This window comes from Camelus dromedarius, chromosome 15, assembly GCF_036321535.1.
Source record: "Camelus dromedarius isolate mCamDro1 chromosome 15, mCamDro1.pat, whole genome shotgun sequence".
Classification (NCBI taxonomy): domain Eukaryota; kingdom Metazoa; phylum Chordata; class Mammalia; order Artiodactyla; family Camelidae; genus Camelus; species Camelus dromedarius.
Genome location: NC_087450.1, coordinates 12260656 through 12512603, shown reverse-complemented (window position 1 = coordinate 12512603; position 251948 = coordinate 12260656). Strand labels below are relative to the sequence as shown.

Below are 251948 nucleotides of genomic sequence, written 5' to 3'. Positions count from 1 at the left end.
GATCTTCTTGGTGGCTAAGGAGGGCTACACATAACAAAATTGCATAGTGCTATATACACACGAGTGCATATATAACTGGTGAAACTGAACAGCTTTATGGGTTGTACTAATGCCACTTACTGATTTTCATATAACTTTATAGTTACTTAAAATGTTAACACTGGGGGGCGTTGGCAGAAGGGTGTATACGAACCTCCCTGTATACTTCTTTGCCACTTCCTGTGAGTCTCTTAATTATTTCAAGAATAAAAATTTTAGAAGTTGAATTCCGGGATTGCATTGATCATGTATTCACAGAGTACACGGATAACCTCTTTGTCGGGGGTGAATAGGACGTGGTAATCTGGTATGCAGTGTCATCACAGTTATTCCAGTTATCACCAGTGGTACCAGGGAATGAAGTGCAGTGGAGGGCAGGCATCAGAAGACCAAGCTTCTGTGGCACTTAAGTCACTGTGACAGCAATAGTCATTATAAAGGTTCTAGAGTCACCTCGTTTCCTGTGGCCTCAGTGAGCATATTTAGGGAGAAAGAGAAAAGTTATGAGCATACAGTTGAAACAGGCATGGAGACCCGGGAAGGTCTCTGTGGCAGCTTTGAAGGAACTCCTCACCTGGCATCACCAGGCAGGTACGGGTGAGGAGCTCCTGATGTGACACGTTCCCTTCAGAAACCTGCCAGCCACTTGCTAGCTGGTTGACTGTATTCAGCCCCTCCCATCGTGAAGGGTACAGTGCTTTCTCCTTACCAGGCACGTACACATTTGCGGTATGGATTTGCCTTCCCTAAACTCAGGGCTTCTGATAGTCCCACCGTTTGTGGACTTAGGGATGGACTTACTCATCACCATAGAATAACATCCAACATAACTTTGACAAGGAGATACATTTTTGGGTAAATGGACATGTGAGCCATGGGCTCGTGCCCACAGACTTCACAAGTTTTACCATGTGCTCCATAACCCCGCAGCTGCTGGCTGATAGGTAGAATGACCTGCTAAAGACCAGTTGCGGCCCAAACTGGAGACAGCGTGCTGGAAGGTGTGGGTGTTGTGCTACAGATGCTTTATATATTAGAGGCCAGTATGTGGTACCATCTCCCCCGTGGCCAGAAAGCATGGATTGGGGTGTTCCCCTCACTATTATACCTATTAACCCACTGGAAGGATTTTTATTTCCCTTCTGTGTGACCTTGACCTCAGTCTTTTTGGAAGTCCAAGTACCCAAAAGAAGAATGTGTATACACCAGGAAATAAGGACGTGACTCTAATGAATTAGAAGCTGAGACTGCCCTCTCACCTTTTGGGGTTTCTCATGCCACTGGACCAACAAGAAGGGAAAGAGATCATATGCCTGATGGGGTGATTGGTCTTGTTGACCAGGGGAAATTAGTTGCTGCTACACAGAGGGGGCAAGCAGGACTGTGTTTGGCACCCAGGGGATTCGTGGGGTGCCTCTTAGAACTCACTTTCCCAACAGTTCCAGTCAAAACTGTGGCAACCCGATAAAGACAAGACCAGCAAGGACTCAAATCTGCCCTGCCTTCCTGTAAGCAGAGGTGGAATGAGCAGTGGAAAAATTAACTGAGATTATCAACATCGGCCTTGTTACCAGATACAGAGGTGGGGACTATAGCAGCCATGTTATTTGATTCTTTTTTTTTTAAATCTCTTTTGCCTCCATTATTCTATATGCTGGACGTAACTAAGGATGCTCTGACAAGTACCCAATTCTAAAAGCAAGAAGGGACTTGAATATTAGTAAAGATTGATCGCAGAGCTTCCGCCTGAAAAGGATCAGCTTGGAAGAGAAGATGTTCGCAAATGTTAGGGGTGCCAGTAGCATCTGATTTCTGGATCAAACAGCAGGCGATGATTGGGCAAGAGAGAAGAGAAACTGAAGCACTGGGAACTGGGTGGGAGATGCCGCAGCATGCGTTGTTCTGCTGTCTCAGGAGGAACTTTGGCTCAGTTCTGTTCTTCTCAAGCAAAATATGTTAAGAACCTCGAGATCTTCCTCAGCCGATTCTATAAAAAGAAAGCTCTTGGGAAGGGTGGGGACTCACCAGGACCAAGGAGTTAAGTGGGTTTCCTGGGTTTGAGGGAGCCTGGTTAATAGAGAATGTTGTGGAAAAACAGAAATCACAGGTCGCTTCTTTTTCAGTTCATCGTCTGAGAGATGGAATGGTCCCTAAGGTAAGTTGAGGTGTTACTGGATGCGCATCCTTGAGCTAGTGTACCTTCCCCTAAATGTCCGGAGGGCGGAAGTCTCTCCTGACCACCTCCGCCAGCCCTTGCGCTAGAATCGTCATCTCTATCGATCGTGTTCTCCAGTTTCCCCTCTCCTGTAACCCTCACCAAGAGCCGTTCTCACGTGAGTCTTGGTGAGGGTTTCCATGCAGGGTGCATCTTCTTGATCTGCGGGGCTCTCCTGCCGTCTGGTAGTTAGGCTGCTTTGAACAGGAGCCTCATTCACCACTTTGTTGTGTTGATGGAAATAGCTCTACAGTTAAAACCTTAGAATGTTCCTGCTGTGGTTTAAGTGTTTGTGGCCCCCAAAAGTCATATACTGAAATCCTACCCCCTAAAGATGGCGGTATTAACAGGTGAGGCCTTTGGGAGGTGTTTAAGTCGTGAAGGTGGAATCCTTATGAATGGGATTCGTGCTTTTTAAAGAGGCCCCAGAGATATTTCTGGCCTCCTGCCACATGAGGACACAATGAGAGAGCTGCGACCTGGGAAGGAGACCTTACTCAGCCGTGCTGGCACCCTCATGTGACACTCCCAGCCTTCAGACTGTGAGGAAAAAAAAAATACTGTTTATAAACCACCCAGTCTATGTTTGGTTGTAGCAGCCTGAATGAACTCAAGACAGCTTACAACATTTTTACAGATGTTAGAGACCATAAACACTATCTGTATCTTCATTTCTAAATTTTTAATGCTATGAAATTAATAGCTACATATTCCAATAGTAATAATAATTAAACAACAAAAATAATAATAACTAGCTAATACTGATTGAATGCTCACTGTTCACCAGGCAGATGCAGTGCTTGTAAGGCACTGTATGAGAGTTCTGAGGACAAACAGAATCAGTGGGATGTATATAAGTACATAGAAAGAGATTCATTGTGAAAGACTGCGCTTCTGGAGGCCAAGTGCCATGATCTGCCGTCTACAAGCTGGAGGCCCGGAAAAGCCCGCAGTGTAGTTCCAGCCCCAGCCTGAAGGCCCAAGACCCAGGAAGGAGTGGGGAGGGGTGGGGTCGGGTGGAGTTTACTGATGGTATAAGCCGTGGTCTGAGGAGGCCCAGGAGCCAGGAGTGCTGGTGTCTGAGGGCAGGAGGAGATGGACGTCCCAGCTCAAGCAGAGAGTAACTTTGTCCTTCGCCTGTGCTTTTGTTCTGTTCCGTCTGTTCACTCCCTCACTGGACTGGGTGATAACCCACTCGAATTGGTGAGGGTGATCTTTACTTAGTCTACTGATTCAAATGCTAATCTCTTCCAGAGTCCAGATTCCAAACAGCCTCTCAGACACCCAGAAATAGTGTTTCACCAGCTATCTGGGCATCTCTTAGCCCAGTCAGGATGACACAGAGAGTTAACCATCACAAGCACTTACTCCGTGACACTCCCACAGTATCCATTTCACCAAAGGAAACCAAGGCCCAGGAACGGACTGTAACGTGCGCAAGGCTGCACAGCCAGAGGATAAAGAGAGTCAGGTTTGAATCCTGGTAGTCTGACTCTGAGTCCTCCTGTCACACTGCTGCCATTGTCCTTTTCTCGTCCTACTGGTTTTACAGTTTTTAGCTGAATATTACCTCCCTCACCCCTCCTCCCAATTCTCCTTTTTTCCTCTTGAAGCCAATCTCCAGACAAACAGCCTTCTCAGTCCTCGTGAAATGCGCTCCAGTTGGATTCAAGAGTGCATTCAGAGGGGAAGGTATAGCTCAGGGGTACAGTGCATGCCTAGGGTGCACAAGGTCCTGGCTTCAATCCCCAGTACCTCCCTTAAAAATGAATAAATAAATACCAATTCCCCCTGCCCCCAAATAAACTGAAAAATAAAGTTTTTTTTTTATAAAGAGTGCATTCACTTGGCATTTGAGGTTAGGATCCAAAGAGCCAAAGCCTGTTCTTTGACACTACACTGCATAGGTCAGTGTTTCCTGGTCTTTGTTCTGTATAAGAATAACTGTGGAGTTATAATAAAAGCTAGATTCCTGGGCCATTTGCAGAGATTTTGATTCCCTAGGTCTAGGAGTGCCGAGGAACCCGAGTGTCTCCACTTTACCAAAGATTCTGATGCAGGAGACCTTCAGAGTGACCACACTTAAGGGAAAACTGATCAGTCAGATACTCACTTCTCTTGGTGTCTTCCTTTTCCAAAGTCTCAGCCTTCAGCCAAGGAAGACACACCAAAAATGCCACCAGTTTGGTTTGTTGCCCTTTTAACTCCTGGAAATATTCTTTAGGCCTCTCTGGTAGTGTCTCCCAGGAAACAACAGGAGTCCTTTGGTGTGTAAGCTTCAGAAAGCTCTCTGGCTCCTCTCTGCCCTGGACACACGGCAGGCACCCCTCACACCAGCTCCTCCTCGGCATCAGCTCCGCCGGTGCCCTCATTCTGTACCTCTTCGCTGGATGGATGGATGACGGGGAACCATCCATCATCAGGACCTGCCTCTTCTCTCTGCTGGGTGGGGCCTGGAACAGGTGTCCTCACATTTGCTAAGATTGGAACATCCTGGGATGTCAGCCTCTTCTAGAAGATGAGACAACCTCACTTTGGAAAAAGTTGAATTCCTAGGCTTTCCCTCCATCACCGTAGTTTGGATCTCCCTGCTTCCTCAGAAGCCACTCTTGCTCTCTCTCCCCCAAGCGCCTACTCCATTTGTGTGTGTCTGTGTGTGTGCGCGCGCAGGCTTTCCTTCATCCTCTCTAGAGACTCCTCATCCTTTGGAATTGATTCGAAAGGAGGACCATGCGAACAAGACGCCCTGCTCCTTAGTGCCAGAGCCATGCTCCCTGCACTTCAGCAGACGGGCTGCTCCCCACTCCCTGCTCAGGGTGGGACTTACGGGGGTGATTTCAGGCCACAGGAACCCCCAACCCTCCATTCTGAACACATACCTTTTCAGTATATCAGCCATGCCTGAACAGATAAAAATAGTTTCTATTCATTGAGTGTTTACTAAATGTTTATTATGGTAGATTCTTGGGAAGGTCCCTTTCGTAGATAATTGAAACCTTCTGACGCTACCATGAGTTTTCCTCCTCGGGGAAAGCAGACGAGATGACCAGGGTGTGACCGGGGTCTGTGGCTCTTAGCAAGCTTGGCAGAGATCTGTTTGGCAGAGGACGTACAAATTGTGTAGCATTAACACCATTATCTCTCCTCTCAAAATCTGTTGCTACTTTCCTTCTTTCTTTCTATTTTTTATTGGAAAATAGTATCAAACTTGTCTGTGGGTGTTACAATGAGATTGGAGAGCTGGCCCTTCTTTTCTGCCTTGAAACAGAAAGTGGTAAAGGTTGTCTGAGACTTTTCGATCGTCAGAGACTCGGTGTATTAGTTTCCCATGGCTGTTCCAACCAATTGTCGCAACTGCGGTGGTTAAAACAACTATGTTCTTTCACGGTTCTGGAGGCCAGAAGTCCAAGACCCAGGTGGCAGCAGGACCACGCTCCCTCCAGAGGCTTTGGGGGAGAATCCGTTCTTGCCTTCTCTAGCTTCTGGCAACTGCCTGCCATTCCTTGACTTGTGGTCCCATCATTCCAGTCTCTGCCTCCATCTTCACATCACCTCCTGTGTGCGCACCTGTCCAATCTCCCTCTGCTTCTTTCTAATAAGGGTACACATGATTGCATTCAGGGTCCAAAGGGAGAATCCAACATAAACACCCCTTCTCCAGATCTTGAACTTAATCACATGTTTCGCCGTATAAAGTAATGTTCACGGGTTCTGGGGATTCAGAATTGAAGAGATCTCTGTGTGGTATTTTCCTGACAACCACACTTGGCTGTGGAAAGTAGGCACTCTCTGTTGTCAGCCCCAAAAGACTTAGCAAGGCCAGACCACCACACTAGGGCCCTGGACAATCCAGACAATTGAAGAATCTCACCTTCAGCAGAGGGCAGGGACAGAGTCACCTCTGCATTTGATAGGAAATAAAGGATCAATAAAATATTTTAAGCAGCCTCTGTGTCCTGATGTTTTGTAATTTCTTACCTGCTGTGATCAAAGAAAACAAAAACCCTATCTAGGCCAGAGAAGAGAGGCACCCTTGATTTTGGAAGACCCTAAAATAGTGCTTTGCATACATTTTATTCTCATTTTATCCTCACCATAAACTGTGATTGTATTCATCTTACAGATGAGGAAACTAAGGCTCAGAGATACTAAATCTGTCAATGGTCATACTGTAACTGGGAGCTAGCACTGTTACCGTCCCTGCTTTCTGCCCCCAGTACACCTGACCCATCGGATTCCTCTACCCAGAAGACCTGAGTTCATAGAAGCAAAGATAGACTTTGAAGGTTCAAATAATTTTTCCTTAGATCACCCAAGTTGGACTCTACTCACTTACTTTCGTTCCCAAAGAAGAAGCCAAACTGTAACTCTGGAGAGAGTTTTAAGAATTGAACGAACTTAACTGGTAAATACAGGTAAATCTAAGCAAATCTTGATAAACTTAGGTAAGTTGTTATATAACTGTGGGATGAAGCAGGCTCACTTATCAAGACAACAAAGGTAGAAGCCATAAGGGAAAGGACTGATAAGTTTAGCTACATGAAGTTGTGTAACTTCTGCATGTCAGCCAGGCTATCTACAGAGTAGAATTCATCTCCGGGGGCTTCCTGAGCTGAAGCTAACTGACTGCCTATTTAGTACCTCCAGCTGTAGATCCTGACTTTGACATGGCTGTGGTCTATGAGGGTCACCATGTATCATTGTTCAGTGCACTACCTGTGCAACCATACATGGCAGCCCTGATGGTTATTCTTTCATGATGCCCCAAGTAAGGGATGGATCCCAGCCCACAAAAATCCCGCTGACAATAACACACACACGCACACATTCACACATCCCTAGACTTCACCTTATCTTCTGAGGAATTTCCTGGGTTACATCAAGGCTCTAAGTCCTCATATTCTCTACTCCCTTTTTCTTAATCTGGTCCCAATCATAGTTCCAAAGGAGAGCAGGTAGGTAGAAATACGACACTAGTGGTGCCAAGGTTATTTCATAGCAAGAAGCAGAGCTATGCTTAGATACCCTAAACAAAATGTAGAAGGATTCACTCTAAAAACACTGGGCATGTCAATTGGATTCTTGGGTGTTAGCAACAGCAACCAAGCTGGGGCGTCTGGATCAAGAGAGGATTACAGAAGAGCTTTGGGGGCTCACAGGATGGAGGGAAGCTGCCAGGCTCAGCTTGGGAAGTGGACAGGACTCAGGGCAGTGGGAGTCATTGCTGTAATCCTTCATCCTAGGGCACGAAAAAGCTGGTCATTTGCTGTCGCTGCAGCTGCCATGTCTGACTTCCTGAAGCTCCTTAAGGACTTATTTCAAGTCCTGAGAGACAGCATCCAACTGGCTGAGCCTGGGCCACACTGCGTGGTGACAGGGAGGGGGAGGCCCTCGCTCTGAAGCTTCCAGGAAGGCAGGTACTTCTGCTCCCTGAGACCACTTACAAGAAGCGGCAAGAGGACATTTTTAGGAAGGAGAAGTTAAAAGCTGGGAGCCAAAAATGACAAAGACTCACCTCCAGGGCCATCTCAGAATTTATGGGCAGAAAGACTTATGAGAACTGGGATCCAGAAACAACAAGAAGGGTCTCTTTTTCTCTGTTCCCTCCCCCTTCCCACCCCTATCACACCCCATGTATGAGTTCTTTATCTCTGCAGAACTTTCTTCACTTCTCCCTAAACATGGCTCTTTCTGAGCCCCCATTTTAATCATCTCAGCTCCAGCTACACACAGAACCTAGCATCTCTCAGTCCCAATTCCAAATTCTTTGAAGAGATCCTCAAATGGGTTCAGCTTGAATCATGTGTCTTTCTCTGTTGCCAGAGGGTGGTCTCGGAGAACATGGTTCTTTTAAATAGAGAAGACACCCCGAAACATGTCCTACATATTGAGGAACAAAGTTGGGGTATGTTCCCACTAGGAGTTCATATCTGTTCAGACCTGGCTGTGCATAAAAAGTCTGAAGAGAATTTGCTGCATGAATAAATAAGTAAAGAAGTTGCAAGGGGGATGTTTAACTTTTAGAGAAAACTGGTTATTTTTTATTGAAGTGTAGTTGATTTACAATGTTAGTTTCAGGTGTACAGCAAAGCAATTCAGTTATACGTATACATATTATGTGTTAATACAAAAAAATCGAATACAGTTCCCCGTTCTATACAGTAGATCCGTGTTATCTATTCTATATATAAGAGAAAACTGGTTCTTTTCAAATTACTTTAGTTACGCTGTATTTGCAAGCAGTTCAGTGCTTCTTAGATCCAGTTTTTGCTCTGTCTTTCAGAAGGTTCATGTTTCTTTATGCATTGGAATACAGCCCAACTGTACTTCTTTAAAAATAAACCATAATTTGGATTTCCCCTAGATCAACAGGGCCTCTTGCCCTCCTTCCCGATGAAATTAACTTTTACTCCTCCTTGATACTCTGCTCTAAAACTCTGAATCTCAAAAACTCCTACCACATACACAGCACCCTATAAATATGGGTTAAACAAATGAATCAATCCACCAGCCAAGTACTCCATCCAAGTCAAAGGTTTTTTTCCCTCCAGCAACACATCATGGCCAAGTTTAGCAGCAAGAAACTTGATCTGCTCCACCTGCCTTGCAGAACAGCCTTCCCACTTCCCACTTCCTCCCAGCATTACTTTGTTCCATCCCCGCTTTCACCACCCTGGGCCAAGTCACCATCAAGTGACCCTCTGCTGTAGCTGCTAACTGGCCTCTTCATCTCCACTCCGGCCCCTTGCACCCCATTCTCCAAAAAGCGGCCAGAGGGAGGCGCTGAAGAGTAAACCAGATCCTGTCCCTCCGAGGGACTTGGCGGGTCTCAGGCAGCTCCCCACAGGCCTGGGTGGTTCTCTTCAGCCTCATGTATCCTCCAGCCCTCTCTCCCCAAGCTTGCACTCCAGTAAGGATGTTCTTTCTTCCCTCTCTCTTCCCAGGACCTTGACCCAGAACATTTCCTTCCTTCTCTCTAGAGCCCTCTTGTCCTCTGCCCCAACCTCAGTCTTGCCCAGTGAACGCCTAATTGGCCTTCAGATCTCATCTCAAAGAGCTCTCACTGTCCCCGGACTGGATGAGGGCTCCCTGCTATCTGCTCTCATGCACCACCATTTTCTGTCCTTTATCACACCTACTGCAGTGACGGAAGATTGGCTTAAATCTTTGGAAAGTGTCAGTTTCACCACTGAAGAGGAAACTCCTTGAGGTCAAGGACTCAGTTTTCTCAGGCTGCCATAACAATACACCACAGACTGGGTGACTTAAGTGACAGAAATGTACTTCCTCACAGTTCTGGAGGCTAGAAGTCTGAGATCCATGTGTCGCTCAGCAGGTCCGGTTTCTTCTGAGGCCTTTCTCTGTGGCATGTGGATGGCCGCCTTCTCGCGGTGTCCTTACACGGTCTTTCCTCTGTGTGCTTGCATCCCTGGGGGTCCCTCGGTGCACCCAACTTTCCTCTTCTCAGAAAACCTGTCAGGTTGCATTGGATTACAGCCCACTCCAACAGTCTCATTTTGACTTAATCACCTCTTTTAAAGGCCCTGTCTCCAAATACAGTCACATTCTTAACTGGGGTTAGTGCTCCAATGTACAGATTTGAGGAGAACACAAGTCAGCCCATAGCAGGGACCATGTCGCTTCTGGTCACCATTGTGTCCCCATCACCCAGGACCGTGCTTGGCATGTTGTAAGACTCCATACATACATGTGGACTGAATGATGAAATTTAAGCCCCCTCATTTTTCTCTCCACCCAACCACATATTGTGCTAGAGGCAAAGGAAAGAGGAGGCACTGACTGCAGCAGGAGGACCATAAGTGACCACAGGGAATGTCTGCTCTTCTGATCCTAAAATCCCAGACCTTTGGGGGAGTGTTGCTCCCTCCTGGTACCTTCCTATGGGGCAAAGCCAGCCCCTTGTCAGTGGCTGACTCTTCCTGCCCTGGGAGAGTGTGCTACCCCCTTGGGCTGCTGGCGGAGGAGGAGTTTTGCTGACAGCTGCACACTTACACTCATCCAAGTGGCCCACTTTAGAAGGTGAGTCACCCAACTGCTAGGAGCAGGTCCACATAGCTCCCGGAAAGCAGTTTAGCAACAGGTACTAGGGCCAAAAAAAGGCATGTTCTGGGCCCTGATAATTCCAAAGCTGGGAATCTCATTTGAGGAACATGCAGAGGGGCTCAAGGGGGGTTTATATCCCAGTTTTTACATAAAAAATAATTTCTTACTACTCCGCTGGTAAGAAAATGGGAAGAGCCTAAATGTGCAGCAATAGGAGAAAGTTTTGTGAATTTAATATATTCATATGATAGAAAAGTATGTAGCTATTGAAAAAAAACTTCATAAAGATTTTTAATGATGCAAAAAAATGTGACATGAAAAAGCAGGGCACAGAAAAATGCAGACATTCTGATCTAAGGTGTACAATAAATACTGTAATTTACATACATATACGCATGCGATTTACAGGAAAAAGCCTGGCTTGGTAAATATTCTAATGTTAATACTGTATTTCTCAGACTCGGCGATTTCTTTTATGCTTCAGTGCTAAAAGTAGCATGTGTTGTTTTTACATGCAGACGAAGGGTACAAAGTTTTTAAGGCAGCCGGCGCTGCCGTTCAATGAAATTCCTTAGCTCGGGTCTTCCCTCGGGAAAGTGTCGGTCTTGCGCCTGCTCCCCAGCGCGTCCCTGGGGCAGTCCGACTGGCTCCGAGGAGAGTGCTGGAATCCTCGCGGCGGGAGGAGGCGACGGGCTTGGCGTCGCGCACGGCTGGAGGTGGGCGGTCGGGGGAGGGACCAAGCCTTCCCCCGTTCAGGAGTGAGATCTGGACTGCGCCGGGCGCCGGGAGCCCAGATCCAGTCCCCGGCCACCGCGACCGCCGCCCAGTCCGCTGTTCCACCGCCAGGTGCAAAATGCCGTGTCATTGGGAGAGTCTGCGGTCGGAGCATTGAATTACAGCTCAGCCGAGCCCGGGTAGGGCGGCGGGGGTGGAGGATGAGCAGAAGCCCCTGTTCTCCTCGGAGCGCCCGCTGAAAAGCGGACTAAGCGCAGCTGGGGCGGGGAACGAGCGGAGCCCACTGGAGCAGCCCGGGACTGGCCTGTTCCTCTTCCAAGAGCCGCGGCTCTGAGCCAGGAGCCAGTGATCCGAGCTGGCCCCCCTCCGCTAGCCCTCTACAGTGAGGGGACCCACGAGCTGCGCCTCGGCCCTGTCCGACCTTCCCCAGCCCTCTCCGCGCCCTGCGCGCACGGGGCCCTGACTCGCGCCAGTCATGCTGAGGGTCTTCATCCTCTATGCCGAGAACGTGCACACCCCGGACTCCGACATCAGCGATGCCTACTGCTCCGCGGTGTTTGCAGGTAGGAGGGGCCAGCGATCCCCCCGGAAGAGGAGGGTGGGATCGGGGAGGGGACGCCGCGGCTCTCCACCCTGGAGAGCACCGGGATGTGAGAGACGACTCCTCGCCCAGGCCAGATCGCTTTTGAGTGTTGCAAAGGCACACATCCTCGGGGAGAGGCGACCCAGAGGGAAACTGAGGCAAACAGGGAGAGGGGCCTGGCTTCTCTGGGGCCTGGAAGCTGAGCCCGGGTTAGGGCTAAGGGGGGTCCGGAAGGCAAGGTCAGCATCTCTCCTGAGCTCTCTGGATCTCTTAAAAGAGGCCTTTCCACGCTGTGGGCTGCAAAGCGTTGTACCGCAGGGCTCCCCTCCTCTCCCCGGAAGGCTGGTCCCGGGCCTATTTATAATCCAGCTCTCTTCCCCCGCCTGGGCCTGGCGGCTCTCCTCGGCCTTTGCTCTGTACCACAGGCTGGACTGGCAGGCAGGCAGCCGCTGGAGGCAGAAGCACCGCCCACCTGTCCAAGGATCCTACCCTTGTTCTGGGCACAGGATGGGAGAATTTTAGCCTGTTAGGGGCTACCCACATGCTAAATTGGTTGGAGTATCTCTGTGCACAGATTGAGGCTTCCTTGAGCAGGGGGCACCTGCTCTATCAGATTGGGACCTCCTGCAAGAAGGTCTTTTCTTGTTTTAACTGGGCTTCTCCTCCAGGAGGTGAGGGCTGGGCTCTGTCTAGTTATCTGGGACCCTTTCAGGGTTGAGTCAGAGCTGGGATCTACACAGCCGGGTCTGTGGGTTTGGAGCCATGATGGGAGAGAAGGACCATAGGGCAAGAGAGTGAAAACCCATCTGTACACCCACCCTGTGGGTTCACACTCAGCCTCTATCACCTGTCACTCCCTTTCTCCCCCGGAGATCTGGCTACATCCCAGGGCTCCAGAAATCATTTTATTGGCTGGTCCCTGGGCATCCAGCAGACATTCCCTTTAAGTTTTGTGAGCTCCTGGACTGACCTGTTCCCAGATGCCCATGTGCACATATGCTCCCAGACATATGCATACCGGAAGCGCAGGCGACACCTGCAAGTTCCAAGAAGTAGAGGCTCAGAGAATGCAGGCATGTGTCCACAACAGCACACACAGATGTGTCATATCAGGTGCGTGCGCACACACACGTTCCTGAGTGTGTGATCTGGGGTTTCTCAAGAAGGAGTCACTGAATGGATGGGTGGCTTGGAAGGCCGTGTGCACCGAGGGTGGGGGTGTGGAGTGGGAGGTGACACTCCAGCTCTGTTTGTTTCCTATCACATTGCTTTGACCTGTTCTGAACCAGTTTCCCACAGTTGCCTCAGGAAATGAGCTTTGTCAAGGTGTTTCCAGGGGGAGAAGGAGGGCACCCGTGGGGGACTTCCACACTTCCTCGGCATCCTCTGAGCAGCCCAGCCAGTGGTTCACCTGCACAGCTGGGACTAGCAGGCTGGCTGAGGGCCCTGGGCTTCGAGTTGCGGAACTCCAGGGAGCACCGCTCACTCAGTACATCCCCCCTCCCCGCACCCCCCTCTCCCTGCTGAGGGCAGGGAGGATACCTTTGCCGCCAGAGGGAAGACAGGCACCCTGTGCTCTCAGCAGCGGCCTCCTGCCCCTCCCCCAGCACAGGTTCCCCTCTGAGGGCTGAGCAGGCTCTGTGAACCCCACCCCAGAGCTGCCCAGGGTACAAATGGAAGGCCAGAAAGGCCGCCTTGGGGCCCCTGCCTCTGTTCTCAGGAGTCTTGTCTGCTCTGGCGTCCACTCAGCCTGAACCAGATTTTCCTCCATCTTCTCTGAGCGCATCTCCCACCTCCCACCCCCCCCCCACCTCTTCCACACACACACACACACACACACACACACACACACACACACACACACACACACACACTTGCTTCAGACTTCATGGTCCCCCTACCCCTTACACCACCCCCAGCCCTGGTCAGGCTCAGAATCCTGTAAGAGAAAGGAAAGGATGAACAATGAATGGGGAAGCACTTTCTAACCCACAGGAAGCACCGCTGGTGGGGCTCCTTTCCTGTCGTTACTTCAGCCCCCAGGGCTGTCTGTGGAGCATCTGGAGTCCTGCCCCTCTGCCTGTGATCTGGCTCCTCTGGGGGGGCTCCTCCGTCCCTGGGGAGAAATGAACCCCTACTCGCAGTCATCACAGTCACTGCCAGGCAGTCATGGGGAGCGCAGTCCCTCCCTCCCCGAGCCCTGGCCACGGTCCGCCTCCTGCGTTGTCCATGTCCAAATTTGGCCTCCCTGCAGCATATAGGCCTGCTCGGCCTCCTTCTCCCGGCCAGAGCCAGACTGGTGAATGATTACACCGAAGGCTCTGGTCTCAGGGCAACACTACTCAGAGCATAACACCCTTCTGGAAAGCCTTCCCTCACCAGCTGGCCCATAATGGGGCCCATAAAGCCCCTCCTTTGGCTACCTGATTATAATATCCATACAACACCTCAAGGCTCCTCCATGCATGCATAAATTCATTTCCTGCTCACAGCAGCTTTGTGAGGTCAAGGGGCAGGGATATTATCCCCTTTTACAGATGAGTGGATAGGCCCAGAGAAGTGCAGGGGCCTGGCCAAGGTCACCCAATGACCAAATCACCCCCCACCTCACCCGCATCATCAGTGCCCTCTGCTGTTCTCAGCGTCCGGGCTCATGAACGAGAAAGGGCTTTGGATAGCATACCTTGTGCTGCCCACACGCGGGACAGCCTGGGCCTGAGCCGGCATGCGGGGAGGGCTGTGTGTGGGGTACCCAGCACGGGCTGAGTCAAAGTGGGGGGCGTGCAAGGCCGTGGGGAGCGCAGAGTACGACAAGTGACCAAAAGATTGAGGATTCCGATTCTGAAAATGCGTATTCATGACAAGGAGAGAGAATGGTCATTCATGAAGCACAAATAATGTAAGGTTTTCAGATGCTGTTTCCTTAAAACCCCTCAACACTCCAATGAGATAGATTTAACTGATCTATACTTATTAGGTGCAAGGCACTGTTCTTAATAGAACTTACTTCCTAGGACCTCTGTCATGTTCAAGTTATAATTTATACCAGGCACTTATATAGACGCTTAATGCTCCTAGCAACCATATATGGTAGCAAATATCACCCCTACTCTACAGGCGAGAAAACTGTACCACAAAGAGGTCATATGCTGGAATTAGCAGAGTTTGGATCCAAGCCCACACAGTCTGGCTCCAGACCCCCATCTTTAACTGCTCCACCACCTCCCTCTGGTCTCAGCTCTGATTTACAAGGGACAAGCAGTAAAAAGGGGAGGGGCAGGAGTAGACCCAGGCCTGCCTCATGCCCCAGAGCCCAGTCTCAGGCTGCAGTGGCCCCCTCACCTCCCGCCTTATGTCACGCGTTGCCCCTGCTGCCACTCGCTCCCTTTCTCCCTCGGGCCCAGACATCCTCACTCTCACTCTCTGGTCTGGAGGATGCTTTCTGATCTCAGAAGGGTTTCTGCCCTTCCGCATCACCGTCTCTGCATCTCCTGGGATCAATCAGTCACCAGGCAGCCCAGGATGCTCCCTCTGGGTGGTACCCTTATGCCAGGCCATCTCAAGGCCTCTGGCAGGGCTGTGGTGGCTGCTCCAGATCTGCTAAGCTGAGACCATGGTCCTGGGTCACAGGGCACTGAGGTGGGCAGCCTACAGTGGGTGTGGCAGCACCCAGGGGCCTCCAGAAAGGGGGCATGGGCCCCAACCTTAGCCAGTCGAGTGGGGTTGAAGGGCTCAGGAGTGCAGATAGCGGCAGCCTTGGTCACATTGCAGTGGGATGAGAGCATCAAACAAGAGGGAGAGAAGGATAGAAGCTGAGGGTATTGGCTCTGGACCCAGACTGCCTGGGATCCCACTTCCCAGCTGTGTGTCTTTGTGCAACTTACTTAACCCCTCTGTGTCTCAGTTTCCTCATCTGTAAAGTGTTGATAATAGTAGGATCTGCTTTGGAGGGATGGTTCTGAAGAGTAGTGTTTCGAATAGTGCCTGGCACTCAATCCATGTTAACTATTTTTACTGTTATTAGATATGATAATACATATATTTATTATACTTAGTATAGTAAACATGTATTGTAAATTTACTAAGAAATCACCGCACACATCCCAAAAGCCTTTCACTATCTTTTTTGTCTGGTCTGTCCTACTACCAGCTCTGTTTGTCCATCTACTCTCCTACCAGACTGGGCACAGTGAGCCGAGTGGCTGAGTCCCCCAAGGGACCCTGGTCCTGCCTCCTCTGGCTGCCCCTCCAGGAGCAGTCCCTTCTGAGCCCGAGGCGTCTGTCCACTTGCCTGATGGCTGGCTGTGGCCCTGACCAGCGTGCTAGATCTTTCTTGAAATTAGTACCCTTCCGGTGACTCTCCGAGCCCACAAACCTTCTCAGTCCTTCTCCCCAGGCCAAAGTCTCTTTCTTTCTCTACTCAGTGCACGCTAGTCTCTTTCTAGTTTGGGTCATTAGACTGAACTGTTAACAGGAAGAGCGCTAGCATCCACTGGGTCCCGACTGTGCACCAGGCGCGCTGTGGGAAGCACTAGGGTTTGGCCGAGTCCTCCTAACACCTCTGTGAAGCATCATTCTCTTGATTTCATAGAAGTGGAAATAGACACTGAAGGGTCAAGTCCCAAGCCTCGGGACACATGGCTAGAAACTTGTGGACTGGGATGGATGCCTGGGGCCATCTGATTGTTCCTGAGACAGGGCACTTCTTCCCGGGCAGTCACATGTTCACGGCCGTAGCCAGGATCCCTCCTGCCTGCGCAGTCCACACCCCTACAGCCCTGGTGGACACGCAGGTGCCTCTCCCGTCCTGCCCGCTCAGATTGGGGTACCTGCAGGGCACAGATGCTTCAAAGAACGTGAGGGGCGAGGGCAGGAAGATGCATTGGATCACCCATGCTCTTGGAAGCTTCTGGACCTTGGCAAATATGCCCTGAAGGAATCCTGTAAACTCCCACGCAGAGTGTTCATCTCAAGGCTGTTCCTATTGGAAGCAGAGGGGCAAGGTTTGTTTGCTTCCTGGGCACCCCATGTCAGACCTCAGGGACGTGGCCCTGGGTGTTAGGACACTGAGCCAGAGGAGACCAGTGGGCCCAACTCCAACAGCAAGAAGGGGCCCTACTGGAAGTACCCCTACCTTGACTTCCTTGACTACTTTCCTTGATTAGCAGGGGGGTAAGACCCCAAGGAGATGACAGAAGAGGACAGAGGCCACAAACTCACAAGTGTGGGAGCCTGGGAGGTGGTGTAACTAAAAATGAGGTTAGAGGAGGAAATACATGCATGTTGGGTGCGTGGTGGCAAGGAGGGTGAGCGGACAGGGCACACTTCCAGCCACAGGGGCCAAATAATCAGTGTTAGGCAGAAAATTCGTGTGCTCCTGTGCCAGCTTCTCTGATTTTTCTTTTTAAAATGTTTTTAAAGTTTTTATTTATTTTAATTTTTAATACAATTTTTAAAGGTTACTTTCCATTTATCGTTATTACAAAATCTTAGCTATATTCCTCGTGTTGTGCAATACATCCTTGAGCCTATGTTACACCCAATAGTTTGTGCCTCCCACTTCTCCATCCCTATGTTGCCCCTCCCCTTTGGTAACCGCTAGTTTGTTCTCTGTATCTGCAAGTCTGCTTCTTTTTCTTTTAAATTAAAAAAGTTTTTTTTTTTTTATTGAAGTATAGTCAGTTTATAATGTTGTGTCAGTTTCTGGTATACAGCATAATGTTTCAGTCATACATATACATACGTATATTCCTTTTCATATTCTTTTTCAGTATAGGTTACTACAAGATAGTGAATATAGTTCCCTGTGCTCTACAGTAGATACTTGTTGTTTATCTGTTTTATACATAGTTGTTAGTATCTGCAAATCTCAAACTCTCAGTTTATCCCTTCCTACCCTCTACCCCCTACCCCCATGAGCCATGAGTTTGTTTTATATGTCTATGAGTCTGTTTCTGTTTTGTAAAGTTCGTTTGTGTCTTTTTAAAATTCTGCATCTAAGTGATATCATATGGTATTTTTATTTCTCTTTCTGGCTTACTTCACTTAGAATGACAATCTCCAGTTCCATCCATTTTACTGAAAATGGCATGATTTTATTCTTTTTTATGGCTGAGTAGTATTCCATTGTACCATATCTTCTTTATCCAGTCATCTATCAATGGACACTTAGATTTTTTCCATATTTAGCAATTGTAAATAATGCTGCTATGAGCATTGGGGTGCATGTATCTTTTTGAATTAGTGTTTTTGTTTTTCTCCGTTACATACCCAGGAATGGAATTGCTGGATCATATGGTAGTTCTATTTTTAGTTTTTTGAGAAACCTCCATGCCGTTTTCCCACAGTGGCTGCACCAATTTACATTCTCACCAACAGGGTACGAGGGTTCCCTTTCCACCACATCCTCACCAACATTTGTTATTTGTGTTCTTTTTGATGTTGGCCATTCTGACAGGTGTGAGGTGATATCTCATTGTGTTCTCTGATTTTTCAAGAAATGCTATAAGTCCAGATCTGTATGAAAAATCTCCTTATGTTTAATTAAGGCACAATTTTTGTTATAAAATATCGTGTTTGTCAAAGACCACAGGTAATAGGCTGGCTGTTTCCCGGGGACACCAGTGGCAGCATCTGATGCCCAGTGTTTTGTTTAATCTTGGAGACCTTGGTCCTGGACTCTCTAGAGAACAGGCAGCCAGTCTCCTCTGACTGGGATGATCAGTCAGCACCATCCATGACTACACCCATGGGCAACGTAGGAGAGCTTCCGTTCCTCCCTCCTTTTCCTCTTTCCAGCCCTGAAAAGGCACTGCAGTTAACATGAAGTTGTGACTAAAAACTGGGCTTGCTATGCAAACTCAGCTTCAAAACAGGTCCCCTCACCGTGCTGCGAGCTGACTTCGGCTCCTAAGCTGGCCCTACCACCTTCACAGTGGGGCTGGAGTAGTCTGGGCTGCCAAGGAGCTGCCTTTACCTGTGGCCTTAGGTGGGATGCAGACCTGGCTGCTGGTTAGCGAGCCCTAACTGATGGTGGAGGACACAAAAGTCTCTCTCACTCACCTAATGACTGATGTGTAAGTAGTCCTGGCTAGTGAAGTTCTGACCCACAAGGCTGTCCCGGACCCCATATCCTTCTGTCTTGTTGCTCTGCTATCCCCCGGGGTCCCTTTGACAATATGGTTGGTGCAGTGGACACTGTAATTGGCTGCCCAGGGTCCCACCCCATGAAGAGGCTAAGTCAGTGGTTCTCAAAGAGGATAGTACTGCCCCCTAGGGGGGATTTTGGATATGATGATTTGGGATATGTTTTCACTGAAGCCTGGACAGGACACAGCTGGCAGGTTCACATACCCCGTCTGCTCACATTTCATTGGTCATCACTTGGTTTCCTGGTCAGGTCAAGCTGTGAGGGGGTTCTGGGAAATGTAGTCCATGTGGGTGGCCATAGACCATACGTATGGAAGGAAGGGAGAATGTCTTTGAAGGGGACAATGTAAGGTCTCAGCACGCTGTCCACAAGAGCTGCATTCCTGAGGCAAGCCCCCTTGGGAGAAAGCCCCCTTGAGTACTGGGCTCCAGGATGACATCTCCAAGGGAACAGTCAGCCATCCAATCAGGGAGAAGTGAACAGTAGCCAGGCTGGGAAGTGGGAGGCTTTGGGAAGTGTCCAGGGCTTAGGCCATCAGCTGCTGCGTTTGTTTCTGGTTTACAGAGCAGCTGTGTGGAGACTCTGTTCCTTGGACAACAGCCAAGTGTTTGTAAAAGTCCCTTGGAATATTCCTCTGGAAATATGAGATATGCCCTTACCGATTTCCTGTGCCACCTCTGACCGATTAGAGCAGGACTTGGGGGCAGGGTGTGGTGTGCTGGGGGGAAAGGAGCACAAGCAGGAATCATCTTGATTGTTAAAAAAAAAAAAAAAATCCCAACTCATCATATCCAAAATTCCCCCTAGGGGGCAGTACTGTCATCTTTGAGAACCACTGGCTTAGCCTCCTCGCGCTGGGTGGAAGGGACACTGGGGAGCCAAGTACAAAATATACCACAGCAACCCCAGGCTAGCCCTTACGATGCACTGGGAACACCTGGCTGCCTGAGGCGGACTTGGTCTCTCCCCTCATTGGCCAGCTCCACAGTCTAGCTAGACATCAAAGCAGTAATCACACAAATAGTTACTGCTTACGATTGGGACGAGTGCTAAGGAGAAGGGCTGCTATGCAGTTTGCCAGAGGACCCAACCTAGGTCAGGTGGTCAGAGGCTCCCCAGGGAAATAATGTTTAAGCTGAGGTCTGAACGATGAGTTGGGGTGGCTCTTTAAGAAAGGGGGAAGACAGGTGCAGGCGGAGGTGACAGCAGAGCTCCGAGTTTGGAGGGAGTTTGGAGGGATCTCAGCATGTTACGGAAACTGAGAAGCCACTGGAGCAGGAGCTCAGAGCGTTGGGGGAGGGGCGGAGTAGCCTTACCCTGTAGGCAGAGGTAAGGGAGCTGGGCTTTATCCCAACAGTAAGGGAGGCCTTGGAGGGATCTTATGAGGGGAGTGACCTGATTACATTTGTTTTAAGATCACCTGGCTCCAGTGTGGATAATGGACCAGAGAGGACCAGCTAAGAGGCAGCCCAGGCAGGAGAGGGTGGTGTAAATGCCTCAGTGGAGGCATTTGGATGCTGTGGCCACATAGATAGTACCATGTGTACTGTAGTCCTACCTCCAAAAGGTTTGAATAATAAACAGCCTTAAAGTGATCTTCATTCCTGATACAAGTCCTCTTGGGAGGAAGCTCCATTGAGTATTAGGCCCCAGTGTGATCCAGAGACACGATCCAGCGACCTGCAGGTCTCTGGGCATGTATAGTGTGCAGTCATCCAGGACCCAGGCAGACTCCATTTTTCTCACTGGTTTACCATCCTTGGTGTCTGCTACATCTTAGAGCTGGCGGGCAATTGGATCTACATGCTTCCCTATTCTCAAGAAGCAGAAGAGGGGTTGGGCTTGTCTATTCATGGAGTATGTTATCCCTCCAGGAGAACAACTCAGGACATATGCCCATCGCTAGACCAACAGCTACTGCCAGGAGATGGGCTCAGATAGTCAGGATCTGGAGCTAGGGATGGGGGTAGCACTCGAATAGTTGGGTTCCACTGAGAGAGAGGAAGGTGGTTTGGATGTCAGAGAGAATGCAAGTGTCCTCCTCATTATGAGGGTGAGTGGTAGAGTCAGGAGGAAGAGGGCACAAGCCAGCTAGAGAAGGTGCAGCCTTTATAAAGTTGGGGAGAGGACAGCCTCAGACTTGTCACAGAGTGGGAGAGAGCAGGTAGGACCTAGTGCCCAGCTGCTCAGCTGGTCTTAGGAGTACACATGATTCGTTCACAATAGCAAGAGAGAAAGCAAAAGATTTGGGCGCAGAAACTGTTGCGGGTTAGGCCGGGAGCATGAGGAAGTTCTCTACTCAGAACATAGGAAGCAAACTCAGCAATGGGGTGTTGCAGGTTTGGGGAGAGAAAAGTATGAAAAAGTTGTGTAGGAGAGAGGGAGACCGAAGGGACTGGAGATGCAGTGTGGCTGCCTGGCGGCAGTCAGGTGGTGACTAAAGGTGAGGCGGGCAGGTTAGCTGTGTTATTCTCCAACACCTTTAGTGCTTTGAGTGCAGAGAAGGAGGCGGCAGAACTGAATTTCACCCAGTTATGGTTTAGCCACATAAAAATGTGGGATCTTCAAAAAAAAAAAAAGTGAGAGAGAGGGGAAAGGGAGTTGAGATTTTGTGCAGCAGAATGATGATCACTGAATTTAGGCTGAGTGAGGAAGCCAGTGAGGACGGGAGGTGGGAGGACAGTGCCCGTAGGGGTGTAAGGGATGAGAAGCCAAGACCCCTGTGGCCAAGAAGTTCACATCAGTTGGAAAGGAACCAGACGTAACATGGGAAATGCGTGTTAAGGGCAGTCACCGCTCGAGGCTGACGCTGTAAGCAATTCCCCCCACAGTAGGGGCGAGGGGACTGAGACTGCTGTTCGGGATGTTGCTGGGGACCGAATGGTCAGGAGGTGGATCCCTGGGCTCCAGGGGACGCCAGATAATTAATTTGGACTCCAGAGGCTATCGACCCCGGACTGCTCTGGAGAAGGCTGGGGGGCGGCTCGCGAGCCCTCGAGTCGGAGTCTCTCGGGCCGCCCGGGCCCCGAGGGCGGGTGAGGGGCAGGCGGGCCGAGGCGAGCGGCGCGGGGGCCGGGGGCTCAGGGCTCAGGGCGCAGCGCCCACTCTGCTGCTCCGCCCGCCCCTCCTTCAGCGCTTGCCGTTTCCCGCGGACGCCCTCCGGTCCCTGCAGCCGGGGCTGCCCGCTCCTCCGGCCTTCGCACGCAGTCGCCCCGTGCCTTCGGCGCGCCGGCCTGGGCGCAGCGGGCAGGAGAGCAGCGGACGCCAGGTCGGCACTGGCGCGCACCGGGCCCGGGCGCGCTGGCCGGGCGGGGAGCCGGGACGCTGCGGGCTCCCGCGAGCGGGCCGGCGGGGGCCCTGTCCCAACTGCGCAGCCGAGCCGTGCGCCCCGCGTCAGCCGCGCTCCCATTCCCGGCGGGGGCGGAGACCCGCGGAGGGGGGCCCCCGCCGGCGCCCGTCTGACCCCTGCCCCGCCCCGCCCGCCGCGGGCAGGGCGGATCCGGGCCGGGGCCGAGGGGAGGGTCCGCCCAGCGGGTGTCCGGTGTCCTCTCCGCGGCCTCTCCCAGGCGTCGGGACTTCTCCGCGGAGGCGCAGCGAAGGCGACAGCTCCCCTTTGGCGCGGCTGCCGCGGAGCCCGGCGCTTGCTGGGTGGGGGCCGGCCGAACCATGCTGAGCTGCCAGCTGGTGAGGGCCAGCAACCTCCCCAGTGTGAAGAGGGACCGGCGTAGCGACCCGGTCGCCAGCCTGACTTTCCGAGGTGAGAGCCCCGTGGCCGCCGCGCCCCTGCGCCCTGCGGCCGCGCCAGGGACTCTGCGCGCGCTCCGCCGGGTCTGCCGCCCCGGCTCCGGCACTAACTTGAGTCCAGGCCACAGTTTCTTCTTTGGTCAGCGCGCACAGAAATCTCAGAGAAATCTCAGCCGTGTCTTCTGTAGAGGGGGTGAGGAAGATGAAACCTAGCACACAACCCACAGTGGCCTGAAATTTTGGTAAACTCAAAGTGCCATAATATGTCAACAGTTACCACTTTTCTAAAACCGATACCCAGAGGGAATAACTTGTAAGCCCACAGCGGGCAGTTGGTACGGTTGGAAGATGGGTACAGAAGAGAGAGGAATCAGGATTGCTTAAAAAGTGGGTGGAGACCGTGTGCTTTGAAAGTTGTGTCTTGATTTCATTCATTCATTCTCTCATCTTCCTTCAACATTGGCTGTATTGAATCCGCCTTGTGGCCTTGTCTCAGTTGGGAGGAAAAGGGACAGAATAGGATGGTTATGGTCTTATACAGCGAATTTTGAGAGTTCTGGAAATTTTGTTTTTAAATGCAAAGAGCTTAAGTGCCTGCACGTGGTGCTTAGACAAGAGAGGGTCTCCCTGAGGCAACAAAGAACTCACACCCCGCCCCCTTCTCACCAGGCACCCTTCGTTCCCACTTCACGGCAGACATTCCCACGGGAGGAGGTGTCTCAGGAGGGGAAAGGGAAGAGGAAGGACCTGTCAAAATTAAGAGAAGGAACAATGGCTGTGAGTCAGGACCTCAGTTCTGCAAAGAAAGATAATTAAGGAGAGGAGAGAGGGTTTTTCCTCTCACCAGGAGGCATATCCTGTGCTTTTGTGGAATTAAAAATTATATGCAGCACAAAAGATGGTCAAACGTAGAGGGACAAGTGGCTGGTTTTTCAGTCAGTTTGAAAATGGTGGGAGCACCCTGGGGGTTCCTTAGCTTTGACTCATGACCTCCATCTGCTCCCCAAGCACCCCAAAATGATAATAACCATACATGAAAGATACAGAATGGCAAAATGAGAACCAACTGTTGATTTTATTCTTTGTTACGGGGCAATTCACTTTTTATTACTTTTTTGAAAAGTGTGAGTCAAAACATGTTAGAAAACTTGGCTATTTTCATTAATTGGTGATAGTCTGAGTGCCTACTATGACATGCTGCTTCAGGACAAGGTCCCTAGCTCTTCCCTGTCCACTGGAGTCTGCCTGAGCCGTTCCTGTATAGAAATTACGGAGCCACCACTGGCTGGAAAAGAAGTTCCTGAATGACCCTGAGCCCAGGGCCCTACATCACTCTAAGTCTTTTGGATGCTTTGGACTTCTTGGGTCTGTTCACTACTCTCTTTCCCTGGTTTTCTAACAGTTTTGTGATAGCAACTAATCTCCTTGTCCTCGATAAGGAAATGGAAAACTGGGGAAGTTCAATGATGTGTCCAAGTCAAGGGTCATGGCAGGGAGCCCTTGGAGTGGGCAGTGCTGTTGAGTCCAAATCTCTTGAAGTCCCTCTTGGCTGTTGCCCTGGCCCAGGTACCCCAGGCACGTGCAGCTACTGTCCTCTCCCCATCTCTGCATTCCCCACGTTTTACGATGCTCACGATTTATTTGCACTGATAAGCCCCAGTAAAACTGAAATATAATGGTATGTACCATCTCCAACTGTTCAAAGTCTATTTGTCTTTCAAAGCCTGGCTGCAATGCCACCTTCTCCAGGAAGGCACCCAGGATTCCCCTGGCTGTCATTAGTCTCTCCTCTCTGGATGCACAGCCCCCTGTTAGGGCTGCTACTGCACTTACCCTAGCCAGTCTGTGCTCAGTACTTCGCTCCATAGGTAGGATCCCATTACTCTGTGAAGGCAGCAACCTGTCCTATTGATCAGGATGCCCGGGGCTGAACACAAATAGGCAGTGCCCTGTCGTGTGCGCCCTTTCTGGCCCAGCCTCTTGCCATCCTCCAGATGTGCCTGGGAATCTCAACAGTCTGGGGCAGTGGTCCTCATGTTTTACTGTGCCTGGGAATCCTCTGGAGAGTGTGCTTCAAAGACAGATTCCTGGGTCCCATCCATAGAGGTTCTGATGCAGCAAGTCTAAGTGATCTAAGTATCAACACTTAACACATACCGGAAGCAGGCCATTTCGGAACCACATCTTGATAGAAATTGATGTGAAATGTGATGAAAAGTGAAATTAAAATATGACCCACCTGCCCAACCCCGCCACCATGGAGGTCTCATGCTGGAGTCTGGGGCTGAGTTGATGCTTAGGGGACCCGGCTGTTAGAATCAGACCTAGAATTTACAGATCATCTAGGCTGGGGTACCCAATGCCGGCTGCACATCAGAATCGCGTGGGGAGCTCTTCAAAAGACCTCTGCCAACGTCCCTATCCCTCCTCTCTTGAAGCTAAGAGGGGCCCAGAAACGTTTAGGTATTTCTAAAAAAATCTCCAAATGTTTTGGAAGCGCAGTCAGGGGTGGGAAGCCTTGACGGAGTCCGTCACAGCACAGAGGGGACCCAGCTGCTCGTAGAGAAGCCGCCCCGTGGCGTGCTGGGCTCCCACCCGCGGCCCGGGGTGCCTGGGACTGGCCCGCCCGGCTTGCTGCACAGTTGTTCCTGGCATTCCAGGCTCGGGTGTAATTTCAGGACCTACCTCCCAAAATAGACTATGAGCTCTGGGAGGCTGGACTCCGAGGGTGCTTTTTTGGTTTCCCTCCCTCAGGGCTTCAGAGGCTATTAATGAATCCGTATCATCCCTTTGTTCTTGTATTAATTAGTTAGTTAATGAAAACTACCATGAATACCTGGCCGTGGTAGGTATTTTTGGCTGATCATCTGGGCGAATGAGAAGCTTCATTTCCAATGGCGTTTAGTGATCTGCACCTCTCTTCTGCCCTGCCCATGTTCCACGCTAATGTTATTATTTATGCCCCTTCCTTCACTGTAACAAGTATTTATTGAGCACCTATTAGGTGCCGGGTGCTGTTCGAGGCACTGGGGATGCATCCAAGCACAAAACCGGACCTCTGTTCCCTTGGAGCTCAAACATCTTATTTCCTTGAAGGTCAGATCTCCTGTGCCCCAACTTGGTAGCTTTCTACCCTGCTTCCCCCAGGCCCACCAGCCAGGTCCGAAGAGTCATTATTTTCCCTTCCCTTCCTCTCCTCCCGTCAGGTCCTCTGTCCCTCCTTGTGTCACTGCAGTCGCCTCCTCTCCCTTTCTGCCTCCACCTCTCTTCAATCTCCTGGGAGTCTCTGGACTTTGGGCAGGAGCCTGGGGGATTTTATAGAACCATATGAAGACCGAAACACCCCTGAGGGGCCCACGTGGCTCACCTGTGTGGGGAAGGTGGGCTGCAGGGCCACTGGACTACCTCAGTCTGGCTTTTTGAATATTAAAAATGACTTTAAAGTATTGAAAATAACCTTTAGTTTTCTTTTTGTGAATATAATAGGTACTCAATGTAAAAAAGGGTGTACTACTGAAAGGCATGAGGCAAAAGTGAAAAATGCCCCTCCATCCTGATACTTTGAATTAACTTGTTAATGATTTGATATATTTCCTTCAAAGTTTTTTTTCTCTTTTTAAAAAAAAACAATTTTAGATGTGAAATTTAGCACCCAAGTAAGTACGTAAAATAGAACTGTATGCTTTAATGCAGTGGTTCTCAATTAGGGGATGTTTAGCTCCTCGGGGGACATTTGGCAATGTCTGGAGATATTTTGGGATTGTCACCACTGGATGGGGGGACAAGATCATATTGGCACCTACTGTGGGTAGAGGCTGGGGATTCTGCTAAACATCCTATGGTGCACAGGACAGCCCCACAAAACACAAAACAAAGACTTATCCAGCCCCAGATATTAATAGTGCCAAGGCTGAGAAATCCTGCTTTAATGAAAAAATTATGAAAGGAATACATACATATATTACCCATGTCAAAGAATTGAACCTTACCGGTCCCAGACACTTGCCTTCCTCTCTAGAGATTAATCGCATCCAGATATCTTTTTGCAAGTGTTTGCATACTTACTTTTTCACTCAATAATAAATCAGGGGCATTTTTGTATGTCAGTAAATATGCTTCTACACACCTTTTAAAATGTCTGCATTATATTTGATTATATGGATGCACCATAAATCAGTTAAGCAACCCCCTATTGATGAATATTTATATTGTCTCAAATTATTAATATTTGTATCCAATGCTTAAATTATACTGTCACTATGAGAAATATCCTGCTGACTAAATTTTTGCCCACGTATCTAATTATTTCCTTTGGGTAAATACTGGAAGTGGCATTGCTGTGTCAGAGGTTATAGTATATTTAAGGCTTTGCCGCATTTCCCAAATTACTCTCCTGACAATCTGTACCAAATTTGCCTTCCCATTAGCTGAGTATGGGGGCTTATTTTCTTATAATTCTGTTAACACAGAGCATTATCATACAAATTTTAAACAATTTCTTAGGTCTAAGTAGTATTTGTGATGTTTCAATGTTATCAACTATTCACATTTATTTCTTACTGAATTGCTTTTTAATTTGCTCAGTTTTGCAGAGAAGAGATGTTTGTCTTTTTCTTTATTAGTTGTGAGTACTCTTTATATATTAAGGACTCTTTATATATTAATATTTTGTCATAGGGTTTCAAATATCTTCCCCAGTTCTAATTGGCCTTTTGAGTTTAAGGACTACCCTTCTCAGAGGGCATTCCACCACAGCCAGTATACCCATTCACCATCATTCCTTCCTGGCTACTTGTTTCTTAGAAAGTGTGGTTTCAGTTAAGTTTAGAAAGATGGAGATCGGGGTGGGAGTTCTTGAGGGTGAAAAGACTAGGGCTCTGTTAGGGAGGGCAGGGTGACAGCTGCCCAGTCTTGGGGTGTAGAGGCTTGAGTCAGGGCACAGCTGGTGGGGAAACTAGCAGAGTTCTCAGAGTCTACCTACTCTTTTTGTTAGGGGGTATCTTTGCCAAGAAGTAGAGCAGACCTTCCTTCAGCAGAAGCCAGAGCTACCTGTCCTCTGTTCAGTTTCTAGCTCCTTTTGGTTTTCTGCTGGTAACTTTGAATTTCTATCGTTGTGCTTGTCCGATGGGTATTCTAATGAGGTGTGGCTCTCAGAGTGCCCAGCCCAGAGCAAGTCCTCAATAATTATTTGTGGACTAAAGGAGAGGCTGCATAGAGGCTGCCTGCAGGGTCTGAAGATGCCCTGCTGCTCTGGCATTTCCTGTTCCCTGCTTCGTGGGCAGAAACGTCTCTCTCTGGGAGTCCCAGATGCCCCATCTCTTCTTTTCTGCTCCCTCTCCAGGTGAGGCACCACTAGCCACCGGTGCATCCTTGTTAAGATCTGAGATGTGCTCTGCCCCTCCCCTGTCCCCACCCAGACACTGGTCAGTAGACCCCAGTCCCACTGCCTGCGTCCTCACCATCTCCCATGTTGACTTTAAAAAAATTGTGTTAAAATACACATAATGTAAAATTTACCATCTCAACCATTTTTAAATGTACCGTTCAGTGGTATCAATTACATTCACATTGTTATAAAACCATCACCACCATCTCTATCCAGAACTCTTTCATCTTCCCCAGCTAAAATCTATATCCATTAAATAATAACGCCCCATTTCCTCCTCCCCAAGTCCCCGGTAATTGGCTTATTTCATTTAGTGTACTGTCTCCAGGGTTCATCCATGTGGTAGCATGTGGCAGAATTTCCTTCTTTTGTAAGGCTGAATAATATTCCCTTGTACGCATATCCCACGTTCTGTTTATCCGTTCATGTCAGTGGACATTTGGGCCTTGGTGCCTTTGAGATGCAATGGGAAATGCGTCAGTATTTCTCAGCCTTTCTGTAAACTTTGGACAGGCATTAGAAACGGGAGCAGGTTACAGACTGTGATGTGAACCCTCAGTGAAAACTCTTGCTTTGGCGTTTTTCTTCTCTATGATCCTACCAGCCCCAAATATTCCATTGTCATCAGTGTTACAGAAACAAGCGTTCTGTCTGCTTCCCAGATGTACTGTGACCTGATCATTGTGTTGAGGGGAGGCAGTCTGTCCTATCATGACTATGCTGGTTCTGCCAGAGATTGGGGTGCTCCTTTCCACACTGTAACTCCTGTGCATATTTAGAGGGGCTTGCAAGCATCCTGGGCCCTTTGAAAGGGGCCTGTCCCCATGAGATGGGCCCGAGGCCAAGATTGCAGGGGAGACAGCTGCTGGCAGGTCAGCCTCACCAGGCGCTGAGCAGAGGGCAGTGATGTGGCTCTTTGTGTGAGGTCGTGCCCACATGTGACGATGCTCAGGTGTCAGATGTGTGGGGCTCCAGTGGAGACTGCTCAATCTGGTGACCCCAGGCACTGGCTGGGCGGGAAGGACTGTCCTTTTTTTTTTTTTTTTAATTCTTATTTTTTGTTGACGTGCAATCTTTACAATGCTAGTTTCATGTGTACAGCAAAGTGATTCAATTATGCATATACATACCTACACATATTTTTTCAGATTCTTTCCCATTATAGCTCATCATAAGAAATTGAATACAGTTCCCTGTGCTATATGGTAGGTCCTTGTTGTTTATCTGTTTTATACATAGTAACGTGTATCTGTTAATCCCAAATTCCTAAGCTATCCCTCTGCTCCTTTTCCCCTCTGGTCATGTTGCAGAAAAAATGTGTTACAGCTCAGTTATAGCTCAGTATTACAGCTCGGTGTTAGAGTCTCAGTTGTGACAGCAACCTGGATCTGGGCAAGAGACCAAGCAGCACCTGGAGAGTTAGAGAATTCAGATTTATTATGCCACCACGCCCAGAGGAGTTAACACTCCAAGCTCTGGCCCCCGTCTGTAGGTTTACACAGGCTTTTATAGGCTACCAGTTTACACTTTGCAAGATCATATGCAAATAAGGTGTAACAAAAGTTGGCTAATTAGGAACAAGCTTTTTAGAAATGGACCAATCAGGAGAGAGAGAAATAACCAATCAGGAGTGAGCTCCATGCAAATGAAGTACTACAAATGGACCAATCAGAAGCTAGGGAAATGGACCAATCAGGAATGAAGGAAATAGCCAATCAGGAGTGAAGGAAGTAACCAATCAGGAGTGAGCTCAGGGAACCAATAGAATTTTAGGGGTAATTAAGCTGTTTCAGAGGCAAAAAAGTGAGATAGAGCCTCTGGGCCAAAGAACCAGATGGTGCTGGCAGCAGAGTAGTGGCCCTGCCTGGGGGTCCTGCCAGTCTTTTTATGGGGCTTCCCACCTCAGTCACAGCACTTTCTTTTCTGTGTCCGTGAGTCTATTTCTGGTTTGTAAATAAAATTTTTATCTTTTTTTTTTTTTTTAAAGATTCCCCATATAAGGGATGTCATATGATATTTGTCTTTGTCTGACTTACTTCACTTAATATGATCATCTCTAAGTCTATCCATGTTGCTGCAAATGGCATCATTTTATTTTTTATGGCCAAGTAGTATTCCGTTTTATAAATACATCACGTCTCCTTTATCTATATGCCTGTCCATGGACATCTCTGCTGTTTCCATGTCTTGGCTGTTGTACATAGTGCTGCTGACTGTCTTATCTCCACTTTGTTCCCGTCTCTGGGGCTCCTCCCACATCCCCTCCCACAGCCCAGGGTCTTTATCAGACATGGCTCCAGTGGGGGATCAGGCCGGTCCACTACATCATCCAGCCTCCACAATCAAGGGTCAAGATGGTGATTTCTTTGTTCTCTGGTTCTCCTCTGACCACTTTCCTTTAAGGCAATATTTTCAAACTTTTAGGACTGTTATCCACAACAAGAAATATATTTTTACATCAAGACATAGTACCCTCACATAAATATGTATGTGAAAATAGAACCAAAAGTTTCAAGTAACAGTACTTTTACATGAAAGCTGTGCTCTGATATTTTCTTCTCTCGTCTATTCTGTCACTAAAAAGACATATTGGTCAACTCAGTCAATTGATGTCATAGCCTGCTGGTGGGTCCCAATGAGCAATTTGAAAAACACTGCCTTGCAGCCCTGGGTGACTCTGGTCTAGGAGTCAGGGGTCGAGTTGGGGTGGGTGGGCCAGGGGAAACCAGTGAAGAATTTCTGTGGGGACAGAAGAGTCCTCCCATGGCAGGTTCATTCCCCTCCACTGAGTCAGTCTGTCTGGAGGACCCCCCAGGGCTCCAGCGTGATTCTCATGGATGCCTCCTGGCCCCTAGTTCTGCAGAGCAACCTGGGGAGAGGATGTGGTCCCCTCCCCCCACCCCCAGCATGAGCTGTGAGCTCTCCTGTATCTTTAACTATCCAGTCGGCTTAAGTACACACATAAAGCCACGTCTCTCAAGGCCAATGCTGATGACCAAGGACAGGACAGGTCTAAATCCATGATGAGGAAGGAACTCTTTTCTCAACTGTTTCCTCATTAGCAGCCTGCCTTCCTTTTCCTTGGCGTCTGTAGGTCATGTGATTGTGCTGGGCTAACGTTTCACTTCTTTCTGACTCTTCCGTGGGGCTGTAGCATCCATCAGTGACCCCTCCCTTAGTGTATGTCACCCAGAGGGACCCACAGTCGGCCCTTCCACCCGGGACTTAGGGAAATCCCATCCAGGGCCTTTGTTCTCCCCATCTTCAGGGAAGGCAGGCAGAGAAAACATTTGAAAGGCGCTTGGCACAGGGCTTGGCACACAGATGTCGCTCAGTTGATGCTAGCCGGGAGCACCCGGATATGTTTCCAAGTGGACAGTTCAAGTGAGGTTGCAGATGGAATTTTCCATGTTGCTTCTGTAGGTCATGGGAAGTTGACAGGGGAGAGGAAGTGAACACTTAGATAGCATCTCATATCCCCTCAAAACTGATCAAGGAGACACTCATTATTATCATTTTACTGCCAAGGGGGCGAAGGCCTTAGAGAGGTTACAAGCCCTACGTAAGGTCACGAGGAGTACCTGTTATTCAAATGACTTCAAAGCCATGTATTTAACCCCTGCTGGAGCTGCAGCAACATGGCCCACAGGGCAGGCCTGGGCCACCTTGAGAAGCTAACTGGGCGCCTCCTTTCCTCCCCTCTGTGGGAGTGCCATCTCTGCATTCCCTGAGAAGACCGTTTCTGTCCTCTTGTGATGAGGTGAACTTGCAGGAAAAGAAAAGGACCCATTCATTCGGTACCCAAGTACTGGGCACCTTGCTATGTACTAGGGTTCCTAACGTGAGTAAGGCCCGGCGTCTGCCCCCTGAAGCTCACAGTCTAGCTGAGGGGACAGACGTAGAAGCACTCGGTTGTCCTGCTGTTCAATATATGTGGTCACATCTGGCAACCATCTCTGTCTGGGGAGGCTTATCAGAGGAGAGACACCTGAGCAGGGCATTGAAGAATCAGTAGGAGTTCACTAGATCAGATCATCAGAGTGGGGCACAGAGGGGAGGGGAGGGGAAGTGAACCCACATTTAATGAGCATGCAGTGTGCCAGACACCTCTCTCATCCCATTTGGTTGAATTTTCACAACCACTCCATAGGGAGGTATTATGACCTTACAGATAAGGAAACAGAAGCTGAGATGTTCAATGAATTTCCTAAGAGGTTCTTCAGCTGTGGTCCACGGACCCCTGGGGGAAGCCCCAAGACTCTTTGAGCAGGTCAGAAGGTTAAAACCGTTTCACAGTAACACTGAGATGCTCTTTGCCATATTCACTGTGTCAGCATGCGCGCTGATGGTACAACAGCAATGGAACGTGAAATTGCTGGTGCCTTAATACTGATGAGGGCCTTGGCACCAACTTGTGCTGGTCGTTTTATTTTTCATCCTCATGTGCTCACAGTTTGGGGGAAAAAAAAAGCCAGTTTTATTGAAGAATGTCCTTGATAAAGCAGTGCATTGATTGGGTACACGTGTTTGTAATATTTTGTGTGTTGAGACGGGAAACGTGCACGGAGCGCTTCTGCACACTGAAAAATCATGATTATTGCAAGAAAAAGCACTGCGTGACTGCTTGAGGGACAAGGGGCATGCCGAACTAGCCTTTTTTTTTTTTTTAGTGGAATACTGTTTTTACTTGAAAGAATGACTGACAAACTGTGATTATTCAGATTTGGGCATTTGACAGACATTTTTCTTGAAAATGAGTGAGCGGGCCTGCCGCTTTAAACTGACACGTCATTTGTTGCCCATCATGAGATCTGAGCTTTCAGATTTCCAGAACATTTCATCACTCCCAAAAGAAACTTCCATTAAGCATTCCCTCACCGTTTGCATCTCCCCTGGGAACTATTAATCTGTTTTCCATCTCTGTGGATTTGCCTCTTCTGGACAGGTCACATGAATGGAATCGTACAGTATGTGGAGAGAATTTTTTGAAAGAAAAATGGAATATTGTCTATGAAGATCCTCCATTCTTAGAATCGGAAAATGTACAACTTTATTTAGAAATTTAAATACTTTATTTTGAGAATCAGGAATAACAATTAACAAGCTCATTAAGAAGAATCAGGCTGGGTGTTTTCCTTTAAACCGTCCTCCAACGGGGCTGCTGTTTCTCCATCCCAGAGCTGAGAGAGAGTTTGTGTGGCCCGACTATGCTTTCATTGCAGACCAGTGGGGCTCTCAGGGGCTCGTGGGTTTTGTGAGCTTTCCTTTGGTGGGCGCTGCAGGGCAGGCCTCAGAAGCTGGCATGCACTCGTGGGGGAAGGCACAGGGTGGGGTGCGCCTCTCCAGTCTCCCTTTGTGTCTCTCGTAGGGGTGAAGAAGAGAACCAAAGTCATCAAGAACAACGTGAACCCCGTGTGGAATGAGGTATGTGAGCTCTCCCACCCTCCCTCCTGTCCCTTCTCTGCGCCGCTGTCTCTGCAGGGACAAGTCAGGGGGCTCAGCAGAGGTGACCTTCTTAGTGGCGCTGTCATGGAGAGGAGGGGTTCTCTGGTCCAGCGTGCCAGCGAAATCCTCCTGGCCCCAGGGACCTGGGAGGGGGCTTAGGGCCTGGCCTGCCATCTCCCCTGTGATGTGAGTGCGGCCTGGACAGGAGTGAGATGCCTTTTGTCTCTGCTGCCTCCAGCTCTGGCCAGCCAGGTGGAGGGTGTTGAAGGCTCTCTTGTCTGCTTCTCTGGGCCCAGAGCCACCTCCTCCTGACAGTCCTCCCTGGTTCACCAGGTCCTCCTCTGGCTCCTGCTGGCCTCAGCCCCCTCCAGCAGCTTTCTGCATGTGGTTCTCCTGGATGCCTTGTGAGGGTGGGTCAGGTTGCAGAGGGGAGCCTCTGGATACCAAAATGGCACTAAGTCATACTGTCACCAGGGGCCTGGCTTCTCCATGAGCACTTCGATCTTGGTCCCCGAGGGCCCTGCATGGTCACCTGGTGTTTTCCCCTGCTGGGGGGCTGGTGACTGATGGATGGAATTGGGTTGGGGGGGTGTCACAGGAGTCTGGCCTCTTCTTCTGCTGCCTTCAGCTCTCACTGTCACTTCTGAAGCTCTGGAACACTGCTGTTCATTCATTCATTCATTCATTCACTCACTCATCCCTCCCTCCCCTGGCAGTGGCCGTGGATGCCTGTTTAGTGCCCACAGGGCACCCGAGTGAACCAGAAACAGCCTCTTCTCTTCTAGGGGTCCACAGGTTAAGACAGCTTGTCTCCTTTTCTTCCAGGGCTTCGAATGGGACCTCAAGGGCATCCCCCTGGACCAGGGCTCTGAGCTGCAGGTGGTGGTCAAAGACCATGAGACGATGGGGAGGAACAGGTGAGGTGGGACAGGGGGGCTCTGTGGCCTGTGGCTCTGGGTAGGGTCCTGGTGGATGTGGACTCTAGAATCTGAGCTCTGGCCCCGTGGTGGATTTAGGGGAGAGGCTGCAGCCGTGGGTGAATCTGAGAGCTTCCCAGGGGGCAGGGAAGGAAGATGGGCCAGAAACAGAATCAGGCTGTCTGTGCACGTGTTTGCAGAGACAGCTGGGGCCCTGGGGAGCAGGGGAGAGAAGGCGCTCTGCGTCCTGCTGCAGCCCAGAGGCGCCTGGCACAGCCCTCTCTCCCCGCCCGTGGTGCAGACTGGGGAGGGCACGCTGCGGGAGGTGGGCCGGGCCGGGCTGCAGCTCTTGGGGAGCACTCAACGGAGGCGTCATGGAAGAGGTGGGACTTCAGGTGAGACTTGTGGTTGAGAAGTCGGAGCAGTAATGTCGGTTCACACCGCTGCCCGCCGTCCTGTGGCAGTGCTTTCTGGTGTTATTTCATGCACACAGAGGGAGGGTTCCCAGGCAGGGGGAATAGCAAGAACACAGTTCAGAGGTTCGTGGTGGCGAGAGCAGGCTCTCGACGCAGGTGATGGGTCCTTCCTCTTGTGCTGGGCTCCTGGCCTTGTGTGTGCTGGTGCTAGTGGTGCGCGGCAGGGGTGGGAGGGGAGGTGGGTGGGCAGGGCCCGCAGAGCTTGCAGATTGATGGGCCTGTTGGCTGTGGGGTGGCCTGAGAGACACGGCCTGTGAGGGCGCTTGGTGACAAGCGCTGAATGTCAGGGGAGGGGTTCAGCAATCCCTGATGGGGTGCAGCCGTGTGAGGTACCTGAAGGGGTGGGTTCACGCCCTGGGTGCCATTTGCTGAGATCTGGCCTTGAGACTCAGGCATGGGCTTGCTGTTTGGTGATCTGCTGACAGGGGAGCCTTTGTTTGGGACCTGGGTCAGCTAGTGTCTGAGGCCTGGCTGTGTTACCCTGGGGTGGGGTTGGGGAGGAGGAGAGGGAAGGAGGGAGGACTCTGAGAAGGCCGATGAGTGTCTCAGACTGCAAAACACCTGGACAATTTGAAATCTTAAAAATCTTGGAATCAAAACCCGGCTGCCATGGTCTCCCTGTGGCTCTGGTGGCCATGGGTACTGGCTGTGGTATGTGTGGGGAGGATGGGGGCACTTCCACTGGGCCGTCCTGAGGTGGGGCTGCAAGGTGTAGGGGCCCAGGGCATCTTGGGTCCATCTTGGCCATCCTGGACCTGAGCAGCCTCCATGTACACAGGGCCAGGGGCTGGAATTAATTCACACAAAGCTACCCCAACACAGATGTTTTGTGGAAAAAGGCAGCTTCTGTCAAGCATGAATGGTGGACCTGCAGGTGAGGGAGCAGCCATGCTGGGCACTGGGTGGTCCTGGAGGGCTTCTTGGAGGAGGGCCACACAGACTGACTCAGAGGAGAGGAAGGGAGGCCCTTTCAGTGTTCCGGCATGGAGGGCAGCCGGGCTAGGGCCTCACAGGTGGGACTCAGTCATACGACCTGTGCAGCCCAGTGGGAAGGGAGCAGCAGGGCCGGATGGGGCAGGGGCCCCCTGCCACCAGGCTGAGGATAATAATAGCAAGCCCACAACAGCTGATGTTTACCAGGAGCTTAGCCAGATGTCTGACCCTGTGCTGAGTCTTTATGTAAAAGATCTTTTTTCATTAGTTAGGTGCTACTGTTAGCATTGTCATTATTCCAGAGGGAAACTGAGGCTCCAGGAGACTGGGTAATTCCCTCGAAGCCTAGTGATGGCAGAACGATGATTGATGGGCAGGTCTGCAATGTGGTGAGAATCACCGCGCCCCTGCCCCTCTCAGAGACTCCGGGAAGCCCCGGGGGGTGCTGGGCCCTTCTGGAGAGTTCAGTTCCCCGATGATGCTGGAGTTGAGAAAGCTTAGTGGGGCAGAAGCACGCAGAGGAAATGCAGGTTTCATTTTCATGATCACATTCAGCATTTTTCAGGCCCTGTGGGGAAATTTCTAAGACCATGAAGGCACCAGGGGACAAAACATGGTTTTGATCAATTCAAAGGTCAGGGTGGCCCTCAGGGTGACACTAGGCCAGTGCCACCTGTGGGCTAGCCTGGCCTTGTGGGTCAGAGGTCACAGCAGGGGCTGGCTGCATTGCACCTCGCGGCCCTCTTGTTGGCCCCCATGGGCGTCCTCTGGCTGCTGCGGGGAAGCCAGCTCCCTGAAGACCCATTCCCCACATGACCACTTCCCTGCAGGGCCAGTGTGCTAGAAATCATTTCCTTAAACATCAGTTTGCAGAACAGCTCATTCACAAAGCTTTCTCATTTACCAGAAAGTTCTTTCTGATAACTACTTGAATCCTGTAATGTTTGAGTTTTCAAACATTTATCTCAATTTTGCGTTTCTAGCAATTATATTAAGCTTTAAGTTTACATTTAAACTTACATTCATAAATATCTGGAGAATTTCAGAAGTTACCCAAACCACACTGTCGTGTGTGGGAATAATAGAATTTTAGCCTCATTATCAGAGCCAGTGGGTGTGTAGGCTTGAGAGAGGTTTGCTTGGATGGGAGGTGCGTAAGGGTAAAAACTTGGTGGAGCAGTGGGAGGGAGGCTGGTACCTGCAAGGTGCTTCTGTAAGGGTCCGGTGGTCAGACCGCACAGTACCTCACCGTGCACACGAAATGGGAGAAAATAATCCGACATTAAAATGATTAAAAATTCTAAAGCTGGTGGGGAGGGTACAGCTTAAGTGGGAGAGTGCATGCTTAGCATACACAAGGTCCTAGATTCAATCTCCAGTACCCCCATTAAAAAAATAATTAAATAAATAAACCTAATTACCTCCCCCCCAAAACCAACAAACAAAGAGCTAAAAAAAATTAATAAAATTAAGATTAAAAAAAAAAAAGAGCCAATGACCTGGCATTAAAAAAAATTCTAAAGCTGTAAAAGTAAGAAATATTTCCAGGAACTGACAAGAGCAACCATGTGACATTTTATATTTTGAAAGAGAAAAGGGAAAAATTTCAATGAATTCAGTGTAAAGAACATTTTAATTTTTTCAGTTTATATAAAATTCTATATATATTGTTTTTAGTTGAAGTATAGTCATTTTACCATGTGTCAGTTTATGGTGTACAGCATAAAGTTTCAGTCATGCTTATAAATAAATATATTCCTTTTCATACTCTTTTTCATTATAGGTTACTACAGGATATTGAATATAATTCCCTGTGCTATACAGAATAAATTGTTGTTTACCTACTTTATTTCTAGCAGTTATTACCTGCAAACCTCGAACTCCCCATTTATCCCTTCCCACTCCCTTTCCTCCCTGGTAACCATAAGTTTGTTTTCTATGCCTGTGAGTTTGTCTCTGTTTTGTAAATAAGTTCATTTGTGTCTTTTTTTTTTTTTTTAAATTCTACATGTAAGTGATCTCATACGGTAGTTTTCTTTCTCTTTCTGGCTTACTTCACTTAGTATGGCGATCTCCAGGTCCATCCATGTTACTGCAAATGGCATTATTTTATTCTTTTTTTAATGGCTGAGTAGTATTTCAATGTCTTTATCCAGTCATCTGTTGATGGATTTTGGGGTTGTTTCCATGTCTTGGCTATTGTAAACAGTGCTGCTATGAACACTGGGGTGTATGTATCTTTGTAATGAACATTTTAAATTGATCAACTGTTCACTGCCCTCAAGTTGTCACTGACTAGTCAGGAAGCAACAGGGAAATAATAGTCCTGGCAGTGACCGTTGTCATCTGACTGCCTTCTGTTTAAGTGAGCTCCATGGGGTCATGATGCAGTGGCCCCCTTCATGTCTAACCTCACCGAGGGTCCCCCTGGGTCTTCTTCCAAGGGAAGTGCGGCACCACACACCACAGGCATTGCCTCCTGCAGTCTCCCTCTGTCTCCCCACTCCCTCTTCTGAACCTCCATCCCCTACCTCCGTTTGTTTCGAGAGTTCCCTTCAGTGCCTTGCTCACTCCTTACAGCCTCTCACTCTGCACCTCTGTCTCCACAAGTTTCCGGCTCTGCCTCTTTTCCTTGCTGGCCCCTCTCCTTTTTTCTTTCTCTCTTCCAACTCTCCCCCACTTCCATTCTCCTCTCTTTCCCCATGGTTTCTGGGGGATTTGACGTTTCTGTGTTTCCTTGATGACCGTTGGCAGTCTTGGGTGACCTCGTTATGCCAGACTGGTCTGCTGACCTGGAGTAGGATCTCGGGAATCTCTCAGGAGGGGAACCCTAGGCTGGGAACGGCACCTCACCCACCCTGAGCCAACTGCAGGGGTGGATCAACTCTGTGTCGATAGAATCAGATGCACATAAAAGGAAACTGCTCCTCCAGATGGGAGACAGGCATGCAAACCCAGCTGGACTGGGTCCTGGACTCGTGTCCCAGGCTGAGCTGAACAACTTCCTGTTTACTCTGGGCTTCTCAGAAGGACGCTGGAGGGGATCTCACCCTGATCCCTGACCAGCTGTTTGACCCCAGGGATGTTCGGCCCAGAAGTTCCTAATCCAGGCTACGCAATGGCATCACTCGCAGCTTTTACACACCCCAGTGCCCGGCCCCGCCCACAGATTCTAATGTAATTGGCTGGGGGCGGGGCCTTACATCATTACAAACTCCCAGGTGTCAGGTATTCTACTGTATAGCCTAGAATGCAAACCCATCATCTCCACTCCAGACCAGTGCTGCCGGATAGAACTTTCTGAGGGATGGAATCGTTCTGTGTTGGCTAGTGTAAATGAGGAACTGAATCTTAAATTTAATTTTAATTAATTTAAATTTAAATAGCTAAGGTGGGTGCGTAGTGGCTGCTTACTGTGTTGGACAGCGCAGCTGTAGATTTTTAGAAGAGTCCAACCCTGGGTGCATATTAGAATGACCTGGGAGCTTTGCAGTAAATTAGTATCTGGGCTCCACAGCAAACTGATTAAAGGGGAAACTGGAGTCAGGTGCAGATATCAGAACTTCTTGAAACTATTCAGGGGAGGCCAGTGTGTGTGCACCAGGGCTGAGAATCCACTGCGTTATAGTGATGCTGGCACTTCTGCAAGGAATTGCTCTCAAATTTTTCACAGATGAACAAAGAAATAAATATAATTCTTGCGATAGTTTATGTATGTAGTTGTTGGTAGAAATGATTACCATACATTAATCATGAGCAAAACTGCACATGGTAAAATTGTTAAGGAAATTAAAAACAGACTGAAGAATCCTGTTGGTAACTGTAAACATTCACTTGGAGAAATTACACTTAATAGGAATAGTTCCACAAAAGAAAGCTTGAGAATGGAAGGGAGCTATATTTGATAAAGCTTGATATGAACCAAAAAATTAAAAAAAAAATCTTTGCACCAAATCTATGTTGGGAAGTTTGAACAGAAAATAATTGTTACCACACAACATTGTAAATCAACTATCTTTCAGTTGGAAAAAAAAGGAAAATTATTATTACCAATGACAATAATTTCGGTGTAATAAAAATGAAAACTAAAAAAAGGAAAGTGTTTAACTGCAGTGTATAGCAAATATATTAACAAATTAAATGGGCTTAATTTAAACTGTTCTGGAAAATGCCTTTCCAGTGGAAATGATTTAATGTAGGTGTATTTTTTATTTAAATGCTTGGTAAATATAAACGTGGAAGCAAAAGTCTCCATGGGGTCAAAACATCCCCCTGTCAAAACACCAGGGTCAAAATGACACTCACCCTGACTGTGGTAACTCACTGGCCCCAGGTGTTGGTAATAGCATTTTCTTTGGAATAGTGTGATCTTTCAGCGACTTGGTCACTCTGTCAAGTGGGGCATTGAGGCCTCTCTCCACCACACACAGAGCCTTGCCTGCCTTCCCCTTCCCCACCACTGACCAGGGCCCAGGAGGGACCTTGGGCACCTGCCTGAACACCGCTCCAGCTGCTTGGAGTCCCGCTGACCCAGCCCTTTCCCACCAAATGCTGCTCTCAGCCAGCTCTTGTTTGAAAAAAAGACTCATTCGTACTGAAGTGTTGTTGGCAGCTTGTGGCTTAATGTTTTGCTCCTTAGGAGGAACGTGGGGGATGCTGTGTTATTCTCCAGACTCTGCTTTGACCAAGAAGGGCAGTGCTAATGGTGCGCACTCAGGCACCAGGGTGGGCTGGGAGGAGCTATTTTGGGAATGGTGGGTCTTCTTGACATAGGTGACTATCCCCTGTAGAGCTGTCGCTGAGCCTGGAGCAGGTGTTGGTGCCCCGGGGTGGAGATGGGAGTGTCCTTGTACCTCCTGGGACAACGCGCTTAGTCTATGAGGGAATGTGGAAGTTTCCAAGAAGAAGCTGAACATAAGTCTCTCATGTACAAGAATGCATAGACGATGGCAGAGGTGCCTGGGGTAGCAGGTCTGGCCAGCTGGTGCCTGTCAGCCACATCCGGAGTGTGTTGATGTGGTCGAGGGGTTCCATCCTGGCAGAAGCAGGTGGTCTCAGTTCCCCGGGCTGTCTGCCTAGCTGAGCAGGGCAGCAGTGGTGGCTGGCATGATTGTGAGGGTCAAAGGCTTCTCTCAGGGACTCCACTCTTAGCAGTGAGCTTCACGCTGGCACTGCCTGTGACCTGGACCTCTCTGAACCTCTGTTTCCTCTTCAGAACAATGCCAATAGCAGTACTTACAATGCAAAGTTGTGCCTTTTAGATGAGATAACGCATGGGTGTCAAATGCTTATGCCATCCTTAGCACATTGAAGGCGTCCAGTATGTAGGGGCTGGTGGTGGCAGCAGGATCCACAGAGATGCACATACAGAGACCACACCATCGTGTGACTATTACGGTGTGTGCACGCCCCCTGTGGATACAGGCTGCACTTGAATGTGCACCGACGTATTGCATAGATATGTGCACACATCCTTTTATTTAAAAAAGACTAAAGAAAGAACCAGACTGCTGGTGGCTGTCGCTGCTGCACCTCCTCGTCCTCCTGTGTCACTGCTACCGCCACGCCTGGAGGTCTCTTTCTCGGGGTCTAGGCTCCCAAGTTCGAGGCCAATACTACCGTGGGCTGCATCCGTTTCCACGACTATCTGGGAGACTCATGGGGCATTCTCTTCTCCCACCCTTGGGACTTTACCCCAGTGTGTACCATGGAGCTTGGCAGAGCAGCAAAGCTGGCACCAGAATTTGCCAAGAGGAACATGAAGATGATTGCCCTTTCAATAGACAGTGTGGAAGACCAAGGGTATCAATGCTTACAGTGGTAATGAGCCCACGGAAATGTTACTGTTTCCCATCATTGATGATAAGAATCGGGACCTTGCTATCCAGTTGGGCATGCTGGACCCAGCAGAGAAGGATGAGAAGGGCATATCTGTGACCGCTCAGGTGGTATTTATTTTTGGACCTGATAAGAAGCTGAAACTGTCCATCCTTTACCCAGCTACCACTGGCAGGAACTCTGATAAGATTCTCAGAGTTATCTCTCTCCAGCTGACAGCAGAAAAGAGGGTTGCCACCCCGGTTGACTAGAAGAATGGAGACAGCGTGATGGTTCTTCCAACCATCCCTGAAGAGGAAGCCAAAAAGCTTTTCCCTAAAGGAGTCTTCACTAAAGAGCTCCCATCTGGCAAGAAACACCTCCGCTGCACCCCCCAGCCCTAGGCTCTCCGAGGAGCTGGTGCTGGAGCCGCTCGCTTAGCACAGTGAGCCAGAGGATGCCAGCCGTCCGTCCGTCATGTTTTCCTGCAGCAGTTCCATAGCAACATCCTGGTGTGATCACAGCCAAGGTCTTTAGGTTGCTATACAACTGGCTTATTAAATGAAAATGGCACTAAACATTCCTTGGGATTCTTTGCTCGGTGCCCTCAGCAGCATTCTGTTCTGTTCGTGTATCTTAGTACTCTCTACTGACTGTCTTTGAAATTTGTGACTCATCTTGTTGGACCTCTGCAGGGTTTCTGACCAACAAAGGTGGGGTCAGTTTATGGTTGAAAAAGCCTGCTTTGCTCCATCATAGAATGACTGTCAGGTTTTTTTGTTTTTTGTTTTCACTGTTTAATCAAATCCTCTCTTCTGCTACCCATTTTTGGAGAAGCAGTAGAACTTGGGGTTCAATGTCCTCTGTACCTAAGTTCATAACCTGAGAATTTAGAGGAACCTTGATGTTCTTCAGTATTCTGTATTTTGATCACACCCGGGGGGAAAACCTTTTCCATTTCTGTACTTTTCCAGTAGATAACTGAAGCGGGATGAGCACGGGGGAGAGGGATCTTTAAATATTTTTCTATCAGGAAAATTTTTCAATAAATATCTATCGAAAGTGGGAGGCTACAGAGCAGGCTGTACTTGCTGCCAGGGAGGTGAACCAGAAGTCCTGAGCAACGCGACAGTGCCAGGTGCCTTTCAGAGTATATCCGGATGTCAGTCCGCTCTCTGATGACACGCACGCGAAAGGGCACACCTTGGGAAGAGAAGAGGACGACTGAAAACGTTTTATCTTGGATCTGTTCTTCCATTGAATTCATAAATTCAAAATCAAGTTTCTGAATTTTGCTTTTTTAGGGATCAGCAAATAAATCCATTGTTAAAACTAAAAAAAAATTTAAAAAGACTAAAGAAGAAACCCCACCAGAGTATAAAATCATAAGTATTTTTGTCAGCATTAGTGAGCTTCATTTTTAAAAGGTTATTAAGGATGAAGTGCAAGTTCCCTAGCCACTCCTTCTGTTCCCTCCAGTCCGCTGTTGACAGTTTGACACATCTTCCTCAGCCTTCCCTAAGCATATGCAAGCATCTGTTTACATACAAGTGCATACGTTTACTTACACAAAAATGGAGTCATGCCATATATATTGGTCCCCATCTTACTTTTTGTCATTTTATCGTGGACCATTTTCCCAGGTCGGCGGGTATTGATCAGCCCCATTTTAAGTGTTTGTGTGGTATCCCACAGTGCGTGTGCCCCAGTTTATCCCAGTGTAGCCTTATTGACTGGGAGGTAGTTTCTTTCCAGTTTCTTTCCTGCCCCTCCGCTGAGCATCTTTATCCAAATGTTTTTATCTCCTTATTCTATTTTTCCTTTAGGATAGGTCCTTAGAAATGGGATACCTGGATCAAAGTGAATGAGCGTAGAACATTTTCATTGATTCTGTCAAGTTACTTTTCCAAAATGTCCTGATTTATATCCACCAACAGTGTAAAAAAAGTCAGTTTTTAATTTTTGCTAATGCCATGGGAAAACAAAGGTATTTTATAATTTGTGTTCCCTTGACTACTTGTAAAGTTGAGCATCTTTCCGTGTGTTTATTGCCAACTTGTATTTCTTCTCTTGTCAGTTGCCTGTCTTTATATATTGAGTTGCTTGTCTTTTTCTTCCTCATTCATAGTAGTTTGTACATTTGGGATCTTGTTAGGAATACTGGCCCTCGGTCTGTTTTACGTGTCCATTGTATTTTCTCTCTGCTTGTCACCTGTCTGTGGCTTTGTCCTGGTGTCATTCCCACACAGGAGTGGATGCTCTCCTGGATGTGTGTGAGGGCACACAGACATTTAAAAAGACAGAGAGGCAGTCTGTTGTTGCTGGAAGTTGGGGAAAGCCTAAATGCAGCCTCTGGGTTTCAGCAAACTGGTTTGCAGGCCCCTCTCTCTGGAGTCCTTGGCAGGCTGTTTTGGGGCAGAAATATTCCCAGTGCACTGTCCCATTGTTCTTAGCATCCTCGGAAGTGTTGACCATATCCTGATTTACCAAGGATTTTTCTAACTATAATTTCTCCTGGATTCTATCCAGGACATCCCTGAGTTTCAGAACAGTTTTTCTTTTGTCTTTCTCTGGACTGAAGTGGAAAACTATTTAGAGTTACCCTTGGGCAGCCCCTGGGGAATCAGATCCTGGCAGGAAGGCTGCCAGAGGCCAGGTGGGCTGGGGTGTATGTGTGTGTGTGTGTGGAATGTCCGGTTGCCCCTCATTTCCTGCCCTTCATGGCCAGCAATGTGCAGCTGGAGGGGGCGCCACTTATGATGTCTCCTCACTGCGGTCCTTATACCTCCCCTGGGTGTGTGAGTGTGTGTGTGTGTGTGTGTGTGTGTGTGTGTGTGTGTGTGTCTGTCTGTGCCCATGTGTGCGTATCCTGCCAGGACAGGGGCTCTCTGACTCTCCGGTCGTGCTGACTAACTAAATCTAATGAGGAAGGTGCAGCTAGGTCAGTGATGAATGGATTTGAGTTGTAATGTGTATGTCTTTAGTTGACAGGTCTTCTTCTTAGTATAAAAGATAAGGAATCTGCAGATACTAACTAATACTATATAAAATAGACAAACAAAAAGTTCATACTGTATAGCACAGGGAACTATGTTCAATATCTTGTAGTAACTTACAGTGAAAAAGAATATGGAAGTGAATTATGTATGTTCATGTGTGACTGAAGCACTGTGCTGTACACCAGAAATTGACACAGCATTGTAAACTGACTATACCTCGATAAAGTATATATATAAATTCTAAAAAAAATAACAATAAAAGATAAGGAACCAGAAACTGACATATGGAGACCCTTCGGGAACTTTTGGGGAAATAATTTCAAACTTATAGAACAGCTTCAAAAGTAGAACCAAGAACATCCATATACTCTACTCAGGTTCTCTTACCGATAACATTCTATTTTATTTGCCTTGTAATATTCTCTCTCTCTTTCTTCCTCACTCACTGTCTCTGCTCTTCCTGCCCCCCCCCCTTTTCTCTCTGCCCCATTTGAGGGTACTTTGCACCCAGCATGGCCCTTTATCCCCAAACACTTCTGTGTGTATTTCCTAAGAGTAGGCATATTTTTATGTAATCGCAGTACTGTTATCGTCTTCAATAAATTTAACGTGGCTGCCATACTTTACTGTTTGTATTTGGACCCTATCAATTGACCAAATAAGGTCTTCTATAGCCTTTTGTCCTCTCTTTCCCCGAGTACAGGATCCCCGGTCTAGACTCCCATATTGAATTTTGTCATCGTATTTCCATTGCCTCCTTTAATTTGGGACATTTCCATAGCCTTTGTCGATAATTTACGTGTTTGAAAAATGCATCACTCTAATTTTTAAAAATTGAAGTATAGTTGATTTACTGTGTTAGTTTCAGGTGTACAGCAAAGTGATTCAATTTATATATATTTATATAAAAATCTATTTGTTTTCTGGTTCTTTTCCATTACAGGTTATTACAAGACACTGAACATAGTTCCCTGTGCTATACAGTAGGCCCTTGTTGGTTATCTGTTTTATACATGTTAATCCCAAGCTCCTAATTTATCACCCCTTTTCCTTTCCCCTTTGGTAACTGTAAGTTTGTTTTCTATGTCTGTGAGTCTCTGTTTTGTAAATGAGTTCATTTGTATCACTTTTTGATGCCACATGTAAGTGATATCATATGATATTTGTCTTTCTCTGTCTGACTTACAATAATACAATACCCCGATTTTTTTAAAAAATTGAATGTTCCTCCTTTGGAGTTCATCTGACATTTTTCTTACAGTTAGATTCATGATCAGATTCGGTTACTGACTCCTGGCTAGAATCCTCAGAGGTGTGCGGTGTTTATCTCAGACCTGGAGGCACACAATGTCCCTCGTCGGTGATGTGCATTTCAGTCACCTGTCAAGGTGTTGCCTCAGTTTTCCATTGTATCTTTACTGTTCATTTCCCCACCTTGAAGTCTGTTCAGAGACCCTTTCAGGCCCTGCAAACATCCTGCTCCTCATCAAAATATCCCCCAAGATTTAGCATCCACAGCTTGGCTGGCTCAGTCTTTACCATGATGGTTGCCGACTGGTCTTCCACGGCGGGTGCCGCCTTCACATTTACCAGGCTGGGCTGTGTAAGCCTTTCCTGGGAGAGGCACTAGTGGTGATGCTTGTCTAACCCCACTGCTGTCACATATCCATCCAACTATGTGCCGGGCACTGGTCGCCGGCCACCTGTGCTCTCACTGGCGTCTCATCCCTCTGCAGGTATGTCACCCAGAGTTGAAAGGCCTGTGGATTCCCCAGGCTAGGAGTCTCATCTCTTCTGTCCTTCAGGAAGAGGCCGATTCTGGGCCTGGATTATTCTGTTAGAAAGTCCTTCCTTCTACTGAGCCCCAGGCTCTCTCCTTGAGATTCTGAGGGTCTCATCATCATCAGGAATGACCCAAACTAAATCTAATTTCTTACATACGACAGTGCTTCAAGTCATGATTTGGCGCTCACAGCGATTTGGCGGGATAGTGTGTGCAGAGGACGGGAAGACGTGAGTGGGGTGACATTTAGCAAGCACCTTCCATGCCCCCGGCACAGCCAGGGGTGGTAGGTATATGAACTCGGATTCTACAAGAACCTTCTGAAGTTCTTTCGCTATTCCCTTGAAGCCCCACCGGGGTAAGAGTGGTTGTCCATTTTGTGCATCCACATCCAGTATTACCAGTTCCTTCCACAGTGCCTGAGCCATGTAGGTACTCAGTAAATATTTGTCAAATGAACAGATGATTTTTACAGGTGAGGAAACAGGCTCAGAAAGGTTTTGGAACTTGTCCGTCTTAAAACTGTCACGTGGCAGGGCTGGGTCTCCCGCCAGGGTAGGATGACTTGAAAGTTCTTACTCTCCATCACTCAATGATAAATATTTATTTTTGGAAGTTGGTTGCGAGGAAGAAGTGTTTCCAAAGTGTTGCTCTAGAGTGAAAGGCACGGTTTAAAAATGTTGAGAGTTGCAGACACAGAAAACAAACTCTGGTTACAAAAGGGGAAAGGGTGGGGAGGGATAAATTAGGAGTTGAGGATTAACAGACATACATTACTATATATAAAATAGATAAGCAACAAGGACCTACTGTACAGCACAGGGAGCTATATTCAATTTCTTATAATAACATGTAATGGAAAAGAATCTGAAAAAAAAAGACATATACGTATGTATATGTATAACTGAAACTAACATTGTAAATCAACTACGCTTCAAAAAAAAAAATTGGGGAGTGACCCAACACGTGAAGACAGAGGTTGGTGTGTGTGACACCCTAGAGTCCGCCACGTGGGGTGTCCCGTGAACCAAATGGAGCAGTGCTGAGTGTCCTTCCAGCCTTCCTGGGCCATTTCCTTCAGGGTATTTGGAGAAGGGGCCTGACCTAGAATTCACTTCTTGGCCAGTGTCAGTGTCAGTGAGGTGCACCCACTTCTCCCATCTCACTGCTCCCTAACACGGCTCCAAGCACCTGGGAACATTATCTTCTCTGGCTGTAGCACCCTGGGTGCTGAACCCCTTCATCTTTGGCTCACAGCATCACCGCATAGAGGAAGGCCTGGGCTGACTGGTGGCGGGTCTGCCGCCCCCTGCAGGTGTGGACACCACTTCTAGTGGAAGAGCCTCTCTCTTAGGGCTGTGGCTTCACCAAAGGCTGGTTTCCCCCTGGGGTCTCAGCCAGCTGCCATGTCACCAGATCTGTCCCCTACACTGAACCCCCCTTTTCCTCCCTTTCCTCAGGGCCCAGACTTCAAGGCTACCCTCTGAAAGCTTCAAATGCATAGTGTAGACTACTAGGCCTCCCCACCTCCTCACAGGACAGTGTAGTACATCTACAAAGAACAGCTGCTGAGCTCTTTACAAAGGCCCTTCACCCCTGATCTCCCCTGCAGAGAGGGAGCAGGCTTGTGTTTTAAAATGTAGGTTTTATTATTCTTTAGGTATGGTGAAGCCAACAAGCCAGGAGAGGATTACCACTGGAAGGATAGTTTGTTACAGTTCCCAAGAGGAGGGGGCATGCCGCACCAGCAGGGCCACATGGGGAAGCACCAGGGTCAGTCAGGAGGCCGGTGGAGTGAGGGGAAAGCACTGGCAAGAGCCTTTATTGGGTTCCTTTGGAAAAGAATGGGCAAGGCAAGGTAGGCAGGTTTAGGATTGGCTGGTTTGAATACTTACAGCGGGCTCTGGGGGGTAGGGCTCTCTGGAGTTGCGTGGTTCCTGGCCCTGGAGTGTTCAGGGCAGGGAGATGCTGGCTGAGTGTGAACGCTCCTGAGAGGAGGTGGTGGGGTGTGGGCTGTGGACTTGTTGGTCTGCATCTGAAAGGTGCAGTTGCAGGAGAGTCCTTTACTATCTCTAGGAATTGGCTAGCCCTGGGAGGGGCAGTCCCTCCAGAGTCAGCAAGCATCGAATATCCCAAATGTCAAAGCATCAAAGTGCAAAAAATGAAAGGCATGATTAATACAGCTTGGAATTAGATTTTTCAAAAAAAGGTTGGACCGGAGCAAATTTATAGCCTGGGCTCCCTTTTCCATGAATGAAGCAAACCAAGGATCTTTCTGTTTCTTTCATGATGTGCTCGTGGGGCTCTGAGCTGTGCCAGCTGTCCTGGGATAGGGTGTAAAGCAAGGTCTTTGGAGTCTGGCTCTGCCTGTTATTTGTGTGAAATCAGACAAGCCAAAGGCCTTTCTGAGTCCCAATTTCCAACTCTGTAAGGGGGACTAAACTAATATCAGTACCTACCTCCCAGGTCTAGTGTCAGTTTAACCGTAGTGGTATATATACATGCAGAGGATGTGGCACCGAATCTAATATACACTCAGTTAGGAGGTGGGTAGCTCTTAGGAGATTGTAAATTCCAAGAGGGCAGGGTCTGTGTTTTGTCTGACATGCTAAATAAGTATTTATGGAATGAATAAATTCTAAGATTAAAAAAAGTCTTGATGCTTTGTTCTTAAATTTAATTTTTGAGTTAGTAAAAAAAATTTAAGGAGTTATAAAACCAGAAACTATTTTTTCAAAATGCAGCAAGAATTCTCCGTGTCCCCTCTCTGCCCAGTTCTCATCCTTCTCCCAGAGGTAACCATGGTTCTTCCTTTTTTTTTTGTATCACTTGTACAGTATTGCTTATTCACCAGTATAGAGTCTGACTGTCCTCTTTTTTACATAATAGATAGCGTATTTATTTTTTAAAACAGACTTTTTTGGATTGTGGTGAAATACACATAACAATTACCATCTTAGTGATTTTTAAGTGTATATAATTTAGTCGTATTAAATACATTCACAATGAATAACCATCACCACCATCCATCCCCATTGCTCTTTTCATCTGTAAAACTGAAGCTCGAAACCTATTAAACAGTAACTCTCCATTGTCCCCTCTCCCCAGCCTCTGGCAACCACCATTACACTTTCTATCTACCTGACTCCTGTAAGTACTAGGTAGCATATTATACACACTTTTTTTGAACTGTTTTGTCACTTAACAATGTCTTTGAAGCTTTTCCATACATTATAAATCCACAGTGTACTTTCCATTCTTTTTATAGTTGTATAGTATTCCACTGTATGTCTAAACTTACCCATCTTCTAGGATGGGTATTTGGGTTGCCTCCTGTGTTTTGTTCTTACAAACAGTGATGTAAAATGGCCCAATATTTTAAAATAAAATAGTTTAGATTTCTTTGTGCTTTGTTAAAATCAACTTACTTGACACCTTAATTCACACCCTCCCACTTAAGGCTCATATCTGGAGGCCACCACTTCGCATTTCCTATAGGACATAACCTACTGGATGATGAATTTGGAAACGAGCTCTTTTTCCGTGAGGAAAAATGTGTGCCCTGTCAATATGGAAGCTGCTTTGACCTTTCCTTTCCTCCCCCATGCTAATTCCTGACCTGGCTTTCTGTCTCTGGGGTGGCAGCAGCCCATATGGCCCCCACTTCTCCTGCCCTCACATTCCAGTGGCTTTGGAACACAGCACAGCCAAGAGGGATGACCAGGTCTGGGGAGGCTGGGCAGCACATTTTTCTGTCAGTAGGCTGCAGGGGGTGGGGCCAAGGCCCGCAGGGTTTCCTGCCAGCCCATCAGGCTCCACACACACTCAGAGCTGGCTTATGAGGCAGCCCGTGCCAGGCTGTCCTTGCCTCATTTGATCCCTATCATATCCTATCTGACACACTTGGCCACTGATTGGTATCCACCAAGCGTGCATGCAGCATCCCTGATGTACAGAAGGCCCCTGGGGCCTAGGGTCTGTGTCTCAGCCTTGATCTCAAGGTGGTGTGGCTCGCCTCAAGGGTCTGGGCCCTCCCAGGTCTGATCCCTTGAATAACGCGTCTTATCCAACTCTGCGAAATGAGTGAAGAGTGGCTATCACAGTTTCTGTCATCAAGCCCCCCTTCCCTTCCTCCTCCTCCTCCCCCGGCCCCTCTTCCCCCCCACTCAGGGGAGGCTCTGCCTAGGCTGGACTTATGAACTTGACCCCACAGCCTGCTCCTTAGGCTTAGGATCAGGTCTCCAGTCTTTCCTCCTAACAGAGTAGGGGCTTGAGAATTCGCCCAGCCTCTAGGAGGGGTGGACCCCAGGGCCTCTGGAGGGCTGGGAGGTGAGGGTATTTCATGGTCCAGAGAGACATTTAAGGGAGGAAATAACAAGCAATCCTGCTGGCCGGGGACCCTCGGCAGCCCGGAGATGCCTGGGCTGGCAGAGGTGGGACTCGCGCTTCCTGCCGCATTTCCTCCCATTGTTCCGCGCCCCACTTCCGGGAATTCTCCCGGGCGGGGGCGGGGCTGGGGAGCGGGATGCGGCCCGGGAGGCAGGGGAGGCGTGGCTTGGCGCTGCGCCGCGACCCTCTGCGCTGTGGCCGCAGCCATCGGGGCCCCGAGCCAGATCCCCCGCCGGCACACTAGCCATCAGCCCTTCCTGGCCTGCCGCCCCTCCGCTCCCCTGCCGACCCTGCCTCCCGCCGCCCCAGCTGAAGCCTCAGAGTTGCCAGGAATTGCCACTGGGAATCGGGGGACCTAGTTTGTCAACCGAAAAATGATGCAGGAGGCTGCAAATAAGAAAAGAGTTCATTTGGGATTGTAAAGAATTGCAATTCGGGAGACACAAATTCAAGTAACCCCCGAAGAGTGTTCTGAGAAAGAAGGGCTTGTGAAGACAAAAAACCCAGGAGATTGTCAAAAGTTGTCTGGTGAGAATTGTGATTGACGCTGAAAATATTTGTATTTGAAGAATCACAAATTGTTTTAGGGTAGGGGTGTCCCGTAAGTAGGCAGATTTCCATGAATTATTTTAGGGTAAGGGTCTGATAAATATCTTGAGTGTCTGGCAGGTGTTCTGGCTGACTTCATCAGATCAAGAGGTCAGATTCCATCCAGGCTGAGATGAGCCACTTCATTAATGGCCTCCCAGCTCCATTTTAGAGAGCCCTCTTAGTGATACCAACTCTCTTGATTTTCCTTTCACCGGTTCTAGGGCAGGGTCCACCATCTACCTGCTTAAGTGAGTCACTTTACTCTGCTGCCCCAGTTTCTCAGTGTCACATTGTAACCCGGAGACTAGGTTTGTCTCTTGGTGGGTGTGGAGCCAAAAGACACAACCAAGTCAAAGACTGGGAGAAAGAAGGATTTATAAATTGCAGCAAGTGATGCAGGAAAACAGATGTGGGGCGTGAGGAGGACCAAGTCCCAGGTTGAGCCCCTGGGATGTGCCCTGCAGGTGTGGGTCCTTGGCTTCGTGCAGGAAAGAATTCAAGTGCGAGCCACAGTTGAGTAAAGGTAGATTTATTTAGCGAGATACATACTGCATAGAGTGTAAGGCAAGAGAAAGGCAGGGAAAGAGGTGTGGGAATTGGATGCTCAGGTTAAAGTAAAAGTAGGTGCACACTCCATAGAGTGCAGGCCATCTCCAAAGAGGAGGGAGTGAAAAAGGCCACTACGCATGGTGGTGTCAGTTTTTATGACCTCAGTAGCTCCACAGGCCTATAGGTGGGACCGATTCCAGCTGCCCTGGGGAAGGGGCTGAGAGTCCCAGGAATTGGGCCACCGCCCATTCTTTGACCTTTTGCGGTCAGCCTTGGGGCTGTCATGGTGCCTGCGGCATGTTATTTGATCCCGCTGTTACAATGAGCATATAATGAAGTTCAAGGTCTACTAGAAGTCAAACCTCTTAATCCTCAAGGCCAACTAGGAGGTGAATCTTCCACCATTTTGGTGAATCTTCCACCATTTTAGTGTTAAATTGCTGTCATGGCTGTACCCTGCCCCCTTCCAGCCTGTCTCACAGGTAGGGAGAACACCAAGGAACTTTCCCAAAGCAGGGTGTTTCTGGAGGTACCAGGGATTGAACCTAGGACCTTGTGTATGCTAAGCAGGCACTCTACCACTGAGCTATATCCCTCCCTCCCTCCCACACTGGGGACATTTTAAGCTATGGGTACATGCATATTCATGAACGGGGCTTGCGAGGTAGGCAAAGTCCAAGCTTTAGTTGATTGAAGTCAGGAGGGTCAGAAAAGGTCAACATCATCTTCCCTTAAGATTCCAGTTGATCTGGTGGTTGAGGGCCTGAGGGGGGATTTAAATTATGCAGAACAGCTTGAGACAGTGCTTTAGGCTAGTCTTCACCATTGAAATAGAACTGGGAGTCTTTACAACTGATTTGTTATCTTTGCTGTTATTACTTCTCTTGCTTGATAAGTTTGTCCTTTTGTTCTCTTAAGATCATTATTACTGAGACTTGTTCAAGGGCAGGCTGTTGTGGCTTAGGCCAAAATGGCTTCTCTTATGTCAAGCAAGCCATGCCTGGTTCTCTTTCCCCAAGGGATTCCTCCAACCCCATCTGCTTACAGCATGGATTCAAGGATTCTCTATACCTACCGTCTGGTCTTTTTGCCATTGCCTGGGCCCTGAGGACACTTCAGTCAATACACTGATCACAGTGGTCTTCTCACTGGCTTTGGGATGGAGACACTCCAGGAGACCTGGCTTAGGAAGCTATGGTACAAACATCCTCTCTTCTGCAAAGGAATATCAACAGAAACCAGTACAAATTCTAGAAAATGAGATTCCTAGCATCATGAGGGGTTCTAGAACCCTGGAATGAATATCAGGAAACACCTCTCCCTTGAGCCCTGCTAAAAGACGAAACTCAATCAAATAAATTTGAAGATCCAATTGGTTTTATTCAACAATTCATGAACCTGGCAGTGTCCCACTTAGCAATAGAATGGTGCTCCAAGGGGGTTGAAACTTTTATAGGCAGGAGGGTGGGGCAAGAAGGTATTAACAAAAGAAAATAAAAGGTTATTTTTAAGCCAAGACATCAACTTTTTTGGGTGGGGCAAGGACCCTCAAGGGTTTCTCATGCAGATTGCTTCTTCCTCTGGGTGGGGTAGGGACGGGGTGGAGAGGGCCCATGTGACAGATTACCTTTGTGGTGCTTGACCAGAACATTCCAGTCTGGCCTATTAAGATTACATTTCTAGGAAAGGTTGAAACTGCAATTAGACCTGGTATTAAGTCTAGATTTGATATCATGGGCTTTAGCATGAGTGACACCATTTTGGGCCCATGGTTTTCTTTTTAACAACCCTCTCTTTAAAAAATGTTAGAAAAATTGGTCTTGAGCACATGTCAGGCTTATTGCCTTGCTAACAAAGGGACCTGCAAAGCAACCAAGAATCTGCTGGTTCCAAGATGGATGGAAATAGAGGAATTTCATTGCCAAGAAACTTACACATGCAGCTATTTAATTAACTAATTTATTTTTATTGTGGTAAAACACACCATAATAAAACTTACTATCTAACCGTTTTAAATGTACAATTCATTGTTTGCTCAATTGTATATTCATTAAGATTGTAATATAGCTCAATCCAGGACACACATTCAATCTTTGAAGATACGTGATCACAAGAAATAGAAAAAGATTAAAAAAGGTAAATGTACAGTTCATGGGATTAAGTACATCTATATGCTGTGCAACCATCACCGCTATCCATCTCCAGAACTTTTTCATCTTCTCAAACTGAAACTCTGTGTGCACTAAATAGTAACTCCCCACGCCCCTACCCCCCGGCTCCAGATAACCACTAATCTGCTTTCTGTCTCCATGAATTTAACTAATCTAGGTCACTAACATAAGTGGAACCATACAATATTTGTCCTTTTGTGTCTGTCTTATTTCACTTTTCATAGTATCTCCAAGGTTCATCCATATTGTAGCAGATATGAAAAAGTTTCTCTTTTTTAAGATTCAATGATACTCCACTCTATACATCTACCACATTTTATTTATCCTTTTGTTAGCAGATAGAGGGAGCCCTAAATTAGGAAGCTCACCAAAGTGTGGGTTCTTGCCACTGGCTATGAAAGCATTTGCGCAGCAGAAGCAGAGGGACAAAGTGAACAGCCGCTTTATTGCTCAGAAGAGGAAAAGGAAGGAAGCTTTTGAGCAGGAAGAAGAGAAGAAAAAAGCTTGAGCTGTGAGCCGTCAGCCAAGATGGCTGGTAGAGACAGCTCTAGCCTGGGTTGGGCCACGTGGATCTTATGAGAGGCTCTGCCATCATGTCCTCATTCTGGGTGTGCTGGAGCCAGTCAGTCTTGTATGGACTTTTTTGGTGGCTGTCGCGTCACTTGTCAGCCCTCATGGTGCTGCTGGGTGTGTCATTCAGCATGCTAATACATTACAGTGAGTGTATAACGAGGCTCAAGTTCCACTAGAAGTCAAATCCTCTGCCATCTTGAGCTCCGTTGGCTCTAACCAGTTCTAGTTTCTTGTCATTGCAGTTGTCTCCTGGGACTTAGATAAGGGTAACTGGTTTCTAGCCGAGGGAGGGGCAGAGGTATGATCCTGGGGGCAACAGCTTTGGTAACAAAAAGGAAAGATGCTTTTAGTCAGAACTCGGGCAATCTGATGGATCCAGTGTCCATCCCCCCCCCCCCCCCGAAAAAAAACATCTCTAAAGATTCTGATCAATCATAAGCAAGAGGCAAGCATTGGGGGCCTTAAGTTCCTGCAGAAGAACTTAAAGATATTGTTATGTATATTCCTTGAGGAGGAACCAGGACCCTGCCCCAGGGCTGCTCTGTTTTTCTTGACTGCTTTGCCCTTGTTTCTGCATTCCCTCCCTTCCCTGATTAGCAACTGTTTGAATCTGCCCTTGGGAGCTCAGGGAAGGTCAAGGAGGCTGAATGAAGCCTATTTCCTAAGAAAGAGAAACGGAGGACAGAAAGGATTTGAATCAGGGTTCTGCTCCTTTTCACATTCATTTGTTGGTGGACACTTGGGTTTCTTCCACCTTTTTGCAATTGTGAATAACGCTATTGTGAATCTGGTTGTACAAATATCTTTGAATCCCAGATTTCAGCTCTTTTGGGTATTTACCCAGAAGTGGAATTGCTGGATCTTATGGTAATTCTGTTTAATTTTTAAAGGAACCACCATACTGTTTTCCATACTCGCTGCACTTTTATCCATTCCAGCCAATGGTTTTCAATTTCTCAGCATCCTCGCCAACATTTGTTTCTTTTGTTTTTTAATAGTAGTAATGGATGTGAAGTGGTACCTCCTTGTGAGCAGCCAGTTTTAATAATCAGCTAATTAGGTCAAGATTGAAGTTTTACTTCATTAAGTCATAAAAACTCATATCCAAATCAGTTGTTACAGAGACTAGATAAAGACAGGTCCCAGATAATAGGTGTGCTATTTACCCATCAGGGGAAAAAAAAACTAAGAAGCGAATGATGAGGCGAAGAGGATATATCTCAAGGATGTGCATGCTTAGCACGCACTAGGTCCTGCATTCAATCCCCAGTCCCTCTGTAAAAGTAATTAAATAAATAAATACGTAAACCTAATTACCTCCCCTCCCCCCAAGAAAATTAAAAAAAAAAAAAAGAAGCAAATGTTGAGAGTACATCTGTGGCTGGTCATTGTTCGTGTCCCCACAGTAACGTGCACGAAGCACGCTGAAGTCCCATGAGGGCACTGGGCGACAGTCCTAATTGTTACAGGCCACTCGCTGCCCTGGTTTCCTGCTGCCACTGCAGAATGCTCACTTCTTAGCTTAGGTACGTAGGCTTTTTCCTTGGCACTCTTTTAAAAGCCCTTTTTTTTCTACACTGACTTGTAGAAGTTCTTTATGTGTTCTGGATACATGTTCTTAGTCGGGCTTTTTTGGAGGGGCAGGTAATTAGGTTAACTAATTAATTAATTAATTAATGGAGGTACTGGGGATTGAACCCAGGACCTCGTGCATGCTAAGCACAGGCTCTACCACTGAGCTATACCCTCTCCACTCCTTGGCAATCTGTGAAGGGTCCCGTCACTGATCACGTAATGATCTTTTTCCTAAGAGCCCATTGGTCTATGGACTCCCTCCCCTCAGTCAGAGCTGTGGCCTCAGGTGTGTGTGCTGTGACAGTCCCGGGCCTCTCCTGGGAGTGGGACATGCTTCCTCCGCCCCAATTCTATTTTCTCCCTGTCCCTGAAGATAAGAAGGTCTGTGTGTTTTCCGTGTATGATCACTGTTGGCCGAGCTCTGGGAAACCAGTTATAGACGGCCTGTGTGGATGGGGGTCAGGTGACGGCTGAGGCAGAGGAACAGTGCAGAGGTGGTGATGGAGAAACGGCCTCTGCTTTCAGGAGAGGCTGATCTGGTGGGCTGTTCAGGGCTGATGGACAAGACAGCCCAGGTGGCCGGGGTGGCAGGGCTAGGCCTCTGGGAAGGGGTGGAAGGGACGGAAGGGGTTAGAGTCGACCTGGGGGAAAGGCAGGTGTCTCTTGTCCTTGCTATGCAGGGAGAGGGCCCTGGCCCTCCAGGGAGGTGCGCGGGGTGACTAGGACAGGGCTGCCGGGGGAGCCTGGAGGGGGCCTGGGCATCCTAGGCAGATCAGCTTGTCCATGGGGTGTTTGTGAGGTGGCGGTGGTGAGGGTATGCGGGGGGAAGAGCTGGGCATATTTGGCTGGTTTCTACATGTAACTTCTCTTTCCTCTCAGGTTCCTGGGGGAAGCCAAGGTCCCACTCCGGGAGGTCCTCGCCACTCCCAGTCTGTCTGCCAGCTTCAATGCCCCCCTGCTGGACACCAAGAAGCAGCCCACAGGGGTAAGTGTCCACTGGACTCTGCATCAGGCCAGGTCCTGTCTGAGACCTTGCCTTTCTGACCTCCGTGGTATCTCAGAGTCCGGTTCCCAGCAGCCAGGCCTGGCCTGCCCTGACCAGAGCACAGGGTGCCTGGGAGTGCTCGGGGGGGTGGACAGGATGGGAGGGGAGGGAGTCCGGCCCCAACTACAGCGCTGCAGTCAGCCTTGCCTTTGGGTCACCTCCTGGGATTGATTTTTCACTAGAAATCTGTTGTCTTCTCAGGCTTCCTGGCAGCCTTGGTTACGACCCCCCAATCTCCCTGGTAGTCCGTCCACACAGCCAGTCCCCCTCTCCAGGTCTGGAATATCTGACTCATCTGGGTCACAGAACACACAGGAAGGAGACAGACATTCCCCTCCCTGGCCCACCAGGACCTGTCAGACCCCCTTCCCTTCCTCCATTGTCCTTCCCGCTCCTCCCCCAGCTCCCAGTGCTCTCCCAGTCCTCCCAGACAATTCCCAGCCCTCATCTCTGGCCGCCCGTTATTTTTAGTGAGCTAAATATACCCTGTGGGGTTCTTTCTTCATGGTCAGTAAAATTCCTGACCTTCCTTCTGGGTCAGCCCCACCTCCCAGGATGCATGGGTGGGGGGGACTATTGATCTGGAAACACTTCCTCCCAGTGGGACCCAGGGGATTCTCTCGGACAGAGTGCAGCTACCTTGCCCTGTGGAGTGGGTGTGTGTGTGTGTGTGTGTGTGTGTGTGTGTGTGTGTGTGTGTGGCTGGGGGCTCTTCTTGGCTGGCTTGGACGTGGCCAGTCTTGGCAGAGCTCTGAATGGAACCACTACTGGGTACTGGGAGCAGGAGAAAGAGAGTGACTGACTGAAGTCACACAGTGAATCTGTGTCCAAATGGGGACCCAAATCAGGGGGCGCATCTCCTGAGCTCTCAGGGATGAAAGGGACTTGAATGAATGGACCCCTGGTTCACTGCCCTTCAGATGCTGGAATTTTCTCCTAAGGTGGCTTTGACCAGTGATGGCCAGGATGCTTCCTTGATGGGGATATGCCCCTTCTCAGAGAATCCACCCCTTGCTCAGACAGCGCTCACTGGCAGAGCATTCTGGGTCAGTGCAGAGTTCACCGAGGCTGTCTCCATCACCTCCTGAACCCCTCTGGTCCTCCCTTTGAACCCTTCAGTCTCCTAATGCTCCGGCAGTCGAGAACGGCTCCAAGGACTCTGAAGAGGGCCAGAGCTGGCTGCAAAGATGTAGAGCCCTAATGGGGGAGTGGCAGGTGTCAGGGCAGCTGGTGGAAGAGGTGTTTTGCTTAGTGCTTCTCCACTGCATCTCGGGGATGGGGCTGCCTACTTTGTAGTGTGTCGGGTCCCCGGTGCCTCCAACCAGGGTTTCTCGCTTCCTGGCTGAGCTGCTCAAACGTCTCTTCCCTCTAGCCCTGCATGCACCCAGGACGCTGATGTTTCCTGCCGGGCCTCCTGCACTTGCTCCCCTCCAAGCTCCAAGACCCATCCAGCCCCTAAGACACGTGCCCAGGCACCCTCCCTGGATGCCTCACCTCTCCTCTCCTCTCTCTTCATGCCCATGCTCTCATGTCTGCGCTTCCTGCGCACCAGCTGGGAGCCTGCTTCCTTCTCTTCCCTGGGCTGAGACCCCTGGCTGTCCAAAGAATCTGCCACTCCTTCAGAAACCATGTCTCCAAGAAGAGGGGCTGAGGGCCAGAAGGTGACGGATAGGAGAGGAGGGCTGGGTCCTGACAGATGTAGCCTCAGCTGAGCACGCGGTGCGGGAGGCGGGGTAAAGTAGGTTTCTGGACTTACCTCGTGTGTGTGTGTGCGTGTGCGTGTGCGTGTGCGTGTGGTTTCCCTGCACCAACAAACAATGCCCAAGACAGCAGCGGGGTGGCCTACACTTCAACTCAATTCTGACAATGTCTACCCTGAGATAGCATCAGATTCCACAGATTAAGGGCTCAGTCCTATAAGACCGTCCCCTCAGCCCCCTTCAGACAGCAGCCACAAGCCCAGGCGACTGCCTGTGCTTCTGATCAACTGGCTATAGATCAGGGATTCCCAAGACTTCCTCCTCAGCTGATTTGCTAGAGCAGTTCACAGAACTCAGAGAAACATTTTACTTCCTAGATTACCGGTTTATTATAAAAGGATCTAACTCAAGAATAGCCGGATAGAAGAGACTCACAGGGCCAGACTCAGAGGCACAGAGCTCCCACGCCCTCCCCAGGAGCGCCACGCTCCACGAGTTCACCAGCCCGGAAGCTGTCTGAAACACATCCTTTTGGGGTTTTACGGAAGCGTCATTAGATAGACGTGACTGATGAAATCACTGACCGTGGCTGATTGATTCAGCCTCCAGCTCCTCTCCCATCCATACCCAGAGGGTGGCAGGTGGGACTGAAGTTACATACCTCTAATGACATGGTTGGACCTCCTGGCAACCAGCTTGACTTAGGTGGGGTCTAAAAGTTACCTCATTAACATAACAAGAGACACCTTTGTCACTCTCAACACTTGGGATATTCCAAGGGTTTTGGGAGCTGTGAGCCAGGAACTGCGGACAAAGACCACATATACATGAACATCGTATTTTGGTCATCTGAATGACCAAATATGCATTTCATATACATCAGTATTGCATGGAACCTCCTCCCTGCAGCCCAGGAGGTAGCTCTGGCCTGCGGAGGGGGTCTAGGGCCGTCTTCTAGTCCCTGTGACAGTACTAAGTCACACTGCAGCCCCAGGCAGGTCCCAAGACACTCAGTGCTGGGGCTTCCTGCCTGGGACCTGGGGCGTGTTGCACCGCAGTGTGGGGCACAGAGAGCCGGGCATGTGCTCAGAAAGGACAGGGAACCGTATCGGCAGCTGTGGAGTCTCACTGACCACTTACTGAGGCCGATTTCTGGGCGACACCTGGTGGTGGCTCAGGAACCTGCATGGCTGTATAGGACAATGCCTTGAATTTGGGACTTAGAGGATCTCATTGCCATCCCCGGCCTCTTCCGAGGTCTTCTGGGATGGGGAGCTAGCTCCAGCCTCCTTCTTCATTGTTCTGAGCACCCCTCCACCCTCACCACACACACACCCTGGCCCTGACCTCCCTTAGCATGGCTGCCCTAGCCCAGGCCCCAACCTGGAGGGTTCAAACTCCAGAGCTGGATGCATCCAGGACCTCGAGCTCCTTCCGTCTCAGGACCAGGATTCACTCCAGGAGTTTCTCGACATCCCCAGTATTACTCAACAGAGATAGATGTCTAGTGAATTATGCTGAGTTGCCCAAAATATAATAGTTATGTTAATAAAGGGTTTATCAAAATTTGGGGAAATACTTATAAAATATTAAGTAAATTATTAAGCAAAAGAAAAGCATTTGATGTTCAGCAGAGCTGTACAGTATTTATTTAAAAAGATTGGAGAGAATTATATCAAAACATGAACAGTGGTGAAATTATAGCAATGAGTTTTCTTTTGCATTTTTTTCTTTAAGGTTTTTGTAATTTCCACACTTTCTTACTTTGGAGTTTTTGTTACTTTGATCAATAAAAAGGTAGCCCCAGAAGGCCTGCTGGACTTGTGGGACCAGGGAAGCTCGGCTAGGCCCCCATGGGCCTGGGAGCTGCGAGGCTGGAGGGCCTGCCTTGGCTGTGCCTTTCCTTCAGGCCTAAGTGCCCCTTTGAACAGTGCTGGTCTCCTGGTGGGCTCGGGTCGGGTGGGAGCATAAGGAAGCCTTCTCTGTCCATGTGAATGGCATGACTGGTCACTCTCCTATTGCTGGTCAAAGCCAGAGCAGCTGGGGGTGAGATGGGGGACAGGGGTGCTTCTGGGAGGGAAGAGGGCTCAGAAGGGTGAGCAGTACCCTGAGACCCTCTCAGTGCTAGCTGGGGCCCGAGCAGAGCAAGGCTGAGCTGTCTGTGGGGAAATGGGAGGGCCCTTAGCTGAACAGAGTGGCCAAGGGGGCTTTTTCCTGCAGATGGGCCTAGGCTGAGAGTTGAAAAATCCTGCAGGCAAGTTTCCATCATTGACTCACTTATAGAAGCTTACTATGCATTCTTTCAACTAATTTAATCCTCATTTGACCCTATGAGGAAGGTGCTATGCTATCACTATGCCCATTTTACAGATGAGGAAACTGAGGCACACAGAGAGGTTACAGATCTTGCCAAAGTCACATAGCTTCTGAGTGGTGGAACTTGATTGTAGATTTGGGGCCCTTAACCACCTATGTTGATGGGCCCCTGGTGGTGGCTTTGCCACAACCTCGTGCAACCCAGACCTCTTCCTTGGTGGAGGGATGAAAGGAATAGGAAGGATGCTGGAGGGCAGTGGTCAGAGGCCAACATTCTAATCTGCTGCCTTCTCACCCCCCATCTCTTCCAGGCCTCACTGGTCCTGCAAGTGTCCTACACACCGCTCCCTGGAGCTGCGCCCATGTTCACACCATCTGTGCCTCTGGAACCCTCCCCAACTCTGCCCGACATGGATATGGTGGCTGGTGAGCCCACCCTCGCCCTGGCAGGGCCTGGGGGAGGAAGCCCAGCAGTGGGCCCCAAGCCTGGGGATGAGGTGCCTTCCTCAGATCAGGGGCTGCCCGGGCCTGGAGAAGAGAGGGAGTGGGTGGATGGGAAGTCTTGAGAGCTGACTTCTGCCGTGCAAAAAGCAGGGGCAGGAGGCATGCTCCCCTAGGAGCTGCAAGGATCAGTGTGAGGACGCCCTCCCAGCACCACCTGTTCAGGGAAGGGGCTGGGTGCCTGGTACTCTGCAGCTCCAGATGGCTGGGAGCTTTAGAGAACATGCCTGTGCTGGGGATGGGGTCTCTCCCAGGTAATGCCTGGGGCCCCACCTGCTTCCCAGAACTGAATGCTTCCTGCCCGGGTACTCCACAGGCCTTTAGTGACAGCATGTGACAAAGGGCTGGATTTTCCCTGAAGGAGTCCTGGGCTGAAGTCAGGGGACATGAGTTCCAGGCTTGTCTTTGACACCAAGTAGCCATGTGACTTTGGGCCAGTCCCTCCTTCTCTGGGCCTACAGTTTATCATCAGTGAAGTGAGCAGACCGAATTGGCTAAGTCTCATAGTTGCCTTGGTCCCTTTACTTCCCTCTCCTGGCCCTGAGAAGTGAGGACCCAGCCCAGGGTGGCTGGTCCGCCAGTGGTGGGTTGGTGAGGCCTCCATGTAGTCCAGTCTGCTGACAGGACGTGATGGGCCAGGTGGGGACTTGCCCGTGGGAAAGATTCCAGAGTTTCTCTCATGGTGAAGGAGCTAGAGGCAGACACCGCATTAAACCCCACAGCCTGTCTCAGTTGTGCCCTGAGTCCATCCCTGGCCCCTAGTGGGGCTTCTGGTGAGGGAGGCAGAACAGGACCCATCTGTGTGGGACTTGGCACTGTCTGAGCTTGGAGGTGGGGAGATCCCTCTGGACTAGGGTTGAGGGGGGAAGATGAGGTGTTTCTGGTGATGGAGAGGGCGGGGAGGCTGAGGGCCCTGAATGTTCTGGGACCACTTTTGAGGTGGATTTGACAGAGTTAGGATTGGCCGCTCAGGGAAGCTCCTAGTGGTGAGCAGCTCCCAGTCCTGCCCAGAAGATGGTGAGGACAGTCCCTGACAGATTCGGAAATGGTTTCTGAGCTTCGCGCCAGGCTGGGGCAGGCGGGGAGAGCAGGGTCGAGGTCTCGGACCCTAGGTTGGCTTCCCTCACCCAGCTCCCTCCTCCCTTCCTGGGGCTGTGCCCTGCCCATGTGCCAGGTGGGGGACAGAGCCGGGCCGAGACTTGGTCCCTGCTCAGTGACAGCACCGTGGACACGAGATACTCTGGAAAGAAGTGGCTGGCCCCCACGGGTGAGACACGGGCCGGGCTGTCCTGATCCTACCACCTGTAACCGGCTCCCATGTGGCCACCGTCAGCTCCTGAGAGTGGGACTAGTGGCTCATCTGGCAGGATAGGATGGGGAGGGCAAGGGCCATTCTGTTCCCTTCCTGCTGACTAACTGGACTGACCACCCTCACGTTTCAGCTGTTGGAAGCTCCTCCTCTTCTCCCTCATCCATCCTGGCTGACCGGTGGGGAAAAAGAGGGGCAGGGGACGTGGGTGCTGGGCCTTTGGGTCCTCGGTCGGCTGGGCTGGGACCCAGCCTCATTAGCACCCTCTCCTCCAGACACAGGAGGAGAGGAGGACACTGAGGACCAGGGGCTCACAGGAGACGAGGCCGAGCCATTCCTGGACCAGAGTGGAGCTCCAGGCCCAGGGGCTCCCATCACCCCAAAGAAACCACCTTCCCATCCTCCCCCCTACCACCCTGGGGGGAGAAAGAAGAGGAGCACGCCCACGCCCAGAAAGCTGCTGTCGGACAAACCGCAGGACTTCCAGGTGACTGCCGTCTCCTCCTTTAGCCCAGCAGCTGCTGCTGCCGGCACCTGCCTGTCTGTCCAGCCTTGGGGCAGGTCCTGAGGGCTTTCCTAGGTGGGATCTGGTTTCCCTGGGTCCTGGGCAAGTGCTCGATAGGGAGTCCATGTCTTGGGGCCTTCAGAAAAAGCCTCTGCCCAGCCTGTGGTTTTGCTCTTAAAAAAAAAAAAAAAAAAGTGAGGGGAGGGGTCACTGCCAGAGTCAGCATCACTGCCGCTGATACCTGTGTTCCCAGCCACAGTTCATCTAGCCGGCCAGCTCTGTGCTTTTCAAAGTGTGATTCTGGGGCCAGCAGCCTGGAAAGGCAGGATCTTGGGCTTGTCCCTAAACCCACTGAAAAAGAATCTGCATTTGAACAAGATCCCCAAATCTGAGAAACTCTGCTTTTATTTTTCTCCCTCTATTCATTCCTCTATTTACAGTCATGATTTTTCTGTATGTCATGTGGAATTTGAATTTGTTCAAGCTCCTCACAGAGTGAAACTATTAATATTAACCCTTTGACATATTTTTTCATCCAAAAATCTATCCCTTTTAATTTGCCTTTTAATTTTGGTCTTTTGCTAATTCTTTTTCTTTTCTGTTTTGATGTAATTGGATTTACTGATATTTAACTCTTCAGAATAACTTTTAAAATTAAAAACAGGAAGCTTAAATATTTATTTATTCAATGCAACAGATTGTAAAAATATATTTCAGTTCTAAATCATGATAATTTAAGCAAAAGTTCTACTTATAATCACTATGTTTGGCTGAAAGACAAAATTCTAACTTATTTTTATCGTTATTTGCAAGACGTTCTTACATTTTTCTCCTTAGAAAATTAATATGTATTTTTTTGGTAGAAAATTTGGAAAATACTATACAATGAAGAGAATAAAAATCACTCACGCTGCCCCCTTTCCCATTGCTATTGAAAATATATTCTTCTATAGAATGCTATTTTTAAAAAAGAATTTTAAAATATTTAAAAATATTTTGCCCAAATTTGGAAGCACAGATGTTCCTGAAACTTTTATTTACTTAAAGTTCAAAGAAGAAAGCTCAATTTATTTCTCAGAATGTGAGATGTTCTGTGTTGCGTCTTTTACTGTGTAAGAATAAAGTGCGGTTACGTCACTACGTAACTTTGACCTCTGAGCGAATTGTCAGTGAGGACACTGACACTCAAACAGAAACGTCAGCATCAAGGAGTCTGAGGTGGGGCTGAGGAGTTGAACCGGGGCTGGATCCTCAGCCCAGCCCTGGGGTTTAAGGCTGGCAGCTTCCTTGGGGGCAGCCTGGCAGCTCTTATGTGGAATCATGGGATTTTATAGATGCGAGGGACCTTGGTGGGAAAAGATTGTTCTTCCAGTGTTCCTCCTAATTCCTTTTTAATACCTGTCCCAAGGAGCCAGCAGTGAGAGTGGTCCTGAGATTTCTGACTATCTCGCGTTGAGGGGGTGGGCGCCTGACTGCTTCCTCTTCCTCCTGCTCATGCCTCCTCCTGGCTTTCAGATCAGGGTCCAGGTGATCGAGGGACGCCAGCTGCCAGGGGTGAACATCAAGCCTGTGGTCAAGGTCACCGCTGCTGGGCAGACCAAGCGGACGCGAATCCACAAGGGAAACAGCCCCCTTTTCAATGAGGTGGGAGACCCTGGGTTGGGGCTAGAACCTTGGTGGGTCTTCCAAACTGGGAGCGCAGAGCAGATGCCTGGCAATTCATTCAGTGTTTGCTTATGGTGCTAACGTTGGGTCAAGAGCTGTGCCAGGTCCTGAGTAGGTTATCTGAGGAACTGGAGAGAGGGCTCCTGCTCTTTCTCCTGCCGTGGGCTCCCTCTGCTCCATATCCGCATCATCCTTTTAGGCCAGCCGTCCTCTCTGTCCCTGAGGTGACAGCCTCCATGAGGTCGAATCCCCACTTGCTGTGTGGACCAGACCTGGAGGCTGGGCGGTGGCCACCCCTCTCCCCACCCAGAGTCAGTGGGCCTTCATTTGTCTCCCTCTCGCCCTGAACCAACAGACTCTTTTCTTCAATGTGTTTGACTCTCCCGCGGAGCTGTTTGATGAGCCCATCTTCATCACGGTACGTGTCAGTGTCCGGAGGCGCTTTGTGGGCTGTGTGCACACGTGTGTGTCAGTGTGTGTGTGTTTGTCTGTGTGTGTGTCTGTGTGTCTGTGTGTGTGTGTGAGAAAAGCCTAGAAGCCGGGCCTGGGTTACATGGAGAGGCTCCAGTTCTCTACCCCCTGATCACAGAGATGCCTTCAGCTGCTCAGACGCAGACGGCAGCCAGGTGGGGAGACTCGCTGCTCAGGGTCATGTGCCTCTGGCCAGGGTCCTGAACCCACTCTTGCAGCAGATCTTTGATTTTTATCTTATTTTATTTGTCTACGTGCTTGCTTCTGGCCAAGATTTTCTTTCTCTGGGCTTCAGCCCCTCCCTTTTTTCTTTTCCCCCCTTTCTGCTGAAAGGCAGTATAGCTTAGTGGTTAAAGTGTGGGCTCTGGAGCCAAACTGGATTCTGGTCCTACCTGTGCCATGGGGTTGGCGGGATGTTGTGTGATTCTGTATAAGTGATCTCTTTGTGCCTCTGTTTCTTCATCTGTAGAATGGGGATAATAATAGTACCTACTCGTGGGTTTCTTGTGAGGATTCAGTATTGCTTGCAACAATCTCTAATAGAGCAAGCGCTACCCAAGTGTGGGCTGTTATTCTTTGGAAGGGAAGAGAAATTGAGCTGGGCCCCTGTCTGGGCCAATGTTTATTTGTAGATGAGAGTTTTAATTTATCTTTCCTTCCAGGTGGTAGACTCCCGTTCCCTCAGGACGGATGCTCTCATTGGGGAGTTCCGGGTAATGGTTTATTTTCTTTGAAAGCAGTTGGTTCTCATTTGTCCACATTAGTGGAGGCTCTGTGGGTGATGGGCAGCGTTGGTGCCCCAGAGAGCCTGTCATCTTGGTCTGTGTTGGGGAAATATAATTAAGAAAACAAAACAAAACAAGATCTTCTAATGCAGAAATCCTCTCTACCACAAAGGTAGTAGAGAAAGAAAGCGATTTTGTTGCTGAATAAGCATTGAACCAGAATATGATGTGTATCAAAGGCAATCTGCTACGAGATTGCAGAGATGGAAAGAAATCTTGTACAGAGCCAAGCAGACACACCCCATTCCATCCATGTTCTCAAGATGAACAGTAACCAAGCTAGAGATCTGGACAGCATTTCCGGCCACACATGGTTCATCCTAACTTTACCTGGTAATCGGGGCGACCATCTCTGTTTGCTAACTGACTTTATCCAAAAGAAAAAAACAGAAAACGAGCTCGCATTTTTACGATAGGAGGTAGTTTTGTAATTCGGTTAAGGTAGGCCCTTCCCTTTCCAGAGGAAGCTGACAAAAGGGTTATTTGGTTTCTAAAAAGATACATTTCAAAGAGATAGATCAAGTACTCACATTGAAAAGTTTTCCAAGGAAAATGTTCTGGCAAGAAGAGAAGAGAGGGACAGGGGGAATTCAGCTTCTTATTTATAATTTGCCTTTGTCCTTACATCTTGGGAAGGCAGCGTGGGACCTGAGTTTAGGCAGCCTTCCTCCTAACTCTGAGCATCTTGGGCCAGTGTGACGCCAGCCCTCTGTGTCCTGAGCTCACCTGGGTTGGGAGCGGGGTCCAGATGTGCAGTCCAGTGGGGTCAGGTGGGGGGCAGTGGAGAGAGGGGGGAGCCTGCCCTCTCCTTCATCCCAGATGGTGCAGAAGTGAACAGTCCACTGCAGAGGACTTTGAACTGTGCACAGGATGGCGTTAACAGGGTGCATAGAGGAAAGGCGACTGGTAATGGAGACCTTCAAAAATGGTGTTTTAATGTCATTCTGATTGATTTTCTCATTTTTGAATCCTCAAGCATTTAGCAAATAGAAAGAAATGGCACAGGTTTATTTTGCCCTCCTCCTGCTGTCCAAATGAAATATGACCCCTTTTCTAGAAAGTAGTGACAAGATAGAAAACTGAGTCTGTTTTTCTAGAGAAGCAGTTTTTCAAAAGAATGAGCTCGAACTTGAGTCATTCTGTAACAAACAGGGTCTTCTGTTTTGAGTCTCTCATCTTTGAACCACATTCTTGTTGAGAACCCAAGGGCTAAGTTAAAAATAATCCATGATGTTAAAAAAAAAACCCCTTTATATTTAGAGCAATTTTAGGTTCATAGCAAAATTGAGTGGAAAGTGTAGAGTTCCCCCATGTCCCCTCGCCCCACACATGCATAGCCTCCCCTACCATCAACATCCAACTGATCTATGATTTTTTTTAATAGAAAATTATAAAATATAGGAAAGTATAAAAAGAAAATAAATGTACGACCCAGAGATAGTACAGGTACCATTTTGTGTTTCCTTTGCTCTGTCTTTTCTATGCGTAGATACACATTACCAAACTTCGATCAAAATGTATTCCACTTTCTTTCCGGGTTATATCAGATGACAAACATTTCCCCATGTCTCCAAATGTTCTGGAAAACATGATGTTTAATGGGACAGCATAATGCATCATACTTTACTGAACACTCTGTGAGCAAGAGTGTGATTTGTGCTTCCTCTGTTTGATTGCAGATGGACGTGGGCACCATCTACAGAGAGCCCCGTGAGTCACGCTCTCACCCCTAAGCTTGGGCAGGTCCTTGCATTTGGGTTCTGCAGGCTGCATGGGGGCACCGACTGGGGACACTCATCTTTCCTTCCTGGGGGTTTTAGAATTTAGAGGCGGAGTTTGATCTTGGAGGTGAGGTGGCAATTATGAAGAGAGGGCAGGCTTTCAAGCCCCCAGGAAGATGAAATGCTCACATGGGTCTCAGTTGGCTCAGCTGGGGTGCTAAATCTGTAGGGCCTCCAGCAAGGGTTGCTGGAGACTGGAATCATCCCCAGACAGGATGGGTCATTTGGATGACAAGTCTAGGATTTCTCTACACCCTGGTCCCTGAGGAGGAGGAAGATGGTCTGGGGTCTGGCTTTGGCAGCCTCTGATAGGGGTTTCTATTAACATTTCTAACTTGGACTTAAATGAACACTCAAAGTACTATTTATTCTAGAATTTGAGTCCTTCCCCCATGTCCGGGTAGATGAATCCTTCACCTCAGCCCATGTAGTCTGCCCCGGGCTCCCGGATGTGACTGCAGACTCGAGTCCTTCTAGTTCTGGGATCACCAGTGGGTGTCGTCTCTCTAGGACACGCCTACCTCAGGAAGTGGCTGCTGCTCTCGGACCCAGATGATTTCTCTGCGGGGGCCAGGGGCTACCTGAAAGCAAGCCTTTGCGTGCTGGGGCCTGGAGACGAAGCCCCCGTGAGTACATTTCCTTGTCCTCCTCACAGCCCCTCCACTTAGCAGTGGTGACACCGAGCGAACAAACAAAAAAAATCAGCTTTAGATTTTTCTGATTTAGAAGAATACATGGTAACTATGAGAAAGGCAGAGCACGTGGAAAAGTATAAATAAAAAAAGAATCACTCATAATTCTATGAGTCACAGAGAGCTGTTCTTAATTCCTTCTTGCAGAAGGGTATGCGTGTGTGTTTTTCTCTTTTTTTGTGTGTGTGCAGAAGTGAGATCATTCTCTCTATATTGTATTGGAGTCTGAATTTTATTGCCTAAAAATATAACATTATGATCTTTATAGGTCAGTAAGTAAAGTTATAAGTTGGAGGTAGTAAGAATAAGAAAGGTGTTCCGAGCTGGGGAAATAGCAGATGTTTGGGAAGAGGAGAAAATGTTGGGAACAGAAATGAGGGGTTAATTAGATACAAGCAGAAGGATTTCTGAGAAGACACAGAGTGCCCACTCCAGGCTGGCGGCTTTCTGGTACAGCCTCATAGTCCTCAGTGGCCTAGAAGCAGAAGAGAGGTGGTGGATGGAGGTGGTGGCAGGTGGGGATGAGGTGGGAGTGGTGGAGGCACAGGGCTGAGGTAGCTGATGGAGCCTGGCAGGGAGGATGCAGGAGGACCAGGCATAGAGCTGATGAGCAGGACAAAGAATAGGACAGGGCTGGGGGGCACACATTTATTGAGCACCTGCTGTGTGCCAAGCTCTGTGTTGGGTGCTTCATTTGATGTGAGTGGGGGTTAGAGGAGGTGGAGAGGTTGGAAACTGTCTTTAGAGAAGGGTTTCGGTGGTCAAGATTTTCCTAGAGGATTGGCTCTGAGTGGCTGGAGGTTTGAGTTACGGCCATCCCTCTAGCAGCTGAAGGGGAGGGGAGATTCAGATGCTGTTGGTGAGGGACATGGAACTATGTTGGTGAATGACTTGTCCACATGGAGGTTATCTTATGGGAGAATTGGAAATCAAATAGGCAAATGGTGAGGCAGGTACTGAAATCATCAAAGCGAGGCGAGCCAGGAGGACTGGGAGAGGCAGGAGGGGGCAAGTGGGGCTCTGGGGAAGGGTTGGGGAGGTGGAGTCCCCAGGGAAAGCCGTGTGCCATCATGGAGGCGGAGGGCAAGTTCCATGAGGATGTTAAGGATGGGGAGCTGGGTGCTGACAGGAGCTCAGGAAGTCACCATGGAAAGGGTTAGGGGAGGGAGAACTCAGGGTGCTGCGCAGTGGCTGGCTGATGGAGCACATGTGGACCAGCCCCACCCAAGAGCCCCTCCCCTGCTCTCTCATCCTCCATCCCTCTGTAGCCTGACTCTCCAGACCTCATGCCTTCTTGCTCCTTCTGCGTGGCATCTCTGAATCTATTATCTAGTATCCTTTTCTAAAACCCTCCCTCTTCTTCTTCCCATTCAGATGTTGTTTTCCCCAGATGAAACCACTTTTCTTGAGACCAGCTCAGGGGGAAGCCTCTGTTTTCCATGCCAGTGCTCCGTGGTCTTTGGGACGGAAAGTGTGGCCGTCTTTTGGCTTCTTACAGCACCTCCCCAACTTCAACACTGCCTTCTTCTTTGAAGCCTGCCTTACTAGTTATTTCCCCCTCTTCCGGTCTTCTGGGCTGTTACCTACCCTTGGCGCAGGCAGAGCTGGTGCAGGAGGGTCCTTGCTGGCAGATTCCCATCTTTGCCATTATTCTGAGGTCTGACGTGTCCTCACCCAGGAGCCATCGATGTCTGCTCTTACTTCCTTCAAGATCCTGAGCTCTGAAGTTCCTCTCTCCACCGGTTTCTTTCTGCCTCTTTTCCTCCCTCACCCTCAGTGAGTGACAGTTCTTCCTCCCTGAGGTTACAACCCTGATCCTTCTCCATTTCCCCTTCCATCAGCTCCCTCCATAGCCCGGACCCCACCCACAATCCTCACTCACACTATGTGCTTACTAGCCCCTGGGGTCTGCTGCCACACCTCATGTCCCCCACCCTCCCCATGACTCGCTGTCCACACCCTTGGTCAGCTTTGGTGGCAGACGTCACTGGGAGCTGCTGTTAACTGCTTCTTTTACTTGCATGAGGTTGACTCTTAATCCCATTCTCCACGGAGGCTGCTTCCAAACATTGCTGTCTTTCCTAAACCCCAGCCTCACCCTCCTTAGAGAGGCAGGGCTGCAATGGTGCAGACCTCTGAGCTCCTGAAGCTCTCTGGTCCTCAGCCTGTTTCCCATCTTCCTGGTCTTCCCTCCCTTCCTCACTCCCCACCCCCTTAGCCCAGGCTCCCCTCCTGGCGTCTTGTTCAGCCTGCCCTTCCCGTCTCTTCTCTCTCCCCCTCCCCTGGCTCCTGCCCTCAGATCTGTACCCGGCTCCAGATTTCTCAGTCTCACAACACCCTGCCTTCACCATTTCTCCCCATCCCTCCCCTCCAAGCTGCTTTCACCTTCCCTCTAGCATCACCAACTTCTTGAAGGAGTTCCTGGTGTCCCTTTTTTCCGGTCCTTTAGCAGCTGCTCCCCCCTTCACCTCTTCAGTACGATTCTGCTGCTTCCTTCCCTGAAACCACTGCTTCAGGGTCACCCATTGCCAAGTCCCAGAGCTCTTCTCTCATTAGTCCGCTCTGCTGCGCCACAGCGTTCGATTCCAGAGCCCGTGTCTTATATGAAACTCTCTCCTCCTTTAGCATTTGAGACTGTCATTCTTTTCCTTTTTTTTTTTTTGTATATGGCTCCTTCAGATTCAGTGGCTCAATAAAATTCTGCTGCATGCCCCTTTGCTGTGTCTTCGACCCTCACTGTGGAGTTAGCCCATCTCTGTTGACCTGAGGCTCCTGAATTGCTCATCTCCAGCCTGATCTTCAGAGCTCCAGACACTCGGTTTCAGTCGCCTTGTAACAAAGCACATCAGCACGTCCCTTAGGTCCCTCTAACTCGACACAGGGAAACCCGGTATCCTTGGCTGCCCGCTCCCCACACCTGTTCCCCATCCTATGTGAGGTGACATCCTGGGAAAGGGCACTTGTCATCCACTTAGTCCCCCAGGCCAGCAGCCTGAGCATCATTCTTCATGCCTCAGCCCCGCATGCACACAGTTGGCCAGTCTTGTTGGCATGACAGTCTCAGTGCATGCTTCTCCTCTTTCCCAAGACCAGGGTCCAAGGTCAGGCTCCCATCATATCTTACTTGGGCCTCTGTGTGAATGAAGATGTAGGACCAGCTGCTGTCACTCCACTTATCCCCACGTTACCGCCAAAAATCACCTCCTTTAAACCCAGGTTCAATCATGTAAGTCTCCGTCTCTTAAAAAATTGCCAGTGACCCACCCCATCTCCCAGCTGCTTTCAGGGTGAAATCCGAAATTCTTAGCGTGAGTCAATGCCCACGAAAATCTGGCCTCAGACTGATTTTGCGGTGCCACTTGCTGGTATGTACCTCCACGGACTCCAGGCAGCGTGCCCCTTTCCAGAAGGCACTTCATCCTCCTCCCTGCCTTTTCAGCTGTGCAATGCCTGCTCTGTCTTTGCCCACCAAAAGCCGATGTGGTCTTCAAGACCCAGTTCAGGTGCTGCTTCCTCCACGAAGTCCACTTTGTTCTCCAGGGGAATTTATTGGTCTTTCCTTTTGGTCACCAGGTACCCCAGGTTTTGTTGGTTTAGTTAGTTTACGTGTCTATCTCTGTCACTAAGACTCAGTTTCTTGGGGTCAGGGACACTATAATACATATGAACTCTTTTATTGCCCCTCTTGCCTAGTATAGATCTGGTACACAGTAGGTGCTTGATCAGTGCTTGTTGTCTAAGGGAATGAACAGTGTTACGGATGACTGAGAGCAGAGATGATCATCTTCTTCAGACTTGAGCTCAAGAGAAAAACGTAGAACGAATAGTTCCCTCGTGGGTGCTTGTGTGATGTAAGGCGTTCTGGGTGGAGAATTTCGCTGCAAAGATTCCAAAGCAAGTTTCTGAGTGTGGACTGAGTGGGGCTAGGCCAGGCAGCTTTCAGGGAGTGGGCTTCTGGGCGTGGCCTGACGCCCCCTCTCCCCTACCCCTCTGCCACCCACTTGCCAAAGTGCCACACCTGGATCTCTTGTTCCTCAAGCTGCCATGTGAACCGTCAGTCTGCGTGAGTTGCTTCCCCTGCCTGGAGCCCTTGGTCCAGGTCTCTGAGCTGGGAGACGCCCAACACTGTTCCCTCCCTCCTCTCAATATAGTTACAAGCCCCCCTGCTCTGTTTTCTCGAAACTCACTGGTTCTGCATCCAGCCTGTGTTAACCCTCGTCCAGAAATCATCTGTGAAGTGGGGGATTCTAGGGCCTGGCACCCACAGCATAATCTGTGGACCAGCAGCATGGGTGTCGCCTGGGCACTTGTTGGAATGTGAGTCATGGGCTCCGCCCCAGACCCACTGAACCAGCGCCTGCATTTTAGTTGGCAAGTACAGCAGTGGTCTGTATGACACTGATTCTCCAGTTTCTAACGTTCAGTCGAGTTTGACACCCACTGCTCACAGGGGTTGCTCTGAGGATGAAGTGAGACTCTGTATAAAATCAATAAAGATTATTTTTCTGATTACTGTCCTAATCATGATGCTCAGCATATATTATTACATTCATTTGCTTAACATATCTGCTTTCCCTGGGACATGGTGAGCACCATGGGGGCAGGACCTCTGTCCACCTTGTTCACTGCTGCATCCCACATCCCACGGCTCCGTGCTGACCCTTAGTCACTGGGTAAATAGTTTTCAGATGAATGAACAGACATTATAGAAGACAGTGGCCAGCATAGGCCTCTGTCACTATATTTGATGGGTGGAGTGGGATGGAGACCAAGGTTCTTGAGTGCCTGCCGTTGTGATGCGCATTTACACATTACTGAAGTCAATCCTCCCACAGCCCATGAGGTCAGTGTCATTGTCTCCACTGTTCAGACGAGGAAGCAGGGTCTCAGGGTAAGGAACCTGCTGGAGAGGACAAACTAGGAGGTGGCAGGGCGAGATCTGCTTTCAAGATGCACCCTTTATGTGAGTTGGTTGAGAGAAAAGGAAGGGAACACATGGTTCTCAAGAGCACATTAAGAAATCCCATTTACTTGTGTTGTAGCTGGAGAGAAAAGACCCCTCTGAAGACAAGGAGGACATCGAAGGCAACCTGCTCAGGCCGACTGGTGTGGCACTGCGCGGAGCGCACTTCTGCCTGAAGGTCTTCAGGGCCGAAGACTTACCGCAGAGTGAGTCTGGTGCCCTCGCTGGGTCAGAGGCCAGCAACTGTGAGGGTGGACCCTGGGCTGGGCCGCCTCAGCATCCTGGGGGGAGGAGACGGAGGGGCTGGCCCTCTGCCCACTCCCTGCCTCCCCTTGGCCTGGCTTCTGCACCCGAGGGTCTACCAGATCCCTGCCCCTAGCTCTTCCTCCGCTCTGCCATCTGGGGAGGGTGTGAGGCCTCAGACCCTGTCTAGTTTCCCCAAGGGTTTTTACGGTTCTTAACAACAGAAAAGCAGTCAGAATTAATGAAAAGTAATATCAAGGCTGCTGGAGTCCCAGAGATGCAAGAAATCTTGAGAGTAACAGCTGCCCCCGGGGCTCCATCCCGGCCTCCCCTAGGCCCAGTCTGGTGGTTTAGCCACTCCATGGACCCATTTTCCCGGTTCTCACTGGGGAGCCAGCACCATTTTGATTCTGTTCTGTGCTCACCTAACGGCTAGATCGCATTGATTTTCTTTCCCTTGTTGAGGAAGCCCCAGCCTGCATGTTGGCAGACCCTGGGCTGGGGAAGCAGTTGCTGACATGTTGGAAGGGCCCAGCATCTCCACGGATGGTGAAGTGTCCAGTTCGCCTGGGACTGTCCTGGTTTTAGCACTGAAATCTCACATTTCCAGAAATCCCTCATTCCCTGGCAAATTGGGACAGCAGATCACCCTAGCTGTGGTCATGTCTTCATCATCCCAGAAAGACCACTGTGGCCACTGCCTTGTTTCCTACAGTGACTAGCCCAGTGCTAGCCCTACCCTGTGTGCTCCATCAATGCTGGGGGAATTACGCTGAATATTCTAGAGCCATGGGTGTCAACCCAAGCTGCACATTAGAATCATCCTGGGAGCTTTAAGGAAGTAGATGCCTGGGCCCTTCCTCCAGTGCTTCAGATTGGCTTGGTTTGGATTGGGGCTCACACATTGGTAGTTTAAAAAGGCTCCCAGGTGGTTCTCTGGCTGCCAGCTATGAGCCACTATTTGGGAGCACATATTAGCATAATTAAGGCAGTCGCTGTCCATAGTAGAGTCAGTGAAAACGAATAGTCCGGAACTATTTGGGTCCCTGTTTACAAGTTTTGCATGAAGCTAATTGTTTAAGGATTTCCGCTTTGACTATCTGAGCCCAATAAATGGGCTCCTTCTGTACAAGCTTAATTGAACCGAAATCCTGGGGAAAGCCTTTAGATAAGTAATGGGTTTTAGATGGGCATTAAAATACAGGCTTAAGAACATTCTGCATTTGTTGCTTGAAACTATGCAGAAGGGAGGCTGGTGAGCTTCCAAAGGGGGCTGGGGAAATAGAAATGAAATGTTTGCTTTGAATTCTCTGCAATGTTCTTTCAATATAAATACAACAAAAATAGGTGGGTAAATAGAACAGAAATATTCGCTAATTGTTATCTGTTGTATTCATGTAGACATTGGCTAGTATATAATCTTTACCCGTCCCCTCCTCTCCCTCTCATTCATATGCATATGTGCATTTATATATAACATACATAGACACGCATACATGCACGCACACATCTAGCAATCATATGTAAATACACACGCAAATAATATGGCTAATTCAGTAAAATACTGGTTTGGAGCAGCCTAGATTACATATTCTTTTTTTTTTAAACACTGTTTTTTTAAAGTTTTCTTTTGGGGGGAAGTAATTAGGTTTAATTTTATTTAATTATTATTTTTTAATGGAGGTATTGCTGTGCTAACGGATATAAAGGAAAATGTCCAACAGGCACCAATAATGGGATATTATTATAACAACTTCCAGTCTTTTTCTGGATTGTTTACTGCCCTTAGCAGTGTAGATTTCTAATCAGTCAATCAAGCGGACCTGTTCTGAAAGTCTTTGAGAGCCAGGTAGGGGCGAGGGTGGGGGGCAGCGAACCAGCTGCTTGGAGCTGAGCAGGGAAGCAGAGCAGTGCCCTCAGGAGCTGCTATTCTGCGATGCTCCTCCCTCCAGGGAGCCCTGGGCTGAGGGGACCATGGCATCTCTCACAGGGAGTCTCGGGCCTGCTGGGAGGCAGACTGGTAGGAAGTGGGGGTTTTGAAGGTGGGGGAGCAGGCGGACCATGATCAGCATGTCCTTCTCCTCAGTGGATGATGCCGTGATGGACAACGTGAAGCAGATCTTTGGCTTTGAGAGTAACAAGAAGAACTTGGTGGATCCCTTCATGGAAGTCAGCTTTGCAGGGAAAATGGTAAGGAGCAAGGAAACAAGAGAATTCCCGTGGGAGGATGACGACTGGGCATCCCTGTGGACGGGTGCTGGGTGGGGTGCAGGACAGAGTGAGGCACACACAGTACCCACCCCACCCCCCCGCCACGAAGGGGGGCTGGTGGTGGGACACAGGGCGAGATGCGCTTGCCCAGCTCTCTGGGGCTGCCATGCACATGCACGTGGACAGGTCTGCCTGGGCGTGTGAGACAGACACACAGGTGTGGATGGACACGGAGAGGACATCTGGCCAGTGGATAGATGGAGGAATATTTTTGGGGAAATTAAGCAATAGTAAGGAAACCAGATGTGAAGTCAGAGAGCTAGGTAAACTTTAAAAAATATGCCATAAAAACATAATGATTATTTTTAAAAAGCTGTGGCAGGAGTTGGGCAGAGAAAGGCCACTCTGGTGGGGGCCCTGGGGATCAGGTATCTCTCTTCCTTGCAGCCCGCCTTCCTGCCCAGAGGCCGGGCTGTTGCTCCAGGCCCTCTTGATTTCTGCCTGGGTGCCTCCCTCCATCCTACCTTAGGGATGGCTTTGCCTCCCACCGCCCCCACATCTCAGGCTCTCCGCCTCAGGCTCTCCCAGGCTTCAGTGTCTCCTCTCCACAGAGGAATCCACAGCTCTAACTCTGAACCCCGACCCCAGCCCCAGAGCTCCCTATACACATCTCTCTGTCCTGCCCCTGGAGCTCTTTAAAGGTGTCATCTTCTACCCCAGCCCGGCCCCTTTTCCAGAAGCCTCTATCCTAACCAAGTACCACCATCAAAGGCAGAAAATGTGGGCCTGCCTTGATTCTTCCTTCTTTTTTGACTTCCTTGCATCAAATACGCCACCACTAGTTCTTGCCTTCAGAGGTCCCGAGGTCCTTTCCTCTTAGTCCCCCGAGCCACTGTCATCTCTCCCCAGGGCCACACTACAGCCTTGCGTCTGTTCTCTTGTCCAGGTTCTCCCCATAGAAAGCTACCAGCATATTTAGTGTAAAACACAGCACTATTTATATAATGAAGTTCAAATCTCATCACCTGACCGACGAGTTCTCGCTCAGCTTAACTTTCTCGCCTCATCTCTACGGCCTGTTAGCCTGTTCAGTCTTTGCGCGAATGCGGAGAATCGCGCCCCCTACCGGGCCAACGAGGCTTTGCAGCCCTCTGGGAGCGCGGAATTGAGCGGGTTTCAGCCCTACTGGCTCCCCCTGGCCGGGTGGTTGTGAGGATGCAAACTGCACAGCCCGCTGGGTGCCCGTGCGTCCTCTCATTTGCCCTGGGCACTCCGGCGTCCTTCCTGCCCCTCTCCCCCAGCCCCCCAAAGTGTGTTGCATCGTTCAAAGTCCAGCCTCTGTGACCCCCAAAGGCGTGTGTACTAGTTCTTTCCTCCCGGCTCCACGCGGCCGTAGGCTTGGCCCTCTTTTAGCCCGTTTTCCATCGCATGCCAGCATCTGTTCCTTCGACTTTCTGGGAAATAACCCGATCTCCTTTTCTCCGTCACCTCAAAGCAGAGACAGTGGTGAAAATACTGGAAATGGGGGAGAATGACGTACCGGGCGGCCGCAGCCTCTGCCCCGACTGCCGGAATCCCGCGGAGGCGCCTCTGGGCTTCGTGCAGACCTCCGGGGGCCGGCAGGGCGGGGTCCGCGCCCTCCCAGGGCCCGGCGGCCTGGCCGGGAGGTCCGCTAGCCCCGGCGCCAGGCTCCGGCGAGTTGAGTCGGATGACTTGGGTGTTAACAGGAATATTGGAAATGGGCAGAGGAGAAGGGCTGAGAAGCGAGCCGGGTGGACGGAGGGTGCGCGCCCTGCAGCCGGCTCCCGCTTTGTTCTGGAGGCAGAGGCAAGGAGGGAGAGAGGCCAAGGGCGGTACAAGGCCACTGGGGAGGCGTTTAAAAGCTTAACAACAACCGCTTAAAGCCAAGGGTGGTGATGGAGGTGGTGTGTGCTCCCGTACACACAGAGCTTTGCAGGTTTCCTTTTCACTTAATCTTTACTTAAAGTCATTTTGGAAAGAAGCCGAGTCGGCCTGCCCATCCCACCGACAAAGGGACCCCTGCGGTAGGTGGGGAGCCTTCGTGCCAGGGGTTTCGTGCCTGAGACTCGGGTGTGATTTCAAGAACTGAGAAAGGCCTTGGATAAGTTCATTTCCTCAGCCTGCTACCTGATGTCCACGCCTCCCCCCACCCCGGCCAGTGTCTTTCTTTTCTTTCTTCTTTTATTGTTATTTTTTGTTTTTTAAATTCTTTTTTCTTTTTCTTCTTTTATTATTGATGCACGTATTCATTAAGGAATTTAGAAAAATACTGGAAAAAGTAAATGAAATTACCCAGAAGTCATCATACAAAGTTTATATTTGGTGCCTATCTTTCTAGTTTTAATTTTAATTTCTTACTATGGATTGATATTAGACACTTTATTGAAGCACTTTACTTTCAGTATTTTAAAACATAAAGAAAAGTTAAAAGAATGGGTCAATGAACACTCACCCACTGGCATGGGGTGAAACAATTGTATTTTTTTAAACTTTTTTTTTTATTGAGTTATAGTCATTTTACAATGTTGTGTCAAATTCCAGTTTAGAGCACAATTTTTCAGTTATACACGAACATACATATATTCATTGTCACATTTTTTTCGCTGTGAGCTACCGTAAGATCTTGTATATATTTCCCTGTGCTATACAGTATAATCTTGTTTATCTGTTCTACATTTTGAGATCCCAGTCTATCCCTTCCCACCCAATTGTGTTTTGCTGCATTTGCTTTCTCTGTCTCTCTCTGGCTGCTTTTTCTTTTCTCCGTGACTGAATCATTTGAAACCTGGTTACAAACTTTGCCCCTAAAGTCTTCAGCATGCATCTCCTGAGAAAAAGAAAATTCTTTGTAACCACAAAAAATCATCACACCTGGAAAATTAACAATTATTTCCTACTATTGTCTGATACTGGCTTATATAAATGTTCTCTGATTGGCCCCAAAATGTCTTAGAGCTGGTTTAATTTTGTTCTAAGACCCAAATGGAATTTATGCTCCGCATTCGTCTCCTCTGTAACAGCCTTGTACCCCCTTCGCCCCCTTCCTACTTTTCTCACCCCACGACACTGAATTTTTGAAGCACCCAAGCCGTTTGCCCATGTCCTGGATTTGTCCCATTGTTTCCTCCTGGTGTTGTTTAACTTGTTCTTCTGGCCCCTGTAATTTCCTGCAAACTGGAAGTTAGGCCTCAAAACCAGATTAGATGCAAATCAAATACTTAGGCAAGAACACATCATAGGTGATGTTTTGTATGTCACCTTGCATCACAACAGGACGTGAAGTCTCAGCTTGTCCCATCATTGGTGACGATTGATTACTTGGTTAAGGTGGTGCCTCCAGATCTCTCTTGTCAAAGCACACGCACCCCTTTGTCCTTTGCAGGCAGTCTGTGGGCGACATCCTAGTGTGTGCAGATATCCTGTTTCCCAGCAGCCTCTCACCTAATGGTCCAGGCAGCTCTTGGCCTCCTTGCCTGAACAAGTCATTCACTTGGGGTTGCAAAGCGGTGATTTCCTCATTATCATTCCTTTTGTCTTTATTAGCTGCTGTTTTCTGTTAAGAAGAGCTTCCCCTCCTCTCTACCTTTTTGAGTGTTAATATGAATCTCAATGCTTTTTATTAATTCGATGTGTTAAAATCGGTCTTTATTGTGTTGGCTGTGTGAACCGCCCTGACATTGGCCACTGGGAGCGCTTTCGAGCTGGCTTTTCCACCCAAAGCCTAACATAGGCTCTTGATGGAAATGTCTGTGGGAGAGGTAACACGGACTTTAAACTCATTCATACTGAGATATAAGTGCTCACTGTGGGTGTTACCTAAGTGCAGTTCTGGTTTGGGCTTGGGGTCAGGATCTGTTGCCCTGTACCTGGCCTTAGGAAGGACTGGGTCAGGAGAAATGAAAGCAGGAAGGAAGCAGGAAGGTTGGCAGGACAGTCTTGCAAGACCCTTATTCCAAGGACCGGGAACAATTTGACAAATGGGAAACTCGTGTCTCAAGATTGTCCTTATTCCGCACTCCCAACATGGTAGAGCTTTGATGATGGCTAAAACCAAGACCAACCTGCCTTCAAATTCAGTGGATTTCCTTGGAGCTAAGTCTCAGAGCTCTGGGGTCCTAGCTACTCCTGGGTCCTTGCCAGCACCTTGATCTCTCTTGGTCTTCTCCTGTTTTGTGATGCCCTTGGCTGGCCCTGGGAATTTTTCTAGGAAGGTGTAGATATCTGGGAGAGGTGATGGAGGTAGGGGATTTGATCAAGGCGAGGGTCCATATAAAGCCGATTCGTGGCTGGACCCTTGAAAGAAGCTGCACCCTTCATTTTCCCTCTAGAAGGAAAAGGCTTCTGAAGGAGCCAGTTGAGACCCTCCCTCCTCTGGTGGTCCCCAGGTTTCTGTGTCCCCCTCTCTGCTCCCCAGCCGTCTCATCATGGCTTTCCCCCACGATGCTACCCTTACTGTAAGCCCGTCTCATTCTGCCTGTCCCTCTGTCTGTCTCTGGTGTGTCATTTTTCCTCATAACATCCTATTCTGAAGAACCCTGGGGCTTTGTCCTCTGCCCACGCACCTTAGCCTGGTGTTCTTTGCACTTCCTCTTATGGACACTTGGTGGCACTATTATCTAAGGTGTGAACTGGACCTGATTTGGCCAAGCTACTAAGGGGCTGGAAAGGATGTGTGTGTGTGTGCGCGCGCGCGTATCACACTTCTTCATGGTATGGGAAAAGGCAAGGGGACATACTTGGAGGACAGAGTGGGTGACTTTAAAACAGCTTTTCCTCCATGAATAAAACCTATTAATTAAAAAAAAGGTAAAATAATTCAAGCATATTTCTGTGCCCCACGCTGCCGTGGAGATAACCACTGTGAACATTTCCTGCCCCTATGTTTTCCTCTCTGTAGCCCTCACTTCTGTCTGTCACCACCCCCACCCCCAACCTCCCTGCCCCACTGGAAAAAAATGGGATTCAGAATACAGTTGATCTTCATTATTCACAGATTCTGTATTTGCTAATTTGCCTACTTGCTAACATTTATTCATGACCCCGAATCAAACCTCTTGGTGCTTTCGGGATCAGTTGCAGAATCTCGAGAAATTTGATTCCCCCGAGGAGCGTATTGCCAGCTGGGTTGGACCAGTGTGATTTCCCTCTTGTTTCTCATCCCGTTAATGTGTCCTTTTCCTGGTCTATTTAGTGTCATGTTTTTTTCTTGCATTTTGGTGCTTTTTGCTGGTGATTTCAGTGTTTACAGTGGCTCCCAAGCGTGGCGCTGACGTGCCGTCTAGTGTTCCTCTGTGCAAGGAGGCTGTGGCGTGCCTTATGGAGAAACTAGATGTTAGATGAGCTGCGTCCAGGCACGAGTTACAGTGCTGCTGGCTGTGAGTTCCATGTTAGTGACTCCACAACATATAATAAAAAAGATGTCTTGAGATAGAAATATACATAAAGCAAGGTTATTGGTCGGTTGACAGCAATCTTGTGACAGAGGCTCATAGGAATCCAACCTTGTATTTTGCTAAAGAGCACTATTTCAGTATTCATTCCTTGGGTACTTGGTGACTTACAGAACGTGTAACTACCGCCAGTAATGAGAATCCAGTGTATCTGTGTGGTCTGGTCAACTGCTCATACTGTCTAACATGTCCTTCGGTTATTAAATAGTCTTTGCAATCAGCTTATTGTCTGCATAATATTCCATTAGATGAATATAACGTAACATTTAACCTATTTTTGGATAATTTTTTTTTTTTTGCAATTTTCCTCTTTTATGAACTACTCTGGGACAAACATCAGCATACAGGAATCTTTTAAAAATATTTTATTTTATTATTTTAATTTTTTTTTAAATGGAGGTACTAAGGGTTGAACCCAGGACCTTGTGCATGCTAGGCATACGCTCGACCACTGAGCTATACCCTCCCCCACAGTGTACCGGCATTTTTATTCACACTCCACTTTTCCATAGGGAAGTTTCTAGAACTGGGTCAGAGGGCATGCTTATTTTTAAGTATTTGTTACAGGTGGCCAAAGAGCCCTCCAGAAAGGTTGTGCCAAATATACTCCATTAGGAAGGGAAGGAGGGTAAAAACTAAAAAGGCTCAGAGAGGAGGCAGAGGGGGAGGGAGTTGGTGCGACTCCCCAGGACTGGGGCTGAGGGAGTTGGGGGCAACCTGTGCATTCTCATTCCAAGGAGCGGACATGTGATGTTGGCAGGATCTCCTTAGCTGTGTCTGATCAAAGAGTCTTTGGCAGGGGGTGGGGTGGTGGGGTGGAGGGAGGGTACAGCTCAGTGGTAGAGCGCATGCTTAGCATGCATGAGGTCCTGGGTTCAATCCCCAGTACCTCCATTAAAATAAATAAATAAATCTAATTACCCCCCGCCAAAGAATTTTAAAAAGTCTTTTCTCTCCTTTTCTTTTGTATTTTAAACTTTTGTTCATCTAAGTTTTGAATTAGGTAGGACATTGGTTATGCATGCCTTGTACATTGATCTATCCACCATCCTGAATCTCTCATGAAGACTCTCCCTCTCGCTCTGTGCCCATCCAGCAGGCCACCGCTCATCTCCTCGCTTGCAAGGGGAACCTTGCTGGTGGTTTCTTTTGCATCACCCTGGCTTCATTATGCATATGCTGCACATCTGATCATAAATTCTTACCTTTTACCCTTTTAATACAAACAGTTGCACATTATACTCACTGCTCTGCCCCTTGCTTTTTTTTTTTTCATGTAATATAACTTGGGAATTGTTTCATATCGTAGAGCAGTCCTCATTCTTCTAGATCTGCGTATTGCTGTGGCCTGTGGGTGGACCATAATTTATGTAACCCGTCCTCTATTGCTGGACACGTGGGGCTGTTCCACATCCTCCCTAGTCCAAGCCATGCTACAGTGAATAACCTTGCACATGTGTTATTCTGCACATGTGCAAGTCTTTCTGTGGGATCACGTCTGGAGGTAGGAACTGGCAGGTCACAGGGTATTTGCATTTGTAATTTTGAAGGATGGTGGCCAGTTGCCCTTGGGAGGAGTCGAGCTGTCCTGTTCTCCCACCAGCAAAATCTAAGTGCGCACTTTCCCTGCAGCCTTGCCGAAAGAGGACTGTCAGGCTTCAGAGAATTTTATGACTGATAGATGAGAAATGGTATCTCATTTGTTTGTTTGTGTTTCTTCTATTATGAGGGAAGTTGGGCGTCTTTCTGTGTGCTTTAAGCCTTTTGTGTGCCCGTTCCTGGGAAGTGTGTGTCCCACTCTGCCCGTGGTTCCATCCGATTGTCGGTCTCTCTTCTTTCCTTACTCTTGTCTTTGCTCACACGAGGGCCAGATCCTGGCAGCCATCCCTGCCCCCAGACTTTGCCTGGGCTCTTCTCACAGGGAGGAGGGGAGGGTGGGGACAGGGCTGGCACTGGGTGGACCAGGGATGGAGACAAAGTTCTGGCCCCTGGGGAGGCTGCACCCTCATTTGATAGAGGACCCAAAGCCCCCAGTCTAAGCAGGTGCTCCTTGGATGAGATAACGCATGTAAATGCTACGCATAATCAGGGCCCAAAGCAAATACTCTTGAAGAAGGCTGCTCGTTATTCCCGCTTGTAGGACACACACACCTTCCAGGATGTGTATGTCTGGAACAGAGCCTTCCCCTGCTGCCCTGTGCGGGTACAGGATGCCCCGGGCTGGCTAAGGGGTCTGTGCGTCTCTGGGGACTCCAAGGGCGGAATAGAACACATGAGCCACTGGTTTGGTTCCAGTGTCCGGCTCTGCCAGGTTTCTTGTTTGTGGAGATCCTAGTTTTAAGAGCAGGGCTGAGCGGAGGCGGACTGTGGCTTATGAGGTTTGTCTCCTCCTTGGATTTTCCCTTCACTCTCAGATGCTGGTGCACTGCCCCGGCCCCAGCCCTCCAGCTCCCCTTTCCTCTCCCTCTGTCCCCATCTCTAATCCGCTGGGGCTCACCGTCTTCCAAAGGGGCCAGTGCTCTAGGCTGATGGGCAAAGGAGACTGCTTCTGGCTGCAGGACCCCTGGGAAAGCTGGTCTGAACTCAGGGCCCCCATGTTTAGGGTCATTGGCCATAATGGGAGGTGGGGGAGGGGAATTTCCAGCCAGAGGTATGACATAAAGGAGAAGGGTTGTGACATTCAAGCCTTCTCTCCCTACACCCCTGCTGGGTCTGACTGACCACTGAGCTTTGTCTCTGAAAAGATGCCCTGTGTCTGAGCCCACTGCACCAGGCTCCACGGCCCAGGGCCTTCCGCCCAGTCCAAAGGGTGGCCAGCATAGCAGAGAAGTATGGCTGGCTGGTATGGTGGTTCTCGAGGGAGCCCAGAGTCCCCTCAAATCTCTATCCACCTGTCCTCCATGTCTTCTAGCTCTGCAGCAAGATCCTGGAGAAGACGGCCAACCCTCAGTGGAACCAGAGCATCACGCTTCCTGCCATGGTGAGTCTTGCCCCGCGGGCCCACCCTGGACTTCTTCTAAAGGACCCCACCCCGACACGTCTCTCTTCCCTCCTCAGTTTCCCTCCATGTGTGAGAAGATGAGGATTCGTGTCATAGACTGGTGAGTTCTGTGCCTTGGAGTCTTCAGAGGGGGCTGTTCTCAGGGTCACTGGGTCCTGTGGATTCCTTCTGTTCTGTCTGCATGTCGTGGGAGAGTCTGTTTCAGGTGAGGGAGTTTCCTGGGAGAGGCCTGGGAAGGGGAGGGTGTGGTCTGTTCATTGGAAACTTACTCACAGCCCCTCTCCCAGGAAGAATGAGGAGGGCAGCCAGGTGGGCCTGGGACTGCTCCAGAAGCCAGAGATCCCTGAGGCCAGAAGGGGCCAGGAAGGCTTCCTGGAAGAGATGGAGTCTTTGACAAGCCCAGGATGAAAGCATTCTAGTGAGGAGAGGGTCATAAGCAGAAGCAAGGAGGCTGGAAAGAGCAGAGCTTCTGGGGCGATGGGCTGTGAGCCCTGCAAGGGTTGGTAGGATGGAATGGAAGGCCTCCAGGCTGGGGAAGTGGAGCAGGTTGCCCGAGCTGGGGATGCCACTGCCGGCTTGCAACAGGGGAGGACAGTAGCCACATGGACATCTTAGAAAATCAGTTGTGTCTAACATTTGCTGAGGGCTTGTGTGTTCCAGGCCCTCTGCCCAATGAGCACTTCTCATGCGTGGTCTCACCTGATGCTCAGCTTGACTCCTGACCTTACAGATGAGGGAGTGGGTTTGAATAGATTGAGTGACCTTTCCGAGGTGACAGCTGGGAAGCAGCTGGGAACCCAAGCTTGCTGTTCCCCCAGCCCACCCATTGCTTACCCACTGGGCTGTGCTGCCCGCTCTGTGATGAGACGCTCTCTCTCACACCCGGGGGCCGTCAGGGGTCCACACGCGTCATCTCCAGGGCCTTCCATCCACTAGTCTTTCCCAACAGAGAGTTGTCCTTTCTCTGCCCCCAAAAGGTCTTGGCTGTGCGGTTCCCCGCGTGTTGGCCTTTGGTCTCCCGCCCATGGCACCCCCAGCCAGGAGGATAATGAGAGACTAGGGAAAACCCCCAGGCCACAGAGCCATTAAAGTGTGCGCCAGGTCCCCAGCCCGAAAGAAAACAGCTTGTGAGAATTAGAGGAGAGGAAGGGAGCGTGTGGAGGGCCAGCAGGGAGAGGCCTCTCGGGCCCTGACCACCGGTATGTTCTGTGGGTGGCGGTTTGGGGCGACGTGCTTTGGGGCCACAGAACCATCCTGCACCTCAGCTCGCTGCGTGCGCGCACGTGTGTGGCTGTGTCAAGCGGGGGCGACTGGCTGTGAGTGTGCGTGTCCGTGTCAGTGGGTGCACATGTGCGTGTGTGCAGGGGGGCACGGGGGTCCCCGGCGCTGTGGGCTGGCCTCGCCCGTGTCCGTGTGAGCCGTGTGGGGCATCAGCATACTGTACAATCCAAACACATGACGGAATCTGGTGGTTGCATCTCTGGTTTAGGTTGAAGTGGCATTTTTATTGTGAGTCTATTTTCAGACTTGCTGTATTTTTCCAAAAGCAACCCCAAGCCCCAAAAACCCAACTCCTGGCCAGAAAGCATTCTGCCGCAGCAAGTTCCTCTCCAGAAAAGCGCTTTCTTCCCAGAAAACTCAGATAAACTTGTGTTATTACCTGAATCCTAGCAATATGATATGGTTCATATGGCCTTTGCTCTGTAACTTAATCGTCCATTCAGTTCTTTAAGATTTTCTTCTCCATTAAAACACAGAATTCCCAAAATTACCCTCCTACCCCCACCGCCCCCCCAAAACACAAAAGAACAAAAAACCCCCAGCGCAACACAAAACCTTTTTCCTCCCATTCTCTTTCCCCTTTCAGGAGAGTCAGGCAATCCAGAGGTCAGAAATCCTATTCCTCTCCAAGTGCAGGTCTTTTCTAGGCACTGGTCAGGAAGGCACTTTAAAAGTGCCACCCACTCTCAGTTATCTGGTGTTGATAATCTCACTGTAAAATGTTTAAGGGAATTTTAACTTTCCAGTTCCTGGTAACGTCATTCACCGGGAAAAGTGATACAGATCTGTGCTGACACTTCACTTTTCCAAATGTAGCCCCCGCCCTGAGAGAAAACTTTAAAGCTTAATCACCGATCTGGGAAATACGAAGCGGAAGGAAGGGAGCAGCAGAGATTGGGTGTCTCCTGGCTGGAAGAGTTAACAGAAAAATAAAATCACTATGCCCAGGCAGGTCTTCCACAGCGGGCCACGTGGGTGTCATCGCCCGAAGCCGGCTGTGGCCGAAGGGCTTCCAGCAGGGAGAGAGGGCCTAGGGGCTCCAAGAGGAGGGAGCCTGCTCATGGGGAACCTTCTGGAAGGAGACAGGTCTTGCCCTATCCAGTGTTTCTCAGTCTCGGGCACTGTGACGTTTTTGGACCAGGCAAGTCTTTGCAGCGGGAGACTGTCCTGTGCACTGTAGGATGTTTGACCACAACCACGGCCTCTCTGTATCGCTCCCCTCCATTCAAAAATGTTTCCGGAGGGGGAGGGTGTAGCTCAAGAGGTAGAGCACATGCTTGGCAGGCACTAGGTCCGGGGTTCAATCCCCAGTACTGTCTCTAAAAATTAATAATAAACCTAATTACCTTCCCCCCACCAAAAAAAAAAAAAAAAAAGTGTTTCCAGACTTTGCTAAATGTCCTGGGATCAGAACCTCCGGATTGAGAACCCTTGGTCTAGCCTGACAAGGGAGCAGCAGGTTGCTGCAGTCAAAGCTCTGATGCCCACGTCAGGCACATCCTGCCCGCATCCCAGCTTTGCCATCCTGGTTACCTGCGCTTCTTTATCTGAAATTGGAGCTGGTTGCTGTACCTGCCTCAGGGCCACCGTGAGGATTAAATGAGCCGAGTCACGTGATGGTTTGAGCACAGACCCTCAGCTCTCAGTAGGTGCTCAATACGTGCTGGCTGTTACTAGATACGACTGCCAAGGGGGCAGGGGCCAGTCTGCACAAGACAGTCAGTCTTCTCCAGCTTCTACCCACGGTCCCCTCTGCTGGCTGGGGAGGGGACAGGCCTTCCTTTGGGAGGCAGGAAAGGCCCCACATGATGGATGCAGGCCATGTGTGCTGGGGCACGTGCACTGGACCAGGAGTCAGGACACCAGGGTTTCAGTCCTGGCTCTGCCTCTCCCTCCCAGGCTGACTTTGGGCAAGGACTTTCTGACTCGAGCCTCAGTTTCTTCATCTGTGCGACAGAGATGTTTGTAAAAGTACCTTCTCCTCAAGGCCATTGTGAGGATCCTTGGAGATAAAGGAGGTTAAAACTGCACTGTCATACACAGAAGGATCAGACACAAAAAGGAGCTATGCATTAGCTACCATAAGCTAATGAAGACTGTGGCCTTGGGGATAGTTTCTTTCTGGTCACCTGGTTTTCTCCTTGGTCCAAGTATGTCTTAGCTCCTGGCGCCTTGCCCTCTGTGGGTCTGGGGGTCTGGCTCCCTGAGTGACCTTCTGCTCCCATGACTTGCCTCTGCCCTCCTCCCTCTCAACCTGCAGACGTGTCTGCAGAATCCAGCCCGGCAGCCCAGTGTTGAGATGCTGATGGTGGGTGAGATGGACTGGTTCCCTCTAGACAAGTCGTGAACAACTTTCTTTCCAGTCTCTTCTTCCCTAGGATGACTGGGCCTCAATGGCATGCCCCGTGTGAAGACCGGGGCCCCTAACGATGTGTAACTGAGCTTCCTTCCTGGGTGGGCTGTGGTGTGCTACTCCCCTCCCCCGTTCAGGCCCTCTCTGCCCCTTGCTCTAGGGACCGCCTCACCCACAACGACATCGTGGCCACCACCTACCTGAGTATGTCGAAAATCTCCGCCCCTGGAGGTGAAATAGAAGGTAAGTTCCCCTCTGTGCTGTCCCCTCTGATCCCCCATGCTGTCCCCTGGCCAGCGAGGGAGATGGGCTTGCAGTCATTTAGGACTGGTCCTCGCCTCGGATGGTGGGATACACTGCCGAGGGGTGGAGCGAAGAGAATTCCTTCCTGTAGATGATACTGGTGGCTGCGGCCACGCCATCCACTGGCTTCTACGTCGGCTGGCTGTGCTCTAGCAGCTCCTATTTTGAAATCGCTTTCATTGATGTGTTAAAAAGGAGTTCATGATCATTTGGTGCAATTTTAAAGAGATAATCTGAAAGAAGAATATAAAATGTACTCATGAAATTATCCAGAAGCTTATCCTCCCAGACAAGAGATAAATATCGATTGTCTGGAACTTTCTGTTCGTATGCATGTGTGTACATGAAAAACATTGTTTTGAAATAATTTTCAGTTGTTCCAGAAGTTGCTTTTTGTCACTTGGCAATACAACATAGATGTTTATTCATGTTATTAAATGGTCTTCTACAATATAATTTAAAATAAATACATATATTCTATTGTGAATGCACCATAATCCACATTTAACCAGTTAATGCTGAATATTTTGGTGCTTTCTAGTTTTTTCAGTGTTATAAACAACTAACTTGAGAGTGACTATTTCTGTAGCTGAATCTTTATGTAATTCATGATTTTTCTTATGCATAAATACCTAGAAGTCAAATTGCTGTGTCAAAAGTTTGAACATTTTTAAAGCTTTTGGTATAGATATCAAAATTGCCCTACAAAAAGACTGGACCAATTTATACTCTAATTACTCACTTATTTTTGTTGTACCCTCATCAACACAGGGTAGAATAATGATATTAAAAAAAGAGCTTTGTTAATTTGATGGGTGAATTTCACTGTTGTCTTAATTTTCACTTCATTGATATCTGGTAAAACTGACTGATGTAAATTTAAAAATATTTTAATGATTACCTTACATTTACAAATTATATCTATTTATATACTTTTTATTTGTTATATTGTAAATTGCCTATTCATGCTCTTGTCCATATTTCTGATGGTATGTTTGTCTTTTTCTCATTGTTTTTTAAGAGTTCTGTAAGTATATGGATGTTAACTTTCCCCTGTCATATATGTTGTAAATAGTTTTTGTCAATTTTATTTTATCCTGTAATAGTTTCAACATATAGAAATTTAAAAGTTTTACATAGCCAAATCTATTAGTCTTTTCCTTAGTGAATAAGGCAGGGGTCTAACATTACTTTTTTTCAAAATTGTTCTTTGGTGATACCAACACTATATATTGAGTAATCTTTTCCTTACATTTTGAAATGCCACTTTTATCCTCTACTAAATTCCTAAATGTGTTCTTGGGCCTATTTCTTGATTTTTTTTATTATCTTTAATTGGTATGTCTGCTTATTATTTTTTAGGTTTTGGTATCTGGGTTATGCTGGCTCTGTAAAATTAATTGGAAAGATTTAAAGTCTTTTCTAACATCTGGAACAGTTTATATAACATAAGAATATAGTCTTTTGAGGGTTTGAAAGAATTCACCCATAAAACCATATGGGCTGAGTGCCCTTTTTGAGTGGGTGTAGCACTGGCTCTTTAAAACCTTTCAGTTTCTCTTGTGATCATCAGTATTTTTAATTTGTTACTTTTATTATAGCCAATTTTGATAATCTACATTTCCCTAGAAAAACATTCATGACATTGGGGTCTTCTAATTTATTTATATGGTGTTGTGCAGAGCAATCCTTTATAATTTAAATGATTTTTCTTTATTTGTGGTGTTTTCCCTTTTCTTATTTCTAATGATATGTGTTTGAATTTTCTTTTTTTCTTGATTAGTCTTATTAAAAGTTTTTTTCCCACCTACTTTATTGGAATTTGCAGAGAATCAGCTTTTGGATTTATTTGTCAATTCTAATATTTTCTAGTTATTTATTCTCTCTCTTTTTCTTTTTTTTTTTTTTAACTCTTTTTTTAAACTCTCTTTAGACTTATTTTTTTTTTTGGTTTGTTTCCTTTTTTAACTTTATGGTTAACTTCTTGTGTTTATTTTCAACATTTCTTATTTAAATAATGGAAGTATGGTTTCTGGCCCATATCTCATGCTTTTGGCCTTTCGAAAACCCCAAAGTTACATTTAACTCTATTTTTTACTTTCATTTCTCACATTTATTTTAAATTTATTTCGGTGCATTTTCTGAGAGCAGTCTGATTTGATTCCTTTGCAGCAGTCTTTTTTTCCTGACTGGATGCCACTTGTAGGAATGTCTCTTTTTCCTTGCAGTTTGAAAAATTACTTTGATCTATCTAGATGCAGGACTCTTTTCATTGCATTTTGTCTAAGACAGTGAATTCTCAAATCTGGGTTGAGGAATGATTTTGTTTATTCTAACATTGTAACGTGAACAGTTGGAGGCAGGGTGGGGTGGGGGTAGTGGGTGCTCTGTAAACAGGCAGCTTGTGTGACTTGCTCCAGTCTCCTCTTATGAGTCCCAACCTTGTAAGGTTGTTGTAAGGATCCAGTGAGATTATAAATGAAAAGTTCTGGTACATAATAAACCCTAAAGTACTGTTTGCTGTTTAGCATCATTCTTATTTGCTTTCTGCTTTCCAAATCTGATTTTTGACCCTGTACCAATTCTGCTTTTTACTGCTTCCCACGTGGCTTAAAATTGTTGGCTTTTTTGTTTCTTGACACACCTTCTTTTCCCTCTGTCTTTCCTTTTATATTTTCCCTTTCCTCTTTGTTCTCTCCCTCAAGTTTTGTTTTGTTTCACAAAAGCTATGTCCCTTGTTACTCTATGGAGGATTCCAAATCATTCCCTGGGAATTTCAGGTGAATGCTCTCGGGAGTCTTACAGTGTTTCCTCCCTGTTTCCCCATCCTGGTTGACCCTCTGTCATCCCCCTCCCCCTGTATTCACTCGCTCACAAGATCCCATCAGTGCTGGTGTCTTTCTACAGACAGGATGCCTGAGTGTCTGCCCATCCATCTCCTCAGATCTTTATCTGGAGGACAGGTGAGACTGCCCAGTTTCTGGAAGATTCCACGGAGCACTCTTGAAGTTAACCAATCTATTCTTCTCGGTTCTCTGAAACATTAAAAAACAACAACAACTTTTAATTATAGAAAATTCGAACACACACAAAAGTAAAGAATTCTACAATGAACTCCCGGGTGCCCTACTCGGCTTAAACACCCCGCTGCTCTCTGTCCTTCCGATTTCATCGCTGAGACTTGTAATTGGTGGGATACTCAGAAACTCCCAGAAGGCACTGCTCTCGGGGCTCCACCTGACCCAGCCCCTCCCCCTCCTGACTGTGGGACCCGCTGGTCCCAGGATGCAGTCCTCCTTCTGTGATCGCTGTTCAGATAGGCTGGACGTGCAGGTAGAAAGATGAGAGGTGGGGGGCAATGTCTCATGGGGGTGGGTGGGAGAGAGAGTACTCTAGGCCCTCCCGGACCAGAACTCCTGGCATGGAAGGAACCTCTTCTGCAGTTTTCTGGCCGGACGTCCTCCCCATCTGAGTCCGAGGACAGGCGCCGGTAGAGGCACAAAGTGACCTCACCGTTTTCCAACAGCCCCTGTTTCATGAGGTTCCAGCTGTGCCTGCTGTCAGCCACCTGAGGGAGAGTTTAGATCCCTGTGCCCCCGTCCGTCTTCATTTCTAGTGCTGATGTTGGCCTTGGTCTTTTCCAGGGTCATCATTCATTGGGACTGGGAGGAAGATGTTTATTTGGCCACTAGATGGCGCTCAGGCCATGAGCAACCCAGAGTGGTTGAGGGAATGCATTCAAAAGCGGCAACACCGGCTCTCACAGGTTGTTCTGGACATAAATGAGAATCTTCTTGGAACCAGCTAATTTTAGATGTGCAATTTAAATAGCTTGATTAATATAACAATAAAAGATTAGACTCATTGCTCAACCTGGAGCCATTCTTCCTGACCCTCTCTCTAGACCCGGAAGGTGAGCCCTGCCAAGTTCTCCCTCTTGTCCTGGGGCCACCGCAGCATTACTCCAACTTTCAGCTCTTTGTATTTCCCTCCACATTGGGATGTTCTAACACATCTGGGCCATGCAGGACCTTTCATCTCCCCATTGTTCTCAAACCCCAAACTAAGCTGAACTGTAAAAATGAGTTCTTTCTCTGTATTTCCCGGCCTCATGGTTCACCAGATTATTTGCTCCAGCCAGGAGCTTTTGTTTTCGTGTTTTTATTTTTATTTCCAGCTAGGACAGGACTTAACACTAGCCTCTTAAGCACTTCTGCCCACAAGTTTGCCTGGGCACACTTGAGTATTCCTTGGACCCCGTGTGCCAAGCATTTAGTAAAAATTTTGTTTTTTAATGAGGAGCGCTTTCCTTAGAACCGGCTGTTCTTTCGAAAGGTAACAAGCATACGAGACCCATGAAACTTACACGGTTTCTTTTATAACTTCGTGCATATGAAAATCACGCTACAAAAATAGCACTCGGACAGTTTTTTCCACAGCTCCGAAATCCAAAGTTCGTTTCTTTTTGTCTTTGGAACGTGGATGATGAGGATTTCCCAGCAGTTCTTGGTTTCTCCTCCTGCCTGGCGCGGGCTGATGTCAGGCAGCCAAGCCGTGGGCGTGGGAGATGTGCTGAGAGGCAGAGGGAGCGGCAGGGCTGGCCGCAGGTAATGGCCTTGGCTTCTCTAGGAGACACGGAGTCCCGGTGACCAACCGTGACGTGCAGCTCACTGGCCTGGGCGGGCTGCCCTCGGTCTCCTTCGGCTTCCCCACGTGAGGGAGTTGGGCTTGGCTGCTCCAGCCCCAGAGCTGGGAGCATCCATCCATGTCTGGGGGCTTCCATGGCTCCTCTTCCTTGGGCTTGGGGAAAACACACCAAAACACTTGTGTTTTGGCAGAAGAGTGATGGGGACTAAATAGAGGCTTTGTCTTGAGTGGCTTCACTGGTGACTCTGCCCTTGACTTCATGAGCTGTCTGCAGACACCAGGGGAGACCCGGAGACCTGTGACCCTGCCCCTAAATGAGGACTCGGTGGCCAGTTGACAGCAGGGCCGTGTCTTACTACGCCTTGCACTGTGCCTGTTAGGTTTGCTGAACAAACGAACGGATGAGTGAGGGAATGAATGAAAATGTGTGGTTGGGAGCCAGGCTCCTCTGCATCCCCTCTTGGTCCTGCTGGCCAGCAGAGGCATGTGCTGGTCAGATGGCCGGTGGGATTAGCCCTGTGTCTGGGCCGGGCACTAGTCTGCAGCCAGGACTCAGAGTTGGTCTGTGGGTGAGAAGCCAAGTTTGCTCTGTGAGAAGCACGTGGGGTCGGAGCTATGACCTCGGCCTCATTAGCCCTAGATAACTGGCTGGGCCTGTTTGTAATCATTTGGAAGGAGCTTAAAATGGCAACTGTTTCCTTCCGGTGGGCCCTGGCCATGCTCTCATGGGGCTGCAGCTGTGCCGTGTCGGTCCTCTTGTGGTTGTTGAAACTCCCCTATGACCAGAGGCTTCGCTCCCCCACTGATGAAAACCTATTCCTGTGGACACGAAAATGGCCATGAATTATGGTTTCTGCAGCTCTGGCTTCTGCCAGCCGGCGTTCCTAGCTGAGGCCGGCTGTGGAGAGCTGAGGGCCTGGGTCCGGGGGCCTGCAGCCCCCCTGGAGTCTGGTCTCACCCTCCTTGCTGCAGTCCGTGCTCACTGGGTCAGCCCTGTCCTCGTATCCAGAGTCCACGTTCCCTCTCCTCTCGTCTCCACGCTCTTTCTTTCTGCGTCTCTGCTCATTCTTCCTTCACGATGTTTTGCTCCACTCTTGGCTCTTAACTCCAACTGGGGAGCTATAGGAAATAGCAGTGGGTATTTTTATTCTTTTTTAAGGAGACCAGTAGGTAAAGGTGACCAGTGAATGAAAATATTCGTTTCACCAAACACATCCCTAGGCCAGTCAGGACCCCAGATTTGGTTACACTAAGATGGTTGGAGGAGGAGACAGGGAGGGTCAGACACAAGGTCTTGTGGGAAGAGACAGAATCAGAGAGGATGGCGGAAGGAGACTGAGGGGTGCCGACTCCTTTGGGGGCATCTTGTACCTTCCTGGATGTGAGGGACGGATTCCAGGATGCTGAAAGTACTCGAGACCATCTCCTCCCTTGCTTCTCTTATTTCTAGACACCCCTTAGCAGCATTTAGGGTACACTCAAGTATAGAAATTTCAGCTAATGAGCTGTGTCTGGCACTGCTTCATTTGAAACAACAGGTGCCAGAAGCCAGACCCCAGACCCCAGTGCCTGCTGTTGTGAAAATGCAACATGGGGCCCTCAGTGGTAATACTGGAAATGACCACTAGGTGGAGATCTTGTGCCTTGAAATGCCAACTCCGAGAGAGGCATCAACCTGCCTGTAGGGTGGGGTGCTGGGTGTGTCTCACTGCCCAGCTCTGGCCCTTCCACGTTTCCCCCACCCTGTCTTTGTGTCTGTACTTTGTTTTCCTCACTTACCTGGCTATGATATGGAAAAGCACATTTTCTTTTCTGTGTTATTTCTTGGATGTATTGAGTCAAGCGTCTGGTCCAGTTTTCCACCAGCAAGCAGAGCACACAGCCATGCAGGCAGCCACTGGCAAGGACCCGAGTGCTCGCGATGGCACTGGGGCTGAGTCTGGCTGAGGGGTGCGTGGTGATGCCTTAGTGTGTGATACGTTCACAGCTGGGCTGGGGCTGGGGCCTTGGGCCACATCTGTTTCCCTGTCCAGGAGCTGTCTTTCCATCTGTCTGTCTGTCTGTCTATCAACTGTCCATCCGCACGCCCTGTTCACCTAACCAGTCCTCCACTCAGCCTTGCCCATCCTAACCCCTTTTCCATTTCTTTATGCTACAGAGGAGCCTGCAGGCGTGGTCAAGCCTCCTCCAGCCTCAGACCGTACGTGCCTTCACCTCCAGGATGCCGAGGGGGTGGGCTGTGAGGTTTTTGCTGGAGCGGAAAGGGTGCTGGTTGTGGGGAAGTTTTTGATTTGTCTGAGGTGGAACTGAGATTACCCACCTCAGCCCCAGAGCTTACTTTTGGCCATTACCTCACAACCTCGGTTGAATATGTAAATTGCTTGGAATGCTTTAAAGGCGATTCCCTCCCACCCTGTAAACCCGCTTCCTGAATCTGCTGAGCTCTGATGCTCCAGGGAGTTCACTGTCTCCAGCAGGGAGTGGGTGGAACTGGCGTGGGGGTCCACGATGAGGCCGGGCCAGTGTAAGGGCTCTCGGGGACCAGGAGGAGGCCAGGGTGAGTTGCAAACTCTTGAAGTTCAAATTCACAAGGTAAATTACAGTCGCGATGATGAGTACAGATAATTGGTAGTGCTCACATCAGTTCCGTCCGCCTGGGCCTCCCACCCCAGTTCCACATGCCTGAGCCCTGCATGTACCAGGGACTGGAGGGCGAGTGACGATGGGTGCAGGGCTCTAGGGGAGGCATGCTCCTGCCTTCCGGTTGGTAAGATCTTACCCCCGGGGATGGCTTCCAGTCCCAGGGTCTCGGCACTCAAGAGTCTGCATTCAGTCCTTGGGTCTGGCTCAAGTACTTCCTTGCTGAGGCCATTTATTTTGTGCCATCCTCGCCTCACCCGTGTTCTTATGGATTGGAGCATCCCTGATGGTTCCTGCTCCTGGGCCCACCTCCCACCTTTGGCATTCTGGAAACGCCCCTTCCTCCTTCCTCTAAAAGGGACACCCTGGTTCTCAGGATTCTCAGAGTGCGGCCGGTGATGTCCCATCCTGGGAAGCTAGGTTGTCAACTGGAAAATCATGACATTAACAAAAGCGGGCCTCCAAAAAGGATGGAGATGATGTGGAGAAGAGATTTTCTCTCATCGTTAGTGTAATTCTCAAACTCTTCTCCAACCTGCTCCACTGAAAGATGGTTCTTTGTACAGTGTGGGCGGGGGGTGGGGGTGAGGAAGGAGATGCCAGGGTGAGTACAGGCTATTAGGCGGTCTGTCTCAACTTTGTAAGGGTACAAGGGTGGAGAAGACATGTACCCGGGGGCTGCCCTGTATGTGGGGTGACATCGAGCTGGGGCCCATCCCTGGTGTTTGGGAGATGGCGTCTCTGGTCACCAGGCCCTTGGGTCTCCTTTGTGCCACTTCCCAGGCGGGAAGTACACATGAGGATGGGGTGTAGGACACGGGGCGGCCTGAGAGGGACAGGGCAGTGGGGGTCCCTGAGCCCCAGCTTTGCGTGCTGGCTGAATGCGTGTGCTAAGGGTTAGACCATTTTGGGTCAGGTCTCTGTGTAGTTGTATGTTCCCTTTCATCTTGGCCTCAGTTCCCTCCTCTGCGAAACAAGGCTGGTAGAAGCAGTGCGCATGTCCGTATCTCAGGGTGGTGGTGAGGGTTAGAGGGAGACGGTGGTAGCTCTCATCGGGGGCTGCACCCGGTGCATGTGCGAGGAACTGAGGGCTGGCGATGGGCTCTGGCCCGAAGGGGGCTGAGTTGAGCGCTAGAAGGCCCCGCTGGGCAGGCCCCTCTGATCCGCACTTGTGTTTCCCAGTGGACGACCACCTGGGCTTCCTCCCTACCTTCGGGCCCTGCTACGTTAACCTCTACGGCAGCCCCAGGGAGTTCACTGGCTTCCCGGACCCCTATGCGGAGCTCAACACAGGCAAGGTGAGCCAGACCGGAACCCGTAGTCCCGATCCCCAGGCCTGTGTGCGGGGTCTTCCAGCCTGGGCTGGGCAGTATCTGCAGCCGGCCTGGACTCCAGGGACCTGATGGGGCTTGAGTGGGCCCAGGGCCACCTGCTCCTTCCACTTGGCCCCTCCTGGCCCCTTCTTCCCTCCCTTTTGCCACTCCTTCAGGGCCAGCCTGACACCTGCCCCCCTTCTCCCGTTTTCCCAGCACCTGAGGGACCCAGGCTCTATCAGGTTTTATTCTCCCCTGGTGAGACTGGACTCTGCTACTGACCACCTGGGTGGCGTGTCCCCTGAATGCTCTGGGCCACCATTTCCTCATCTGCAGAGTAATGGGATGTGGCTCAGGGCGCTCCTGGTTGCCTGGGAGATGAGTGACCTCAGGGCCAGATCAGGCTCCTTTCCTTCCCCTTCTCCCCTCCACCACCCCTGCTCCTGGTGACCCAGCCTCCCCTCTCAGGGGGAGGGCGTCGCCTACCGAGGCCGGCTTCTGCTCTCCCTGGAGACCAAGCTGGTAGAGCACAGCGAGCAGAAGGTGGAGGACCTCCCCGCGGATGACATCCTTCGGGTGGAGGTGAGGGGTGTGGCTCTGGGAGGGACGAGGAGGGTGGTGGCCAAGTGGGGCTGGCTTCAATGTGCCCTGGCGGAGAGAGGAGGGCTCAGCTTGGCCCGCTCTCCTGTGTCTCCACACCTCTGGGCCTCAGAGTAACCCAACACCTGCCCTGCCTCCGTAAGCAATGTGCAGGGGCACAAAAAAGATAAATGAAAGTATTTTAAAGTCTAGAGCTTGGTGCAAAATGAGAGGCTCTTTTATAATAATAACGTAAGAAGAGCGAACACTTACTAATCCCCGACCCGGTGTCAGACACTGCGCTTGTGACACTGTTGATGTCATTGAGTCCTCCCAGCACCCGTGAGGTGGCTGCTATCAGTATCTCCATTTTACAGATGAGAAAACTGAGGCTTAAGTGTATCAGAGCAGCAAGTGGTGAAGCTGGGCGTGGCATCCAGGAGGCAGCCGTATGGAGTCTGCCTGGTGGTTTAAGCTTTCAGATAATCAGCCGGTACTGGTTTGCATTCTGGCTTGGCCACTGACCAGTTGTGTCATTTTCCCTGTGTGTAACGTGGGGGTAATAGTTACACTCACCTCATAAGATTGTTGGGAGAATTAAATTAATTCATGCCTGTATTCAGTCAGCACTCGGTGCGTGATGATTATGTCCGTGATCTAACGACCCAGCTGTGTAAACCCTCTTCTCTCTGCCTCTACAAAGGGGATCGTAGTGCCATCTTGGTTCAGACTGGGATGTGTAGTTGAGTTCCTGCCGCGTCCTCAGCCCTGTGCCCCATGTCTGGCGGGGCAGTGGGATTCATTCATCTCAAACACACGGGCAGCCTGTGGATGCTCAGAGCTGGCTGTTGTGGAGAAATGGAGCAGTGTGGGCTGGGCGCTCTGGGCAGGGGCACGGGGGGGTTAGAGGCTTCGGCCCCTTCTGGACAGCAGACGTGGGAGACTGGCTCCCTGGGGTAGTGGTGCCATGGCCGCTTGTCTGTGCATGATCTTGGAGGAGCCAGCCTTCGTAGAGGAACATGGCCAGGCACCCAGGCCTGGGATGAGTTTGCTCCAACTTGACCAAATCTGGGCCCCGCTGCTGAGCTGGACCACTCACCACGCATCTGTCCAGCCAGGATCCACTGGGTGCCAGGGCCTGCCAGATGTGTGGCCCCTCCCCGCATGGGTGTGTTCCTTCCTTCCCCCCTGACCCCGGCCCTCCCTGCTCCCAGAAGTACCTCCGAAGGCGCAAGTACTCCCTCTTCGCCGCCTTCTACTCGGCCACCATGCTGCAGGACGTCGACGATGCCGTCCAGTTCGAGGTCAGCATCGGGAACTACGGGAACAAGTTCGACACGACCTGCCTGCCGCTGGCCTCCACCACCCAGTACAGCCGGGCGGTCTTTGACGGTGAGGCCAGAGGCTGTGCTCCTGGCTGGGACCCCGACCACAGAGTGGGGGCCGAGCCCTACATCCTGTCCCCTGCTGGAGGCTTGCCCGACGGCCCTGGCCTGGGCACACCTGTTTGGGGGACCCCCTGGTCTGCTCCCCGTTGTGCTGCGTCTCTCTGCTCACCTCCAGATGGTTGCTGGGACCCACAGATTGAGTTGGCGGTGGTCAGTGTTGGTCCTGACCTGGTCCCAATCATTTATTATCTGGCGGCTGTGGGGCTTGGTGTGGAGATTCTGGAGAATGTGGGATTCCCAGGGTCCTTCTAGCCACCCCTCGGTTTTAAGGTGCTAAGGGGCCCTAGTGAGAGTGGCAGCTCTCTGTTCAACGCATGAAAGGAGCTCCAGCACCTTGTCTGGGCACTGGGGAGCAGTGGCCATGCCACGTGTGTCCACTGGAGTTCTTAGTGGGGGAGCAGGTGCCTGCCTCCATCCTGCTCGTTCCCCGCCGCCCCTCCGCTCCGCTCAGCACCAGGCCCGTGCGTCCTTCCAGGGTGCCACTACTACTACTTGCCCTGGGGCAACGTGAAGCCCGTGGTGGTGCTGTCATCCTACTGGGAGGACATCAGCCACAGAGTCGAGGCTCAGAACCAGCTGCTCAGGATTGCCGACCGGCTGGTGAGTGGAAGCGGGCCCCACCCAGCGCCCTGCGCACGCATGTCCGATGGGTGTCCTCAGACCTGCCCCCGTGGGGGCTAAGTCTGCAGACCTCACGGTGCCTGGAGTCCCCTGCGTCCTGACCGGGCCAGGCTTGCGATCCTGCCCTGCATCCTGGGAAGAGAGGAGAGGGAGGGAGCACAGTCCTGGGGGGACGCCCCCAGTCTGATGTGGGAGAAGCACAGAGAAAGGGCCAGGAGAAACCACGTGGCAATCAGCAGGACCGAGCCTGCAGCCTTTCATTCATTCATTCATTCATCAAATGCCTTTGACTCCACAATCAAAGGTTGTGCTGGAAACTTCTAGCTAGAGGGTAGACGTGAACAAGGAGCTGCCCCTGCCTTCAGGGGTCAGTTGAGTAAAGGAGAGTGCTGGCTCCTGTGGAGGCTCCAAACTTAAGTTCAGGTGACACTACAGGAGTACTTAGGGAGGGGGGCTTGGAGGAGGGAGGGGCCAGGGAGCATCAGGTCAGCCTCGCAGGGCAGCGAGGGGGCCGCATCCAGGGAGGGGAGCTGGGCGCAGGTTAGGATGCCGTTGTAGGGGTCCAGTGGGGCATGGCGTGGCTCTGGGAGGGCGCTGACATCAGGGGGAAGAATACAGGATTGAGATCTAAGGACTTGTTGGCCTGTTGGGTTGGGGAGGAGGAAGGGCCGTGAGCAGGGGCTCCGGTGGCTGGGGAATTGGGAAGCTGGGGAGAGGAGCAGGGGCCCCGAGGTCAGGCGATGAGTCCTGATGAGGACATGGCCCGGGGTTTCTGGTGGAGGCTGGGAGTTGCGGGCCTGGCGCTTGGCCAGAGACCAGAGGAGAATCAAAGTGGGCAGAGATGTGGAGGCCAAGGGCAGGCCGCTGATGATCCTGGCGGTGGCCCCTGGCTGTTTCTGTGAGGCTCGGGGTGGAGGTGCGCCCACGAGATGCGTGGTCCCTGGAAGCATGGGGGAGGCAGGTGTGGCCGTGCTGTCGGGGGTGCGTGCGGGGCAGCAGGGTGGTGGGAGGGGGGTTGGAGAGGCTTGGGCGTGTCTGTGGTGGTGGTGAGGAGGTGAGCACAGCGAGGAGGGAGAGTGGGAAGGGAAAGGGGGGATGGGAACATTAGAGTGGCTGGGAGGGGATGCAGGGCCGAGTGGGGGCTGTGGAAGCCTGTGCCTTCCCCAAGACCGGCAGCTGTCTGGGAGGGAGGGGACTGGCCAACACCCAGGTTTGGGAGAACTTGGGGTTGATGCTGTGCAAATGCAGCATCTTCTGGACCAGCCATTCTCTCCCAAGCTGTTCCCTGAGGGCAGGGGCTGGGCGTTCTTTCCAGGGCCTGTCTGCCTCCAGCTTGGGGGCCCCAGCGTGGAGCACACGGCTCGCAATTGGGAATGCTGAGGTGGGGAGAAGAGAGGGGGGACTGAGGGGCAAGTCCTTGGCCTGAGGGCTGTTCTGTGAGATATCTCGCCCCCCTGCTCAGGCCCGAGGCCCATGGAGGCGAGTTCCAGAGAACAAACCAGAGAAAACTGGGGAACCACATGGCCCTAGGAGTTTAGAGAGGGACCACCCTGATATCACAGGTCGTCTGAACTCCTTAGGGAAGGAGGCTGTGATTCAAGCCTGCTTGGGTGGTAGGGCTGGAAAGGAAAGAGCCTGGGGTGGGGGAGCTCCGAGGTCACTTACCTGTGAGACGTCAGACCTGGCTTGACGGGGGCTGGTGGAGCGTGGAATGCAATGGAGTTGTCTCGCAGCCTGCACACGCGAGGGGTGGGAGTTCCAGGCTTGGGAATTTGGGTCTGCTTGGTGTGGGGCGCTCTGGACAGACGCTGGTTTGGGGCCTCTGGCCTCTGCCTTCTTTGCTCTAATTGTTCTCTCCTTTTTGGTTCAGGGACTGGGCCGTGGTGACGGGGCCTGGGGGTTAGGGGTCCGCTCTGCGGTGACCCGACCGCTGCCTGCCTGTTCCACAGGAAGCTGGCCTGGAGCAAGTCCACTTGGCCCTGAAGGCACAGTGCTCCAGCGAGGACGTGGACTCCCTGGTGGCTCAGCTGATGGATGAGCTCATCGCAGACTGCAGGTAGGGGGTGCCTGGCACCCGCGCGCCCTCCCCTCCTGGCTCAGCCGGGCCCTTTCCCTGGGAGTGTTCGTGTGTGGCAGTGAGCGACGGCACGTCTCCCCAGCCACGCTTGGCCAGCAGTCCAGCCCGTGCTGAGTCCAAAGGTGGTGGAGCCAGCGCGGGGAGTTGAAAAGGTGACATTTAGAGCAGGTCATAAATCTCCCTGCAGCGCGGCAGCTGCGGGCCTGGGGCGGCCCGGCTCACCTGAATGGGGAGCATTGTGTCTCTGATCCCCGACCTCTTATTTCCCTGATGGAATCTCCAGGAGGAGCTGGCTGGTGGGGGTGATGGCGCCCCTCCTTCCCCCAAGGCCATGTCGGGGAGCACGGTTTCTGTTTAGCCTTCTCTTGACACGGCTGATTGTCAACTTCAGGAAAAGGGGGGCCCTTGGGGTGAAGGAGAACAGGGGAACCAGGGCCCCGGCGGAAGAGGGAGCATCTCAACATCTCCATGGCTGGGTGTCCCTCGCTCCCCACCCACCTGCTCAGAACCTTGGTTTCCTCATCTTCAACATTATGGCAGGAATAACTGCTTCATAATATCACACAAGCAAACTGCCCAGTCCTCAGGAAGTAACTTCTCCTTAATTATTATTAAGGAGAAGAAATGTCAGAAGACTTTGATTGTCATCCCATTAACTAGCTTTGTGGCTTTCGGCAGCTTCACTTCTCTGGATCTCAGTTTTTCCTGCTGTTAAATGGATTTCATAATAAAAGGCAGTCTTTCTACTTTTCTAGGATTGAATGTGAATATATGCAGGTGTATTCTATGCCCCACTCTAAATCTTACCACCCTAGCCCCTGTTGAATGTATGAGAAATGCCTTCATGCTGTGAATGAGAGACTGTGGCTGCCTGCGGCCGTGCCCCTCCTGGTCTTCTGCACCCCAGCTGGGAAGTGCGTCTTTATCTGAAATGCCCCTGCCCCCCAGACAGTCATTCACTACTTCTCCAAACCTCCCTGAGGCCTGGTAGGCTTCGTGCCAGGCGCCCAAATCATGATGAGAAGGGTGCAGCCTCAGCCCTCCCTGGGGTAACACCGCAGAAGCGAGCAAATGAAGGAGAAAGCAAGTTGGGGGGCTCGAGGCAGGTGCCCTGGGAGCTCAGAGCAGGAGGGGCTTAAGCCAATCTAATTCAGGGAAGCTTCCTGGAGAAGGGGATGCCCCATGTGAACTCTGGAGGAGGAGGAGTCAGCCTTTGGAGAGGGGACTGCCAGGCAAAGGCACAGAAGCCTGCAAAGCCTGCTGCCTCTGGGGCAGCTGAAGTCCAGCTGAGACAGGCCTTCGGGATTCACATGGGCAAGCTCAGCCCCGGGGGACATTGGGAGCACAGGGGTCCCCAGGGGTTCAGATGCTCACTCTGGCTGCAGAGCAAGGGCTGGGCCAGGCATGGTGGTGAGGGGAGACTGGACAAGGGCATGGCCCGAGGCACGGGGAGGGGGGCGAGAGAAGCAGAGGGCGGCCTGGACCATTGAGGAGGCATCATGGTGGGAACGGCCTCACGAGGAGCGCTTTCTGCTCCAGGTGCTGTGCTGAGAATTTCATGTGTATTAACTAATCATAAAAATCTTAGGAGGTAAGAAGGGGAATGATGCACATTTTGTAGATGAGGAAACTGAGGCAGGGAGAGGTTAACTGCCCAGATTCACGCGCCTTGTAAGTGGCTGAACCCCTCGCTCTGCCGCTCCGTCCTGGACAGGACGTGATGCTGGCGGGTGTGGGGCCCAAGGAAGTCCCAGAATCGATCCCCTGGCTCTGGCCAGAGCAGCGGGTGGGCAGCAGCACAGTTTCTGGAGGGCTCAGCAGGAGGAGAGCAGGCTTGTGGGAGGAGGAGGAGTTCACGGCTGGGGGAGCTGCCTGTGGGCATCTGCGGTCTGGAGGTCGGAGGTCAGAGGGAGGCTAGAGGGGCACACGGGGGCACTGTCAGCAGGAGGGGAGGGGTGCTGCAGAGTGACTGACTGTGCCCCGCTGCCCGCCCGACAGCCTCGGGTGTGGAGGGCGGGCCGGGGCTCTGGGTTCACCCACTCTGCTCGTGACCCATGCGTGGTGTGGACCTTGGCAGGACGAAGGTGCTTGAAACATCTGAGATGGGTGGGTCCCAAGTCCTGGGCTGCTGCTGTGTTCCCAAGAAGGGCTCCGTTCTTGGAGGACTCGACCAAAATGCTTCTGCCAAAGACTGGCCCCTTGAGTCATCCTCCTGGGGGTAGACCGTGGCCGGGGGCCTCCTGGGAAACCCTGGTCCCAGGTCAGGGTCTTGTGAGGAGGGTCCCATCCTCTTGGCAATGCATCGCCAGGCTTCAGGACCAGTTCCTTCAGGCACCACCCAAGGCCACCAATAGCCCTGGGGCCACAACACGGGCATCCAGGTGCGGGGACCCTGAGCTAGCTCTCGATAGCTGACCACCAGCAGCTCCCACGTTCCTCCAGCCAGCCCCTGCCCATGGCTCCAACATCAGTGTCCTTCATTCTGTCTGACCGTCTCCTGCCTCATCTCCCTGGGAGCCCTCTCCCCACCACCAGTGGTGCCCACTCTGTTCTTCCAGCCCAGCCCTTACCTCTCATCTTTCAACCTGTGGGCCCAACTGCCAGCAGCACATCTCCACCAGCACGTCCAACTCATTCTCTGTGACCTTCCTAACACTACTGTGCCACCTCCGCTTGAGCCCTGCCGTGGCTCCTGTTGCTTTTAGGAAAAGTCGCAGCTCTTGTCCTGGTGGATGGGCCTCTGTCCCCACTCCCTGCCTCCTGGACCCCAGTGGGCTTACCTTCCTGCCCCTCGGAACCTCTGGGCTGGCTCAGCGCCCTGCATGTGCTCCCACCTGCTTCTGAGGCATTGTACACACGCCGCCCCTTTGGCCAGGGCGCCCTTCCTGCTCTTCTTGGCCTAACCAGCTCTGCCAGTGCGGCTTGAGGCCACTTCCTCCAGGAAGTACCCCTGACCCTGAGGCTGCTCAGAGGGGATTTATCTAGCTTACCTGTCTCTTCCAGGGGCTCCCCAAGGGCAGGGCTGTGTCTCGTCTCTGGACCCAGCCTCCAGCCAGGCCCAGCAGAGCTGATGCTCACAAGGAGTGAAATGAATGACCCAGCTGCCAGTTACCTTCTGGGCTGGACATGGCCCCTCCCCACTGCTGTCCCTGATAAAGGCATCCACTCATCACAGGAGCAGGCAGCGACTTTGTGCCTGTGCTGAGCCCTGCCCTGGGCCCACCTGCCATTTCCAAGTCAGCCAGGTGGCAGGGCCACGGCTTCTGTTTGGGCCTGGGGGTATACTGTCATCCACCTTCCTCCTCTGGGTCTCCTTTTCTTCCCATGCCCCCTGTTCTGTGCTTTTGAGGGGTGGGAAAGGGCCAAGACATCTTGTTAGTGGTAGTTATGGGTCCTGGCTTTTTCTTGGGGAGTCTTGGCTGGGCTGGTGGCCTCCATGAAAATCTCCCTTTGGTGGTCTGTGTGGCAGTCCCTCCCAGCTCCCGACCCAGGCTGGGAGCGTAAATCACCCCGGTTGGCTTGCCTCTCCACATCCTTCTCCAGACCCACCGGCCCCCACCCTCAGGCCCACTCAGGCCTCCTTCCCAGGCAGGCCCAGCCCAGGACTCTGGCCCAGGCCCCCCTTTACCCACCGAGCATGCCCCTCCGCCCCGTTCGAGTGGGCCAGTGCTGGAGGCCGCCCCTCTCCTGGCCTGGGGCAGCCCCATCCGAGGCACCCTCGGGGCAGTAAATATTATATTACCACAGGGTGTGCAGTACGTGACCTGAGACAGGCCCTGGGGCTTAAGTTTCCTGAGATGGAGTTTGCGTACCGCTCCCCCCACCCTAAAAATTCAATTAAAAAAAATAACAGGAAAAATGTAGTGCGCCGAGGGCCTGCCAGAGTGGTGTATCTGGCGGCGGCGGTGCCGCTGCGCCCGGCGGTAATTGGTTCTGCATAGCTCCGGGAAATTGGCAGAAAAATAAATCAGCCGGGAGCCGGGAGTCGAGACACCGCGGGGAGGGGAGCGTGAGGTGGGGGGGTGGCTGCAAGTGCTGGGAGCAGAACTGGCGAGCAGGTTTGACTGATGTCCTGGTTGGGAGTCAAGGGCTCAGTGGGGGTGGGGTGGGGGTGGGGCGGCCCCCCTCACCCTCCAGTGGGGGTAAGCTGGAGGGGTCCTGCTTGGTGAGGAAGAGCACAGACATCCCCATCCAGCCCGTCCTGTCCTGTACGATGCTTGTGTGTGTGCTGACCGACCCCGGTCTCTCTGGGGCTTGGTATGCCCAGCAAGAGCCACGTGGAGGACGTTTAGGGAGCCCAACCTTTGGAGAGGATGGGAGAGGGTCAGAGTTCTTTGCCTCCAAATAGGATTGAGTTTAAACCCAACCCCCCACTTAGGGGCCTAGGGCTGTGTTTCTGGGACAGTGTGTACCCCCCATCTCCTCTCCAAAGGCTTCCTAAGGCAGAGGGTTCTGGGAGGGCTGTTGTGGGGCCGCACTGGGTCGACACATGTGTATTGCTGGCTGCCGGCCTCCCCACAGTGTCTGCAGTGGCTTGTCAGGGGTCCATAAATTTCCTTCTTGAAGAAAGTGTGCTTACAACAGAATGAATTCATTTCAGCCGAGGGCAGCTTAGCGCATCGGCCTCTACTCTATGACGAGGATGTGGGGTCAGGGAGGGACTCACTGGGCCTCTGGGGGCTTGCAGTCAGTCGGGCAGAGGGGACACACATGCGAAAGAACTCACCCAACTGGAGGCTGAGCATAAGTTCTAGACAGGCAGCCTCAGAATAAAGGGCTGGGGGACTTCAGAGCGAGAGGCACACTGGGCAGTGTGATTGGGGAAGGCTTTCTGGAAGAGGTGGCTGTGCCTCTCATCAGGCTGGAGAAGTCACCCAGGGCACACGGAGCACCCAGCAGGTAGGCTGAGGGGGTGACGCCTGTTGTGGGGCCCTGTGCACTGTGTGTAAATGCATGTGTGTGCCTGGACCTGGGAAAGTTCACATGCCGTCTCTCTGTCACAGCCAGCCCCTGGGCAATGTCCAAGAGACGCCCTCCGCCACCCACCTGGACCAGTACTTGTACCAGCTGCGCACCCGTCACCTGAGCCAGATCACTGAGGCAGCTCAGGCCCTGAAGCTTGGCCACAGTGAGCTCACCACCACCCTGGAGCAGGCTGAGGACTGGCTCCTGCGTCTGCGTGCCCTGGCAGATGAGGTAGCTAACCCTGGCAGATGAGGTGCCTTCCTTCCTGCCAGGAGCATCAGAACTGGGAGGGACATGGGGACTGTCTGGACCATGATGCTATGCTGGCTCCATTGCTGGGTGACCTTGGGCAGGTGACTTAACCTCTCTGAGCCTCCATGTCCCCATTCACCAAAGGAGAAGAGAGGATACAATGGGATACTGGGTATTGTGGGTCCCAGCACAGAGCCTGGCATGTAGTAGGTGCTCGATAAATGCCCCCAAATGTGCTCAAGAAATGTGCTTAATAAACGCTGCCAAAGTATGTCAGAGACAGAGCTGGGACCAGAATGTAGGGCGCCTGGCTCCAGGTCCAGTGCCAGGGCCTGCTTCCCCAGGGACCCGACTTCTTCTCCCCACCGACCTGTCTGCTGTTGGCCTCAAACCTGCCTCTCCCGGGGCCATGTGTTTCCTGCCTTCCTGGATGCCCCTCAGCCCCGGGCCTCAGGAGGCTGCACCTGCAGTCACTCTGCACCTGTATGTACCCCCATCCCTGCCCCCTGGGGCAGATGCCCCCATCCAGTTCCCCAGGGCAATAGGCAGACCGCAGACTTGTCCAGAATGAGGAGAAAGGTCTGCTCGTATGTCACAGGCGGACACAACTGCTGTCCACTCTGGTCAGAGCCACATGGGACCCCTGGGGGGGGATGGGGGAGATGGTGAGGAAGGATCTCCAGAAGGAGTGTGCAGAGAAGGGCAGGGCCTGAGAGGGGCTTCTGGAGGAGCGACTTGTTGAAGGGGAGAGTGAGGTCCAGGAGGTGGAAGGGATGCTCAGGAGGGGAAGGCAGCCCGAAATGTTGGTCCCTGAGAGTAAGCTCTGGGCTCATCCCTGAGCGGGGCCTCGGGTCTGTGGCCAGTTACCTGTGGGGACACTGTGTTGTTCAGCCCCAGGCTGACCCCCAAAGGGGCTGTGGACCATCCCCTCGGGTGGATCACAGGCTGCCCTCCATATCCTGGCCCAGACCCTGGAACCCTCAGCACAGGTTGTGTCGTGGCTGGGAGGGGTTAAGGTGAGACGGGTGCTGTGGACAATGAGGGAAACTGAGGAGCATTTCTCAAATTTGAGTGTACATCAGAATCCCCTGAAGGTTTTGTTAAAACAGGGTACAAGTCCCATCTGATCCTGTATCTCTGGGGTAGGGCCTGAGAATCTGCATTTCCAGCAGGTTTCCAGGTGTTTCTGCTGCTGCTCTGGGGACTGCACTTGGAGAGCCCTTGGTATCGGGGTTAGGAACGCATATTTAGAATCAGAAACCTTTCTCTATTACTTCTTTGAGCCTGAATTTCCTTGCCTGTGCCAGCCTCCCAGCGATGAAGCGACTCTCCTGGGAGACGCTGAGGGAGGGGGAGGGTGCCAGCAGTCAGCTCTCAGCAGGAGCCCTGCTCAGAGACCCAGGCCCTCCCCACACTGCTCAGCTGCCTTGGGAGCAGATGGACTTAACCAACCGGCCATCTCTCCCGAGTGAGACAGCTGGGAGCAGTTCTTAGGCCTGGAGGCTCCGAGGGGCTCAAGGCCCTGCAGTTTTGTTCTGTGCTGGTCACCATTTTTAGAACCCAGTGTCACCAGGCCCAGAAAAGAGCCAGACTTCAAGGGTTCCTGCTGTTGGGGGGGGTGTCCTCTGGGAGGGCACACACCGCCTGTGGATTCGCTGCTGCTCCCAGGGGTGAGGAAGGGGAGGTGGCATCTTGAGTGTGATGTCATCTCTGGGGTCAAATGAAATCCTCCGATGTCTACCCCCAGGGAGCATCTGTCTGCCCACCAGGGGAGGGGATCTAAGAACCCAAGCTCAGGGCTTCAGGCAGGAGTGTCTCTTCCCAGAAAATGAGAACGCAGCTCAGTGAATTCTTGGCCGGCTCCTCGTGTGAGCCGGGGGCAGCCTGGTGCCCTGTCCTTGGGGGCTCATAGCCACTGACAACAGAGGTGCCCAGCCAGCCCTGGGAGGTCAAAGGGGCGGCTGTGGGTGGGCAGCACGAAGGGTGGGAACTGGGAGGAGAGGCCTGGGGAGACAAGCTCACGGTGGGCTGAAGATGGGGGCTTGGGTGGCCCCCGTCCCTACGCTGACTGCCGCCTTCTCTCCAGCCCCAGAACAGCCTGCCTGACATCGTCATTTGGATGCTGCAGGGAGACAAGCGAGTGGCGTACCAGCGGGTGCCCGCCCACGAGGTCCTCTTCTCCCGCCGGGGCGCCAGCTACTGCGGCAAGAATTGTGGAAAGCTGCAGACGATATTTCTGAAAGTGGGTTCTTTATCCTCAAGCCATGTGCATACCTTCTCACCCCCAGAGCTGTGCGCTCCCCTTCTGTTTCCCCTCCTGTTCTCTGTCAGACTCAGCGTTTTTAGGCTCTGGTCTCAGAAGGAACTGAGGGCTTTGCATAGAATGACTTCCCTTGTCCTCTCTCCCCCACCAAGTCCTAGATCCCAAGCGCCTAGTCTAGAAAGTGAGCAGGTGAGAGCTGGAATCGGGGGGCGCTGGGGAGGAATGAGGGGCTGAACCTCCAGGCTGTGCTCCTCTCCAGCTAGGTCCCTCCCCAGTGGGGGCCTAAGCCCCTACTCCCAGCCTTTAAGAGCCCTTGCACAGACCTGCCTCCACCCTCCAGTGGGGTTTGACTCCAGCTGGAGTCACGCTGGGGCTCAAGTTCCTCCCTTTAGGAAGGCTCGTGTCTGGCTCTCCCGTTGGAGAACTGGGGCCAAGTAATCCTGTCCCCCCATCACCCTGCGCCCACCTCTCCTGCCCTTTCTCCTCGAGTACCCATCCTTGCTCCCCCTCCATCTTCTCTCAGCCTTGGGGGCTGCTGGCGGGGAAGTGAGCAGGTTCCTGGAGACCCTCTGTCCTCCTCTCTGGGTTAACGTGGGGATGTGGAGCCCAGGCTGCTGGATGGGGGTACTGCAGGCTGCTGGATGGGGGTACTGCAGCCTGCTGGTTGGGACACAGTTCAGGGAAATCCCTCCCTGAGCTGTGGCTGCCCCGGCCCAGGGAGGGTCCTGTTTGGAGGGCTGTCACTGAGGCCGCTCTGCTAGAGGAGGTGTGGCTGGGGCAGCAGGCCTGCCCCTCACCACGTACGGCTGACTCCACACGGCTCTGTTGGCATCGTTAAACTGCTTCGCCTTCCACCTTCCCTCTCCATGTCTTTCCTCCTACCCATACCAGGACCTCCTCCCATCTCACCTCTTCCAGGAAGTCATCATGGACTCACTTTAGCCTCAAACCTCTGAGTGGCTGTTGGTCAATCTATTCATATACTGACCAGTCATTCTTGTTACCCCCTGGGGTGGGCAGAGAGAACAGGTTTCAATGGTACAGGATGTGTGGACAGGTTGCGGGGCAGGCTGGAATCCTGTGTGACCTTGGGCAGATTGCCTAACCTCTCTGAATGCTGTCTTCCCACCTATAAAGTAAGGATCAGGCTGCTCCCTTCACAGGTTTTGAGGACTGAATTAGGTAACACAGGTCATGGGTCTTGCTGGAGCTGGGTGATCATTGAATATTAGTTTTCCCTCCTCTTTGCCCTTTTTCCCTGTGGGGTGTTCCCTTGCCCCTTGGGGAGAGGAGGCTCCACCAGCACCATGACTGGAGGCCAGCCTAAGGCCTGGGATGAACAGATCTCTGCATGCGGGTCATTGGTACTTCAGAGGAGAGCCAACTTTGTCTAGAAAGAGGGTGGGGGTGTCAGGCAGTGGGCTGCCCCTCCCACCTGGGGCATGTTCCTCGTGAGAACCTAACCTCCTAGCATTCTGCTTTCCTCCCTCCTAAGCCAGCTCCTCGCCTGGTAGGGCAGAGGGAGAGGAAGTGGAGGAGTGGCCACATCTGAATGGGGCTAACCAGGGAGGGCTGTCAGGCTGCGGTGGAGGTGGGGCTGCAGGAGTGCGCCTGGCAGACCCGGTGAACAGGGTGAGCATCGGGCTCTGACCTTTTGGCCCTGCAGCCTTGGGGAAATGCAAACTGAAAAACTTCCCTGATCTCAAGCGGAAAAAAAAAAGATATAGAATTGTTTCTCGAAGTCTTCCCCACTGAGTTAGTTTATGAGCCCCACCAGTAGCTCCGGAGCAAGCTCTACAAAAATGTTGGCAGCAAGCAGAGACCAAGAAAACATTGGTGTTTCTTAACTTAAACCAAAGTTGGAAAAAATGAGCACCAGCAGAGAGGGAGAGGAGCCCCAAACTAGACATTTCTTTATTTGCTGTTGCTATTTTGGGTCCGGCAGCCTGGCCCCGTCTGGGGGAGGGCAGGGGAGAGACTGGGGGTGGAGGGGGAAGGGGGGGTCAGGCATTCCTGCCATCTCCCTGGGGCTGGTGGTTTGGAGGGGAAAAGGCTGCTAACCGCCCCAGGGGAGAGGACGGCTGAAGTGAACAGTCATGGGGAGGTTTCCGAGGGGTGACACTTCAGGTCAGGGGCTCCTCCAGGCTTCACTGAGGATGAACCAAAGGCAGAGAGGTGGGGTGAAGGGTGAGACTATTAATGACTTGGCATGACGCCCCTTCCTCATCCTCTTACCTGGCCTGGGCTCTCCCTCTGGGGACCCAGGCCTCCTCTACCGGTTAGAGAGCCCTTCCCTCAGCCTCCCTTTCCTCCTCGGAACTCACCAAAATGACTGTCTCATCTCTCTCAGCTCCCTGCCCCAGAGGAGACACTCCTCCAAGTTCACGTGAGCACCTGAAGCCTCGGTGCTTAATGTGTTACTTCCACTAAGGGACCGTGTGTTGTTATTCCACAAGTGAGGAACTTCTGTTCCTCAGGCCATATCTGACCCTTGATTTCAAGCAAATGGTGAAGCAGTTGTGGTGAATACATTTTTTATGTTGGGATGTTGTGGTTATTCCGTTTTGGCAGAGCTTCTGAAAGGTTCAAGATAAAAAGCAGTTAAAGACCAGTGAATAGTGGTTAACATGCTGATAAACACTTGAAAGGGAAGGGATATCAGATGATACCCTAACATCCAGCTGAAAAAGACAAAAAAAACCCAAAACAAAAAACCGAAAGTGAAGTGGAAGGCTTTAACCTCTTTCCCTTTTGGACCTTTTTATCTCTTTTAGAGACATGTTCTAGAGCTGCACTGTCCAGTATGGATGTGGCTATTTAAATTTAAATGAATTAAGATTAAATAAAATGAAAACTTTGGTTTCTCAGTCACACCAGTTACATTCTAAGTACTCAGTTGCCACGTGGGGCTAGTACCTTGGACTGTGCAGATGTAAACCGTCGCCATTGCAGCAGAAAGTTCTACTGGGAAGTGCTGTTCTAGAAGAGAACAGAGATGATGTGTTGGGAGAGGGGAGAATGGGGGTCCTGGTCTAGACATGTGTCTGCAGGGGGCACCTAGTGGGTGATGATTCAGTCAGCTTTGATGGGAAGGAATTTTGGCAGGTTTCTTAACCGTATACCCCTCTTCTATGAAATTCTAAGCCCCCCAAACAGGGCACACACCTGATGGGTTGTCAGCTAGTATGCCCAGGCCTGGAGACCCCCCTCCAAGTTGAGACATCCTGACCCTGAAGGGGACTGTGGGTTTCTCTCCTTCTCTGGTACCCAGTATCCGATGGAGGGGATGCCCGGAGCCCGGATGCCAGTACAGATTCGGGTCAGGCTCTGGTTTGGGCTCTCTGTGGATGAAAAGGAGTTCAACCAGTTTGCTGAGGGCAAGCTCTCCGTCTTTGCTGAAACCGTGAGTGCCCAACTGCCTGCCCTCCCCACTCCCAGCCCCCAAGCTACCACGGCCCCACTCACTTCTCTTTTGCTCACTCTCCAGTATGAGAACCAGACCAAGCTGGCCCTGGTCGGGAACTGGGGTACAACGGGACTCACCTACCCCAAGTTTTCTGATGTCACGGGCAAGATCAAGCTCCCCAAGGACAGCTTCCGCCCCTCGGCCGGCTGGACCTGGGCTGGAGACTGGTTCGTGTGTCCAGAGAAGACGTGAGTCATGGGCGGGGTGGGCTTGGGGACCCCGTCTGCCCCAGCCCTTTCTCTGAAAAGCCTGGGCCCTACTCATTCCTCTGTCTACTCCCACCACCCCTGTACTGGTCACGGTGACTTCCACTTGAACTCTCCCGGGACTGGGGGCTCACGAGGTAGCATTCTCTCCCGGAGGGGTGCTAATGATCGGAAAGTCCTTTACGATTAAACCAAAGCTGGCCTCCACTGGACTTTGCACTTATCATTTATGTTCTTTTCCTCCAAGACCCCTCAGAAAGCCCATTTCCTCCTCCGCATATGAACCCCTCTCTCTGTGTCTGAGGTCCTCTCTCTCAGTGCCTCTCAGAGCAACCTGTCCTTCTCCATCTCAGCACCAGCGCCACCTTTTTCTCCTCTCTCTCGTCCAGTTTGGTTGATTCTCAACAGTTGTTTTTTTTTTTTTTCCAAACTTTTTGAGCATTGAAGAATAACATATATCATAGTCACATACTCCAATCTTAAGTACATAGCTTGATAACATTTTACATTTCTACGCTATCTATTGATCTTCAACTCCCCACCGGGTTTTTGGCGTCTTCAGCTGGCCTCTCTTTCTCTTCCTTTATCTTGATGGTGACATTCTCTTCTGTCCGCAAGGGTCTCCCTGGGTCCCCTTGGCTCTCTGCCTGTCCTCTCTCTCCCCCAACTCTCTTATTGTTGGGATGATACTGACGCAGGAGGGTCGGCCCAGGCCCCAGGGGTGCTCTGAAGGGGGTCGTGGATGGGTGGGGGTGTCTCTGTGGCAGAGGCTCTGACCCAGCCCCACCCGCAGCCTGCTTCATGACACCGACGCGGGCCACCTGAGCTTCGTGGAGGAGGTGTTTGAGAACCAGACGCGGCTCCCTGGAGGCCAGTGGATCTACATGAGCGACAACTACACAGACGTGGTAAGGGGATGGTCGGGGCCAGGTGGGCCTGTGACTGAGAGAAGAAGAATTTTCTTCCCTGCTCCCACGTCCCCAGCCCCCATGCTCTGGTTTCCAGAGGGATGGCGTGAAGTCCGGCACAGGTCGGACACTGACCCTGAGTCACATCTGGGGTTTTGAGAACGTACGTTGTCAAGTTGCATCTTTTCAGCTTCCCTGATCACGCCTGTCTCTTCTCATCCTTGTTTGGCCTGCGTTGCCCTAGAACGGGGAGAAGGTGCTCCCCAAAGATGACATCGAGTGCCCACTGGGCTGGAAGTGGGAAGATGAAGAGTGGTCCACGGACCTCAATCGGGCCGTTGATGAACAAGGTGGGCAGCATGTGGAGCCCAGTGAGCACCCCGGGGAGCTCGAGAGATGGGCTGGTGGGGCCAGCTGAGTGCAGGGCCCCTGGGCCTGGGGTACTGGCCTTTACTGGGCTGCTTCAGGTGGGGGACTTCCTAGGTGAGCCCTCATTCCAGACTACAAATTGGGAGTCAGTGGCCGTTTGGAAGTCTGTGAACATTCCCCCACGTGAAGAGACCAGGAATGGCCAGGCCGTGAGTGATGGGTGCCCCTCCCCCAGGCTGGGAGTACAGCATCACCATCCCCCCGGACCGGAAGCCGAGGCACTGGGTCCCCGCCGAGAAGATGTACTACACACACCGTCGGCGCCGCTGGGTCCGTCTGCGCAGGAGGGACCTCAGCCAGATGGAGGCACTGAAGAGGGTGAGTGCAGTGGGTGGGGGGCAGGGGTAAGGGGGTGAGGCCCTGGGGAGGGGAGGCCAGCAGGGCGCAGATACAGGCAGATGTGTAGGGGACATGTACAAGGCACAGGCTCACGTGAGATGCTCACAGATCACACCTAGCACACGCATAGCTCACAGCCAGCAGAAGCACAGATGCTCACAGATCACACCCAGCACTGGCAGAGATGCTCATTGACAGAAAACAGCCAGGTGCCCATGACCCTGCAAGGGACCTCACTTGGAATTCACGCACAGACCTGGAAGGTAGAAAGGCATACCTAGAATGTATTGTTGGCTGGGTATCCTGGGGACAGAGTCTGAGACAAGGATTTGGCCGTATGAGGTTTATTGAGACAGTGCTCTCAGGAGTGCCAGGAACAAGGATGTGGTCTCAGGTAGTCAGCTTTGGCTTGAGCTGTGACTTGGGAGAAGGCTCAGACTTGGAGCACCACAGGATCATCCTCACCTGGACACAGTGGGGCTGGGGTTTGTACCGCCTTAGCCATCAGTCATTGGCTGGGAGGTGCAGGGGGTGGGCTGGGCACATACCCTCCCCAGGGAGCCTGCTGCATCCAGCAAGGGCAATTCTTTGGAGAAGGGGGCTGCTGGGTGTGAGTGGGCAGCTGGTCAAGGGGCCAAGGTGGGCGTGTACCAGAGGACGTGTACACAGTGGGAGCACACATGCCCACAGCCATGCCCAGGTGCCCTCGGGACACAGACAGGCTCAGAGTGAGCATGTGTGAACGGTGTGTGCACCTGCTTCTGGGGGCACGCAGGTGCCAGCGTCCTGCACAGCATGAGGGCCCGCCTCCCCACAACCCTCCTGGCCTGTGTCCTTCCTGCCCAAGCACACACTGGAATTTCGGCTCAAGAACTAGGGCTCCCCAAGTCCAGGAACTGCCTTTGGCAGGCCAAGTACGCCCATACCCTTTCTCTCCCTTTGGGCACAGAGAAACTAGGGAGGAATGTTGCTGGGTCCCAGGAGAGGCAAGGCTTTTGGGCAACGAGCTGTTTCTGGTGTCATGAACCAGACAGACTCCACTCTCCCTGTAAGGGCACCCAGGGGACAGAGGCGTCACTCCTGGAGAGGGCTGCAGCCGGCCTCTGGGACTAGCACTGTCACTGAGCTCATGGCCTGGCATGAGGGGGCACCCGAGGGTCGTTTCAGGTCACGAGATGGGTAGGAGGCGGCTTCCAGGGCTCCTCGCAGGTGCGGAAAGTGTCCCTGGGAAAAGCGTGGGGGTCGCTCCACAGCGGACACAGGCCTAGCCTTATGGAGAAACAGCCTGGGGCTGGGGAATGGGCTCTTCATTTTGCCTCTGATTTGCCTGCTTCCATTTTTAAAAGTCAGGATATGAAGATGAAAAAGGAAGTGACAAGAAAACCTTGGATTCACGAAATCCACCCATAATCCAAATAAACAAACAAACCAAAAGCCCAGTGTTTTTCATCACTCCTCAGTCTACCTTCCCTTTCTGGCTCCTTGAATCTCCTCACATCCCAGGGAGCCTCTTCTCCTCCTGATTTCCTGACCTGGGGCTCTTGTTGCTGCAGAAGCTGCTCAGAGCCCCTCTCCTCCAGGTGGCCCTCCCGGGTTTTCCCATCTGGAGGGTGATGGCTAGGATGGGTAGGAGCAGGAAGGGCACAGCTGGAGCTCAACCCAGGGCTCCCTGCCAACCTGCCAAGCGGCTTTTCAGTCTGCCCTGTTTTCCGATGCAGCACAGGCAGGCGGAGGCGGAGGGCGAGGGCTGGGAGTACGCCTCGCTCTTTGGCTGGAAGTTCCACCTGGAGTATCGCAAGACAGATGCCTTCCGCCGCCGCCGCTGGCGCCGCCGCATGGAGCCACTGGAGAAGACCGGGCCTGCAGCTGTGTTTGCCCTCGAGGGGGCCCTGGTATGTGACTGTGCCTGTCTTGAGTTGGTGGGGTGTGGCTTGGTTTCCCAGGGCTGTTGGGGGTTGATGCAGGGGAGGGGGCAGGGGCCCTCAGGACAGGACTTAGGCTTCCGTTCCTCTAGGGTTCATGTGGGGATAGTGGACATCAGTCTAGGTGTCCTTCTAAAATAAAATAGCTTGTTTCTTGGCACTGGGAGACCCGCTGCTTCTTTGGTAATCAAGATGGGAGCAGGGGAGAGGGCTCCGGCCCTCGGATGGCCTGATTTGTGATTGGAGCCAAGGGACATGGCTCCTCTTGAAGAGGCTGTTTGGCCTGGGAGTGGGCCAGGAGGACTTTGGCCTAGCCCAAGGTAGTCGCCACAGGGGCCTAGTGACTCCCAATGTCTTTGGTTGGACAGGAGTCCTCCTGAGACGGAGGGTCTCTCATGGGCATCCTTGGGAATTTTGGGGAGAGAGGTGCCTCGGAGACCGAGCTCCAGGTGGGCTGTCCTGCCTGAGTGTACTTCCCGGAGCCAGTGGAATGGGGGTCAGCTTGGGGTTCCCCAGGGTCTGGATGACGTGTTCCCCAAGAGATGAGCAGGCCCTTCCTGGACAGTCTGCACAGGGGCAGTCAGGGCCAGGAGGCAGCCTGTCCCCATTCTGTTGGTCTGGGGACTCCTAGAGTTGGGAGTCAGTTCCCAGAAGGGGATACCTCTGAAATCCAGCCAGGACTCCCTGCCCCCTTGTCGGGGGACTTTGAGCCGTGACCCAGGGGAGCAGGTCCCACCAACTTCACTGCCTGGTAGAATCTGAGTGTCTCTATGTGAGCCAGGTGTGTGTGTGTGAGAGGGTTTCTGGTCTGTTTGAGGGGCAGTCGGCCTTAGCCCTCGGCTGGGGAGTACAGTAGGGCAGGTGCGTGATCCGATGGGATGGCTACAGAAAAGGGAGCTGAGGCCGGCAGTGCCCGGGGAGGCGAGCGGGCAGGGCCTGGAGGTCCCATCACTCTCAGGCCTTGATGGTGGGCCAGGCCCAGGGGTGACAGTTTGGGAGAGGAATCCCTCTAGGGGCCAGGTGATGTCAGAGGCTCTGGAGGGAGCCCCCCTACCCGGGTCTGAGGCCAAGTGGTGGGGAGGCTGAAAGGAGACCGCAGAACTCTGGCTCCTTGGGCCCCTGAGCTGGATGGAACTGCCCCCCAGGCTGGACCAGCTGCAGCCAGGGAGTCTTGGAAGGCAGGGCTCCCTTTGTCTCATCAGAAAGGGCCTGGCTTGTGCACAGGGCAGCGCTGCGGGGAGGATGTGTGGCTCCAGCCGAGGGGTGGGGAGCAAAGACCTGGGCAGACCTCTGAGGCAGGGCCAGGTCTGAGGGTGCCTGCCCCCTCGGGAGCCAGACAGAAACTCAACTCAAGTGGGCCGAAGAGAGAAAAAGAGCCTAAGGGCTCAGATTGCCGGGACTCTGATTCACCAAGAGGGGAACCAGGCATTAGGCCTGGCGGGAATAGGGGCTCACACGGTGTCCCTGGGATGTGGTGTTTCAGACCCACTCCTCTGGCTTGGTCCCGTTCTCACACCAGCTTGCTCCATTGGTGGCAAAGATGATGCCCATGACAGAAGGCTGACACCATTTTTACAACCAGCAAAGCCCTGCTCCGTAAAACAGCGCAGCCCAGCGGGCATCGCCCGCTTCCCTCACAGCTGGAGACCCGGGAGGGGAGAATGCGCCTTCTCGGCGACGCCGGTACAGTCTTGTGTGTGACGGGCTGGCTCTGCTTGGCGCGGTGCACACCCCCCACCTCCAGCCCCTGAGCCCGAGGGTGAGGAACAGAATGTTCTGAGGGACTGTCCTGAGTCATGCCCCTTTTCTGTGGTTGACAGCCCCACTACGTTGGGAAGAAGAGTATCTGGAAAGGAAAAAAAAAAAAAAACCCACAACAGTGCTGGGCAGAGCTACAGATGACAACCACGGGACCCTTGAATGAACAGTAGGGAGCAAGTGTGGGTTGTTGAGCGGAGGAGGAGGCTCTGGTCAGAGCTGGGTCTTGGGGCCATTAAGTAAGTGTCTGTGGAAGATGGTTGGGGAGAGAGAGCCTTCCAAAGGGAGACCACTGGGAGTCTTGGGTAGAGACCTGGGATGAGGTGGCCATCTGGGGTAGGAGCCATGGGACTGGAGCTGGGGGAGGTGGAGTATCAGGGCTTGGGGAGGGAAGGGTCAAACGGGCCTCAGAGGCTCCTCTGGTGGACAGTAGTGCTGCTCCTATGGCCAGGCCACGGGGCGGGGTGGGCCTGGGGCTGCGATGAGTTCACGGTTGGCCCTGGCAAGTGTGACACACACAGTGAAGTGCTGTGTGAGAAAGATGGATTTGGCGGCTGCCTGCCAGGCGGCCCAGGGTGGGGGGCGGGCGTGGGGGCTGAGCGTCAGTTGCGAGGTGAGGGGCTGGGACGAGAGAGGGCGTGAGGCCAGAGGTGCCGGGAGACACGTGGAAGGAAGCGTGGATGGCTCCGGGGCTGGCCAGGATCTAGGGGAAGAGGACGAGCAGGGCTGGGGGACCCGCTGCCAAGCCTTCATGGCTCGGTGACTGGGAGAATGAAGAGGGGCATTTCCCAGAACAGAGAAACCAATCCGTTTACTCTTGGTGTGGGAGAAAATGTTATGAGGGAGCGCTGGGATGAATGTCAAGTGAGCAGCCCCGGGAAGGTGGCTGATTGTGATAGATGTGACTCACTTGTAATGGGGGGAAGGAATCAACTCCCTGGGGCCCTCTGAGTCCCTGGGGAGCTCTGCTGACACAGGGAACCAGAGGCAGACTGGTTGGGGTGGCTGGATCCCACAAACCCGGAGTTGGGGGACACAGTCTTAGGTGTGCCCGGCATTTGGACGGGAGCTGTCTGGACCGCTCTGTACTTGAGTGAAGGAGCCCCCATCAGCATACTCATGCATGTGTACATGTGCGCACGCACGCGCACACACACCCATGCACACCCCTTCCGTGGTCACCTTTCCGTGCTTCCTGCCAGGACCGAGGACATCCCTTGTCCCAGGAGGGACTGATGCTCCAGCAACGCACTGGGGCTGGAGTCCCCCCTGCATCATGGGGGCAGATGGTTGGGTTTTCTGGGTGCCAAGACCGATCTACTGTTCCAGGTACTGGCCTTTGCCCGCTGGTCTCTAATGCCTGCTGATTTACTTGGCAAGACTGTGGTGGGGCTGGTGAGGCTTCTGAATTGCTCAGGTTTGGTTTGAATTCTGCTTCCTCTGCTTCCTCTGCTTCAGCCATTACTTAGTGACTGTTACCTAACTTACGGAATTCATCACATCCTAGGGTCCTTGTAAGGATTAAGGACATGACACATGTAAGAGGTGCTTCTCAGCCTTAATGCATGTAGGGCCCATCTGGGGATCTTGTTAAAACGCACACTCTTGATTTGATGTCTGGGTGGGGCCTGAGGGTCTCCATGTCTAGCAAGCCTCCCATGATGCCCATGCCGCTGGTCCAAGGATCATCTTCGGGGAGCGAGGAGGATGTCAGGTGCATAGGACCTTGTGAAGATGAGGGAGGCAGTCACATCGGCCCTCTACCTGGATGCTTTTCTGAGGGTGGCAGGGTGTCTATTCCTGGCTGAAGGTATTTGGCCAGGGTCCTAGGGAGGGAGGCAGGGAAAGAGGACAGGTTCTCCCTGCTCCGTGATGGGGCAAAAGTGGTCTTTTCTTCTAATGATCCTCGATCTGATGGTGGAGGCCTGGCTCACAGGGAGCTCCTGTCTCATTAGGAAGAGGGATATTCACATGTAAATGCAAATAAACCCAACAGAATCTGCATCTTTGGAGTGTTGGAGGGCAGAAGAAGAGTCATTGCAGAGTGACAGTGCCTGAGGATGGAGGCTCCTTGGAGGAGGACCTGGGGAGGCAGAGCTTGGAGGAGTGCAGGACTGTGGGTGGTGGCCAGGTGGCCTTCCTGGTAATCTGACATTTCTGGACGTCTGGGCTCAAGGATCAGGCCTGTGGCGCTCCCTTGCCTCCCACCACCCCTCCCCTGGCCCACACGTCCACTAGCAAGCCGGGCCTCACTTGCCAGCTCCCCTCCTTGAAGACGTCTTGCTGGAAGGCAGGCCCTGTCTGCTCATTAGCACGGGCAGCCTTTCCCTGAAACCTTCTGCTGGGGCCAAGCCTGGCTCCCTCAGAGGAGCGGGAGGCCCTGGCTCTGTCTGCTAATCGTCTGCTGTCTCCATCCCGAGCATTATTTTATTTTCGTATTATTCTTTTTCCAGCTAATATCCTGGCATTCCCAAAGACACCGGGTTTCATAATCTTCCTGGCTTTCCCAGGGAGCTGGGCAGCAGAGTACAAAGCTGCTATTATAGCGTGTTCCATCCAGCCTCCCTCTCCTTGCCCCACACCCCTCACTGCCGCCGCCACCACCGCCAGTTCCCACCCAGTCACCCCCTCCCGACGCCACCGGCCTCGCGGAGAACTCTGGTGACGGTTGCCGGGGATGAGCTCACAGAATCCATCCTATGGCCCTTGCCCTGGGCCTGCCCTCCATGCGTGAGGATTTTTTCCAGAGCCCTGTCTCTGTGGTTGGCCCTGAGTGTTGAGAAGGGTTTTCTGAGATGCCTGAGCCTGGGCAGGGAGTGGAAGAGATGGAGACAAGGCTACATGTGCACAGAGCCTTGGGGATTTCTAGAGCTGGGAGGAACTCTCATTTTCGGAAGCCCCCTCCACCTGGCTTTGGCGCTGCTTGAATTGGATGCGAGGTTGTGGGTGTGGCTGTGTGATCTGTGTGTACACGTGTGTCTGAATGTGTCAGCCCGTGTGTGATGTGTGCCTCACATGATATGTGTGCATGTGTGATATGTACGTGCAAGTGTGCATCGATGTGTATGGCATGTGCACACATGGGATATACGTGTGTGTTGTGTATCTGTGGTGGGTAAAGTCTGGCGGAAGGTCCAGGGTTTTCTCCAATTCTCAAGCAAATCCAGGATCCAAAAGAGGATAAGAATGACTAAAATCCATTTTACCTTGTGCCAAAGCCCAGGTTGAGAGCTTTATGTACATTGTCTCATTTCATCCTTGCAGTGACCCCAGAAGGCTCAATTATACCCATTTTACAGCTGGGGACACTGAGATTCCAGACCTGCACTATCCAATACGGTAGCCACTAGTCAGGCGCAGCTATTTAAATTTACACTGAAAGCCATTAAAATAGGAAAATTCAGCTCCCCAGTCACACTGGTCATATTTCAAGAGCTTGACGGCCACGCCTGGCTAGTGGCTGCCATGTTACAGAACAACTCTGAGCCCCTAATGTGACCCCAGAAGAAACTGAGGCCCGAGAAGGAGTTTGCCCATGGCACAGCATGAGTCAGTTCTAGAACCGAGGCTGAAGCAGCAGGCTCTTCTGCCCTCTCTCCTTAGGTTCATCTCCCCACTGTGCTATTAGGGCGTAAAGTCCTCCCCGCACAGAGGACCTCTGAATGGGGTCCCAGGGAGCATCCTGGCCTGGAACCCTTGGCTGTGGACATCCCCCGCCTCATGTTGCAGCCAGGCCAGTTGGCCTCCCTGGAGCAGCCGGGCAGCTGGAGAGGAGTGGGCACCACTGCCCCCACCCAGGAAGCCTCTGATTGGTTGACAGGGGCCTGAGTCCTGACCTGAGGTGCAGAGGGACCCACGGAGACAGGCATCCCCAGCCCCAGTCAGGGGACAGGGAAGGGCAGCTGGGAATCTGCAATGCTAGGAAGGGGGTCAGGGAGAGGCTGGTGCCAGAGAAGAATAATTTGGAGTTTGTGCTGTCTGAAAAGGAGATCATATGTGGGTGTGGCCATCTCTGGACCAGGATGAAACCCTGCTGTGTGCGGGCGCCTATGCCTGCTTCCTGGAGTGGGTACTTTGAGCAAGGGCAGCACCTAGGAGCTGAAAGGAGTTTGCCTTGTCAAGTAACCGAGGCCCCTGGCTGGCTCCGTGGGCCGTTGGAAGGAGGCTCTGTGTTTCTCAAACGTGCTAACTGAGTACCTGTTCTATACCTGGCATTGTGCTGCAGGGCGGGTTGCGAGCCGGCTCCTCTCTCTGATCCTCCCGCTCCCCACGTAGAAGGGTCATTTGAGTACATCCCCTAAATGGGTGGACTCTGGGTCGGTCTTGCTCAATATTTGGATGCTGAAACCTGGAGGGTCCAGTTGTGTGTCCGTCCGTGTACCTGAGACGAGACACCGGAACACAGGCACGCGTGGCTGCTCAGGAGTGTGTGTCACAGCTAGGTGGATGTGACAGGTGCCCCCGTGTTGTCATTATACCTGCCTGAGGGTCTGCATCCACAGATGCTAGGGTGACCTTACAATTTATTGTCTGGTCTGGGACACTATTAAAAGTCACGCTGGAAAATAGGCATGAGCTGGGAGCCTTCCAGGCAGACTGGGACCTACAGTTGTCCTGATGAGAGAGGCACTCTGGCATGGCGTGAAACCTGTTGGAGCCTTCTCTGCAGACTTCAGAGACGTGGAAAGCCTAGAGGGACACACACGCACACGCAAACACAGATCCTCACGCCAGCCCACACGTGGCAGTGTGCACGCTCCAGATTTCCCAGTCTACTCCCAAGCTCCCCGGGGGCTGGCCGGTAGTTTTGCGAGGAGTTTCGCAGCTGCTGTCAAGCCCTGGCTCCCGCTGTAAATTAAATGGGGTTGCACCCTCGCCTGCTATTCCACTTAAGCTTGCAATCAGCCCCGATTAGGCAGGGAGGGCTGTGCGTTCCCGGTTTCCTCTTTTACAGGGCTCTCCTCCTCTGGCCCGGCTCGCCGGCCTGTATGGAGTTTCCCTGGAAGCTGAGGCCGGGGCCACCAGGGCAGTAACATGGGCATGGGCTCCCCAAGGCCCTGACTTGGAGCTCAGTCCTGTCCTGCCCCAGATCCCTGAGCAGGTGCTGAGTTCTGATGGGGACTCGGGAGCTGGGAAGAGCCCTGAGGGTGTCCTGGGAGACCCCTGGCTCTGCTAGCGAATTTCCCGTGCAACCTGAGGGAAAGCATTAACCTCTGGAATCCAGTTTTCTCACTTATCAGATTGAGATGATAACTCAGCAAAAAGAATAACCTCCCCTTAAGGAGCAGGTGTTGGCAAACCACGGTCCACAGGCCAAGTCTGGCCCTCTGCCCTGTTTGTGCAAACACCCTATCTGTGTGTGCGTTGTCTAAGGCTGCTGTCCTGCCCTGGCGGCCCTGAGTAGTTGCAACAGAACCCACGTGGCTGGCAAATGTGAAAGTGTTGGCTCTCTGGTCCTTTATGGACGAAGTTTGCCAACTGTTCTAGGGCACATATCATGTGTCAGGCAGTCCCCTCTGCCCTGTTCATGAAATATCTCATGTAGGCCTCCGGGTAATCCCAAGAGGAGGGTTTTCTTAGTACTCCCATTTTATGGAGAAGCCAACTGAGGCACAGAGAAAACAAGTCATAATTATTCTGGTGGTGTTTCCTCATCCAAACATGGTGACGAATCTTAGGGATAATGGTGGGTTGGGCGGGGTTTATGGCAGTTTATGTTGTCATTTGTCATGTGGTGTCCCGGCAGAGCCAGGCGAAGGAGCGATCCTGGCAGGTCACCCTTGGCCTGTGCTGGTCAGTGTTGAACAACTGACTCTCCGGAAAAAAAATCCGGAGAAGAAATCCAGCTCTGTTTGTAGCATTTGCTGATTTCCACGGTTTACATTTCCCCACCATGGCCAGTTTCAAGCTCAGTGTGAGATCACTGAACGTGGGGACGGGAGGAGACCGGCTTTGCTCATTGTTATGTGTACTATTTATATAGCATTTCCACCACACACGTACTCCAGGTGTAAATCCCCTCAGGAGCAGGATAATAGTAAAAGGTAGTGAAAGAATTTGGAAGTGATGAGTTTGAGTATTTATCACTTTTGTTTTAAAAATTATTTCTGAAGTTATAAATTTATAAGATTTAATTTTTACAAAGGGCTGTGCTTAACAGCCGGCTTGCAAATGGCGGGAAATAGAATGATCTCTCTTGGGCCACACGAGCCGGCTCCAGCACCTGCTGCTCTTGGGGGTCCTCCGATCCTGTTTACATACATGAAGAGATATGGGGCTCCCCACAGTAGCACCCTTCCCAGCAGCTCTGTCCTCTGTGCTCTTTGGGTCCATCATGCATGAGCGTTGAGTCCTTCCCATAGAGCGAAGAGGGCACCTGGTCCCTGAAACCCATAAGCTTGACTCTGCTGGGGCAGGGGGTGCCCTGGTGGCCCCTGGAAATACCTCCAAGGTGTCGTTGTTTCTTTCCTGACCACTGTGAGTGTGGCTGCTGTGGTCTTGGCCCCCTCTTAACCAGCCCCAGGGAGACCCAGCGTTCAACCTGTTTTTTTGCTGCATCTACCTCTTCTCTTGCCCCTTCTGCCTCCTTCCTGCCTCCTCTTCATATATCGTGAACCAGACCTCTAGGCTCTGTGTGCGGGAGGAGGGATGCGAGTGACAGAGACCTGGGTGCAGAAAGAATCTCAGAAATGCCAGTGGTCTGGTGTTTGGTCTTGGATCCAATTTAGGTGGGTCCCCTCACAGGCTGCTTGTTTTCCCAGAGTCTGCCCATCTCCTCCCATTGTGGTGGCTGGGGTTCTGAGATGTCAGCCCTCAGCACATAAGGTGGGCTTGGCCGCTGGCTCTGGGCACCCCTGGGGGAGATCTAGCATCTGGGATGGAGAGTTGCTCACACTCCTGAGCTCCGGCACCTCCGGGGAACTGTGGCCGCCAGCGGGGCAGCAGCGGATTGGAGGCCGCCCAGTCTCCCGGGCGAGCGGCAGGATCCCTCCCACAGCCAGCCCCAAGACCAAGTGCGTGGCCACAGACCGCATGGCTGCCGGCCCCAGCCTGGGAGTCACATCGGCATGAGCTATGGAGGCAGGAATGTGACTGTGGGAAACTCAATGCCCCAGGCCTGGCCTGGGGCTAGGGAAGAGTGTGAGTACAGAGTGGGGTTGAAGGCTGGGTGGGTGGAAACCAGACCATTAGCTGCCCCCGCAGCCTGGCTCTGCTCAGGGCTCCAAGTAGGGGCAGAAGGAAGCCAGCCCTCCTCCTGGCCTTGATCTGCCCCAGCCTCACGCTTCTAGCCAACCCTTTCCGAAGCTCTGGGGGGCAGGCCTCCAGTGTGCTGCTGTTCCCGTGTTCAGCACCCTTCTTTCTCCTTCCTGAATGGCACCTTCCAAGGGCCCACCCTGTTTCCTTCCACCCCACAAATGGCCTCATCCTGGGGTGTAAGTGAGCCTACAGCCCTTGCTTTTTCTGTGGTGGTGTCCATCCCTGAGCCCTGCAAGGGTGGGAGGGTGCTGTCTGATGTCTGTCCCTTCCCCTGGGAACTTAGACCTGAGTGCTGTGCATGTGCTGGAGGGCAGGGATGCTGGTGACTCATTTCATGTGATGAATCTTCATTGGTTGCCTACTAAGTGCTAGACTCTGGGCAGGGTGTCAGGGATCAAGGAAAGCACATGCCTTACCTATGCACATGGAGAGATGGATGCAGGAGAGATGCTAGAAGAGGCTGAGTAGGGGTCGCTGATGAAGGCAGGACCATTAGGGAAGTGTCCAGGCCTCAGTGATGACTGAGCAGAGGGAAGAACTCAAGTCAGCTTGTCTGGAGGGCCTTCCAGGTGGTGAAAACAGCCTGTGCAAAGGTCCTGTGGCAGGGGGAATGGTGATGGATTCTAAACTTAAAGAAAGCCAGAGGGCAGGGATTAAGGGCGGGGGGGAGGAATGCATTGTTTAGCATGAGACTTTTGAGATGAAAGAGTTAAACTGACACCAGCGAGTGCTATTGTGTGCCAGGCTCCTAAGTGCTGTGGGTGCATTTCATTTAATTTCTACCAGTGACTCTCAGCTGGGGACAATTTCTATCCCCCAGCCCACCCCCAGGGGACATTTGACAACATCTGCAGATATTTTTGATGGTCACAACTGAAGGACGGGGACGGTTATGGGCATCTAATGGTAGAGGCTAGGAATGGTGCTAAATATGCAGCAATGCACAGGGCGTCCCCACAAAGGATTTCCTGGCCCAAAATGTCAGTGGCACCAATGCTGAAAACCCCTGCATTTTCCCCAGTAACCCTATGCGGTGGGTATTACCGCGATGAACACTTTACAGTGAGGAATCTGAAACGGGGCTTCCCAGGGGCACCCCCAGCTGCCTTTCTCTGACCCACACAGTGAGCTCCAGGCACGTTCCTCCCTTCCCCTTGGTGCACATACAATGCCTGGGGGTCGGCATCCTGGATGTTCTGTATATCGGAGCTTCAGGGTCTATAAAATGGACATCTATGCGCGTGCAGGGCAAGTTCAGGGGGCTGCCGGCCGCTTTTCTGTCGCGCGATGGTTAAGTTGCTTGGCCTTTGTGTGGCAGAGTCTGCCCATCTCAAGAACAAAGGCAGTGAGTGCCCTTCTGGAGCCCACATTCTGGGGGCCAGGGAGACCATACACCAGTGTTGCTGGAGCAGACGTGCAGGGTAACGAGTGCTGTGGGGAAAGGGAAAGCTGAACAGGAGTCGAGAGGGCCACCGTGAGTGTGTGTGCGTGTGGGGTTGGGCTGTGTGACGCTGCACGTGGTCAGGGACGGCCCCTCTAGGGCGGGGACATTTTAAGCCTCCACGAGCAGCAACTGTTTTCCAACTCGGATGTGGCACAGGCCTGTCACAAAGTAGGTGTCCAATAAACACGGGTGGGATGTCAGAGGGAAGGGCTGACAGGAGGCGTAGACGCTTCCCAGAAGCTCCCGAACCAGCTTTTCACGAGGCTTCATCATGTGCTTTGAGAGAAATTTCCTGAACGTGAGCCACGCACGTCCACGTCTGAAAACTGAAAATATGCTGCTTTAAAGTGGAGACAGTGTGGCATTGGATTATCTGTGTTGAGGCACAGGCGGATCCCCTGACCTGGGCGACGGGCTGGCCTTCGTCACTAGCTCTCCCCAAAGCTTATGCTCTGTTCCCCTCACCTGAGATGTGAGCTCCTTCCTTCCTTCATTCATTCACTCCTTCTCCTGTTATTAACCGAGCACCTGCTGTGTGGGTGCTGGGTGCAAGCGGAAACCTCACAGAGCTCTCTGTGGGCGGGGCAGACAGGTAAAGCGTATTTACAATGCAAGGTAGTGGTATATTCAGTAAGGGGGAAACTTGGGGTTCCGTGGGAGACCATGGGAGGGGTGCCTAGCTCATCCCTGCAGGGTGACCTTGAAGATGAGACAGGACACCTGAGAAAAAGCCAGGGAAAGAGTGGGGCAGAGAGAGCTATGTGCAAGAGGCCTGGGGGCGAGAGAGGGGACCCTGGGTGCTCAGCTGGTTTGAGTGTGGAGGCAGCAGCCATAGGGCTGTTTAGGGGTGTCCTGCCTGCTTGAGACTCGACACAGAGGCCACAGTGCAGCTGGGAGGGAGGGCTGGCCTCCCCTCTGCTCCCAAGCTCTGAAGGGGATGTGAAGAGCCCAGGTCCCCTGGAAGGGACAGGGGGCCAGAGGATGTAAAGACGTTGGCCGATGTGTGGATGGAATTCTGCCCAGCGCGGGAACCAGGAAGACTGCTGGGCTGGGGCTCCCCTGCGGGGACTGAACTTAGTGGGGGTCCCTCAGCCAGGCTCCGGGTGTATGTGTCATTCTGTTTCTCCCAGCTTCTTCCCAGCAATCCCTGTCTGTCTCCTTGAGCTGGGGAGGGGAGGGGAGGCGGAGGCAGGGCCACACTTGGGCGGCAGATGGGGGTGGGGCGTGGGCAGAGGCCCTGTGGACCAGGGCAGGGTGGCTGTGGGCCCCTCCAGTGGAGGCAGGACAGGTGGAGAAGTCAGGCAGCGTGAGGGCCACTCCCGGAGAGAACACTGGTTCTCCCTTTGAAGGATGTCATTCTCAGCGCCAGGGTCTGAGGTACCTGGCCCCGGCCTTTGTGGAAATCCCAGGGAGGGGGCACCATTTTTGAGCACAGGCCGGGGAGCCCTGCCTTTGGAGAGGGACCTAGGAAGTGCTGCCAAAGCCCCAGACAGAGGCCCTTTGGTGGGAGTGGTGCTGATGGGAGGTGGCTTGGGGACGCCCTCTAGAGGAGGTGCGAGGTGGGTGCGGATGTGCCCTGGCCGCAGTCTGCAAGCACGGAGGTCCCTGCACCTGGAGGGAGAGAGGGATTCTGGGGCCTGTGGGGGTCCCCCCCTGCACTCACCTCTGCGCCCTGTTTGCAGGTGGGGGGGGGCACGTGTGTGTGGCCAGGCTGAGGCGGAGGAGCTGCAAAGTCCTGGGCCTTCCAGCCCGTCCCCCGCCAAGGTGCACTGAGCTGCCCGCTAAGCGTTGTTGCACCTGGGGGCCGGCCAAGCCCTGTTTCCAGCGTCCTGACCTGCTTTCCTTGGCGACTCCGCACCTCCCACCTGGGGCGGCCTGCTGGGCCCCTGGGTCCGGCTCTATGTGCGGCCTCGTAGGCCTGGCAGCCGAAGGCATTAGCTACTGGACTTGGTGCTGCGCCACGTGACCGGGCCCAGCGCCTCTCCTGGCGGGAACCCAGGACGCCCAGGGCTCACACCTGCCGGGAGGGAGGGTTTCAGACACAGGCCTTTGGGTTCTTCCCTGTCTGTAGTATGACGTCCCTCCCTGTTACCCTGCTCTCCTGGGGGGGGTGTGTGTGTGTGTGTGTGTGTGTGTGTGTGTGTGTGTGTGTGTGTGTGTGTGTGTTGGTGGGGGGCAGGGAGAGATTGATTGCTCGACTGACTGATTTTGATTTCTGCCCAGGGCTGTGGCTGAAATGTCCACTTTTCCAGCTCCTGGAATAATTTTGAACAAATATGGGATATAGAAAGACCACCCCTGCGCACAATGACCAACTTCATAGCTTATGATCTGCTCCCCAGCTCTGTGCCTTATTTTTCTCGTAAGAACATTAATAGCAAATCTATTGAACATTTACGGTGGTGCCAGGTAGTGTGCTAACACAGCGTGTAATTTATCTCCTTTACGGTCACAGCGACTCTCTGAGATGGATACTGTAGATTTGTCCCAAATTTACAGAGAGACTTGTTCAGAGAGGTTAAGCAACCTGCCCAAAGTCACACAGCCAGTAAATGGCAGTGCCAGAATTGGACCCCAAGAAATCGGATTCTAGAGCTTGTGTTGAAGTTGTGGCCGAAGGAAAAGGGGTCACTGTATCTCCCTGTCAAAAATAGGGTGTGCTGTGGTGGGAGCCAGAACCCTCCTGGTTGTCATAAGACCTTGATGGGTCCCCTGGGAGAGCAGACGAAGATGTCTTTCCCGTGCATGTGTTTTATGGGCCCTATTGTGAATGGGGCAGAGGATGACCCGGCCCACCTGTAGGATGCATTTCCTTGTGGACCCAGAGTGACCGGGGCAGGCCTTCCCTGGGTGTCCTAAGATGGGCTGAGATGTGGAGGATGGGCACTTCTGGCTGGGGGACAGCAGGAGCTTGCAATGGGGGCAGGTGTGAGCCTGGGCTAGCTTTGCAGAGTGTGGGTTTAAGGGAAGTGAGCCTGGGTATTGGATGGGGAAGATGGGGCAGGTCACTGGGGGTCTGACCGGGACCCTTAAGGAGGTGAGAGCCACGGAAGGATTCAGGCCAGGAGCCAAGTGCTGACAGTGGGTAATGTGGCTGGTTCTGGCCCTGGGTGTGGACAGATCAGAAGCTGGGGGGCAAGCACCCAGGGAGGCTTCTTGGACCTCTCAGGCTGGGCCCTGAGAGGAGGAGCATGTAGGTGGGGGAGCAGCTTGTATTTGGAGGCATGGATGGATGGTGTAGCTGCAGGGTCTGGGGAGAGGTCGAGGTTCCTGGAAACGAATGCAGGTGGAGGTCAGGTGGCCCAGCAGAACGGCCTCGGGGAGTGGCTACTCTGGGTGGGCTTGCGCAGGGTGAAAAGGCCATGGGAAGCTGGGGTTTTCTTTCAAGGGTGTGCGTGCTTGTGTGCTGGGAGGAGAGACTGGGCAGGGGACCGGGGCAGGGGACAGCGCCGGGAGAGGTGAGAGGGAGTGCAGAGGGAGCGGACGGCACGGAAAGGCTGTCCAGCTCTCCAGTCCCTCTGCTGGGCTCCTGGCCTTGGGAGGCTGGCAGAGCTGATGGCACAGAAGCCAAGTCTGGGAGGCTGGGCTGCGGTGTGACTGGCACATTTCCTATTTTGGTTGGGGCCTTGATCCCTGCGGGGTCTCTGAGTCCCCCAGACGGTGCAGCCCAATGAGGGGCTGCGGTGTGGCAGAGGTGGTGGTAGAGGGGTGCACTACATCGGGGGGTGGGCCTCTGTCCAGGGAAGGTGGGCTATGGTCCAGTGGTTAGAGCCCAGCACTAATGAGGGCGAGTTGAGGGGACTGACCGTCTAGCTTTATGCACATCTTCTGAGCTCCAGTGTAGACCCACCCCGTCTCCGCTCCTGTCCTTAGCCTGAGGCTTCCTCAGATCATCAGCACATGGGAGCTGGTGGGAGCCGTGGAGGATGCAGGGCCGCCCCTCCCTGGAGCTGGGGGCCCAGATAAGTGCCTGCATGTCTCTGGCATCAGCGCTGTGTCCAGACGTGTGAACAGAGATGCTGGATGGGGCCCTCCAGACTCTGGCTCCCCTTAGCCCATCACCTGAGGCAGATACCCGGATTCCACCCCAGAGAGCCCATTAAGTCCTGCCTTCTATCAAACTCTAACCTCTTGGGCTGGGACAACTCAAAATCCCGTTCTGGCCTGTCTGGTCACCACTGGAGAGGGAGAAGAATTTCCCTGTGGACTTGACATTGGGGTCTGGGGGCACTGTCGGAGAGGACACGCTCCCCTAGTGAAATCAGAGCTTCTGGCAGGCGAGGAGCTCTGTCTAAAGGACCCCAGGACCTGACTCCCTGAGCCAGTCTCCGGGCCCCTCCCAGGCTCTGGGGTCGGGATCTGCTGTGACCAGCTCTGTGTCTCCAGGGCGGCGTGGTGGACGACAGAAGTGACGATTCCACGTCCGTCTCCACCTTGAGCTTTGGCGTGAACAGACCCACGATTTCGTGCATCTTCGACTGTAAGTGACATTGTTTGGAGCGTCTACAGGGGTGACATGGGTGCGTAACCGTGAGTTTCTGTTTGTGTGGGTCACATGGTCAGGTGTGCATGTGGGGGCTGTGGAGATCTGAGCCCATGCTTTTTTGGTGGGTCGGTGTCTTTTTGGGGTGTGTGTGTGGGCGTGTGCACGTGCGGGTTCATCCATATGTGGTGTGTGTGTCAACTCTAATCCTGAAACCCGGCATTGTGGCCGCCTCCATCATCTGTTGGCCCCTCCTCCCCTTCCCCCTCCTCTGCACCCCTGCCCCCCAACTCTCGCCAGGTCCACGGACATGTCACTCGGGCATCACCCTTTGGGCTGAGGTCTACTCTTAGGATCCTGAGAGCAGCTAACTCCCACAGTGTGACACGTGTCATTCCTATCGCCCAGCCCCTCTGTCCGCTGCCCTTCCTAGGGGCACACTCCATCCTCCCCTCTAGCCCTGGCTTGTAATCATGCCCAGCCCCTCACTTGGCCTCTGTTTCTTCCTCGGTGCAGATGGGAACCGCTACCATCTGCGTTGCTACATGTACCAGGCCCGGGATCTGCCTGCGATGGACAAGGACTCTTTTTCCGGTAGGTGGGGGGACGGAGGAGAGCCAGGGATCGGGGACTGAGACCTGGGTGTGGAGTTCCCTTCAGACCACAGGGAACGCGGCCCGGGCTCCTCCCGTGGCGGGGGTGGGGGGGGGGTTGTGTTTGCTGGGTTTGTGGAGGTGGGTGCTGCTGTCAGGGTCGCGGTGGCCTCCTGGTTGTCAGGTGGCCTGCTTGACCCCTCTGCAGGGTTTGGCTTTCCTGACCATCCATCCCCTGCTCCGGAAAGTCCCTCTGGCCCTGTCCCGGGACCACCCCCAGCCCAGTCTCCTGCAGCTTCCTGTTGCCCCACCTGCTCCTTTTCGGATGCTTCACTGCCCTCTAAACCTGATGGTCCCAAGAGTTCTGTGTGTGTTCTCTTCTCTGGGCACGGGGTCCCCCCCACCAACCCAGTAAACACTCACGTCAGGGAAGCTTCCAGGCCTTTAGTTCCTCAGAGCCCCTCATGTCCAGCCACACTTTAGGTGTTTCCCCCCGAAAGCCTCAGAGGCACCTTAGTCCATCCTGTCCAAGCTGAATTCCGTGTGACCGCCGCCCCCACCCAGATCCAGGCCTCCCCTTCATTTGCTACCTTGGTGCTGGCGTCACATCCACACGCCTCTCTTACCTGTCAGGGTGGGAACAGTCAGGTGCCCAGCTCTGTTGATTCTGCTCCTGAATCTCTCTCGGAGGTGGTTCCCTTCTCTTCAGCAGCATAGCTGCTGTCCCGCACTGGCTTTGCCTCTTTTGTCTCAACACCCTGGTCGTCTCCTGGCCTCCCTGCGACCTTCCACACTGCCCCCAACAGATCTGGTCACGTCACCCCGATTTCAAACATAGACACCGACAGATGGATCCCCAGCTCTTTAGCCTGGCAGGCATCTCCTCTGCGATCTGACCCCTGTGGACCTCACCAGTTTTATCTTTCCCTAATTCTTCTCTATCCGCTAGCTCTGGCCCCACCCACTTCTGTCAATGTTTATCTAGTTCCTCTACATTTCTGGCCTTTGCACTCAGTGTTCTCTCTGCCTAGAGTGCATTCCCTCCATATTTTTAATCCAGTGAACTCCTACTCAGCCTTCAAGACCCAGCCCAGATGCCCTCTGACTCTTCCCCAAGCCGCACTGGTTGTTCCTTCCCCAGGACTTGGCCAGGACCTCGCCAGCACCTCTCTCAGAGCCCTTACCCACTGCATAGATGGATTGCCACCTCTCTCTGCCATGTTCGTCCCAGCATGACTCTGAGCTCCCCCAGGAAGGGGCCTTGAGTCACCCCTTAGCCTACAGCACTTGATGTCTAAAAGCTAACCCTGAGGGCTCACCAAGAGCCCCGGTGTTTTGCTGATGTTATTGCATATAACCCTTATGAAGTGGGCACGTGACACCCCCATTTTACAGATGAAGAAACTGAGGCTCAGCTAGGTTAACTAAATTGCTTAAGTTAAAATAGCTGACAAGTGACAGACCCCCCTCCAAATGCTTGCTACTTAGTTGAGTAGAACTGAGTTCTTCTAGGAGAGTGACTTCCTGTTCACAGAATGGAGCACAGCTCACAGCCATCTACCTGTCCTTTCCCGGCCCCGCTTCCCCCCACGTGGGGGACCACTCTGATTTCTCTCCCCAGCAGCCGTGCTTCCCCACCTTGCTCTCCTCTCTGTGACCTGTCTCCAGCCCCATGCAGCCAGGTGCAGGACGGGTGGAGCAATTTCTCCTCCGTGCTTGGGGTTCAGGGTGCCTAGAGCGCCCTCTACAACACATGTGCGAGAGCAGCACAGAGGGATTGGCAGGGCGCTGGGGGATGCGGATACCTGCAGCTGCAGCTTCCTGGGAACCTTTGCCGGGTTGCTTTCTGACCATCAGAACGTACCCTGAGGAAAAGAGAAGTGCCCTAATTCATGACTTTGCTTCCTCTTTCTTCATGTGAGAGATGGGGCTGCAGGCGGTGGGGCTGCGTGGGGACGGGGTGAAGTGGGGTATAGGTGGAGGGCCCCTTGTCCTCCCTGCTGGTGGATGACCCTGCAAGAGGGAGTGCCACCCAGGGACCCGCACATCTGGGTACAGCAGGCAGGGTCAACCTGGTACTGGCCTGCAGGAGACGTCACACTTTCCACCCTAGCTCCACCCCCTCCCCCAAATAAACATCCCTTGAGCTTTGAGGGCACTGCCCAGGGCTTCCTCAGAGGCCACTGGCTTCTGAATGAAAGGCCTGATTGAGCAGCTGCTGGAAAGGAAAACAGCAGCCAACACGGGTGAACCTATAAAACCCAGAGTGTTTATTTTCACTCCCAAACCCTAAACCAAAGCAGTTTCTCCCCTGGAACTGACCCTGGGGTGGCTGGCGGCTGGAGGCTGTGCATGGCCACCGGCTGGCATTTCTCAGAGGAAACTCCTGTGTGAATCGGGAACGTTTGGGGCCAGAGGAGGGTCCAGCCCAGAGTCTGCCCCTCATATCATCTTCCAGCCTGCCTGCTGGCGTCTGGGGCGCAGCAGGCTCCCCTTGGCGAGCGCTCTGACCTGTGGTGTCTGTGCTTTCCCGCCGGTGGGGGGGTCCCATAGCCCCGGGCCGTGCTCTCTGCTTGTCCCTTGTGTGGTGGGCCTTGGGGCTGCTCCAGGGCCGGGGCTGCGCCTCCTTCCTTCTCCTTGGCAGAGGGCGTGGGGCCCAGGAAACACTTGTTGGATAACACTGAACTCGGCCTGGACGGGAGGCTTGTGGAGATGGTGCCATGCAGGTTGCCTGAGGCTTTGGCCTCGGGTGGGGTTTGAGCGGAGGACCAGCATCAATTCTCTGGGCCACTGGAAGGGCGTGTGTGGCCTGTGCTTGTGTGGTTATGAGTGCGTGTGGCCTGCGTAGTGATCAGGAATGAAAAATGTGAACCAACGCTGAATTCAAAGGATTTCTCTTACATTGGAATAGGGTTGCCGCTGCTGGGTGAGTCCCTGGGGGACACACTGGGTCTGCCCTGAACAGAAAAGGTAGGGTTCCAGAGAACTCAGCAGTCACATGTCCTCAGCGCCATACCTGACGGGCAGCACTGGGTCTCCAGGCAGCTGTCGGAGCTGTTGTTCTTCACTGCAGACCAATATTCCTCAAAGAGGACCAGGGGAGGAAGCTGTCTCCTTTGTCAAGCTGTACCCCAGGGAAGTCTGCTCTGCCCCTTCCCCCAGCTGGGAACCGCTGGTGTGGTTTATGCTTATAGCGCTGGACTTAGATGGAGGAGCCTTGGGGCAGCTCGCATTCCAGGGGATGGCCCTGAGCTCCAGGCACCCAGAGACTCCTCTTTGAGGGTCTCACGGGTCAGTGGGCTCAGAGGCCTGACTTGGCCAACCAGGCAAGGGGGAGAAGGCAAGTAGGTCAAAGGCTCAGTTATCAACCTCTGGGCGTGGAGTATCCATCTGCCAAGAAAGCAGAAGGTCCTGTGCCCTCTGTGCTGGCCTCATGGTTCCTGGGAGGTCAAAGCCGTGTGCTCGTTGGGTGGTCCTGAGGGGGGTTGCTGCCCGGCCAGGCCACAGTGAGGTCACCCAGACTCTGTGCTGAGTGGGGCTGGGGAGTCCTTGCTTGCGGGCTTCCCCTGTCTGGACTCTGGTCGTGGCCCACCCCCTCTGTGGAAGCACAGCTTTCTGTGAAGGTTGGCTCTGGCTGGGGTAGTTCTCCTGATGAGCTTAAGCGGCTGCTTTCCAAAGTGCATTGGAGGCTTGTGAAACGCTCCACTTAAAAAGGGTTCCCGAGCGAGAGAGAGTGGGGAACAGCGCACACTTAGCGATTTGCAAGATTTACAATGGACGGTGGTGCTGAGAGGCTCTGAGGGGGCTGCAGCACGGGAGCCTGTTGGACTTGGGTAAGCGTTCATTGCTTCCCCAGAGAACCCGCACGTTCTGGGAAACACTGATCTGCAGGATTCGGTCCAGCTTGCTCAGCATGAATCCACGACCGTTTGCGATCGGCCCGGCTCCCCCTCCCCGCTCTGTCCCTGCAGCCTGGGGGCGCTCCCTTCCCCGCCTCGGACAGACTAGCCTTTCCCTGAGTGGTCTTGGCTGCCTTGGCCCGTGTTGCGCTGGGTGCCTGGACACCCCTTTTCCTTGGTTACCTCCTTATTCTTGAGACTCAGGGTAGGAGACCTCCTTTGGGAGGACGGACTGGACGCCTCCAGACTCCATGGGGTACTCCCACCCCAGCGCCTTGTACCCTCCGCTGTGAAGCTGTGCATCGCTTGGTACCATAGCTGTTGTTTGGTTACCATTTCCAACCAGCAGTCCTGATCTTAGGAGCCCAGACCACGTCTCATGCATCTTCACGTTCCCCGCGCTGTGCTTACTCCCCACACGCTGGTCAGTCAGAAACTGTGTATTGAAGGGGTGACGGGTTCCACATAATGCCAGAGTGAGTGTCTTTGTTCATACAGCTTTTTGGTTAATTTGGATGATTCCCAGGAATATGGGAAACAGGGTGTAAACAGTTTTATGTTTTTCAGGGCATCCTGCCCAGTTGCCTTCCTGAAGGGTTGCCGAATTGCTTTCAGCAATAAAGAAGGGTACCTGTTTTGTCAAATATTTGCCAACACTGGGTTTTATAAAATTGTTTAATTTTTTCTTAATTTTATAAGAAAAATATTCCTGTATTGTAGTTTTGGATTTGCATTGCCTTGATTACTAGCAGTCTACTCCACCCTGTCTTAAGGGTCCTTTTCCTGTGAGCGTGGTGTGTAGAAGGAACACTGGCCCGGGAGTCAGGGAGTCGGGTCCCAGGCATGTGTGAACGTGGGCTGGTGACTTGGTCTTTGCAAAGCTCCCTCTTCTGACAAGTGGGATGATGCTGCCTGCCCTGCCCCTGGTGGCCTGAGCTGTTGATGGGACGGTGCATGAGGGAAGCTTAGTGTATTGTGACTGAAGAAGGGTCCTCCTTGGAGCTCCTGGGAAGTCTGAGCAGCAGAGATCGGGCACCGGGCTGCAGGTCCAGCAGTCACCTGCCCGGAGCCTCTCGTGGTGATGGGTCTGATGGAACCCTTGCGTGGAGCTCCCAGGGCAGCCTGTGGTCCTCAGAGAGCTCCAACCCAGCTTCAGCCCCCGGGGTGCTCTGTACGGCTTGGCAGGTGAGGCCGGAGGGCCGATCCTGGCCCTCTCCTGCGGGAGTGGTCCTGGGAAGAGCCAGGCCCTCCCAGCTCCTCCCCCCTTCCCAGGGATCTGCCTCTCCCTCCTCTTGGCTTTCCTGGAAGAGACATGTGTCCGTGTGTCCATCCGTCTGGCTTCCCTTCATCTGACCACCTTGCTTCAGCAACACCCCGCCCCCCTTGTTTCTCTTTTTCCGAGGGGCTGGGCCTTGTGCGGGGAGAGGCCGGGCCCCAGCACACAGTAGCTCAGTGTCTGAGCCCCCAGGCCTCCAGGCCTGCTCCTTACAATGCCTTTGTTGTGTGTTTTTCCCTCCCCTGGGCGGGCGGGGCGCGCGTGTGGGTCTGGGTGAGTTTTGTTTGAAAGCCGCCCCCTCCCTTCCCCCCGTGCTGAGCTCATTGCCTGCACTGATGGGGCTGCTGGAAGGAGCCGGCCGGCTGGGGGGGGGGGTGGCGTGGGGGGTGCTGCCAACAGCAATACGGCGTGCACGGCCGCCACAATGTGCAATTGTGATCTTTGTGTAAACGTGTTCAGTCTGGGACCCGCGTGCTTATAAAAATAAAGCTTTGGGAAGCACAGGGGGCGGGAACAAAAGGGGCTTTTTCGCTGGCTCTCTAATATGGTTTTATTTATCGGAACGCGCCCTCTCTCCCTTACTGGAACCGGGGAGAGGTTCTCTGCCGAGCTTGGAACTGATGGTATCACAGCCAGACGGTTTCATTAAGTGCACAGACGCCGCTGGGCCGTGCCAGGGGCAGGAGGGGAAAGGCTTGGGCCGGCTTGGTGCATGGCAAGGGGGCTCCCCATGCCAGGGAGGCCCTCACCAGGTGGGGTGGCAGGATGTGGTGGGCATGTCTCTCTTGCCCCTTCTTCTGCCGACGGCCTCCCATTGACCTCTTCTACCTCTGGGATCAGGTTCAAAATCCATTTCCTGCAGGAAACCCTCCAGGATTGACCCCACTGTGCTTTTGCGCCTGAAGGCGAACAAGCTGGTCCTAGCCTGGTACCTGCTTTCCATTAGCCAAACCCAGCATTTGTTCAGCCAGTGAGTGCCCATAATTTCTGCCTCCTAACTTAGATCCCCTCTCACCCTTAAAACTAGCTCCTAGGGCAACAGCCAGAATCTTGGACCCTCCCCCTGACCCCATCCCTCAATGGGAGGCCTCCCATTGCCCACCCCAACTTGTCCACCTCTTTGATGGTTGCTCTCTGTCACCTCCTGTACAGTGGCCATGGCATGCTGCTTGGTCTCCTTCTGGCCAGAGAGCCTGGCCTGCTTCCCCACTCCCCAGGACTGCAGTTGGATATCCTAGCTCTAGATCTCTGGTGCTGAGACCCTCCTGAGGTCACATGGTGGCTTCCCTGGCGGGGCACAGAGGATACAAGGTGCTGTGGGTTGGAAAAGATGCCAAAGGTATAGGGCACATCATAGGGCATTTGGGCTCAGCCCTCCCAGACTTCTAGTATCCAGCTGCCAGCCTCTTAAATCCCCAGGTTTCCCTGTCTGCATGCCCTCAGCATCTGGCACTTGGAGTCTTACAAAATGGCGGCAGACTGGACTCTGCCCCCTAAGGAGAGCAGCGGAGGAGCCCCCTCCTCCAAGCCCTTTGCTTCTGTCCCAGATTGCACGCACTCTGTCTCTTAGGACCTTCTCTTGTGCTGGTTTCCAAGTGTAGCCTCAAAAGGCAGCATTGGCGGCACCTGGGAGCCCCCCGCCCAGAGTCAATGAATGAGTCTCTGAGGTCGGCGCCCAGCTGTCTCTCTCAGCCTTCCAGACAATTCTGCTGCGTGCTCACATTTGGGAACCTCTGCTTTAGAATCTTCTCTAGTGACACCTTGGGACCAGGCAGGGGAAATGACCGGTGGGTGGGTCTCCAGCCAGCATGACTGGGGCTGGCAGGCTGGAAAGGAGTTTTGGGGTGGCAGGGAGCTGCAGAGATCTTAGGGTTCCCCTCACACCACTCACCACTAAACAGCCCTGTATCCACTGGCTTCACTCTAGCACCTGTGCGCATCTAAGCCCCCACTGTCTCTGCCTGAACCCTTACAGAAGCTTCATAACTGGTCTCCTTGCACCCATTTATGTCCACGTGTTCTCCACGTGGCAGCTGGGGTGAGCTTGCTGAAATGCAGACCCAGGCGTGCCCGTCTGATGGCACCAACGTCTCTCTCTGCTGTCCCTTCAGCAAGACAGCCGGGTCTCTCTCTCGCGCCACTGCACCTTATGTCTCTTCTTCAAGGAACTGATCAAAATTGTGATTTTATGTTTGTGTAGATTACAGTTTTGCTTGGCCCCGAGCACCTAGCCGGTAGCCTGGCATGCAGAAGGCACTCAATACATGCTTGTTGGATGGATGAATGAATGAATGTACCATCCAGGCTTCCTCCAGCTGGACTTTTGCCCCCAGCAGCCAGCCCAGGAAGGAGCCCAGGGGAAGCTCTCTGGATCTCTGTGCCTGTTCTCCTGGACCTTGGCCCCCAATCCCTGCCTGTGGTGACCCACAAACTGGCCTCATGGAGGGCAGGGAGAGCCCCTGGGAAAGGGCGCCAGCCTGGACATTGTGGCTTCCAAGAGTCAGTCAAAGCTCTGCTCCAGCTTTGTGGCCACATGACTCTCACAGTGTCTGCTGTATCTTGTCTCCTCTCCCTGCACCCGGCCCACCCAGATCCCTACGCAATCGTCTCCTTCCTGCACCAGAGCCAGAAGACGGTGGTGGCGAAGAATACCCTGAACCCCACCTGGGACCAGACGCTCATCTTCTACGAGATCGAGATCTTCGGCGAGCTGGCCAGCATCGCTGAGCAGCCGCCCAGCATCGTGGTGGAGCTGTATGACCATGACACCTACGTGAGTCTGCCTGTCCGCCATCCTCCCTCGTCCCCTCACCGCCCACCCTCTCCAGGGCCTAGGTGGGATGCTGCTGTGAGGGCTGGGTCCCCAGCCAGAGGGGTGCGCTCTGAGGCTGGGACGATGGCCTCGCCCCTGACCCCACAGGCTACAGAGGGGTGAAAACTATTTTAGAGTCATTAAAAATGAATTGCTAGCACGTGTGCTGTGCCCACGGCAGAGAGAGGGGACAGATCTGGAAAGGGCGCTTGGCTGTGTGTTGGGAGCCTGGTGATTTTCTGCTTTAACTGGCGTATAAGATCCCAGGTTGGTCCCTTCTCCCCATCAGAGGGCTGCGTTGACTCCATGACAGTTATCAAGCACTTGTGTACTGGGCTGAGGGGCCCCTCACGTGGGGTTCCCAGTCCAGGTGGGAGCCGAGGCTCACCCTCGGCTCACAGAGCAGGGAATCCTTCAAGGGGTCAGCACATTTCATTTCTGAGCACCATGTGGCTCTATGGCCCGGGGAGGGGGGGCCTCCCGGCAGAGCGGTCCCACAGAACTGCCCGCTGCGCTGGTGGTAAGGCTCCCGGAGGGAGGGAGTTGTGGGCTGGAAAGTGAGGCGGGTTGTGGGAAGACCCAGGCCCTGATGGAAGTGTGAGCTCCGGCTGCTGAATGAGGCAGAGGGGTGTTAGTGCAGCACAGGAGCTAGTGGGAGATGGGAGCAGGGTAGGCAGGTTGGGAAGGAGGGAAGAGGAGGAGGCCGGGGGAGCGGGGGAGGGATGGGGTCAGAGCAGCAGTCTGAAAAGGAGAGGTGTCGGCCCAGGGGTATGTGGCCCTGGGGTACGTATGTGGCCAAGCAGCCCTGCCTGGGTTGGGGGTGGGGGTGGCAGTGGCTGAAAAGGAGGGGGCAGGGTTTCAAAGATGTCTCCAGAAAGAGTTGTCATGACCAGATGAGCGGTGCCCTGGGAGGATGTGGACCAGGGGAAGGAAGGCCATGATGATTAGAGCTGGCAGTGGACCAGAGAGGCTGACCTGGGAGCTCTGCCCTTAGAAGGAAAAGCTGGCCCCATGGGGCACAAGCAGATGGAGGAGGAGTGCACTGGGGGCTCTCGGGGGAAGAGCACAGGGCCTGGTGCCTTCGGGGAGGCTGCTGTGGGAGGTGGGAGGACCAGGAGGGCGCCGGCCCGGGGACTTAGCGGAAGCAGGTGCAATGCTGGCGCAGGGCGGGCAGGAGGCTGGCAGGACGGTCTCTCTCTTCCAATAGCACCTCACCTCCTCTTTTAAAAATGTTAGTCTCTCCCCTTTGGGCCAGTGCCCAGGAGGGATCCCAGGAGAGAAAGGCCCGGCCGGGTTCCCCGGGGAGAACGGAGGCTTTGTTCACTGAGTCTGTACCTGTTGGCCAATATGTGTTGCCCTGAGCTCCTGCTGTCCTGGCTGCCCGGGCTTTGCAAGGGCTCCTCTTTCCCAGCTCCTCCATGACCCAGGGACTGAAGGGCGACACTGGGCCCAAAGGAGCCTCCAGACCCCTCCCAGTGCTGTGGCTGGTGCCCGCTCTGAGTGGTCCATGCTGGACTGCCACCCGCTGGTGTGAGCATTTATGCAGAAGCTGGTGGCCACTCGAGAATGGTTCTTGGTGATGTCCCCAGCAGTGATGTGACTGCAGGTAGGGGTGCCTGCCAGTCCTGCCCTGGGTTTCCACAGGAGTGCCCTGGGCCAGGCACCAGGGCTTGTGATGGCTGTGAAGCCACCTGGCTGAGACCCAGGTTCTGTCTGCAGCCCCTGCCCTTGGGGAAGCTAACCACAAGGCCAGAGTTCACAAGCCAGCAAGGTCAAAGGGACCCACATCAGAGGGCCTAGCTTGGGCAGAGCTGTGGGAGGTGGCTGGGAAGAGTAAAGGGCAGTATGGCTGGGGGAAATGGCCTGGGTCAAGGTCAGGGGGTGAGAGGCCAGCTGAGGCCAGCAGGCTGGAGTAAAAGCCATGTGGGGAGGGAATGAGGCAGGAGAGGTGAGCAGGCTCCAGTGAGAGGGCCTTCCGTGCCAGGAAGGGGGTTTGAACTCTTATCCTCCAGGCAGTGTGGAGCCGTGGAAGGAGCAAAGGAATGATAAGATGAAAACATTGTTTTAACAAGAGTCATTTAATTTGATGAGCATGATCAGCCTTCCCATGTGGAAACTTAGTGGGTGGGGGATTTAAATGTGAAATGAACAGGAGATACAGAAGCCCTGGGAAGATGTCAAGCACCTGTACGGCTGAGGCATTGAAGAAAAGCTAGGAGGCTGTCACTGTTGTCTCTGGTGGGCTCAGCGCTTGATTAAATTAAAGCAAGGTGAACGGTAGTTGGACATACAGAGGGACTTCCGGACCATCAGTGGGAATTCAAATCTAGCAACAGTTGCAAGAGACCACTCACATGCTTCCCTTGCATCCTGCTTAGGGAGTCAGAGCTTACCACCCCGCACCAGGGGCTTCCCTGAGTTCTGCGGTCCTTCCAAGGTCAGGGGGCCAGATGCAGGTCTGGTGATTGCTCTGAGGCCGCCAGAACCCCAGGCTGGGGGACGCTGACTCTTCTTTCTCCACGCCCCGTCTAGGGTGCAGATGAGTTTATGGGACGCTGCATCTGTCAGCCAAGCCTGGAGCGGATGCCCCGGCTGGCCTGGTTCCCGCTGACGAGGGGCAACCAGCCGGCAGGTGAGCTGCTGGCCTCTTTTGAGCTCATCCAGAGAGAGAAGGTGAGGCTGGTCCACATCCCGACCCAGGAGGCCTGGGCAGGGAGGAGGGTGGGGGTCACAGGCAGGGGATGGTTTGATGGAGGGGACGGGCCTTTGAATTATTCTTCTTCCCCTGCCAAGGGCTTGCACTTTGTGAGGGTCACTGAAGGGCCACCTCTGAATGTTAGGCCTCTTGCCAGCAATGGTTTTGCCCATCTTTTCTGAACTCCAAATCAGGACACGATCTAACATTGGGGCAGAAAGTTGAAATCTGAGCTGTTAAAATGTCTGAGTCCTCTGGCCATTTGGATGTATTTTTCCCTGGGTCACACCCTGACGTGGTTTCTGGGAGGACCGCTGGTTTGGGCTTAATTGTCATGGAGGAGGGGAGTCCAGGCCAGGTCACGGCAGGACCTCCGTTCTAGTGCTGGCTGTGCCGAGGCCTGGCTGTGCGACCCTGAGCTGGCCACTTCCCTGCTGTAGCGCAGGGGGGTTTGGGTTTGGGTTAGGGCCAGACCGTCAGACTTGCTCTTAGTGTGATGGGAACCCTAATATGTGAGCCGGATGGAAGTGAGGCCACTCCGGCTCTCTGGAGGGGACACAGCATGGCACCCGCCCAAGGACTAGTCTGTAAGTCCCTGGGCTGTCTGATCACTGACATATTCCATGATGTTAATTTTGTGGTTAGAGATGTGTGTGCCTGGCCAGGGCAGAAAGGAGGGTGGTGGGGCCTTGGGTGACAAGCACCTAACCTAAGCTCTTTTTCTCCACCCTAGCCGGCCATCCACCACATTCCTGGTTTTGAGGTAGGTCTTTTGCTGCTTCTTTTTTTTTTTTTTTGTGGGGGAGAGGGAGGTAATTAGGCTTATTTATTGAACCCAGGACCTTGTGCATGCTAGGCATGCGCTCTACCCCCTGAGCTACACCCTCCCTCCCCTCCTTACCTTTGCTTCTTCAAACTCACCGTCAGCCTCCCTGTGTTTGCAGCCCCCTCCCGGGCTAGGAAGGGCAGCAGACACATACCACCACCATCCTGCCTTCAAGCCGAGGAGGAGTGGGTCAGGGGCACAGGGGCAGGGTGAGTGGGGCTGGGGTCCCTGCCCAGCCCAGGTTTTCCCGCCCTTCTTCCCTGAGAAGTTCAAGGATCACAGACTCAGACTGAAGGACCTCGTGGTCACCCAGCCCAGTGGCTCTCAACAGGGCAGCATGTTGGACTCCCTTGGGCAGCTTTAAAAATCACTAAGGCTCAGGCCCCACCCAGACCAAACGAAACCTGATCTTTCGGGGTGTGGCCCAGGCGTTGGTATCTTTCAAAACTGCCCCGGGATCTAAATGTGCAGCGCTGGCTGAGAACCATCCACCTAGGCCAGTGGTTCTCAGTGTGGCGGCCCCGAGGGTATTGTTAGAAACGCCAGTCTTGGGTCCCACGTCAAGTCTCCTGAAGCAACCTGGGTATTAATGAGCCCTCCAGGAGATTCCCAGGCTAATTTCAGGAGCTCGGATGTGGACCGTAGTTCCCAACTTGGTGTTCCCACCAAGATCCAGTTTTCTTTCCTCTGCTAGTGACAGAGGCTTTGTTCCCTCCTCCCTGCTCCCCTGCCTCCTCCTGGGGGGTCATGGTAGGAAAATGTAAATCTTTTACTGGTACCCAGGCTACTTCGATTCAGGAAATACTCTTCTCAGCCACTCTCCGCTGCAGCTTTGAGAAGCGGTCGTTTGGGCTCTGTTTGGATGCCTCCTCCCTTGTGAGGCGGCCCATGCAGTTTGCAGACAGTTCTTACCATGCAAACCCTGCTTGCCCCCTGCACCCACCCACCCTCTGCTTCTCCTCCCACCCCTCCTGGTCTCTCTCCCTCTCCTGTCCAGTCCAAGCTCCTGCTCTCAGGTCTCCCAGCCCCGGGGCGTCCAGGTTGCTTCTCCTTGGTTCTCTGGGTCCACGTGCTCCAGGCCCGTGTGCTTCCTGGGGTTGCTGCATGGGGGCCCGGACCCTCGCAGCACCTGTCTGTCCGTCTCCTTTCTCCTGTCACTTCCAGGGACGCGTGGGCTCTAGGCTTATGCTTTGGCCTCTCCCGCCAGTTCCTCTGCATCAATGTCTGTCTTCCCTTCTGTCTCAGGGACCGTGCGGAGTGGGTGTCTGGGAGGCCTGTCACCCTCACCGAGGTGGGAGGCGGTGGTTGGCTCCTTTTAGGGGGACGTCTGGTGTGTTGACCTCTACCCCAGCCTAGTGCTGCTTGTCACTGATGGTGAACTTTTATTCTCCTTTCTCTCCTCCCTCCACCGTCTCCTGGATGTGGACTGTCCCGTGGTGTGGTCCAGGTGCAGGATACAGCAGGGATCCTGGAAGAGGTGAGCTGGACCCTCGCAGCTGTGGCCTGCGGCAGGGGATGGGTGGGCAGAGGCGGAGGGAAGGGGAAGGCCGTGTCCTGGAGCCTTCGTGGTTCCTGGTGCTCCAGCATGCATCTGTCGCCCAGACCCCTGTCTGGATTCATTTCCTGCACTCTGCATGGATCCAGGCCTACCTGCTTGGGGTGTGCCCTGGTGTGATGCTGGCCTTACAAGGATTGCTGCTATGTTGGAAGCCACATTAACCCAGACCTCAGGGACTGCAAAACAAAGCCTCACCTGGCTGAGTACCAGGTTTTCAAGGATGAAATGTTAGTAAGGGGCCGGAGTAGTCAAGGAAGGCTTTCTGGTGGAGGTGGTGTTAGCCAGACATTTCAGTGCTTAGGAAGAAGGTGGGGAGCGTGCCTTTGGCCCAACGGGGCCAAGCACCGGTCTGGGGTCTGGCTGGTTGGGGGAATGGGGTGGGTTGGGGATTCCTAGGTTCTGGGAGAAGCTTGGGCTTTGCATTTAAATGAAGCATGGCTATGTCCTTTGCTATGAGGGACGAGGAGCATGTTTCCTTATGGCCTCCTGCACATCTGCGGGCGGGTCCTCATGAGTGAGCTGGGGCAGAGGCCTGGGCAGAGAGACAGGAAGGAGAGCCCTGGTCAGATGGGGGTTGGGGAAAGGGCAGCCACTTCCTGCCGTCAGGGAATCCCCAGGCTGGGAGCGGACACCATTTGACATTTTCAGTGCAATTTGGACTTGAAGTGCAGGGTCAGGATGTGGGATCCGCAGGCCCCGCGCCCCTTACCTCACTTCCTTTAGCTCCCAGACCGAGGTGGGGTCCGCCAAGTGAGCTGGCCGTAATTGCGCCTGACAGGCAGCCTCCTGCTTCTGGCTGCAGTTGCGAAAGACTGCCGATTTGGAAAGGGGAACAGAGCCCTGTCCAGGGAAGCAGCACGGAGCCCTCTCTCTTGATTGAGAGCGCTCTGTGGCCAAAACCCACAGCCTGCTCTGAAGAAGACCCAGCCCAGGGATGAGTTATTTAAAAAAAAAAAAAAAAGTTAAAATCCTTAATAACTGGATTTATAATATATAACAGTGAAGGCTCAGATTCCAAGAGCAGGGATCTGGCCATGGTCTTGTTGTCAGGAAGCAAATCAAAATTGGCAGCTTTGGGGCCAGACCCCAAAGAGGGCCAAGTGTCCTGCTGCAGGGCCAGCCGGCCGCAGGCTGAGGTGGGTCGGGGTCAGCAGGGCCAGAGGAGAGCAAGTTCCGGGGGTCTGCTGGGCACAGGGCTTGGCTCGTACGTTCAAAGGGTCCCAGGCGCAGTAGGATGAATGGAGTATCAGCTGATCCGGGGAACCACCCCAGAAGGTGGTCTTGTGACCCCTTCATCCCCAGAGGGCTTCCGCCCCAGCTCTGGGGCCCACAGCTCCGCCACTTCCCCTGCACTTGAAGCCTAAGGCTCGTGCCAAAGTCCCAGGTCCTATTTGGTTCTAAGAATCCCCAGGGATGGGGTGGAGGCAGGTTAGTCTTGCTGCTGCTGCTGGTTCTGCAGGAAGCCTGACGCCTTAGCAGGAATTTTCTGTCTTCTTTGCTGCGGCCAAGCTCCTGCTTTGCATCCCCCATTCAGCCCCTTCCAGGCTCCCAGCCTGAAACCTGTGAAGAGCGCTCCAGCTGTCCTGGAGGGCTGCGGAAAGCTGTGCTGGGAGCTTAGATTCTGGGCCACTGGCCATGGGAGCCCTCAAAAGTGTGGGAGCAGAGAGGGCAGATGGGTGTGTTAGGGAGCTGTCTGGCTGCAGAGAGGTGTGGGTTGGGGAGCCAGGGGCAGGAGGAGACACCAGCTAGGAGGCTTTTGAGACAGCTCGTGGTGATGAGGGCTAAGACTAGAGAGAGGAACGGAGCGGGGCAAGTGACTCTGAAGGATGGTTTAGGGGCGACCTCTCCAGTGGGGACTGCCTTCTTGTCAGCACAGCCCACACCTACGTGGGAGACAGGGTAGTGAATGAGCTGAAAGTCGTCTAGCCATGCTGAGAGCTCCCAGAGCAGACAGGGACAGTAGGGATGGCTTCCTGGAAGAGGTGACTCTGAGCTCCCTTCAGGGGTGCAGGCGGCAGTGCCTCGGGCTGGAGGGCGTGCCACGACTTGGTGTCACTTTGGTAGGCAACAAGATTTCCCCTCCCCCAGGCTTTTTACCCATCTGGAGCGCATCTCTCCAGGGCTCTTGGTGGGGAAGGGGGACTGCTGTGTTGTGTCTCTGAAGCTTCGGTGTCTGGGAGACCTGGGTCCTTGCAGAGAGCGCAGGCGAAGTGGGGTTGCTTCCTTCTGGCTCCCAGCCTGTCTTTCTGTCTGTCCCTTGCTGTTTCCCTTCTTCCTTGCCCTCTTCCAGCTCTCCCTTCACGCTTCCCTTTTCCTCTATTTGCTCCTTGGCCCCGGCTCCCTCTCTCCCTCCTTCTCCCCGCCTCTTCTGAGCCCTCTGTCTCGTTTCTTTTCCTTTTTGTCTGGAGAACAAAGGCGGTCTGCGCTGCCAAGGGGAATGAGTTCAAAGAAACTGCAATTTTAGATTTCCTGCGAAATGGAGAATGCACACGCACGTGTGAGTGTATGCAAGGGTGCGTACTCACGGGAGCACACGCGCGTGCACGCACACACAGCAGAAGAGGTGATGGCAGATTCCTTAATGATAGGGGGCCCCCTAGGACGTGGAGCACGTGAAGAGGAAGAGCCCTCCTGGGGACCCTTTAGGTGCGAGCAGGGGCTCGTGGTCCTGAGCGTCTAAGGGCCGTGGTAGTGAGTGTTGCCTTTGGTTCTGCTTCTCCTGTCCCGCTCGGTGAAGGGATGCCCTGGCAGAAGGGAGAGCGTGCTAGGTGGCTTTTTGGCTGTGAGTTGGGGGCCAACCAGATGTCACTCCATCCCCTTCCTAATCCAGGCAACATGCTATGGCTTTTAGTCTGAGATGTCCATGAGGTATTCTTCGGCACCCCCAAATCCACCAGAAGGAAAAATTTGGTGTTTTGCAATCAGGAAAATGAGCCCAGTGGTCCCCCATCCCCCTATCCCTCCCCCAAGGCTTTAATTTAAAACACTGTTTTTCCTGGGAAGTGTAATTAGAGCGGCATGTTGTTCCTAATGAGCTGGGTGGGGCAGGCAGACAGTGGAGCCCTCCCAGCCGGCCCGGCTGCCCCCACCTGCAGCCCCCCGAGGAGCCAGGATCTGAGTGTCCAGAGGGTCCCCTGACTGTGACCTGCTGGGTGAGGAGGGGGTCTTTGGGCCACGGGCGGCAGGACTGACCTGGGTGGCGGGAGGGACCTCCCCACATTTGCCCTCTGCCCTGGGAATGCATGTCTGCCTAGTGTGGTGGCCCCAGGACTGGGAGAGAAGCCCCCCCTCGTGGCTCAGGGCCTTGGCTCCCTGCACTGAACTGGCCAGCAGGACAGATGGATGAAAGGGGGCGTAGGGTGGATTCTGCTCAGATGGGAAGAGAGCCTCATGTGTCCTTGTGTCCTTGTCCCCCTGGTCTGAGCTGCCTCGGTAAACCCTGCACATCTGCACAGCCCCATCAGTATAGCAGCCGCATGCCCGCCTGCATTCAATGAGCACGGAACGGGGTGGTCAAATGTGGCTTCATCCAATTAGCCATCTATGGTATGGCTGCATTTGAGACCTGTGGTCCTCCGAGTCCCCCGCCACGCATAGGACAGTGAATCCGGGTGTCCTGGGGGCACTTCCAGTCTGCATCCACGCCCTGCCTGGCAGTGCTGGTAGGGGTCCCTGCAGCCTTCCTCCCCTGAGAATCACTGTTTGGGAAGGATGTACCATGCCTCTCAGATGGGGTGGACCAGGAAAAAATTGAGAAACTGGGCCCAGGAGCTGGCTGTCTGGCCGGTGCCACAGGACTGCCAGGTATGAGATGTCGGAGGCCAGTCAGGACCTTGGGAAACCCTAGCACAGGGTCACTCAGAGTAAAAAGAACTCAGAGAGGAGGGTTGTAAGAAGTTTCTGGAGTGGTTGTGGAGATTCTCTGGAGGATGTGGAGTTTCAACTACGCCCTGAAAGATTTGTTAGACTCTGAAAGATGGCAAAGGAAGCCCATTCAAACAGGGGGAGCCTTGAGCCGGCATCGGGGGAGGAAGGGTGGCCAAGGATGCAAGGATCAGGCTGGCGCAGACAAGAGTGTTGGGAAGGACTGGACAGTGTGTTGGAGTCAGTTCTTTGTCTGCCCTTCCCTCCACCCATTCATCCCTTTGCCCCCCTCCCTTCAATTGTCCATTCGTAAGCCTTTATTTATTAAACAGGGATTCAGCTATGGCCCCTGTGTGCAGAGTTGCTGGTTGAACAAGGGACGCAGACAAATGAACCCATAGAAATGACATAGGGTGATGTGTCTTTCAGTGGGAGTGAGTCAAGTTGCTATGGGAACCATGGGATGCTTAACTAAAACTTGGGGCTCCAGGGAAGATTTCAGGGGACCTGAAGTCCAAGTAGGAGGTAGCCAGGTGAAGTGGGCAGAAGGACACTTCAGACACAGCGACCAGCAAACTCCAACCTCACAGTAAAGAGTGAGGTGCCTCCTGTCACCTGCTGGAGCTCAGAAGGACAGGTGTGGAGTGGGTCCCCGGGAGATTGCTTTTCACCGCCTGGGGTCCCGGAGGGGAAAGTTATGTGCTGGGAGGTGAGACCAGAGAGGTCAGTAGGAGCTAGAAGATGAGGGGTCTTGGAGGACATGTCAAGAAGTTTGGATTTCATCCTGAGTGGGTGGGGAACCTTTGAAGGGTTTTAAACAGAGTGACAGTCTTAGAAAGCTCCCCCTGGCCGCAGAGTACAGCACGCGTTCAAGTTGGGAGGGCGTGTGCAAAACCAGATGCAAAGCCCACTTAGGATGCTGGCGTGTCCAGGCAAGAGAGGGGGGTGATCCAAACCCAGGAAAGAAGATGGGTGTGGGTGGGCACGAGAGAGATTTAGGAGACAGATCCCTTGGGGACCAATCACGGGGGAGGGTGATTGAGGGTGGCGTTGGGGTTTCTGGCTTGGCTGCCTGGGTGGATGGTGGGGCTGGTTTCTGAGATGACACTTGAAGAGAGCAGGTTTTGAGGGGGAACTTAGAGCATCCAGTTTGGGACGAGTTCAAGGTGAGAGGCCAGTAGGACACATGGATGACAAAGCAGTAAGGTTGGGAATGTGGGTCCGGGGCTGAGGAGAGATCTTTGGGAGCAGAGAGCTCAGGAGAGGGTGGGGCAGGAGATGAGGGGGAGGCTGCCCGGGAGATGCAGCAAACAGAGGGGAAGGAGGGCAGAGGGGCCAGCAGCGTGGAACCAGAGAGATGGTTTCAGGAAGGAGGCTGAGGTCCACTGGCTGGATGCTGCAGACAGAGGGACAGAGATAGGAGCCCGTGAGTTTCCTTTCGGTTGAGCTGCAAGCAGGCTGTTGTTAACTTTGGAGAGAGGAGTTTCCAGGGAGGGGGCCAAGGGGCAGAGCAGAGAGAACCGGGTGGAGGGCTGCATGGAAGCGAAGGAGAGGTAGGGGATGGAGGCAGTCCTTTTCAGGAAAAGAGAGGGGACAGGGAGGGAGACTGCTGGAGAGGACATGGAGAGAAGGCATGGATGGACCTGAGAGACCATCTTGAGACCGTATTTAAATGGGGAAGGAAAAGATCTGGCAGACAGTCTGGAAAATTGGGGAGGACTGGATGAAACTGGGTCAGAGAGCCAGAGAGCTCGGAGGCAGAGATGTGCAGTGATGATGATGGGTGCCCGGTGTGCACAGTGGACAGGGGACAAGGACTGTGGGGGCAGCTTGCGGCCAGGCGGAGGGGGCAGGGGTTCTAGGGAGTGGCAACAAAGAGTGGGGAGCAAGGAGGTCCTGGGACCCCTGAGGACAGCGTGGTGGACGGAGATGGCCTTGGGAGGAGAATGGGGACCTGGTCCGAGGAAGCTGCCCTCCCCTGGACGCACATCTAACCACTGTCTCTGCTTGTCTCTCCTTCTGCCTCCGCTGGGCCTGGCGCTCACTCTGCAGCTGTGTGCACCTGCCTTCTTCCTCCAGGGCCTCCTGCCAACGGTACTGGAGCCCAATCTTCTCCAGGTTCTCGTTCCCTGTCCTCCATAAACAGGTTCCCTAGGTGGGGAGCCTGGGCCTCCGCATAGAGAGCGGAGGGGTCACCACATGATGCTTGAGGGAGCCCAGAGGGAGAGGCGGAACATGGACGTGAGGGACAAAAAGGAGTCAAAGGGACACTGCCCGGAGTTTGGGGGCCTGGAGAGGAATGTTCAAGGGGGAGGTATATTGATGAGCTTGCCTGGGTGGTTTCATTGCAGCCACGTGTGAAAGGCTTGGTCTTCCTGCCTCCCCATCAGGAGCCTGGGCCTCTCCCTCCCTGGTCCCTTCTGTTTGTCCCTTTCACCTTGAGCTTTTGGTTCTGGGCCCACGGTGGGCTGGGCATCAGGCCACAAGCAGGCCTTCAGGCATAACCTCTCTGTTAAAGAGGCAACCCTTGGGCACAGTCGCTGTACCAGGTGGCCTGGGGGTGCCAAGGGTAGACACCGAGCCAGGAGTTCCCATAGCAGCCAGGCCACTGCAGACTCCGCCTCCACCCTCCAGGGGCGCCATTCATGTGGACTGCGGTGGGCACAGCTCCCCGTGGAGTTGTGCGCCTGACGGCCCTGCACATCACTCCTCCTCCCCGTGGCCTGTGTCCCTCAGCCAGTCGAAAAATGTAGGTACTTCCTACATCCTGTCACCTGCATTGCGGGTCTGGAGGAAAATGATGCATTCCCTCATTCCGTCATACCCCTGGTGACGTAGCGATAGTTCCGAAGCCGGCATCGTTCAGAGGGGTGTTTCTGATGGCTCGGCTCTGCTGAAGTCACTCTGGGGCATCAGCTATGACACTAATGGTAAAAATGTGGCAACACCAACACTACATCTGTCGGCACAGTTGCGACCGTTCAGTAAGTGCTCCCGTGTGCCAGGAACTGTTTATACTTGTTCTCTTGTTAAATTCTCAGAGGAATTGTGTAAGGGTGTTGTTATCCCCGACCTTCAGAGGGGGGTCTTGAGTCACAGAAGTTGAGTCATTTGCCCAAGATCAAACAGCTAGCAAGCCACAGGGTTAGAGCTAGAACCAGGGTCTGGTTTGATTCTAGAAATGAGCTTCTTGACACCACAGGCCGTGGAAGCTCAGCATCATTAGTGTGTCCCTGGGCAGGGGTGGCAGCGGGGGCTGGTTGTGAAAGGACGAAGCGAGAGGAAGCTGGTGCACTTCAGTGCTCCAGCCGCTCTCACCACTTATGGCAGAGCCTCTACAGGAGGCTGCACCATCCTTTAAGAAGGAACCCAGAGCAAGTGACTTGGAGAATGAATGAATCCAATGATTCCAGTGTTTATGAATGCGATTCCATGAGGCAAGCTCCGTAAAGCGTCCAGCACAGTCCTCTTTACAGTTAACATTTCCTGAGTGTCAGGGCTGCCCATGCATGGATGTGCAGGTTGTGCACTGCATAAGCACACTGGGCCTAAGGGGGTGCAATTTCCAGTGCAGATACCGTATATTCATACTTATTCTAACAATTTTCCAGTAGGTGGCAGTAAAATGTCTTCTGATAAACTAGTAACAAGATGATTTTCTGACATGGAAGTAAAGAGTTTTAAGAAAGGGACATCTTTCTCTGATTGTCACAAAGGTGCCACGTGGGCTAGTTGTGCTATTGAGAGTTTACATGAACAGGACACTCTTCTCAATATTGTATTAACTTTTCAAGCTTCACGTCAATCTTTAGAGGTTGATAATTTTTAATAACCATTTTACAGTTGTAATAAAGAAGTGAAATAATTTAAAAGTCAGTAAATGGTAGAGTCAGGATTCATACCCAAAGCCCGTGTTCTAACCACTGTTAGGCGTGGTAGTGGTCTAATCCATGATACTGCCTGCCTCCTCTGCCCCGCCTGCTGCGCCATGTATTTCTTTGAGATTCTTGCCCAAGCCTTTTGGCCAGTCCGTAGTAGGCAGCATTGACACTTGCCACCCTCATTTCTGGTCTGTGCTATGAAGGAGCCTCCCCAGTGCACACTTTGGTGCCTGTGGATGGTGGGCATTTGTATCCCCTTCTTCTATTTGTAAATACCCCCTCTGGCTCACGGTGCAAGCGTTCTGTCCTCATGGGAGACAGGTGGGAGAGGTGGGAGTTCGGGGCGGGCAGGGGTCTGTGGGTGCGGGGGGGTGGAGACAGAACATCTGGGTGGGCGGTAAGTTGGGAGGGTCTGAACCAGGAGGCAGGAGAGCCAGGCTAGCAGGAGGGCACGCGGTCCTCTCTGGGATGGAGAGGGGTGAAGTGGACGTGTCACGCTGGTCTGGGCAGTGCCTGTCTGTGCACGTGTGTGTGTGTGTGTGTGTGTTTGTGTGTGTGTGTGTGTGTGTGTCAGGGACGGGGACACTGTGAACAGCTCAGGGAAGAGGGTGACCCAGGGCTCATTTGAAACAGAGTCACCTGAATCCTGAGCCAAGATGCTTGAATTACGATCCTGGAGAAGATGGTGCCTGGAGAACTGACTTAGCTCTCTCATTTCTGCCTGCCCACTCCTGTGTCCTCGTCTTTCTGTTTCTGTGTCTGCACCCATGTCCTTCTTTCTGTCCCATCTGTCCATTTTTCTCGTCTTTCTGCCTTGGCCTTGCTCCCGCCTTTGTCTCCTGTAGTCGGAGGACACAGACCTGCCCTACCCGCCACCCCAGAGGGAGGCCAACATCTACATGGTCCCCCAGAACATCAAGCCGGTTCTCCAGCGAACTGCCATTGAGGTGAGCCCGGCTCCACGGGGGCTGGGGGGCAGCCTGGCCCTTCCCCTTCCTGGCCCAGCCTTTCCTGGGGGCTGGGGCCTTTCTAGACGCTCTCCTCACTCCACGTCCCCAGATCCTGGCATGGGGCCTTCGGAACATGAAGAGTTACCAGATGGCCAGTGTGTCCTCCCCCAGCCTGGTGGTGGAGTGCGGGGGCCAGACGGTGCAGTCCTGTGTCATCAAGAACCTCCGGAAGAACCCCAACTTCGACACCTGCACCCTCTTCATGGAAGTGGTGAGTGTGGCCTTGCTGCTGTCCCCTTCCAGAGCCCTGGTGGGTGGAATTTCCTCGCGGCCCCGGGCAGGCTGGGGGGGGCAGCTCCCCGTGGGATTCTGGGTAGGGCACAACATGGCTCCCACCTCCCCTGAGAACGGGGAGGGAACCCTCAGTCTCTCCTCACTGGAGGAGCTGAAGCCTGGGAGCAGCTCAAGTGGGGCCAGCTTGCCCCCTCCTCCCCAGACCCCAAGTCTGCAGATGTCCCCAGGACCCATCCGGGCAGGCCTTGGGCCCCCCCGGTGCTCCCCTCAGGGGCCTGCCAGGGCTCAGACCTCCTGGGGTTCCTCCAGAACCTTCCGGGACCTGGTCCTCCCTCAGCCTGGGCCCCCACAGAGGGGCTCCCCCCTCAGGCCCCAGCCCTCTCCAGCTCCCTGGGCTGCCTGGGCCTAGTGGCCAGAGGAAGGCAAGCCTGAGGAAAGGAAAATGGTTTGCGAGATGAAAGTGTTGTAGAAATTCCAGGCCCAGTGGCTGTCAACAGGAGCCTCCTCTTGGCTGAGCCAAAGCCGCCACCGAAGGAGAGCATATAAATTATTTCAAGTTGTGTTCAAAGTGCTTTTGGGGTTGGGGGGGGAGAAGAATCTGGGTCTGTAAGCCAACTCTTGAGTATCCACTTGGGGGGGACTGTCTGCGAGAAACGGTGAGACCTGGGCCAACTTCTCCCTTCTTCCGCTCCCCAGCCAGGGAGAGTTCGGGGAAAGTAGCCTTGTTCTAACTTCGGGCTGAGCTGGCTGTGTTGGGAAGATAAAGCTGTGGGGGAAAGTCAGGCTCCACACACAGCATTCAAGAGGCCGACAGAAAGGTGTGCAGCTCCTGCGGCAGCGGCCAGCTCCCGGGCCCGGCCAGCCACTGCTGTGGATTTACGGTTGCTGGGGGCTATGTGTAGGTTTTGAGCCGTTTTCTGGCCCTGTGAAGAAGGGCCCCCCTCCCTCTGAGGCCTCCCAGAGAGGGAAGGGTTCAGGCCGCAGCCCAGAGCTTCTCTCCCCTTCCACCCAGATGCTGCCCAGGGAGGAGCTGTACTGCCCTCCGATCGTGGTCAAGGTCATTGATAACCGCCAGTTTGGCCGCCGGCCTGTGGTGGGCCAGTGTACCATCCGCTCCCTGGAGAGCTTCCTGTGTGACCCTTACTCAGAGGAGAGTCCGTCCCCACAGGGTGGCCAAGGTAGGGGAGGGGCTGTTGTTGGGGAGGGCCGAGCAGAGGGGCTGGGCGGGCGCACTTCCCAGCTGAGGCGGGTCCCCAAGCCCTCCTCTTACAGGTACCTGAGTGAGAAATGGCTTCTGCCCAGCTGAGCGGGAGGGAGGGTGGGGATCTTCTGGCCCTCAGGGCATCACCCGGCCCTGGGCATCCCCACCAGGGGAGGTGGTGTGGGGAGGGCTGAGGGAGAGGGAGCTGCAGGGATCAGTGCGAAGAGGGGAGGAGGAGAGAGACCTGGGGAGCCCAGAACATGGAGGAAGACGAAGACCCAGAGTGAGATGTGTGGGAGACCGAGGGCCGAGTCTTGTGGCTCAGGAGGGGCGAGCCCCCTGAAGGAGCCCCCCTGAGGCCTGGGCACTGCCCCCCTGCAGATGACGTGAGCTTACTCAGTCCTGGGGAAGACGTGCTCATTGACGTGGATGACAAGGAGCCCCTCATCCCCATTCAGGTAAGATGGGTCCCTGTGGTGAGGCGCCGGCTCCCGCCAAGAGCTGGCATGATGGCCCTCTATCCGCCGCCCTCCCCCGCCTTCCTCATCACGCAGCCTCTGTAAGATGTCTCCCTCTGCAGCCTGGTGGCTGGACACCTTCCAGATGGAAGGACCCAGATAGGAGCTTTTAATCTGGTTGGGAGTGGGGTGAGGCGTGGGAGGGAGGCTGTGTGTCACCTTCTGGGCAAGATCCAATCATTTCTCCCAAAGCATCTGAGAAAAATGGCCCCTCTACCCTGAGGGCCATGTTGAGAGCTGTCCCCTGAAGACCACCCAGGAAATCAGGGTGAGGGGAGCAAATGGGAGAGAGGGAGGATGGAGAGGGGGTGATGGGTGGTCTCTGGGGTGCCCCAGCCCCATCGCCTCATCCCAGCTATGACCTTCTTCGGCTGTAGATTCGTATATGGATTTGTGCTCAGTAGCACTTTGGAGGCAGCTTGAGGGAGGGGTCTGTGTTCAAGCCAGTAGTCCCTCTCGCTCCATTTCCTCCACCTGCAGGGAAGGAAGAGGGGAGGAGAGGGGTCTTACTGCGAGGGTGTCCAACCCTGCTGGCAGGTAGAAGGCCATCCTTTGCCATGTGCTCTGCAACAGGGCGAGCTGGTGGCCAGACGCCAAGGCCAAACAGCATGGCAGGAGGTCTGGGGCATCTCTTACTGAGGGGGAGCACTCTCCCCGTCTTGGACCCTGGGGTGACTGGGAGTCCTGTACGGTTGAGACCACCAGTCCTTCCTGCAGTGGAGGTGGAGAAAGGTCTCCTGTGAGCACCAGCTCTGAGCAGCTCTGTTTTACGTTGTCACTCTCTGTTCCAGGTTGTCACCCTCCTCTTGGCTTTGCTTGATTCTGGCCACACCCCTGGCACCTGGGACTCCCAGAGCTTCTGGGCAGAGCCTCCCAGCCTACGTAGACAGCATCTGTGTCCTCAGGCCCACAGCCTGTTCACTGGGGAAGGGCTGGTAGTTTGGAATTTTTCTTTAAACCATCAATCAAATAGCAGCCTTGAGAGCAAGAGAACAAACTTGGGTGCTGGTTAGGCTCGGGATCCTCAAAGCTGTCCCCGAGATGTGCTCACGGGGGCTTCCCTCTGACATTTAGGGCTGATTTCTGCTTTTGCCTCACATGCTCATATCTTTCACCTTTCTGTCACTTCCAAGGGACCAACTCTGGTGTTCCGTCCTAGATCATATTGCCGCCGAGACAGGCAGTCTTGCTTTATAGTTTCATTGGTGCTGAGAGTCCTCAGAAGTCCCCAGCTCTCCATTTCTCCCACCTCCATGGCTCTCCAGGGCCCTGCCCCATTGTCCTTTCTACTGGGGACACCTTCTGGCTGGTTCCAGGTCATTCTTTAAGACTCAACTTACAACACTGTGTCTGAAGCTTCTGTGGTTTTTCTGTATGATGTTTAAACTTTCACTTTCAACTGCACAGAATAAATGAAAATGAAAAAGCAGACAAACAAAAAGACTCAACCTAAGCGTGGTCACCTCTTTCCAGGGTTCTGTTTTGGCTCCTCCCCTTCTTCTGCAAGCCCTGTCTCTGTCTTGGTCACTGCACTTGCCTTCAGTCCTGCTGGCTCTGTAACTGTCAGCGTCTTTCCTAGACTAGACTCAGGGCAGGGAGTGGGGTCCCTTCCTCTTTGTGTCCTCAATGACCAGCACAGGGCCTGGCTTAGAGGAGGCATTTGAAGTCTGCCTGAGTGGATGGGTGGGTGGGTAGACAGATGGACAGATGGATGAATGGGTCTAAGGAGGAGCGTCTCTTGACTGGGGAAACCCATATGGAAATTTTGGATTCAGCTACACCCAAGTCCAATGCCTTCTGGCCTGGGAGGGTGTTTGGAGCTGAAGGAGGCAGATAATTCTCCCCGAACTCCAGGCGCCCAGTGCTCCGCTCCCGCCCCTTCGTGGGCCGTCTGAGTCTGTGCAGGGAAGCGCAGTTTGCCCAGCAGGATTTCTGTTCTGTGTGTGCCGCCCTCAAAATGTCTACAGACTCAGATGGGGAGGGACTGTTTTGGGTCCTGCTGGCTATGAGCACAGCCAGAGGCAGACGGTGAGGAGGCCCAGTCTGGACGTCCTCCCGGCGTTGACATGAGTGAACCAGGGCTGGGGTCCGAGCCAGAGCAGGGTCTGCGGTCTTTGTGGGAGCACACGACCACTCTGGCTAGAGCCGCTGGCCACGCAGAGGATGGGGAGCTGGGGTCGGGGCTCATGGGGACATGCCCACATGGGGAGGGCCTCCTCCCGGGAGCCCCAGGGCCCCCCGGGCCTCAGAGGTGGGCGGGGAGAGGAGGAAGTGAGGTCCGCCTGCTCTGTTGGAGGAGGCTTGGACCCTGCCCTCGCCGACCTCCCTGTCTGATGGAGGAGATGTAACCCTGTTCTCAAGGAGCCCTGCCTGAGGTCTCCAGGCAGACCAGTCCTGGTCTCCAGGAAGCCCTGCCTGATGGGGTCAGATGGGGGCTTTGGGGAGAAGCGATTTTGTATTGTGCCCTTCTCTGAGGTCACTGATCTGAGTGGGCTGGCCCAGGGAACCTTTCACTCGCCTCCTCTCTGCTGCACACCCCCTGTGCAGGGCTTAGGAGGACAAGGCATCCCAGGGCCGATCCAGGAGGCCATGGGTTCCCATTCCAGTGGTTTTCCAGATAGTTCTGGCTGGGCTCTTGTCCCCTCACCCAGTGCAGATAGGACTGAGGGCCCTGACCTGTGGGGACGGGAGGGACAAGAAGTGCGGCAGAATTTGGATTTTGCTGGCTTCTGTCTGTGCGACCCGTGTCTCTAGGCTGCCTGTTTCAATCCCACCGTGATGTGGACCCTGCTGGCTGCTGTGTTCACCAGCTCTGGCCGTGGACTCAGCGGCGGGCTCCTCGTCAGCTCCACGTGCTCTCTGACCAGATCCGGCTTCTGTCTTGGTGTCTTCTGCCTCCTTGCTCAGTTGCCCCTTCTCTGCTGATGAGCATTCTCTCCATCGTCCCCCCAGTGCCTGGGATGAGCTGTCACACATTACAAAATGTCACCCCAGACTTTCCTGTGGCTCAGTTCCCCGGGCTGACACCCATGGCCAAGCGTTTCTCTGGTGTCCAGAAACGTTTTGATGTCTGTCAAGAGTGGCCAGTTCTAGATGTGGTCCGAAGGGGACGTACGAGGCAGATCTGTCCGCGGTGGGCCCCCATCTCTGTGGGTGAGGAGGGTCCCGCGTGGTGGGGCCTCCTGGACTGTCCCCCATGGTGCGGGCAGGTGGCCGGGAGGGATAAGCTTGGGTGTGGTAACCCCACAGTGCGCTCTTGGTCTGCGTGGCTGTCCTCTGTGTGGGTTTTAAAGCCGTAGCCTGGAGGTGGGGGTAGTGTGAGTGTGTGTGTGTGTGGTGTGTGCATGTGTGTGTGCATGAGAGGTGGGGAGGCCGGGAGCAGAAGCGTGTGCGGACTCAGTGGTGCTGCCACAAGGATCCTGGCCGTGACTTCTAAGTTTCTGAGGGCAGGCCTGGGGGGGTCCTCGGAGGGAGGGCACAGAGCTGTTTCATTCCATCTTGTGCTCTGCTTTAAATAAAGGACATAACCATTTCCCCCTGATTATAAATACATGTTCATATTATACAGTTTGGAAAATTAAGAAAAATAATGAACATTTGTTCATTGCCTCCAACCAAGAACACCATCTGAATGCACTGCCACCAGTATGTCCTCCTCTGCCCTTCCCCCCCCACCCTGGGCTTCTCTCTCTGTCTCTGAGTCTGAATCGGACTCCACTTCTCTCTTTAAAACAAAATTGGAGTCTTTGTTTACTAATCTGCTTTTTCATTAAGCTAATGCTCAGTGTTCTGATGGTGAAGATGGGAAGAGACACAGTGTAGGGACATGCCCAGAGTGTGCCCCCCGCCATTTCCTAGAGGGTCTTGGGGCTCAAAGCAGAGGTGGTGCCCCTGCGCACTCCACACATCACCCACCTTCAGGCCCCGAGATGCCCCTGGAGCCACCAGTCAAGGGTGACTCTTGCCTCTCACTCTAAGAGACCTCCTTGGGCAGGGGTCTCCTCTTTAAGTCTGCAGAGAGGGAGAAACCCTGGGGGTGGGGAATATGTGTGTGTTGAGGAGGGATGGAGGGGAGGACACCTCTCAGGAAGTTTCCACTCTGGCTGGCAGAGAGGAGAAGTATGTCATAGACCCGAATGAGATGATCAGAGTGATGGCAAAGCGGTGAGATGCTTTATTATCAAGGACACCAGGAGCGTGGACTCTGGGCCTTGTGTGGTCAGTGTGGGCTCAGGGACCAGGAAAGCTTCTCCGAGGGGGCTGGGGGAGCGGGGTGAGAACAGCAGAGGGGAGAGGAGGGACTTCCTGGTAGGCAGAGGAGCTAGCTGGGGCACCGGCTTGGAGGTGGGAGAGGTGTGTGTGTGTGTGTGTGTGTGTGTGTGTGTGGAGGGCCTGGGAGGCTATGGGGTAAATGCAGGCTGGTGTGGAGGAGGCATCAGCAGGCTTGCTCCCCACACCTGTGGGGTGGGGTGGGATGCTGGGGCCGGCTGCTCCCCGGGGCCAATCTTGGGCTAATTTTGAGCTGCCCGCTCCGGTTTTAGTCTCTGGGACGCCGTGAAGGTGGGAACGTGCTCCCAGAACTGGAGCGGCAAATTATGCCCTAATCCCAAAGGGGAACATGTAATTTCGGAAGCCGGACCAGACCTTTGGAGCACTATGTTTAGCTTTATTTTTTCTCCCTCTTGCTCTGGTGAACTGCCGGTTTCCCTCTCACCTTTCTAAAAACAAACTGTATTAAAAATAACAATAAGGCTTCTGTGAGGTTCAGGATGAGAGCAGGAGGGGCAGAGCCGCTGCCTGGCTGGGCCGGTCTCGGGGCAGCTGGGGGTTTCACGCGGAGTTCATCTCGTCTGTTCCAGGGGTCGCACCACACCCTCCAACACGTGACCAGCCCCCCAGAACCACCCAGCAGCCTGGCTGCGTGCCCACCAGCCATTCTGCCCCCCTGCCTGTGCTTCTGGCTCCGAACAGCCGTGAGGGCTAGTTTAGGGGAGGCTAGGGTCCCTCTCAGTGATGCTCCTCTCTCAGAGCAGGGGTGATCTGTGAGTTCTCAGACTTCACCTACCTCCCCTCCGGGTCCCAGCAGGCTTCATCCTCCACGTGTTTCCCTGGGTTCTGCCTGACCCCCAGGTGAGTGTGTCTCCCAGCATCTTCCTCTGAGGAAGGGAGGACACTTGGCACTTGGCCTCCTGGGGAGTCTCCCAGAGTCCCCCTGCTCCAGCTCAAAGGAGGGGAGGGTCTCAACTGGGAGCTCTGGGTCCCAGCTGGTCTCCTCAGCCCTGCAGCCACACCCCCTGCACCTGCCTTCCTGGACCGTCTGCTCTCTCTTGAACAGGCAGTGCTTGTTGTTTCCTCTAGCCTCCACACTCGCTGTCTCCTCTGCCCAGAAGGCATCTGCTGGCCCCATCCACCCAGACCATACTCGTCCACCCAGAGTCCCACCACCTTCTCTGGGACTGTTGTAGTGGCCTCTGAAAAAGTCACCCTTCCTCCAGTCCTGACCCTCCTCCCAAGCCCTCCTGGGTCCTGCAGCCCAGGGATTCATCCTATGAAGTGTAGCAGAAGATTGCAGGCAAGGTTCTGATGCCAAAAAAGAATGCAGCAAGTTTTCTGTAGTATAGGGGTGGCGTGTCTGTGAGACTCTTAAAGCCCCCCTGGTTTGGGGAAAGCCATAGGATGCCCTGGTTTTTGTCCTCGAGGACAGAAGACTCAGAAACCTGCACTGGCTTAGGAATGGTGCCCAAGCAAGTGCTGGTGTGGCTCAGTTGTTAGAAGAAACCACCCGGGGTCGGGGAGCTTGGAGTGTGTCTGAGGTGGGGAAATCTGAAAGGCAAGGAGGACATATGAGAGTGGCGTGGAGTCAGCGGTGCCAAGGGCAGTGAGAAAGCGGGCAAGAGACGGGCCCTGGCTGAGCCCCGTCCGTGTGCCTGGTCCTAGGCGTGCACGGCCCTCTTCTCATCCATACTCACTGTGGCGCTGGGACAACCCAGGGCTCTGCGCCCATTCTCCAGATGGGGATGCTGAGTCAGAGAGGTCAGGGGGCTTGCCTGAGATCATGTAGCTGCTAAAGCACTGGGGCCAGGATTTGGAGCCACGCTTGTGCAACTCCAAAGCTCACGTCCTTCCCGCAACTTTTGCAGCCTCCCTGGAGAGAGAGCAGAGAGGGGCCTGGCTGGAGAGCTCTGCTTCCTCGGGGCCGTCCAGTCTGCCCAGAAGTGGTTTTCTCTGAATCCATTGCTAACCAGCGTGTTTAATTTGTAGCTTGCAGATGGTCTGTCGGGCTCGGCCCTCACTAACATGGCGTCTTCTCCATCCAGTCCTCATGTATGTATGGTTTACCTATTTGTGGGCACCTTGATTTCCCTGGGGGGCTGAGGGGAGGGAACAGAGGAGGTGGGAGTGGGAAGGGAAGAACGGCATTTTCTGAGCCCTGACAGAAAACAGCTACCTGCCATTTGCAGTGATGGAGGGGTGGGGAGAAAGCTAAGTGAAGATTCTCAGAAACGGGCATCCCTGAATTATCTCTTGGTGCATCGTGCGATTCACCTTCATCCTGTTTACCTTCACGAGGGCTGGCGGTTTGGTTGGGGTTACACGGGCCAGTGGAAACAGGGAAGTTCAGATCCTGACTGCCAGGACACGGGAAACAAGAAGCCTCTGTGGGCAAAGGCAGACTGACTTTCTCTGCCCCTCCCAGAGGCAGGAAGGGTGTGTGACTGAGGCCCGAGGACTCCTAGCTGTCCCCAGCCGGTTCTGAGAGGCCTGCCAGGGCCCGCCGTCCACTCCTGCGGCTCCCAGAAGGGCTACTTCTGTCCTCCTGGGCTGATTTCCTTGGTGTTATCTTTATGGGTCCTGGGTCCTTCCAGGAAGATGAGTTTGGTGTCAAGCCTTCACCGTGCACCCATGAAGTCCCACGCTGAGGGGCCAAAGGGAGCCTCAGACCTGTAGCGGGACCTAAGAGATAGGACCTGCCAAAAGTTAAATTCCATTCACTTGCCAAGAGGAGGCATTGCTGCATTGGGCATCTTATGGCTTCCAAGAGGAGGCAATCTGTATTTTAAATGTTTTCTGATTTATCCGTTGTAGAAAATACAGAAAACACAAACAAATGTAAGGCAGAAAGTTAAAACCACCTGTGTTACTTACTACCAGCTGGAGATAAGCACTGTTAAGATTTTGATGTGCCTACGTTTTTAGATCTCTTGTGCACATATCTCTTGTGCACATTTTTTTTTTACAAAATTGGAATCATATTATACTTAAAAAAATCTGCATTTTCTTTTACTTAAAAATATATTGTGAATGTTTTTCCATATCTTTATATTCTTTAAAAAAATGGCCGCATGTCATTCCACCGTATGGACATCCAGAAGTTTTAACTATTCTCCTATTGCTGGGCATTTAATTTCTTAATTTCCATTATTGTCTTATTTTGTGTCCCTTAGAGGAATCATTTTTAGTTTATAGAGTCTAGCCCCTTTCTTGTTAAGTTTATTCCTGGGCATTTTATAGGCTTTGTTACTATCTAAATGGAATATCTTCTTTTCTTACGACTTTGTCTAACTGATTATTGCTAGAATATAGAAAAACCATATTTTTGTGTATTTACTTTGAAACAGACTCTTCATTAAGGGCCTTTATTAGTTCTGACAGTTGTTCATTGATTCAGTTGAGTTTTCCAGGTAGAAAAGATTGTTTTCTTCAAACAATAATAAATATGTCACTTTCTTTCTAATAGTTACACCTCAGTCCTTTTTCCAGAATAGCATTTGATAATGAAAATGCTAGTGAGCAAACTTATTTAGTTATTGATTCTGAGAAGGTCTTGGTGGGTGGGGGTTATAGCTCGGTGGTAGAGCATGTGTTTGGCAGGCATGAGGCTCTGGGTTCAATCTCCAGTACCTCCATTAACAATTAAAAAAAAAAGTCTGTCATTTTTCCACTAATTTTGATGATTGATAGTTTCAGATAGATAGTCTTGACTTTGTCAAGTTGTGTTCTGTATTATTAGTTTATTAATAGCTTACAAATTAGGTATGGGAATTTAATATTATCCAGTGCTATTTGGCATTTATCAGAATGATCATTTTGTTTTCCATTGCCCTGATAACATATGTGTAAGTGTCCTGCATTCCTGGGGTAAACCCAAATCAGTCAGTTGGTCGTGGGATGATAGTTTACTACAACTTATATCCTCTTATGCTATCAATCAAGATAGGTAGTTGGTTGGCTAATTGAAGAAGTTGGGTAGGTGGGGAGGTATAGCTCAATTGGTAGAGTGCTTGCTTAGCATGCAGAAGGTCCTGGGTTCAACCCCCAGGATCTCCATTACAAAAATAAATAAACCTAATCACCTCCTCCATAAAGACAAACAAAAAATTCCAGGAAAATTGGTTAAATAGAGACTCATGAAAAGTCTAATATACATACCATAAACATTTTCTTTTTAACCATATCTGTGTATCTTCATTGGACAATCATTTGACACGTGCCAAGGCCTCTTTGAATTTGGATCTGCTGTTTGAGTGGCAAATTGTCCTTCTGTTATAAACCACATCCCAAATGTGTTATCTACAATTTCTCCTTTAAGTTGATTAAAGTTTGATGAGGTCTTAATGGTAGCTGCAGAATAATCTGAATGTGGAGTTCTTATAATGTTTACGATTCCCATGCACCATTTTTTGGGTTACTTCACTCATATTGACTTTCATCATTAAAAAAACAATAGCATTAAATTCATTTTCATAGATAAAATGCCCCTTCATAAATATTTTTATAATATTTACTTATTGATCTAATTACCATATTAGTACAAGTAGCATAAACAGATTTGGGAACAAATCATTAATTCTTGGTAAACATACAGCTCATCTGCTGGGAGCTGCAGTGGACAGATTAGATTTGCTGTGGGTATTCATCTGGCTCTGGATTGTTAGCAGAGAGAAGGGATAATGTTAGTTAATCCTGATTAAGGGGAAGTTTGTAAGGAGAACTTCTAGTATATATTATGAGTTAGATTTGTCATTACTTATTTAGGATTTTTGCAGCTCTGTTAAAAAGTATTACCTTTAGGTTATCTTGGTTAGATTTTGATATCATGGTTATAATAGTTTCATAAAACAGTTTTTGAGGTTTACTCTCATTTTCTGTGATGTTAAACAGTTTCTAATGGCATGAGAATGATTGTTTCTTAAAGGTTTGAAAATGCATGAGAGCCATTCTTTATAAATTTGAATTATGCAAGTTGGAAATTACATGATATAAACTTTTTAATAGTCTTACTTTAGGTATAAAATGTGTAATAATGTGAATCAAGCTAAACTTAAAGAAAGGATTAACAATCATGTGATTTAAAAGGTGGTGGCCAAATGAATTGTATTTATGGTTTAGCTGGTAAACAGGATACCCGTCATCTTTTCTTGAAGATAGTATTATATTATGTGATTTTGAATTATAGAAGGTCTTCAGGAATTTATATCTTACACAATTGTAGAAGATGTATCTGCTCTGCTCTTATTTGTAAGACTGGGTCCAGCACCTTTTAAAAAAAAAATCTATTGTGATGGTTGTGACAACCACCAACTTTATTATTTTTTTAACTCCTTTATTATGGTCTGATTCCTGTACAGTAAACTACACATATTTCAGGTATACAATTTGATAAATTTTGATAGACGTATACCCCAATGAAACCGCCACCACAATCAAGATAGCTAACATTTTCGTCACTCTCCAAGAGGTGCAAGTTTCGAATTCCCAAATTGTCCCTTCCCACCCTCTTTACTCCCTGGTAACCATAAGTTTGTTCTCTATGTCTGTGAGTTGGTTTCTGTTTTATAGATAAGTTCATTTGTGTCCTTTTTTTTAGATTGTACATATGAGTGGTATCATATGGTATTTTTCTTTCTCTTTCTGACTTACTTCACTTAAAATGACAATCTCCAGGTCAATCCATGTTGCTGCAAATGGCATTATTTTATTCTTTTTTTATGGCTGAGTAGTATTCCATTGTGTATATATGTGTGTGTGTGTGTGTATTTACCACATTTTCTTTATCCAGTCATCTGTTGATGGATATTTGGGTTGTTTCCATGTCTTGGCTGTTGTAAATAGTGCTGCTGTGAACGTTGGGGTACATGTGTCCTTTTGAATTATATTTTCCTCCAGATATATGCCCATCAGCACCTTTTTGGGGAGGGGATTCTCTGATCACTTTCTACTTCTTTAGTCAATTTGGTGCCTTAGATGTCTTCAGAGATTGCTTATTACAGTTGTATGGATTGATACAAATTACTACAATGAAAGAAAACACTTCTGTATCTGTTCTATTTTTATCCTCATTCCTAATTTTGTAATTTATGTTATTTCTCTGTTGTTTTTTTACTTTATTAGACTTAGTATATCACCTATTTTATGGTTGTTTTTCATCCAAAGAACCAGCTCTTCCAGTTTTTGATTCTTCTGTATATTCTGTATACTTTTAATCTCTTTGTCTTTTTTATTATTTCTTTTTCTTGTCTTACTGCACTGGCGAGGGCCTCCAGTTTAATAGTCTATGTAACTGATAACAGGGCGTATTCTTATCTGCTCTAATTTAAAATGGAATATTTTCAACTTTCTTTCATATGTCATGTTTCTTTGTGTTGCACTTGGGCTAATTTCTGAAGATACATCTTCTAGTTCATTAAGTCTTAATTTGTTTCTAATGGCTATTTAACTCTGTCTATTGAGTTTCTAGTCCTATTACATTTTTATCTAGAAAAGTTTGTTTTTTTCCACATCTGCTAATTTTTTGAAAGTCTGTTGCTCCTTTGTTTTTAATGCCTTTTAATTTTTCAAAACAGTTTCTTTTTTCTTAAAGTCCAGTTTTTGATAACTCTGCTTTCTATTGCCCGAACGGCTCTGACCTGCAGTTGGTGTCTCTGACAGACTCTTGCTCATGGTGCCTTGTTACTTCTGTGTTTCACCATTTTCAGTTGTGAACTCATGTTTCTTGGAACTTAGTCTGAGAGTCCTTTGAGGCCTGGATGAAAGTCACATTCTTTCAGAGAGGACATGTGTTTACTTTTACCAGCTGCCTGGAAACACTACACACCCAGATTCACTTAAAACTAAATGTTTGGCATGGGCTTTTTGGGCTCCACATTTAGTTTGCATTTTGGCTCCTTATTTTGCTGGATTTTTGTGTTTTCATTTGCCCCCAAGGACCTTCTTTACATTCCCATCAGCTCAGTCATGCATTTAAAAATGATTTAAAGGTATCTTATTTGTTAATTTAGGTGTTCTTTCTTGGAGGGTTTCTCTGGTCCTTCAGTGTGTCATTTTGCTAGAAATCAATGTCTCTGTTATCATTTTCAACTTGACAGTCATGTTGTCTTCATGTAGCTTCTATTCCTGCAGGACCACATGCTTGAACTTCTTGTTTGTCGGATGCTCTTGAGACATCCTATAAATTGGTCATTTGTCTTCTGTTCTTCACTCAACTCTTTAACAGAACACTTGTCTTAGTCCTCGTATTGTTTCCTTTCTTTTGAACCTTAATTTTTTCTTTCTGTCCTCACAGAGGGAAGTCTTTGCTTATCAAGCACTGGGAGCTCAGATGGCTCTACCATTAGTGCATGGGCTTCCTTCTAATCTCAAATTCAGATGATACGTAGAAGGAAACAGTTTAAGGTTGCTATACTTTTACCTTGCCAGTTAGGAATCCAGCGGAACGGGAGAAGTAAGGAGGAAAACGGGATCAGAGGCTTTTCTACTGGGCTGAAGAGTTGGTTTTCTGCATTTGTTGTGGCAGCCAGGTGGTAGCTGGCCAGGTCAGAGCCACAGTTCTTGCCTATGGATGGACTCCTACATAGGAGATTCTTAAATAAAGGAGAGCAAACTCTTCCCCAGCAGGGAAACACCAGGCAGAGGTGTTACCTTAGGGAAGTATCTAGAGTCTTGGCTCGGTGGATCCTCAGCCTTGTGAGTTCAGACACCTGATGGGTCAACTTTCTTAGGGCTAGATGCATATTATTCAAGTTTCTAAACCAAGGTTGCCAGTTAGTGAGTTTATAGCAAGAAATACTTCTGCCTGGGGGATGTGACCTTGGATAGTGTTCCAGCCCATGGCCTCTCTATAGGCTTAGAAACTGGGAAACCAAATTGTGCTTGGAGATGAGTGAAGAGTCAGAATGAGGAGAGACAGTTCTGTGATTTGAATTTGAGTGGCAGCTGTCCAAGATGGATTGATACATCCATCTCCAAAGGTAGGGACACATTTAGTCCCCAAGTCTGGGACCCTCTCCCGATGATGCTGATATAAATGACTGTGAACAGTCAACTTTAACTTCTCTTCTCCTATATTTCCAGGACTGATCAGTTCTTTTTCTTCACTGACATAGTCTTTTTCTAGATGTATTAGTACAGTCTACCCACTTATGGTTACGGCTCAGTGTAGAAGCCACCCTTCCCCTTTGAGGTGATTTTGCCTCTCCTTTCTCTGAACCCCTCTGCACTGATGTCATGGTCTAATCCTCCGAGAGCAGCCCTATTTCCCTTAATTCCAACTTTTGCAGAGCTGGGGCTGGGGAACGCTTCATTGCAGCTCATGGGTACTGACAACAATTTATCCAAAGACTTTGAAGCAAAGGTTTTCTTAGCAAAGGAATCAATTACAGGGTGTGGCTCCCAAGCGAGGAAGCATTTCCAGAAGGCATCCAAGGCAGTTTGTCTCGGTGCGTGCAACGTGCTTGCACCTCTGAACTCGAGAGTTTGAGGGGGGAGTATTTTAGCTTTAATAACATTAGTGGTTTTTACCTGGACTTTTGTATATATCAGATGCACTAATTAGGGAGGTACTTACCTTCTCTTTAAAGTAGGTTTCCTAAGGACACGTATTTGGCACTATCGCTGTAGCAAGAATTACTGTATGTGCTTGACACTGTACTTCTTTAAAAATATCTTCTGTTCAGATGTGTTGCCAGCGCAGCCTGGCCTCCCCCCCACTCCCATTAGTTCTGATTAGGGAGGTTTGATGCCTGTCACTGTGTGTAATCTGGACCTTCCTTTGTGAGTCATTCTCTCAGAGCAAATACAAATCGCCCATCAAATGACAAGTGAAGGCACAGGGGAGGCAAGGGGCGGGAAATCAGAGCTGAAATCTGTTAGCTATTTGGAGTAATTGGTTATTTGCTGTGTTTGCTGGTTGGGAAGCTGAGCACATACTTTACGGTCTCTCCTGTTACGGGGGCTGGAGTCACCCACCGATATTGGATCCTCGTTGCCGGAGCCCTTGGCTCCGGGCGCCTTTTCCCTGCTTGGCATTCCTGTGGTCACCTCGGGGGGTGCGCGCACTGCAGGGGGGACAGCCTAGGGTGAGACTTGTCTGGCGAACTCCAGGGCCTCATCAGGGAGGGAGAGGCCCCAGCCCCCTCCCGCCAGCCCTCCCTGCCTCCACCCTGTCTCTCCTCTTCCCAAGAGGTCTTTCCCCTGGTCCGTGAGGGACTTGTTTTCCTATCCAGAGAGAAAAGCTGCATCTCTCCCCAGAGGGAAATTCTCAGCTTTCCTTGGAAATCTCCAGGACAGGAAGTTCTCTCTGAGGTCAAATTTAATGCCTTCCTACCCCCGTTGGTCCTGTCACCGTCCGTGTCCCCTCCTGCTCCCCAGCCTGGGTCAAAACAGTGCTTGGAACTTGGTCCAGTGTCCACTGCTGAGTACAAGTCCCCCTGAGGATGCGCAGTGGAGCTCATTAACCTACACAGTGACTTTAGCACCTCTCTGACAGTCGCTGAGGCATGGGAAGCCAGCCTGAATTAGCAGCAAGTTCAAAATACAGGATATTTGAAAAGTAATATGATTTGTGTATGCAAATGCACACAAGAACTAGAAAGTAGGTTGACTTTGGCACATAGTAGGCTCCCCCAAAATACTTTTAAAATTAAATTTAAGATACCTAAGATTAGTGTCTGTAGTTTGATGAATGCTTCGGCAGTCCTGGGAAGGCCTTCAAAAATAGTTTTTCTCTTAAGTAAATTGTTGGCACTCTTGTTAAGCAAAAACTGTCTACATAAGCAGAATGAAGGTAAGGCAAGCTTTTGCCCAGGCCCTACTGGAATCATCACAAATTCTGAATTAGTGATGTCTCATTGCTTTCTTCATAGGTTTGAAGACTCTGATGGAATCTTCTTTCATTCACCCTACTAGATAGATTCCATTCGTCTGGGCTTTCTGCGTGGGTTATGTGGTCATGCTGTCCTCGGAGGACCAAGTCATGGGTCCACAGATATACCTTAGACTCCCGAGTTTGCAAAGAGATTCCCCACAGGTCCTCCGCCTCACTTGGGTCCTTCACCTGGAACAGGCTAATAGACAGGTTGTCAGGTCCTGACCCTTCTCCGCTCACCATCTGCTTGACTTTGCCAGATTTCAGGCACACTTATTCTCTGGAACCTTGTGGAAGCAATTCAGCCTTTTGGTTAAAGGTCTTCCTTTCCCTCCTGCCTCTGCTGGTCCAGCTTGAAGTCAGAGGAAGCAGAGTAATGATTCCCTTCGACAGACATGGAGGCAGAACTGCAGGGAGTGTCAACAAGAGGTTGAGAGCCCAGCGTTCCACTGGTGGAAATAATTAAGTGATTTTTGTTATGAGTGTGTAGAGTTCTGCTGAATCAACGTGGTAGCTGGCCGTGGGCATGTGTCTGTGTGGTTTTGGGGGGCGTGAGAGATTTAGTATGCATAGGCTGAGGTAAGTTCAAAATCAGGGTGTTGAGTGTCTGGGGGTTTGTCTGGTTTACGTGTAAGTGTGAGTACTTGTATGTTATGTCTTTGTACTTGTGTTAATGTGTGCATGAGCAAATAGACTCAGTTTTAAAATCTCAGGACACCAATGAAAGAATTAGAGAATCATCATATCATGATTCCAGCTATGCAGATGCTAAGCTGGGGGGCAGCGGCACTGGGGGGGTCACACTGATGATGCTGACAATATTAGCAAGGGCATTTCTCATGGTAATCTTTATAGGTCGCAGAATATCTTCGCAGACATCACCTTGAAGTCTACAATGATCCCAGTGTTGGGTTCTTCTATTGCTATCTTGATAATAATGATTTGAGCTAAGACAGAAATTACTTTTGACACGGTCTAGGATGTCTACCTCTGGGTTGACATTGGCAATGAAGTTCCGCTGGACTTCTTTTTCAGAGGTGGATGTAGAGTCCCGTCAGGTGACCCCAGGGTTTAACATTGTAACCGTGGTGATAAATGAATTTGACCATGAACTTCTCTCTTTGATTCAAGTGATCATTCTGGGGAGAGAGCGCAAATGATACCCCCTGCCCCACCCCCAGCCCCCTAACTTTCTTCACTTCGCAGAAAGTCAGGCTTAGAATTATTACTGTCAGTTTTGCTGTCCATATTCATGAAATGTGTTAGGCCCACTGAACGAAAATGGGAGATTAAATGTTCTGAATGTGTCGTGCTGATTTGGGTCTTTGGCGGGATTAGTGTGCCCATTAGACTGGATCAAGCCTGGAGAAGCGTGTCTTTGTTACATGACTCTGGTTGCTCAGGAACTGAATGTTGGCTCTTAGCTGAAATCGGAGAGGCCGGCAGTCCGTGCCTTGATCAGACTTACTGCCTGGCTGGCTGAACCATGAGGGACCTTGAACCTTGGGCCTGGGGATATAAAGTTCTAATGGTCAGACTAAAGCCTGAGATGAGACTTCAGCAATCAAGGTTTTTGCATTTGTTTCTCCTCCTTGCCGTGTTCCAAGACTCGATGCTTAGCTATTGCAAAATGAGGTCAAAGCACACTTGGAATTAGAGACCATTTCCCTTTTGGAGCTTTGGATTATGGGAGTCCACTAACATCAGAGGGCTGATTGGCTTTGGCACATCTGGGTTAAGACATGGGAGGACTGTCCTGTTTCTGTGGGGCTCATTCCTACGGGTGTGCTAACTTATTCTTGGACTTCGTGTGGAAGGGAAGGCAGAAGTGGACATGAAATAACTCCGTCGAAGCCAGCTTGGTGAAGTAGCAGGAATGCTATTTTCAAGTCACATCCATGAGTGTTGAAAATCTCACTTCATTTTTCTGTAATTCAACTGAATCTCTCTTTTGAGCTCACATTTTTCCTGATGGCAGAAAAACCCTGGTATTCTTCAACAGTTTAGATTTAAGCTTGAGTCCGTTTTGGGTTTTTCTTCCTTGTCCTCACCCCTGGGAGGCAGCTAAGTTCTGGGTTGGGCTTCTATAATGTCATGACCTCCACAGGGAGGGACCCCAGGTCACCAGTACGTGCAGCCTGGAGCGCGCTGATTTCTGGGCACATAGACCAAACAGACAGTATCTCATTATCCCGGCCAGAAGACCCTTTCGGGTACCCTGGCTTGCTCTCTCTTGACTACCTTTCAAGCCCTTCTGGGGAGCATGGTACAACTCGACAGCTCTTTTATGACACCCTGGGGTCTACAGGAATTGAGGAGGACTCCCTCAGGCTCTGTCTCCCATGACACCCACGCAGCCATCTTCTGTCAAGGGCCACACGCCCTAGTTCCTCTGATGACTTCTAGATGGCTGCTGTTTGCCAGATCCCCACAGTTACCCCGGGGTCTCTTCCATGGAGACGCTGGAGCTAACCAGGGAAGGGGAGGACGTGGGGGCGCCTTATCGCAGGTCATCGCAAGTCCCTAGTTCGTGCTTCCTCTCCCCGCTCCACTTTCGTCTCCTCTGAACATAGTGGGAAAACTGGGTGGAAGAAAACATCCTCTTAAACTTGTTATTTTTTTTAGTTCTTATTTTTTATTTAAGTATAGTCAGTTTACAATGTTAGTTTCAGGTGTACAGCAAAGCGATTCAGTTATACACATATATACATACGTATATATATATGAATTCAGTTTCTTTTCCTTACAGCTCATTACAAGAAATTGAATGTAGTTCCCTGTGCTCTGCCCTAGGTCCTTGTTGTTTATCTGCTTTGTCTATAGTAATGTGTATCTGTTAATCCCAAACTCTTAATCGATCCCTCCCCTACCTTTCCCCCCTGGTCACCACGGTTTGTTTTCTGTCTCCGTGAGTCCATTTCTGTTAATGGCACATTATCTGCCTTAGGAGGTTTAAAAGCCCAGGATCCCCTCTCTCCGCCCCCTGCTGTTTAGGCGTTCACCCATCCATCAGATATTTAGCGAACTCCAAACATGTGCCAGGCGGTGTTCTAAGTCCTGGGGGTGTAGTGTGAAGAAAGATAAAGATCTCTGCCCTCATGGGACATAATAAATGCCTAAATAAAATACATGGGCTGTGTGATGGTGATTATTGCTGAGGAGAAAAAGCAAGAAAGGGGGATGAGAGTTGTTGGGAGGGGGTCGTGATAAAGTATGGTGAATAAGGAGGGTAAAACAGACCATATTTTGTCAAGACTTGAAGGGGGTGAAGAAGTGACCGATGATGGATTGATCTATAGGAGGAACAGAGTCCCTGCCAGGGGAACAGCGTGAGGGTGCTGGCCGTGTTCCAGCCAGCTGGATGGCTGCTGCCTACCAGATCCCCCAAGTTACGGAGGGTCTCTTCCGTGGATACGTTGGAGCTAGCCTGGTGGGGGAAGGCCATCACAGTGAGGAGGAAAGTGGAAAGCCATGAGATGAGGGAGGTGTGAGGGCCTGATCATGAGAGACTTTCACTTGTTGCTGTTGTAAGGGCTTTGGCCTTATTCTGAGTAAGTTGGTTAATCATTGGCGGGATCGGCACAGGCAGGCAACGCATTCCAACGTGTGTGGCTGTTGTGTTGAGAACAGGTCTCGGGGCAAGGGTGGAAGCAGGGAGGCCAGTTAGAAGATGGGTGTGATAATCCAGATGGTGGGGCCCGAGGTGGCAGTGACAGGGGACATGTGGTCGGGTTCTGAATGTGTGCTGAAGGCGGTGCCCACTGGATCTGCTGGTGGACGGAATGTGGGGCCTGAGGAAGAGGAGTCCAGAGGGACCACAAGGGTTTTGGCACCTGGACGGAAGGAGTTGCACTTACTTATAAGGGAGCAGGCAGGTGGGGGGTGATGAGGAAATGAATTCTAGGGATGGCTCATTGGAGAAGCTGATTCAATGTCTTGTCGGAGATGTTAAGTAGGCAGCTGGAGTTCAGAGGAGTCACACAGGCTGGGGAGAGTGCCACGTGGGGTTCATCGATGTATATGCTGTTTAAAGATATGAGCCCAGAGGGGCACCCTGAGGGAGTCAGAGTGGATGGAGGACAGAAGTGGTCTGAGCGCAGAGCCCTGGGGCTCTCAGAGGCTCAAAAAACAGGTGACCAGGAGGAATCAGCAAAGACTGAGAAGGCTGGCTGGTAGGATGGGAGGACCACTGCCGAGGAGGGGCTCTGTAAGGCAAGGGGAGATGTTTCAAAAACAGAGGAATGGCTGCTGGGGGAGGGTATAGCTCAAGTGATAGAAAGCATGCTTGGCATGCATGAGGTCCTGGGTTCAGTCCTGAGTACCTCCATTAAAATAAATAAACAGATAAGCTTAATTACCACCCCCCCAAAACAAAACAAATCAAAACCGAAAACAGAGGAGTGACTGCCTGCATCAAATAGTGCTACTGGTTGATTACTGAGGCTGTTGGTGACCTTGACAAGCATATTTTGGTGGAGCAGAGAGAATGGAAAGACAAGAATTAGTGGCAAGTGTAGATGCTTTTTTCTAGAAGTGGTGATTTCTTGGGGAAAGCTGAGTGTGGTAAGATTTAGGTCCTGTTTGCTGGCCAAGTGCTAGTTCTTTAAAAAAGATAGGTAACACTCATTTCCTTAGAATAAATACTTGCAAGCCTGCTTTTGTTCTTCTGTTAGAGGTTATAGGCTTGTATTTTATCATTTGTTCTTTTTTATTTTAATAGCTTTATTGAGATAATCCACATAAATGCGAGCCCCTGTTTAAAATGTACAATTCAGTGGCTTTTAGTATATTAACGTAGTTGTGCAATCATCACCCATAATCAATGTTAGAATATTTCGTTATTCCAAAAAGAAATCCTGTCCCCCAAGGGCAGTTGTCAGCTCCCCACCACTAATTTACTTTTTGTCTTTATGGGTTTGCTTATTCTGGACATTTCATCTAAATGGAACTGTGTAATGTGTGGTCTTCTGTGATTCACTTCTCTTATTTAGCATAATGTTTTCAAGATTCATTGATGTTGTAGCATGTATGGGTTCACTATTTTTTTTCTTTTTAAAAAATATTTTTATTGAAGTATCGTCAGTTTACCACGTTGTGTCAGTTTCTGGTGTACAGCACAATACTTCTGTCATATAGGAACATACGTATATTCATTTTCACATTTTTTTCACCAGAATTTACTACAAGGTGCTCTACCACTTGAGCTATACCCTCCCCCTTCATTGCTTTTTATTATCAAATAATGCGCCATTGTGTAGGTATGTCACATATTTTTTTATCAGTTGATGGACATTTGGATTGTTTCTGCTATGAATAATGCTGCTGGGAACATTTATGTAACGGTTTTTGTGTGGACATGAATTTTAATTTCTCTTAGATACATAACAAGGAGTAGAATGGGTCATATGGTAACTCTCTGCTTAACATTTCTAGGAACCTTTTGAGACTGTCTTCCAAAGTGACTGCAACATTTTACATTTCCACCTGCAGTATCGGAGCGTTCGGATTTCTCCACATCTTCACCAACACTTGATTATTACCTGACTTTTTAATTGTCACTATCCTAGTGTTCTCTCGTAGTTTCGATTTGCATTTCCTTGATGGCTTATGATGCTGAGCGTCTTTTCATATGCTTGTTGGCCATTTGTGTATCTTCTTTGGAGGAATGACTGTTTTAATCCATTGCTCATTTTTATTGAGTTATTTGTCTTCTTCTTATTGAATTGTGTGAATTCTCTATGTTCTCTGGTTACAAATCCCTTACTGGGCACACATTAACAAATATTTCTGCCTGTTCTGTGAATTATCTTTTTTATTCTCTTGGTGGTGTGTTTTGAAGCATCCTTCTATTGTTCTTTTTAAAAAAATCTTTACTTTTTAAAATTATGTAAGGAATACTGTGTAGTGAAAAATTAGAAAACTTTGAGTGATACACAAAAATAAAAGGAACAAACAAAACATTTATAATTTTATTATTCAGAGGTCATTGCTGTGAACAGTGGAGGTTTGGTTGTTTAATTATAATGAAATCTTATTTAAACAAACCTGAAATCGTATTGTTCAATTTTTAACCTTTTGTAAATCTCATCAGTTGTGAATAACTTTTCATGTCAATAAATATATTTCTACACCGTAGTTTTTTTAGTTATTAATACAGTTTTAGTTTTTAACACCTTCATTGTGGTATGGTTCCTGTACAGTAAACTGCATTTATTTCAGAAGTACAACTTGAGGAATTTTGATAGATGTAGACACCAATGAAACCACTCCACAGTCAAGAAAGCTAACATTTCCGTCACTCACCAAGAGGTGCAATTTTTGAATACTCAATTTATCTCTTCCCACCCCTTTCACCCCTGGTAACTATAAGTTTGTTCTCTATGTCTGTGAATCTGTTTCTGTTTTGTTGGTAAGTTCATTTGTGTCCTTTTTTTCAGATTCCACATATAAGCGATATCATATGGTGTTTTTCTTTCTCTTTCTGGCTTACTTCACTTAGAATGATGATCTCCAGATCCATCCATAGTTGCTGCAAATGGCATTATTTTATTCTTTTTTATGGCTGAGTAGTATTCCACTGTGTGTGCGTATATGTGTGTGTGTGTGTGTGCACCACATCCTCTTTATCCAGTCATCTGTTGATGGACATTTGGGTTGTTTCCATGTCTTGGCTATTGTAAACAGTGCTGCTGTGAACATTGGGGTGCATGTGTCTTTTTGAATTGTATTTTTCTCCAGAAATATACCCAGGAGTGGGATTGCTGGATCATATTTATTTTTAGTATTTTAAGGAACCTCCATACTGTCCTCCATGGTGGCTGTACCAGTTTACATTCCCACCAACTGTGTAGGAGGGTACACCATAATTTTTTAATGTTGCACAACATTTAATCATATGGATGTGTAATTTACCCAAACTAATTCCTTATTGTCAGATGCTTAAGTTGTTTCCAATTTTTCACTGTTCTAAATGTAATTAAATCTTTGTGCACATCTATAAATACTTTCTTTGAATAGCTTTCTAGAATGAGAGTGATGAGTCAAAGTGTGTGCACATTTTTAAGGCTGTAGAAACATGCAGCCAGATTGCCTTCTGGAAAGAGTGTGGCCAGCCATGCTCCTGCTGGTGGTCGGTGAGACAGCCAGGTCCATCCACATGAAAGAAACAATACTATTATCAGTGACAGCAGTAAACACTTACATTGCACTTAACTGCTAAGCAGTGTTCTAAGCACTTTAGATATATGACTCCTTTATTCCTCACAATAATCCTATCAAATTGGTACTAGTATTTTTCCATTTTACAGATAAGATCATTGAGGCACAGAGAAGTTATGTATTGCTCAAAGTCCCACAGCTAGGAGTGTGCCAGGAGACCCTGCCAGTCTGGCTCCCAAGCCCTGGCTCTCAACACCCCTGATTTATTGCTTCTTTATATCCATATCACATGAAAATTATTGGCAGAGGCAGCCATATGTACAAACATCCAGAAGGAAGGAAGCCTGGTACTGTTAAGCACAATGCTGGCTGTTGCTTTAAGTTGGTCTTTATAATGCTAGGAAAGGTTCCTTTTATTCTTAATTCATGAGAGTTTCATTTAGGAATAACTGAACAATTTAATCTTTCTCTCCTGCCCCCATTTTTGCCTGTTACAGATCAGGGGTTGGCGCACTTTTTCTTAAATATCCAGAAACTAAATATTTTAGGTTTAGGGGACTCAGGTCTCTATCATAACTACTCAGCTCTGCTGTTGCATCTGAGAAGCAGCTACAGACAATATTTAAATTACAAAGCCACGTGGCTGGCCAAGGGGCCGGAGTTCACACATTTCTGTTACTGATGGCCACGTGGGTTTTCTCTCCTCGCTCACTGATTCGGAGCCACTCCTGCATCATAATCTGGAATAGTCCAGCCTAACCTTGCTGGATTTACTGCTGCAACCTATTTGTTAGTAGTTTTTTTTAGGATCTTTACATCTCTCTTTAGGAATGGGGTGGATTCGTGTGTGTGTCCTGGTCAGACTTCACAAAACTTCATCTTTTTTCTACGCTGTGGAATAAAGAGTGATTTATTCCCTGAAAGACTGGTAGAACTTGGCCTAATGTCTTTTTTGGAGGTTGTTCTGTGAGATCTCTTCCACTTTTAGAAAGTAATCTCTTTGGATTTTCTATTACTTTTGCATCGAGTTTGGCCAGTTATATCTTTTTTTTTTTTTTTTTTTTAGAAAATTGCCTACTTCATTTAGATTGTCCAAAGTTCTTCCACTGGTTTGGGTGTAGTAAATCTCTTAATCTTTCTATTCTCTCCGTAATATCTTTTTATTTGAGCTTTCTTGTTCCTAATGATGTACCTGCTTTTTAACATTCGATTTGGTAAGTGTGTATTTTGTTGGTCTTTCAAAAGTTTGCTCTGGGGTTTAATTATCAATTGTAAAAGTCTCCGTCATTCTGCTCGTCATTTTCAAATTTTGATCTTCCTATATCAGATTGATTTTCATTCTTTTTATATAAAAGCAAGAACATTTAAGACTGAATTTTCGTTTGATTAGGGATTTGGCTATCAAATTTTAGGACCTAGCTTTCTCATTCTTGGTATTTTCTAAGGACCTGTGATTTTTAGTATTTTTTTCCTTTGACTCAGAAGGGTTTCAAGGGAATGTCTTTACATTTCCAAAAGGCTGGGATTTTTAATTCTAAGTTTCTCATGAGTTCTAGTTTTATTATTGCATTAAGGTCAGAGAATGTGACTGATAATGGGCTTATTCCTTGGACTTTATTGAGATTTGCTTTGTGGTTTTTAATTTTTTCTAAGTGCTCCAGTGGTACTGGAAAAGAAGGTAGATGTTCTGTTTTTGGATTACGTGATGTTTGTCTGTTTAAATGACACTGTTAATGGTATTACTCAGATTCTCTGTCTTCATATCCTTTTTTAAAAATTTACTTGGCTTTTCAAGATTGAGGGAAATGTAATAAGTTTCCCACAACTAGTGTGTTCCTGTTATTTCTTTGTGCAAAACACACTGGTTGTTGCCTGGGCTCAAGTCCTGAGTCATAAACTCAAATCTATAAGTATCTGAGCTGTGGAAGAATGTAAAGGCTTAGGAGCAATCAAACAGCTAACTAGAATTCCATTCTAACCATTCCTGCCTATGTGCACATATCTGCCCGGGTGTTTGTGTGTCTTTTGGGGAGTATATGTGCGTTTCAGCATATACATCCCAGTCTCAGTGTATACATCTTTCTTGAGCATGACTGTGTAAATGTGTTCTTCTGTGTGTTGGTGACTGTGTGACTTTGATATGTGTGTCCGTTTATTCATCCCCGGCATCTTTGTCTTCAAATTGAACTTCAAACATCAGGGCTAGAGTCTGCCTTGCTGGCTTTTTTGAGAGTAGTTACAAGTCAGAGAGCTCTGTCAGCCTCTATCTTAACCCATCTGAACATCTTTTCCCCTTTCTTGCTGCAGAAGATCCTCCTGGTAAGTTGGGGGGACACTGGTTCTCTGCAGACTCAGCCTTGCCCCGGCACCCGCTGTCTGGGCATCTCATTTTGGCCACACAGAGCTGTAAGGGCCACACTTCCAGTATGGATGGAGACTCAGAACCTCACTCCGCCCTTTCCCCATTGTACCTGTTGGGGTGCCCTTGGCCTGCCTCCAGCTTGTGCTCCCCTTTAAAAAGCTGGTGCTTGAAAGACCAGGCATTGGTTTAAAGGGAGTACCAGCATTTCCAGAAACTCATGCTAGGATTCAGTTCATTTTTTAGACTCAGAGCAGGCCCCTCGCTTACCGCCTCACACAGAGGAGGAAAGCGAGTCCCAGAGTGAGCTCTCCTGACACCTTGCCCTTGGCTTTTTCCAATGAACTGGTGAGCTCTGCTGGTCCTGACAGCAAGGACTGAGTGGGGGTGGCTGGTGGAGGCCCAGGGAAGAGTGACAACCCCATCTTCGGGAGCTTGTGACTCCCTGGGAGACGGGCCCACACACCTGGACAGGACACAGTTGAAGGAACATTCTAGACACAAGAGCCAAGAGGGCCTGCAGACACTCTTGTGTAGGAGGAGTTAAAAGGCGGGGAGACCAGTGTGGGCCCCAACAGGCCTGTCCAAGTGGAGGAAGGAAGGCGCAGAGAGGGTGTTGTCACAGACTTCCTTCCTTCTCACCTCATTTCCCCCATTTAGCATAGTGTCTTTTGAATAATGGGCACTTCACGTTTGTTCTATGTCAGAGGTTCTGCCTTGACATGACCTTGGTGGGGCTAAGTTCTGATTTTGGAAGCTTTCTTCTTTTTGCTGGAGTCAGGGTGGGTTGGGGGAAGGTCAGCATAACTCTTTGGGATCTGAGTTTTCCTGGGTGTACCACATTTTTTAAACAAATAACACATTATTGACATGTCCCCCGAAAGAGTTATCCTATGTCCCCTCTGATCTGAGGCTCAGCATGCCCCTGGAATGCAGAGGGTCCTGTGATGGTTATGCCCACTTCACAGAAAGGAAAAGAGAGGCCCCGAGAGCTTAACAGAGTCACACAGTGAAAGCGGGCAGACAGGGCTAGAGCCTCTGCCTCTCAAAACCAAGCAGGTGTGAAAACCTTTCTTCCGATCTGTGCAGTCGGCCCCTGGAGAGGTGGGGAGTTCCAGCTCTCTGCTCCCCTGAACCCAACCAACAGGAGAGATTTGCAGTCCAGGCCAGCCCATCAGCCTTGCCTGGTGTTGGTCTGGAAGATCCTTGCTTGGCAAGTTCTGTTTCTGAAACCGTCTCTTTCTTTCTACCCACTCAGGAAGAGGAGTTCATTGATTGGTGGAGCAAATTCTTTGCCTCGATAGGGGAGAGGGAAAAGTGCGGGTCCTACCTGGAGAAGGACTTTGACACTCTGAAGGTGAGGCCTCTCTAAAATGTGCTCTCCAGTCTAGCAGTCCCTGGGCAGATCCACTGGGTAACATGAGATGCAACAGAAAGAGAATATATATAGGTATAGACATATATTTATTTATTGGTGGGAAAAATATATGTAGGTGTGAAATGATATCTAGTATCTGTTTTAAAGTGCTCAAGGAAAGTAAGGATGAATTTAGATGATGTGGGTGGCCCTCTGATAGATTTTCAAAATACTAAAAATGATTGGAATTGCAAAATATTGAAAATTGCTGAAGCTTAGAGATGGGGACCGAGGGATTTATTATACTGTTCTGTCACTTTTAAAGTTATTTGAACTTTTCTATAATAAAAATGTCCTACTAAAATAAGAGTCAATGAGAGCACATACCCCTGATCCCCCCACCTCTGCAATTGGCACAGAAATTACCCAGCAAATATAAAAACATGGTACGCTCTGTTTCTGTGGGGAAAAAAAAAACCCCAACACCCAAAAAACAACACAAAACCAGGGATGAGTCAGCCAAATTCTGGTATTTTGAGGAAATTCCACAAATACGGTTATCTTTTTTAAAAGTAGTCTACCAGAAGTGACTCAAAATTATTCCCCAGAGGGGTTGTGGAGTGTCCTGGAGAAGGTTGCCAGGTAAAATTCAGGGTGCTCAGTTAGACTGAGTTTCAGATAGATAGTGAATAGTTTAGTATAAATGTACTTTAAACATTGCATGGGACATACTTATCTCACAATTACGTGTTATCTGAAATTCAAATTTAACTAGGTGTTCTGTGTTTTCACTTGCTAAATCTGGCAGCCCTATTCAGAGAGAAAAGAGTGGCAAAGGCTGTCTGACACATGAGAAAAGCCCAAAGAGCTCCCTAAAGGGGTCTGGATGAAGGGGGCTTGAGGCTAGTTGGAGGGGTGGGTGGCCTGGGTTTTCAGGTGATTCTGGCTGAAAGCCTTTGGTGGACACTCTGGAAGGTGATTTCACAAGGTGGCAAGGGTTGTCCTTGATACATTGAAAGCTCCCATGTGATTGTACCTGGAGACCTGGAGGTGCAGAGATCAGGCCTCCTCAGGCAGCAAGTTCTTTGTTGACTTGATAGGTGGGGTGTGTGAGGCTGGGCGAAGAGACGGAACTATTTGTGTAGCAGGAAGAAGGTCCGACACATCATGTCTGGCATGTGGTCCTGTGGCCTTGCCAAAAAATGAGAAAAGCCAAGTAAGAATGAGGACTCCTGCCAGGGTGGCCCATGGCCCTGGCACCCTTGCTGCTTGCTCAGATGCCGGATGCTGAATTGGCACCCACCCACCAGCTTGACCTCTCTGAGGAGATCTCTGACAGTTTCCAAGTGAAAATGGGCTGTGCAAAAACAAAATGCATTCAACCTGTTTCTGGGGGAGAAGCAGACCTGGAAGGATCACTGGTCCTTTAAGGATTGGTAAATCAAAGAAAACCACCATCACAGACATGACTCTTTGAAAAATAGCCTGTAGCATTATAGAGAGGATGTAGTACACAATGGGTGGAGGTAAAAAACAAACAACCCCCCCCCCAAACTCATACTTTGGAAATCACTATCATAGGGGGGAAAAAGCTACTCACAGTCTCAATAGCAAAAGATAGAAAACAAAAGATACAGCAAGAAGGCATAGGAAAACAGAAATCATAGAAAAACAATAGAAAAAGAGTAAATATCAGTTTTCCTATTAAATAAAAATGGGTTACACTCTTTTACTAAGTGATAAGGACTCAGACTACATCAAAAGTCAAAGTCCATCATACTGTCTTTAAAAGACATGTCTAAGACAATACAACCTAGAATGGCTGAAAAAGTAAATATTTTGGCAAACAAAATAAAGTGCTAACAAAAGAGAAACAGACAGAATCTAAAGAAAAAAACAAAGGAGACAAAATGGAGTGTTTTGTATAAATAAAAGATGTATATCTCAATGCAGAAAGTCCCAAGCATTAATGCATAGAATAATATGATTTAGAAATCCTTAAAGCAGAAATGGATAGGAATATATAAAATAATATCTCACACAAATAAAAGCATGAGATAACAGAAATTAAAGCAGCAGTGGGTATTTTAATGAACCTCTCTCCTAGACAGATGAAACAGCAATCAATAAATAAGAAAATAAAAGATCTGAATCACAAGGTAAATGTTTTCTAAGCTACATCAAGAGTAGCTTTGAAATAGAGAACAAAATAATTAAAGAATAGAGAGTACATTTTTCCAAATGCTCAGAGAACACTTACAAAATTTGATCATATGTTAGTTTAGTAATAACTTACCAAAAGCAGAAATCATACAAGACAGATTTAAATGCAATAAAATGAGAAATTAATAACAAAAGTTTAAACAAAAAGACCAACCACTTGGAAATTTGAAAAATATTTTATTGGGACTTCCAGTATGAACACGGCTGCATAAGTCAGCATTTTTCCCTTTTTCTCTTGGAAATCATTCAAACCCACAAACTTCATTTTCAGTAAAAGTTGGAAACAAATAAAACCCGCAGACTCCAAAATACATGTGAGGGCTGTCCAAAGGCAACTGAGATTGGGTAGAAGCTGCTCAACTGTAGACGAAGAGAAGATACATGAAAATGATGAAAGGTCATAGTGGAAGCAGATCTCAGAAAACCCATACGTCCTAAGAAAAGAACGTTGATAATTATTTAAGACAGGTTATGGATTCCTGGGCACTTATTATCTAGTCGCTTTACTTTTGTATGTGCTTGAAATTTTTTCATAAGAAATAGTTTAAAAATATAATTCCTGAAATTGATGTTTCACTGTAAAATAGAAAAGTTACATCCTTTGTTCACAACAGTGGACATGGGAACTTTGGAGACAGGTTCAACCTGGTGACAAAAGCCTCTTAGACCTGGTTTGGTTCAGAGAAATAGAGAAGGTGGAGCTACACAAGAATTACACAAATAAGCCATATTTGTAGGGAACAGCCTGCCTCTGTTGTGGGAACAAAGGAAATTAACTGGTCCAAGTCCAATACATTTAGTGACAAGTACTAATAAAAGAGACAGCTCAGCATTAATTTTAAAAATACTATAAAAAAAGAAGAGAAAAATATAAAACAAAACTTAACCAAAAGAAGAGAATGTATACCCACCAGAAAAATTTTACCAAGGAGTAGATGAGATGAAAGATTTTGCTGTTAACTTTTTAGAAATGGGGCAATCAGAGTGCAGGCAGAAATGAAGGAACTCAAGCGACGATGAGAAGAAGTGAAATATGAGCTAGCAGGATTCAGGAAAGGAGGAGAAGAAAACATGGAAGAAGCACAGGACAGAATGGCTTTGGAAGACACAGTAAGGGGCATAGGGGACAGAATGAAATGGAAATAAAGAAAGAGGTAAAAAAGAATAAAGAACAAGTGTCACCTATAGCAGTCAGGGAAAGGAGATCCAACATTTGTGTAATTGGAGTCTCCCAGGAAGACAACCAAAACAATGAAATAAAACAATTAATAGTTTAATAAAATTTCACTAAAACGAAGGAATACCTGAGTATATATATATTACAAGGGCTGCTGTGTGTCAGGAAAAATTGACCCAGACTGGTCAATCTTGAGACATCTCCTAGTGTAGTTATTGGACTTTAGAGACAAAGAGAGAATTCTTTGCATAGTCATACCTTCTTTTCCTACAAAAAATTAAATAATTTAAAATAGGAAAGAAATCAAAGTGGCTTCAGTTTCTCTACAACAACATTTAATAGCCAAAGACAATAAAGCACTATGTGTTAAGATCTTCAAAGAAAGGAAGGGTGAGCCAAGGAATTGACATTCAGCCAAGCTGCCTTCAAGCATAAGGGCCACAGACACACTGGTCTGCACACCCGGGAGCAGGTAGGATGGCTCCCACAGGCCTGCCTTGAGGGACTCCTAGGGGATGAACTAGAGCTGATCTAGGAGCTGTCTCAGCTTGGAGATAACTGGGAAAACCATAACAAAAGGATTGGTTGTGATCAGATTTTACCTTAGACCTAAAAGGGAAACACCTGGAAAGGTTAGGGTAACTGGACAGAATGTAAGTAGCATATATATTGAAAATGTAGAAATGATAAAACTGATAAAAATTAGATAAAGGAGGAAAGAGGATGGGATACAGAGTAAGGACAATGATAGCCATATTATAGGATAGATAAAATTGACAGATATTACTTAAAATTGGCAAATCAAATAATAGGCATATAAACAAATTATAAACAAGTAGCACAAAGATAAATACTGAGATAGATAATATTGTCTAAGACTAGGTGATGGAGAGGGAGAGGGAGAGGGAGGAAGATAAAATTTGATTATTTTATCATTGCTATAATGAGAAATCCTAAAGACATAATAATAGAACGTAAACTCAGGTCATCCTAGCTATCAGAAAACACACACACGCACGCACACACGCTCACTCACACACCCACATACCACACAGAGAAAACAGACCATGCGGTCAAAGATTTAAAAAGCAAAACTCTGAAACTAGAAAATGTAATATAAATACATTCTGTGACTGTATAAATATAATACAAATATAAAACCAGACCAAACATATTTGCCATATCAGTACATATCATATCAATCACTTATTAATTGCAAAATTTAAATCAGGTCTCAAAGCAAAATCTATCTCTAAAGTAGATTTATAAAGGTTGAAAATCAAAGATTAGGAAAATGAGTGTCAGGCAAATGGAAATGAAAAGAAAGCAGAAGTCACAATCTTAATATTACACGAGAGCATATTCAAGTCCCCCGATTGAATGAGACAGGGAAGGGCACTTTAGAATGCTAAATGGTGCAATGCCAAGATAGAACGGTCATATCTATGTGCCAAATAATATATCAATATTTACGAAACAGAAACTACAGGAGATAGCAGAAGAGAGAGAAATGTACTGGTAGGTAGGGGAAGATTTGAATTCACTTTTCTCGGTAAATGTCAGATCAAGGGGACAAAAGACTGTGAGGATACAGAGGACTGGAATAATTGTTAGCCTGATTGAACTACTCCTATGGCATGTTTATAAAAACTGACCATGTAACAGACCATGAAGAAAATTGTAATAAAATTCAAAAAGTGGCAATGCCACTGACAATGTTTTCTGATTATAATGCCATTAATGCCATAAAGTTAAAAGCAATGGCAAGGTCAAAAGACCCAAAAGCTTCTATGCGGAAAACCAAAAAGAAAAAGCAAAAAACTAAAAAACAAAAACAAAAAACAAAAAACAAAACAAACCCCCAAACAACCAACCAAACCTCTCTCTCGACAATTTTTGGTGAAAGAGAAAATATAAAAGAAATGACAGAATATCTGGGAAGCAAGGATAAAACACTACATGTTAGAAGTTAACTACAGTTAAAGCAGTATTCCGAGGATGTTTATAGACTTAAAAACTTATGTTAATTAAAACAAAAGAATGAAAACTAATTACGCATTTAGCTCTTAGATCAAAAAATAAAATAAGAATAAAACTGTGAATTATGGAACGTCAAGAAAATGAAAATGAAAACATTATACACCCCAAAACAAATGGGGCGACACTCAGGCAGTCGTAAGCAGAGGTTAATTTCAGAAGCAATGTATTTTCCTTATCAAGAAAGAGGGAACAAAGTAAAATTTCAACTGAAGAAGTTAGGAGGGAAAAAAAAACCCTTAAAATAGTAGGCTGCATCTTCTAGAGTTCTGTCTTGATCTTCAAATAAAAAGTCAGTTAACTTTTCATTCATTTGTTTGACTGTGATCTTCTCTTAAAAAAGAAGGCACCATGCATGGATGTGATGACTGTCAGGGATCTAGAATATTGGATTAATCAGAAAACCCTGTTTTCCAATGTTGCTGAGCAAATGTCTTCCCCTCTTATTCCCTTTCTCCCTTTTTTTTTCTTTCTTTTTCTCCCTTCATCTCCATGATTTGCTTCCTTTTAAAAAAATCTCTGCCTTTGTTCTTTCCTTCTCCATCCCTCTTCCTTCTTGGCCCCCTCTCCTGCCTCCACCTCTCCCACCTGCCCGCCTCTTGGCCTTTGTTCTCTGATTTCTTATGGCCTTTCCCCCTCATTTCCTTCTCTCTCCCTTCCTTCACTTGACACTGTCACGTGTCCTCTTTCTTTGCTGTCCCTCTTCTTTCTCTCTTTCACTTGTCCCCTTTCTGTCGTCCCCGCATGTGGCAGGTCTATGACACAAAACTGGAGAATGTGAAGGCCTTTGAGGGCCTGTCAGACTTTTGTAACACCTTCAAGCTCTACCGGGGCAAGACTCAGGAGGAGATGGAAGACCCTTCTGTCATTGGGGAATTTAAGGTAAGTCCTCGAGGACATGCCTCTAACCCAGCGGGGGCCCAAGACTGTGGAGTGGCAGCGGTGAGTGAAGGGGGTGGGCGCGGAGGTGCTGCAGCATTATTGACAACAACCCTAGTGCTGGGATGGCAGTGGGCTTCGTGCTCGCTGTGGTGCTGACTCTGGCAGGGATGAGTCATGGTCGCCGTGCTGATTGTGTTGGTGACGATGATGATGACAATGAAAGTTGAACCCTCCTTCTTTTCAGGGCCTCTTCAAAATTTACCCCCTCCCGGAAGACCCGGCCATCCCCATGCCCCCGAGACAGTTCCACCAGCTGGCCGCCCAGGGGCCCCAGGAGTGCCTGGTCCGCATCTACATCATCCGAGCATTCGGCCTGCAGCCCAAGGACCCCAACGGGAAGGTACCGTTCCTAGAGCTCTCGCCTCCCCCAGAATAAACAGCAGGCTAGGGTTCAAATAGGCTGCAGAATTTGGATACAATCTTTGCCCCAGGGAATTCACAGGAAGTGGGGAAACCAGACAAACATGTATAAAACTGAGATGTGACTGCAGTGGAGTTCTAGGAGGTCAGAAAAGGCCAAAGTCAGTACAATATCTTGGAATAATGGGGAAGACTTCCTGGGAGGAACAGGATTCTTAAAGATCGATGAGTTTTGATGGGCTGGGAGGGAGAAGAACACAGTATTTTAGGAGGGGTCTAAAACCTCAGCAAAGCTTTGGGAGCCGACTGCTTAGCGTAGGTTTAGCACAAGGTGAAGGTGTAAGGACAAATGACATTGAGGGTGCAGGTGGGGACTAGACTTTGTGGGGCTCCCAGTGGAGGGGTGGGGAGGGGAGACAGGGTCAGTGACTGGCCGAGCCATGCTGGAGTCTGAGGCAAAAGGAAGCATCACTAATGCTATAGTGTCTTTATTTAAAATTTTGATATTTTGTTCGTTATGGACTGTTGGGGTTGATTTTAAGTTTTAAAATATCACATGCAAATATTGTTCATCTTGATTACTGAGTTTTTGTGGCCCTCCCTTAAATTTTGTGCCTGCGCAAGGCCCTCACCGACTTACTCTAGTCCTGCCTCTGAGTGAAGTGGGGAACTTGAGTCTGGAGCTCTGGGGAGCTGGAGGGGAGGGGCAGGGTAACGTTGGGAAGAGAGAGAAAGAGGAAAGAGGCAAGGCGGCGGCGGGGTGGGGTGGGGCACTTGCGTTCAGAAGGGCGAGGTCCTATCTTGTCCCCTTAGACGGGTGCAGGCCTAGCATTTGTCCCAGGCTGTGGGTAGAGGCCTGGCGTCCCACCCCTGGAGCCCTGCTTTTCCAGGTGAGAAGTCACGGCTGGCCTTGCCCTGCTGGGCCATCACAGGGTGGAATGGGGTGGCCCCGGCCGGCACCACCGACGGCCTCTAAGACACGGCTGGGCTGAAGGAGTCTGACCGTCTCTCTCCCTTTCCATCTGCTGAAGCAGACGTCACAGACAGGAGCCCAGCCCGGCCCAGTCACATATGTAATGCAGACTGGCGTGTTTTGGAGGATATGGGTCTGGTCCCCGCCTGCCCTCTCCCAGTGGGGTAGTGGGCGGGGAGTGTGGAGGACTGAGGCACCCCGTTTTCAGTGCTGGGGCTGAGGCTACGAGCCCACACCAGGGCTGGTGTGCACCATGGGGCCGCTGGCCTGGCCGGTGGCAGCCTGCTGATGGTGGCTCACCTTGCCTCTTTGAGAGGCAGAGCAAGGAAGAAGCCTCAGAGACGTGTTGGGAAGGTGGTCTCACTGGAGTGTTTCTCCTCCTCCAGTGTGATCCTTACATCAAGATCTCCATCGGGAAGAAATCGGTGAGCGACCAGGATAACTACATCCCCTGTACGCTGGAGCCTGTGTTTGGGAAGTAAGTTGGGGCAGTTTGGATCTTGGGGTGGAGGTGCCAGTCTGGATAATCCACAGCCCAGTGGGAGGGAGGTGGCTGCCACTGGCAAGTGCCCATCTCCCAGAGCAAAGCTCTGTTCCCTGAATCTTGCATGTCTGTGGGGTGTAGCCTCAGCTAGCTCTTCCTCAGGTGCTAAAGGCCTGAGTCCTGCCAGAAGCTCCTAGATTAACAACTACCGCGAAGGTCAGAAATCCACGTGGAAACTCAGAGCGTGCATTTGCTAATTATCCTCTCTTTTCTTAGATCAACTTTTCGTTTGGAATAGTTTTAGATTCACAGAAAAGTTACAGAGATAGCTTCCCCCACCATCAACATCTTACCTAACCACGGTACATTTATCAGAATTAAGAAATTGATATTGGTACGTTACTGTTAACTAAACTCTAGACTGAATTAAGATTTTGCCGATTTTTCCATTAATGCCCTTCTACTGTTTCAGGAGCTAATCCAGTTTTCCCACTGCATTTAGGAATTATTGTCCTTTATTGTTGCTCATTCATCTGTGGCAGATAAGTCAAGGAGGGATGTGGACTCAAGATAGTAAAATGTGTCCTAAAATCTAAGAACAAGGGAAAGACGAAGCAGAGGCCATTGCATGGGAGTAGCTCCCAGGCATCCTGACTGGCTTGGTGCTTGGACATGAGCTTATTTTGGGTCAGAGAGAGGAGAATCTTGAGGGAGGTTGGCAGCTATTTCTCCAGCGCCTGTAGGAGAAGGCATGTGCTGATACTGTCAAGCAACACATCGGATTCACGAACTGCTGTCAGTTGAGTTAGTTGTGGTCCCTCGGCCTTGCAGTGAGGACCCACTCAGTCTGGGGAAATGCCGTATTTAAAGGGGAAAAGGTCTTGGCCAACGATGAGCCGCCACCAAGCTGGAAGTGGGAGGGAGGGCTGCAGGGAAGATGGCACGAGGGAGAGCAGAACCCTGTTTGGCGAGCTGCAGTGGTCAGCATGGGGCCACAGGCGGACGTGGCCTGGCAGGGCCCAGGGCAAGGTGGGGCAGCAAATGGAGAAATGCCCCCCCCCCACTTCTCCGTTTCACCATCTCCTCCAACTCGTGGCCACCTGGTCTGCCTGGGGTGTCAAGCCTCCCTCGGTCCACAGCAGAAACTCTTTGTTTCTATAACCCATGTGTCGAACAGCACAACGCATGGGGTATAATTAAACCTAGCTTTGTTTGTGTCTGCCGGTGTCCCGTAAACATTTATCCTGTGGGGGTTACCTTCCTCACTCCCTGAGTGGAAACTGCGGCAGGCCAGCAGCTTTCCTGCCCATGTTCAGACAGTCTGCTCTGCCACAAAGCCACAGTCTCAAGCTGGTAACCAGAACGCGCGTCTGTGTGTCATCAGGGGCCCACGGGATGGCTGGGGGGTCGGTTCCCTCTTACAGTCGGGCTCACCTTGGGTACAGCGTGTACAAACTGTGGAGTGTGTGGAGGGGAGGAGGGGCTTTGCCAGTGTCCCCACCTCGGCCCCCCTGGCTGCCCCCCTAGCCTGGTCCTGACCCGTGCAGGGCCAGAACTGGGATCCTAGAAGGCCCATCTCAAATGCTGGCTGTGCCCTGTCCGGGCCCCCTCTGGGTGACCCATATTTGCTTTCTCGGGGGAGGCTTTCCAGGGAGCCCCTGAGCCCTCTTAATGTAGCTCCTGGGAAGTGGCAGGTGTCCCTTCAGCTGGTGCCCCCCACCCCCTGCACCAGTTGGGCTTCTGGTGGGCAGTGCCCCCTCCTCTGCAGGAAGCAGTGTGATTGGTGTCCCGCCAGGATGGGAGCATAGCTCCTCCCAAACAACACCCTCCCCCAAATCCCACATTCTGCCGCAGGCTGCTCGCACCTCCCCGACTATGAGTCAGGTGCCAGGCTTGTGTCTCCCGCCTGCAGAGAACTCATTACTCATTTCAGGGGAGAAGGGGTAACACCTCCACACTTGACCTCCACAGGAGGGGTGGGGGGAGTCTCGGAACACAGCAGGAACTCTCTCCAAAGAAATCTCACAAATCCTCTTTCTACCCAACTCTGGAAGTCGGGGTGAGGCCCCAAGACTCCCGAAAGTGGATCCCAGGCCATCCCCTTGGTAAATTCCAGAGCTCTGGCACCTGTCTGGAGTTTCACATCTCTTGTCTTCAGATGTCCTGGTGGAAACCTCACTTTTAACCTTCTGCCCATTCATTGGTTCATTCTACGGTCCATCAGGCAGGCCCCTGCTCTATGCCTAGCTCAGATTATTTGGCAAAACCACACACACACACACACACACACACACACACACACTCACTCACACTGAGACCAGCCCAGCTCCGGGAGTGGGCAGTGTGCTGTGAGATCTGTAGGAGACCCGAGGAGAGTGGGCTGCAGGCCACTCTGAGAGGGGAGGAGGAGGCCAGGGACGGCTTGCAGCCTTGCCACCCCCTGGAGCTCCCGCTGTGTCTGGTGACCTCCGGGAGCTGGTGCCGTCATGACGAGGGCCCATCCTCACCCCGCAGGATGTTCGAGCTGACCTGCACTCTGCCTCTGGAGAAGGACCTGAAGGTCACTCTGTATGACTACGACCTCCTCTCCAAGGACGAGAAGATCGGGGAGACAGTCATCGATCTGGAGAACAGGCTGCTGTCCAAGTTTGGGGCTCGCTGCGGACTCCCACAGACCTACTGCGTGTAGGTGCATGGGCGCCGGCTGCTCTCTGACAGCGACCCCAGGCCTGAGCCCCCGGCACTGACCGTGTGCCGGCCTGGGCCAAGGGCTTCTCAGACATTCGCTCGCTCAGCCAGTCGGGATTTTGTCCCCACTCCATAGATAAGGAAACTGAGGCCCAGGCTTGTAAGTTTTGGGATTAGGGTTTCAACCTGCCTGTCTGACTCTAAGGACATGGCTGTTTCTCACGTTGTTATAATCCAGTTCTCCTTAAGGCACCACTGGGGGCGTGGAGCGGGAAGGGAGAAGGGACACAGCCACACGCCCCGCTGGGCCCTAAGGTGTCCACGTGTGGACAGCTCCCGCCCACTTTCTGCCCACGGGGGTCTTGTTTGGGGCTGATTCCCTGGGAAGCATTTATGCTGCAATTCCGTGTGTATGTAAGGAAGTCCTTCTGTCTCGGAGCCTCAGTTTCTCCATGTGTAAAATGGGCTCCCTAGTCATGATGAGCAGTCACACAGGGTGCCTGCGGTGAAAGTGAAGGCGGGGCAGTGCCGTGAGGGTGGGCACACGGGTCACTGCACGCCCCTCCCCCTCGCTGGTGTCCCGGAACGTCTCATCTCTGTCTTGTGTTTGGGCCTCAGCTCTGGACCCAACCAGTGGAGGGATCAGCTCCGCCCCTCCCAGCTCCTCCACCTGTTCTGCCAGCAGCACCGAGTCAAGGACCCCGTGTACCGGACAGACCGCGTGGTGTTTCAGGATAAAGAATACACCATTGAAGAGATAGGTGAGCTGTGTCTCTACCGCCTCCTCTCCTGCTGGCCCTCCCCTGTCGTAAAGGGGCCTGCCGGACAGGACAGCCAGACACAACCCACACCAGCGCGCTGTGGTCTCGGGTCTCTCCAGGGCAGCACAGATGGGCTAAACTTGCACTTGGTATTCTTGGGACCAGTGCTTACCTGGGACATCGTTGTGAAAATGAGAGGTCAAGGTAGGGCCGGGGGCAGGGTGGTTCAAGGTCAGAGCTCAGTCCAAGGCCAGATGGGGCCCGTCTGAGGGCAAGATGAAGGGTGAGTCTGAAACCAAGGTCGGGGTCATGGTTAGGACTGGTCTGCTTCTAGCTTTGGGTGATCAGACTGGTCAGAGTTCGGGTACAGCCCACCACTGAGAAAGTTTTCTCCTTGCATCGCACTAGCCTGCCAGCTGGACCTTAACGGTAACCTTCCGAGCCCCGAGTCACAGCTCCTGCACCTGATACATCCAAAAGGTGGCAGGAAGCCCTGCTGCCCCCCTCTTGCCCCTGGGTCTGCTCAATGCTCACGTGGAGGGTCCTGCCATGTGCTCCCCGCATGTCTGAGATGCCCGCAGGCCTGCATTGCCCACCCAGAGCAGCTCAGACTCCCCAGAGGTGTTTACAGGTCCAGCTGGCCCCTCACCTCCTGCTGGTTTCAGAGATGTTTGACGTCAGACCTGGTGCTGAGGTTATAAAAGGCGAATGAGGCTTTGGCTCCCCCATCCCAGATCCCCCTCCTTCTGTTTGTCTGACTCTCCAAGGTCATGGCTGAGCCAGGCTCCTCTCTGTTAGGCCCTCACCCCGCCCTGTACTCTCTTCCTGTAGAACATGGTCTGTTTTAGGGGTGGTCTCATTTCCTTCTGCTAGCCTGTGAGCAGCTTAAGCACCAGGACCAGGGCTCATGGTCATAAATTCGTAGGACAGGAAAGCCAGAAACCGAGGTTGATGGGGCCTGACATCTGCCTGTCAGATGAGGCCGTTTAGGTTAAGAGTGGTTAACAACCTGCCCAAAGTCACCCAGCCAGTTAGGAACAGAAAGAACCAGTTTCCTGGCCCGGTGGTCCTTCTCGGATGCAATGCTGCTTCCTTCGTGGCATCTATTAAAATGGGCAGGGCAGGTTTGCTGGATGAATGTGTGTGTGTGTGTGTGTGTGTGTGTGTGCTGGTGAACATGGGCACACCTGACCCTCCTACCCCTAGTCCAGGTCTCTGTCATGGGGGCTCCAAGTTCATTGTGCTGGTTGGTTGGCCAGGCTTATCAGGGCCAGAACCACCCCTGTGTCCTCACCCCACCCACAGCACCAGCCTATGACCCACCCCTGCCAGGTGTACCTGGGAAGCACGAGGGGGCTGGGAGGGGTGTTCACATTCAATTATGTGCCTTTCCTAATGAGCGTGTGACCTCCGCTGCCCTGCTGCTGGTCTGCGGGACTGCTCCACCCTTCATCTCTGTCGTCTGTGGAACGAGGGTAATGAGAGCACTTATCTTCTTGGGTTACTCTGTGGATCAAACCTGTTAATATCTCTGAAGAACAAGGCCTGGCTCCTGCTTTATAAGTGTTCGCTGTTACTGCCGTCATTTCAGCCTCTGCTCCTAATGCAAGAGATTGCATGATCCAGAGGAGTACTGGGAGCGTTTAGATGCCTGATCTGGGAGAAGAGCTTGCCGAGGCTCAGAGCTGAGAGCAGTCAGGAAGGGCTTCCTGGAAGGGGTGGGCTTTGGCGAGTCGGGGAAAATTTGTGTTGGTGGGAAAAAAGGAAGAAGAGCTTACGGAAGAGGCATGGTAGAGATGATGGCGATGGGGAATCTGAATTTTAAGCCCGGAACTTGTGGACAACGAGGATTCCCCTACAGAGAGTGAGGGCCTGACGGCCAGAAGCAGTGTGTCTGAGCTGGGGTGAGGCTGCGGAGTTAACAGCTTCCCCAGGCACCCAGGCAGTCCTGCCATCTCTTGCTCACTCAGCCCTGGCAACTTTTTTGTCTCCTCTTTCCGGGGCAGACGCTGGCAGGGCCCCGAACCCACACCTGGGCCCAGTGGAGGAGCGTCTGGCCTTGCACGTCCTCCAGCAGCAGGGCCTGGTCCCTGAGCACGTGGAGTCCCGGCCCCTCTATAGCCCCCTGCAGCCGGACATCGAGCAGGTAGGACCCCCATCCTCGGGCCCCAGAGCCCCTGACCCTAGGGACAGCGTGGATATCCCAGAGGCACTGATGGGGACCTCAGAGTTTGGCGAATGCCTCCTTGTGCTGTTTCTCCACAGTGTGAGCGGTCACCACTGGTGGCCTGTGAGGGGACCTCTTGAGCCTGGCCTCCCCCGGCCTCCCTGCAGCCCTTAGGGCCTGGGGGACGGGCCTGAGCCTCCTCCATCTCCGTGAGGCCAGACCTCTGCTGTGCACACGGGCAGCTCGTTCAGCCAGGCCCTGGGTGTCCTCCTCCGTCACCGGTCAGTGACATCCCAGATGGCCGGCCCTGCGCTGGCTGCAGTGGGGATCTCAGGCAGGGCGACTGGCCCGGGTGACAGAGCAGCAGAGCAGTCCTCAGGAGGGCCGGGGACGCACCCAGGCAGAGGTGGGGTGAGCCGAGGGACCTCGGGCCCGGGGCTGAGATGGGCGGCTTCCTGGAGCAGGTGAGCTCAGTGCTGGGGTTTGGAGCAGGAGGAGGAGAGAAAAGGCTACAGGCAGAGACCGGCCGAGGCAGCCATGAAGGTGCCTTTGTGGCCACCCAGAGAGCATCCTCACTGCTGTTGCAAACCGAGCTCTCCTCCCCTTGGCGGTGTGGCCACCAGCTCCCCAGGGTGGCACCGCAGGTGTTGAGACATCAGCCCTTCCATGCTCTAGCCGTTTGAACCTGAAGAAGTTACATCAGCCCCCGCTCCTTCCTTTGTTAAGTTGGGGCAGTGATGACAGCTGACCTGCAGAGAGGGAGGGAGGTGAGGGCTGGCAGGCAGTGTGGTTTCCTGCCGTGGAAAACCTGAGCCCCCTATGACTAAACTGTGCTGTCTGACCCTCCATGACTGTGGGCACCATTCCCTCGGCTGGGGTGCCCCTCTCCCCTTTTCCACCTGGCACACTGAAACTCAGCCCACGTCACCACGCCAGGAAGCTGCCCTGACCTCTGACCTCCAGGCACTGCCCAAGTCATCGGCCGGAGGGGTGGTGGGCTTCGCCTGTGGTTGGCCCTGTAGTCCTGTTGAGGCCCCTCCCCAACAGGGGGTGGGCCTCTGCGTGGCAGGGCCATTTCCCTGTCCTGTGTGCTGACCATCTGGCACGGAGCAGGTGGTCGGGGGATGTTGGCTGCATGAAGAGGGTGGTAAGACAGCCGGGTTGTGTCTCCCTAGGGGAAGCTGCAGATGTGGGTCGACCTGTTTCCTAAGGCCCTGGGGCGGCCGGGACCTCCCTTCAACATCACCCCACGGAGAGCCAAAAGGTGATGTCCCCCAGCCTGGGCTCAGAGCTGAGCAGGGTGGCGGGTGGGACCAGGAGGTGGCTTTTGGGCTGGGCTTTGGGTGGCTCAGACCTCACCATTGTATGGGCCTGGCCGGCTGTCCAGCCAGGCAAGCTTCAGACTCTTGGCTGAGCTGACTTCTTGGCCTCTCAGTCCGCGTGACTCTGAGTCACCTTCTCTGCAGGTTTTTCCTGCGCTGTATTATCTGGAACACCAAGGATGTGCTCCTGGACGACCTCAGCATCACCGGGGAGAAGATGAGCGACATTTATGTGAAAGGGTAGGGAGTCACCCTCCACCCCCCAGGTCCCAGCTCCACGGCGTCACCCCTGCGTCCCCTGGGATGGTGCTCGGTTGGGAAACAGGGAGCCCTGTCGTTGGGAAGGGGAGAACAAGAAAGGGAGGGATCTTATGGGAGTGGCCCCCACCTTTAGGGAGTTGTTCCCTCACCAGAGTTCTTCTGCATTAATTTTTGAGTTGAACTTACAAAGTTTGAAGATGTCCCTCGAGGGAGAAGCTAGAAGATTTTAACATTTATGGCACAATTTGGTACATCATGATTTCTTGGGGATTATTTTTTCTTTATCGTTTACTAAGTTCATTGACTTTAACCCTTTGTTTGTTTACGTTGAGGATGCACCTTGGGGTGGAAACCTTAATTCACAATATTCTCTAAAATGTGTATGTCTAGTTGGATGGTTGGCTTTGAAGAACACAAGCAAAAGACAGACGTGCATTACCGGTCCCTGGGAGGTGAAGGCAACTTTAACTGGAGGTTCATTTTCCCTTTTGACTACCTGCCAGCCGAGCAAGTCTGCATCATCTCCAAGAAGGTGAGTGTCATTCCTGTCCCCAGTGGTGCTAGTCCCAGTGCTGTCAAATGTCAGCGGGATCACACCACCAGTTAACAGCCCTGCCCTTGTCAGACTCTCGCCGCTGCCCCACCACTGTTGCAGTCACCACGGCCATCACTGCGTGACAATCACCACCATTGGACAGTGTCACCACCACCACCACCACCATTGTCCCATCACTGGTGCCACTACTGTAGCTTCCACCACTGCTCCTATGACTGCTAAAGCCACCACCCCATGTCGCCATCCCCTCTTCTCCTTCCACTTCTGCCACCATTGCCATGATTAGCATTGTCGCCATCCCACAACCACCCCCACACCAGTGCCCCAACCATAATATGTAGTTAAGTCCAAATCCTAACAAACCACACAGCAGGAAGGGCCGTGGGGTCCAAGTGGGGAGAACATCGGTAGGGAAACCCTGCACGGTCATCAGAGGGCAGTGGGGCAGGCCCCATAGGGACAGCGGCCCTAGAGGGCTGGGCTGGCCTGCCGATCGGGCCGTCTTTGGATCCGGTGCTGCTTCGCCAAGTCCCCGCGGCTACCTTCTCTCTCACATTTCTGTGCCTGGGGCCTGTGGCCACTGTCCAGGCTGCGTAGTCACTGGGAGGGGCTCTGCCCTTCCAGGCCCGTCTCTTTCTCAGATTCAGAGACCTCAGCTCTTTGTGGGGCAGCATCTCCGAGTTTGGGTCTCATCTGGGCCATGAACTCTTTTCTCCTGAGATAGGAGGGTCCCGAGGTGGGTGGTGGCCCCAAACGTGCCCTTGGGGAGCAGCGCCCAGGGCAGGTGGGAGGGGGCTGTGGGCGGTCAGCTGCCTGGAGGCGGAGGGCCCCTCTGTTGCTGCTGCCCGCCTAGAATCCCTTCCACTTGCGGGCGCTCTCCTGCTCCGCAGGGAGAGTGCCTCTCTGGTGCTTACGTCCTGCTGGTCTGATTTCCTTCCAGAGGTGGCGCAAGGCTTCGAGCTGCAAAGCTTCTGTGACTCTTCTCTCTGTCCTGATTGCGTGGCTTAAAGAAGGGAAATGCATGGTGTAGTTCAGCTGCCTTGGGCCTCTTAACTCTCTTCATGACATCTTTTCCATGTGACCCCTTCCCCACACAGCATCATCTGCACTGTAGAGAAACCAGAATGTTCCACTGAACATTCTGAAGCCATCGAACAAAAGAAAACGTGGGTTAAGCAAGGTTAATGCGTTCTTCCATCCAGGGATCGCTGCACAGCGCCTGCCGGAAAGCAGAGTTTAGCCACAACCCCGGATGCTATGCAGTCAAGGAAAGCCTAGCCTGTTTGTGGGTTTAATTTTGTTTGTTCTGCCCAGTGTGTTTGTGTATCACAAGATGTTTCCATACAAAGCAAACGCTGCATGTGCCGGGGAGATCTCCAGGTCAAACAGCACCTGTCCTTGCTGAGGACAGAGGGGATGGGGAGGAGTGGCCGGGACCACCTCCCGTGCTCGCCAAGCCCCACAAGAGGCAAGGTGTGGATGGGGAATGGCAGCTGAGAGATGCCAAACTGGCCTGCTCACATGGGAGGCGGGGCCGCCTATTCGTTGTCACAGGTGGAGATGTGGGCAAGGAGTCCCAGGAAGCAGAGGCTTCTGTTTTTTCTACAAAGTAGGGAGAGAGAATCTCCTGGCACTGTGGCAGGTGACTTAGACAAATGAGAAAGGCTGGAAGTAGTTATCATGCGGAGTGAGGGAGAAAAAAGGGGCAAGTGAGGACAAGAGAGCTAACAGGTGGTACCCGGCAGTTTTGAGGGCCCCGCTGGGGTCACTGATGAAGAATTTGAGGTGGCACCATTCTGGCCACCATGGGTTTCATCTCTGCACTATAGACACCAGCAAGGAAGGAGAGAGTTGGGCTGACCCACGGTGGAGTTCCAGAGGAAGAGAGGGGCTGAGGGAAGGGACCAGTTGGCTTAATGGCCCCAAGGCCTGGGCTAGCCTTGGAAGAATGAGAAGACCATGGGAGATGCTGGGTTGGGAGGACAAAGGAGTCCAGGAGAGGCACATGGGGAGCTGGGAGGGCTGAGGGAACGGGAATTCCACCCGCGTGGCTCCGGGAGAATGGCTGGAGGGAGGGGTGGCAGAGGTCAGGAGAGGAGGTTGAGAAACAGTCAGGGGGTCCTGAAGTCAACCAGGAAAGTGAGGGAGGGACTAGCTGGACAGGAGACAGAGCCAGCAGGTCCCTCTGGGAGAAAGGGCTCTGGGAGACAAGGGGTGATGTACCCCCCGGGGGAGGCACCAATTGAAGGTCTGAGTCTGGGGTGGGTGAGTGCTGGGCACCGCACAGCCTCTGGGCGCCCCGGTCCTGCCGCAGAGCCAGCCCTCTGCCGAGGGGTTCAGGGCCTCTGGCAGGCAGGCCCTCCAGGGACCCCATTAACCAGACGAGACTGTCGTAAAGTACAAGGTCTCCTTTCATCCGGCTGCTTTGAACCACCGCTGGTCGCCCCGGCCGGCTCCCCACCTGGAGCCCAGCACACCCACCGGGGCCTGCCTGCGCGTCAGGCACCCACCCTGCAAATAAACAGCTAGTAAAAGGGCCCAGACCGGGAGCATAATGAGTGCCTGGGACCTGGGGGGCCATTCCCCAGGCTGGAGCCCCAGCCCAGCTGCTCCCACCAGGGGCCGTTTGAACCTCTGGCTCATTACTGAGCCCATAAACCAGGCCGGCCAGAGGCATGGAAGATGCTGGCGGCCTGTGCAGGCGGGTCTGCGGAGCTGGCCATAAAAGGCCCGCCAGAGGAGGGAGGCACCTGCAGGAGAGCAGGGGCCTGGAAAAGGGGGAGGCACCAGATGGGGGCTGGGAGCCAGGGGCCAGGTGGGAACCTGAGCCCCTTCACCAACAGGGGCCGCAGTCCAGGCTGCAGCCGGCGACTTTGCAAGGTGATCATTCCCAGGGGCCACTGGCCACAGTCTTCAGTGTGGGAGCTCTGTGGGGTCCGCGTGATCTGGAGTGGTCATAAGCGGGGCAGCAACGCTGTGTGCACAGGGGCCCCGGGGCCAGACAGGCCCTACATGTTGAGCAGTGCTCCCCGACCTGCCATAGAGTCTCTCCCCCTGATGCTGGATCTAGGCCCCTGCTGGGACCTGGCGCTCAGGACTGGCCACCCACCATCTGTAGGGTGGTCAGAATGTTTCCTCCCCTGGCCACCCACTCAGAGAAAGCTGCAGTGAATGGACAGAGACAGGTGTGGCAAGGCCCCAGGGACGGCCCTTTGGGTTGAGTGTGGCTGGACCCAGGGGTGATCTAGGCCTCAGCAAGCCCACTCCCCACCTGTCAGCAGCTCCACGAGGCCTCTGGAAAGAAGCCCAAGACGATGCTGTTCCAGGCTGACTGGTCTGGAGTGGGGGGAGGGGAGAGCGAGGGGTGGGGAACTTTCCAGCGCCGGGGGCTTTTGATTTGCTCTGGGGCAAGCTCTTGGAAGTGAATGTGGGGTGGGGACTCACAGCAGTGTGTTGGGGAGGCCCCCAGGGTCCTAGCTAGCCCATCCTGTCCCAAGATCACATGGGCAGAGCAAGATTAACTGGTGAGAGTAGGACTCTGGAACCTGACTGCCTGGGTTGGAATCTAGCGTGCCACTTCCCAGCTGTGTGACTTGGATAAATTACTCACCTCTGGTTTCCTCAGCTGCAAGGATAGTATCTCCCTCATAGGCTGTTGGAAGGATAAATGATTTCATAGTGGAAAAGGCCTAGTGTGTTAGATGTGTAATATTAATGTTGTTTTTATTAGCTGTCAGACCTTGGGCAAATTCTTATCTTCTCCAAATCTTTGTTTCATCATCTGTAAAATGGGAATGAGAACCTTGACTCGCGGGATTTCGAGGATTAAAGGAGTGACCTGATGTGCAGTAAACCTGCATGGTACCCTCCTGGGCCCTCGTCTGTCCTGGGGTCTCAGCAGTCTTCCTGCCAGCGCCTGGCTCTGGCAAGTCCCTAAGGGATGTCCCACTCTGCTACCTCCTCCAGGCAGCCTTCCAGGCTGGAAGGGACCACTGCCTCTCTCTAATCCTGCTTCCCTGCTTCCTCCTCTGGGCCAGGATGCTTTCTGGAGGCTGGACAAGACCGAGAGCAAGATCCCAGCACGAGTGATATTCCAGATCTGGGACAACGACAAGTTCTCCTTTGATGACTTTCTGGGTGAGCACCATTTTCGGTCAGCACCAGCCTGCACCAGAACCCCTGCTGTGTGCGTGTGCCACTCTTGGGCCTTTTGGGAAGGCTGGTGGGAAGCTCAGGGAGTTCGGGGTCACTGGTCCCTGGCACTGAGTGAGGTCCATGACATAGAATAGTGCCAGGGTGGTCAGAGTGGACAGCAGGGTGGCCTGTCCCCAGAGGTGGCATTGAGCGCTGCGCCAGGTTGGATGGTGGGACTCAGGTGAGGAAGAGAGGAGAAGGGGAAGGCAGTGCAAGCGTGAGCTGGCCTTCCCTAGCTGACTGGCCCCACACTTGACAGGACACCCCCTCCCCGAGTCTAGACGAGTCTAGTGAGTGAGGGGCTTAAATCAGTGCCCTTTCATCCCAGTTACTAACTGATAAATGAACACACCCAGTCCATCCCCAGAGCCCTAGACAGGACTCTGGTTGGGGAGAAGTGTGCTGAAACCCTGACTAGGGGGCAGGGAGCACTGGGTTGGAGGAGGAGGTGGAGACGAGCTCTCGCAGGGGTGAGACGTGGGGCCGTGAGCCCATCACAACTGTAAAAGTTAACTGGGAGAAGGTGGGCTGTCCATGCAATGGGATGTTATTCAGCCACAGAAAGAAGTGAAGTACTGACTCATGCTACATGGGTGAGCCTTGAAAACATGCTAAGTGAAAGAAGCCAGACACAAAAGGATAAATATTGTACAATTCCGTTTACATGAAACGTCTGCAATAGGAAATCCACGGAGACAGAACGCGGTCGCCAGGCATTGGGAAGAGCGGGGTTGGGGAGTGACCGCTAATGGGAATAGGGTTTCTTTGGGGGGTGATGAAAATATTCTGGAATTAGTGCTGGTGGTTTTGCACAACTCTGTGAATATACTAAAAGCCACTGAGTTGTACACTTTAAAATGGTTAAAATGGTGCATTTTGCTCTGTGAATTTCACCTTGGTGAAAAAACACAATGAACCCAGGAGAAAGGCAACCCAGGAAGTCACAAGTCCTGGGTTCTAATTCCGCTCTGCCACCTGGGAGCGGGTGGGCTTGGACGAGTCACTGGAGCCCTCCTTGGTGGCCCTTGATTGCAGAATCTGCTGAGCCCATGGGCCCCTGCAGAGGACGTTCTGAGGAGCAGCCCCAGCAGGAATGGGGAGGAGGGCTGCCTGCCCGTCGGGCTGATCATCAGCCCGGTCACTGGTGACGGGAGGACTGGGAGCTGCTCCGGGACTTCCTTGTAAAAGATTCAGGGTGTCAGAATCACAGTGCCAAACTGGACTTTTGTTATTTTATGTATTATTCTGGGATACATAATCTCCTATAGAATAATTAGAATCCAGAGTAAGCAATGCCTCCCCTTCCTGTTTTATTATAGAGTCAGCACCCAGAGATAATGGCCACTGATGCTTTGGCGTGTGTTATTTCTCTCACAAGCAAACACATAGATGTTATATGTGTATTTGATACATATATACACATATATGTATGCCTTACAGATAGCAAAATAGGTTTATATTATACGTACTGTTTTATATCTTGATTTGGGGGGAAAACTTGGTATTTTAAGAGCATTCTTTCCATCAGGAGTTATTTATCTGACATTTGCACCTGCACCATCATACTTCATGTCCCGCCTGACGGCCCGTCGCCCAGATGGACCTTGTCCTGCCTCACTAACTCTCCCTCACCCCACGGGGCTCTTCTCCAGGACCTCCTGTGTGACACGCATCACACCCTAGGCATATGTCTTTGGACCCTTTGTAATATCTTTCTTGAACTCTAAGCAACGGATTTTGAGAGTCTTTGTACATTTTAGTGGCTTTTGAAGCATTTTGTTCAGTTGCCCTCTAGAGAGATTGTGCATTTTAAAAATTCCCGCCTGTGCCCTGTTTGACTCTAAGGGCAGCGTTTTCCCTAAACTTTTGCTACCAGTGTTATCTTTTTTTCCAAAAAAATTGCCAATATGATGCCTCATTTTTACCTTCCTCTGCATGTCTTCATTACTTGTAAGGCAGAACTTTAAAAGTGTATTTATTATCCACATTATTGATGGGATTTTCTTTGTCATGGTTTTGAGATGTTCATCTTTTACTATTGATTTTCAGAGCCTTTTCTATAGTAAGGATACATTCCAGGTCACTTCTCCGTGTTTCACTTTTTGATTTTCTATGGGCTCTTTTTCGCCTGCAGACTAAAAAAGTTCTTTAGCATCAGTCTGTCAATCTTTCCTTTATGGAGTGAAGCTTTAGAAAATTAATTTTAAAACGATAAAACCCCTGCATTTTATTGAATGAGAAAACAATGCCCAAAATAAAATTAAACAGACTCATCTTTTGTTTTTGGAAATAAAAAGAAGACTACTAGAACGACTACTTTTTAATTGTAGTCAGTTTACAATTTCGTGTCAGTTTCTGGTGTGCAGCATAATAGTTCAGTCATACATATACGTACATATACTCGTTTTTATATTCTTTTTCATTTTAGGTTACTACAATATATTGAATATAGTTCCCTGTGCTATACAGTATAAACTTGTTTATCTATTTTATATACAGTAGCTAATATCTGCAAATCTCAAATTCCCAGTTTATCCCTTCCCACTCCCTTCCCCCCCGGTAACCATAAGTTTATTCTCTACGTCTGTGAGTCTGTTTCTGTTTTGCAAATAAGTTCATTTGTCTTTTTTTTTTTTTTTTTAGATGCCACATATGAGTGATATCATATGGTATTTTTATTTCTTTTACTGGCTTACTTTACTTAGAATGACGACCTCCAGTTCCATCCATGTTGCAGCAAATGGCGTTGTTTTATTAAAAAACTACTACTTTTTAACTCCACAAAAGTTATCTTTTTTTATTTGATGTCTGTGTATGTTGTGAAATGATCACCACATTAAGTCACATGGTTAAACATTTTTTTCTTGTGATGAGATCTACTCTTTTAGCAACTTTCAAATATACAATACAGTGTTATTATTTCTTTTTTATCCCTCCATAATGTATTTTCTAATCACTGTTTTGCTTTTTTTGAATATTTATTACTTTTAGTTAAGATCTACAGTTTAGCCATTGAGCAATAATCCTGTTTCTCTACAGTCTTTATGAAGATCATGCTGGGATAATTTTGTGTGCCTGTGCATATGTAGACTATATATGTATTGTATATAGGGTTTAATGTCCTGACCTTTACTTAATATTATATTGGGACCATATTTAAAGTGGGATATAAACATTCATCTATAGCTGAGGGATGGGGAGATGTGTGGATGGGTGGATAGATAGATGAATGTTGACGCAGAGTTCAACAAATGCTAGATGGAATGATACAATCAGTGGATATTTGCAGTAACTGAGCATTCCACACTGAAACAAATCTAGTCTCTTTTGCATGGGTTTCAAAACTTTCTTTAATTTGGCCCCAGAATGTATTTTTTAGTTGTGTCCCTCACTTGCTCCCGTCAGTGTCCTATGCTTCAGTCCCATTGACTTCATCATGTTGTTGGAATTGGATTAGGTGAAACCACATGAAACTGCTGTTTTTCTATGTCAAAAATAGTTAAATACCAGCATTTTCATATGGCTCAACCTAAGGTGGAGCTACTCCAGGGGAAGATGGATAAAATGGATGAGTAGATGAAGTACAGGAAGACAGCTGCTTGGATTACTAGGCGGGCAGATGAAAAAATTGGTGGATGAACCACAATGAGATAATACACTTATTTAAAAAAAAGCAAAAACTGGAAAATAACAAGTGTTGGAGAGGTTGTGGAGAAACTGGAACTCTTGTACATTGCTAGTTAAAAGGTGGAACTAACCCGAGTGCCAATCAACAGATGAATGGGTAAACAAAATGTGGTATATACATACCATGGAATATTATTCAGCCATAAAAAGGAATGAAGTACTGATACGTGCTGCAACATGGTTGAATCTGGAAAACTCATTATGCCAAGTGAAATAAGCCAGACACAAAAAGACAAATAGTTCATGATTCCACATATCTGAACTCTCCAGAACAGGCTTATTCATGGAGACAGAAAGTAGATTAGAGGTTCCCAGGGGCTGAGAGGAGACGGGGATGGCGAGTTACTACTTAATGGGTGCAGAGCGCTGTTTGGGGATGAGGAAGTTTTAGAAATAGGTAATGGCAGTGGTTGCACAATATCGTGACAATATCCTAATCCAATCCAATATCGTGATGCCACTGAGGTACACATTTGAAAATGGTTAAAATAACAAATTTTATCTTATATATATTTTACTACAATAAAAGCAATTCAAAGAATTGATGGATGGTAGGTGTTGACCATGGCTGAATGAATGGATTTGTGCATAGTAAGATGAATAGTTGAGCAGGTGGGAAGCTCTGTTAAGGGCAAATCAAGAAGGGGGGACTAACAGGTGTATGGATGCGTGAATAGACGGTTGGGAAGCTGTATGGATGGAATGAGAGGCAATGGGTGGGGAGCTGGGGATTGAGCCATGGGGCCAAGCCCATCGATAGAAGCTGAAGAGATGGCTGTGAGTTTTTCTGAACCTGCCCAGCCCCAGGGTGGCCCTAGGCTGGCAGTGACTGAGAAACCTCGGGCCAAAGAACCCTCCCCTGCCACAGGCTCTTTGCAGCTGGACCTCAACCGCATGCCCAAGCCCGCCAAGACAGCTGAGAAGTGCTTCTTGGACCAGCTGGATGACACTTTCCACCCGGAGCGATTTGTGTCCCTTTTCGAACAGAAAACAGTGAAGGGCTGGTGGCCCTGTGTGGCGGACGAGGGTGAGAAGAAGATGCTGGCGGTAAGTCTGCTCCCTCCGGCCGGTTGGGGTGCGGGGGGCTCTGTCATGGAAGTCCCTGGGCACGGATGTGCTCCTGTCCCTCTCTCCTGCCCTCCCCCTGTGTTTCTCTAGATACTGTGCCTCTTTCCTGATGGTTCCCAGCCTTCCTCTCCTTGAAGCTCGCATCCCAGGGAAGCCTGTTTAAATCAAAAGATGCCTTAGTCTCCTGTGGACCCTGTTTAGTTTATACTCTGCTCCTTGGTCTTCCCAGTGACCGGTGTCCTGGGCTGGGCTTCCTGAGGACAGGGGTCGTGCCGCTCCCATTTGAGCAGGACCCTACAAGGGACTGTCTTGGTACTAATCTCCCAGCCAGAGGTCTGCTCAGGGGTGTGACGGGGGACCATCGAGAACTGTCCTTCCTCTGCAGAGGAGGTAAATGACTAATGATGTATTAGTGTCCCCCCGTATCCGTTGGGGATTGGTTCCAGAAACCTACTCATACAAAAATGCACAGATGTTCAACCTGGTTGGCCCTCAGTGGTTGGTTGAATCCGCAGATGCAAAACTTGCCAATAAGGGGGTGGGGGTGACTGCTATTTACTGGAAACAATCTGTGTATAAGTGGATCTGCGCAGTTAAAACCCGTGTTGTTCAAGGGTCAATTGTACCTAGAAATGGCAGGCAGCCAGTCAACCCCCAGAGTGGCCCTTGAAATCAAATATCCATGTTGGATAAGAAATTATAACCATTAACAAGAAATACTAACACCTCAAGAGAAAAATGAGCAAAGGGCTCGCATAGATAATACACAAAGTACAGGAGGCCATTAAATATATTAAATGTTCACTCCCCCTAGTAATGAAATAAAGGAATGTTTTAAAATGTGAAAACATTTCTTATGTATTATATTAGAATTTTTAAAAACTGGAACTGCTCAAAAAAACAAAACAAAACAAAACAAAACCCATCAAGTTGTATGCCTTCAATAGATACAATTTTAATTTGTCAGCCATGTCTCAAGAAAGCTAAAAAAAAAAAAAGCCCAAACTAAAACTGCTCATTGCTGGTGAAGATGGCAGAGAGACAGGGCCCTCATTTACTGCTACTGAACAGGCTAATGATTCTAACCACTTAGGGAAACAATTTGGCAATACATAGCCAGAGACTTAACATCTTTATGCTCTTGAAATTTGACATCCCACTTCTAAAATCTCTCCAAAAGAAATAATCAAAGAAAATTAAAAATTTAGTTTTTGGGGGTGTTACAGCATAATTCATAACAGCAAAGAGTTGGAAACAACCTAAAGGAACCAAAAGAAATTGTTTAATTATGGTCAACCATTGCATAAATGTTTTATAGCAATTAAAAGCAAATTTGAAAGAATGTAAACATATAAAAAATGTAATACATTCCTAAATGAAAGAAACAAGCTATCGAACTATATATATATATACACAGATATATATGAGCAGAGAAAAACAGCCCTGATGCATAAAGTATTGAGTGCTTGTCTCCACATAGCAGAAGTTCGGTTGAGTATCTCCTTTCTTTATACATCTCTATAGTTCTGAAATGTTCTATAAAGAGCAGGTACTTTTATAATCAGATCCTCTTACATCTTTTTAAAAAGATATTATAAAGTGGCCCATACATCTGTCCTGGCCTGGCTCCTGTCCAAGCCACAGGGCAGAGCCTTTGTGCCCCTGACCAGGTCCCTCTTGTCCCCACAGGGCAAGCTGGAGATGACCTTGGAGATCGTAGCGGAGAGTGAGCACGAGGAGCGTCCGGCTGGCCAGGGCCGGGATGAACCCAACATGAACCCGAAACTCGAGGACCCAAGGTTGGTGCCCAGCCCCTGACCCCTGATGCCCAAGGGGACTGGGAGGCATGGCCAGAGTACAGGAGGCCCACTGCATAGCCACGCAGAGGTCCCAAGGCCCACAGGGCCCAGAGGGGGACGTGACTCATCCGAGGGCACACTGTTAGGTGGCAGGTGACAGACATCATTTCCGGGGCACACCGGGCATCTCAGCTGATTCAAGAAGCAGGCGCTGTTGGCAGCGGTTGGTTGTAGGCCCAGCGTGCTGTCATACAGCATGTGAATGTCAGGTTATGGAACCTTCCCTGCTGGGGAATCGTTAATTTGCATCCCCACCTTACAGATGAGGAAACAATCTCAGCAAAGTTAAGTAAGGTCATTCTAAGGAAAGTGGTGAAGCTGAAATTCTCCCACCTGGTCTGATTAGCTCTGGAGCCTGATCAAAGTCTTTCCTCTGACCCAGCTGCCTTCCATGGCCCTCCTGTGGTTGGGGCTGCATTTGCTGGGTTTTTCTCCTCGACTCAAGTCAGACTTCAGACAGACGGCATGCTTTATCACAGTGCTGTCCTGAGTGCCACGGGCTGGCAGAGCTGTGAGAGGCACCCCTGCCCAGGGATGCTGGGATCTGGGTGGAAAGACAGGAGAGACCCAGAAGCCCCAGCGGCATGCAGCCAGGCGTTAAAATGGCCATTACTGAGACACAAAATCCTGCTTGCTCTTTGAATTGTGAGGCTGACCTAGGGGAAGTTTTTGAGGTTCTTGGTTGCGAGTGAGAGAAAAACAGCCTTCTGGGTTCACTTCCTGCCATCCTTCCCTGGCCATGGACCAGCCGTGTGCATCTTGGCAAGTGGCTTAGCTTATCTGGGGCTCAGTGGGCCACAGCTCATCTAACGTGGAGCCCCTGAGGCTCTGCCCAGCTCCCAAACCTCCAGTTTGTAATTAAGTCCTGGGTCAGGAAGGAGAGAGCAGCAGGGAGGGTGAGCTGGACAGGGTGGCTGAGGATGTGCAGGGCTTGCCACCAGGAAGAGGAAGGGGTACTCACAGTGTGGCAGAGGCTGGGAGGAGGCGGGGATGCAGGTGCTGAGGGCTGGGTTTGGGGACTGGAGCTGGGGTCCTTGAGGCAGGGGTGGGATCCGTGGGTAGAGGGGGGCGCCCCGCTGACCTCTGGGATCTCTCTTGCAGGCGCCCTGACACCTCCTTCCTTTGGTTCACCTCGCCCTACAAGACCATGAAGTTCATCCTGTGGCGGCGGTTCCGGTGGGCCATCATCCTCTTCATCATCCTCTTCGTCCTGCTGCTCTTCTTGGGCATCTTCGTCTATGCCTTCCCGGTGAGCAGGCCTGACAGGGAGGCACAGGCCCGGTCTCGGAGGAGCTCCTGGTCTGATGCGGGAGGTACAGCCCTTGGCCTCCAGTAGCTCCTGGTTTCAGGGGAGTCTGTCATTGTCCTCAAAGCGCACCCCTTGTCTGGTGGAGAGCAGCAGCCTCTGTCCTTGGGGCGTCCATGGCCTGATGGGGGAGACGTGGCCCCTGCTCTCGGGAGCCCCCAGGCTGGTGGGGAGACCCTTGGGGAGCTCTTAGTCCAAGAGGGGGAATCTGATGGGGAGATGGGGAGACGCAGTGTCCTCAGCAAACTCCTGGAAAGTGTCATCAAGGTTGGCAGAAGGTGAAGCCCCTTGGGCAAGCATGGGCAGGGGAAGCTTCTTAAAGGAGGGTGTGGGTCTGGAAGGGAAGAGAAAGCGTGGATGGCAGAGTGGAGGAAACGGCTCCTGTTTGTGAAGATGGTGCCTGCTGAGGTCCAGAGCACAGGAGGACCTGGGGCTGGGAGAGAGTCTCAGTGCCCACCTGAGGACCCCGGGAGAGTGTGTCCTGTCTCCTGTAGCGGGGTGGGTGTGGGGCAAGGTGTGGGCGAGCAGAGGATGGGCCAGGAGCCTCTCACGGGCACAGTGGACACTGGGACGCCTTCTACCTGGTGAGAAGCCAGCAGCTGCCTGACTAAGGGTCACCAGGGCCACACTAGTGGGGGCGGCTGCACCCAGCAACAGGAGGCCAGGGGAGCCCCTCCGAGGGAGGAGGGTCTGGGCTCTGCCCTGCCCTGCTTCCCTGGCCCTCACAGCAGCCCCTCCGGGTCTATGGCACCTCAAACCTTGAAGGGATCACAGTGCTCCCAGGCTGACACCTGATTTTTAATGTTCTTTAATTTTTTGTTATTTTACTTTTTAATATGAAGACTTCAAACCCATATAAAAGTAGAGAGAATGGTTCAATCAACTCCATATCCCCCTAATTTGAATGGAAAGAAACAGACACCCAGAGAAAGGAGGGACCAGCTCAGGGCTGCAGGCAGTCTGTGCACAGCTCCCCATCTAGGGTTGAGGCCACAGTCCTGGTCAGGGCCAGGTCCCCGGCCAAGCACACTGTCCCCACAGCGGGCAGTGCTCTCCGGGAATTACTCACCTGTGAACTCTTTGCCCTGTGAATCCTTCAGGAGAAGGAGGGGGCTGGAGTGCGCTCTCCCGCTGTAGCTGGCGAGGCCTGGCACCAGCAGAATGTGCCTCCTACAAGGAAGAGTTAAAGCCACAGAGCCGTTCCCTTCAGGCCCTAATATCATGAGCAGTGGGAATAGCAGAGGGGACATCTGGTTTGGATGTCTGGGCCCCGGCTACCCTCTGGGCCCTAAGCGACAAAAGAGGGTCTAGAGCCAGGATGGCCATGACCTGGGGTCTGGAGTCAGGCCCAGGACTGCACCTCCATGTCCTCTGTGTCTCCTGCCTGGTGCAGGCCCTCATCTGGCCTGTCCTCAGGCTCACCTCCTCTCATTTGGGGTGTACCCAGCCATCGTTCGGGTCCAGGAGTGTGTCCAGGAGGCGAGGGCGTGTCGTGTGGTCGAGGGAGAGGGCGACGAGGCTCTGCTGCAGGGGAGTCGTCAGCCCGCAAGGAGACACGGTGAAGCCAGTGGACGAGGCGGGCACAGGGGACAGTCTAACGCTCCACCATGAGGCCGGGCCAGGGAGTTTGAGTAAAAGGGAGCTGGTGTAGACGCTGGCTCCTTGAGGAGGTGGTCTCAGGAGCATAGCTGCACCAGGGAGCTGGTAAGAAGTGCGGAGTCCTGGGCCAGCCCTTGGTCTGCTGGACTCCGTCTCGGGGACATAAAGGTCTGAGCGTCACTGCTGTATGGGACAGAGCTCTACGTGGAGTCAGGAGCTATTGGCTGGGTTTGGGCTCTGCCAGTGACTTCTGGTGACCGTGGCGGGGCCCTCTCATCCGTCTGAGAAAGGGGCTGGACTGGGTCAGCGCTGACCTGCTGTGTCTGGCGCTGGGGGTGGGGGAGCTCTGTGGCCTTCCCTGGGGTTGGGTGGGGTGCACGTCAAGCCAGATTTCTGCCGAAGAGCCGAGGGGGTGGGCAGGGACAGGCCCAAACATCACCACCAGCCTTCCTCTGCCCAGCCCTGCCCCTGGCCGGCCGGGTCCATCCTGCAAGGCGCTTGGGCAGCAGACCAGGCCTTCAGGGCCCTGGGGAAGGAGGCCCCGCTGCCTGGCTGGGAAGGAGGGAAGATTCCAGTCACTGCCAGCCTGCGATCCAGTGTCATCGCTAGGGCAGCCTCAGCCCCAGGCCCTGTGGGCAGGCCCTGGTCAGCGCCCTCCCCGTGTCCTGGGTCCCCAGCTAGCAGCAGCACTCTCCTTTGAGATCTTCTAGAAGTTGTCCTTTCAAATACCAAGCCTGCTTTCCCTCTCCCAGAGCTGGCATGTGAGGTCAGATCCTAGGTAAGGGGTCAGGGCTAGAGGCGTGGCCCGGCTCAGAGGCTGCAGACTGGTTTTGCTTCCAGCTTTTGCTCCAAGCTGGGCCAGGTTCTCCAATCACCTGGTGGTCCCAGACCCGTGACCCTCACCCGGCTTTCAGGTCTCGGTGGAGAGGGGCCCGAGGCCAGGCCTGCTCCCCGCTGTTGGCCTAATCCCCTGCCCTCTTGGAAATTCCCCTGGGAGAGGGACCAGGAGGGCAGCCTGTCCGATTCCCCCCAGCTCTCCCCCAGAGGCAGCCGGGAGCAGGGCCAGCGTGGGGAGGCAGGAGGCGATCTGGCGGGGAAGGAGCCGCGGCTTTGTTTCCAGAGTTGGCTTTCCCGGGCGGCGCTGGGGAACATGCTGTCCCAATTAGGAGCCCTGTGTTGTGTTGTATGTGTTTTCATGGTTTTGGGGGGAGGAAGGGGGAGGGGAGATTCCTGCCCAGTCCTGCAGCAGCCAGAGCTTAATCAGGGGTGACCCGTCTCTAGTGCTGACCTGAGTGGTGGGTCGTCCCCGAGCACCTCACCCCCCAACTCTCTGCGTTTTGAACAGGAGCGTGGTCGCCAATGGGCCCTGGGTTCCCATGGTGGGAGTGTGGTAGGCGGGTGGGGAGAATCAGAGCCATGCCTTCAGGCCACCTGTCTGATGGAAGCGGCCTCCTGGCTGCCAGCTGGAACCTGGGAGTGGGCCCTGGATTGATGGGGGAGAGGACAGGGCAGTGCAGGCCCTGGGTGAGGGTGTGAGTGGAGTTCAGGAGGGTGTGGGCTTGTGTGGCGGGAGAGCGTGGGGACGGTGGGGCGGTGAGGGCGAGGGGCAGGCGGTGGTTGAGTGCATAAGCCTCCTTCCCCTCTCCAAGTCCCCAGCAGCTGTCACCACATGTCCCTGCCTCCTCCCTCCCTCCAGAACTATGCTGCCATGAAGCTGGTGAAGCCATTCAGCTGAGGGCTCTCAGACCTGGGACTGGCTGCCTCCTCTGCCCAGCTCAGCTGATCTCCTCTGGACGTCCAGGCCTGACTCCTGCCAGGGTGCGCAGACAGACAGATGGACTGGCACGTGCTCCGAGTGTTGGTGACGTCGAGCCCCGGGATCTCCCCGCTTCATCATTTCTTTCTCCCCCACCAACGTTGTTTGGGATCAGCCCCGATGTATTTCAGTATAAAACAGTTTGAACCACGAAGCGGTGCTACTGTGTGTATCTCTGTGGTTCCTGAATAGGGGTGTCGGTGTAGGCCATGTGTCTGGGTGGGTGGTGTGAGGGGTGTGTACCATCTCTGGCTCAGTGTTCCCAGCAGAACTGTGTACCTTTCAACAAGACTGGTAGGGTGGACTGGGCTTTGAGCCATGGTGTTTGGCCTGCCTGGGGACCCAGAATGTTCTGCTCCAGGAATCCCCCCTCCCCACCCCCGGGCCTTCCTCCCTCAGGCATGGTCTCTTCCTTTCCCACGCTGCCCTTTGCTTGGGTGGGTGGTTACCTGTACCACGCCCGGGAAGAGGGTCCACTGTCTGCACATGGAGCCCCTTGGAAAGAGGTGGGCCAGAAGCTCTCCAGGCAGGGAGGGCTGCTGGACCCCTGGCTGTGACCTGGTCTCCCCTCCTCCTGGGATTTCTTGGGGTTCCATCCCTCTGTTTCCTCACCCTGCTTTCAAGATCCGGTCTAGACAAATGCACCTTTTTCTTGTGGTCTGAAGCATTGCAGTAGCTGTTGGTCTGACATCTCCTGCAGGAATCAGGCTTCGTCTACAGAAGCAGCAAGAACAGACTTAGAGAAAAAACAAAGAGCATGAAAACATCGTGTTTCCAGAATAGAGGCCTCTGCCTCTCTCGCCGGAGGGGCTGGAACTCTGGAGCACAGCCTGGCCGCCTCCCCTCCCGTTACCCAGGCAGGCTTCTTCTGTTTCTCGCTGTGAGCCTATTCCTGCGGCCCAGGCCCTAAGGCCCCAGGGTGATCCTTCCAGCCCCCTTGGCTCTTCACTGCACTGTGGGACCCACACTAAGGCCCTCATCCCCACCTCCGAGTAGCAGGACGGGGGGTGACTGGCACAGGGCTGATGGCCCGAAACTTCCTGGGTGAGGAAGTTGCATCTTGAACGTGGAGTGATTATCTCTTCAGGCGAGGTTCTGGTTGGAGGAGGCCCTCAGTGTCCTTGTTCCACATGGGCCCTGAGCACCAGGGTGGCCCGTCCTGAGACCCTGACACCTGAACCCTGGAGCCAGGTGGCCATACCTCACACAGAACAGGCAGCAGGGGCTGGGGTCAAAAACTCTTCTGGGGAGTGAGCCTTCCCTGAATGCCCACAATGCGTGCCTGTGTGCAGGCGGTGAACGTCGGCGATCCCACAGAGAAGGTGAGACGCAAGGAAGGGAGAGATGGGGCCGCAGCTTCCGGAGGTGCTCAGAGAGCTTTAGAAGCTGAGGAGAATGGAGAGTATTTGAAGGTGGAGAGGAGGAAGCCACTGGGGAGGGAAAGAGCAAAGACACAAGAGAGAATATGCGATAATTCATGGAACCAGCTTCTGGAGAAGAAGGGGCGTGTGAGTTTTGGAAAGAAAGTTCTCCTTTTCTTACAGGTACAGGAAGACTGGAGGAAATAAATGCACACCACGCAACTCGCAGCTGGGTTAAATGAGTTTAGGGGGCCACTGTGCCTATTCATTAATTTTCTCATTTATTCATTTGCTTTTTCTTGCTGCTCTGAGTTGCATATAAAAGAAGACATTACTTAAACTAGTAAAGGGAATATAATAGCTTTACGGAAATGGAACTTCCAGAACAGCTGGCTTCAGGCAAGGGCCGATCCAGCTCCTCAGTTAGGTCATCAAGAATTTGCGTTCTTTCTCTGCTCTGCCCTCGTCAGGGTTGGCTTCAGCCTAAAGTTGGCTCCAGTCCTAGGGCTGGAAAAGTGTATCAGGAAAGCATGGTTATTTGTACCCTTCTGAGAGTACCAGAGAAGGGATGCCCTGGGACAAGGTGGGCAGGAGACTCTAGAGAAGGGATGCCCTCTAAGTGGAGTGTTGGACTGGCCCGGTGGCCAAGAAGGGACAGGTGTGCTGAGGAGCAGAGACAGAGATCAAGTCTCCAGCTGTCTGAGAGCCTGGCTACTTCGGGGCGAGGCAGGGTTTTGAAGGGCCCATGTCCGCAGCTGAGTTAGCACTTCATTCTGGAGGTGACGGGGAAGCACAGACAGACTTAAAGCTGGACCGGTCTTGATTGGAATTGTGGCTTCTTAGTTCTTATCCTGGGGGCAGGAGTCTTTTAGGAGCACAGGATGGGGTGGCAGGTGGTATAGGCCATGGCCTGTGACGGGGAGAGGGTCTAGAGATTACACCCCGTTCACAACAAGGTCTATGACCGCAAGTGGTGAAGAGCAGTTGCCTAGGATGCTGTGCGGCCTGATGCAGGCAGCATTAGAGACAGCTGGTCCGTTAGTCCAGAAGCCAACTGGGGAAGATCTTCAAGGCAGGGCAGGAGTCATTCATTCATTCATTCATTCAAGAAATATGCACACACATACATGCCGAGTGTGTGCACACAGAGCCGTCTGTGTACCAAGCAGGGCGCCAGGCTCTAGAGATACCATGTTGAGCCGGGTAAACGTGGCTCCTGCCCTCCTGGAGCTCACAGTGGAGTTGCGGAGGGAGCCGAGCAGAAGGGTAATCACAACACACTGATACGCAAGGGTTACAGGGTCAAGGACAGGGTCAAGACAACAGGAAGAGCGAGGACTAGGCAGGACCAGAAACGGTTCGCGGATCTGTGAGAGTCTCCCTCCACAGGGCACAGAGCCAGCCGCAGTTCTTGACTAGGGCGGATTTTGCTCCCCAGGGCACATCTGGCAGTGTCTGGAGGCATTTTTGATTGGCATCACCAGGGATGAGGGGGCCGAGGGTGCTATTGGCACCCCAGAGCTACTAAACATCCCGCAATGCACAGGGCACACCCTCCCCGCAAACCATCCCGCCCACAGTGCTGGTCGTGCTGCTGCTGAGAAACTCTGGGAGAGAGATCCTGGGCTGCGGAGACCCTGAGCAGCTGGAAAGATGGGCCTGGGGAACTGACTGGTCAGGGCTGGGGCGGGGGCGGGGGTGGGGGGAAGGGAGGGAAACTCCAAAGGACTCCCACTTGCCTGACTGTATGAGTGGCGGTACATTCATGGAGTCCCTTATGGACAAGAATGTTCAGACACCTTTAAGGTACAGTCAAAATACCCTTCCTGCCCTCCATGTCTTCCTGGTGGTATGGTCTCTCCTCCCTTCCCAAAGTTCTAGAAAGCGTCACTTACACTTCCTGTCTCCATGCCCTTACCTTGCACTCACTGCTCCACCCACTGTGGTCTGACTTCATCCCTGTGGTTGACTCAGTGGGTCTCCTTCTCCAACAGCCATCCCTTCCCTTCCCGCTATGGCTCCGTGCTAAGAAAGAAGTCCTGCCCCACCTCGGGGAAGGGGTCTTACTAGATCAAGCCAATCATAGTAAAGCCATTATCCTTGTCAATGATTGTTTTAAGAAGGGGCATGTGATTCGTTTATGGCCAATGAGATGTGAGGGGAATGTGGTAGTGGTTATAGATAATGTGTAGTGGGGGGTGATGCTGGGAAAGCTTCTAGGAAAGTTTTATCCTTGATAACTAAGGACATACAAGGAGAAACATCCTCATCTTTTGCCTTTTAATCTTGTGGAAAAAATGTAATGCCTGGAGCCATGGCTGCCAGCTTGTGATCATGAGGCGACAAGCTTGAGGAAGAAAGTAGGCACACAGAAGGTGGCAAGGACCTGATTCTCCAGGAAGCCACTGAGAAAGAATCAACTCTGGAACTTTCCTATTTCCAGAAGTCATAAATTCCTTATTGTTTAAGCCATCTTTGGTTGGGTAGTATGCTGCCCACAGCTCAAAGCATCCTTGTTGGTAGATTTTGTTCTGCTCCCCTGAAGACTTTTTACTGCAGTCGTCGATAACCAGGGCGGCCGTGTACAGGCACCACATCTAAGACGTCATGAGTTTAATATTTATTATAACAATTTTCCCACAGATGGCAGTAAAGTGTTTTGTTCTAATAAAATCAGTGTGTTACAGTTTTTGGATAGAAGGGAACTACCTTGAGGAAGGGGCACCTTTTTCTAATTCATGCCGGGGCCCCATCTACCCTGGTTGTTAAATCTGTGGACGCTTTTCCTCTCTGCAGCAGCTGGTGGCACTGAACGGTCTCTGCCTCTCGATACACTCTTCAGTTTTTGGCTTCCATGGCACCACAGTTGCCCCAGATTCCTCTGTTTTCTCCAGCCTGCCTTCTTGGCATCCTTCTCTGTTGGTCTGTAGTGTCCCCAGGGCTCTTGCACTGGCCCTCTGTTCTTCCTTGGCACATCCCCTCGGCAGCCTCACCCACTCCTGTGGCTCTGTTCCCCAGAGGCTACTGAGCCTGGACTCCCTACCTCCAGCCCCGTTTCTGCCCTGGGCCACAGCCACGTTATCCTACACCTTATCCAGTGGGTTCCTCCACGATGGGGACTTACAGGCACCACAAGCCCAACCCCCACCTCCCACTTCCCACCCCGACTCAACGTCTCCATCCTCAGCCGCATGAAAACAGGTCCTGCTCTGCTGTTCCCTCATCATCCCAGTCACCAGAGCTGGATGTGTGGGAGGCCTCCTTGTGTCCTTCCTCCTCCTACCCCTGTGCCCCAAACATCACTAGGTCCCACAGATTCTGGTTCTTGAGTCTCTCTGGCTCAAGCTACTTCTCTTCCCAATGCCACCACCTCCGCTTATGATCAGGCCCCCAGCAGGCCGATCACTGGAACCCAAGCGCCACTTCTTCGGCCTGCCTTCTCCCTACTCCTCCTCACTGTTCACAGGCAGCCAGCTCTCGACCCAGCTGTGGCCACCCTCTCCTCCCACCCCCATCCTCCCCCCAGGGCCCACCCTGCTGCCTTCCCCGCCTCGCCTGTTGCTTTTCCCTCTGCTCTACTGAATGGAACCATGAGCGGGTTTGGCCCTGGCCCGTGGCTCAGGCCTCAGCGTGGCCCCTTCCTCTGACCTGTCCTGTCCTGGTGTCCGTCCACCGCTGAAACCCAGCAGACGTGACTGTCCCTGCCTCTCCCCACCCCTAGTCTGGCCCTCAGGGCTGAAATCACATCTCAGCCCTTAATGAGATGTCTGCTTCCTTCACTAAAGAGACTTTACTAAGTGTTTCATGGCAAGTTCTCTTGAAATAGGCAGGCCCTCGGAGCCATTTCAAATTGGATTTTTCTGTTCCGAAATTCGGTTAGTTTTCAACATTTGAGACCTATTCTTTTGCAAGGTGGAGAATCATTCTCATCTGTTAAAAAATGGCTCAGTAAAATTTCATAAGCCTTTTATATGCAGAATACTCCGTTCCCAGCCTTTGTTTTCTCTGCTGGTGTTTTGGAGAGAGACCGTGCTCATGAGCTGCACACACACACACACACACACGCACGCACCACTTTCTGCTCCTTTTCCAGGGCTCTATGGACAGCCCAGGATGGGGTAACGGGGAGGCTGGACAGACGGGAAGAGCCGTAAGCTCAGCCCTGGCCTGCAGCCCCCGCCCCGTGGCCTCCGCCCCCTGGGACCGCAAACTTGTCTCAATCCTCTCTCCACGTGTTTCATAAATGCAGGATTAGGGGATTTCTAGAGGAACCAGGTGGGCATCCCCTGCCTGGGACGCGGGGACAGCACAGGAAACATTTCTGCTCGTGGACGAGAACAGGGTCAGGGCCAGGCTGGTCCTTAGATGGTGGCTGAGATTCCCGCGTGAAGAGTGGGAACCGCCCTCTCCTTCCCTCCCCATCTGCTGCTGCTCCGTCCTGTCCTCTGCGGACCACTAGCTGCAGCTTCTGGGCCCTGTGGTGTGGCCCAGTGTGGCCTTTGTACCGTCTCTCTGTCTTTGTTTGGGTCTCAGTTTTTCATGGGGCATGGGTGTGTGAGTGCACGCACATGTGGGAGACAAGATGAGGCAGATGTAGAGAGAGGTGGAGTCACAGTGAGAGAGACAGACAAACAGGGGGACCTTGCAGCGGGGCAGGCGAGGGACCAGAGCATTTGGTACCAGTGCTGGAGCAGGGCCTCAGCTTCCCTCACGCCTCCAGCGCCCAGGCTGGCTCCCAGGCTGATTCAGTTAGAAATAGGACATGGGAGGAAGAGAGAGGCAACCTCCCCTGGGCTGCCCATCCTGCCAAGTCCCATGTTCTGTTTCCCTCATACCCCGGAAGGTCGCTGTAGGCTCCAGGTGTTAGCCCGGGCTCCGTTCTCCTTCACCCTGCAGGGCTGGCCGGGTGTCTGTGGGGAGGGGTGGAGCAGGGGGCCGTGGTTCGTTCAGCTCCTGAGCAGAGATGCTGAGAGCTTCCCCCAGCCTGGCTGTTTCTCCATGTTTCCATCATCGGCCTGGGGCTCAGCCTGGTCGCCCCCCACCCCCAACCCCGCAGGCTCAGGAGACCCCAGGGGCCTCCAGGAGCCTTCCTGAGATGATGCCCAGTGCCTGACACATAGTGAGGGCCCGATTTCCTTTGCAAAGCTGCTCTGAGCTGCATGGGTTGTTGGGACGAAGGGGAGCGCTAAAGAAGTCAGGGCAGGTGGGAGGGGGCTCCCCTCTCTGGGGGACTCCTCCAGTGTGGAGATGACAGTGGCCCCATTTCTTTGCCAAGGAAGGACTGGGCTGGCTGCTCTTTGGATGTAGGAAAGGAGGGAGAGAAGCCATGTGGCTGCCCTGCCATCGGGCAGCGCCCAACGCACCACTGTCCGGCCACCACGCCCACGCTTTCCTTCCATGGTGAGCAGCGTGACCGCAGCCATTCCTCATGCCGCCTTGGCATGGGCTGCGTGAGAGTCACCCACCGATGACCAGAATGGAGGTCCCTATGGGGGGACGCTAGAAGACTCCCCCCCCGCCCCTTACAGACCCGCTCGGCGCAGATGATCACGGCTACAGACGCAGGTGTAGCCACAGGCGCACGCACAGCCCGGCAGCGTGCACTCCCCGCATGCACTCAGGGCACACATGCGTCTGCGTGTGTGCGTGTGTGTTTCACATCGTTGGCCAGAATACGCTCTGGAAACCTCAGCAGAAAGGAGCGTGTGAATGTGGCCATCATCAGGGCTAAATTAATCCCAGACATGTAAAGGGTTTTCTTTCCCGACTGCAAATTCAATTATAACTCTCTGCCAGCTACTGAAATGAGGGGACAAGTATGGACGTGGCTGAGCCTGGAAAATGGGGCAGGGCAGGGGGACCCTCTTACTCCACACCCTCACTCCCCTGCCCTGCTGTCCGGGATCCAGGAAAGAGTTGCAGTCATTCCTGGATACCACACACCGACAGAGCTCTGGGGCGGCAGCGAGGTGCCATCCAAGACTGTGGAACTGGCAGAAGCCGAGCTGCCCTCTGAGACCTGAACTAGGAAATGACCGCATGTGGGATCAGAGCAGAGGTTGGCAGAGGCTCCCTGATGAGGCGACTGGTCCCAGGGCCTGGCAAGTCTTAGCAGTACACGTGTCCACCCACCCAGGGAGACACGTGTGGGACTCACCTTGACTGTGTCCAGGGAAAAGAGACTTGGCTAGGGGACTCTTTGGCAAGGTTTCCCATCTCCCATGGCCATCTGGGCCTGCGGCCACAGAACACTGACATTCCCCCCACCCTCGCAGGCAACTGATGGTGATTTGGCTTCCAGCACAGGTTTGCTCGTAGGGAGATGCTGGCTGCGCTGCCCCCTGAACACTCGCCTCCCGGTGTTATTGCTTGTACACAGGTCTCTGAGCTGTGCTAATGAGGGTCTCCCCTTGAAGCTGGACCTACCAGCCTCAGACCCACACAGTCAGGGGTCTCAGCCTGCAAGTGTCCAGGGAGGCGCCTCCAGGTCGAGAATGCCCCTCAAGAAGGCTACTGCGGGCAGTGTGGCCAGCCTCTCCTTGGCCAAACCCTTCCCATGGGCTGCGGGAGGTCTGGGCATTCCTGTGTGCCCCAGGCTAGAAACTCAGTGCATCCCCTCTCTGATTGAGGCGTGGTCCTCCGTGACAGCTGCCTTCTTGGCTCATTCCTCAAGAGGCAAGCAGTAGGGAGAAGAATTGAGTTTCCTTACCAGGACTGCAGAGATGGGGGAGTTGTGTGTGTTTGGTTCCTTAAGAATTCCTGAAGAAGTTTGGGCGAGGCTCGTTCTGAGGATGGCTGAGCTGGTGGGGATTAGCGTTTGAATGGGGGTGTCGTGAGTGGGCAGTCCAGGCGTTTGAGGCTGGGGGGGGGTAGGTAGGGATGGTCTTGGGGACCCTGAGCAGAGAGACTAGAAGTGGGGAGCAGAGGGGCGCCAGAGGAGGAGGCCGGTGGGCCTGAAGGGGCAGGCTTTGGGCTGGAGGTAGGGGCCTCTGGGGCCTTTTACATAACCTAGGGCTGGCCAAGGAGAGCTGGATTTTTCACAGTTAGGCTCAGGCTGCCAGAAGAATGAGAAAAATGGGCCTGAGGGAATACCTCCACCGCAGAGAGTAGGAGGGAGGGGGTGGGAGCCAAGGATCTTCTGTATGTGTGTGTGTGTGTGTGTGTGTGTGTGTGTGTGTGTCTGAGACAGAGAGAGAGAGAGAGAGAGAGAGTGATCGCTGGTCATGTGAGCCCCTGGGCAGCCAGTGCCAGCCCTGGAAGAGCCCCCAGTGCCTTCCCCAAGGGCCTTAGAGCTGGGGACGCTCCCACTGTATTCAGTCAGGCTGCCTCAGATGCCCGAGACTCAGTCCCACCAGGTCAGGGTGTCCAGAGGCACCTGCAGGGAGGGGAACGCGGGGAGGGGGCTGGGGCAGGGTGCTCCTGGGAAGACCCAGTCCTTGCCGGCCTCAGAGTGGCTCAGTCCAGGGGTGGGTGAGGATGAAGTTGGAGGCTGATCAGAGAGGAGCCCTTGGCTACCGAGTGCCAACTGTGTGTCAGGTGCCATGCCGGGCACGTTGTCACCGTTAATCCTCACCTGTGACAGGGCGCTATTTGTGTTGCCAGAGAATGAGTTCTTGTCTGCAGCAGGAAAGAAAGCAAGAGCATAGTAAAGTGAAAGTAAATTTATTCAGGGAGACACACACTCCACAGACAGTGCGGGCCATCTCAGAAGGCAAGAGAGAGAGCAACCATGAGGTGCAGAGTTGTTAGGTTTTATGGCGCAGTAATTTCATATGCTAATGAGTAGGAGCATTATTCCAACTATGTCGGGGAAAGGGTGAGGATTTCCAGGAAACGCCCTTCGCCGCCCACTTTTTGACCTTTTATTGTCAGTAGGAACTGACAAGGCACACCATGAGGTTCAAGGTCTCCTGGAGCCAAATCTTCCGCCATCTTGGTTCTAACCAGTTTGTCCTGTCCTTAATGGCTGTGTCCTTCCTTCAATGGTTGTGCCCTGTCCCCTTCCCTCCTGTCTCATTTGGAGCCTCATTTTAGAGACAAGAAAACTGAGACTCAAGGAGCCCGCACAGCTGTTAAGGAAAGGAACACCTAGTCCTGTTGACTCAGAATGCTTGCTCCCTGCCCTCTCCCTGGGCCTTGCCACCCTCTCCCTGCTCCCAGGCTCACAACTGGTGACCTTCCTGGCCGGACTCAGAGCCCCTTCCCTGGGGTGGTAGGCATGGAATCCAGGAGGCAGGCAGGGGCGATTGTGTGTGTGGAGGTAGCCCTGACATTGTGAAGTCTTCAGTTTTTTATTCACATGACAAGTATTTTTTGAGCACCTGTCATTCTCATGCTCTGTTCTAAGCACAGAGTTCTTGCCTTTGTAAAAGCTCCCAGTTAGGAAGCCAGACATTTCAGGTAGTAATAAGTGAATGCCACGAGGAAAAATAAAGCAGGGGGAGAAGATAGAAATGGTGATGGGTGGGGAGTGGCCTTTTTCTAAAATGTTTAGGGAGAAGCCCTCTGAAAATGTGACACTGGCTGCTGTGAGAGAGCATGCTCAAAATCTGGGTGTGAGCATTCCAGGCAGGGAGCAGAGCAAGTGCAAAGGCCCTGAGGCAGAACTGAGTTTGGCCTGCTGGTCTGGTCACACTGGGCACTGCCTGGGAGTTGGCCAGCATCCCCCATATGGCTCATTTGGAACTCCTTCTGGTCTCAGCAACATCATTGCAGTTCATTCCTGTTACTGTGAGTGTTGCCCTTGTCAGGCCTGACATGGGCACCTCACCCCATCTAGGCTGGTGGGGACACAGACCCCCTGGCTGTCTTCTGTCCCGTGGTTGCCTGCTTAGGGAAGCGCTTCCAGCGTTCACACTCCTCACTGCCCACCCTAACCCCTGCCACCGATTCAGGCAACACGCTATTTCCAGATGGCCAAGGGTGACTGTTTACTTTATTTTTAAAAATAGCTTTTTATTGGTTTTTGTCTTATTACAAAAGTAATATACATTCATTATAGAAATCTGAGAAAACAGCTAGCAAAAGGAAGAGTAGAAAAGAGCCACTAACTAACCTCATTACCCAGAAAGAACCACGGTCGGCACTTGGGTATCTCTAGAATGTTCCATGTGAGTATAAAATATATGTTAGCATTTTTAAAGACTATGACCTCACTGTTTATAGTGGTTTGCAACCACCATACTGTGAATATCCGTCCGCATCAGTGAATGTGCCCCTACCACACGGTTCATGGTCCATAATAGTTTATCATTTGGATAAGCCACGTGTTTATCTAGCCAGACCCCCATTGATGGACTTTTAGGTAGTTCTCCCCCACCCCCACCCTCTTTTTCTTTCTTTTTTTTTTTTTAGCATCTTGTCCACAGGGCTTTCCCCGGCCATTCTAGGAGGACTTTTGAAGTGTCTGAGAATTCCTTGAGATATGAGGCAGGGTAAGATGCTAATAGATGCCAGGGATCAAAACAGAGGTCCCTGCTTCCTTCTCAAGGTCAGGGCCCTTTAGGTCTCTCAGCCATCCCCAAGCCAAGGTTGAGTCACTGGGAAGACTGAGGAGATAAGATTTCACTAAGAAAACTGTTTTCGCTATAGCTGTCCACACAGTGCTGCTTCTGGAGGAAGGAAACTCTGGGTGGTTAGCCTGCCCACAATAGGCTTGGGGTGAGGAGTTGGGGCTGGGGTGGTAGGGGTCCCAGGCAGGGAGGGGATGGGACCCCGGGATCTCCTGCACGGAGGTGACAATCCTGAGGAGGTCTGCAGGCTGCAGATTCTCCAGTGGGCATTGCAGTAAAGCTGATGGGGGTGGGGGTGGTGGTGGGAAAGGTGAGGACCCCTAGGGGAGCGTAGGTGCAGTGTGGATAAGTGAGGCTTTCTGAGTGTCACTGATTTTGAAACCCCGTTGCCTCCTCCATGAAGTCGCCTCTGGTTTCTCCACCAGGGCATACTCAGAGCCTGTGCTATGGGAGTCATGGTTTTGTCTCCCTCAGAGTCCTCACGTCCCTGGGGTCAGCCAGAATTTCACTCCTGGAAGGAGGTGGGATTCCTTCACCACCATCTGTGAAGCCTGAGACAGTCTGGTTCCCCCTACCAAATGTGGAGCCATCACATCCCCTTTAGAGAGTTCCCTCAAGAGCCAGAGGCCAGGAATGTAGAACGTGGCACATGGTCGATGCTCAAGTTTTAGACATTTCTTTTACATTTTCTTCTCTCTCCTTAGGCTCAGACTTTGAGGGGATAGAAAATGTCTTCTCTGTCTCTGTGCCTTTTCCCACCCCCGGTGGGTCTCCGTATACTTCAGGATGGGCACAGTACTTTCCTGGGGTATAGGGAGGAAGTGGTTACCAACACATAGCTGTCACTCTTGCTTAAGATGTAACGTTCAGCTCGATCCTGGGCCCCACTTCTGCCACATGGCTGTCGGGCACGGGTTTTATGTCAAGTAAATAGCTGCCCTAAGGGAAGGGGTTTCAGTAGCATCACCCTTGTTGATCAGTTTTGGTGGATTCGTTTTTGGTGTGAGCCTGGTTAAGAGAATTTACAGATTACGTTATCTGGATTTAACTCACGTAATCCTCACAAAAAAGGCACTCGGCTTAGAAAGATTCCTGCCATGAAACCACTGAAGACAAGCTAACAAAGCAGACAGAAAAGAATCGCAGATGGAGGAGAAGCCAACAAGGCAAAGCAGAGATGCCAGATACACACACCTCCCAGCCCAGCAAGGGCTCAACTGACAAGTTCATTAGGAAGAAAAGAAAGAAAAGAAAAGAAAAAAGAAAAAACAAACCCCAAACCCAACAAGGACTTAATCCGATCGGACAAGAAGTCAGAGACACACACTGTGATACTGAGGGAGCTAGCTGAAATTAGGCCTCACTTGCACCAGTGAACCTCCTCCGAAATGTCGAGCCTTGAGATATCAGCTCATGGCAGTTATACGTGGGTGTCATTTACGGAGACATAAATCATGGTGTATTGGAAGTATATGTTCAGACTTTTCACTGGTATCAAAAGGCTTGGACCCCGTTCCCCTGCAGCCTCCAGCACCAGGCCTGGCACACAGCCGGGCTCAGGAAGTTCATCATGGGCTGAGCTGTGCTTCGCATGACCATGTGTCTGTAGGAGGTTTTTATGGCCGTGTAAGTGCTCTGCTGCCTTCCTCATTCAGAGCACTCTCCCCTCCTCCTCCCGCCCCCCCCTCCACTTTTCCTCTCATTTATCCCCTCCTGCCAGTGGGTGCCCCCTTCTGACCCTCATTAACTCAAAGTGTAAAAACCATTTGTCTGCAGCCCCCTGTCTCCCCTCCTCCCCACCCTGGGGGCTGGGGCCTGGCCCCCCTTTCCTCCCATGACTATCCGAGCCCAGGCTGCTGTGGTTTTTATGAGCTAGATCCAAACCTGTTAGGCCCCAGAGAACTGGCAGGACTCGTTAGGGAATGGCTTCAGAGCTGCTACAAAGAATGAGCGATGCCTCTGGGGGAGCCTTATCGGCCCCTCACTCCTCAGGAGGTGGCCCAGGTTGTGCACCGCACACCGCTAAGGTCTCCAGCCTTTAGGACAAGGATGGAGATGGCACTCCCTACCCAGGGCTGAGTAGGATACACTCAGTGTGGACACCGTCTTCTGCTCCCTCTTTCCCATTCCTGCCCCAAGGATCTCTGCCCTCAACCTTCTCACCAGGAAGGGGTGACAGGCAAGAAGGAGGGGAAACTGGGCCTGGGATTAAACCAGTTAATAAATGTCAAGTGGTTGGAATCCTATAGAAGCCTTTGCTGTGACGCCAAGGAGGTGTCTGGGGAGTAGGGCCTGTGGCCTTTGGTGGCAGCACCTTCAGTGATGAGGATCTGGGGACAGTAGGTCAGTAAGGAGGGAACCAGCCCAGAGTGGGTACGCATGGCTCCTGGGGGCTGAGTGTGGCATCTCCAGGCCCTGTTGCCGTCCCCCTACGGCTCAGTCTCAGAGGCTGCCTGAGGGGCCGATCGCCTGCCTCCTTCAGGGCAGCGCAGCAGGGAGGCCAGAGGTGAGCCAGGCGGGGTTGTCCCTTCCCCACCCCGATGCTGGCAGGGGCCCAGAGGAACCTAGGAGTCAGAAGCGGATCCAGGGTTTGTGGCCGGGAGCCCAGCCTGGCCCTCGATAAAAAGGTGCTTGAGTTTTCATTACTCAGGGGGAGCCACAGATTGTCTTGATGAGTGTGGTTGCGTTTATGTAACATAAACACCTCAGCACACGGCGTCCACCTTGTGGGGAGGACTTGAGGTGGGGGGGGCACGTGCTAGCTGCTGGAGGCAGCCAGCGGGGACCAGCCAGCCTCACCCAGGAGCTGGGTGGGGGCTACCCAGGCAGTGTGCCAGGCTGGCACAGAGTCTGAAGCTCCCCCATTGATGCTTTACTCACTGGCTTTGCAAACCGCTTCTCCCAGCTCCTTATTTAAAGAACAACCCACCCTCCACTCCCAGATGAGGGTGACTGAAGAGGTCTCCCCGACCAGGGTAAGTTAGCAGAGACCCTCTCTTTCTCCTCCTACCCTCCCGACTTTGATGGCCCAGAGCATCCTCAGGGGCCTGAAGGGAGGCAGGCAGTGGTCCTTAAGTAGGAGGGGGCATGAGGTTGGGACTGGCTCGTGTTTCAGGCTGACTCTGTCACCCAGCAGGGAGGGCCGAGCTCGGGCTTGGAGGGTCTCTTCCAGGCAGGCTCCTTGGCCCAACACAGGTTTGACTGGTGTTGCCTGGTGGGCCACCTGGGTGGTTCTCAGCGGCCCAGGGTCCCCGCCCCCATCAACACTCGCTCCCGGCTATCCCAGCCCAGGCCCTTGCCGGCCCCCTTGGTGGCTGCTCTGGGACTCCCTCAGAGCCACCGCTGACCTGCCTCCCAGCCCGCCAGGGTAAAAATAGCTGTTTCCACCGCGGCCACCTCCGCAGCCTCAACTTTCCCCCACTTGAGCGTCAGCCAGGGCTCCATCAGTGAGCGGAGCGGGGACTGCCGAGCGGAGCCTGGCTGCGGGGCCCGCGGAGGAGTCTGGCTGTCGGTGAATGCCCTGTCGTTCTGGGAAGTAACCCCGTGTGTCCCTCCTCCAGGCCTAGGGCCTGTCCTGCTCATCGGCAGACCCCTTCGCATCCTCTTTGGCTTTGTGCCTGTCTGGCATCCTTCCACCTCGTCAGACAAGGAGGCATAATCCCTCCCTTACAGGGCCAGCTCCGTGGAGAGGGGACCTGTGCACTGGGCCCTGCACTGAGAAGGGCCCCAATCTGGGTTTAATGTTCTGCTGTCACTGCCTTGAAATTCTTAATAGTTTTTTTTTTTTTTTTTTAACAAAGAGCCCTGCATTTTAATTGTGTACTGGGCTGCATGCAATATGTAGCTGGACCTGCTCTGTTAGGAGCCACGGTCTGATGGGAGAGGCACATTTCCTCCATTAGGGGATCCCATAGGCTGGAGGAAGAGGCATGGCAGCCCTGAGGACACAAAACATCCAAAGGGCAGACACGGTCTTTGTCCCTCGTGAGCCCCCAGGCTGATGTGGGAGGCATGATCCTTGCTTTCAGGGAGCCTCACGTCTCCAGCCAGCGCTGCAGATTTCCAAGATCAGTGGGGAGGTCACAGCCACCACCCTTAGAGGGCACAGACTCTGATGTGGGAGGCGGAGTCCCTGCCTTCAGTAAGTCCACAATCACACGGTGGAGACACAGGTCCTGCCTTTGAAGACCCTTAGAACCAACGGCAGAGGCCGGAGAGAGATACACGGGGGTAGGGTTGATCCCAGCTGAGACTCAAGGGCATTCAGGTGTAGTCTGATCAAGAGCAAGGTGTGGGGCCCCTGGGCAGGCACAGATTCCTAAGGGAGCTTGGGCCTGACTGGGCCCCAGAGGGAGAGCAGGGGAGATGGAGAGGAAGGCTGTTGTGCTGGTCCTCTAGGGGTGCAGGCTGGCTATGCGGGGCTTGGAAGAACATTTCTGAGGACTCCAGAGAGCACGGCAGAGCTTGGATGCTCCCGAGGGTGGCAGTCCCGGAAGAGAAAGAACACTGTTGTTTCTCCTGCAGAGCAACCCGTGGGCCAAGGCCTGCATGCCAGGGGCTGGGTGCAGAGTGCAGAGTGCAGAGGGGGCTGGGAGCATGGCAAGCGCCAGAGGGCCAGAACCCCTGCTTGAACCTCTGGGCCCCACTGAATTTCCTGGGGGTGGGTAGGGGTGGGGAGCACTCAGCGGGGCCCTAGGGGAAGAGGAACCCTGGTGACTCGGTGCAGGGCTTCCTGCCTCCATGGCCCCAGTGAAAGCCAGTGGGAGGTGGTATCTGCCCTTGCCATTCAGGGTCAAGGGCCCACAAAACACAGGAGGGAGTTCCTTCCCCATGAAGGGAGGCTTCCTGGAGGAGGTGAGCCACCTGAGGGGTTGGGCTTACAGGAGTTCTGAGAAAGCCTCTGTCTGCCCACCAGAGCACCACTCCTTTGGGGGTACACATTGCCCTCTCAAGGTTCCTAGTTTAAATCCATCCCCAGGAATAGCCCAGATGCGAGGCCTTTCTGAACAGTGTTGGGCTCCCCTCGCCCTCTGAGGATGAGCCCTGGAACCTGTCCTCCCCGTGTGAGGTCAGTGTGTCGCCCTGGAGACACCCTCCCTGCAGGGAGAGGCCCGCTGGTGGATGCTGGCTGGCCTCTCGCCTCTTCCTTTGGCCTGGCAAGGGCACCACTGCCAGACACGGCCAGGCCTCGGGAAGTTTCTCATGCTGTTCTCAGCACACAGACTATGGGCACCTTCTGCGTGGCCTCTGTGGGGCAAATTAAATCGTGGTCGGGGACGGTGTCCGCAGCACTACTTAGCCCCCAGACAGGGCTGTGGGCGGCTGCCTTCCCTGGGCTGGTCTCCGCCTGTCCCCCAGCTCTCTCCCAGATGAAGCCTCTCCCCAGTGATTCCTGGGGTTGGACCTCACGCTTGGTGGGGGCTGTGGAAATTGATTGCCCCAGAGCATGAGGCTCAGAGCAGGCAGGGGTCCTGGGATCCCAGAGGACCTTCCCAGTGGGGTGACAAGTGGAGTCTTTCTACCAGGAATGTAGGAGGGAGGGGACTGTTGAGGAAGAGAGAAGAGGGGATGGGGAGATGGTGGGGAGAGGGCTTTGGGGGACCAGGGTAAGGGCGGGGAACAGGTGTTTCACCTTTGCGAAATGACAGTGTCCACCCAGGTGAGGTAGTAGGGTCCTCAGCTGTGGGGTCAACCCAGGCCTGCCTTCTCAGCAGATGGTGTCCCTTAACCAAGCGCCGAGGCACGGCCCTGGCCACGCCCAGGACCTGACTGCTGGGTGTGACATGCACATGTGCGGTGAAAATTGGCCAGTGTGCTGGAAAAACTCAGTTCAGTCTACCTCCGGAGTCGGAAAACCCCAGCTCTTTCCTGCTTAGTGTCTGTCCTGTGTGCCTCCTTTACCACTCGCACAGAACACTCCACTTGACGCTTCCAGTCGCCAGATGTGTGGAGGTTTCCCCACACGCCGAGCAGTTTTCTGTGACATCGGCAGGATGCTCTATAATGTAACTCAATTCTATACCATCTACCTAGGGATAGTGTCAGATCCCACAGGTTCAGGGCTGAGTCCCACAAAACTGTTTCCACCTCACTTCAGATGCCAATCACAGGTATTGGGTCCCCGGGTCACCCACCACTTCTGTCTACAAACTGGAGGTCCCCGTGACCCCCCTCCTCAGGTTGGATTCCTTTGCTAGGGCGGCTCACAGAACTCAGGGAAATGGTTTCTTACACTTCCCAGTTTGTTAAAGGATGTGATAAAGGACAGAGATGAATGGCCAGATGAAGAGACTTCGGGTGAGTCTGAGAGGGTCCCAAGCACAGGAGCTTCTGTCCCCGTGGAGTTGGGGGGTGACATCCGCCCTGCACGTGGACATGCTCACCACCCCAGCAGCTCTCCAAACCCTGTGCTATTGGGATTTCATGGAGGCTTCCTCAGGTAGGCATGATCAATTATTAACTCCACTTCCAGCCCCTCTGCCTTGTCTGGAAGATGAGAGATAGGGCTGAAAATTCCAGGCTTCTGCTTATGGCTTGGTATCTCTGGTTACCAGCCCCCTCCAGGACTCATCCAGGAGCTCACCCAGAGTTTCTGCATTAGAACAAAAGATACTCCTTCTGCTCTTATCACTTAGGAATTCACAAGGGTTTCAGGATCTCTAAGCCAGGAACCGGGGCAGAGACCAATACACATGCTCCATTGTCTCAGAGAGTGAGCGCCAAGATGTCTCATTCTCACGCGTCCTCGTGTGCCCATGATGGCCGAGCGGCAGGAGGTGTGTTTGGCGGGCATGTTTTGAGGTCAGGGAGAACAGAGATGAGCAGCAGGGCAGCCTCCCTATATCCTCTGCCCTGGTCTGACCCTTTGAATTTGTACCGATGGCAGCCAGACAGCAGGAGGGAACGCAGTCAGACACCAAGTAGAACCGGCTGGCCCCAGGCATTGATACAACCTGCATCAGTGATCCAGGCACTTGGGGAGTTTCTCCTTCCTGGGAATCAAGGTTGAGGACTCAGCCCGGGTCCACACCTAAAGCTGGTGGATCAAATGGCAGCCTCCTCAGGGGGACAGGAAAGCTCTTCCCTCCTCCGGCACATAGGTCGGCTCTTGCAGAGCTCAGCTCTACCCCCTCCCAGAAGTGCCCCATCATTTGCAGCCCCCAGTGCTCCGTCTGCCTTCTCTGTCCTTGCAAAGCGGTTCCTGTGTGCGCCTTTCAGCCCCAGCCCTTCAGCTCCTACCACACTGGGGTGACAGCGGCACCCCCACTCCCAGCTCATCTGTTCCAACCTGCTGAGGCCAGAGACAGCAAGGAGGCTGCCTAAGCCTGCACAGCCAGGGAGGGGAGAGCGGAACCGGGGCTCCTGGCTCTGCCTCCCAGGCTGCCAGTTTGTATGAGTGCCATCGCATCAGCCGTTTATTCATTCCGTCAGCAGGAGTTTACTGAGTGTGTGCCAGGCACAGGAGCCTGTGCGAAGAGGGCAGACAAGTGAGACTGATGCTGCCCTCAGGAAGTGGACACGTGGCTCCGGGGAAGCAAGTGTCCCTGTGCCCAGCGGGGCAGCTTCTGTGCCAGGGCGCCATCAGTCCTCCTGGAGGGGGGCTCCCTTGGAAGGCTTCACGGGGAGACTCCTGCCCCAGGGCTCGTGGGAGATGGAGGACGGGGTGAGGCAGGAGCTGAGACCGAGGGCCGGGAGTCGGGTTGGGGGGCCTAGGGTCCAACTCTCCCTTAGGCCTGCCCCCCCCCAACCAGGATTGTGGCCTTGACCTCTGCTTGACCTCCCCCCTCTGCTCTGGACTGCAGGGCCCCCAGCCACCCTCTTCGCCACCCGAGGAAGTGTCTCCCTCTCCTCACCATGATCCCACCCCCTCCTCCCCTCCCTGTCACCTCCTTTCCAGAAAGGAGCCTTCACTCTCCCCACCTGCCTCTCTTCTCCTCAACTCCCAGCAGCTGTTGGGGAAATTGGGCCATTTGAAGAATAAAGGAGAAGGCGGGAGGGAGGAAACTCAGTCTCAGGGCCCAGCGCACAGCTGGGGTGAGAGCCTGTTCCTCGTTAACACCCTGAGTCCAGGACCAGAATAGGGGGTGTCCTGGCCCCTCAGCCTCCCGCAGGGCCAGGAGGGGGGAGGCACGCCGGGAGAGGGTAGTCAGCGTTATTGGGAGCAGATGGGAAGCATGGGGGAGGGGCGGGGACGTGGGGGAGGGAGGGGGTCAGCCCAGGGTGGGGAAGTGGTGGGATTATGTGTAGGAGGAAGCTGGACAGACCCTCACCCAGACCACTGGGGTCCTGAGCCAATTATCCGAAAATGTCTCCTCCTCGGGTAGTGCTTTGGTCCAGATGGGGACTTCAGATTTGAGGCCCTTCAGGAAAGGCCATGCCAAGAGCTGTGTCTGTCTGGGTGTGTCCCAGCAGAAGTCCCAGTGTCCACGTCACCCCGATCCTCTCCTAAACCCCTCGGGGGTCTGAGGGGCTGTGTCCAGGGTGAGGGGTGGGAGCAGGTGCTGGGGTTGGGCGGGGTGCGAAGAAGCTGGGGTCTGCTGTACCAGAAATGGGAGGCTGGACGTGGGGCCCGGGGGCGAGGAATGGGGCGAGTTCAGCAGAGGGGGAGTTCTCAAGGACGCTGAGGGCCAATGACCAGCGTTCAGAGGGTTGGCAGTGATGGGGACAGTGACGTCAGTGACTGGGTGCTGGTGGAGGTGCTGCAGGGACAGTGATGCTGGTGGTGGGGTTACAATGGCGGAGGCTGATGTCCTCAGTGTGGCTCCACTCAGATGCCCGCTTCTGTGGGGTGTCAGGTTGATGAATGTTCCCTGGCTTTCTCTTTAGCAGGACCCTGCACCCTCATCTCCAGTGCTTGGAGACATCTTGGACTTAGACGGGCTGGGTCCTGGTCTTCATTCGTAACCCCCTCCTCAGTCCCCAGCCCTCAGTCCAGAGCTAGTTCTCTGCCGAGAGCAGTAAGCAGGGCGGTGTGGAAGTCCACGGCCACTTTAGAACCCAAATGGTTTCAGCCCCAGGGGAAGAGGTGGGGCGGGGAATGGTGGGGTGAGGGATGGAGTTTGGTCCCTCTTGGCTCCTGCCCCTCAGGTGCTCCTCCCACTCCTCCCCGGCCCAGGCAGGCCCCCGGCCTGTGCTTCCTGCTCCACATGGCTTGGGCCCCGATTCCTGCCCCCGTGTTTTAATTGGATCCCATACTCATTAGCGGCCCAAATGCCTTCCAGACACCCTGCAGCTGCTCGGGCCCTCCCCACACCTGCCCATCCAGCTGGGCCTCCCCCACACCTGGAAGACATCGGGGCCTCCAGACAGGGCTCCGAGCTCCAGCCCCTCCCCGTGGCCTGGATCAACGGGACCAGGGGAGGAGAGGCAGACCCTTCAGCGGAGGGAGGGGGGAGGCCCCAGGAAGGCCCCTGCAGAGGAGCCTGGGAAGTGAGCTGTGGCCACAGCACAGGAGACAAGGGGTCGGAGGTACCCGTCTGCCATGGCCAGGGGAGCCCAGTCTCTGGTCCTCTGTGGCCTCGCTGTGCCGAGGCCCTCCCTCCGGATCCCCTTGAGAGAAATGATCAGCGCCTAGAATGTTCGCCTTCTGTAGGAGCCTAGTGGCCAGGAAGGGTGTGTGGGGAGACCGAAAGGGGGCTGTGGGAAGTGGGGCTTTGATCTCAGCAGGCTTTCCTGCAGGATTTGCCAGCCTGGTAAACCATCATTTAGTGAGGGGCAGAAAGAGGGTCACATCCAAGGTCCTGGAAAATGGCCGGGCCTTGAACTCAGATTTGCCCCGAGCAGCATTCACCCTTCCTGTTCTGCTGATCTGCACCAACCCCAGGGGGCACCAGCCACGTAGAATCAAATGAATTCATTTAACGTTCACTTATAGACACTCACGGGGGAAAAGGCACCGTGTAAGATCTTTGCAAATATTAACTCACTTAATCTCACAAGAACCTTATGAGATAGGAACCATTTTTTATCTCCATTTAACAGAGCGGTTGAACAGCTTGCTCAAGTTCACCCAGGTCGTTCCAGGCTGATGGCAACAGGATTCTAATGCCTGCATCTTTGTTTTCAGTCCTCGGGCTCTGCTGCCTCTTCTAGAACAAACCATGAATGGTGCTTCCAGGAGGGGGACAGTGGTGGCCCTACTCAAGCCTTCCCTCCAGTAACCAGGAGGTCCTGGAATTGATGCCACCCAGGGGAGGCAGGAGATTCCAGTTGTGTGGGATCTCGTGTCTTGCTGACTCCGTGTGCTTGCTGTAAAGTGGAGAAACCATCCTTAGCTTGTAGCACTGCCTTGAGCATTAAACTGAGAGCAGCAGAGCCTCCCTGTGCCTCCCCTATGACAATTCTGACCCTGCCTGGTGGGATGCAAGTATCAGCTGCTCCTCAGCACGTCTGCTCCCAAACCCCCAACCCAACCCTAGGATGATGGGTTTTTTAAGCTGTAGACCCTTTGCACTAAATTAATGAGGACCCCTATTTGTTAAAGCAGGTGAAAGCAGAGAGGAGCTGGTTGAAGTCAGGTTTGGATGCGAGTGATGGTGAGGGGGCTGATGCTGGGCTTCCTGGCCCCCAGCACTCCTCTGTCCCCGAGACACCTTGAAGAGCCCCAGGACTCCGCAGACCCCAGAGTCATTGTCCTAAAGGGGCCAACTGATCATCTTTTGGGGGACCTGCTTGTACCCTGGTTGGCACCCCAGCGAGTGCCCCTGGAGCTTGCCTTAGGGAGCTCTCCCTCCCCTCACCTGGTGACAATTCTGCGCTGAATGAGTTGGTCTGGGAGGAGATGGGGACGTGAGATCACTGAGCTGGGGTTCACTCACACGTAGGGAGAGAAGGAGGGAAGTGGAGAGAGAGAGCCTGCCTTCCCAGCAGTGATCTTGGCCTTGTGTGCGTGCGTGCGTGCGTGCGTGCGTGTGTGTGTGTGTGTGTGTGTGTGTGTTTAGAACCTTAACTCGTTTTCCCATCCGCCCTCCACCCCTCATTGTCAGTTTCCCCGTTTCCCCAGCAGGAGTCTGGGAAGGGCTGGCTGCCAGGACCAGCTCTAAATATCAAGGCCTGGAAAATCCGACCAGCCCCCAGGGCCCTACATCCCCACCCCAGGAGGGAGAATGGTGAAGCTGACTGCCTCTACCCTACTCCTTACGTGTCCCATCTCTGCAGAATTACTCTGCTGGTGGCCTGGACCTCCCAGACCCAGGCTCCTCCCAGGCCATTCCAGCCCTGGACCAAGCCAGACCCCGTCATGCCCCTGCTGCTCAAGAACCAACAGTGGCCCTCACTGCCCAGCTGGGCCGATAGTAGGTCCTCAGCCCAGTACTGAAGTTCCTGCTACAGTTTCACCCCTGGTTACTTCAAACCTGACCACTCCTTGCCCCCTTCTAGAACTTTCTTTGGAAAACCTTTGATCAATATCAGTTTTTCTTACTAGACTTGGGCTTAGGGAGAGAGCCCCTACTCACCGTGAGTGAGACTACCACACCAGCCACGTCAGCTGCAGCCTCTGCACAGCAGGGTCTTGTCTTCTGATTCAATCAGAGCTGACTTTGAACCCTGCATGCCCAGTTCTGCCCAGCTGTGTGACTTTGGGCCACTCACTTCATCCTCATGGACTTTAGTTTCCAAACATCAAAAGTGGGGATCACAGTCCCTTTCCTGTCTACTCGAAACTTGCAAGTCCCCTCGAAGTTCAAGGGTGTGAAAGTCACAGCCCTAACCCTGCATTCCCAAAGTGCGTTCCATGGCGCCCTTAGCGATGGGTGCTGGTCCGCTCCGGCTGCTGCACAGAGTGCCACAGACAGGGTGGCTGAAAACTGCTGAAATGCATTTGCTCACAGTTCTGGAGGCTAGAAGTCGAAGATGGAGATGCTGTCGGGGTTGGCTCATGGTGAGACCCTTCTTCCTGGCCCGGAGATGGCCGCCTCCTTGCTGTGTCCTCACCCGGCCTATCCTCTCTGCAAACAGTTGGGGAGAAGGAGCTCGGTGTCTCTTCCTCTTCTTATGAGAACATCATCCTATCAGATTGGAGCTCCACCCTCCTGCCATCACTTCACCTTAGTTATCTACTTAAACGCGCTCGATCTCCAAATGCAGTCACACAGGGGGTCTGCGCTTCCACGTGCGAGTTCTGTAGGGACACAGTTCAGTCCGTAACAACAGGTTAAAGAAAAGCATCACAGTCGAGTAAGTTTGAGAACTTAAATGAGTTTAAACAAATTAAACAGCGTTCTTGACTGCATGTCTTCTCGCAGCCTTTCACTGTGATCTGGGATGCTCTACGGTGGGACTGTGTTTCCCAGACATATTTGACCTTGGAACTCATTTTTGGTTAATCTTGCCTAGCTAGGGTTTTCTGGAGCTCCATTTGGGATCCACTGCCTTAGTCAACTACTGCATAGCTTTGTCTAACTTGAGTCAGCTTTCTTTTCCACCCAGAGAACAATAACCAGACAGATTTTCCTGGTGATGCTTCATCACTGGGGAGTAAACCCAGTTTGTGACAGCATCAGCCTTGCCTGTTAGAGTGGCGTGAGGTCTCCGAACCTAAAAGTTTCTTTCTTTCCTTTTCTATTTTTATTTATTTTTAATTGGAGTACAGTCAGTTACAATGTGTCAATTTCTGGTGTACAGCACAATGCATATACATACATATATTCATTTTCATATTCCTTTTCATTAAGGTTATTACAAGGTATTAAATATAGTTCCCTGTGCTATACAGAAGAAATTTTTAAAAATCTATTTTTATATAAAGGGATGGGAAAGGATAACTTTATTTTGATTTTTTTGTGAGGCCCAGATTGGCAGCTGGCCCCGCATGTGGCTCCCAGATCATAGCAGTTCAGCCTGGGTCCTTTGAGGGCAGCTCTTTGTCGTCAGAAGCCATCAGCCCTTTGTAAGATTCAGTTGCAGGCTCACCTGGAGGCTGAGTGATGGACAACCCTCCATCTTCCCCTTTCACCTTGCAAGCCCCTTTGCTGACATGGGTGCTGTCCAGGAAGCTGTGGTTGGAGCCTTTTAGTCCGGGGCCTGAGGACCAGCCATGCAGCATCATGCTGGGATCTTGTTAGAAATGCAGAATCTCAGGTCCCATCGCAGACCTATGGAACCGGAATCTGTATCTAGCAAGCTCCCAGGTGATTTATAAGCAGGCTTGATAAGGTTTGAGAAGTGCTGGTCTGGAGCAGTGATTTGCAGAACCACAGGTTATGACTATAGTGGTTTGTGAAGGTAGTGCCATGAGTTGCAATTAGCATAAAAAAATAAGAGAAGAATTGAAAATATAGGATGCTCTAAGCAAGTATGTTTTGGGGGAAAACTGTTCTGGATAGTGGCATAAAATGTGTGTCAAAAAAGGTCTGAAGATGCCAGTCCAGAGGCACTCACGGTGGTAACACAGGGGACTGGCTGGGGTGACCTCTGCCTGGCCCCGCCCACCCCTCCCCAGCTGGCATTTCCCCAGCTGCCCTGGCGGCCTAAGGGTTTCGCGCCACCGACCACACACACCTTGTCACCACACGCTGTGGCCCAGTGCCTGAATTTTGGGGTGTGGTGGGGGAGAGCTGGCACCAAAAAGAGTGACTTTTAAAATAGGTTCTTCTCCAGATTTATTTCTCCCAGCCCTTTTCTCCCCCTTCTTTTTCCAGCTCCTTGCTCCGGGTTGGTTCTTCCTTCTCCCTCTCCTGTTCCGAGCTGGAAGGCGAAGCCAAATCCAGCTCATCAGAGTCTCCTCCCTCCACACTGTACATTTCTCCTTCCTAAGGCCCCTCACCCCATGCCGAGGAGTCAAAATAACCCGGCTGACCCAGCGCCTGCAGGGCTGTTCCCACCTCTGGCAGTCGGCCACCAGCCCCATGTCTGCCAGAAAATTTATCTGATCTTTGAACCTAGCACTCCCCTGGAGATAAACCTGGGTGACTGCTAAAGGCATCAACGCTGCTGTAGAGTCAGGGAGTCGGGGCATTTGGAGGTGAGCAGGGCGGGGAGAGGGCAGAAGGCCCCGGGGCAGAGAGGCTGGGAGGGGCAGCCTGCAGCCCTGCCCCCTCCCCTCGCCCTCAGACCCTGGCTCAAGGCCAAGATGGAATGTCTGCAAATCTGCCAGGGGCTCTGCCCTTTAGAAGTCCTTCGTCATCATCATCTTCATCATCCTCCCTCTTGCAGGTGACATAGGGTGATCCCGTGTCCCCACTTGCCTGGAATTTTGGGGTTCACACCTGCCGTCTGGTATAATGATTAATAGGGCCTGCTTCACTCCAAAGAGTTTCCTATTTGGATTTTAAGTTATCTTGTCACCCTCCATAAGAAAACTAAGCTACAGAAAACTTTGCTGAATGAAAAAAAAGAAGAAAAGAAAAAACAACCCAAAACAAAAATCCTAAAATCCCTCAAACTCCCCCAACCCCCAAATAAATGAAAAACACCCCACAAAAGCCCCCAAACAAACAAACAAACCAACAACAACAAAAAAGGAGAACTTTGCTAAAGGCCATAAAGCTAACGAGCACTTCATTTGGGACTTGATGCAAATTACATGCTCCTCCCAGGATGCCTCGCTGCCTCCCAGGGTGGGTCCTGCGCCTCCCAGGATGCCTCCCTTTCTGCTCAGGGTAGTGTGGCTTGGTGTGTGAGCCTGTGTGCTGGGGTCCTAGGCTCCTTACAGCCTCTGAGAGCCAGTTAGAGAGACCCTAACAACCTTTTCCAGCTGCAGGATTCAGGGACCAAAGAGAAGTTTCTGAAACCTCAGATTTTGCTTCCTGGGTGGACGGGGCTGAGGTGGAGGTCGAAGTATTACCCAGGGGTGCGGGATCTTTCCTCGGGGTGCTCTTTGGTCCCCCACCCCAGGCTGGCTCAGAATCCAGCTGTGGGAACGTGAACTTCCTGAGGATGCGCCCTCTTCCCGTTCTCTGCAAGGGTGTGTGTGGAGGGTGGAGCGGGGCAGGTGGACCTGGGAGTTAGTGGTCAGGTAGGAAGCAGGGGCTGGTGCTTTGCATGCTGAGAGGCCTGGGGTCTGGAAGCAGGATTTGGGGCGAGAAGGACAGCATTCCCTGCAGGAGGTGTGTGCTGGCAGTAACAGCCCTAAGAGCTTGAACTTGGTATTGGGGTAACAACTTTGAGGCACGTGTCCACCCAAAGGCTTCTGGTATCCTTGTTTTACCAAGCCACCCGTGGGTGCTGAACCGTTGCCAGGTTTCTGGCTCTGTGGAGGCTACAGACTCAGAAGGCCTGGGACCTTGTCCCACTGGACCCAAGCCCTGGAGCCTTGCTGGGAATCTGCCACATCTAGTCCAAGGACTGTGCAGGACCCACAGGTGAGGGGGCGCTGTGGGGTGCCTCCCCAAGGAGCACATTGCTGGTCGGGGTGGGAGAGCAACGTGTTCTCCAAAACATACACATATACAAAGGCACACAGGGAGACACACCCCCACATGTCACACATTCACAATACCTACATGATCCGTGCACACCCACATGCATACTAAACACACACACACGCTCACCTCTAGACATCTCACACACGCTCATCTATATCCACGTATGTGTACACACATACACGTGCATGCGTACAAATATGCACAGCCACACACACTCACACACACTCGCAGGTCCACCCACATGCATGCATACAAGTATGCACATACTCAACATAGCAGGTACCCATGTGTGCAGTGTCCCCGGCCAGCCAAGCAGGAATGGGGAATGGCACCTTGCCATGAGGGGGCGGGTGTCCAGGGCTCTCAGAATAGGGGCTGTGTGTATGGAGAGCATTCTCAGTTTTAGGGACTTGAGGCTCAGGACACTGGGGAGGGAAGAATGAGTGGGGCTTGGAGCACAGGCGCAGCAGATGGGGCATGACCAAGGCACCCTCAGCCAGGCTCCCGCCCGACTGTCCATGCAGTGACCCCAGGGATGAACTTCTCCCCGCCCCTTCTGTCCCACACCCCTTCTCCTCCTGACTCACTGGAGGAGAATGAACAGACTACCTACAAAAAGGAACCCCCATCACATTGACACCAGACTTCTCCCCGGCAACCACGTATGCAAGAAGACAGTAAGATCTTATTTAAATAATTCGAGACTGGTTTCCACTGAATTTTGTTGGGGGAAGCAAGGGACAGCTCCTGTGGCTACTCTTGGATTGGAGGGTTGGGGAGAGAAGCTCCCCAGGGACCCTTCTAGAGGACACATTCCATGAGGATTATGTGGGTCAAAGCTGTTTGCAAACCTATGTGGAGGAGTCAGACTGGCCTCCTCGGGCAGGTGGGGTGGGACGTGGCAGGATTAGAGTAAGCAGAAAGGAGAAGGCCTGCGGGATAAGGTCCAGAGGCCAAGCAAGCTGATGTGCTTGGCAATTGCTTGGTCCTTTCACGTCTTCTGGAAGGTGTGTTGCCTGGGAGCAGTCACTCAGGACCTGCTTGTGGCAGGAGGCTGGGGGTTTGCATAGGACAGACCCTCCGCCTGGCCCATGTGGCTGTCACTCATGTGTAGCCAGCCTGGCGCACCTGCGAGACCGTGCTATGGTTTAGTGTATTCCACTAACCCTATTCAGAGGCCAGAGGTCAGTCTGTGGTCAGGGTCGGCACCGGTTTTGCAGCCGGGGTCAGGGTTAATCTTTGGACAGGGTCAGTTTTGTGGCCAGTGTCAGACGCTGGTCGTGGCTCGGGTTGGGATCATTCTGAGTCAGTGCCAGGGTCAGTCTGCGGTCAGTCTGAGGTTACATGGATGTGACCAGAGTTAAGGCTGAGTGGGCCTGGGAGGCAGTTTATCCTCCATGTAATAGATGGGGACGAGACCTGCAGTGAGGCCTGTGACCACCCAAAGCCCCAGCTTTGGTGGCCTGGCCCCTCCTCCAGCGGAGGCTCAAGCACTATTTCAACATTAGTAGCTCCGAGTTGCAAAGTCCCTGGTGAGGCCTCGGGCGGGAGGCTGCAGATCCGCCAGTCCATGTGCTCCCCCACTGGCAGGCCCCAGCTCCCCCCGACAGCACTCCTGCACATGGCTATAGTCTGGGAGGTCCTGCGGGGGCCATGGCAGATGGTGGCCCTGGCTCTGAAGCTTGGCATCTGGAGGCCAGGCTTTGATGTGGGATGTGGCCCATGGCAAGGGCTCTTCACATTGACACAGCTGGTCATGGGCTTTGTGGGGCCTTCAGCAAATCTGGGTGACAACCCTCATCTCATCCAGACCCGTTCTTCATCCCTTGAAACAACCAGAGAGCTGCTCCTCTGCCCAAGGAGAGGGGCCACCAAACAATTTCTTTGCCCTGAGCTCCTGCCTCTTTCAATGTTTTGTTCTGGAAGCTCCCATTCTAGAAGGACAAACAAGGAAAGGAAGGGGCTTGGAAGTCTAGGAAAAGCTCAGGCCCCTCTGCTCTGGGTCAGCCCAGTGTCAAAGCAAGCTTGCAGGAAACGGGGTGGCTCGAGTGGAGGGCTGGAATCCTGAGACCGTCAGGTGCGTATCACTCTACTGGCATCACTTGAGATCCCTACCTGGTCTGGGCTCTGCAGGACATTTCAGAGGTGAACCAGATTCTTGTCCTCAAGTCTTCACATAGAAGGCTGTAGAAATGGAGCCATTTACTGTCTGTGGGCTAACAGTAAATGCTAGAATTGTTCCCACATTCAGTGGTCCTCAACCCAAGTTGCACATTAGAATCACCTGAGGAGCTTCTGAAAACTAGTGATGTCTGTGCTCTAGTCCAGACCAGTTGAAATCCGAATCTACGTAAATCAACACCTAGGGAGCTGAGACTTCCTTAAAACATAATCAGAAATGATGGCTAGGCTCACGCTGATTAACAGTAATGATAATAGGTACACTTTACTGAGCCCCTGCAATGTTCCCCCACATCCTCATAACAACTGTGGTGGGTTAAAAACATGGCGGCCAAATTCTTTGACATACTTTCCAGTGATGGGTGGGGTCGATGTCCCCTCCCCTTGAATCTGGGCTCTGTGATAGTTTGGCCAACAGACTATAGCAGAAGTGACACTGTGCTGGTTTCTGGGACCAGGTCTTAAGACACTGGCAGCTTCCACTTCCTGTCTTTTGGGACATTTGCTTTTGGAAGCCAGTCACCATGGAGTGAGGAAGCCCAGCAGCCACATGGAGAGGTCACAGGTAGGCGCTCTGACCAACAGTTCCAGCTGAGGTCTCAGTGGACAGCCCCCACCAAACACCAGACTGATGAGTGAGCTTCAGGCATTCCTACCCCTGACAGCGAGTCACTCCCTGTCTCAAGCCATCCTACGTGATCCTGGAGGGAGCAGAGATAACCCCACTGAGAGCTGCTCAAACTGCAGATCTGTGAACAAAATAAATGGCAGTTGATATTTTAAGCCAGGGGTTGGTAAACTTCTTCTGTACAGGACAAGATAGTAAATATTTAAGCCCTGTGGGCCGTTAGGTCTCTGTTGCAACTTGCCTGGCAAAAGCAACAGGCAATACATAAATGAATGAGTGTGGCTGTGTTCCAATAAACCTTTATTGTTTTGATATTTTCCCAACTCTTTACAAACACAAGAAACCATTCTAAGCATTTAGGCTATACAAAAGCATGAAGTGAGCCACAGTTTGCCGACCCCTGGTTTAAGCCATTAGGCTTGAGGTGGTTTGTTATGCAGCAATTGATAACCATCACAGCAACCCAGCCATGTAGATGATTTAGTGAAATTGATATGAAATTGAGGCATCCCTTTGAGTTCACAGCTACAGTCACTGTGTGCTTAGTTCATTGACAAGAGGGCGAGAGGGTCGAAATGGTGAGATCAGAATGAAAAGATCAGAGAAATAAGAGCTGTTCACTATTTTCCAGTCATATTCAGGGAAGAGAGGCTCAGGAAATAGGGGAGGGCCCTCTTTGGTGGAGTTGAGAAATTTTATTAGGCTTCCCCAGAGCAAAGTAAAATTTCCCTCCGAACCATTCCACACCCCTTTTCTGGTTCCACATTCACAAAGCAATCTTCTGAGTAAGAATTTGTCTTCTCAGGTTTTAGAGTTGTTATTATTAACATTTATTAGGTGCTTAGTTTATTCCAGGCACTGTTCTAAGTTCTTTAAGTGTATTAAATCATTACCTTCACCACAATCTGTTATTATCCCAAATTTGTAAATGAGGAAACTGAAACTCAGAGAGCTTACGTTAAAATGTATGGCTGGGACTTGAACCCAGGCAGCCTGCCTCCTGACCCCATGTACTTAATATTCTGCTATTCTGTTCCCAACCCTGGGAAATGATGCCCTGGAGTGGAGGGTGCATTTTAGGTCTGAAGAAGGGACAGTCCCTGCTACAGAAGAATGAAATGGCGTCTGGTTTGTACTCTGGCTTGTGTGAATTGAGTTAATGCAAGTCTGTGTCTGAGGTACACCAAGACCCTTCAGCCCTGAGCTAGGATTTGAAAGGCAAAGGCTTCCACCTGGAAAGGCAGAGGCCTGGAGGCCTTGCCTGGGGTGGGGAGGACATCTGGCAGGGAAGGCAGGCAGTCAGTGCCCCCGCAGGTCATTTTACTTGACCTCTCAGTAGCATACAGCTTTATTCACATAAAGTTATTTTTTCAATTAACATTCTCTTGACTTTCTAAATCTTTACAGCATCCAGAGATCTTCTCTTTCTCATATTGATATTCCAATCTTCTCTCATTCCTTCTGTCTCTTTCTTTCCCTTGATTATTCCCACTAGTGATTTGTCAATTTTATTAGTCCTTTCAAAGACTCAATTTTGGCTTTGCTGAACCTCTGTTATATATCTGTTTTTTTTTATTTCATCATTTTTTGCTCTTATTCTCAGTATTTCCTTTTATTATCTTTGGGTTTCTTTCGTTATTCTTCTAACTCATTAAAATTGATGCCTAGCTCATTATTTTTCAACTTCTTTCCTTTTCTAAATTGTCAAGTCAGTAAATTTTCCTCTTTTGCTTTTGTTTGCATCATCAATTCTCATATATAATATTTTCATTATTATACAGTTTAAAATATTTTCTAGATTTCACATTATTGTTTGCACTTAAGTTACATATAAATGTGTCTCTTAACTTCCAAACATAATGGAATTTTTCTGCTATCTCTTTTGTTAGACATTTCTTGTTTAATTGCCTTGGGACTAGAGAGCATATTCTTTATAATTTGATTATTGTACGTTTGTTGAGATTTGCTTTAGAACACAGTATATAGTCAACTTGTATAAATCTTCCAAGTGTGTTTGAAGAAAAAAATATCTCTTCTGTAGTTGTTGGGTGCTGTTTTCTATATATGTCCACTAGGTATAATTTGTTAATCCTGTTTTTCAAAATTTCTGTATCCCTATTGATTGTTTTCTTTTTGTTTTTTCAATTATTTACAGAATGTGTTAAAATCACCCATTGTGATTGTAGAGTTGTCAGGTTTTTTGGAAGTTCTGATAATTTTTACTTTATATGCTTTTGAGGCTATGTTATTAGGTACGTATAGTTTAAACTTGTTATACTTTTCTGGTGAACTAAATCTTTTTTGATTGTGAATGGATGGCCTTATATTAGTAATATCTTTTTCCTAAAGTCTATTTTGTCTGAAATTAACACAGCTACTTCAGCTTTTCCTTGGTAGCTATATCCATGACATATAGCCTTGGATTTTTGATATCTTATGTAAACACAACTAATTGGGTTAAAAATGCTATATTTTAAATAATATAATAGGGAAAATTGACTAAAAGTATGATCTCACTTACATAAAATTTCACTGCTTGAGATTCTTTGGACTGTCCCAGTGAGACACATTTGGTCAGTGGTTCCAGCGGACAACCCTGTATTTGTTTTGCAAACTCTCAGTGATGGGTTTCCTTGTCCTCTCTCTCTTCTCCCTTCTTCCTTCCCTCCCTTACTTCTTCCTTTCCTTCTCTTTTCTTCTTCCCAGATCTGTTCTGCATCAAGTCAACTCTTGCATAATCCTGGGAGGCACGCGTGTGTGTGTGTGTTTGTGTGTGCACAGGAGTGGGGGGAAGAGAAGGTGAGTGATCATTTTACTTTCAATTCACCCTTACCCTGAGAATTCCAGTTTAATGTGGGAGTGAAGGAGAATTAATAAAATGGACTTAGGCTAACAGATTGCTTATTCTTATGCTTTCTTTTAAACTGGCCAAATAACCTGACTGATCGGTTGATATTCTCAGCTCCAGGCCCATTGTTAAAATAAAGTAATTAATTTTACTGTCTCTGCTTTATTCCAGTAATTGAAAGTAATAATCATACTTGGTTTCTGAGTTGTTCTCCAGGGAGAAGGTCACGGAACTGTAACCTTAAAAAATAGCCTGAATTACCAAAAAGGCCATGCCATGGGTACTTTAAAGATAAAGAGTTCAAAAGAGTGACAGCCACTAGCCTCCATGGAATTGGTCACCTGGAGATACACCATGATGCCACTCTGAGTCTTACGAGAAGAAAACAACTCTGTTGATTGTTATCAATGTTTTATTGTTTGAGATCTGGCTTTATAACCACCCCACCCCATCCCCAAGATGGGTTCACAGTTTTAAAGGCACCAGCCTGCTGTGAGTCCCCTTTGCCCGGCAAAGTAATAAAGCTGTCTCTTTTCTTCTAAGCTCCAAGACCCTGTCTCTGAGTTTCATTTGGCTCTTCAGGGATGGGGGCCGATATTTCAGCAACAAGAGTGTTCTGTTAGAAGTTAGGAAAGCCTTGAGCTTTCTAGTCTCTCTCCCTCTTCATGAGAGGTGTGAAAAATCACAGCTTGGCTTTGAAGCTTTTTCTTACAGACTGGCAAGCACCTTCAGGTTTAGGGTGCTCCCTTGCCTTTCCAGGCAATCTCCTGCTCCTAGATTTGGTCTGGTAATTCCCATTTTTCTTGTGAGCTCTTCTACACTTTTAAGATTATGTTTTTAAAAGTAATCCCTCATCACAATAGGAGGATTGATCCAAATCGCTTAGCCCACCAGTACCAGAAGTGTAGGTCAGTCAGTTTGCTCCTTTCTGAAACTCTGCCTTCCCCTGGCTCACGTGGTATCACTCTTTCCCAATTTTCTGTCTGTCTCTGCTGTCTCTTTTCAGCCTACTTTGGAGTCGTCTTAGCCCAGGCCTTAAATGTCAGTGTTCCTTAGGGTACAGCCCCTGCATGTGTTTGTTTTTTTTTCCTCTACATGTTTCCCAGTGACCCCACTTATTTCCTTGACTTTCTGCCTGGGATGATCATGGCTCCCAAATTAACATCTCAAGCCCCAACACCTCTCCTGTGCCCCACAGCATAGGCCCAGCTGCCTACTGGATATTCGTCTTGTTGCAGACACCTCAGAATCACCATGTTCAAAGCTGAAATTGTCATTTCCTCCCACACTGACTCCTCCTCAGTATTACCACCTCCACAAAGAGCATCCCCACCCACTAGTTCATTCACTGGATACTCAACAGTGTAACTACCTTAGATCCTAGCATCCAATTATACTTCTCAAGCATAGGAGTGAATTTTGAACTCCTAACCCCAGAACTTCGGAGAGTGACCTTGTTTGGCAGTAGTGTCTTTTGCAGATGTAATTAATTAGGTTAAGATGAGGTCACTAGGGTGGGCCCTAACCCAATATGACTGGTGTCCTTAATAAAAAGAGGAAATCAGGACAAAGACACACACAGAGGGAGACTGCCATGTGAGGATGAAGGCAGAGATTGAGGTGATGCTTCTAAAGCCAAGGAAAGCCAAAAATTATCAGCAACTCACCAGAATCCAGGGGAGAGTCATGGAATTTATTCTCTATCAGGCCCTCAGAAGGAACCAGCTCTGCTGACACCTTGGTATCGGACTTCTAGCTTCCAGAACTGTGAGACAATCAATTTATATTGTTAAGGTCACTCAGTTTGTGGGGTTTTTTGTTTTTGTTTTTGTTTGTTTTTTGTTTTGTTACAGCACCCCTAGAAAACTAATAGAGCCATGGTTGTTTTTTTCCTAAAACAGCTAAGACAATCTTTCAGAAAAGTATAAATCAGATCATGTCCTTCCTCTGCTTAATTAAAAACCCTCCAGTGACTCCCCATTTTTTTTAGAATAAAATTGAAATACCTCACTGCAGGACCAGGCTGTTGCCTAATCCTCCAGCCTCACTTTCCCCAAATTTCTTCTCACTTAACTGCCCCCAGTTACCCCGGTCTTTCTTCTGTTCCTCGAAAACTGTAAACTCTTCCCCACTCTGATCCTTTGCGTTTCGATTCTCTGGAAATGGCTTCAAAAAACATCTGTCTAAGGCAGACCCTTTCTCCAAATCACTTGGTATTATTTATCCTGTTTTATTACCTTCACAGCATTTGCTACTACCGAAAATGGCCTTGAATTAGTTTATGTATTTAATTTGTGTCTTCCTTATGCCACTAGAAGGTAAACCCCAAGAGCGGAGACCTGTTGTCTTGCTTCCTACTGTATTTTTTTCTCTTTTTTGGAAAATCTTCATGAGTTTGGGAGATCTTTTAATTTAAAAAAGTTACTTAACATCCATGATTCAAGAGGCATTTAATAAACAGCAAAACACGTATTTATATGTTTACAATTTGTCTTTTTCAGTAATCTACATCCTCTTCAGATCTTTTGAGGGTCCTATGTGTTTCGTCTAGTGAACTTCAGTACTTAGCACTACATCCGATAAAACTGGTGCTCTTTTCTCAAAGGGTCTTAGCAAAGAGCTTCATGCATTAGATGTTCATGGTACAGCTGACAAATGCAGGTGTGAATGAATGAATGAATAAACTAGTAAATGTTTTATTTCTCTCTGTCTCTGCTTCCCACATCCAAGTATTCACCATGTCTTATGGTTCCTATTTCCTAAATATGTCTCAGGACTGCCCAGCTCTCTCTACCTCCTCCTCCCATTGCCTAAGTTCAGGCCACTTGCGTTACTCAGCGGGACATCTGCTGGTGCCTCCTAATTGGTCTGCCCACATCCTGTCTAGGCCCCCTCCCAACCACTGTCCATACTGTGGCCAAAAGACCCTTCTGACATGGAAATAGATCAGGTTACCCCTGCTTGAAACCCTTCAATGGCTCCCTATTGCCCTTAGGAGGATTCCACTTAACATGGAGTCAAGGCACCACCTGGCTCCCTGTCCCTCCTCCAACCACATCCTGCATCTCCCGTCTCTCTCCCCAGCCATAGCCCCTCTTCTGCAGCCTCACACAGCCTCCCCCTCTCACCCTGGGCCGTTTACACACCGGGTCCCTGTCTGGAATCCTTCCCTAGCCTCCGGAGGCCTTCCAGATCCCTGTCCCCACTGGCTCGGCTTCCTGCCGGCCTCCATCGTCACCCTCAGCACACCTGACTTTGAGCAGCTGCCGGAGCAGCTCCTGGGCCTCATTCCCTCTGATAGTCATGGTAACAAGATACCACCTGGCAGACGGTGGGCTCTGGGGCATCTTTGTGAAATGAAGGGCCAGAGCCCCACGCCGGGACCCCAGTGTAGGCTGCACCAAGCCTGCATGACTAGCCCTTCCCCACGCTGTTGTAGAAACCCCTGGCGGCTGCAGCCTGGGGAGACTGACGGGTCCCTCTTGGCCTGCCCTCTGCTGAGCTGCACAGGGGACCTGGCCCTGGGCCCCCTCACCTTCGGAAGTGGGGAGTCCGGCAATGCCTCCAACAAGACCGCACCCAAGGAGGATTCCCCAGCACTGGAGCGATGCTGCAACAGTGGGCAAGCCGAGGTGCCAAGTGTGGCCCATTCCCTCGGTAGACTGAGATGGCTGAGCTCTGTGGGATTTGGGAACAGGCAGTAATACTTGGAGACCCACCACACAGTAATGGGGAAAGGAATGCTCCCCTCATTTCTCCGTGGGGCCTTGATGACTCAAGGCCTGGGAGGATTGGAAGGAAGGCAGTACAGTTTGCCCTTCTGCAGGCTTGGTGGCCTTGGGAGCTTGGGGACACCCGGGCATGGAGGGGGCTGAGGCCAGACTCCTTCAGGTGGCTTACAGTGATGGGACAGGTGAGGAGGCTTATCCCCAACCATGAGTGAGACCCTGCCAGGACCCCCCAGAATGTCGGCGATGCCTCCCCATAAGCAGGAGGGCCTGAGGTCTGGAGCTGTTGAACTCCTGAAGCGGGCCACACTGGCTTCCCCAAATTCAGAGCTCAGAACCAAGCTCCTGCTCCAGGGGAGCAGCTGAAGGTGCTGGGAGGGAACTGTTAGGAGCAGAGAAACATCTGCCAAGCATGTCACCCCTAGCGGCACCCTTGCGTCAAGCTGGGGCCTGCTGGTCCAGGGTCTGCTCCAAGAGGGACCCTGAGGGAAGGGGCAGCCATGGCTGCTTTACTCTGAGGAGGCCCCCACCTGACTCAGGCCTCCTGCTTGTTTCAGAGCTCCCTCAGGGTTCTGGCCTCCAGAACGTCCCCTGTCCCTCACTTCCATTTCTGCCCTGGCCTGAGCCTTCGGGAGAAGAGGCCTTAGCATCAGTCCTCCTGGAGCTGGAAGGTGCACGGGGGTCTTGACCAGCTAGTCTGGGGAATGAGGTACCCTCTGTAATCAGCCTCAGGGCGTGGCCACACCTCCCCATAGGACTGGCCCTTCCAGAAGATGCCAGAAGGGTTCCGTACTCTTGGTCCCCAGTTTGTTTGCAGATTTCTCCGAGCCTTGGGCTCTGTCGCCATCAAGGTCCCTCCAGCTCCTCCCCTCCAGGCCTCTGGCTCTCACTTCCTTTGGGAAAAGGAGTTCCAAGCCGATTTGGGAAACACTCCCTGCAGAGGAGGCTGGCCCCGTGTCCAGGTCGGCAAGGCTATATTTAACTGGCTATATTTGCGGTCCCACTCACTTGTCCCAGCTCCGGCCCCGCCTGCCACCCCTCTCCCCCCTCGGCAGTCTGTGCTGCACCGTCCAGCCCCACGTCGCCCCTGCTCACCCTGCTCCAGCTGTGCAATTGTGGTCTGGGCCACAGGCTATTTTTTGCTTGGTGCCAAAGATTATTCAGTTATCAGGAATGTGTGTTTAAGTGGCCGTCTCCGGAACAAGGATTATAAATAGGAACTTGGGGTCAAGGCCTGGGCCCCAGTGTCCTCCTCTTTGTCCCAGTTCCTGTCCTAGCTCCTGGGTTTTACTTGGGGTGAACACCAGGAGGCCATGCTGAGGTTGTCTGGGGGAAAGGACCCCAGACTGGGAGGCCAGAGGTCCAGGACTCAGAACATCCTGACAGGCAAGTCACCCAACCTCTCTGAGACTCGCTTTCTCCATCTGGGAAATGGGGAGACCCAGAGCCGTTCATCGAATGCAAACACATGGTGAATGCCTGTCAGTCTGTGGAGGAAAATTCAAGTTAGACAGACGGGTAACTGGGAGGAGAAAGTATTAAACAGTTTTTTTGGGGAGTGGGGAGATAGCAGGGTATTTAAAAAAAAAAAGCAAGAAACAGTCTTGGGAGTAAGTATATAGAAGCAGAGAGGAGAGAGATTCAGAATTTGCCTTAAGGGAACTCTCAGTTTAGTGGTGGAGGCTGGGCCCAGGCCTAATTCCAGCACAAAGTGGGGTAAACAGAAAGGAGTGGGCACACTGGGGGGCACACACTCAGGATGAGGCTTAACTTTCTCCCACAGCGGGACAGCTGGTTCCCAAGGTGCCGGCGCTCCCAGACAACGCGTCCAGGCCAGAGGCTCTGGCTTGGGGAAATCTGGCTAGTGAGTGCGGGTGAGGATGCCGGGCCAAGAAGGGTGGGCTACATCCTGAAGACCCGCGGCCCCTCTTGTCCTGTTGAGGGCCACCCCTTCTGACCTGGCTTGGGCCGCCCTAGCTCCCCTTCCCTCCAGCCAGCAGGGTAAGGGGCAAAGTCAGGGCTCCACCAGCCCCTGCGGGCTCCATTCTGCTCCCCTGGGCACCTCATCAGGCTCCTGTCTATGAAGAAGGGGGTCAGCAAGGAAGGAGACACTGTTGTCACTTCCCCTTAGTTATTCCATCCGTAAAATGGGAGCAACAAGGCCCGACCTCCCTCCCTGGAGATACTAGTCATGAGAATGATGTAGAAGGAGACTGTTGATCTTCTGAGCAGAAGGGCATTGGCTGATCTGAGGTGTCAGTCTCCTGATGTCACCAATCTAGGCCAAGGCCCGCCAGAGACGTGGCGGCAATCCCTGTACTTCGGGCCTCAGTCTTTCCCTCACATGTAGTTCTTTCATCTGTCCTGATTTCTTAGCGGTCTTTCCCACGCAAATCTCAGGCCCGGGTGACGTCTGGGACACAATTATGGAGACCCCTTCTCCCCTCTTTCTTCTCTTCGGGTGGGGCCAGAACCTGCCCCCCCCACTCTGTCACCAGGAGGGGGCAGTGTTGTCAGGGATGGCCTTGCACCTGCGGCTTCAGCCCTCCTTCTGGATCCATCCACGTACACGACAGTCTCTTCTTTCTTATAATGTTTGAGCATCGAATGTGCACTGTGATTAGCGGAATTGATTTTCACATCTTCGTTAAGAGTTTTCATCTAAATTTGCAAGTGAGAAAACAAAATCCTTTGACAGATTACCTTTTGGTTTTAAAAAAGGAGCCAAGGATGGGGGAGGGAGGCACCCCCAAATAGAAGTGGGGGTTGGGCAGGGGCCTGCCTCCCAGGCTGAGGCTTCAGAGGGCTCTGCAGTGAGGAGGGTGGGCAGGTGGTCTGCTAGCGGCCTGGCAGGGTAGGGTTCTGGGGTTGGCAGGCACGTGGGGTGCCTACAGGACAGGCTCTTGTGGAGCCCTTGCTGGGTCACTGCCACAGGTACCGTTGCCTTTACCTCTGGGGGGGCTGTTCTATCTTGGTTTGACTGTGCTGAGGGTCCTAGTGGACCTCAGTCTGGTTCCATGGGTGAAAAGGTGTGACATCTGAAGGCCTATTCCAAGAGGCTACTAAATGTAAGATTATGAGGAAGGAAGGCGATCAGGAGATAAAGAGGGAGTCAAAGAGAGAGGGCCTGTTTGGCTTATTCAGGTCCTGACCCTCACCCCTCACTGAGCGCTCAGACCACGGCTGCTCCTCAGCCACCTCGTGGCTTTGGGGATGGGAATGTGGACGCGTGCTAGGCAGCCACCAGGATTCCATCACACGTGGGACTGAATCAAAAGAGGAGATTGAATATTTTTCTCTGAGGGCTCTGCTGCCACCTCCTTCTCCTACGAGAAGACCAGGATGACTCTCAGCCCTGAGCTCCTGGCCCCGTGGCCCCCAGAGGGGAGAGTCCGTTTCCTCACCTTTTCCAGGATGAATGCCATCTACATCCTGTGACTCACAGCTGCAGTATTCCAGTCTTTACTTTCATTGTCATTCTGCCTTCCCTTATTTCACCCTCTGTCCCCTCCAGTCCAAGATGGCAGTGTGTCTGCTGGTATAACAGCCTCAGAGCCCCTCTTGGGTGGCCTAGCCCTGGCCTTCCTCCCCTCCCGTCAGGCCTGCAGCTTGAACCCTGCTGGCTCCGGTTTGGGATAACAGGCCTTTACCTCTGTGCTCTGCCCTCCTCTTGGGGGCCTGGCCTAGAGAGAAGCCGAGCTCTAGGACTGGGGG

At 51.6% G+C, this 251948-nt stretch overlaps 1 protein-coding gene and 1 pseudogene across 22 annotated transcripts; both read left to right on the top strand.

Moving 5' to 3' along the window:
- The first annotated feature begins 11065 nt into the window (after positions 1 to 11065).
- DYSF (dysferlin) lies at positions 11066 to 212765 on the top strand. Of its 22 annotated transcripts, none has more exons than XM_064494399.1 (58): positions 11067 to 11616; positions 33285 to 33340; positions 34187 to 34278; positions 57014 to 57119; positions 61507 to 61621; positions 62871 to 62963; positions 63281 to 63492; positions 65026 to 65154; positions 65531 to 65593; positions 66309 to 66359; positions 68111 to 68141; positions 68723 to 68838; positions 73947 to 74073; positions 76197 to 76300; positions 84704 to 84772; positions 84850 to 84893; positions 88588 to 88670; positions 95536 to 95577; positions 97200 to 97315; positions 97799 to 97912; positions 99124 to 99301; positions 99833 to 99957; positions 101928 to 102034; positions 107059 to 107251; positions 109359 to 109514; positions 112807 to 112938; positions 113023 to 113189; positions 114001 to 114115; positions 114360 to 114465; positions 114720 to 114862; positions 116602 to 116775; positions 131651 to 131744; positions 132264 to 132341; positions 140107 to 140288; positions 142860 to 143000; positions 143756 to 143785; positions 145296 to 145325; positions 151323 to 151364; positions 153997 to 154098; positions 154211 to 154372; positions 155408 to 155573; positions 155978 to 156054; positions 162376 to 162438; positions 181033 to 181131; positions 187322 to 187450; positions 187695 to 187850; positions 189230 to 189321; positions 191842 to 192012; positions 192634 to 192776; positions 194783 to 194922; positions 196119 to 196207; positions 196410 to 196505; positions 196917 to 197058; positions 201120 to 201219; positions 205832 to 206010; positions 207721 to 207830; positions 208992 to 209139; positions 212492 to 212765. In XM_064494399.1, the coding sequence occupies exons 1-58, from the start codon at positions 11529 to 11531 to the stop codon at positions 212528 to 212530; spliced, it is 6447 nt and encodes a 2148-aa protein (XP_064350469.1). In that variant the 5' UTR covers positions 11067 to 11528; the 3' UTR covers positions 212531 to 212765. The 22 variants fall into 22 exon arrangements, with proteins under 22 accessions (XP_064350474.1, XP_064350469.1, XP_010992945.3 ...); XM_064494398.1 differs by lacking the exon at positions 11067 to 11616 and adding an exon at positions 22367 to 22543; XM_064494404.1 differs by lacking the exon at positions 62871 to 62963 and having other exon boundaries at positions 11066 to 11616.
- LOC105101467 (peroxiredoxin-6-like) lies at positions 40634 to 42472 on the top strand (annotated as a pseudogene).
- Positions 212766 to 251948: the final 39183 nt, after the last annotated feature.

Bases quoted from the DNA above. Each gene is read 5' to 3' on its own strand.
- DYSF (XM_064494398.1), top strand. From the start codon at position 22,453: ATGCTGAGCTGCCAGCTGGTGAGGGCCAGCAACCTCCCCAGTGTGAAG. The intron at 132,342-140,106 runs GTAGGTGGGGGG...CGGCCCACCCAG, and splicing joins GGACAAGGACTCTTTTTCCG to ATCCCTACGCAATCGTCTCC. The intron at 192,013-192,633 runs GTAGGTGCATGG...TTTGGGCCTCAG, and splicing joins CTCCCACAGACCTACTGCGT to CTCTGGACCCAACCAGTGGA.